Genomic DNA, 256,891 nt, shown 5'->3' with positions numbered 1-256,891 from the left:
CACAAGCTAAAAACTGAAGGCAAATATATTTTCTACATATCTAGATATGCAGCCATGGAAACCAAACATCCGTTTTTCCTAAGGAAGAATGAAGATTTTTCAGTCTGTTCAGTATCCTGTTCTGATAGAAGTTGCTTATTTTATCTCTCAGGAAATTTACCACTTCTGTAGTTAATACTGGAGCTGAAATGGCATGGTTTGAGTGTTCAGATGCTACAGTTTTGAATGTTCTTGTAAAAGAGATTTAATAATAGCTTAAAATATTTAAATTCTATTTGTGATTTCTTTTAAAAATCTTTAAAATGTTAAAGTCTTTAAAAATGTTTTACATACAACAGAAGACTGCCTGTCTCTAAGGGCTACTTACTGTCTGCACAGAACTTAAATGGTTTTACAAGGAAAATGATTTGGCATAGCGGTGTTTTGTTTTGTTTTGTCTTGTTTTTGTTTGTTTGTTTGTTTGTTTTTTAAAGAAAAAACTATTACTTTTGGATTCTGCAAAATCTAATTCAATTTGTAATGTGGGTGGGGATTTGCTTCAAGACATATAACTATAGGTATCCACATACAGGTATATACAAGTGCACCTGATGTGTAACTCCCAATAGAGACAGCAGAGCTGTGGTCAACACAGACAAAGCAGGTTAGATGGCAATTTCACTCACAGGAGAGGGAGTGTGTATGTTAGGGAGCATCCTCTGTCTCTGAGCTCCAGTGACTACCATGGAAATTTAGGCACCCAGTGCTCATGTAGAGACTGAATGGGCATTTCAATTTAATGGCAGTGTCAAAATAAATCCCTCATAACACATCCAGAGCTACCTTCTAACAATCTGGCTTATAAAGCATTATTCTGGCACTTAGCTTTGAAGAGATTTTTGAAGCAGTTTACAAACCCTTCTCAACACAAGTCCTACTTGGGGCTTCGGCAGAGCAAGCACACTTAAATGCAAGTTCACGTCGTGTCAGGCCAGGCCAAGAATGGTAAAGCCTTCCTAAGTGCTGGTCACTTCAATTTGATCAAAACTGCAGGCCACATCACACTAATAGGAAGAGAGAGGAGATGGATTATTCTTTTAGTAGGTGAGGGTGCTATCTGAGCTTTGTATTGTAGGACAAATGCCTTTAATGCTCTGTCAGCCGTACTCCAGCCAGACCCAGCAATGATGCTTTGAAATGCTCCCTCATGATTCTGTTGTCTCAGTAATTTCATTTCAGGGATGACCTTGTCTGAGGACAGAGGCCTAGGTCTCTAAGAGGAGGAGGAGATGGACGTGTTCTGAAGGCTCTTCACAAGTAATTTCAGGACTTTCCAGAAAGGCAAACAATCAGGCAAAAAAATTACAAGATTTTTGACATGACACCGAAAGTGCTAAGAAGTGTACTTCAATTTCTATCACCTACAGAGCTCTGAAGGCTGCAGGTAGCATCAAGGGCTGCAACAGCAATGTAGCATCCTGCTCCGTTCACTCACCCTGACAAGTGCAGGGAGAGCACTGAAAAATCAGTAGTGTCCCAAAGGAGGAATGTAAGAAAACTGGGTGCTGCCCTGTGCCTCACTAACCTGTGTACAACATAGGGAAAGCTCTTGAAGGCCAGTGCAAACAGGCCTGAAGCCTTCCTGCTGAGGACCACACAGGGGGACTGCAGTGGCTCTGTGGGAAACAGAAGGAACCAGGCCACAGGCTCAGGCTGGAACTGTGTCCAAAGACATGTTGTTTACTTTAAAGAAATCCAAGGGGCTAACACTGCTATAAGAGGCTACAGCACACACTGGACACAAGGACGCTGTATCCTTGGCCAGCTCAAGAGGGAAGCAAGCACCTGGCGCATGAGCAGCAGCCCTTGTTTCAGGAGTAGTGAAAAAAGCCCCATGCTAATGCTGACGGTTTAGGGCTCTCAGTTCCCACCAGCTCTCCACAGCAGCCATTCACCTGGGGGGAGTTTCCCAAGCAGGCCTCTTCAGAAATCAAAATGTCCTCCTCCTAGCTTTAGCTTAACTCCAGGGAAGCTGACCATGTAAACAGTCTGAGCCTCCAAATGAAAGGAATGCAGAAAGGAATGAAGATGAAGGACTAGAATGTAATTCCTGTAAACAAAACCACCAGCCTCTTTTAAATTAAACACATACCTATCTTCCAACTGCTTCGTATATGCACAGCGGCTCAGTAAATTCCTGGGAAATATGAGAGGCAGAAGTCCAGCACACTAGAAGGCATTGCTTTAAGTTTTACTTAAGGAAATTAAATTTCTGAGAATCTAAAGCCTGTACTGTCATGAGGCTTTGTGGCTACATGACAGAAGTCCCAAAGCTATGAAATGCTGAATACATTTGAAAAAAAAATCCTTAGACTCCACAGTGCAGTCAAGATAAAATTTATCTATTTGCTATATGTTTCAAAAAAGTCGTGTTGTGTCATCCCCCTCCAGCCTCCTTTCTAATGTCATGAAAATCAAGAATTCTGCAAGGGAAAATTAGGAATAACTCCAAACACAGAATTTGTGTAAGATATTGTGTAAGTAAATGAGATGGTGCAGAAGAAGAGAAAGAAAATAATCCTGAATGGTTATGAAACCATTGTCCTCAGTAGGACAATTTCACAAAAACTGTTCTGTTTTAAACTTTAAGGCCCTGTAATTTTCTTCTTCAACTGCCGTATAAGCTATTGTGCAGTATGGAAATGCCACCAGAAGATGTCAGGCACGGACTGTGAATGCCACCATCTCTGCACAAGGGGGTGGCAGGAGGAGAAGCCTGAACAAGCCAAACCGACAGAAATAAACACTCAACTGAAAATCACTTGACAGGCACAAATGTCATTGCTAATATTGTGTCATTACTTCATCCTTCAGAAAAATGTCAAATTGGGAAAAATAGGACAGAAGAGTTTTTGATGTTGTATTGTAAATTCAAAAGTAAAAATATCTCTCATCTACTCTTACTAGCTCTTTCAATACTTCATAAGTATACTTTGTATATATATATTTTTGACTAAGACCAGAAAAATGTTTCAAACCAACATACTTACATGTATGCCTTTGTAAACACATGCATGCACACAGAAATCTGCACGCAACTGGGATCAAAGCATGATGTTTGTCTGATATGTGCTACAGCTTTCTGAAACTAAAGTTCACATAGTAGACATTGTAAAGTCTGTAATGACTGAATAGGTTTTAAAACAAACATAGGGAGAATTGTGTTTGACTATTGCACTTTTTATTTCTGCATATTCCCTTTTGGTATGCTCAAGAGAAGATACAGATTACTATGAATAGAACAGAGTTCAGTACATTGTAGACCTAAAGGTTTATGGTATTTAAGACTAGTGCTTACCTACTCTTTGGCTTTTGCTCTTGCTACAAGAGAATTTATTTCAGTAGATTTTATGACGTCTTTTCTATTTCCTTACACTCATCCATAATCTTTACTGAATACTGTGATGACAAATGGAACAATAAAAACCCTATCATGTGGATTTACTTCTGCCCAGTGGCTAGTGCTAGGCAGGTAGCAACTGGTAGTTTATCTGAAAAGATTCAGAGAAAATGTAATGTTTTTGTTGTTGTTTTGTGTTTGTTTGTTTTGCTGGTTTAGTTTTTAATTATTAGTGATCCCACAGAAACAGCAAGAATCACTGGTGCTTTACCAACTTCATCTTCCTAAAAATTTGAGATGTGATGTGTGTCTTCAGCTGGCGATCATCTCCACATGGTTCAGATTCAACTAAATTCAAGAAAAAGAGAGAAAAGTTTGCATTTCAAATAAAGAGCTAGTGTCCTTTTTCAATGCCCCAGGACAGAAGGGTTTTGCTGTCCCAGCCATCAGCCAAAAATGCAGTGGGGGGTGGGGTACTGAATAGATTTTTGATTCAACTATTCTTTATGAATGTAGACCTAAAGAATTCTATCTCCAGCATTAAAAATACAATTAAAGCCACATCTACAGCAGGAAAGTAATTTACTGTCTCTAAAACGTTCACAGCATTAGCAGTAAGCAACATTTACTGTTGAGCAATCAATTATAAATTTACAAATGTATGCTAATTCAAGCATCTTGGAAATTGATGGGTAACTTTAAAGGCTAGAGCAGATGCAGCTCTAATACTGCAGCTTCATTAATCTGTTAGTTTCCTGCAACTATACATGTAACTTTGGTACTTTCTGTCCATATTTCACAGAAGTTGATCACCATTATATTGGGATTTTTTTCCTTGTCATTTTGTTTCAATTGAGTAAAATGAGGATAAACTACACATAACTTGAGTTTGACTCAATCACACACCCATATCTACACCATGCCAAACCAGCCTTGAATTACTTAAAACCTCTACTCGTCTACTGACCTGGAGTACTGGAATTTTTAATGGAGCTAATAAACTAACACTGCAGGTCAAGAGAAGAATGTTGAAAATGGGAGACAGTAAACAGACTGGCCAAGAGACGTGACTTCATCAAAACTCTGGCTCTTGTGGAATTTAAAGGCTCAGAGAGCAGCACTTTGTGTCATTGTACACCTTCAGGGCTCTGCTTATAAGCAGTAGGTAAAACCGTTGAACTTTATTTTATGGAATATACTCCATAAAACTGAATTACATTAAAGCGTTCTGTATGAGAGGGAAGGCAGACTGAATTTTTATTCCCCTTTGAATTAAATTGGCATGTGACTCATCATCTGGGCAAAACAATGTAAGCCCCACCTCTTCCTTATGAGAAAAATTTCCAATGTCCTTTAATTAAAAAGCAGTCTTCTACCTTTTCATGAAGGCAGTAGGCTCCTTTGAGTTTTCTTCTGTTGTTTTGTTTTGCTATTCTCTCTTTTTACATAGCCTTTGTAGTTCTGTATGTCTGATGTTAAAATTAGAGTAGCTCTTACACCTGAAAAAATACAGATGAGATACAGGACACATGTTCCTAAACAGCAATACCAACAGACATTGCAATATATGCAATACAAAAGGAAGTAATACTTAGCTTTCCTAGACCTATGGACACCACATAGAAGTTTTCTTTCAGGATATTTTGGTTTCTTCAGGCCTTGTTAAATGATCTGGCCTCCAGCTAAAGAAGTCTTTCTTTGCCATTTCAGAACAACAGCTCAAATGGGAAACATCAATACAAATAGAGCTGGGCATTTGGATCTCATCAAGTGCTTTGGTCTCTTACCATGTAAAGTCCTTCACAAGTCCTTCACACTCAGTAAACAGCTCCCTTTTTATCTTACCTTGTACCAAGGGCAGTCAGTTTTTTGTTGAATCCCTTTTCCCTTACTTAGGGACAGGGCTTCTAATACACAACCCCATTTAGATACATCCCTTTCAGCCCCAGAGGAGTTGGAAGTGTGGGACCTTGAATGTGGGCAGCAGTTTGCCACAAGTTTTCTTCTTTCCCCTTGTCCAGGCCTCTGTTCTGACTCATTCAGGAAGTTCTCAGCCTGCTTGTTTGCATCTTTCTGAAAAAGAGCATTGCTGAAATGGCTTGTGATTTCATTCCCAAGCAGGCTGCTTCCCGTACTATAATTCTTTGATCCTAGCCTTTCCAGAAGGCCTTTTTCATAAAATTATCAGCACATGTCACCCAGCAGTACTTCTACCTTGAGTAAGGTGCCAAGAACCTTGGCAGCCTCAGCCCTCATGCAACCCTACCCAAGCTGGTCTGGAAGAGCATGCAGGCAAGGTCTCTAAGAAGCAGCTGACTCCAGCAAACGGCCGATCAAAAGGGCCTGAGTGAGATATCTAAGCATTTCTGTCTAAAGAGTAACTAGGCTAATGAAAGCAAAAATGCTGATAGAGGATGGAATTCATATCACCAGTTGCACATAAGCTAGTGTGTATATATTCCAGTAATAGACTGGACAGAGATTTCCTAGCAGCTAGTCAAAGAGCAAGGGAGAGAGGATTATTAGAAAAGGACTATTATTAATTGTGCAAAGAGGTCAGTGTTTCAACCAGAGTTTGAGTGATTTAGACAGCCTGTGGTCAAGCAAGCAATGGGGTTTCTTTCTCCCCCACTCCTTAGCACTGCATCAAGCCTGATCCCTCCTGAGAGCTGGCGTCCTTCTCCAGTCATCATGCTGCAGAAGTAGATTTCATAAACAACTTAATACCAGTGGTTTCCCAACTATGGGCCACAAATCACATGCCCTTGATCTACAGAAAGCTGGCTAGCTCTGTCAAGCTGACTTTACTCATTTCTCTTAGGAAGAGAAAAAACAAATGAGAAAAAAATGTACTCAAGAAAAAAATGGATTGCACAGTTATATCTGTATTATATTAACACAAAAGGAAAGAAAACGTTATAGAGACAAGCTAGAAACACAGATGTTTTCCTACTGCTGCTTTTCCATGTAGGCATTTTTTGTAATTGCTACAGAACTAGAAATACAACCCTGAACAGATCCTCTCCTTAACATGAGTGTACTTGGGAGGAAACTTGGGAATTAGTTTTTGTTCTTGTACAATGAAATTACTTGTGGTAAGACTACCCTTGTCCTGCCTCTCTGGTACATAGCTCTCACAAGAGGACTCCATGGTGACAAGGGAAAGTACATGGAGAATAATTAATCTTGTATTGCATTTGGTTTTAATTCCTAATTTAGGAATGTATTAAAAACTGATTTCAGAATGGCTATCCTAAGTTCTGGGCATGCTTTCCAAAATACCCAACTCTCCAGTAACACTAAAACCCATTAAATCACAGTCTTAGCAATGGTCAACAAATCCACCTCTCTCCTTCTCACAAATGACAATTTCAAATGTTTTTCCTACCATTTACCCTAATTGGAAGAAAGGGAAAGGAATAAGAAGTGTTTACAGTGTCTAGATAGATAAAACATTTGTTCTCTTGAATACTAAATATGAATTACAAAATAAAGAAAAATCCAGAGCTGAGAAGATCTTGTGGAAAACCTTAAGGCAGATCTCTCCCCTTTATCAATCAATCAAACAAAAACCCCTCTTTAAAATCTGAATCTTCCTTCAGCAGAGGAGAGAGATACAAACAGTAAACTCAGCTTCCTTCAGATGTACTTGGCCCTATGAATGAGACCATGGAATTTCTCCTTCCTTTTAAAAGATCCCTTCAAAGGACCAGACACCGCCCAGTTTTTAAACATGTAGAAAACACTTCATGCTAATATCATCCTGTGCTATTCTTTAGTTTCCCTCACAGACTGGATAACCCTACTCTCCCTTTGGCTGTGATTGAAAGGAGCAGATTGTTAATGCTGGTGTATACAGTTTGCAGGGCTCTGTCCTTACTGCTGCTACCTGTTGTCAAATTCCCCTCTTCACTTAGTGCAGAAACAACAATATCTCAGCCACTCCATTCTTTCTTCATGAACTGTCTTTTATGTTTGGGCTGGTTCTTGCAGAATTGGAAACTCCCAGATGTCTCTGCATCTCCACCAAACTAAATTTGCTGTCAGCAAGCATCAGAGACTCAGCCACACATTAATTTAAAAAAAAAAAAAAAAAGACCCTAACAATATACCAAAGAGCACCCACATTCACAGATGTTGCTCAGAATCTGCTATTGCTTCTGCTGAGCCATCTTAACTACCTGTGGATACTTTCTCATTTCTCCTTTTATTGCATATCAAGAAGATTTTAAAAATCACATCTCTCAAACACACCTTCAAAATGTATCTGAAATTACATAACATATTCAAGCCATGTACTGCATCATTTATCAAGGACCTTATAGGCTTAGTAACAGCATATAGATTTTTTATCAGGTGCAAACTGACTAAAGCTGTAGCCTTAAAAGATTACATGCCTGAAAAGGAAGAACCTTCCGGCTCTTACCTTTCACAGCCCATAGTCTGGATGCCTTTCTAAGTTGACTGGATGCCTTTCTGGTTGACTGGTATTATTTTGCTGAGTGCTGGGACAGGCTGTCTGCTGGCAAAAGGACCGCAGCCACCCTCCCCTCACATTTGACTTACTCTGCCCGTTTGCTTTAAAACCTCTGCCATATTCAGTTTTTACACTCTGGCCCCTCTGCCTCCCCCCCCCCACCTTGTCTGTTCCTCTCTGCTTCCTCTGCATCCCAGCGCTATTGTTCTATACTGTACTGAAAAGGGAATACAAAAACCTGCATGCATGAGGACTTATTTTTAAATAAGAAATAGTAAATAATATTTTCCACAGGTCCAGCACAGCCTTGCTTCTGGGCTAACTATCTCCATGCCAACATACCAAGCAAATAGCATTGTCTTTCCCCTCCCAAGCCAAACACGGTCACCTCACACAAATGCACTTCTTGCGGGCGTGCTTAAAAGCTCCTCAGTTCCTACCTGCTCTCCAGCCCGACCTTTGCTCTAGCTGCCATCCCCAGCTGACACACCCAAATTTCTGTGACTTACAAACAAAAAAGACCTGCAGCAGAACTCCAGTGAAGTCAAGCAGCATAGAAAGTGTAGTTAGACAAAGGGTAAAAGACTATATACAACACCCAGCCTTTCCCCTGACTGTATGACACCGGGTTTGAAGCAAGAGCTTGCTCTGCCTGACCTTGCGCTTCCCATCCTAGGCCTGTGACAGAGTAGCCACGTTAGCAGGAAAAGCCATCCACTTGCTTAATTTGAACATGGGTTGCTGTCTTGGCCACCGGCACAGGATAATGTAAACTACATCCAAAGCTCCCTTTGTTCTGTGGATTTAAGCCACATTTAACTCTAACACAAAGACAAGCCTTCCAAAACTTTCTCCTACACATGCATTTAGTCTCCACATGTCACAAAGCAGAACATGGATTGCTAAAAACTCACACTAAATAAAAACTTTTTCTTTTCTCCTTTGGAAAAAGGCCTAATATTTAGTTACATTCTGTGCTCATTAGGATATTTTTTATAGAGATCTGGTTTCTTAAGCACTGAAAAAGATTCCTCAGAATGTCATTTTATCTCTTCTTGAAAGTGCCAAGAATGTCTAACAAGCTAAATAATGTAACATTATGCAGGGGACAGAACAGGGAAAAAAAGTTCTGTCCATGATTTCAAATTAGGATGCTTTATACAAAATGGTTTAATTATTACTTTTCGTAAGAGGTGATTAAACTTCATTAAAATCCAAAGCATCACTTGCCAAGATCTCAGAACGGTTTATTATTTTAATTTTCACATAATTACGAGGAAAAATATGTTTTGCTTCGGTCTCTTTGGTGAGGAGATATGGCACTTTGCCATATTACAAGGAGGAAAATTCTCTGTAGTGCCAACGCCTAGTAAACTGCATCCTGAGTCTCAGTGCCTCAATGCTGAACAAGTCAGCTGAGAAATCAATAGGTGACTTGCTTTAAAACCTTCCTGTTTCTTCACATCAGAACACGCTGTTATTTGCAAAAGAGCAGTGGGAAAAGCAGGCAAAACTTTCAGAGAGGAAGAACAGAGGAGGAACATGACATTTTGCCAATTTGCAAATAAATGGAAGCTGATTCATCCTGTCCGGTAGGTTTTCATATCAGCACTCAGTTAATGGTATTGCCCTGAAATATGTTGGTTCAGCTGTCTAGTCACAGAAGCTTAGCACTGTATAGTCTAGCGCATAGCCCAGGAGAGGAAAAAATCAAATCAAATAAAAACCCACCATAGTGCTTACCTGTAACTTGTCCCCTGCATTCAGATGCTTACCCTCCATAATCACACAGGCCAGAAAAGATTGCTAATAGATTCCAATACTGAGTGTTTCAAGGGATTGGCATGGGCATTTCCTGAGTTAAATGTTTTTGCCCCCATGGCATAAAAAATCCAGCAAAATATACAGAATACTCCAACTTCAGAGGAAAACAGTAATCTGCTGGGATAACTTCCCGTAGTGTTAGAATGTAAACTGAACTGTATTTCAGCTTCAGCACTAAGTCTCAGGTGGTGTCATAAGGAGATAAAAGATAACAGAAGAAAATGAAACTACAAAAATGCACAATTACACTCCTACTTTGGAATCCTCAAGTAGCTAAATGAGATCTACTTGTCTTTAATTGTGAAAATAAAAACACGTTGAAAATCCAAGGATACGGAAGTGTAACACCTAAAAGGCTTGTGTCTTTATTTACCTACAGAACAGATGGAAGCTCCAAAGCAGAACACGTGAGAAGTCCACATCTTTGTTTACCTACAGAACAGAAAGACCAAAGACATGAGGCCTACAAAGACAGTGATGGGTCTAGAGGGGAAGATGTACAAGAAATGGCTGAGGTCCCTTGGTTTGTTCAGCCCAGAGCAGAGCAGGCTGAGGGGAGGCCTCATGGCGGCCTGCAGCTCCCTCATGAGGGGAATGGAGGGGCAGGCGCTGAGCTCTGCTCTCTGGGGCCTGGTGTGGAACACACTCCCACAGAAGACATCTGGTGCACTTCCATCTGCTCTCGACTGTCTCAGCTGAAGTATTAGCAGCATTCAGGAAGCCTCATAAACTCAATGGGCAGGTTATAAATAAAAGGGACGTGAGTACTAAGCAGACAGCTTCTCAGAGTAGACTGCTGACAGCTGCTTAAAAGGAATCTGAATAAAGAACACGCTTACAGAGCTGTACCAGACTCTTTATTCAAAAGAAGAAATATCCTTCTCGAGGTGCTTACCAGTTCTGGGCTTCTACAGTCAACAGCACCCAGTGTCTTTCTCCTGCTGCTATGTGGATCAGACAAAAATATTCATATAAAAACTCAGTAAAATGGATGAACAAGCCAAATAGTTTATTGAACTTCCTAAATATTAAATTAAGTCAGAAAAGGGAAATAAGGTTTCTTTACCTCGTTTTTAAGTAGTCTTAGTTTTTACTGACAATACAGTTAATAATCATTGCAGTTCTTACAGGAACTTGATTTCAAGCCATCAATTTTTGTATTGAAACATTTAGTACTAAAAAATGATTAACCAGCACCAGCAGTTATCTGCTAATTCTATTGAGCATTTCCTCTAAGAAAACTTTTCAAATAGGTACAGCTGTTTAAATGGATGTACTTCAGGAAGCACCTAAATACAGTTTTTCTGTTACATAAAATGTGATTTTAACTCTGTAAACACAGAACTACAATCCATATATTTTCAATTATGCCATTTGTTTTTAAAAATCCTATAAGCAGAACAACGTTAGAAGAGGCATAGTGAATTATATTAAAATGTACTAAATGACTGCATTATACTGAGTGCTTTTTAAAAGTTTTGTTTTTTTTTTTAATTATTATTTTGTTCTGTAACACGCACTAGTAGCTGGTATAATGCAAAGGCAGCTGTCTTTTGTATTTCACAAATCTCTCAGCAGTTACAGGACAAGACTTTGTTCTATTTAAATCTGCAGGATGCAGCAAAAAGGGCTTTCAGATACAAGCAAATCAGAAGTTCTCCATGAGGCCCTGGTGCTTTAGCAAGGGGCTCCCACCATATCCCGAGAATTAGCTGTACCATGGTTTTGCTAGAAATCTAAATACCTGCCCTACACATCCCTAAAAACATCAGACACACTAACTGATAATACTGTAGTACCACATTACTTGGAAAGCAATGCCCAAAATTGCTGCCTGCTCATCTACAGCCTAGGATGGTCTAGAAAAGATATGATCAAAGCTGTGATTTTAAATAGTAATTTGTATTTCTTGAAGGACTGAGAGTTTTATTCTTTTCACTTTGAAGCGTTTGTGTACAGACAAGAACATGAATGGCTGGAAATCATGTTTTCTCTTAATGATACTGGACTGTAGCGATAACATTTGTAGATCTTTACGAAGATCGGTTTGTCATCCATTCAATATTGAAAAGTATATGAAAAAATGTTGGAGAAAACCTACGTCTTCATTTTCACATACCTGTTCCTCTCCCTAGTATTCAGTCCAGCATAGTCTCATCCCTTACTTTTTCTCCTAATTTTCTTCCTTCTTTTAACTATCTTTGTAAATCCTATAATCTGGAGAATGAGAATTGAAAACGGTCAGTCTTTTTTAAAATGTTACTACTTTATACAAAGCCAGAGTGCCACTACAGCAGGGTTTTGTAAGTGATATTTTATTACAAACTATAATGAAAAGAAGCAGTTAAATGGGTAGAAGGAGTGATTCAGTTGGGAACAATTAGCATTTTCTAAATAATTGCTTCACAGAGAAATATGAGAGTTATTTCTAGACAGTCTCAACTTGCAAAGCCTCAGTGGTTTTATTGTCCCCACCCATTAAATATATTTGGTAGCTGGCTGTAACTACACTTACACTGTTGCAATCAAAATTTTAAACTCTCTAAAATGCATCATTGTTATAACGAGCCTTCAGGCAAATGCAGAGATTAACATTTCTAAGGGAGAGAGAAAAAAAAGATTTCATTCCACAGGCTCTTGCTCTACCAAACCTGATTTCCAGAGATAAATACTAATGGAGCTTGTGTCAAGATGCCAATTATCAAGCTGGACTTTTCTCAAATATAATCTTGTGCAAGAGAAAGAAAAAAAAATAAAAAAAATAAACTGTTTTTCTTTAAAATAATGCTTAGGGATTTTAGAAGATACCTTGGTACAAAGAAGAGTTGATACCGCTTTGTTGCATGAGATTGTGCAATAGGTAGTTGAATGTGCCTGTAATATCTAAATATCTTCAGGTTATTTCATTAAAGGAAACTGATAAAATTGTTCGAGTTCCCAACATAAGAGACTAAGCAGAGATTAACTTTTCATTTTTGCTGTCACTACATTATAAATGTGGCCTTTTACTATTTCAGAAAGCATGAACATTTTTGAATCATAACATGAAGTTAACAATGAGCAGATCAATTACAGAACCTCTTCATCTTCAACCTGTTCATCTTCTGTTTACTGGGAAAAAAGGCACATAATTAGCTCCAATATATGTACTTTTTCATTACTTCCATTTTAATTCCAGTTCTCAAAACAGATTGATACTCATATTAGTAAAAGATGAAAGCTGTAACTATAGGTTACAATCTGTAATCAAGTCTAGAAGACTTGACATTGCCTAAAAAAATTAAGTGCTATACTTTTACGTGGTATAAGACTCTACCCATTTCCTAACTGTGCCTGCTGATTAATGTTATTTCAAATTTCTAGTGAATCTAGAAACTTTCAGTCAATTATGCTTACATAGAAAACCCTGTTGAGATATTTCCAAGAGACTATGCATACCTTCCCGCTCTAGTAATGCTAAGTAAAATGTAAGCATCAGTTTCCATATTTCAAAGGCTGTCAGCTGCTAGAGTGGAAGCTCTCAACTTCAAATGTGTCAGTGCAGGTGAAAAAAACACTAGACCTCCATACAGAACTGTCACTATTTCAGACTACTATGTGTACACAAGAATATCCCTCTTGTCAATTCCTGCCCAAATGCTTTCCATATCTGGTGACAAATCCAGTTAGAATTTTATTCAGACAACGTTAATTCTCCTGTGAACACAATAAATACTCAGCCTGGATTAAAAAGAATTTTGTTTTATTTGGACAAAGGCACACAGTCTTTATCGTTAGATTAAACGTGTTTCTTTTACCTGCAATAGTGAATCTCAACATCAAATTTAATCTGATACCACAGATAATACTACAACTAGGCAGCGTTCAAAACTAAAATGGGTATTTAGTTATTTGTAGTTTAATGATGCTTCATATTTTTTAATGCATAAAATTGATATTTAAAAAAATGACTCCTCATGAGATTATTTTCAGAGGTAAACTCAACTATCACAACTTTTGCAAAACAGAAAAACCACAACTAGCTGTAACCTTGAACAAGAACAGTTACACCAGAAATCTGGAAACAAAAACAAAAGGATAAAATTAAAAATGTAATGTACATCTGCCGCAGTACAAGCAGGAATGGAGATTTACTATAGTAAGTCACCAGACCTGTAATACCATGAATGGTACATAAAACACATATCTATGTCCTGGACATATTTAAGTAGTCCTAAAGAAATGCTTAATAACAGGAGTAGAAATGTTCCTTACACAGGTATTGACACTGGAATGACTTTCTGAAATGAACTTTTAGTAGAGATCATCCATATCAAATTAAGTGACAAGATCCAGATTCATTTTTTTTAACAGAACTTTTAAATATAATCCTTTGCTCCTCAGTCTCAGCAGATACAGGTTCCAGCACAAATTTATTTTATTGTACATATTTAAGTTACCGCTTGCAATGGAAGTTTCTCCAATGAAAATGGTTGTGTCTTGCTAAAAGTGTCAGATGTTTATGGTCATTAATACTGATGAAAATGGACCGAATTCAACTGACATCTTCAAAAAGGGTTTGAACTTAATAAATACTGACAAGCCATAGATTGATAGTACCTTTAGTGTGTTTGTTTCCCAATAATTACCTTTCCTGTTGGCTACTAATACTGATTTGTTTCAATTCAAGCTGGAAACAGAAAACAAGTGCAGAAAACTATGGAATAGCTGGAATCAATGTTCCTCTGCCTTCCTAGGAAAGAGTTAAAAAGTAATTTGATCTCCAGTATTCCTTCTGGTCCTATGGTAGAAAGTTTCCAAGTTGTAACAACACCAGGTAAATTTTAAAAAGTTTTGATGCAGATTAATCAGTTGCTTCCCATGTATAGAAACCCCTGTATCTCTTGTAATGCTCGTGTCAATTGCAAGTCTTCCCACACTTAACTCTCAGTACAACTGAACAAAAATCATTAGGTTATACTTCCTAGTTTGGAATTAATTCATTTACTTCTTTTTACTCTCTTTCCTCACTCTACCTCTGAAATTCAGAGACAAGAGAAATAGCAGAAAAATAATTAATATCTAAATGTGTCAAAATAAATGGTAATTTATATTATTTAAAAAGTCTGCTAATTAATGAAGAAATGTTTTTCTTTAAAGATAGAAGAAAACACTCCTTTGCAAATATAGACTTTTGGTTAATATATATGTATAGTAACAATGCATTTACACATGGCCACTTAATTATTTTGAAATGAAAAATACTTAGTTTTGAATTTCCTTGTAAAAATCAGCAACATTTATATATGGCAAATCTTCTAATTTAGAGAATAAATCCCACAAACATTAGTGCATGTAATCAACAATAGAAATATTTCTGCACAATTTTGACCTTCAGCTCTGGATGCACCTCTTTTCTATACGATATGGAACCACAACAGGAGCATCATTTTGCAGTCTTAAAGCGAGTATTATGTGCTGTTCATTAACTAAGCATTTTCTCTTGTTTCTTTTAGTCAACTGGGGTACTTCTCTGTTTAGATATCCTTAGATGACTCAAGTTACACAGAAACACAGATGCTAGATCTAGGCAGTTGGGTACAAATTTAAAGATAGGAAAGTTCAGAAATCTTCATGAGTCAACTAATATTGCATAATAATGCCCTCTTTCAAAAAAAGCTCTAATTTAGCCTAGGTATGTTACTATACAGATTCATCCAGGAATCATACACGAAGCATACAGCTTTACCAAGTGAGGTGGGTTTCCATTTGCAGCAGTGTATTTATTTGATTTCAAAACGGACAATTGAAAACAACTGAGGTGTTGGATGGGAGAGCACATTGGCTCAAGTTAGTAAATTGCTGGCTAGGTAGATAATTTAACACCACATCAACTAGAATAAAAACTTATTCCATGGTTGAGCTAGATTATAAGGACATCCCATTGAAATCAAATTTTAATGGCAAGACTAGATGATTATTAACATTTTATGTCATACACCATTATTCCTAGAGTCCAGTAAACTTCTCCCAAGAAACTGATAACATAAGCAGTAACGAATTATTATTGAAATATTTCTTTACAAAAAAAAAACATCTAAATCTTCAAAAATGTCAGAAAAAATGTGATGCTTAAAGATACAATTTGTAGGTATTTTTAGGACTATGAAACATTTTATATTTCTATACAGAACATCTGTATACAAAACAAACAATAATGTCTAGGTACTTCCTGTGTGAGTTCCCAACAGTTCCGCTCTTCACACTTTCTGCCTGAAGGATTACAGCTTTCAAATATTTGGAAACTTCCTTTTGCCAGTACCTCCTCAAGGTAAGATATAATAAGCGCTTCTGCCAAATATTCCCATCAACTGGGTATCCATGTTAAAAAAATGAAATTCTAATTTTGGGGCTTCTGCTGCTAAACTTTACTCAATACACATGCAAACCAAGAAGAGGTAAATACGATGACAAGCAATTCTTGTTTATATACTTTGCTGTCATTGTTCTTTGGTTTAAAATGTATATGAAGTACAGACTGTGAAATACCTCATTTACAACTTTGTATTAGTATTCGTGTTTCTGCATTAAGTCCTTAAAGATGTTTCAGTATGTTTCACATCCCATGCTTAAGTCTGTATGTATATTTCCTACACAGCATACACAGAAGGAAATCAGATGTTGTTCCACATAAACTTTTGTATTTATTCAGAAGGCGTACATCTCAAATTATTCTTTTTTTTTTATGACTTTCAATTTTTAACTTTATGGAAGTGATAAATGAAGGGACTTCTTACTGTTTGACTAATGTTAAGACAAATATTCACTGGTGAATACCATAGTTTAGAGGGCCAATACAAACCCCACATACCACTTAAAACCCTAAGATAAGGTTTTAAACAGTGTCCTATGGGATATCTTTTCCATTACAAAGGAAAACTCCAAGGCATCTTGGCATATCTTGAAAAATACTTCTTGAAAAATACTTTAAAGCTCTGAAAAAATCCTCATTAGAATACACATATGTAAAATAACATATCCTATATTTATAATAATCCAAGGTATAACAATAATTCCTGAATTTGAAGTTTAAGAATCTCTTACTGTCATTAAATACGTGTTATGGAAACAATTGGCAAATCTGAAAAGGTGATTGCTACTACATATTGAAGTTGCCTTTAAGTTTTAAGGTAACACAAATTATATGTATACAATGTTCTGACAACGAATTTCAAAATCATCAAAAAAAAAAAAGCCTGGACATGTTTTCAAGTCTCTTCACTCAAGTGACCTATACATCTTTTTTTGATTGAAATGAATGAAATATATGTTGTATTAATATGAAATAAAGTACATTGAATTTCTGCCTAATAAGAATTTTAGGAATGGAATTGTCAATTAAGGCTGTGGTTTATGTAAAATGAGAATTTTGTCTACTGTCACGTTATAGAAGTATCAGTATGCGCTCGTAAGTGGACTGTAACATCTAAGCAGGCACTTCCTGAACACTTTGTTAGTTTAAAATCAAGGATAAAAGTGTTTTTTTAGCATTTGATGTTTCAAAAATTCATGAATCTCTTTTATTCCTCTCTACTTTGCTATATACAAAATTTTTGACCCAGCTTAAAAAATGAAACATCAAAAAACTCACATTGGTTATGATCATCTTAAGACAACACCTTTAAATAAAAGTGTATTGCAAAAATGTATTTGCAAAAATGAAAGCTCCAGGCTCTGTATTCTCAACACAGCAAACAGAACTGTTTGATAGTAAAATTGCATTTCATTGCTAAAGCAAAAGCTTTAAAATAAACTGCAGTGCACAACTTCAATGTGATTCTAAGAATTCATTAATGCTGATACCACAGGTGATTTATTTTTTTTTAATAAAACCTCCCCCTCCTGCCACAATACTGCTATACAAAAAAAAAAAATGCTGCTACTCTACTCTGTCAGTCTTTGAGATAAAGTAAAAAAAAAAAAATAAACAACAAAAGTCAACATACAAGAGTTTTTAGAGCAAGAAATCAATCTGCAAAATGTTATACAACAGTTAAAAGGCATCCACTTTACAGAAGTTGAAACAAAAAAGTAAATATTTCACAAAATATATATTTTGGATCTGTGTAAACAAAGCTCATATGTATGTATTGCTTCCATTCATTTCAAAAATATACATCCACATGGACTGAAAGTGATCTTGGTGCTCTGAATTTTAAATTATTGTAATATATGCAGATGTAATCTGAAAGTACAAAACCTTATTTTTTTGAATTTAGTATTTTGAAATATGTCAAAACTTTTTCTTATGAGAAATGAAAATGAAAATACACCCCAATTTTGATGCCATTTCATTGAATGAAGAAGGAAGTACTATGAAAATAAACATTCATCTGGTTTCCTAACAATAAATATAAAGACAGTTATTATAACATAATGCAACACAGGAAGTATTACTATATTGACCTTAATGTTCAATCAGTAGTTTTTAAATCTTTCCTCATTGAGGCTTGAATCTTCTACCTTGTCAGCTGTCCAACAACTTTTAAGAGGGTTTTATTTTCTTGCTTCAATTGTTCATTTTCATCTTCTATATCATCTAGGTCCTGTGAAAGGAGAAAGAAAAATACACATTTCTCAGGACATAAAATACAAACTCTCGATTAGTAGCAGCAGGAATTTACCTCTGAAATCAAGAAATTAGGGTTGGGAAGAATTTGTGTCACAGCATCCCTAAATCTGCTAAATCTGGCATTTTTCCAAGTGTTATCAGAAGTAAAAAACATTAGTATTATATTCCCACATAGAAGAACCTTGAAGTGGAAACATATATAAGCAAAACTGAAGCTGCAGTAGGAATTAAACAAGAAATCAAAACTGGATAGGTGTGATTACTTTACTAGCATGGCGTTTATTTGGCTACTGTCTCTGCTCCCTGGACTGCACTTGTCTGCAACTATCCCACTTGTGTTGATGAACTCATCACTGGTTATTACTGCAATAAAGTCTGCTTCGTATTTTAAATTAAGTATAAAATTTTTCAGGAAAAGAACTACATGCCCATCTTTTCATTTTCTCTGAAAAAGAGTAAAAGGCATATTGTAAATTCTATCTAAACTGCTACTGAAAGAACAGACAAATAGTAAAAAATTGTGTTTAAAATAGAATGATCCTACCTCAAATGTCTGTCTCTCTTCCACTAACTACTGTATCTAATTAGTTCTCAATTCAGTGCTTGACTTCTTACCAAGTCTTTCCAAGATTTTAAACTGAATAGTTATGAAATTGGCAGTTTCTGTAAGCATTAGTTCAGTAAAAATAATTTTACTGTACAAACAACATGGAAGAAACAGAATGAGAACAAAAAAATGAGGAAATAGGAATGTGACCTCAGGGACAGCACTCTGAAGAGGAAAATGAAAGGCAGGCCAAAGAAGGAAGAACCAGGAGTCTGATCAGAGATTTTAGATGCCTTTTGATCTGTCTGCAAATTCCTACTGTTGTCATGCTTGATTAAATATAAAACAGTAATAGTGAAAAGATTTTTCTCTCTTGTTCCTTGAAGTTGTTAAGCACTGTTTGACATAAGGGGCCTATTTTCTTGTTTCTTTTCAGTGGGGTCATTCCAGAAGTGCATTCTAGAGACTGTGTGTTAATGGGCACTCTGATTTTTAAAAGCCTCTTCAGTTTGCCAAACCAAATCCATACTGCTATACCTATGCCTTTGCAAGTCATGTACTGTTTTTGTAATGTGGAATCAAGAAATCACTAGCAGAAATTGCTTTTGACCTAACAGAGGTAATACTGTGTCACAGAAGAAATGACTTCCAGGAAAAGCACTTGATCGCTCTGAAAGTAACAGATACAAGTGACTTAAAAATCTAAATATGTAAAAGTTTTGATGAACAGCTATGCAATTTTAAAAAACACACCACTTTATCTCTTTAGCAGATCAATAATCAGATGGAAAACAAAATACTTTTTCAATAAATTTATTTTTTTTTAGTTCGGCATATGTAATAGTGTATTTGATCTTGCTGTTAACAGAGACATTAGATAGCTCAATTAAAACTTACCTAAAAGCCTTCTATATAAAAATACCTGTTATTTACTCAAAATAAAATGTAAATAGTTTGTGCAAGTTCATGCTGACAAAATAACATTCCAAAGAAGTTCTTGAATATGATCCAAGAAAAATAACTAATTCAGTTTAAATATCTAGGGAAATAATGGACTGAGAGATGCAGATGGTTTTTTTGCCGCTCTGGAATTTAAAGCTTCTTATCAAAATTAAAAACTGCAATGCTAACTTACTCTTATTAGTAAATAAAATACAATAGCTGGAAAGTTTGGACTTCCAAATGAACCAATAGCTACACCATTGACACAAAGTAGATTGTGAATTCTCAGTCCAAACGTGCCTTTAACTATAGGGACAGTAAGATCAGAAATGATTGAGTACAAACTAGTTGATAGTTGAACATAGCCTACAAATATCTTGAGATGCCTTTCCTTTATTTGAGGCTTGTATTAAGCAATTGCCTTTATCTTATTAAAAAAAAAAAAGCATCAGACATACTTTTAGAGGCTAATCTACTGGAATGAAAAAATGCCATTTATGACAAAAGGCTTTTTCTGGTTCTCAATATAAATGCAGCTAATGTTCTTTAAGTATCTTTGCACTGACTGTACTCAGTAAAATCTTATTTTTACATTAAATAAATATCTTTACTTAAAATAAGAAAAAGTCTGCAAACAAGTTTTCAGGATTCTTGGAAAAACAGCTTTTCAAGTATAACACACAATCTCTGGCAATGAAGGATGTATCTGTGGTCATGAACTGACCAAAACTTCTAGAAAGAGCTCTTCTCTAAATATGAGGGCTGAGCAGTCACAAAGCTATGCAATAAAATGGCATTTAGGCTCTCTGACTTGAAATTCTTTCCAAGTCTGTACAACCTAACATGCAATGAGAGCATTTTTTGATGAATGGAGAAATATCATGAATGCATAGATGGTCGAATTTCAAGACCCCTATTCAGGTTCCCTATTAGCAAAACTTTAAAAAGATCTCTGCGTAAGCTCACTAGGTCATCAGGACGTCATCAGCTTATCCAAACAGAAGGCTGAAGATCACAACTGTTCCTCCATGTAAAGCACCCGATCCTGGTGCCAGGTCTACAGAGCAATGTTCTATGAGAAGCAGATGGATGTTTAAGTGCTGGCTCTCGTGACTGCAGTTGCAAAGACAAACCTTAGGCAAATATGATCGCATATTACCTTTCATTCCTTTCCTTTATGGGAATGATGTAATACTTCTGTAGCTCTTCTTAGCATTCTAGAGCTTTCCTCTTTCTAAATCCACATGGATAGCCAATACAAAAACAGTCATAAATCCAACAACTATTTAAAAAGAACATAAAACTACCTGTTTTAATGTAAGTATCTCTTGAGACATGCTGGCTTCAAATTGTGGCAAGATAAATTAGTAAAGTGGCCAGAAATTCAAAAGCCAGCTATTTCATTAAGAAAAGTCTGTGGAATTCAAACATAACTACTTGCTCTGCAGTAAAGCTAACAGATAATGTTATAGATACGATAAATGCTGACTTGTTGGATAACAAAAATAAGAAAGCATTCTCTTCTCCATTTAACAGAGGCTACCTAGGGACCACCACATGTATCTCACTGAATGGTACGACTTTAGTCGTTTTGTAGTGAAGAGATTTTTGGAAGGACTACATTTTATGTTTTCTTTCCACACAACAAGCAGAAATTGCCATCGTACTTCAATGCATGTAATGCCCAGGGTCTGCTTGACTTTACATGTTATAAGATACTCGATATCAAGTCAGATACCCAATGGATTTAATTTAGGACATAATCCTTCAAATACAGCAGAAAAAATGAACAATGTTTCTGGAACTCCTCTGGAAAAGCAAACCTTAGAAACTATCATGGTCCTAAAACACAGGCTGTGAGTGAATTGGGTTGTGTTGTTTTTTATGTGTTGGTTTTTTTTTTTTGTTTGTTTTTTTCTGACTTCTGAGACAGGAAATCAGATGTGACCAGCATTTTACGTAGCTTTGCTGCCCACTATGTAGGAGTGAACAGTTTCATTGACTAATACTCAGGTCATCAGCTCAGATGTGAGAGATGCCTTGCTGAATATAAAAGTGGCATAAAGATCAATTCCCCATTAAAGTAGAAATCTCTCCAAAACACAGACCATATTTTACTTACCCTATAATTTCCAACTTTCTTTATAAAAAGAAATGACATGTTTCAGAATATTCTCAGCTCCTTCAGTACTGTAGATTAGTTTGAGAATTTCTGAGTATGTTGTCCTCCACTGTTGCAAATGAAAGTTTAGCACTATGCACATAAAGTTCTAGTTTCCCTTCACTGTTGGATCAACCAAGTCCAGTTTTGAAATTTTTTGTCAAATTTTTATAGGAAAGCCTGCATTGGACCAATAGAAGTGTATTTCCCTAGCACATCCTGGCTCTGCATATCAGTCAAGAGTCAAGTCCCACTAGAGATTAATGATGTTAATGATGATGAACAGAAGCCACCTGGGAAACAGAACTTATTTACATGCCTGTAGAAAAGTTACATAAATACAAACAAACAAAAACTCCCAATAACACTTAATTCTATTCAGACCTTGCCCAGTGGATATAAGTGCCTGAAACAAAGCACTGAGAATGTAGAGGCTTTTTTCCCCTATTTATATAGCACCATATAAGAAAACGTGCTTACTCTGTTTAATAAATCAATTTCTTCCTTCAGTTTCCCAATTAGTTCCTCTTTGTCCTGTGTCATCTTCATTAATCTCAGATTTTCCTGTCTCTCCTTTGCAAGTTCCTAAAAACAGAATATGCACTGGTGTCAAATGTAATTGTGCATTTTAAAGACAGTTTTAAGTTACTAACATTAAAATTAATCAAAGCAACCCTCCACACACACACCACAAGAACTTACCTGTAATTTCTTTTCTATGAGCCAAACCCATATGTCTTCAAGCCTTTATATTTCAACGAGCTAATGAATCACATCTAATAAGGAATTTTACCCACATCAAACCTGTGTGCTATCTCTGGTTCCAGAGATGTTTACTTAATATCTACCTTAAGCATGAGTGAGCCCAGAACTGGATAGGGGGCCCAAAAGACAAACAAGTAAATGTAAAGTCTCTGATTCCAAATTTTTATAGTTTTTTTCCTTTTCTTTTTGTTTCACATTTCAGTTAACAAAGGAAACAAAGACTCATGATATCTGTGGGCTCAAATGCAAGAGAAAATTAAAACGTCCATTCAGTAAATCAGTGTTCAGTATAGCAAAAAGAAGGCCTTAAATCTCCTATTTTCTGTGTTATTGGTAGTTCAGTTATTTGTTATTACTTATTTCTGAAGAAAGTTGATTTTGAGGATTATAACACATTTCATTGAAATCTGGCTTAAGTCTTAAAAAAAAAAACATCATTTCTACAGAACACGCCCTATTTTCTCCTTAAAAAAAAAAAAAAAGTCTATTCAAATTGCATTTACTTAGTAACTTTCATCCATATGAATTCAAGAAAATTTGGCAAGCTACCCACAAAAATACACTTCAGAGGAAGAAACAGAAGCCCGTATTACACACGACATATTTAGCCAAAATAATGTTTTAAGTGAAAAATACAGCTTTAACATTATTACACTTTCCCAAATATGTTTGCATGAAAAATGTCTGAAATAATGAAAACATTATTTTAAATATATTTTAGATGCTTAAAACTTCAGTGAACAACTAGATAACAATGACATTTCATAACACTTAGAACATAAAAAAAAATCAAACTAGAAGTAGATTAGAAACAGACTTGGTTATTTTCTGAACAGCCAGTGAGCCCCTCCTCCCCATAAGTTATCTGCCCTGTGTTGGTGCGTCACAAGGTACATATGACAAATACACAGAGAACAGCTGGCTCTCTGAGTGTATTATATTTACCTTATTATTTCGCACTTCTACACCAAATGAAAACTAAACATTTATAATGATTAGAAAGTTCACATTCTTTCAGTCTGCTTGTTTCATCATACATGTTTATAGACATAAGTATCTGCACTTCAAGCATTGAGCATCATTTCTATGTATTTTTACTTGTAATATCCCCATGGAGTTTCAAAGGTACTTTATTTCAGATTTATACCATGCAGATGTTAGTTAGTACTCACCCTTTCAAGTTCCTCAATTCTCTTTTCCAAAGCAGTACTTGGTACGGAGCTCCCAGAAGAGTTTGTATCCCTGCTGTATCTGCTGTAAGTTGTCCTCTCTGTTCGGGAATATCTATTGAGAGCATCGTCTTCCGGAGCATTAGCCGTGCTACAAAGGCATAGAACAAAGCAGACGCCTATTTAGAGATTTAACAAAATGGAAAAGGAAAAAGTAACAATAGAGTGTTTTCCAAAGCACTCAAGAGGTTAGTCTAATAAACTGCAAAGCAGATATTTCACAGCTTTGTGTTTTTGAGAACTTACTGAATTCACTGCCTCAAGGAATCATGCACAATACTGCCTCAAGATACAACCTGCACCAAGAATCTAGAGTGTATTTCCTTATGATAAAATGTTGTAATTCACAACTTACCTAGATTAGTATTTTATAGTAGCCTGCCTGTTTTGATCCCTATGGAATCTCTTCTTTTCTGTCCAGGGTTATTTAAGCAGCAGACATGAATTCACTATAGATAAGTTTTTTATCTTCTCTACTGCTGTATCCCTATGAAATGTATCCCATTTTGATTGCCTGAAAGTTATCTAAATTCAGTAAAAAATTCAGGACACATACAGCCTGTCTGATGTCACAAAGCAAAATGTTTGGAAATTTCTCATCATTACAGCAAATAGTTGATTTGTGTGTGCTTTTTTGTTTTGTTTTCAAGTCTTCAGAAAAAGGTACTAACTTGCTTTTTTTTGAAAGGTGATTATGAAATTTTAATTAAGTCTTTGAAAAAGGAAAATCTCGATCCCTGCTTTCTCACAGAATTTTGAAGAGGCTACCTGAAGGTCACCTTGAAACAGTTGTATCTCTGTATTGCGAGGAATTGACCTAGAATATGAAACTGGCCAACAGAACTTGAGCAAAGCTGGGTGTGGTGGGCTGAGCCCGACCAGCAGCCAAGCACGCACTCACACAGTTGCTTGCTCGCTCCCTCCTCTCTTCCCCACAGCAGCACTGGGGAGAGAATGGAAAGGACAAAATAGAGAAAACTCATGGGGCGAGATGAAGTCTTTTAGACTGGTCTCTGAGCAATAGCTACTCTGGAAGCTACTCTACAACCCCCCACACACTTCTTTTTCTGCTACCCCAGTTTTACTGCTGAGCAGGACGTTATATGGTATGGGACATCCCTTTGGCCAGCCCAGGGAAGCTGTCCCAGTTGTGTCCACTCCCAATATCTTGCTCACTGCAGAGGAGCTGAAGGTAGAGGTGAAAAGGCTTTGACATTGTGCAATTCCTGTTCAGCAACAGCCAAACCACTAGTGAGTTGTCAACACTGGAACAGGTTGCCCAAAACCCCATCTAACCCAAATTTGAACACTTCCAGGGATGGGACATCCACAGCTTCTCTGGGCAATCTGTTTCAGTGCCTTACCACGCTCATAGTAAAGAATTTTTTCCTAATATCCGATCTAAATCTCCCCTCGTTCAGTTTAAGATGCTTGTCTCTTACCCTGTCAATACACGCACTCGCAAAAAGTCCTCTTCTGTCTTTCTTATAAGCTCCCTTTATATATTGAAAGGCTGCACTAAGGTCTCCCTGGAGCCTCCTTTCCTGAACAACCCCAACCTCTCCCAACCTTGCTTCAAAGGATAAACACAACACCATGCTGACTGCTATGAAGAAAGTCAACTCCATCCCAGCCAGACAAAGCACAACAGATTACAAGCACCATGGAAAAAACAAACAAACAAGCAAGCAAACAAACAAACAAAAAAACAGCATAAAATATTTGGAGAGGTACTCCTCTGATTAAATATGTATATTATACATATGTATTACCTATTTATCACATCAGGCTGGTGATAGGGTCTTGTTTGCATTAGATAATGTAACCTTAAAACACACTGCAATGGAATCTTAACAGATAATCATAGCAAATGTGCATGAGCTAGTTTATAAAAAGCTTATGGCCTCTGTATTGTGATTATGTACAAAACCAGTGCTCATTTATAAATATAAATATTAGAAGTCAAGCATTTTCGAAGTCACAGATTTAATGGTGTTCTTTCCACAGTTTTAACAGGAGTAATTAAGAGCAGCAGAACAGAAGACCTTAAGGACCAGGCAGAGAGAGATTTTGCACTCTCTGATCCACCAAAACTTTGAAAATATACATCTATATGGCCAAAATAAAACTTGTTCAGCATTAACCAGAACTTGGATAGAGATATTTGAAAGTCATCCAGATGTTGTCCTAGGCTAGTGGCTCTGGGTGGCCCTGCGTGAGCAGGGGTCGGACCAGCTGGGATCCAGAGGGCCCTGCCAGCCTTGGCCCTTGTGGGATTCTGTGAAACCGCACCACTCTAACATGCATAAAAAGGCTTTTGAGAGCACTCAGGGGAAGAATAAAAAGCACCATGAGTATCCCTACAACAATTCCTTTAAAATGCAGGAGAGTATATGATTAACAATTTCATTTAACAGTTTTGCATTTCATAACTCTAGAAAACCCCTGCTGACAATGTGCAAATCTAGATGGATTCGGTGCAAATCAAAAGCAGGCATATCTGGCAAAAGAATGCCTTTTCATGGATATAAATGTTGCTTTGCTCCAGTATGTGTGAAGTTTCCAAGGCACACTGACACAATTGTAAGGAATTTTGTAGCTTAATGTTATTACCATATTTAGCACTGTTTATTCTCCATCTAGAAGATTTTTTTAAAAACATTTCTAGGGACCGGATACGCATGTTGCAACATAACATAAGAGAAATATTTTAGCTTAACTCTATAAATTCTAGATTATTTAGCTTTTTGAAAGATGTGTTGTTTCATGCTGTTCATGTCACAGGGAGAGACCAGACCAAAAAAAGACTCAGTTTTTCATCACTCAGAAGTGATCCCTTTTGCCAATAGTGGAATATCTCAACTCCAGTGAATGACCTTGGCAGATGTTCCTAAAGGAAAGTTAAAAGAAAAAATAACTAGATAGGAAGAATTTCATTAATTCTGAATCTTAAGACACTTTTCTGTATTTTCCCTGAAACTGACGCTTAAAAATTTCCCCACCTATTGTTATGGGGAAAAGACCCTACTGAACTCATTCCCTATCAGTATCGTAAGTATAAAGGACACATCATGAAGATTTCTAGGAAATGGGATTTAAAAAAAATAATAAAATTAAGTCATTAGTTCTTAATACAAGGAAAGTGACAGAAACAAAATTCATTATTTCACCTGTTGTAACAAACTAGCAAAGAAATGAACCCACATTGCAGTTTCTGACTATTCTTACACAAAAAGTTTTGCATTAGAATGACACTCTAGTCACTTCCTTTAAAATAAAATAAAATAAAATAAAACCTGCTATTTGCAAAGGGTCAGCATTAATAGCAGTATTACAGGAGGGTGGAAAAAATCTTGTTCCTTTCAATGCCTCTTTCAATGTTTTCATGAGGCACTGCCCAAATGACAATTTCATCCAATTAAAGTCAACTATCATCAGAAGCAAACGTCAATGATTTCAATTATAATGCATTTATGTTCGTTTCGAGAATCATGTAATTATACTTGATTTGGAAACTCATAATTAATCGTGTCACCTTGAAATCCAGCCAGCTGCTAGCAGCTTCTTTAGAAGAACGAGCAGAAGGCAGTGTTTCTAAACAGCCTACTTCGGACTTCGGTTGCTTCGGACTGGTTAAGCCGTGCTGGAGGCTGTCAGTGCTGAGCTAAGAAAGGCAGCCCTGTCGTCCCTGCAACTCACAGCCCCTTGTCCTGGCTCTGGCTGTAAAGTGACTGAGTAGGACACCTCCGACTGCCAGCCACAGCAGCTCCCTCAGACACCACCGGGCCCAGCTGCTTTGGCACAGCCAATAATGAGGAACTGCAGCGGGCCCAACCTATGCCATAATAAGCTTCTGTAGGAATACCCTAAGCTTTTCCACCACTTTGTAATATCGACAATTAGTGGAAAAGGGGATATGACAGTCAAGAAAAGCCCTTTGGGTGATCCCTGACTATTTAAGTGCTCATTTTGGCACAGCTGAGGTCTTGCTGTGGCAGGCGTGATGAGACAGCGCTCAGCACGCAACCCAAGCCGTCAGGGCCTCGCTGCACAACTCCCAGACCGGGGCGAGTAGGCAAGTCTGGGCACAGTGTTACGAAATGGTATTTTGCAGCTGCATCCCTTCTGAAGCAGTGAGACCAAGGTTAGTAGGTTGCATGTAAATTGGTAGACTTTAAGCTTTCTCTTTACGCTTTAAGATTTTCAGTAATCAAAAAAAAACACAGAATGAGAGAATTTCAGCTGGGCTTTAACATCTCCTTCACAGCACTTCCAACTAGGAGCTGGTGATCTCTTACACCTCATTTACTTTTCTACTCTTGCACAAACATGAAACCAGAGTACAACGTGGTCTTTCAGAATTAGTGGGCAGGGTCCCTACCTGCTGGGTTCAGTGTGAGCATGCAGTGCTATCCTAAAAGAGGGAAAAAGCCCTCTGCCGTTTGCCTGGAAGCCATAAAGCCACACCATATTGTATTCATTTCCACTAATAAACAAACTTATAAGGGGAACACACCCTTGAACCATTAAGAGATTTTAATCTGACTCTTTCTGTAAACTGATTCAGCCTGATCTGTCTGATCCATGAACCACGTGAAATCTTCTGAATTATTTTAAACCCCAATTTGCAAGGTTTTAGTTTTAATTTAAGGCATTTATAGAAAAGAAGCTAAATGGCTTTTTAAAATAAACCAAAATATTCCTATGCCCACATGCATATCCTGCTTTGCTGTTACTTGCAAACTTCTAGTTCACAGAATGCAAGAGAAACCTAATTCATGTTTACATGTAGATTACACTTAAGCATTTCAAGAAACAATACACTTTGTCACTGACTTGTTTGAGAAATCAGTGATGACACCAACTCTGGTGATAAATCAGACCTGACTCAGAAAACCACCCTTACCAATGGCAAGGTGCTTCTTGATTTAAAAGAACTACACACAAAGCGTGCAAAAAATGCTAGTCCCAGCTATAGTTGGAACAGCCAAGCTGCAGCACATTGTATTAAGAAAAGCTTAGGGAAAAACTAAAGATGAGAAAACAGATAGGGGCTATTGCCCCAGAAGGATACCCACATGTTTTAATCCTATGAGTTAGATGGGACAGTTAGATCCCCTAACCCTAGGAGCTGTATGATTAAGGTCCCCCGAGCCATTCTTTGTAGCTCACAGTCAGCACAGATGTCTGGTCACAACTCCCAAATAAGCTCATGAGCATATCCCTCAGCCTTCATGTAAGCATGACCCTGAAGATACCGGTCATGGTTTTAAAGCATCCTACTGTGCCACTCCAGATCACAACAGAACCATCACTTTCTTTTGAAAATGTCTTATGTGGTTAACTCATGCAACTACAAATGCACCCCAATACAAAATTCTAGGGTATAAATATGGAATTAAAAAAAAAGAATCAGAAGACAGACTACAATTATAAGAGCCTCATTCCAAACTTTTATTTACTTTATTGTATAAGGAGACAGGCTCAGTTTGTCCAAGTCAGCCGAACAACATCGCAGCCAGCAGATTTCATTTGTAAACACATCTTCCCGTCAAAGGGCACTCAGTGAAACGGGTTTCTCAGCAATGTCATATAAATGTTTAACTATGGATTCCTGCATCCATACAAGGCAAAGTAGTCAGTATGTCTGATTAAATAGGTAGTAAAATCTGAAATTCCTGGAGCCCTGAGATATATTGCGAGAGTAGAAATTCCATCACAACACACAGCACAAACCCTTCTCTGCTCTTTATTAATCTCCCATCTTCTTGGGCCCAGGACGATGGGTGTCTCAGTGTAGACGTGAAAACAGCTATATGGGAAGGGAGAGGGAGGGCACTGGAAGCCTGGAATGGCATCAGTAACTGAGGACTGAAAGTCAGAAGATGGAGACAGAACAGAAGCAAGTAAGAGATCAGAAAAATGCCAAAGACTAGCACCTCCGTAGTTAAATATGAGGATGTATGAGAAAGGGGAAGAGAGAGGAAAAGGTGTCTGACTCAGCCAGGAAATGGAAACCAGGGAAGTGCAGAAAAATGTTGAGATGTCACTTTTGGTGAGGAAAGAGGGAGAAAACAAATGAGTAGGTTAGAAGCAGTAAAAATGCGGGAAAATGACTGGAAATTTTCTGACAAATAATACATTCTTCCCATAGGGGTCTACAACAGAGCCAAAGGTTTTAGGACATATTCTTTCAATTTTTGCTGTCATTTGCTGTAAAGTCTACTAACAGCCTCTCTCTTACCCGACCCAGAAGTACTGACTGCCTGTCATTTGAGCAGTGCAAGTAACAGCTTCAAATGGGATCTCAAACAGGTTAGCCCTAGGTTGGAATTTGCTTCTCACTTCTCCTGAAAACCTAAGGAAGTACACATAAAGCTGTTAAAAGACCATTATGTTGAATACATTTGGGCCTTAATAATAATGCTTACTGTAGAATAGGGTGCTTTCTCTAGGACCTTTCTGTATTGCAGATGAAGGTAGAGGTGAAAAAGCCAAGCTTTGTCAGAAGAGGAGAGGAGTCTGGTCTTGATTCCTTTAGGATTTACACCAGAAAGTGCAGCCACTGGGAGACATATCTTGTTCAAGTGCTCTTAACTGAAAAATTACTTGGGGGAGGGTAGAAATTTTTAAATATAGAGAAAAATCAGTAGATACTTCTATCTCCAATCACAGTAGGTATTAAGTCTCTATTTGTGAAGTACTGGCTCTTGTACACCTACCGAGGTTTTGTTAGAATAAAATCCGATTAATATTTGGGTACTGGGTAGTGTGATGACCTCACAGGAAAATAATCCTTTGTTCTCAAAATGAGGTTTGAGGACTATGCAATGAGTAAGATATATGGCAACATACATAACAAAATATTGAACTGCAGCTCACAGCAAGTCAGATTCCTCCTGAAAGTGATGCAAGTCCTGAGGGGGAAAGTTCGTGAACAAAGAATGTACATCCTTCATATAACTAAAGCTGACTGAATGAAGACCACACAGACAAGTCTTATTTTAGTATTTCCTAACTTAGGAGTTTCCAATTTTTTGCAATGTTATCAGAAGAATTAGTTTATTTTCAACTAAGTTACAAATGTGTGTGATTACTCAAACTTCTCTTTATTACCACCCCAGACACAACCAAGTTTTTGCAAGTGAGTACAGGGTAAATATAAAGTTTCAGGAAAACCCACCAGGTACTTATGACACACACAACTAAGTATTTGGCAGACACTAATAGCAACAAAATTCCGCACAGGTACTCAAGAGGAAGTGGAGACTCAACTAAAATGTGCTTGACTAATAAGAAAAGAAATCATGGAATTACACAGATATTAAGGCTGTGAAAGTAAATCCACCCATTCTGCTTCAACAAAGTGATTCAAAAAACTCCACAGCAATAAAAAGTATCACTTGGCCACGTTTATGGGAACCCAGTAACCTAAATATAAAAGGAAGTATCACACTGAGAAATGTGAAGCATAAAAGAGTATGTGTACAAGTCTGAGGAGTACAATATACGCTAGTGAATACTAGGTAACTGAAGGTGCTCTTTGCAGTTACTTCTGCAGACATGACATATAATACAGGTGAATAAAACATATTTTACCTGAATAAAGGAAATATGTAAAAGAGAATAAATTCATGTGTGAAATAAAAATGTATTTCCAAAAATGCCTTGCTTCAGTTGACATATTTTAAACCTCATGTTAACGTTACATTTTCCTAATAATTGCAATAGCTGAGTCAGTATGTTCCACATGGATGAAATTTTCACGCACCTGTCAGGTGCATCAGCAGTGTCTGACATGTTTCTGATTGATGAAGTTGAGAAATGACAAGAGTAATAATTGTCTCAAAGGCAGGCAAATAACAAAACAGGACATGTTAAGTGAGCAGCATCCCTTAAAACAGAGACGGTAGTACAATAAATCCATAGAAATTGCTTTCAATACTACTGTGGAGAGCAACAAAATTATCTACCTGTCAAACTTAAGAAGTTGGTGCTTCACAACCCACTAATAAGACCCAGCAAAATACTAGCTAAGATTATTTTAAAATAGTAACATAACAGAAGGGTTTGGGGTGCATCACTTTGGTCCTTATCCCCAAATCAGGCTGTATATTTGTAGCAGTAGTGTAAAGTAGTAAGCCTACACATCAAACACTCATCCTATTTAAATTGGCTTTTACAGAAGGGCTGAGGCTGGCAGGGCCCTCTGAAGCCCACCAGGCCCAGGCCCAGGCCCAGACCCTGCCCAAGCAGGGCCACCCAGAGCAGGCTGCCCAGGGTCACGCTCAGGCAGCTTTTGAAGTTCTCCAAGGAGGAGACTCCAGGGCCTCTCAGGGCAGCCTGTGCCCGTCACCCACACAGAAAAGACGTACTGCCTGGTGTTCAGGAAGAGGGAACCTATGTTCCAGTTTGTGCCCATTGCCTCTTGGCCTGGCACTGGGCACCACTGAGAAGAGCCTGGCTCTGCCCCCTCTGCACCCTCCCTTCAGCGTGCATACAAACATTGATGAGACATCTCCAGGCCTTCTTTTCTCCATGCTGAAGAGGCCCAGCTCTCTCAGCCTTTCCTCATAATTGAGCTGCTCCAGTCCCTTCACCATCTTGGTGGCCCTGCGTAGGATTCTCTCCATTGTGTCCAAGTCTCTCTTGTACTTGGGAGTCCAGAACTGGGCAGAGCACTCCAGGTGTGGCCTCACCAGTGCCAAACAGACAACAAGAATCAGCTCCCTCAACCTGCTGGCAATACTTAGCCTAATGCAGCCCAGGCCACCACAAGACTCCTTTCAGCAAGGGCACACTGCTGGCTCTTGTTCAACTTGGTGTCCAAAGTTTGTATCTGGCAGAATTATGTATATGAATAAATGTGTTAAGTACAAAGATCTCATACCTTTTATATCTGCTTGAAACCATCCTGGAGGAGTCCTGAAAGAAACAGAAAGCAAAACATCATTATTAATATTTTTATTTTATTTGTATTTCCATAATACTTTACTACATCATAAAAAATGAATCCTGCAGTTAAGAGCAGGAGGTCCATGTTTCAAACAACTACTGAACAACTCAGTTTTGCACCTTTTGGCTGTCAGGAATAGACAGAATACCAGGATTACTGCCATCAAGCTACTGTTTCTGAACACAAGCCCAGAACCCTTAACGACAATTTCTCATTTATTCTTAAAATGTGATGCACTCGCATGTTCACAAAACGCAGTTTACTAAAACAGTATGCACCCTATCAAAAATACGCCTTCGCTATGACTACTAATACCTGCGCATTTTGATATCTGTTTATCAGCTATTTATTTTTTTCCAGAAGCAGAAGAGCAAAACTGCTCCAAATCTCCTGACAGCACTGCTATCCTTCCAGACTGCTCAAAAATGGAATCTGGCAAGCAGTACAGGGTTGAGACACAAATACTGCATATCAGCTAGGCCATTGTACCTGTCCACGGGTAAGCCCTTCACCACTCTAGTGCAGGTATTGTGACCTGGCTCACTTCAGATTCAGTCAGGCTAACCCAAGTGGTGTTCTCCTGGCATTTGCTGGTAAGCAAGTAGGCTAGAAGACTGTATATGGCTGTTTTGTGCACTCAAATATCAGGCAGTAACTTGTCAAGCTATGAGAAGTTAATTTTTAGATCATTGCTTTCTAAGTACCTGCAGAGGCTTAATGCATTCTGACTACAAACTCGAATACTCTGCCTCTCCTTTGAATGCTATTTGGAAAAGATCTTAACTGAAATAAAAACAGAACACATTTTAAACAAGAGTTCAACAGTGCAAGAACTCTGCATCTGGCCCTTCAAAGATACATACATGGGTTATTTGCAAATTTTAAGTATTTTCATTATTTTTCTAGTGCAAAGTCTTCCATTACTTTTTAGATTCCCACAAGTGCAGTAACAACAATAATAAAATAACCCATTATGCTTTTATTCTTGCTCTGTAAAGACGGAAATGGAAATAAAAATGCAGTGGGAGAAAGTGCTCATTTATTCTTTTACACAATACCTAAAAAAAAAAAAAGCACTGATGCATTATGACAACTAAGAAAAAAACCCTGAAACAATACATTTGCATTGATAACACTATGCTCGTAGTTTCAATAACGGCCTGATCACACAGAAAAGTTAAGACTTGTTTCACTTGGATAAAAGATGGCTCAGATTAGACAGTAAATCCACAAACATTTTTTAGGATGTTGTAAGAATGTGAACCAATTATTTTATTAGTCATAGACAAAACTCCCCCCCCAGCATCAGCAAGTACTAGGTAAAAAGTCAGAAAAGAATATTTAAGGAGTTAATGAAGTGAATAATTGCCTTTACTGGTTAAAAAAAAAAAATGTAACGGCAAAGCATCAAATTCTGTCTATTTATGATACTAATTACACAGAAAGGAAGAAATGAGTTTTTAAAACAAGATGCAAAAAATGTTTCCACCCACTGAAAATCCTATGAATTACACTGGCTTCGATGATCAGTTTATTGATGTCTCTGTAAGAGCTTAATGATGTCTCTGTAAGTAAGAGCTCTGTAAGTAAGAGTTTAGCTAGTTTATTTAACAATAAACTAGCTAAAATGAAGATAACAATAATTTATTTTATGATAGAAAATAAAGTGGTAAATAATTTGTATTACAGGAAAAAAAAAACTTGATCTTAAGGTGCATTTTAATTTATGAAACATTTTCAACTTCTACAATATATGCCACACTCTTCCTACTATAAGCAGAAAAACAATATTGAACAAAGTTGTTTAAGTCATGAGAATTAAGTATTTAAAGAAACACACAGAGTAGTGCAAAATTGCTGTTTTAACACAGATGATTTATCTATAACAGCATCTGAAAAGTAGCAACTTACAGCTGTGAAACAGCAACCTCATTCCACCTCTAAAATGGCAAGGAAATAATTTTAAACCATACCAATGTTATTTTTAAAGTTTAGGAAAGGTACATTATCTTTAAAGGACATGGCAGTAGGGTGAGGTCTGTGTGGACTGGAAGAAAGCAAATGGCATTTCTATCTTCAAGGGCAGGAGGTAAGATCCAGGGAACTACAGGCCAGGCTGCCTCTCCTCTGTCCCTAGGAAGGCAATGAAACAAACCCATCTGTTCAGGAAAGAAGGTGATTTGAAGCACTCAGCATGGATATACAAAGCGGAAATAAAACTGACTGACCTGACAGTCTTCTATGATGAGATGACAAGGGAAAAGCTCTGCAGGTAAGGGGAAAGCAGATGTTGTGTATCTTGATTTTTAGCAAGGCTTTCAACACCTTCCCCCATAACAAACGTACAGGCAAATTGATGGAATATGGACAGTAAGGTGCACCGAAAAATGACTGAACTGGGCTCAAGGGGTTGTGAAGAGCAGAAGCATGACATCCAGCTGGACACCAGCCACAGGCAGCATGCCCCAGAATTGATGCAGGGCCAGAGCCATTCAACACCTTCAGTAATGTCCTGGGTGATGGGACGAAGTGCCTCCTCAGCACATTCACAGACTGCACTAATACGGAGGGACTGGTTAATACATCAGATAGCTCTGCTGATATGCAGAGGGACACTGGCAGGATGGGGAAATAGATGTACAAAGACCTCATGAAGTTCAAAAAAGAGAAATGCAAAGTCCTGCACCTTGGGGAGGAATAATCCCAAGCATCAGTATGTGCTGTGGGACTGGTGGGCTTTGCAGAAGAGGACCCAGGGGTCCTGCTGGACACCAAGTAGCACACAAGCCAGCAGTCTGCCCAAAAAAGTCCAACAGGATCATGAGCTGTACCAGGACGAGTGTTGCCAGCAGGTCAATGGAGGTGATCCTTCGCCCCTGCTCAGCCCTGACGAGACCCCAGCAGGAATGCTGAGTCTGGTTCTGGGCCCCCCAGCACAACAAAGATGTAATGGAGTAAGTCTATCTCCATGAAGATCAGGGTTTGGAGCATCCAACATATGAGGAGAGGCTGAAAGTGAACATCCAGCTCGGAGAACAGGCCCAGGAGGAATCTTGTCCATGTGTATAAATAGCTAATGGGGTAAAAAAGAGAAGGTGGAGGCAGACTAAGCTGTGCCAGCAAAAGGACACAGTGAACACAAACTGAAATACAGAAAGCTCAAGCCTAAGAAAATCTCTTTCTACTGTCAGGTCAAGCACTGGAGCAGGATGTCTAGACAGGCTACGCAGTTTCTACCCGTGCAGATAATCAAAACCCAACTGGACACAGCCCCAAGCAATTTGCTCTAGCTGACCCTGTTTTGTGCACAGGGGCTGGACTTATAGACCTCCTGACATCCCTTCCAGCCTTAGTGATTCTGTGCTCCTATAGTCCATGCTACATCTCTATTGGTCTTTTAGCACAGATCGCAAGTGTTCTCTCAAAATCAGCCTCCTAACTGCCTCGTACTTCTGTGCTCCAGATCTTATCATGAAGCTTTCTCAGAATGTGCAAACTGGATTCCCTTTGGATAAAAGTAAAGCATGAAATGTGTTGTAAAAGTCTTCCAAACGCTCACAGGTATTCAGGCCACAAGGTCAGAAACACTGTCAGAGGAAAAATAAAAATCAAGCAGACTGAACACCTCAGCACTGGAAGTTTCACTGCAGATTTTCTTCTGCAATACTGCACTAACTTCCTACTGCAGGTGAAGTCTATGATCTTTTTACCCCCTGTACTCAGTGAACCTTGTCGCTCAACTTACTGGTCAAAAGATAACAAACATATTCATAAAATTACCTTTTTTGCAGCTATGCTGTGGAAAAGTTCTTGTTAATCATTTAAAATGTCCTGCACTGCTCATTCAAGATGCTTAAAGCAGTCCTCTAATATTGCCGCTAAAAATCGTCACCCCAGATTATGCTATACTTCCTCAAAGCAGTGACTCAGCCTTTTGGACCAAATGGGAACTTCAGGCTCTAAGCTTCCTCAACTTTCATTTTTTTAAACAGCTTCTTTTTAAGGAAAATGCTGAAGCCTCAACAGTATGGCTGTGCTCACTGGTGAACATATCGGGAAAAGCAAAAATTTTAAAAAGGGGAGAATTTGCAAAAAGGGGAGACACTGCAGTCCAGCAAAGCACATGTTTCCTTGTACAAAGAAATCCCTCGGCCTTGGTGCCTGTTCCCTACTCTAGACACCAAAAGGATGCAACGTATACATCTTATAACCACAAATTTATGAGACTTTTTCATCCAGTAAGTGCAAATACAGGCTGGTAAGCAATTTAAACACACAGACTTGCGCATGCACCTCCACAGAGGGCTTCTAGAAGTTTGCCTGTACTCTTCAGATATGCCAGTTATTCAGAAAGAGAAAGCTGGGAAAGCAAACAAATGCTCGGGAACAAAGTTCACAGCAAATATTCTCATTTGCTACAAACGACAGCTGGTAAAACTTTAAAAAAAAAAATCACAACAGAATACTAACTAGTCCTTTGTAACAGATGTTTCTATGGTAGGTTTTTTTGTTTTGTTTTTAGAAATACTATCAACAAAAAGTTAAAAATATACAGCAAATGATGTGTAAAAACAATTTCCTATCACCGATACTTTGATAACCAAGCTAATGTTGCAGACTTTGTAAATTGTGACTTGTTATTTTGGAATCTCCCGTGCAAATACAAACTGACCATTCTGTAAGGCGGCAATGCAAGCACCAGGGAAATCCATTTTTGGTCTCTGTTCTCACATTATGAAATTTATTTTTGTGTCTTATTTGCCCAAAGGTTGCTACAAAAACAAGTATATATGTAGCTATATTAAAATCAACATATGTGTCTGTTAAAAAAAATTAGTTTAAGCTTTCAAACTATTTAAAAACTCGTAAAATGACGCAAACATCTGTTACAACTTGTGACCTTCTCCAAAAATGGTGTAAGGAGCAAGAACAGGCTGGCAGGAAATAAGAGATGGGACAGGAAGAATATTTCTGTTCCACAAAAAAAAAATAAAAGCAGACCATTAGGCATGCATAAATATAGTAATTTGCAAATCTTGTTTTTGTTTTAAACTGAGTTTTCACCAGTGTTTAAAATCTACAATAATTACTACAGAAATGAATGATTTCTCAAAATAATTCCTTATGAGCAATAAAGAGATCAATTTATTTAAAAGTCTCTTAAAAAAAAAAAATTACTTTTCTTGCACATGATATCTGGCATCTTGTATTATCTTGTAACACCACGCTACCACTAATAATTTCTACAGTCAAGTAACCTTGCTCTCGCTCCATCTCAAGTGGGATTGCAAAGTCACTGCAGGCAGACAGAAGCCAGCACTGCTCCAGAAACCGGCCACGCTCCCTTCGCCCCATGCCTACAAACCCCCTGATCATGCTCCGTTTTCCTGGTGTCTATAGTCGTGTCTGCACTGCCACAAGTTAATGCACCGGTGGCGTGAAATCACAGAGAAAAAAGCACAGATTTGTCTCACTGCAGACGAGCTCCACCTGGCTCACCACACAGCCTAACACACACCTGCACAAGAAGAAGAAGGGGTGCGAGGGCACAAATGGCAGCCGAGACCACTCCATTAACAAAACCACTTACTGCCAATTTAACTTCTGGTAAACGAGGACGTAAGCAACTTTGCTAATTCCCCTCTCTCCTCCTGGCTCATCTTGGTATTTCATCCGACCAATGCACAGATTAGATGAACAGGCTGGTCATCGGGCTTTAAATAAATAGAGTTGTCCATGTTTATAAGTGTCTGACAAAGATTTCCAGATGTTAAGCCAACGCTACCATTACAAATCCGTTAGTTAAAATGTATTAACAAACATTGTTTTAAAACATCTACAAACCCTAGAAGTCAGCCAAACTATGAAAGTATTTCACTGGGATCCCCTGAAGACTACTTAAAAGTTTCACAAACAATTAAAGCTAATTGTCTGTATCAAAACAGGCTGCTGGGGCATGCTGGTGTAAATACTGGTATGTATAATAGGGGCAGTGTCTTAGAATTTGACAATACCGGTGTAAACTCACATTTTGACTACATAACAATATTGCTGCAACATGCAAGGTAAAATTTTGACTGAAAATGGGCCATCAAAACAACTTCAGTTTTCATATGCAATCCTAATACAGGTTTCCTTATGAAGTTTCCTAAATATTCCTCAAGATGGGAGCAGATGTGCACTTAGTCACATGGTCTGAACTTTTGGGTAGACCTGTGCGGTGTCAAGAGTTGGACTTGATGATCCTTAAGGGTCCCTTCCAACTCAGGATATTCTATGATTCTATGATACAACTTCACTGCCCAGAGGAAGGTTTTGTTTGTTTGTTTTTTATATATAAAAAGGATCAGATGGATTCTACTTCCACCCAGGCAATCAAGTTAACTCAAATCTCTGGCATGAATCACATCTTGATCAACTCTAATTGCTTTCTTCTCAGGTTCAGTACAATTTTTTATTGCCATTTCCTTGGAAACAGCAGTTACATACTTTCTGCAATGCAGCCTAAGTCTAATTCAGCTATTAGAAGTAAGATTACTTCTGAATGCTGGCTAACTAAAATGCAACCTGATGCTAATACAAGCCAGAAATAACTACAGATGCGAATAGCAGGAGGAAGGAACATGAGGTATACCACTTTTCCCTCCCATCCAAACTCCCCACAAAAAAGCACCTCACAGGCATGAAAGAGCCATGAGGGTACCACTTACTTTCCATTCCTGATTCTAAACCATTTGAAAATTTCTAGAAAAATTTTCCCTAGAATGTAACACCAATTTCACCCCAAATGTTAAAGCTCATTTTCACTGAAACCATTCCTTTTAGTAGCACTCCAAGGTACTTTTTAGAGGCTCAAGTTATATTACTGAACTACTTGCACCCCCTGTAGCTGTGCAATTTCTAGGTCTCTACTTAGGCAGAAGCCTTGTACATACAAAACCATCCCTGGCTTCCTCCCCTCCCGTTAGTCTCCTAGCTGCCAAGATTTTACATCTACTGCTCAGATTCATTACATTTTATTTTTTTTCTGGCGTGGATTTCCTAGAGCTGACCTTAAACACTTTACACACCCAGTAAATCTCTTTTATAAGCAGCCACTGTAAAAATGAGCTTTTATTTCTAAAACTGTTAAGAAAGCATGAAGTTATCACCACCTATTAATCAGTTACAAAATAAACTGAAACAGGAACCTGGTAAGATCAAACAAAAATAAAAGCTGACCTACTGTTCTGAAATAGCCTGGCATCGTATTTTAATCTTCCTTTGATTTGTACTCTGTCAAGCAGGAACCAACACATTTTAAAAGAGCTTTGTTTAATTTACATCCAACCGATCTTTTTAAAACATGCCATAGTGAATAGAATGGTACTAGAATTAATAAATCTTTGAGCAGGAAAAAGACATTCCAGTATTCTGGAAATTCAGATGCAATTGTCAGAACTGTTTTGATAATGAAGCACCCAAAGATTTAAACCCAGGTCAGCAATAAAGAACAATCTCTTCCCTGTGAGGCAGCTGGCGTAGACAACTGAGACCTAACAAAAATGTCAGAGGGGAGAAGAGGAATACAATTTCTTTATCTATGCTAAAGAGGGGAAATTTAAGGTTAATGTATCCTCTAGTCACCTATTTCTGAAATACTGTCTGATGGATTCAGGTAGGCATTCATAGAAGTGGAAAGGCAATGGCATTACAGATCTACATAAGCATAATGCTTTCTTTAGGAAGGATAGAAAATACAAGGCTAAGTTTTATAAGTAAATTGATCTATTAAAGCAACTGCCTTCAAACATCTTTATCTGCATTCAGTTCTTTTATACGTGTATGTAATTTCTTTTTTATATGTACCCATGTGCATATATCTACGTTACATGTTTAGATATACAAATACATCTAAACAACAGGAAGATATGTTGATATACATATGAAATAGTATCAAACAAGACCCAAAGAGAAGACACCACTTCTGAGGTAGTATGGTATTATACCATAACAATAAATTAGGCTAGCATCGTGAGCTAGCAGTTCCCTAGACACCTGCAATTTCCCAGACCCTTTCACCACAGCCCATATAAAACCCTTGCATCTCCGACATGTTCCAGTTCTTGTACTTCTTGACTATACAACACATTGGAGAGAAAAGCTATTCAATTTATTATTTTTTAAAAACAGACATCTTCTGCAAACATGCGGTTCCCTGTAATGTGTGTGTGGTTCTGGGCTGCAGATGAGCAATGTGCTAGGAGAACACGCTGCAGCTCACTTTGCCCGACAAAGCAGAGCCACAATTAAGTACTGCACATCCAACACGCCTGCGCACAAGTCTTGCTAACGTAGGTTTTGCTTTTCCAGAACTCAGGAGCAATGTGCAAAGCATGCCTCTTCCCAAGACCTGCCCAGATCCAGGGGCACCCTCGGGCTCTGGCTCCCGCCAGGTGACTCAAACATTCCCGCACACCCGGCTTGGGAAGCGCGGTTCAAGGATATTCAAGCGCCTTGGTGAAGAGCCAGCCAGACTGCAGCGTGGGCAGCAACGCTCACAGCTGCTGCATGCACACTTACTCTGTCCCAGCTACCAAAATGTTTGTGCACCATGCTCCCCAAAGCAGTCTGGAGCACACGCATCGCCTGTCCCAAATCACTTTGCTGGGTCAAACGTGGCTAATCCAACTATCAGTCAGCTGTCCAACTGTGAAGGAAAAAAAAAAATAATCCAGTATATTGGTATACCAATTATTCAACTGCGGCACAACATGGAGGTCAGACTATCACATCACGCTACTAGAATTTTCATTTTTTCATTATTATTTTTAATCTTACATAGCTCCACAGTTATGAAGGCACAAATGTCTTCTATTAAACTCACTGTAACACATGGGTCATGGTGGTTCTGTGCCTGGAAAACATGAACTAAATTTAATGCCTAACTTTCTGGGCTACTTCTTGGTAGATAAGATTTACAAACATAGTTGCATTTTTATACAAACAAATGGAGGATTTTAAAGTTTATTAGTTCTTACAGTTCACCCGTATCTCTTCATCAGCTTTAAACCAGATGTTAATTTCACAGACTGAGAAAGAGGTTACGGTTGGAAGGCACGTTGTGTTTATATTGCATACACTTACATGGAAGTATTTTTATGTGGCACCTTTTTCTGTGCAGTTGCAGCATATTGCTTTTGTGTTGATTGGCAGTTATGTGACTTAAGTAACACTATGTGATGTCTTCACTATGTCCGGGAAGTTTCAAAATTATTACACATAATTTGTAAAGCAGAATAAACAAAATTGTTAATTACAGATTTGCTCAGACAAAGGAGACACCGGGGAAAGAGAAAATGAAAGAAATACAGTGAAATTTTATTTACGGCAAGTGATCAGCCTGTACAGTCAGGTAACCCCCAAAGGAGCAAAGGGAAAAAACAGATTGTAAAAAACAGATTTCAGTAAGGGAAAAGTTAATTTTCCATAGTTCTGAATACAAGTGAGCTTTAAAATTACTTTTTACAGCCTTAACTACAGCCTTTAATTAATATATAATTAACAGGGACTTCAAACAAGAAGTAACACAGACATGCTACAACACCTGGGTGCAAGTGATAGGGATTACCATTGTGAAGCTGAAAGAATTATGAGTCATCTCCCTGCTTACACACAGCCAGGAAGCCTCTGAGAAACTCTGGAAGAAAGTCTAGGGAATCCAATCAGATGTCTAACAAGGCAGTAAGGACCCTCAGCTCCTACCCAAGAAGCAATGTATGGAGGGCATTAAGTGAGGGGAAAAAATTAAAGACACCTGCAGGTAATCAAGCAACTCCTAGGGATGTCAAGTACAATCAAGCAGAAAACAGCTTAACAAATAAGGAAGCCATAAACACTTGAATGCATGCGTAGAGTTTTTTCTTTAATTGTTTTTCTTCATTTCTCTACCCAAGCAATGTTCAACCTCAAAGAGACAGAAGAGCACAGAACATGCAGTTAGGCACTCCAACAGAGAACATGACAAGGAGAGCTGCTTAAAGCAGGCCAACAGCACCTGAAGTGACTCACTGATGGAGCAGGGCTGGAAACGTTATCAGAAAGATAGTGATTATAAACAGTGTACACCTTTATGGATCAGCACTGCACAGCAGTAAACTGAAGATGTGGGTTTCAAAACAAAATAGGAGCTTGGAAATACTAGAACAAAGCTCCCAAATGCAGCACATCGGCCATTCATTTAAAAAAAAAAAAAAAAGAGAGAGAGGATTAATACTGCTGCCAAATACCTGAAGACCTCCAGCACATAAGGAAAAGGCACAGGTATCACACACATTACTCATCGCTGAAATGAGAACATTTTTTAAAAGAGAGAATTCAAATAGGCATAAACCTTTACAGCTCAGAGAAATTAAGAAAGTAGTGTCAGGACCTCAAGTCACAGAAGAGCTGAATTGTGCTATGAAACCCACAGTAGAGATGACAACAGTGAAAATAGAAGCATAATTTGCTGGAGTGGTTTACAGCAGCTATAAAATCCTGCATGGAACTAGGTGCATCTCCACTTTACCATATACTAGTCTCTGTCCAGAGGCACAAAAAGACAAAATACAAGTTCCCGAAGTTCTCTTTGATGGGATTCATCTCACACTTAACAAGCATTATAACTTCTTCCACCTATCTGTGGGTGTTGAGTTATGGGTTGACTTGTCTATGCAGTGGCTTGCACACCATGTACTATAAACATAACTTGTCACAAACCCAACTTCTCCAGTGGAGCCATACCCATCTGTGCTGTTTATTGGTGGTGGCAGTTTTTAACCCCTGCAGTTAAAAGCAGCTGAAAATAATGCAAGGGCTGAGTGGCAGCCCACAGGAGTGTTTTCACAGCATGAAACCAAGGTCTGTGTTGCACACCCCCGAGGTGTGGATGAAGGGCACACAGCTTTTTTTGGGAATGCAGAGGCGAGTAAGGTTCTAGTAGCACTACACAGGCAACCAAACCCCATGCTGCAACGTTCATACTGGCTGCAAGGGCTGGTTCCTGGTGCATTAGTCCTCAAACAGTCCCTGGGTACAACACAGGACAGCATTAGGTTGCAAAAACCAGCACCATGCCAGAAAGTCTTGCTAATCATTAAGCCACTATCAGCAGTGCAGGAGCTGAGCTGACGCCCAGGCCTTGTGCTTTCTAGCAGCATAAACGCAGCCAGACTGGCTCCACCAAACAACTCTGGATCCTGGAGTCCTCCTCCCTCCCAGGCTGTCACGTTATTTACACTGGACGACGGTCACTGTGAGAAGGGGACCTCTACCCCATCCTCAGCCCTCCGGGGAACTGGACTAGGTAGAACCTGAATGCACAAGCCCAGACGAGCCACTACCACTGCCATCCTCTGTAACTTACTAGGAATACCTGCAGGTGCGATCCACCTCACAAAAATGTTTGACTAGTATTGCTACACCTATTTCTGTAGAGCTGCATACATTTTTGCTCATCTTTCTGCAATACTAAGTAACTTTTTTCCCCCTCCCCTCTGCACAAGGGCATTCAGCAGGATCCCTTTGGTCCACATAGGGTCTTACAGAAGTGTCCTCCCCCCTGTGCCCACACCCCAAGCAGTGATGTATTACTGTATCTTACAGAAGCTTTTGCCATCAGTCACACTGGTCATTTATTTGCACAAGCAGATATGGCAGAAGTCCAACAAACTTGTATCTACCAGAGGGCTCTTCGTCCCACAGAGACTTCAACTACAGTGTGTTCCATGGGGTCACCTTTTTTTATTCAACGACTCTTAAGACTGGGAGGAGATACCCACTTAGACATCATCATCTCTGACAGCTGAGCAGAATTTCTACATGGACTCCTCTGGGAATAAAAGAAGCTTTCCAAACCAGCGTTCAATTATCTGAGTTAAAAGTGGTGCCAGTCCAAAAAAGCACGCATGTGGGAAAATGAATTCCTTGACATGAGGCCCCAGCTGACTGCTCAAAAGCATTAGCTGAGAAATTGAGAAACTGCTTCCTATTCCTTCTGGCCGTATAAAGGCTAATGTGCAAGCTTATGCAATTTTGGAGTATAACTTCATGAAGCGAACAGTGAAAGAAACAAACAGAGCAACCACAGAACAAAAACCTGCTCAAAACAGGCTGAGTATATGGCAGCAACATCTGGAGATAAGAAAATAGGAAAGGAAAAGCAAACAAAGCAAAAAAAATCTTAATGGAGAGATCACAGCACAACTTAACAGAAGCTACAAGAAAGAAATCATAATGTACACACTCTGCACAAGGATTTAGGAAGTGCCTGAAACCCCTGCCACTGCCAGGCACCATTGAGAACCCGAAGCAGCAGCCAGGAGCCTCCGCTCAGGCTTAGTTCAGCTTCGGTGTTCATGCAGGTCCTGCAACGAACCGCTGTGGGTGTGCACATAGGAACTAATACTCAACTAGAAAAGACTTCATGGGTATGTTTGACTTAATTTACCGGGAGTGAAATGCGTTCCTAAAATGAGATTTGAAGTTGGAATGGCTCCTTCACTAAATTAAATGCTCCTGATGTGGCTGTGTAAAGCATTCCTCACCAGCAGCAGTGTCTGGTAGCACACGTGTGATAGAGTTGAACCAGACTTGCTGAGCTTGTGCAGATCCTTTGGGGAATACAAAACTTACCGAATGCACATGGCTCAGCACCACACACACACAGGCTGCTCACATGAGAGGACAGGAGGAAGATTTTGGCAAATAAACCTGTGCTGCCGCAGCCATGAAGATTATGCAGCCCATTCAACAAGGAATTCCACTGTTTTGAAACTGCCTTTCTACAAAAGCGACAATAACAACACGCACACAATTTAATTAAATTAGTTAATTATACCAGACAAGACCACCATGCAACATTATCACTCCTAAACCCAGAGAGGTGAGCTGGTGGCTTAATGAAGAAGTTACTATGTTCGTTTTTTTGTTCCATTGCACAGTCTCCAACACTACAGACAAAACGCATTACAAAACAATTATTAAGAGTGCAAAGTCAACCAGTTCAGAAAGCACCAGAATGTCAATGACTTAGGCATCTTTTATTCAAATTGTTACAGCTACATGCTTGATGCTGATTCTCACGGCGTCATCCCATGACACACTTTTGCACAAGACCTCTGACACACCACACAAAGCACCGTACTCTGTGAGTACTGTCCAGGGTTTGCATTTGTTGCATTTTCAAGTAGCAGCCACCATGCTGTATTTACTGCAGTTGGTGTACTCAAACTGCTCTGGTACATGCCTGTATTACTGTAGACTGCTTGCGTGATGGATCAATCATACAGGATCGTGGAAAGATGGAATTCCTGGGTTTGTATTTTCCTTAGAGAGATCAAAGGAATAATTTGGGTGTCCCAAGTCATGCCAAGAATCTCAGTTAAACATGGGAAGTACCTGGTTTGTGTCCGGAACCGTGCAGAGCAGCAAATCCCCTGTGCCCAGTGTCACTTTAAAATCACTGCACATGGAAAACCTACTTTAGATGTAAGTGCATTAAATAAATAAGTGATGCTTCAATGTTTAAACACTGGATTTCAGTACTTTTTAATCCATCCTATGGGAATACTTTGGACATACAATAAAATTTCCTCTTGAGTCTTTCTATTGCATTCACTGTTATTGTCTAAGTGCTCTGTGAATACTAATTGTTTTTTCACCATCCCTGTCAGACAGATCATGTCGTTAATCTGCAAAGAGAAAACCCAACATTATATGGTAATTTAATTGTCAAATATCAGTCCTACAATCTGATTTTGCAGAATTACACGCAACTTCATACACTCAAATACAGCCTCTCCTAATTTACATATTTTTGTATTTTAAACACGTATTATTTATTTTATTTTTTTTTTTTTTTTAAGTATACCAGTATTATGATCATGTTATTATGTAAAATAACACTTGGCCTAACATCTGAACAAATATAGCATAAAAAATAAAAGCACGTCTTAATAAATTGGGGCACTCCCTGTAGCATAACTGAACAGCCTCAGTGAAAAGTAACACCATAAAAATATAGATATAAAAGGTAATAATTACTCTTAAATGCAGGCACCCAGTTCTCCTTTGCAAGAACTATGTGAAACCTAGATAGAAAGCACTGAAAAGCTGTGGTCAGGTACTAATAGATATAAACATCATTACTACATCAGATAATAGCTATTGCAAAGCGATGCTGTATGTCATTACACTGTTGTGCAAAATAAAAAGCCAGTAAACGCAAAATAGACAGGTATAAACTGCAATAATGCAAGTTAAGAGGCTTATTTGGCAGCATATCCTTGGCATAAGATTCAAGCAGAAAACTCTTGGGATGCTTGTGCCAAGCAGGTTTTCAGCTGTTTCCTAATGGAGATGCACGTAATACTTCAGTTCGCTGCATTCCTCGTGGCTTTTCACACAGCTTAGAAGCCACCAGAGACTTTCATTCCCTAACTTGATTTTATTTATTGCTTTCAGCATAGCTTGTAAGGTGCCTCTATGAAACATTTACAGCTTTGTAACGCTGGCGTGCACAGCTGCTTCTGAGAATTTCAACGTGCTGGGCCACATCTGAGGCAAAAGACAGTACTTAAGCAAATACAACTGCCACAGAGTGCTTCTGTGGGAACCCCCTTGGGTTGCATTTCTTTTAGGAATCACCTGCAATGCTTTAGAGAAATGTTAAGCCTACTTAGAACAAAAAGTTAAAAAAAGATCATACATGTTTTTCCTTCAATTTACATGTTCATGTATGGCTTATGACTAAATATGCCAGTCATAACTGTGTGGTCTCACTAATAAATCAAGTTTAGGGGATTTCGCCAGCCCTCTGACCTATTTGCTGCTGAAGTTGACTATGATGAACCCAATCAGCTGTGGCGTAATTTTGCAGTTTTATCATTAGGTGAATGCTGACCAAGTACAAATTGCATTCTATGTAGAACCAACTTCTTGTAGAGAACAAAAATTTCATCCTATCCTCATCTCCAATCAGAAAGATTCTTCTCAAGGTATCAGGTAGTTTCTACATGAAACAGAATGATAACCCAAACACAAGCTAATCACTTGCAAAGAACAAAAATCTGAGTTACTGAGAGGAGTGACAGCAACCCAAGATGTGGCAATACTGCAGTGTATGCGGGTCTGCATTATGGGTTGAAAACTAAAGCAACTTTGCAACTTCTCCCTGAGTTGTCTTGGATTAACAGCTCTGCAGGAACACAGCACTAGGGTCAAGCTTTAGCCTGTCTAACATTGCACAGAAATTGAATTTATTTTAGGAATCTGATTTAACAGTGCATCAATAACCACAGGGTTCAGTCCTATAAATTACATGAAATCTTTTGCCTAGCAGATCTCTTTAGTGTTGTTGACTGTGCTCCTGTGGATGTTTAACTGTCTCAAATATGTCTTACAGATGTTGAATCTTCCATAAAATCATTTCTTAAGAGTGAACATCCTGAAATTTCTTGAGTTTCTTGTTGCTACACAATGTAAGAGCAATACGGGAACTCCAAGAAATGCCCATTACAATAGTACACACAAAAACAAACTTATGGTTGGAACAAGACGACTGTAATCTCTAAGTAGAGCCCAAGGGCCTTGAGAAAGTTCCTGGGCTCCGCAGCAGTGCTCAATATGTGATCAGGTACAGCAAAAGAGCAGGTGTGGCTTAACAAAAAGCATGAGTCACATTTCCCACTGGAGTCCCAGACTTCAGAACTTCTGAGAAGCAGAATTCCCCTACCAGCTGCATGCCAGGAATACAAACCCAAAAGCAGGTGTCTACCAGATGACTGTGGAGACTCCTGTCAGTCGCTCCTGACACAAAGGTGCCTGTGCCAGTTATCAGCTGTGGCTCCTTAACTAGGTATTAAGAAATTAACCGGACAACTTGTGCTACTGTGTGACAGTAATGAAGAGCAACAGTCCCATTTTACGGCAGGATGTTCTAAAACATTCTGACTTTTGTAGATCATTACCTTTCACTTGAAGGATTCGGAGTATTCATTTCACAGAGGTTGAACCTCATTAGCTAACTGACTTGGAGTATCCCTTTTTCATGCTTGAATACACGAAAATTGATATCTCATGCTATCGCTAATGTGATACCTACTTCCAACTCCTTTAGAACCAAAACATTCTGACACGCTTGGCCCAAGTCTGCTAGGGAGAGGAAAGGATTCAGCCCATCTGATTTTAGATGTCTACATCTGATCTAGTCAGACTCCTTTTGTCATCACCGGAGAGAAAAACACACATCTAGAACACAGTAAACCCTACCCCAATGCCAAAGTCAAAAATAACTCTGCAGATCTCACATACCTTATTGTTTCTTGGTGCTCTTGCCAATACATATTTACTCAACTATTCCCACATCTTATACTTAAATGTCAAACTGTTCGGAGCAGATGACATTTTTGTGTGTGTTCGCACGATGCCTAGCATAACAACCAGCACTCACAGACACTACAACATCTGAAATAAAACATGAGCAGAAAGGAAGCTAACATGAAACACAGGATTTCAAACTACTATAGTGTATTGAAAATGACAGTCTGTATGATTATGGCATCGTTTCCAGAAAAAAAGAATAAAAAAAGAAACAGCCACAAGTTATTGGAAGGTTTTAAGGGATGGAGGAATCTATACATTTATACACCTAGTTTCTCATACTGATAAGACTACCCACAACGTGAAAAAAGCAAGCTTTACTTTTACGATGAGCTTGATTTGCCTTAGGAATGCTTTTTTACCCCATTTTTCTCCCTAGAGAAAAGTCTACTATATATCAGTATATCATTCCTCTGTAGTTTACTACAACCACTGTAATGCCAACTCTCACTCTCCTTTCTTAATAAATTTATTATATATATATATAAATATTATATATATATTATAATATATATAATATATTATATATATTTTATATATATATATGTGTGTGTGTGTGTGTGTGTGTATATATATATATGTATATATATATAGGCTTTGGGTTAACCTTCTCAGTTTTTTCCCAATTGGCTCTCTGGTTTTCCACTCTGGTTTTCCATGAACAGCACAAAGTAATACAGACACAATGTGGTGTCACACTCAGGTATCAGTTCTAACACGACACAAAAGCAATATTAGCACTTCCTGAACAGGATTACACCAAGAAGGGCACATATTTGTGCATCTAGTTTCCTAAAATATTCCCTGAGCCACTGAATTCCAGGAGGCAGTTGTCCATGGTATCAGCACAACCTGAATTCTTTGATACAAAAAGATAAGGCCTTGCATATAGATACGCGTGTATATATATACTTTTATATATACACCCACAAGGTTTATATATATATATATATAATGTTTTGACTGTTAACACAGTAGTTGCATCTTTCCACCTTCTGGAACTCATCAAGTGTTCTAAGTGGCTTTTAAAAATATCTTCATTGGACTGATCATCTTTTTCAGCCAACTCTCGTAGGGTTTTTTGATGCAAGTTATCTTTATTTTGAGTAGATATCATCCCCTTCTTCAACTGAGACGTTACCCTAAATATAACAACACTTCTGTCCAACTGCAAGAAAGACATTGCTATCAAATATTTTTGCACTATTTTTAATTTTACCCTCTCTGCTAAGCAAGAGATGGACCTGTAGAATTGCCAGACTCTGTCAATTCCTAGCTGTAGTTACTGCTTGTCCTTAACATTACCACTCTCAGCCTGCATCCCCATACACTTCAGTCAGTATTTGGCAACAAACATTTTGACCCACAAGCTGAGAGCTGCACAATTAAATACAGTAGAAAAATTAAGCAAGATAGTCAGCACACTTGTTCTCTGTTTGGGAGTTGATACAGTTTTGATTCAGCTGGTGAGGTGAAGCTTTCCACACTATCTTTTGCTGAAGTTAAATGAGAGTTCTGATTGCACTGTATTTTCAATGTTTAGATAAAGTTGCCAGTTGCCACATCCACATTTCCAATAATAAAAAAAAAAGGTAAGTTGATTTCAGCTAAAACAAGTTCTGCTTCAGGAAAAATACTCTCCTATCTATTCTTAAATAAGTCTCACATCTCTGTGCTTTGGGTCAAGGACTTCAAATTCTTCTTAGGAAGAACTTCTTTACTGAGAGGGTTGTAAGGCATTGGCATGGGCTGCCCAGGGAAATGGTGGAGTCACCATCCCTGGAGGACTTTAAAAGACGTTTAGATGTTGAACTTAGTGATATGGTTTAGTAGAGGACTTGTTAGTGTTAGGTCAGAGGCTGGACTCGATGATCTTGAGGTCTCTTCCAACCTAGACAATTTTGTGATTCTGTGAAATTCAGCCAGAGCTAAGCCCTCAAAGCTGTTTTCAAAAACTGCATTTTGACCACAATGCTAAAATAAAACTAAAATAAAGCTGAAAGATCAGGTTAAGGACTGGAAACAAGAGAATATAATTCAGCAATTTATTTGTCTATCAGACACAGAGTCATTAATATCTGTGATTCCCATGTAAATGTCACAGTAATTATTTACAAGCTTCATAAAATGTTCATAGAATGGACAAATCAGTGGAAAACTCTATAACTGAAGAAATGCAGTTACTTTGCTTTATAGGTAGAATTATAATAAATATTGGTTAAAGCCACCTAGAGTTGACTGAGTTCTTAGATTTACAATATAACCTCAATTTTAAGAACAGAATGAGGCTCCACTGTTACACAGTGTACCATCAAAATGAAACTAATTCATCTAAACTGAAATAACACTGTCAAATTCTGTTCAAGTTTGGGCCACTTATAAAAGTATTCTATTAAAAGCGAGTTGACAGTCAGTAATAAACTGATTAAGTCTTAGCAGCTTCAACTTGCTAAGGTTCCATCTGTTCTGTACATGAGGCAGCCTGGGTTTTTGCCAGATCCGAGGACTGGGACACTGTATTGTCAGTGACAAGACACCCCTGCTGTGCTCTGTCAGCAAAGAAGAAGTAGTGCCTGTTTGAATTTGGAGGTGACAAACTTGGAACTGTGCAGGGTAAAATTAATGCAGGCAGTCTGCTAAAGAGAAACTGAGACTGCTGGTCAAAAGGAATAGAATATATAGAAGAAAAAAATAAAAGGAAAATGAGAATACAGTCAAAATATTATATAACAATAACACCAGGGAAATGAAGTGACAACTTCTGGAATGCTTCTTGAAAGAGTGAAAGCAGAGCACAAAAAAAAAAAGCTTGACAAGCAAATTCTAAACTGTATAAAAACATTTCAGAATGAGGAATCCTGAAAAGGACCTCTGGAGCCCACCAGGCCCAAGCCCTGCCCAAGCAGGGCCACCCAGAGCAGGCTGACCAGGGCCACGTTCAGGCAGCTTTTGAAGATCTCCAAGGAGGAGACTGCAGCCTCTCTAGGCAGCTTTTGCCGCTGCTCCGTCACCCACACAGAAAAGACGTGCTGCCTCGTGTTTAGGAAGAGTTCATCCTGTGTTCCAGTTTGTGCCCACTGCCTCTTGGCCTGGCACTGGGCACCACTGAGAAGAGCCTGGCTCTGCCCTCTCTGCACCCTCCCTTCAGGGTGCATACAGACATTGATGAGACATCTCCAGGCCTTCTTTTCTCCATGCTGAAGAGGCCCAGCTCTCTCAGCCTTTCCTCATAATTGAGATGCTCCAATCCCTTCACCATCTTGGTGGCCCTGTGCAGGATTCTCGACATTACGTCCAAGTCTCTCTTGTACCGGGGAGCCCAGAACTCAGCACAGCACTTCAGACATAGTCTCACCACTGCCAAACAGATAAGAAGGATCAGCTCCCTCGACCTGCTGGCAATATTTTGCCTAATGCAATCCAGGCCACCGTGAACCTCCTTTGTGGCAAGGGCACACTGCTGGCTCTTGTTCAACTTGGTGTCTACCAGGACTCCTAGGTCCTTTTCTGTAAAGCTCCTTTGCAAGTGGGTGGCCCCTAGCATGTACTGGTGCCTGGAGCTGTTCCTCCCCAAGTGCAGGACTCTGCACTTCTCCTTGTTGAACTTCATGAGACTCTTGTCAGGCCACCTCTCCAGCCTGTCAAAGTCCCTCTGGATGGCAGCACAGCCCTCTGGTGAGTCAGCCACTCCCCCCAGTTTTGTGTCATCTCCAAATTTACTGAGGTTGAAATCTACCCTCAGTTGTTATCCAGATTGTTAATGAAGATGTTAAAGAGGACTAGACCCAGTACTGACCCCTGTGATCTCCATGTACAGATTGCACCACAGCCACTTTTGGGTCTGGTTATTCAGTCATTTTTTTCATCCACCTCACTGTCTGCTCATCAAGACCCTACTTCAGCAACCTCTTTAGGAGGATCTCAGGGGGAACAGTGTCAAAGGCCTTACTGAAGTCTAGGAAGACAATATATCCCCTGCTTCACCATCATCCATCAGGCTGAGCATTCCATTGTAGAACCCCATCAGGTCGGTCATGCATTACTTCCCCTTGGTAAATCCATTTGGATTTCCTCATGATTTTCTTGTCACTTAATCTCTCACTTAAAACTGCCCTTGTAGCAGTGGTTAACACAGTCACCATCTTTAAGAAGTTTCTAGAGTAGACCAAAGATCTACAGACCACCAAGCTTGATATTTATTCTGAATAAAGTGGTGCTAATGAGTCCAACAGAAATTGGAAGTAAATAAATAAGTATGATATAGTCTGGAAGAGTCACCAGGGCACCTATAAAATAGAAAGCTGTACAAGATTTCTTAAGTGTAACTAATTCAAAAAATGTCCAGAAGAGAAATTTGGTTGACAGTCTACTGAATTTTGGTATTTCCCCTATCCCCCTCTTTTTTTTTTATTTTTTTTTTTTTAACAAAATTAAACTACACTGGAATAAGAGATGATGTCTTTCCATGAATAAATTAGCAGTGAAAAGCCATGAAACGATGGTAGGATCTGACAGCCAGCTATTGCAGTGAATGGAGTACCTGAAAGAGTTCCATGGGAACTCATTCTGGGACCTGTGCTTTTCAATACATTTGGGGAGGTCATGTCCACAGATGTTATTCAGAACAGAGTCAACTGTTGAAATATGTAGGACTTCTCTATTAGGAGTGGCTGGGAGGCAAAACAGTAGGTGAAATACTGTGTACATAAGCATCAAGTGAGGCAAAAAGATAATAATGCATCTCAACTTACATGTGCATGAATATGAGCTGGCTACGATGACTCAGGGATAAACCCAAAATGTTGAACTTGTGTAATAGACACACAAACAAATAAAGTAAACTCAGTGCTCAGCAACACTGAGAAGGGAGACTAGCAGGAATTATCAGGCAAGAAGCAGAAAAAAAATTAGAGCACATGGTTGTAGAGTGGTTTATCTGAATCTTAATCTTGAACATGCTCTTCATTTCTGTTTCCTGAGCCCAAATAAAGCAGAGTCAAAGCAGAAAAAAGTACAGAATGTTATTGAATGTCTTCTGTACATGGAAGAGCTAAATAAAACAGAATTCTTTAGCTTGGAAAAGAGGCAGCTGAGAGGGGCTGTGCAAGGTATTATAGGCTGTGCTTTCTCTGCAGCATTCAGTCACATGAAAAAGAAGCAGTTGTGTTCCCCATGTCTTTCACTGGGACACCTTGGAGAAATCACATGGAAATAGATGGCAACTTATCCCAATCATCTGTGCCTCTGAAGGGACAGAGTATCACCTACTGCAAGGGGACTGGAAAATAAAAAAGGGGGGGAAGTGATTTTGTAGAGGCAAGGTGTTTTCTGTGTGTGTTTGCTTCAATACCAGAATCAGTAATTAGAAGTTTGTTAATTGACAATAAACTGTAATGACTGGATTTCCCCACCCCCCACCATCAGTAGACTTTTGGGCTGTGACAGAGTGGACAAGTCGGGACTGTGCAAAGAAAGATCCTAAGAGGTACACAATAGATGAGACAAGTGATTCTGGGGAAGAGAATGAAGGACAACAAAAAGAAGCAGAATACTGCATGGAAGATAATTTTACCTCTGCTCCTACCTACCAAATCCATCCTGGAAGCATGGAAAGCACCAATAATCACATATGCAGGCAGTCAATAGTTGACTATTTCATATTTTAAGGGTCTTGATCTGAAAAGCTTACTATTAATTAAATATTCTCAACCCCCGAGTATTTTTCACTTATCTTCACATTTTTCTATCTCATACCAAATGAGTGTTTGGTGGACACTTATACCTTTATCTTAACAATCCTGTTGTTAGAGCTGAGTCTCAGCAATGCTGAGTTTGGGGAAAGGAACCTTATGCTCTATTTCTAGATATGTTACAGCTTCTGAATTTCATGTTTGTCTTCATATATTATATAATCTACTGTTAAGTAGGAGTACAAAAAAAGAAGGCAACACCGGTTTAAGAACTGAGTAAAATACCAAAAGGAGAAAGTGTTAAGAACTCACCTGTAGTAAGTATGAGCCAGTGGTATCTGCACTGGAACTCTCATTTTGTATCGTGTTCTGCTGAGTAATAGCATCCTCCTTCTTTCTCTCTTTCTGTCCTGCTTCATCATCTTCATATTCATCAAGGCTCTAGAAACAAAAATATGCAGTTATACAATTGTCTTTTTATGTTGCTTCATGTATTTCCCACATTTCATAAAATTTATGCATCAGTGACTTACTATTTTCAAAGATTAATTTTACATTTCAGAAAAGTTTAATTTATTTCAAACGGATATTAATATCTCCAGTACAAGAATAAAGTTTGACAACTAACTGCTTTTACTTAATCACAAAAAAGAAATAATCCAACTAAGATCCAGCTTGACAAAGCCCTAGGCAACATTGTCCGAGTTCAGTGCTAATCCTGCTTTTTGAGCAGGAGCTTGGACTGTGCCTGAGGTCCCTTCCATTTGACTGATTCTATGATTTTACAATCCCATTTGTCATGAGCAATAATTTTACCTCTACATGACTGATTTGAAGGAGGTACAGAACACCACTAATGTTTCATACCAGATTTACTGAAACACTTGGTTCAAAAGATTACATTTCTAAAGTACTAACTGCTGATAGGTGAGACCCAAAAAGTACAAAATAAAATTCAGAGACATTTCTGACTTCTGAAATACACAGCAGAGACATTTAGAGCTCAACCACCTTTGGATTAAGTCAGCTGTGTCTAGATTGGTCTATACTAGCTTAACGTACACAACCTTACAGAAAGAAAAACTACAATCTAGTTATTTGGAAGACTATCTTGAAGCAGATATGAAGCCCCCAAAAAATAACATCACAAGCTAGCACTCTGCACTAAAACAACGCAGAGAATGAACTATTCTAAGGCATTCAAAAAAGCTTCTAGATGAGTGGGTAACAACTTGAGAAGCAGAGAGCTAGGCTACAAGAGTATGGAGGCACGTGCCAAATGACTTGAACGCCAGTTTCTAATGCACACAAAAAAAATCACCATTCCAAGGCTTAGATACTGACAATCTTTGACATCATCTTTTCCAGAGGACACAAAAGTAGGAAAAAAAACATACAATGAAAATGGTGGAATGCAGTATTTTTGAAAAGAAAAAACACTTATTTGCTAATTGAAAATCACAGCATTAAAAAAAAATTAATAATAATAATTTTGGCTGCTGCAAAGCAAACTCCACAGTGACAAGTGCTGGAAAACTGACAAACTAAAAGGGCATATGCTTCCAAAACTGAACGTAAGTGAACCCAAATAAAGGCCATTCAAATTCTTTACAGTCCCACCCACACCAGAATCCTAACGCAATTTCACCAGTATACTTTTAATCAACATGTTAATGTAGACCTGCCTACTTTTATCACAAAGGAAAGACATACTTGAAAAACGATCACATCTAAATCATTATACACTCAAAAAATGTTTTCAAGAAGTGATCTTTTCAAATTAAGTAATTATAAATCAAAAATATTTCACTTGGTTCTCTCGGGTCCATTACTAATGGAGAGTTTAAAAAACACTGTCACAGCACATTCTAGGAGCTGATCTTTAAATCAACATCCTCTACCTTTTATAAACTGTAACAGTCACAAATTTTGGTAATATAAACTTAAGTCTGTATCCTATTTTATCTCACTATCCTAATAGTCCATTCTGAAGTGACAAAATAAGAAATAAATATACGCCTTCACTGCAACAAGAAACGAAATCATCTTCAGCTCATGTGAAGCCAGCCCTGCTCAGAAAGACCTCAGAGGCTCAGGGAAGATCTCACATAAATTCAGATTAATGTCATGCAGGTGAAGAATGACATGCTATTAGAAAACCAGAAAAGAAAACTTTGTTCTGCTAGCCTCCAGGTTGTTCAGGTAGAGAATTAAGATCCCTGATAAACACAAAGGCAAGAGACCATCTGACTAGTATTTGGAAGAGCAGCCTTTAATAAACTGAGGAGAAAACCAAGAGGACAAAGAAGAGAACAGTTATCATCACAGACCTCAAAAAAAGCTTTGCATTTTCAAGGGTCAACATTCTTTAAAGGGAAGTGTGAAGCTCAGCTTATAATGCTGTAGGAACAATAAAATTGCTTTTGCAACAACCAAGCAGACAAGTGCTCCTTTCCTCACAAGTTCTCTCCTCCAGATATGTACTTCTAAGTTTTTCTAGTAATGAACCCCAAAAAGCTCATGCTCCCACAGTTCAAGGCTCCCTTCCCAAGCACAGAACAGTTAGCCAAGCAGTTGCTGTAAACTTCACTTGGAGAACACAGCCTCTGCACTGACGGCCAGCTCCGGGGAAGTGAACAGCGAGGGAGTGGGCCAAGGACCAGCCGGGGCAAGCATGCTTATGAGTGGTGGGACCCACAGCAGCAGTGGGTTGACATTGGGGTTACAAGGAAGGCAGACGAGCCCAGGCTGGGACATCCCTCAGGAGCTGCAGGCACTGTGATTCCAGGATGGCGCGGGCAGGGCCTCTCCTACAGGCTGCTGGGTGCCACCAGAGGCTTCCCAAACCCAAAAGTCACATTCCTCTTCCAAGCCTGAAGCCACAGCCAACTTAAACAGTGCCCTCATATGAAAGGCTTGATGAGCACCAGTTTACACCCCGACAATTATGGAATTTTAACATTTGAACACTTTTTATTAGAGTTACTAAGATTTTTGAATCTTAGTAACCATTAGCCTTAGTGAGGAAATCCATTGCTTAAGCCTCACCAAATGGTTTGGGTTGGAAGGGACTTCAAAACTCATGACAAAATTAGCTTTCTGTATCCAAAAGAATACATTCAATAGCCTGCTCATGCAATTATCCAGAAATTTCAGTTACCTCAGTAATCTTGGTGCTATTTATGTTCTAGGCTAGCCTTTAGATTAATAAAAATCAACGAAAGTCAACTTGACAGATTTTAATTTTTACTGAAAAATTAAGAACACTCTTGAACTTTTTTGTTCAAACTGCCCTACAGCTGAAACTGCCTGAACCCAAAGGCTGTTTCAGCCAGGCAGATTAGTGCTTTGCTTGCATCGCCTGCTTCCCTGTAATGCTGCACTTCGCTTCAGAAACCAGCTCCACGCCCCTGAAAGGCAATCGCTTTCTGTCAGCGGCAGCCCAGGATCAGACTGGGAACCACTGAGGTGTAATCCCGACCCATTATATCGTTCCCCTGTCCGTTCCCTTCCCCCTGCTTTTTTATTTTGCTGCTAGGCACATACCATTTCAGATGCTTATTTTCCATTAAAATCATCTGAGTTTTGTAAAGCAGACATTCAATGTGACATTCCCACATCTGATCTTAATATAAGGAATCCACAGAAATTCTTTAGGTTTTCTAGCATTTCAGTAAATGTTTGAAGCTGTAGCAATAAACATTTTTCTGTAAACCTCTAGTATGGAAAATACAAGCAGAATGAGATGCTTTCGAAAGAATCAGAAGGATGAAGGAAGCGGCCCCAAAGATAGCCCTACATTCCAGCACACCGCCGGCCTGCAGCTCAAGCAGGCGCTGCGCACAACCTCCCGCATGATTCACTGGGGTCGCTTCCGATAAACACTTGGGCATCCTACAAACAAAAACCGGGGAGGGGCTGTCTTCTCCAAAAGACCAAGCAGCATTTCTAAATGCAAAAGGAGCGGTTTCGAAATGCACACAAGTGACTCTGGCCGTAACTGTGCTGATGCAAAATGTCCCCGTCCCCATCCCCCTTCCTGCACCAACTTGCTTTTTCGCCTTGCAGTTCTGCTGGCGGAGCACATATCTGGGAGCTTCCCAGTTCGTTTCATGAAAAATCAGTCAGGTTGATTTCAGCAGTTTTAATTAGCCCACGTATTTTGCCTCAACCAGATGCCTGCAGGTTCAAGCTCTTTCTTTCACACAGCTCCAGGGAAGGCTGTGCTACATCAGCTTTTTGAAAATGATGAGCACTTGAGACAGTAACATATTTAAAGAGTCCGGCAAGACAGGTGAGCAGATGTCTATGTATAGTCAGTAAAATTCTGTTTTCAACTTTTTTTGTTTTTCAACGTTTGGGCAATAAATTGAATCTTCACAACACAAGCACCATCAGTTATCCTGACATTTCTTCAGCTTCTTAAACACACCAACGATTTAGGAGAGGAAATAAGTCTAGGTTTCTTCTCATTGCCCCAGAACAACTTTAAACAATTTTAAAAAGGACAGTGAGGTCATTTTCTCTGATTAGTAAAGGTTTAAAGTATGGTATCACAAGTTCTTACCAAGATGCTAGAAAAGCACAAAGGTTTATGTTACTTTTAACTACTTCCTAAAAACTTCCACAACAGAAATATAAGATGAGATGAAGTACTCCTTTTCACTCTGCATTAAAATGTGACTAGGCAATCAACTATAATCAATAGTGTCCTGGGAATCAACCCAGCTAACCCTTCAGAAAAGCCTGGAAAAGCTATCTGCAAGTACGAGACTATTTTACACATCATTTCTTGATAATCACTTTTCTTCATGCCGCATGGGGAATCAAAGGCTTTCTGTCTTTATCACACAGAGCCCTGGTATCTGCTAAATTCCAGCTTCCTACCTCTGCACACATCCAACCTTTCTGTCATCACCCCCTCTGAATGCACACCACAAAACAAGCAAAAATCCCAAACCTCAACGATTTGAGACTACATTACCTTTCCCCTTCAGAAAGGCTGCTTTTAACCGCACATTTTAATACACTTCTTCTAAAGTGTCCAAACAGTACCCAAAATATTTAAGTAAAATGGGTTTACAGTAATATAATCCTACAGTGGAACAGCAGTAAAATTGGAAAAAAATGTCTTTTTCACTACATAAGCCTTTTATCAGGTCTAACACGTAAAGAAAAGCACTTTGGCAAGCTGAAAAACATCTCCATGGGGGTGAAAAGAGCTAATGTTATTCATAGGAATTATGTAAAACATACAGTGTTATGAATACAGATCACCCAGCAAATTAAAAAAAAAAAATTAAAAAAAATCACTTAGCCTTAGTTCTCACATTAAAGGAATCCAAAAAAGGATATGGAACTTAGGTACCTTATCTGAATGATCTTTGTGCACTTCTGACAGTCTCCGTATCCAAATGGAGCACTCCAATACCAACAATTAGTGTGATCACAAGCATGGATTTTTAACCCAGAAAGGGAATAAAGACAGGAATCTTTGGTATCTAAGATCAAAAGAGACCCGAATGCAGCAATGGGTCAGCAAACAGCAGGTGGGCCAGAGCACAGCTGACCGCAGCCCTAGGATGTGCTCACCCTGACCACACTGCCTACAAAGCACAGCCAAGAGACAGCCATCACTTGGGGGACAATGAGATGCATGTCTTGCTCTACAGAGCTCATCCTATTTGTGATATGTCCCACCTACATTTTGCTTCAAGTCAATCCTTTTCTCACCCAAAATGGGACCTTTGAAGTACACGCTTTATATGCTCCATTGTATTTCCAGGCAAACGCAATTTGTGTCCTTTGTTTCAACAGGATACATTTGAAAATCCACTTAAAAATGAAGGGGACGTGAGCCATGACCTTATTTGTCTGTATTAGAGCAAAATAACAAAGTATTTTGAATTCTTTTAAAGCTAAGTAAAACATCAACTACATCAACACCAGAATGCCAATTATCCCTCTATTATAATAACAAAAAGCAGCTATGTTTGCCGTTTGTTACTCAGCAAAATACACTGTTTGGCCACCACTGTCTTCAAACATACCACAAAAATGAGTTCAAAAGTCAAATGTTTAACTTAAACTAATCGCCAAAGAATCCTTTATCACAAGGCTTGTCATGAATGATTGGTGGAAATGCTCAATTTAACTACTTAGTACGTGATATTAATATTAAAGTCACTCAGTGAAATACCAGCATACCAGAGGATAGAAGAGAAACTGGGGGGATGGGGAGGGTGTCAATCTAGCATTATTTAAATCCTTCTAGAATAGACAAAAACAGAATAGAAAATATGGATTGGCAAGCTTTCAGAATTAAACACCAAGCTCAAACAGCAGAACTAATGGAAAACCACTATGCAAGGAAGTCAAATTGCGGACACCCGCTCCATGGGGAAATTATTATATGAATATAATAATCACTCAACTAAATGATAAAGCATTCATGCCCTGCTCTTAAAAAGAAAACAGAACTAATCTCAACAGAAAATAAAGAAGCTAGGAGAAAAGCAGCCAAATCCTCCTCTTGTTGACGGATATGATCCATTCCGTCTCACTTCAGAACTAAGAGTCCAAACTTCAAATACAGCACAGCTCTATATACTAGGAGAGTGAAAACAAAACATCTCTCCCTTCTAAAATTTTGCACACTTCTCTTCTTATCTTCTCTAATCAGATTTTGCTGATTAGAAAAAAAATAACATATTTTTTCCCTGTTTTGCTGTTGGTTATGCCTATTAAAGAGCTATCACTAACAAATAGCATTGAACATCCAAATCTCAAAGTTACAGCAACGTTCCCAGGAAACACCAGAAATCAGAAGAAAAATCCATAATGTTTTTTCAAAGTTGAGTCGACCACCAAACCCACCACCTTAGCCTCCTGAACAACATCTTAAAGTGATACATCCAACCTAATACAAAGATCACAAACCACAGGCTGAGCCAAAAAAATCCTTGGCAAAACAAGGTTTGCCTGTTACAGACAGAAGGAACAGAGAAACACTGAAGATATTTGTACCATGCACGGAAGGACTATTTCACAGTTTGTGTTATGCCCTGTATGTTAAAAAACAATAGTTACAGGTTGCAAAACTTGAAGCGTGATCTTTGCGTGGGTATACAGAAAATAAGTGTCTATAGGCTTAGTGCCTGCCTATACTATTTTTCCTATAGAACGTCCTCCCCTATTAGATACAATTCTTAGAGATATTTGCTACTGGAGGCAATGTAAACTGTCTGACATAGGAGCAGTTTACCCACTGGAACAATGGCTAAACAAAAGCCACTCAGGGAACACATGGATAATGGAGTTAGAATGCCTGTAACCACCACTGTTTTGCCTTCAAATGCCATGCCAAAACTAAACAAACAGAAACAATGATCCAAAAGAGAGTAAGATGCATCTTCATGTCGATGAAGACCAAACAGATCAAGCACCCTTTGTTTAAAGCCAGAACAACAGGTAGAGAAGCAAATCCTGGAGATTAGCATGCTATTTTCAAAACAGAAGTTTTTCTTTTCATGTGACAAGGTAATATGGAAGGCAGCTAACTCCTGTTTTCTTCCCTTAATTAAAGATGGTATTTCTAAAAAGAAATAAAGATGAGATCGGTATTTGAGGAATGTTCTAAAAGGAGATCAAACAGGTTAATGTGTACCGTATTTCTAACTATCCTGTCCTCTTAACCATGCACTTTGTAGCAATTTATATTGTCTGAGTATCAAGTTGCATTTAAAATGGCTTTTCAAAAATGTAGTACAGTGCTTTCATAGGTTTCTGCTCTCCTGTTTAACAGGCTAATTGTCATTTTGCTTTTTCTACCCAAGTGAATCTCATTCAGTGTTTACAGACAGTGGCTGTGGGATTGGTCAAACTAAACAAAGGGAGAGAGGCTGCTGACAAGCAAGTGAGCACGACAAGTCAGAACAATAGACTTAGAACCAGAACCAATTCCAAGGGAAAAAGAAAACTTTGGCACAATGCTTTTTTTTGAGACTTGTACTGCATTTCTAATTTGGCAGTGGTATCTTGTGAATCCCTAGAAAAACTGATAAAAATATCGACTAGTTTTTCATCTCTCCAACATTGTTGCCTTTTGACTCCTAAAATAACCAAATGTTTTACCAGAGACAGATGAGGATGCTACACCCCTGTGACGCAGAAAAGGAAATAAAGTACTGAAAAATCACATTGGACAGGACAGACACATAGCTGGATAATAACTGTTAAATTTGATGTTCGGTGCAATAAATAAGCATTTTTGAAGCCTCCATCACTGGCGTCAGGAATAGACAGAAAATATTGATAGAAGCCATGCAGGCAGACAAAGCACATCCCCAGTTGCTGAAATTTGCCAGGTTGGCAATACCCAGCTAAGATAGAAACAATTTAAAGTTGCTGCTGCAGTTAATATTGGAACTATTTCAAAAGAAATGCCCTTATATCCACAACTTAATCCTAGCAACAATACTGTGAAACTGGTTCCCAACTCTGATTTCTGAGATGACCCTTTAACTATGCAGTTTGGAGTGAAGATCTCTTCCTTGGGGGCTTTGCCAACAGTTTTGGTTTTGTGTAAGTGCTATAATGACTGGCCAAGGCTCCTGGTGGAAATCCAGTCCAGGTTCTCATGGTGCAATCCCGTGTCCTAGCAGTATGAAAGTCTTCAGTCACCAGCATCTGTGCTCCCACTTTGTTACAGAAACAGAGCTCAGAGAGTTCCTTTGTACCCATATTTTGATTAAGTCAACAGTTGGGGGAAGGGGAACACGCATAATAATAATAATAGTATAATAACAGGTCAATATCTTAAAGATATGAAACTCACACAAGGCATTTTGAAAATCCAGTTTGCTTCAAGTGCAAGATGCAGCTTAGCTGCCGCCGTAATTCAGCAGACAGACCAGACAGTTTGTCAGACTCCCACCTGAGCAGACAGCACGCACACAGCCCAGCAGGTGCTCGGCTCTTCCCATTCAAAGGCCACGCGGGCAACTGAGGGAGCCAGTGGTTTATTGACTTAGGGAGGGCTGGGGTGAGGAGGAGAAAGCGTGGGACGACAGAGAGCTGTGGGAAACGATCACAGAAAGAACGTGTAGCCAATGCCTGGTGAGAGGGAACTATGCAAGCAAGTGGAGATTGCAGCAGCACAAATAAGCAACCAAGCGAAGGACACTTCTGTGTCACTTGTTTGGAGAAGCAAATCTACATGTTTTACTTTTTCTTGATCTTTCCATGAGTGTCAGAGTGATCTGCTTTATTTTCCCTGCAGCACTCACCTCAAATCTTTACCTTTTGATTACCATGGCCAAGACAGCTCTTCCCCCAGCAGATAAGGAAAACTAGGACTTCAGGATGGGAGCATGCAGCCAGACAAGACTTTGCCACTCAAGAGCATTTCCTGAGCACACTTTAAGCCAACAAAACAGTACAAGCAGGTTCAAGTGCTTTGCTACAGCAGCATTTGCATATGGTGACCTCAGAAGAGAGAAGAACATGCAGAGACACAAAACAGCTCAATCTAGATGTGAGGAAATGTGGTGTGGGGTAGCGATGGGAGGAATGAGTCACGTCACAGAGCTGGTTCAAAACAACAGCACTCCCTGAAGCCCTGCGCTACCATTCCTCGTTATGTTGGGAGAGCTGTGGGATTCTGCAGCAAATCGAACCAGAGTAAGGCAGGAATAAATACAGCAGGGAAAAGGCTAGATAGATAAATCAAAACTTATTTGAGTGCAGAAAAATGTGTACAAAAAAAAAAAAAAGCAATTTTCCAAATTTTCCATTAGGGTTGAGGGTTTTGTTTGTTTGTTTTTCCAGATTTGTTGAGTGCCTGACAAGGTTTTTGGTTTTTAGATATACCTTTACTTGTACAAAACACAGCAGAAGTCTTTGTCAGATCTTCAGCAAATGAGAGGTTCTTTGCATGTCAACAGACTTAGTGTTTCAGACCAGACAACTCAAGCAAATCATTAAGATTTCAGCTTATAAGGCATTTGTTACCTTGATTCAAAACACCAACTGTACACGCACTGCTTAGCTGTTTAACAGGCATAAAAGGTGAAGTCCTCTTTTCTGAAGCACTCAGAGACCCATCAATTACAGATGCTTGATAAAATCTGTTATATCCTGACAGGAATCCATGAATCTGCTCTGTGCAGCACATCACTGGCAAGGGTCTGGGTCGCTGAGGCGCAGAACAAAAGGGCCCTGACAGCCTTCCCTGTGTTGCTTTGAGCTCGAAGAGAGCATGAGGTGAAGGTTAAGACTGACACACCAATTAACGTGCACCATCTTCTCCATGGTAACTGCTCACACACATTGTTTTCCCTAGGCCAATCTGGAACAAACACGAGGTAATTCAGGCCTCACCATCCCCAGAAGAGGAAAGGTGGGCAGTTTTACCTCTTCCAGGAGCACTCAGGCTACCCCAGCCAGCCTACGGGGCACAGGGAACAGGGCTGGCATGGGCCCTCAGCACCACATGCAAGCTCCCACCTCAAGCCACTGCCACAAGGGCAAACAGTGCCTTAAATCAGTGAAAAATCTGTTTGCAAGAATCCCAGGGACAGGAAACTTCCATGGATAAAACAATGCTCCAGTAGGGGTGTTTGTGTTGTAAGCAAGGAAAACAAAAAAAAATATATTAAAAAATAAAAAACATCCCAAATCTCCCAGCCACTTGCACTGAAATCTAGGGGAAGGCAAGAGAGGAAGTGTCAGCAGGGTCCGGACCCTGCTATTCCCGTTATTAAAACGTGCTTTTAATTTCTCAGACCACACGCTAAAGCCTGTAATAATGTCACTTGGAGAACAGAAGGCTGAGTGAGCATCTGAGGGTGAGGAGGAATGTTTTCACAGGCGCAGTTAGTAAATACCACCGGCTCCTGCAGACATTCTTCCTTAAATGGACATTAACATTGCTTTAGGGTAGAAAAAAGCCTCTTGGTCCAACACAAGTGATAGGCTAGCAATTGACCTTTCAGCACCTGCACTAAAAGATACTAAAATTAGTAGAAGGCTTTGCATACACAACGTTACTTTTTGTTTAACAACTTAAAACCCTTCCCCTCCATGCCACATAATTTTCATCTGTAGATTTGGAAGAGTAAGGAATCCCAAAGTCTCTCAAACACGGTAAAAAAAAAAAACAACGTAGAATTAAAAAGTCTCTCTGCCTATCTATGACCGACTGTATTAGGACGCAACTTAAAGAAAGGAAACTGCTCCAGCTGAAAATCAGAACTGAACCTTCACCCAAAAGTTGAGCCAAACTTTATTTGGACATTCAAATAATTCTGCATTACTTTGATTTTCGTTTTACTTCCTTTTTTTTTTTTTTCCCCCACATAAAATAGGTGAACCTATGTAACTGCTTTTTTCCAGCGAAGAAAACAGGACTGCCTTCCCTCCCCAACAGTTCCCAACAAATGTGAGGGACAAGGGCTGAGCCACTGTCCTATTCTTCGCCTTTTCCACTTCTGCCAGTCCTCTGCACCACCATGCCAGGCAAGCCACGTCAGGGTAATTCACCAGAAAAAAGCTAACCCTATAAAAGTCTTTTGTATGCCTCAATCTAGCAAGCTACAGGATCAAAGAGTGCTGGAGTCAGCATGGGTGAGGCAGGCAAAAAGCAAGCAAGGATCCACAGCAGCCCTGACCTGGGAACTTCTGAACTCCCACAGAACTGAGATCTCAGCAAATCAAACCAGAGAAATGCCCAAGTATTCATATAAAGCCCGTACTAATGAGGAACATTACTCAAATCAACTACTTTGCGATTTAAGTAGTACCCTTGATAATGGTAAACACTATTTTTAAGGTGAAAACAAAACTATTGACTCGAGTTCAGAGCTCTGACACATGGTCACAGTTACTTTTTCAACCTACAGGTTGAGTGGACTTTGCCCCTTGTAACCTGCATGGCTGCTACCACTGGAAGTAGCATCAAGGGGCCTACTGCAGAGCTCACCCAATTCTTGGAAGTTTTCACATAAAGGCACAGCCCCGTATTAGGATTCCTAAAGGTAAAAATGCCAAATGAGTCACTGGGAGGGAATTAACGTACATTGTCTTACAGCTTGGCCCCTTAGCAGCGGGGCCATTACAGCTGAAAGAAAAGTAAGCTGCAACACAAATATAAATGAACAGGATTAAAAAAAAAAAAACAGGACAGGATGGGCTTCTTTACCTAGCCTTCCCACCACAAACAGCATGAACTTGGAAATAGCCAGAGACCGTGGCCAAACAACTTAGCCTCATCCTCTGTTCCTATTGGCACTGTCAATTCTTTTGTGCTGGCACAACTGTTTGAGTGGACAGATGATCCTGCTGAAAACTAACCTATCAGAAACAGCAAAAAAAGTTGTTTTCAGACCTGATACTTACCTTACTATAAAAAAGGTGTCCAAGCAAAACACAAGACACATCACAATGACAAGAACCAACGAATCTGGTCTAAGACCTTGTGAAATTTGTGAATTATCCCCTCTCTGAGCTCAGATATGCTACAAATAGTTATTAACTTATATGGTGAACAAAACGCCCAACATGAGCCAGCAGCGTGCGCTTGCACCCCAGCAGGCCAACTGCATCCTGGGCTGCATCAACAGAGGAGTGGCCAGCATGTCAAGGGAGGTGATTGTGCCCCTCTACTCTGCCCTGGAGGCCCCACCTGGAGTACTGTGTCCAGGTCTGGGGCCACCAGCCCAAGAAGGATGTGGAGCTGTTAGAGCAAGTCCAGAAGAGGGCCACAAAGATGGTCAGAGGGCTGGAGCACCTCTCCTACGAAGAAAGGCTGAGAGAGCTGGGGCTGTTCAGCCTGGAGAAGAGAAGGCTCCGTAGAGACCTCATTGCGACCTTTCAATACTTAACAGGGTCTCATTTTATAAGATGGAGAAGGACTTTTTACTCAGAAAATAATAGGACAAGGGAGAATGGTCTTAAGCTAAGAGGATAGATTTAGAATAGACATTAAGAAATTCTTCACTGTAAGGGTAGTTAGACACAGGAACAGGTTGCCCAGCGAAGCTGTGGATGCCCCATCTCTGGAGGTGTTCGAGGCCAGGATGGATGGGGCTTTGGGCAACCTGATCTAGTGGGTGACATCCCTGCAGGGAGGTTGGAAGCTAGATGACCTTTAAAATCCCTTCCAACCCAAGCCTTCTATGATTCTATGATACACTTTATAATAGTGTTCCTCACATGAGTAATTTCCACTGCTAACATACGCAGGCAATTGTAGGAAAGAAATATCTAATGAAATCAAGACCACAGAGATCGTAACACAGCTATTACACTATGCCCTACGTATTACGGCTTTGGCATTCTCTTATTACTGCTTTAAGCAACATTTTCCAGTGTTAAGTGGAACTCCCATTTCCTAAAACAATTAGAGCTCCATTCACACTTCTATGATATTTTATTGTACTTCTGACGCAGAGCTGCAATAAAATAAACAGAAAGTATTTTAAAATTAAGCTGTAGCAGTTTATGCCTGAAATATAAATCTGGACTAGGATCTTTTCTGGCAGTGAATCTGAAAGCATGAAACTTTGGCCATATTTATTTATAGATAACAGAGTGTCTTCTTTACTGGATTCTAGAATACTAATAGAGGATCTGACTCTCTTCACTGGCTGTTTTTTAATTTATGGTTTGTGTTTGAAGACTGTTCTTAAAATGTGTACAGAAGGAAGGAAAACTTAAGCGCATCTATGCACTGTCACATCAAACACCCATGAAGACCTCAGTCATTCTTCACTGATATGAAATACTGTAAGAAAGAATTTGTGCCAAATAATCCAGCTAACATTATGAACACCTTATTAAGTCATCAATAGCAGAATAATTGCAAACAGGATGAAGACTGATTCACTTATGCATCTCATCGCACCTAATAAAGTTTTGTTGCAAAAACAACAAATGCATTACACACAAAAAATGAACACACACACACACACACAAAGGCATAGAGCAGTCTGTCTAGAAAAGCAATCTTTGTCACCAGAGATCTTCAAGAATGTATCAACCACACCCACATCAGATGAACCATGTCAGGGGTGACACAGACACAACAATCCTTTTGGGACAAGATGATGAGCTAGATAATCTGTCAAGGTCCCCTGCAGCTTTATTATCTAAAATTATACCATAGTAAACTCTTTGCATGAAAAGTTTCAGTGCCAACAAATATAACAAATACAGACAGTGAATTTCACAAAGAAGACCTTTCTCCCCACCAACCCACGGAGTTGTCTATGTATACGTCCCACATAAACCAACTGCAGTCAGGCAGGGGACTGGAAGAAGCAAGAATGGAAGCCAGGTAATTCTGCTATAGCACCATCACACTACACAATCACAGCACTTGCTTTTCATGAGAAGACATGGATGTATGCATCAAGAATTCTTTGTGCAGATTCTTGCTCTAATCTGGGAAGGTAACAGAAATAAAGTTTGCCTTGTACCTATTTTACCCTTAAACACTTCCCTACTCATCCCTGCCAAGAAAGGATGGTCGGATGGTAGGTCTCCCTGAATGAGGACGATTGCTCTTCTGTCATTTCAGTGTTCAGATTGTTTTTTCAAGAGAGAAGCACAGAAAATTAGTTCTTAAATTACATTCTCCCCCTTGACCTTACCCAATTGTCTGCACCATACTATTAACTTCAATTAGTACTAGTCTGTCCTATCTACTGAAGGCAGTGTGATCCATGTTTCCCTGCTTTTTTCAGTCAAAATTAGTACCCTTACAACCTCTGCCTTCCTATTAACACAAGCTATTCACAAGCAGACTATAACCGACTTCTGCAATTTAGCATCCAGATAAAATCCTAGGAAAAAAAAGACCTGCTAAATTACAGTGCTTGTCCTTTAGCCAAGAGAATTAAATAAAATAGATCTCCCACTATTTTACCTAGACTGACATCTACCCAGATAACATCTGTTCATCTAGATTTATACTCCTGGATTTGCTTTTTTCTAATTATAACCCTAAATTTATATTCAAATTCTCTGAAAACTTTTCCACTGTTTCAAGGTTTCTGACAAATTAATATTTATGGGCCAGAGACTATTCTGGTCAACTACTTTGAGGTCAAGTTATCTGGACATACTCAGTTCCAAACGTTTATCCTTATTATAGAGCAAAAAACTCCTTGGAAAATCCTCTTTTGACATGAATACATAATCCTGTTTCCTCCTAGCAGAAATGTTTCTTGTACTGCTAATGGCAAACACCTGATAATATATCATAATACTCATTTAACCAGAAAGAGAAACCAACATGACTTAAGATTATGACTGAATAATTGGTTGAGGAAAAAACAAACAAGCAAACAAACAAAAGAAGGGTTACCAGACCTGTGAACTGATGAGATTCTGTTATAGTATCCAAACCGACTGAAGTAAGCCCTTCATTTTTCATTGTAATTGGATAACAGCACGCCCACTGCCAGTAACCAAACCTTCAGAAAGAAAGGTGAGTTAAAGGAGGTACCAACACCATCACAGATAATGGCTCACCACAACCTCAAGTCTGGCTCAGACTCAGATGAATGCAGCCTCTACTGCAAGTGCTGCAAGTACAACCCAAGCCACAGGACTCGCAACTCTCAGTATGGGATGCTGGCTGCGCCCTTCCAGAGTGAAGACCTGAAAGCCACTGCATCACCTGTTCATTGAGACAAATGGGGGAAAATTGGAGGATTTATCTGACTATGCTGGCTTTACAACCTTTTAAAAATAAAAGAGAGGTGACACAAGAATTGAAACTTTTTTAATCTACCCAATAGTTGTTTGCTTGTTCATTTCTTTATTACGCTCCTATAGTGATTTAATTTGTGGTTTTCTTCAAACGCCACCCTCTACTGAGCCGCACTACTGGCAAAGCCAGCCGTGCTGAGCTCTGAGTTATTCAGCCATGCAGACTAAACATTTACCTCTATTCGCTACAAAGTGTATGCATTATTATAGTCTATTCTGAAAGACAACATTTTAATTGAAGAATTTGTAAAGAATGCCTATTTTGAAACACAGCTTTCAACTGCTCTGTGAAACCCTTTGGCAAGGATATTATGCATTCCTCGGAGGATTTAAATTAGTTTGCAGCAGAACAAAACCTGGGTTACGGATAGTAACTTGGATACAGTCACACACGCGCAAAATAGACAGCATTCGCATTCCTCCTGATCTTTTTCTTTGAAAAACACAGCCATCAACATGCAAAGTCCGTTTTAATATGATAATGTGAGGGGTTATTTTGCTAAGAGGAAAATGCTTATTGCGACGCTGTTTCTAAAATAAATTAAACATGTTTGTAGTTCTCAAAGCTACTGCAGGATCTAACCTTACACTATTTAACCCACACCATTTAAAGCTGAAGCTGCTAGTTTTAAACTGACAAGTAAGAAGGTAATTTTACATTAAGGAATGGAACTGTACGTCTTGACTTCAACTACAATTCCTGCATCTTCTTCCAGGATCTGAGACATGCTTGTCTTAAAGTAATTTCTTACTTGTTCATTCCAATCTGATTTTTCCCCTCAGCCTATCAGTAGGGCATCAGAGTAAAAACAGGCCTTAACATAAAAAAGAAACTGAAAACAGCCTCATTAAATCTTCTCAGCATTCAGCTCCCATCTTCCAGGGAATCTTCATATACATGATAATTAGTTTCCTGAAAGGCTAAGGCTTAAATGTCATTTCTTTGTGTTGTAAATTCTAATTATTCGTAGTAAATAAATTAGTGATTCTGTTGTATTGCTTAAAGCAATGCAGAAGCTTGAAGTAATCATACAACTGGCAAAAATTAGGAGTTCCCAAAAAAGGAAGTAAAACCTCATTCTTAGCATTCCAGGAGACTTAAAGAGGGCTCCATTAACACTAACAGGGAAAGGGCCAGTGACCTAGAACTTTACTCGTGCACCGAAACTAGTAATGAAGTCTGAAGAATAAAGAGTAGTGGGTATGCAAAATGCAGCTCCCGCGATGGAGCAGGAGGATGAATAAGCTGCGCTCTAATTTACCCAGGCTCACAGCACACCATGGCTACGGGAGCAGCGTGTTAGCGCAGACCATCTTTCAGGAGTCACATTCTTGGAAACTGGCCGATTCCTGTGGATTCTCACATGACCTTTAGTTTAATAGCAAAGTAGTTAAAAATCAAACAACTCTTCTTACATACAAGTCATAAAGAAAGAAAAGGAGGTGGGGGCAGGGGAGGGGATAACAACTCATTTAGCATTACATACAAATGAGACCATATCATATGGATTTTATGGCTACCCTACCATTATTATTGAACATTACTATCAAGGCTAATCCCTTCCACAAATGTTGAATCACAGTTATGCGCAGTCCAATAATTCATATATTCACTAGTGGAAGACTAGTACCAACTTGAGGGAGAAACTCTCAAATTGCCAAAGAAAAATGACTTTTAGGCACCTCAATAGCCAGCTCTCGTTCCCTAGCACATACTTTAGTGATAAATAAAAATATAATATTGGCAAGTCCTAGGATGACAAAATGGCTGTGTGAACTATCCCCACGTTGCTTTTCGGCTCCACCACTAAGTGGATCAAATATCAAGCTCTTCATATAGGAACACGCCATTCCACATCATTGCTATTAACGAAGCATGAACAGATCTCCTTTTTGCACTGCCCAAGTAAAAGTTTAATATCAGCATGACTAAAGAGTCAAATCAGAATCAAAAGATGGAGGGTTTTTTCAATTTCTGAGCAAAGGAGAACTTCACCACCAGGAAGCACATACTTGAGGATTCATGTTGTCCATTACAGGAAGCTAAAAAGAAGAAAAAATAATTTCTTTGGACACATTACTAAAAATTTGGCTTTCTGAGAGGAAACCAAAGAAATAAAACCATTCTTGGAAACACCAGGCTAAGTGATGCTTCACAAACAGCAGCGCCATTTGACTTTCAGAACCGCCCTCTAAAAATAACAATATGCAGTCCATATTATCTCTAAAGTGTTCTTAAAATTTTCAAGAAAGAAAATGTTCTTCCCAAAATTCTGGAGCATGTCTTTTTGCTTTGTTTTGTTTTTCCCTTATTAGCACAAAGAAGGCAAATAACTTCTACCAGGACAAGCACAATCAGAATGATTAAGATGCTAGGACAGACACGAAAAATTAACAAAGTTTTTTACTGGTCAGAGGAAAGAATTTGTGCTATTTCACATTCAAATTTAGATATCAGCTATCTATAACTAGAGAATAGATATATTTGTATTTGCATTCCATAATTCACTAAGATTAGGAGTCTCCTATTTGGGTGCCGCAAGCAACAGCAGAACTCTTTAAAATACCAGAAATATGTGAATACATATCTATCCAAATAAACATCAACTATTTTTGTTACTAGAAATAATTTTGGTTCTGTTAGCAATAAAAATGCTTCAGTTAAAAAAATGAAGAACAACCTAAAAAATATTTCCTACTTAGAATTACTGTGTTGTACATATCCTTTCTTGATCCATTTTGATTCCATCATTGGAAGAACAGCTAAAGTTCCCTAGGAACCAGAAAGATCTGGAGGAAAAAAAAAATGTACTGAGAAAAATCCAAACTTTTACCGAACAACTTATAAAGAATCACCTTTGTTTCAGTGCAATTTTCTTTGTTTTGTCTTTCTTAACAAAACATTTTCTGTTATGCATCCGATTACTGCAAGGAGAACCAACAAAATCAGACTTCTCTGGGATGTGCTTCTGCTCACTGATAACAAGGGTGAGGAGAAACAACAAAAATGAGATAATTTACACTCCCCTTACTCATACTAAGAGATGACTAACGTACAAAATCAGAGCCAGTTCTGAAATGAGAGACCCAAGTGAACAGAAGAAACTAGAGAGGGTATACAGAGCAAGAGCACATGGCCTAGGAGGAGAGGTTGAGGAAAATAAGTTGGCTTAGTTGTTGAAGAGGAAGCCAAGGAGCGATTTAATAGCAACCTAGAGAACTGCATGAAGGTTAGTTACAAAGACGATAGAGCCAGGCTGATGGAAGAAGCAGACGGACAATGGCCACAAAATACATCAGTTGGGCACTAGGATCAACAGTTCAGTGAGAGGGTAGTAGTACAGCACTGGGCCAAGCTACTCAGATGGTAGAACCTTTATCCTTAGAAGTTTTCAAGCCTCACCAAGACAAATCCATGGCTGACCTGATCTAGCACTGGTGAAAGTAATATTCTGAGACTTTAAAAAGCCCCTTTCAACCAACATTTCGATGCGTTTACTGCATCAGTGGGGTTTTCTTGATTTATTTCCTGCCATTCCCTCCCCACCCCAACCTGGAAATCTCATGGTTGGATTGGCTTTTATTTTTCTCACATTTGGGCAACATTATACATTAATACTTCCTTCTTAAGACACAGGCAAAATCTTTTGTGAATCAAATCTCTGTGCAAAGAAGGATTCAGGCACAAATCCAAAAATGTATCCAAAATATGCAGAAAAGAAAAAAAATGGAAAAAAATCAAAGTAAACAATCAGATGCATTTTTGAAGAAGAACAAGCAGTAAAGTTCTAAAAAACTCAAAGGAAAAGCTTTTAAAAGCCAAAGTTTCTGGATTGGACACAGCAAGTTGATAGGCTATCATTCATCAGGAGAAGGAAAAAGATGGATTGTTGACAATTAACACACTTAACCCAAATAGATGTGTGCTTCTTCCTGTAAAATCTGCTTTATAAATTATCCTTTGAAGAGTGAGCTGCCCTATTTGAGTGCTTTCTTTTTTTTTTTTTTTAATGCTTTGACTATTCCAACTCCTACACTCTTCTGGCTACATACGCACACACAGACAAGTCACAACTTCTCCAATTTATGGAAAACAAGAAATGAAAACATGAGTTAAAAGCTCTAGAGGAAAAATGACCATAGCAGATTACTTTTACCACTACTTCCCTCCGACACCTTGGTCTTAGCAAGAAGCCAAGGGACATATGGGTGAAGCTTTTAACAATGTTTCACATGTCACTGAAATAACAGCAATGAAGACCAATTTAAGAGACATACAGTATGTATAATGGGAGTCCAACTGCCATACTCAAACTCATTTTTCCCTGATTTTGAAAGGTATGCTTTTGGAGGTTCCTGAGCAAGAACTTGTGATGAGATATGAGACAAATAATGGCAATACAAATATGAATTCTACTGAATGTAATAAAATGGATTGATATTTGTCCACAAAACACATTGGTTATTGAAGTCCAAACATACCTATCGCCAGTAAAGTAAGTTATTTTTCACAATGGTTTGGTATACAACAAGGCATATGAAGCAAACTTTATTTTCATTAAAAAGTAACTTCTCAAGGTTATTCTCAAGATGATTTCCCCAAAAGCCCACTTAGATAGGAAAGGACTGTTTGTTTAAAGCAAATACACCTGCAGTTAATAACTAGAGTGAGCAGTGGGATTAACGAAGTGAGATCTATACCAGAAATTAACAGATATTGAATACTTCTATCAGAGTTAAGAACTAAAGACAAAAATAATAAAAGTTTTGGGCAAACCATTACAGCATAAAACTGGTAAAAGCCTGTCTTGGGAATAGATGCTGCCTTCAAATCAAGCTCAAGGAAAAAAAGGCACACAGCTCAGTGTATTTTCATTTTATCTGGTCCTCTGGTCCTCAAAACAATCTGCACTTAAACATCCTAGCAAAAATAACAACTGGAAGTGGCACACCAATTTGTTACAGCACGCTACCAGCAGGTGCAGCACAGCAACTAACTGATCTGTAAGCTTCACAGCACCTTCCCCTTCACTAATATCAAAGGGCTATGCAGTTCTCCTGCTAAATGCTTCACAACAGGTTAGTGGGAATCATTTCTTCCTCAGTTATCCTTTGTCCAGGTTTTGTTGCTGATGACATACCGATGACATAAGCAAGTTTAAATATAACTTAACCACGGGGACTGAATTCCTGACAAGTTCGTGTTGGACTTCAGCTGATGGCAGCAGCAGACGTCTAGCCATGCTGCAGCAAAAACTGACTCAGCCATAGTGCTATCTTCTAGTCCAATGTTCCCTAAAAATCAAGGGATGCAATCCAACTGCTGTGTATAAAACATTCTGACTGATAGATGAAATATTTAAAGGAGAGGATTATCATCTGAACAATAAAAAGAGCCTTTGGAGATAAATGGCTTTTTACAAAGCTCTTAGAAATAAATCCACCTTTCAAGGACGGTTCCAGCTTTTGAAGAGGATTGGTCTTGAAAGTAATGCACTCATCTATAAACTCATTAAAATTATAAGCAGCAAATGCATTTAAGCAGAAAATAAGCACATTCTTGAGAAGCTTCCCAATTAAAAAAAAAAAAAAAAATTACTAAACATTCTTGATTACAGCTTCACCTATGTATTTTGCAAACTTTCAAAGGTGGTAAAACGTTTGAGCAAAAATAAGAGCAACAAAACCCAAACAACAGTAAATGTTTTAGTACAAAATCAAAACATTTCCCCAACCAATAATAGTTTTAGAAGAAAAAATCTATGCACACACACAATTTCACCACATACACACTTCTAGGTCTGTGATCCCTTGTTACACATTGCCTGTTCTGAGTGAAAAACATTTAAATACCTCCAAAATATCCCCCTCCCTCTTGCCACATTCCCTTCTCCCCCTCCCCTTCACATTTTCAGCTAATACCTTGACATTACTGGCCTCACTAAACTCAATCCTGCAAATTCCTGACATTCATGTCTTCTTAATCTGAAACGTAACTTGAGGAGATGGTTAACATTTGACCTTTGCTCTACCTCAGACATACCTGGAGACAAAAAAAAGTCCAAGGCATGCAATATGCATTCACAGTCTGAAAGGATGTTTTATTTTAAAGTTTCCAGCTCACAGTCTTTAAAAAAACCCCAGCCCATTAAAACTTCAAAAGGTAATTTTTATTAAATTCCCCTAACAAGCATAGTTTTGCATAAACATTACAAACTCATGCTAAGAATGAGGGCCTAAAGCAATAAATACGGAACAAATTCCAAGAAGTATACATTTAAAAGTCATGATGAATTTAGGAATTAAATGGCCACCACACTAATGAAACAATCAGCCTCATTTAATTAAACTAGATACTGTGGGTAGAGAATGAACACCAGTAAATCATGCATGGATTACAGAAATAGACATGGTCATTAAGAGGCTATTAAAAATTTAGTCAGAAACAAATTACTTACAGAAATGGACAAACAGGTTACAAGATTAATCAGAAATAATAATATTTAAAAAAACAGTTTTGCAAAAAGAAAATCTATTTGCTCTAAATGAAGGTGAGCAAAGACACATACAAAAATCTTTTTCTTCCCCCTTTAAGAATTAAGTTTTAAAACAGAATCTTTAAGATTATTTTTGCTTTTAATCCACCCTCTCTCTCTCTTCACTATACACATATACACACAAACAGCATGGATATTAGAAGCTCATTAGCTGCAATTTAAACAAGTTTTTCTCTATCCCCTCCTCCCCCTTTTTTCCTTTTTTTTCTATTTTTTGGGGAAAAAAGATTCACTACAAATTAAATCTTCTCAGCTATCAGTGAGAGAAGTTCTACATATTTTTACCTCAAGTGAACTTGTTTGGGCATATAGGCTTCACATCCTTTCTCCTCTTAATTACTAGTGCATGTTAGTGCTGATGCACTGCAGTGCCAGAATTTTGAGGAAAGAAAGAAAAGAAAGGGCTTAAAGACAAGGGATGAACATGATTGTTTAATGAGCCAGGGTCTCTTTGCTAAGAGGCAGTCCCTGTTTGCTGTTATCTCTAGCGGCTTCAGGCATTTTGTTTGTCATGCAGTTACAGCATGACTGAACATGCCATTTTGCGATTTTTCTTGTTAAATAAAGCCTGCACTTACAACTGATTAAGAGAATGTCCTCTTACAGACATGATGAGCGACACCTACAATTTGAATTAAGCATTAAGAAGTAAAAAGTGAAAAATAAGATGAATAATTTTGTTTTCAAGAAACTTCCACTTAAAATTGCACTTTTCAAATCAATCTCTACCGACAGCTGCCAACTCACATAAACACTGGATATAAAATGTATAATTTTCTCAAAGCAATTTGTTTTAAGGTACAGATTTCCGTAACTACAACGTAAACTGCAAAAACTCTTTTAAAACAAGTTCCCCCTGTATCAAGGAACAGACAATGTATTATTTACATCCTTCTTTCGGAAGAATTGCCTATAGCAGAGAAAACATGCCCTTCCTTGCACCTGCAGGCAACTCAAAGCCAAGGCCCTTCCCAACCAAACCACCTGCACTTATTTCGGTCCCAGCCTAGGTGCAGAGCAGATTTCAGAGGCAGGTCCCTGTGTCAGTACACAGACACCTGTGGCATACCACTAAATCCCTTGGGTTTTTGAGCCCGAACAGGCCGCTTCACACCCCACCAGGCCACACTCAGCCCACCGGGTTCCCCCACCAGTACCCTTTCCTCTCAGCTCACTTCTTACAGCCAGGCATCTATTAAGATAAGCCAGGGTAATGTCTTAAAAATTGTTTATGCACATCAGGAGAGGCTGAAAAGCATGGGCCAGGCTAAATTTTAGATATAAAGCTGCATCTTTGATGGCAATCTCTTTAAGGTGGTACACGAGCTACTCCTGTGCAATTTCTATAACTGTGTCTAGGTGAAAAATCAGCCTTTCCTTTGGCATTATCCACGGGACGTCAAATAAGCAACATCTACGTTGAGCTTTCATTAACTAGAAGATCCCAGTATGACATTTGAGACACCTGAGAACTGAGTCTAATTTAAAGAGGAGAAACTTCAGTCTTTCCTATGAATGCAAGGCTAATTAGCAAATGCATTTCATGATTCCCCTGTCAGATACTCCTCTCAGATTTCGTTAGTGCTTTCGTTAGTCTACTTCTGTGTTGATGACTAAAAACTACCTGCTTTTTAAGAATATATTTGCAGTGTTAATGTCCTAATGTTGTTATTTTAATACTGTATAGCTCCGATCTTGCCAATATCATTTTCATTTGTTTTTCACATTACAGTTACCTATCATTCCTCATCATCCACTTTTGCTAACATTCAGCAGAGATCACAGCAGCATCTTTAAGAAGTTCTGTAACATATTAAGAGAGAACTACATCTTGAATTTATTCTTCAGTTTAGCCTTGTTATTTGCTACAACTTCAGTACATCCGTTTTTAAATTTATATTTTTAAAATTTAAAGTTAAAGAAGACTTTTACTGGCATATTTCAAATGGACAGAATCACATTTGCAGATAAACCTTTACCATTTCATTCTGCCAAAGTGGTACAAAAACAGTTCTTCTTAATATCATTTCTTCCAAAATGAAGTTTGTGGAAGGGCTTATTTCCTCAGCCACATGAATCAATGAAAAATCTGCCTTGATTTAAGACCTTAGTTATATTTATGCAACATAATGGCAAGCCCACTAAACACTCTTGGAAGTGGGAAGCAATGCTGGCATCCCAAGGTCTGAGAGTTTGCTTGAACACCACTGCATCACATTTCCACATCCCCTTTTCCCAGGGCTTCTAGATGGAGCCAGGTTAGGTTGGTGAGATTTGGCAGCCCCAAGTTCAGCAGCACACACAAACCATCACAGTGATTCCAGATTGACAACCCTAGTGGAATCTCAAAGCAGAGCAACAATCCTCAACCTAAACTAATAAACTGTACCAGCTTATAAAAAGCAAGAGGGATGTCTACCCTTATCACAGTGGAACAATTAACTGAAAGCTTACCACATCGAGAATTCAGGCTTTAGATCTCAGTTTCCAGTCTCTGTGAGCCAGCTTACAGCAAGTGGTGAAAGCTTTACAACATATAAACACACAAACAAACCTCCAAATCTTTCTAAATAAACAGAACACAAAGAAATTTATGAAGAAGCAAATGGGTAGCGGAGTGCTAGCAAGGAACATTTCATACATGCAAAAATACATTAACATACCCATTTCTAATTTCTTCTGCTTTGATTTGCAAACATTCTTGCATCTTATAAAAAATGTAACATGCTATGAGAAGTGGTTTCTAGTGTTGAGCTGCTTAGCAACACCTGCGTTCAAATAGCCTCTGGGTAAGTTTGACAAAAACTGATCTGACATCTGACGAGCCTAATTTTTTTTAATTGAAAGAAGCAAACCCACAAAGTGGGATTACATTAAAACACCCATTTATGTTTTAGACTATACACAATGGCTGAAAACTGTCAGATAATGGGTTTCTGCCTCTGGCTAAAAGTAAGTGCTACATTTTGCTATAAAAGTTAGCTGCCTGAGGTGCCAGTATTTCATGAAAGATAATTACATTGCACATCATCTTCATCAGATTACAAGTTTATGTGTACTTACTGTATAAGTTTTCTTCATTTTTAGTTTACCTCCCTTTTGACAAAGAATTACCTTGAGGGTTTCTGTCTTTCTAGCCACAGGAGTTCATTAAGTGAGATTAAGGACTCTTTTTTTTCCTCAATTCTTTTGATTAGTAACAAATGAAAAGAGTAGAGAAATAGGCTGAATAGTAAATTCTTTCACAGATATGTTAGGACTCTAGCTATGCCATTATCCAGAAATGTCTGAATGCAGGCCCCTATATATGATTTAATTGTCAAGCATGCTCAAAACGCCCAGTCTCAGTACACTTCACTGGAACGCTTTGTTAGAGTACTTAGCACATCAGATACATGCTACTTAAACATCCAGCTGTAGATTCCCAAACCTGACAATTTATCACATTTCTGCATTTACTAAGAGCATTTAATAACTTAGTGAAAGAAACGTGACTACGCCTCATTCATGTTACAGCTTACAGTCAGACTTTCAGCAATGCTTTTCCCAAGCCTCCCCAACACCCAGTCATTTAACACCTTATTTGAGTCTGACAGTATGATGTTCCTGTCTCATTTTCCCCCAGACCAGAAGCCATTTGGTATGCTCAAACTTAAATGCCAAACACCCATTAACTTCAACACAGTATTCTGTATCAGAAATTGATATGTTTTTTGTTTGGTTGGTTGGTTTTTTAAAGAAGGTTTTTGGCATCAAATGCTAATGTAGAACATCTCAATTCAACAGCTTCACCATTCTGCTCTTAAAGGATGGACCCAAAGGACATCTCTGCAAAATCTCTGTGCACGTTCCTTAAGTTTTGTAATCATTCACCATGTCACAGTGCTTTACAGATGTTTGTAGCTTTTGTCTAATTTAAATGACAATGTCATACACACATAAAAAACTAAATCTTTCATCTTGGAGTTAGTAGTTCAACTTACACAGCACTTTCCATTTATGGAACTATACATCTAAGAACTTTTATAGTAGAGAAGAAAAAGGTAACTCTAAACCTGCCTGCATAGCAGATGATCTAACCACGGAGGCTAAGCAAACTGCTTAGTGCTGAGTCTAGAACATGATCCGCAGCAGGACCAAGCACTCCCAGGTTCAATACCACCTCTCACATTCCAAAATATACGGATCTTCATTCAAAGCAGACTTTACAAGAAACTTGTAACATAAGTACGTAAGAAATTACATGACTGTTTCCATAAAAGCCTACAACACCTAAGAAAATAATAGGAAGACAAGTTTTTGACTTTCTGTGCTAGAGACAACTCTGGTAGGTGTCAGCTTCATGAAGAGCCTGAAGATTGAGGTCATGGCATTATTTCAGACTGGATTTATTATACAAAATTTGATTAGCCATGTCAGCACAAGTGAAAAAAAAATACACATCCTGTATCCCAACTTCTTAGTAACACCCTGGGACACAGACCACAAACAGACATGTAGCCAAACTTAAAATGACTATCTTAAAAAAATTTTTTAAACTAAGATTAATAAGGCACTAGCACAGTTCTGGCTTGGTAAAGCATACTTAATCGATCAATAATAAGTAATTCCTAATTTAACCTGCAAAGACAAGGAAGTGTTTTTATCAAAGAGAGATTATACTTCACATTATCAACTGAACTGTAAATTGTACCTTGGAAGAATTCATCAGACTAAATTAGTGTCCTTAGAGCTCTTTCTAAATGACTACTCACAGCATACTGATGTTTTAAGAGCTTCTTCAAGTTAGGCCTGTTTAATAATCTGCTTTGGGCTACCAGAACATCAATTAGCTCCTGAACCGTGTAATAAAGGTCATTTTTTCATGAGCTGAAAATAATGTATTGGATAGATTTACTTCTTAAACACAGGAAAAGCATATCAAATCAAAAAGTTTCGTATTTCTGGGCAGAAAAACAAATGTTCTAAAAAAGGGGAAGAAAAAGCTACTTTGTTAAGAAAAATATTAATTCAGCTTCGGCATAACAGCTTTCTGGTTGTTAATCTGAAAAAAAGGACCTACCTAGGCAGGCAAATACATACCCAAACACTGTAGAGAAGGAGGAAAAAACTGCAAATATCAAATTTCTTATTTGCTACCACCTACCATAGCATCCAATATCAATAACTTCTCCACCCTTTCCAACTATAAAAGATGTAGGTCAGCTTAGTTTCTGTTGGTGCTGTTGGCTTGAAGAAGGCAGTAAAACAAGACAAGAAGCACTATGTAAACAATTAAGAGGCTATTTTAAATTAATGACCCATTCAAGAATGAATATTTAATTTGTTTATTTTGCTACAACGTCAATCATTAGTAACCAGATTCCTATGTAGCATTTATACACACGCAAATTGTAAACACAGTAGCCTTGGTTTCTACACTCCCCAGTTGTTTTTGTTTGTTTGTTTGTTTTTGTTTTTCATACATGCAAAACAATAAAGTCCAACAACAATCTGCAACACTCTGGTCAATTTTCCCTTGCTTTCCCCAGAACAGAACATAGAAATGAAAAGGTAAAATATACAATAAAAACAGGTGTCAACATTTTAAAAGTCAATCTGTTTATCTCGTAGAACCTGAATACTTCCAAATGTTTTAGTACACAGACTTCTTATCCAAATTACTAAATCAGTAAGAGGTTGTTTTTTGGTAACCAATGAGGACATTACAGTTTTGTACTGAACCACCACAAGCTGATTCAGCCAGCAAGATAATTAGCTTTCCTTTTTAAAGAAGGTCTTTAACAGACCTAAAGACCTTCTTTCCTTGTTAAAAAAGGTTGTTAGGTACAGTTCCTTAGTGACTTATATCAATCTAAAATTTTGGCAGAGCGTGACATGGATTGCCTCCCTCGTTGAGGGACTAAAAAATAGAAAGCCTCTTAAGCATTACAACAGCTTTGCCACAGAAATAACTGGTGAGCAGGGATCATGACATGAGGCTAGCAGGTACCAGGCTGGGTTTTGTGGGCCAGCTGAGCAAAATAATGATCAGAAAAAGGTGGTTGGTTCATCATAAGTAAGAGTTGCTAGAAACGTGCACCTCCTTACCCAATGATTTAACTGTATGCTAACATTTAACATACATTCAAGTTCAGACTGAAAAGTACTTGGAAGAGGATTTCTGTCTATTTAGTAACCTTCATCCAATGCTGAAAGTATTCAAGCTGAAAACTGTCAAGAGGCTAGAAAATTAATTCACAGGAAATACCCGATAAGATTTCCACGTCATTTTTCCTTACTACATGTCTGTTTATGGCCATTGTAGAAGCAGAACATTGAGCTGGGTGGCTCCTTGGCCAGTCCAACTATATTTAGGCTTACTTTCTTACAGAGTACTGAGAGAAAGAATCAAGCTAGAGCTTTGCAAAGTGATTAAATGAGATGAACAACCATTATTCCACAATACCTTTTCCATATCTGAATATTGCCATCATTCTGCCTGGCTATCCTGCCTCTGTGCCTCAAATCCTATTAGCACCTGTTACTTCTGCTGAGTAAAGCAGGCCTAGTTTGTTGCTCTGACAAAGAAAAAAATAAAAAAGCAGCTTTTTTTACAGCCATCTCAGGCAGCCAGCAAGTAGAGAGCCAGGCTTGAGGCATGGCAGGAGAATGAGAGGCAACGGATATAAATCGAAACAAGCAAGGTTCTCACCAAACAGAACAGAAAACCTAAGGACAGTCACGTATTAGAAGGGCTGCCCAAAGAGGCTGTGCTGGTTTCATCCCTGGAGGTTTTCAAGACCTAACTGGATTAAGCCTTGTGCAACCAGCTCAGACTAAAGCCCTCCTAAGGCTCCTTCCCACCTCAGTGACGCTTAGACCCAAGGCCTACACACAGAGCACTCAGTGCTGCCCCAAACCATGCTCCTCCAAGCGTCTCATCTGTTACAGACTCTGACCTAGAGAGGTTCAAAATGTTATGTACAAGAAAATTAATGCTAATGAAGGACTATGTAACAGCTACTGTGCAAAGCCTGTGCCTAACACATACCCATTCCACGTTTGTGTTTGAAGACAGAGGAGTATGGAGATAGGCAAAGCGTGCTGCCGACAAGTTACTGTGTTTCACTGAGGCTTTTTTGTTTGGTGTGGTTTGTGTTTTTCTTTTGAAGTGTACCTTCAACCAGGATTATGTTCTTATGTAAGGCAAAATAAAGGTTACTTTTAAAATGACATGACGATTGCACAGTTAAGACTACACGACAGAGTTGTGTATGGCATTTGCAGGCCTGGATTGAGAGATCTAAATATTCCATCCAGCCCTTCCAAGCAACATGCAAGCAGATCAAACACATTAAAATCCCGAAACAAAACACTGGGGTTGTGGTTTTTATTTTAATTTCCCATGACCTTGTAAAGCACGGGAAGTAGTCATCCACCTACGGTCTTTCACTTGAAAAGGCTTTAAATATAGAACTCCAACTTAAAAAAAATATAGCAGAGAAAAACTTTCACAATAAGTTCACATATATGTAGTGGAGGCAAACCACATATTGTGAAGATAATATTAAGGAATCAGCACAAATCTGTGTGGAACTGAGCACTTAACAGTGACCTTTCCATAAGTCCCTGTACGCTTAGAGCTACAAGAGGATTTAGAAAACATGTAGGTTTTAAAGAGCAATGAAGTAAGAAATGTTACATTTGTGCAAATAAATACTTTGCATCAATTCATATGATTATATTTTACTTACAGATGGGGGTGAAATTGTTTTAGATTTCTTTTGACAAGCAGAGGTTATTTCCCACCAGCTCTTACTGGGTATACAGAAAGTAAACAAAAATAATAATAAAAAAAATCTTGTCAGAATACAAAGGGACACAAAAAAGATCTGCTCAAACTCAGTTTGAAGAAGAATGAATATCCAAGTTCCATACAGCAAAACTGGAACAGGGTGAGACACGGTCTGCTGAGCATAGTAGTCAAGAGGTGGATTTTCTTTCAGGGTGAGGGGCTACAGTGGGCTTTTTTTTTTGTTTGTCTGGCATGGGAGGTGGGGGATTATTTGTTTTGGAAGTTGTTTCTTGGTTTGTTTTTTTTAGCTTGCTTCTTTTCAAAGTAACACATCCGGGATGTAGTACATTCAAAGCATGAAAAGGCTGCTGGAATGGAAAATAATAACTGAAGAAGTAACAAAATAATTCACAAGACTTATGGTGGTTTATAAATGACTGCTGAAATCCATTCATTGTTTTCACTCTTCTGTATCCTCACATAAGTCACATCTGTGAAACACAATCAAAGAAGGGTTGTATTTTTTTTTTAATTAATGAAAAGTACTGAATAAAGTCTCGTAAATAGTTCTTACAAATTATATATAAATGTAAATATATATATATACAGTTATGAAGCCACAAATCACAAACAAAGCACACTTCTCAGTCTCTCACTCTATTAAAAATACCACCACCTTTTTTTTTTTTTGGGGGGGGTGGTGGGGGCACAACATTTTTCAGTCACCTGAACCTACAGTAGAAAAATACATTTAGACTAATTTACTTATAGCTTTGGAAATTAAAAACTAGAATCAGCATAGTTTCACTAGAAATAGTCAAATCAAAGCATACAAATCTTAAATGTGCATCATCTATAATTCGTTCCTTCTAGTATAAAAGGAACTCAAAATTCTAAGTTTATGAACTACAAAAGATATTTTAAGTTAATTTATTCCAGATATTGTCTTCTAAATGTGTTAAATAAATAATCCTCTCAGCAATTAGCTCCAAATATTCAGATGTGGGATGAACCATGGTTCCCAAAGTCACAAAGGGATTTTGAAAACATGACAAATGCAAACAATGAGGTTTCAGAACTCTGGAGTGCTCTTTTAGCCTTTCATTGTTGCAGTCTTCATGATTTACTTATAATACTAATAAGCTACTATTTCCTCCACAGCTATATGAATATTATAATTTACTTTAGAAAACACTATGCAAATACTCAAGATTGCTAATTAATCCCATTACCATTGGAATACCCTTTTAAATACTGAGATATTTAAGAGACATGAGATAGCAAAGGTGATCCTCCTTAGGAATGAAGCCAAACACCAACTCATTTTTCATCATTCAGGATAGCCGCATTAGGCTACTCTCAATTTTAGGGGATTAAAACATTGTTCTTTAAACAATTAAATATCAAAATATCATAATTTTTTCAAATAAAATCTTTTTTAAATATTACTCTTCCTAAGTATTAGTCGTTTCAGATACCTAAGACAATACAATAAATAAAGGAACAGGATAGACTGACCTCTTGCCATCTTTCAAATTGCCTTTTTTTTTTTTTGGGCCTGCTCCCTAGAAGAAAAGCAAAAATTGTGCAGCACTTCCACTACCAATAAGAAACGAGAAAACCCTAAGGAATTTCTCTCAGGAAGTTCTCTCACACAGATGATTGTAGCAATTCAGCTGTATTAGTGTCAGCAGCTCTCATATAATGGTTTTCTGCACCACCAATTCCAGAAACCTTCAAAGTTTCCTTCTAATACATAAGGTGAAGGAAGTCCTTTGACTCCCAATAGTATCCTTAAAGCCAAACTGGTTTAACGTGGGCCCCATAAGCGTACTGTAGGTGGTGGAAAACTGGCTGCATCTTCAGGCTGAGAAGGCTGGGCACAGTACTAGGAACTTGAGCTGGCAGCCAGCTCAGGGGTTGGTATCAGGGCCAACAGCATACAAAGTGGCTGTTAACCTCAACAACGGGATGGAAAGTACTGCAAGCAGGTTTGCAGCCAATATCAAACTGGGGTGGAGTGGTGGAGAGGCCGGAAGGCACACCTGCTGTTCACACAGACCTCACCATTAAATCTAACGAGCAGACCCGGGACAGGTTGTCCATACCTGTCTCTTGCGATAAGGGGAGGTTTCGGCTATAGTCTAACCTCATTACATCATTATTCACATTTAGGATGCAAGTCTAAATCTCTTGAAATGAACTTGAAGTTACTAGTTTTGCATTTACGTCCGAGCCACTAGTTGCCAAAAGTCAAGGAAAAAGCAGCTTCTTTTTGCTTTGTGGGAGACCATCAACCTATCATTTATGCAAGGCATCTCCAATTCAAGGTTAGATCAAGATTATTTATTTATTTATTTATTTATTTTACAAAACAACAGTTATGTGTTTTCAGAACAATTACTTATTACAGAAAAGATACCTAAAGCATTTGTAAGTTTGTCAGGTATGTCATTTTTAGTAACTGCTCGCTGCAGTGCAGTAATTGATCACACCAACGCTTCCCTGCCTGTGATTTTCAGTGAGGCTGAAGTCACCCCATTTACAGTGCAGAGCAAGATGCTTCCTATGTTTATTTCAGGGCAGAAGTGGACAAATGCACAGCTGAGAGGCTGTATCCTCTCTTTACCCTACGATTATTTTTTTTTGTTGCTCCAGATGTATCTTGTCTTACAATTAGGCTTTAGGAACAAACAGTGACGGGACAGACATTTCACCCTTAAGTACTAGAGAAATTACCTAAAAGCAACACAAAGGAACATTTATCTTCAGCCAGCCAACATCTACACTTATTTAGGGTTACTGGCTACATGACAGACCGGCAAGAAAAGGCAGTAACTGGAAAGGCAGAGCATTAAGAAGCCTTCAACCACCAATTACAACCTAAGCTAAATACTTTTCTTACTTTCTATACAATTCAGTACTCAACAGAGGAGGAAATGCTTTACTTACTCTGCGTTTATTTTCCACCTAATAACGGTATCATTTCACATGATTCATCCCAAAAACAGGAGAGTGAAAAAGCTAACTACAATAATGTTTTCCAAACGCACCTTATTATTAAAAGATCATTTTAAAAACCAACTTTCCCAAAATTGCACTTACGAGATAAATGCAAAGTCAAAGGAATCAGAGGGGAAATTGGTGGGTTCTGATTCCTTTCCACCACTCTTTCCTATTCCAGCAGGAACTGGCACTGGATAGAGATACATGCATAAAAGAGTCACTGCTTGCTGGTTGAGTGCTGTGAGTTCCAGCTGTAGATACTGGACTGCAATCTGACTGTCTACGAAAACAACAAGGATAAAATTATCCCTATCACCTCTTGAAGAGAAATTACACTATTTGCATGTATATTTTCAGCTGGAAAACTATTGCAGTGCCCAGCCTTGTGCCAAAACAGAGCTGTTCTAGTGCCTAGAGACCACAGATTTGGAAGGTGTGCATGCAGTGACTTGGAAGCTGCTACAAGGGCTCTGGAAGTGAAAACCTTCCAGATTTCTACATCTATGATGTGACTTACTTGAGCACACAAGTTTACCTATGTAAGTGTCAGGGCTTTAAAACATGTCTTTAAACATATACAAACAAACAACAACAAAAGCAGAAAAAATAAAAGCAGTAATAGAAGCTTAAGTACTGGAAAGAGGTGGAAAAAGAAAATGCCCTTGCATAGGTTGCCCAGAGGCTAAGTCAAAACGAGAATTTACAAAAGTATCAACAATGAAGCAGACTGAATGTAAGTAATTGTGATAAAATCCCTTATCAGAACCTGAGAATGCTTCTATCACTTCTTTTACCCTGACACACTTGAAGGAGGAACCATAAATAGAAAGTAGTAAAAAGCATGTGCTCAGTGACAAAGCAAGCAGGAGGATGGCCTAGCATGCTGTCAAAGGTCATCCAGGTCAAATAAATATATCTTAAACTTCTGTCATAATACTAACACCTCTGCACCAATGGCAAGGGTATCAGTGGCCAGGAATAGGTTTGTTTAACCTCCCTGGATTTTCTTGAACATGTCTTATTGAGACATTCGTCTTCCAACATAAGCGAAGAGAAAGAAGTTGTTTTACACGAAAATGCTCAGGGATGCTGGACAACACAAAGCTGTTTTCCCATTAACAGGAAGAGATGAGTAGAACTGCTCTTCCTGTTACCTTAGTCCTCAGGTAGGGAATTGCTGGGAAAGATTGCTGAAGGGAGACTTCTGCCCAGGAGAATCCTATCACCAACACGGGGCTCCACTCTTCTCTCGAGTTTCCAGCCATTCGGAGAAGGTTTCAGTTGCTTCACATCTTACACGGTAATTGCTACGCTTGACACATTTGGCATTTGAAGTTTCCTTAGGTTTTTCCAACTGGAACGCAGCAGCCTTCTGTCAGCTACACAGCACAGCACGCTGGCTTCTGGTAGCAGGAACCCTTTCTTTCCCCACAGACACAGCTCATCCCTCCACTGGCAACGCTGCCGTTCAGCACGACTCCCACCGAGCACCATGCACGCAGTACCTTCCAGGGAGAAAGGCAGCAGGGCACCGGTGAGGTTGCAAGAAGGCAAACCCTTCGGGCTGCTGGTAAGATGACAACGGATGAACAGACCAGCTGCACATCCTATGCAGAGCCCACATTTTTACCTGTTACGCTACCTTTAGGTTATTAGGATTTTCTGCAGAAAGGTCAGGAGACTGTTGTGTCTGGCATATGGCAACTTCGTGTACAAAATACACAGATCTGAGTTCTTTACACCTTTTTAAATCATTCATCACCCTGTTATTAGCAGAAGAACACTTTTGAATTTAGAGGACTTCCAGCTGGTCAGGTGAAATGTAAACTCCGTCCATAAGCACGTTACAGCAAAACCAGCTATCTAACTCTCCCTCCTGGCTCAACCAAGACTTTGACTCTACATATACCTCTTAAAAAAGGTAACCACAACAACCGCTGTTATTCTGCTGGTTGGGGTTCAGAAAAAGCTTACGAGCGCAGCTTTGCCAGCAGAATCCTCCAGTGTAAACAGTTACAAAAGTAAAGCTGCACTTTCACCAGTGCGGCTTGTTTTGCTTGGAGCAGGACAGGAGAACTGCTTTAACAACACGAAACACGGCTCTCATCATCCTTGTGGGTCTTCACAGAGCACTGTCAGCGTAGCACGAAAGGAACTCTGTGTGTTTCTTGGACAGATGCGAGCACAGCTCCAAGTGGGGAAACAGTACAAGTAAACTTAACACCTGCATCAAGTGAGTATCTACAGACCGAAAAAATGCTTTCTAACAGATAACTGCGCAGTGGGCTGGAAAGCCTAATACTTAAAAAAATAAACTTAAGGAGTGATGATAATTAGATACAACTTAGTTACCTTTCACAACCTGTTGCAAGGCAACAAAGCGCAAATCCCACAGCGCTTAACACTACTCAGAGTGAAATTAAATTACTAAGATTCAACACGCTATCAAGAAACTACTTCAAAAACACTGGAAAGTAACAAAGCTGCAAGCATTTCAGCAGCTATTTTCAAAAGGCATCTGCACCCAGATAAGCACTAGTGCTGCAAAGAGAAAAACCACCCTTTAATTCCACCACAATGGCCTCTAAGCACAAAGCCTCGCCACTGCTCCCAACCTGTCACCATTAGTTTCCACAGCCTCCCCTTCGGTTTCTGGCCTCCAGCCACTTAAATACAAAATACTTTTAAGACAGTACTTTTAAGACCTAGCTCCATTCCCTTCCTATTGAACAGAAGAGGAATTAATCATTAACGAGTAACGATCTGCTAACAGTTTTCATGACCACTTCAACATAAACGAGACAACCTGAACATTTATTTTCCTTATTCCACCACTTCATAATTTACATTTTCCAACACCATTAGAACTGGAATTACATCCTGTTTCTTTGGTGTTGAAAACTCCAATAATCTCTTTTGGGCCAAGAAGCTCCGGGGCATTACCTATCTTCTGCAAGTGCATTTTGTAGCCAGTTACCTGGTTTCATTTCAGAGTATCAGAAACTCCTCTTTATCACCATTCCCCATTGCAGATCCATGCTGATCATACAGCAACAATGCTGTTCTAGAGGGAGACTTCTCTTGAAAGCTAAGACGACACTACAGCCAATAGATCTCTACAAGAACATCTTCCAAAAAGTAATTCTAAAGCGGAGCTCTTGAAGCTCTGCACAGTGTGAGTGATTAAATTCAGTGTGTACTGCCACCAGATCACTACACAGCACACTGAAGCTAAGCCTAGCATCTAAAGGAGGAAGACAACAAGAAACCGGAGTGTTGTAAGAGCAAGCCAGTTCAGTCTACAAGCCATCATCTACACAGCAGCAGCCTTCTTTGGTCTGAGTTCAGCTTCATAGTCACAGAGTCAAGAGAACTTAAGCTGAGCATATTGAATCAGTGCTTTAAAGCATTTCCTCATGAATAAACAGAAGGACAGCACAAGTAAATACTCTGTAAAACATTCATTAGTAAGTAGTTACTCACATTTGACACTGGACACAGTTTTTGAAGCTGTCCACCATCAGGAATGATCTAGTGTTCCCTAGTTAAATAATGCTTTGGAATGCAAGTGGTAATGATTAAAACACATTTAAGAAATGTGAAATGCTGGAAAGAAGTACTTTTGTATAAATACATGCCAGCCAGAATGCCACACTTTACAAGTCTCCCCAGTAACACCTCGTACAACAGGTACCTGCATCTATTAAAATCTGACCCTAGAAAGGTGATGGGATGCTAATCGATACTTTTAGAAGTAAGCAGTACAAAGATGAGAGGTTTGCAAGAAATGCCAGCACATGGTGACACTCAACATAATGAGCAGGCCCTCAAAAGGATGTGAATGGGTGAGAGCTTGCTTCTCAACGCCTAAATACCTCAACCGTAATAAATAAGCCACCCTTAGCAGCGTAGCAGGTTACACTTGCAAATTGACACAGAAGAGGTTAACACTTGCTGAGCAAGGAGTGTGTGTTCCTGGAAAGCAAAGAATATTTTGAGCAATATTTGAAACAAAGCAAAAAAAAACAACAAACAAACAAGAAATCCAACCACCAGCAAACCCCAAACCACACCACCCAAAAGCCACAAGAACACAAGTTCAGAAAACCAGTTCAAAGAGGCAGGACACCAGCCTCGAGGGGAGGGGAAGACTGTGGGTAGGGGGTACGGCAGAGGGCCCTCAAATAAGATGTTTTAGGATAAACACTTACTGCAATGTACAAAGCCAGTACTGAACTGGCACCACCTCACCTGGGGAAATAAAGGCACAGTATTTTTTAAGAGTTCACACAGGAGCATGGGGGCAGAGTGAGGGAGGAACATACAGAGCCAACCAAAGGCAGTCCAGGAGGGGTGCAGGCTCTAAAACCAGAGGATTAAAGAACTCGCTTGTGCCCCTTCCTTTCCAAAGCAGGAACATTCAAGACCCACACCAAAACATTTTATCTCAGAGCAGAGACTATGCAAGTAAAGAGTCTGACCAAGTGCAGGACCAGCCCCTAAAAAACGTGATTCTGAAAGACCTGAGCTGCTCCAAAAAGGCATTCCTCACCTTCTGATACTGCCCTGTGTGAAAGTGTCTGCTCTGAACGCGTTTATGTTATCAAAAAGAAAGTGTTAATGACTGCAGGTATGGCAAACAGGATTCCTTCCTCTCCTGCTGCTGTAGAAAGAGATCTTTTCATTGTCATTTTAGCCATCTATAACTTTAACCAGAAGAACAGATAATAGAAATGCTTTCTACAGAGAGGTGGATAATCAGCATTAATGAAAAATTGGAGAGTAAAACACAGCTTTGTTTAAAGTTTCCTGTGGCCTTTCTTTTTAACTGAAAAAAAAAAAAAAAAGGAAAAAGCTAAAGACTTAGTTATCATTCTTCTGAATTCCTCTAGGAGTATTATAAATCAATGCCAGATTTTTATACTAGTAGCAAACCACAGAGGACAGTGGTGTTGGCTGATAAAAATATCTTCCTCTGCCTTCAAGAAAAAAAAAAAAAAAAAAAAAAGAATGCTCTTTCAACCACCACATTTTTTCCAGCGCAGGAAATTCTTTCGGGCTCCAAACCGAGCGCTGTTTACACCTGAACATCTAACTCAGCGCCCGCCAACCCGCTTTCCCCCGCTCTGACGGCGCTGTCAGAGGGCACCCGGCTCCCTCCGGACCTGCAGCGGCCCCGGCAGCGGCTCACGGAGGAGCCGCGGGGCAGGGACGAGGGGAAGGGACCGGGAGCGGGACCGGGACCGGGGCCGGCCGCGTGTGCTCGGCGGGCCCCGCGCTCACCTCGGCGGCCGGGATGTTCACCACACCTGTCGACCTGCGCTTCTCCCGCAGCTTCCTCTTCTCGATCTGCCCCTTCCCCTTCCTGGCGCTGGGCCCCGAGCCCTTGCCCTTGCCCGCCGGCTTCTCCTCGCCCTCGGGGGAGCCCGGCACGGGGCTGGAGGCGGCGGCGGGCTCAGCGCCCCGGCCCCCGGCGAGGCCCGGAGGCGGCGGCGGCGGCGGCTCCTTGGCGGGGGGGGCCCGGCCGAGGCTCAGGCAGTTGAGGGCCCCGCCGGCGGGGGGCGCCGGGCGGTCCGGCGGGGCGGCGGGGGGCAGGCAGCTGCCGCCACCTCCGCCGGGCTCTGCCGGGGCGGCGGCGACCCCCGTGGGTCTGGGCTCGCTCACGGCGGCCGCCCCCGGTGGCGGCGGCGGCGGCGCCTGCTTGGCCCGCATCTTCTCGCGCTTGGCTTTCCACTCCTCCAGAAAGTCCGTGGTGCTGCCCCCGGCGCCCCGGTAGCCGCCGGTCGCCATGTTCCCGGCGGGGTCGGCTGGGCTCGGCGGGGCTCGGCTCGGTGGTGGTGGCGGTGGCGGCAGCGCCCCGGCAGCAGCACCTCCGCCGCCGCCCGCCGACGAGAGGGGCCCGGCGGGGCGGGCGAGACGGGGGCGGGGAGGGAGGCTCGGCGGACGGCGAACACCCTGCGGGGAACAAAAGGGGGGCCGTCAGGCGTCCCGCTGCCAGCCCGGCCCGTCCTCGCCCTGCCCCCCGCCCCTCCGGACCCTCCTCGCCCTCCGCCGGCCCCGACGCCCTCCCTGCCGGCAGCGGAGCCGCCCGGCGCTCACCTCCCTCCCTCCCTCCCTGCCGCCCGGCGGGGCCGCGGCTCCGTGCCTCGCTCGGTGCCTCGCTCGCTGCCGGCCCCAGGTGAGCGGCACCGCCTCCCGCCGGCCCGGAAGGCGCGGCCCCGGGGCGGCCCCGGCTCCCCCTTCCCTTCCCCTCCCCTCGGCCACAGCCCGGGCAGCGCAGGGCAGGGCAGGGCCGGGAGCTGCCGCTACGGCACCCGCGGGGCGCCGGCACCTGCCCGGGGCTCCCCCGGGGCCGCGGCCGTCGGGCCGGGGCTGTGCCTGGGAGGCGCCGCTGCCGCCGTGCGAGCGCTTCGCCCAGCCTCGTGGACCGGGCAGGTCCGCGGCAAGGTGCAGAGCCGGCAGCACGTCTCTTTTTTTGTTTTTTCTTTTTTTGTGGCTGATGTGTAATGCTGAGCCCGGCCGTGCGGTTAATAAAAGTCCTTCACGAGTTTGGAGTGTGAACTTTTGGAAACGCTTTTGGTTTCTTTTTTTGCAGCAACGGTACGGATGCTGTGAATGCCGGTTAAAAAGTCCTGGCGAAACGGGGCTCCAGATGGCTGCGGGAGGCTGCCCGTGCCCCACAGCATGCATACAGCAGGCTGCTCCGTCCTGCCTGAGCCTCGCAGCGCTGCAGTGCTGGGCACTGCCTCGGGGAATCGCTCACCCTGACACTCACTCACTCACTCCCCCAGTGGCTGAGGCTGGCAGGGCCTCTGGAGCCCACCAAGCCCAAGCCCTGCCCAAGCAGGGCCACCCAGAGCAGGCTGCCCAGGGCCATGTCCAGGCGGCTTTGGAAGATCTCCAAGGAGGAGACTCCGCAGCCTCTCCGGGCAGCCTGTGCCACTGCTCCATCACCCACACAGAAAAGACGTGCTGCCTGGTGTTCAGAGGGAACCTCCTGTGTCTCACCCCTCCAACCATCAGTGCCCTGCTGGTGATCATTCATCTACTCAGACATTTCACTTAGCTCTATCAGATTTTTGCTCTGGTTCGGGCTTAGGGCTTTTAGTGGGGAGGCAGTTGGTTTTGAAGGAGTTTATGTGTCTGTGTAGGTAGAAGTTCAGACATCTGCATCCCCAGCGCAGATGAAACCTCTCATCTTTCAGGTAACAGTAAAGCCCAAAACAAAACAGGTTAATGGTTCCGTGTTATGCTGGAAAGCTGTCAATAGGCAGAAGAGTAGATGTTGAAAATACAGGTCTATACTAGCTCTACTTAATGCTAAAAAATTATTGATGTTGATTATATTTCTATTTGCCAATCAAGCATTTAATGAAGCGTTGACTTAACGTTGACTCAATTAGCTCTCGCCTCAAAAAACACATTCTTACCTTCACGTTCATCTAAAGAGTTTTGTTAGAAAGCTATTGAGCTGTGTTTTAGAAAACACAATTTAGAAAAATGATCCTTAGTGTGAATTCTTGCCTGCAAAGTACTTTTCCCATTCTGTCAGACTCTTCCTCTTACAGACTCTTCCTCTTACATGAAGGAGAGCTGTCCTTGAGACAAACACCAGTGTTTCGCTCCTTGACATTGCCCCCCATGAGCAGCCCATCTGGCTAAAAATGTGTAAAAATCATGTAACAAAGTAATTGTTTGTAATACTTTGTGTATATGGACAAACACTGTGATGTATTTCAGTTTGAGGGTTCCTTCAGCTCCCAGTCACCCAGGTCTTCCTGCAAGGCTTGGGCAGCATCTTACCTGCCCACATCTCCCGTTGGTTGAGCGCTGCAGCTGGGCTTTAGCTGCATCTACCATTGCTGTTAGATTTATTGCTTCTATCTTCCATAAAAAACATTGGTGCTTTTTTTTTTGTTGTTGTTGTTTTGTTTTTTTCAGTGCCAAAAAAGGCTTTGTGTTCCCTATGGTCTGTTATATATTAACAGGAGTTATGTTGTGGTGAGTGAGGTTGGGCTTGAGTGCCCAAAACAAAAATGCTGACTGTCAGACGTTTGCATCTCAATAAGGTTGTCTGTGCTGGAGAGCTTTCAGGGATAAAGTCCCAAATAGTTTAAGTATCACGCTGCATGTTTTCCTCAGCCACAACTGAGAACAGCTGAGTACGTTTCAAACAGCACTTTTCTCTTTTCTTATAAAAAAAAAAATCTCGAGGATATTCTTAAGGCCTAGAAATACAATTCATTTTATTAGCTACGTTTTAAGCTGGCATGATGACAGGGGTCCCTAAGCCTTAAAATATTGTTTTTTGTATATTCATTATTATGGAATGGGATTTTCCCCTAGAGGTAAAATTACCACCAGGATTTGGTAGGATGATCTTGATCTCCTTTGCCAGGCAAAAACCAAACACTTTGTCTTTTCAATTTAGATTTTTTTTTTTTAAAGGCATTTATTCCTAAAATCTTGAGGAAATGAAGTGCCTTGTGGGATTGGGCACATTAAAGCTGATTCCTTTTTATAAGGTTGCGAATTGTTTCAGATTTTTGTGACTTCTGCTAGAAATCCAACCAACTATCCAACCTTAATGAGGTTCTGTGTACAAACTTATCTGAGCCATAATCTTTTATGAAGTGGCATTTTTCAAGGGCTGGAAAATAAAATACAGAACGCATTAATGTATTACCAGATGAGCAAATTAAGGAAAACATCCCAACTCCTGGCCAGTGTCTGTTTGCCTGCTGTCCCCAGGCTCCTAGTTAGTGTTTGTTGTACCCGCTGATGCCCATATGCTCTCCACAGAAACATTCCCTCCTTCTTCAGCATCTTTGGAAGCTCTCCCTAAAATCTTTGTGGAGACTGCTGCATTTCCCTGCCTGTCTTTTGAAAACATACTTTTCCTTCCATTCCCGACTTTACCCCAGCTGCATCTGTCTTACCTGAGCATCCCCGAAGCTGCTGCTTGGTGCTCCTGCTTGGTGTGCCCTCCTCTCCTCCCTCTGAAGCTCATTCAGCCAACAGTTTTCATGCTGCTTCTCCCAGCACAAACATCGTCAGTCCCCTGCTTGCTCTGCCTGCTCCATCACTCTTGCAAAATTTATTCAGCTCTCTCCAGCGCAGTCCCAGTAAACCTCCCCTCTCTGCTGCTTTACGTTTCACCTGCTGGATAATCCTCACCCACACCACTTTGCACCCCAGATAACCTATCTATTTCAGTGAAATCTTACTGCTATCTGTTCACAGAAATACCTGCTTCTTTTTTTATCCATAGAATTTCAAAAGCCTTCTCTTTAAACCTTTCCCATTAAATGACTTACTGTAACTCCTCTCTAACTTTCTGTAAAATCCCCACCTGTGCTGCATGAAATTTCTCAAGTCTAATCTTCATGTAAAAGTAAAATGATCCTATGACATAGCACTGCTGTCCTTCTCGACTCTTCTTTTAACCTTTCCTTGCTAATGCTTTCCCAGCCAATGCCCTGGCAATGCCTGCTTTCCTGCCTCAGGTCACTCACGCTGCCACAGACCACGTCCCTAGGATGAGGCAAGATATGGTGAAGTACACTTTACCAGGACGTGTCTCCCTCCTTGCACTCTCCTGCTACTCCCAGTTATGTCTCTAATAGAGGATTGTCTCTCTGTCAGAAACAGTCAAAAGAGTTTAAAAACTTCGGTGGTGTTCCACAGCCTTGACTGCTGGTTTCTTCCCCCTGCTTCAGAGGATTAATTTGTGGTGGTGAAGAAGCGAAGCTGTGAAGGATAACATGGAGACGCTTTCCATTTGACTTCAGGACAGCAAAGCGATTACATATTTTGTCTCTAGCAAATTTTCTTTTTTAGGCATGTAGAGAGAGATTTATTTCTGTTTACATCCATACTGTTTGCTTTTCAAATTCTCTCTTAACCTTTGGTTATTCTCATCTTACCTACCAGCTTCTCTTATCACTTGGTCTTGGTTGGTTTTGCATTTTTGTCTAAATGTGGATAAGCTGCTATCCCTTGCAATGTAATACAACTTTCTGCTACTTCTGAGCTGTACACGCTATCTAAATCTGAGAGGCTTAGCCTATCAGCATGGATTTTTATTTCCTAAACTTTTCTTCCAGGTTTTAATTAAATTATTCTTCCCTCCCTTCATCCTCCCCCCCCTTCACTGGAGCTTACTGCTGCAGTGCTAAACTTCTGGCAAGGTTTTCTGCTGTTAGGTTCTGACAGTTAGTGATGTTCTAGTCCCTGTGGTCAATGGTTTAGCTGTATTACTTTGTTCTGGCTTTTGTCTGGAAACTCGTACAAATCTGACATTCCCTCTTTCACTGAAATATCAACTGTGTACTATTTGTCATGTTACTGAATTAGATGCCTAAAACATATATATTTTTTAAATACTAGGTCCCAATTTGAAATCTTGCATTCAATGATAACAAAGTTTTGTAAAATATTTGGATAATATTTGGATATGTAAAATGATGGATTTATCAGCAGCTATTAGCATTCAGGATCAGTCCTAGGAGCCATACCTTCTAGTGTGGTTTCTGTACGTGGCTTTACCATTCTTGAACTCTGCTATCATTTGACCATAAATACCTGAATAGTTTCTTCAGACCATGTAGTACCAGGTCTTGCAGCAAAGTTCATTCATTGAACTGGTGGAGGCATGCAGTGTGGAAAGAAAAACAAAAACTTACAGAAGGAAGTTAATGTGATTTTTGAAGTATTTCATTTTACAGTATGAGAAACTCATGCAGAGATTGCCATCTGTCTCCAGTTTGCAGTTGTTGGATAGGAACGAGGGTAGAGATGACTTCAAAGGCTTGATAAGAACATTTTCTGCCACAGTTCACAATCACTGCTTCTCGCGTTCTGCTCTGTATGCTTTTCCTGCCTTACAGGAAAAAAAGACCTATGGCTCTGTTTATCCTGCTGCTCCTTTCTATTTGTGATGAAGTTCAGTCAGCATAGCTTTGAAATAGTTTATTGAGCAACCACGCTACCTCTTTTTCACTGTCGAAATAGGTACTCTCTAGGGCCAGATCTGAATGGTGAACTGAGTGCATATGCCCTAGAGCAACTTGCTGAGGAGTGGGATGGAAAACAGACATGGAGTCAGAATGTTACACGGTGAGGTATAAGGTGGAGGAAAACCAACGCTGACAAATCTTACAGAGCCTGGGGAAGAAGGGGGAAAAGGGTGAACGCCATTAGGCAGGCTAGGAATATGCTTTGGGACCAGTTTGCAAAAGGCATGGAAAAACTCCAAAACCCTGGCAGCGAACCAGTAGGGCCAGGATATAGGATATGAGCATGATACAAAAGAAGCACATAGAGGAGACGGTCTTTCCATTCTGGCTCCACTTTCATGTTCCCTGTGAAGGAACCTAAAGAGGTTCTCACAGAACGCTTCATTATGGAGGATCTGTCAAAATTAAAGTACTGAAAATAAATAACACAATTTGATAAAGTGAAAAATCACAAATTGGCAAGCTGAGGGGTGGTGACAAAGCAGTACATGGAATTCAGGATTGGAATACATGGACAAACCTGAAGTGATTTAGGTTGGGAAGAATGTTCTAAGGTGCCATCTGAGCACGTACCGTCTTGGTGCTCAGGGACACGGTCTAGTGGGTGACATTGGTGGTAGGGTGATGGTTGGACCTGATGATTTTGGAGGTCTTTTCCAACCTTAATGGTTCTATGATCTAGACATACCTGAGCAGCACTGACTCTGTCAAAACAAAATGTTCCCCCAGAGTGCCCATGCTCCCTCACAGTGTGAATATAAGGGAGGCAGTGGGTTTGGCTGCATGCTGGCTTATTAGTCCAGCTTCTACACTTGTGCTTCAGGGAACAAACAGAGGTGCTGAAGTATCCTTGCAGTCCTCTGCAGGAGAGACCATGCAGTCTTCTGGACATGAGCTACCCTTAGCTGCTTTCTGCAGTGTGTGCCTGTGCACGTTGTGCTCTGCACTGCTCAGGGAGCCAGCTGGGCTGCCACCCATACAGAGGGGCCGCCTGGTCACAAAGCTGTTGTGCCACCTCAGATTATATCTGTCACCCTGGCAATTCAGTGCTGGCTTACTTAGCCGTATGACCAAAATAATATCACGGGTTTACATTACAGTTAAGATAACCTTAAGTTATCTGAATAACACCACCTTTGTTGCTTTTTGTGTTACGTTTGATACGTTTCCAGACTGGATGTCAACATCTGATGACCTCCATTAGTGCTTAATGGAAAACTCTTTGTACACTAAGAAGCTTTTACCTGTGCTGAAGGACTATCAGCACCAGCAGAGCCCATTCCCTCCTCTTAAAAGACTGCAAGCTGTGAACAGACTTGTCTCTATACAGCTGATGCTCAGGGTAGGTTTAAAGCATTGGTCAACAGATTCTGGTCCCTGACAAATATAATTCAGTTCCTGTCTTTCTGTTTCCCCAGATGTAAGCATGCAGATGAATAATTAGAAACCAAATCCAGTGGTGACTGGGCTGCTGTCTGTCCGTGTCTGCTAGTTACACTTCAAAACCCTCTGGGGATTTTTCTTTTTCCATTTTTTCAATAAACAGCCCTCTAGCTCTTACAAATTGTTTTGATCCTTTAAAGGGCCAATACAAAGCCAGTAAAAATGAAGTAGGTCTCCAGGCTGTCCCGTGTCCCTCTGGCAAACCTGTTCCACAGCTTCATCCTAATCCACCCCATGCAGGACAGGGCTCAGTCATGCCGGGGGGCTCAGAGCCATGTCCCCCAAGGCATGCGGTTAGGATGGACTGACCAACCTCTGGGGGACCACTGGGAAACTGGGTGTTCACTGGGGTGCATGCAGAATTTAGTGCCATGGCTTTTTACAGTGCTTTGTTTGAGCTAGCTGTTTGTTTGGTGATTACTTTTCTCTTACACCACAGTATTTCTAGGACCCGGGGTTTTTCATACAACGGGCCATAAAGAAGTTGCCTTGTAGAAGGAATCAGGCAGATATTTCAGGAATTCAGTACTGGTTATTAGTAGCAATCATCTGGAAGTGTCCAAAACAAACACAAACAGCAATCAATCTATGGCCGTGACATATCAGTGAGTGTAAGCAGAGGAGGGGGAGCAGTGAAAAGAGTTCAGAGTCTTGCTAAGAAAGCAAACGAAATACAAAGGGAGAGAACAGCTTAAACAAGATAAAAATGAAATTTGCTTTCTATTGTTAAAATTATGATGGTATTTTACCAAACTTTGTTCAGTGATACCTGTCTGTGCTATAAACAGCTAGCATGAAAGCTTGGGGCTGAACATCAAAACTTATGTGCCTATATCATAACCATTTTATATAAACCAGAGTGGGCAATGCTTAAAAGCGAGTTTTGAGTTTTGTTCATAATATACATTCTTTGCTATTTCAAGGTGAAAATTGTTAAGGCGTTTAAGCAAGTTTCAAATATGTATTGAAAAGAAGTTTTAAGTTAAAAAATTAGTTGGAAGAAGACAAGCTACATACTTTGTCCTGCCTGCAAGCAAGTCCACAGCCAATGCTATTTGTAAATTTTCCCCAAAGCAGCCACATTTCAATGGAACAAGTGTAAGACTTTTAACTGCTTTCAACCTGAATCTGTTTAGAGGTACAAAGAATAGGAACAAAGCCTATGAAAAATAGTGCTGACTCCTGAGGAGGGCAGTAACTGGATTAAACAGGAACAGGTGACTTGTATGGTGCTTGGTTTATGGTAGGAGCACTCCCTTGGGTCAGAGAGAAACTGGAGTAGGTGGGAACTAAATGGCATGGTAGAGGCATTCCTCATTCCTCCTGAGTAAAGATTAGATTATCAGGGGAAAAAAGATCCTGTGGTCAGGAAAGATTAATGGCATCTCTGAAACCATTAGGGATGTGTGCTTGTGAGAGGCTCGGGATAAGGAGGTGCAAGAAAAGGGGGAAGGGGTGGCAGGTAGCAGGGGTGGAGGGAGAGGACACCAAGTGTTGAGGCTGCAGAAGTTGTGGTCAGCAGAGAAGTTGATGGAAGATACCACGGTGGAACTATCAGCAAGAGAAGAAGTAACCCATGGTCAACTCTGAAGAGTGAGTGAAACAACAGGGAAGCAGCAAATGAGTAGAAAATGCAAGGACCAAGCAGAAGGGTGGGAGACAGCCTGGCTGGGCAGAAATTGGCAGTGACTACAAGAACTGAGGAGTGCTGGGAGCTGAATGCCCCAGGAGGGTCCCGGAGACCTGGGTGGCGTACAGGAGCGGCTGAGGAGGCTGACAGCCGAGATGAGAAGATGGAGTCAGTTTTCTCCAGAAGCTGTGGCATGTCGGTAAGCTTGTAGGGACTTGTTAGTAAAACATGAAGGGAGTTCTTACGCTGGATGTCTGTGTGTAGCAATGCTGAGTGCCACTCCCCAGAAACTGTGGAAATTCAGAGTGCTTAAGGTCTTCAGGGCAGTGGCTTCTTGGATCTTTCGGTTATTGCGGCTATCACCCTGAACTACAAATAATGTAGCTCAAAGCTCTCCCCAGCACACAGAAAAGGTATAAATGGTGGCTTGGAAATAGGGGCAGAACCCTGCCAACGCAGGGCTGAGGAGAAAAGGTGGAGGAGACTGGAGAATAATGTTAAAAGGAAAGTGAGCAGTGGTTGTGATATAGTATATGTGTTTGCAAAGTAATGATCAGGGAGGAGAGACTGAGGCAAAGGAAAAGGAGACTAGAGAGATATTGCAGTGTACACAGTGCTCTGGTTACAAAGCAAAGCCTGTAAGCAACACACTTGCATGGTGGTCACACTGTAATGGGGTTGGGCAAGGAGTTAATCTGCATTTGGCATTTCAGCCAAGTTCAGTGCTGCTATAAAACACAGGCTTGCCAACACCTGATACAAAGGATTTTTTTTTCCTTTTTAAAAATTTGCCTTCCCCCCCTCGTCACTGGGCTCTAGCTGAGCCTTCCTGGGGTGCTTTGCACGTGCTGGCTCCCTGGCCACAGGGCTGCTGGCACAGCGCAGGGCACCGGTGCCAGTGCCAATGCCTGTGCCAATGCCAACACCAGTATCGAGAGGCTCCAGCAGGACCATGCTAGCCAAATCTGTTCTCCCAGGCTCACCGGCCTGCCCTGAGGGGACAGTTTCAGCCCAGCAGGCTGGCCGAGAGCTCTCTGCACCGTTCATTTTTTTTGGTACGCGGTGCTCGGAGGCCTCGCTGTGCTCAGCCTCCCTTCACGCCTCAATTAACTCGAGATTTCTGCTCCTCGCCCCGCTCCCTGCCTCAGCCCAGCTCCGGCTCGGCTCGCACAGAGGCAGAAGGACCTGGAGGGGCTGCCCCAAGCAACAACAAGAGCGGGCAGTCCTGGAAACCCCCCTGCCAAACGCCTCCAGGGCGCCCGAGGGCCTGGGCCGGGCCCGGATCGCCCCTGACAGGGCAGCGGGGGCCCGGCTGCCGCGGCCCCCGGGTGCCGCCTGCTGGCTGCCGGCACGGCCCGGCCCGGGGATATAAAACGGGAGCGGATCGCTCCTCGGCGGTGCAGGGGGGAGAAACAAGCGGCAGAAGCAGGCTGGCACGGAGCTCCGGCAGCTGTAGGAAGGGGTGGCTGCGGCTGAGTTAGCGGGCAGCCCGCACGGCGTGAAGCAGCACCCGTGGCTGCAGGTTTGGTGGGAGGAAAGACTTTCGTATCCTGCCGCTTGCCATAAAAACCTGAGGGGTGAGCTGACGACAGCTGGAGAACCGCGATAAGAGCAGTTCGTGCAAATGTGGATTTTTTTATTTTTTGTTTTTTTTTAAACCATTTCACTTTTCCATTAAATCTTGTGTCTGGGCAGCGAGTACGCTGTGTCCCCACACATGTATTTTGTGTACCTTTTCCCTAGACGTGTATTTAGTGCCAGCTGGCAGGATGAAGCTCCTTTCCCTTGGAAGCCTCAGGGTGCAGGGCTGGGTGAGCCCCCCAGAAAGCAGCAGCTTGACTTTAGCTGTAACGTAGCAACACCGAGTCAGGCCTGTCCTTATTGAGGCTGAGATGCTGCCTGAAAACAAGGGTACCTGATGTAGACACTCACACAGGCAACGGGGCTGGCTCCCCTGTGTGCTTTGGTAGGGGAGGGCTGGGGCTGGCATAGCCACCCACGGGGCCGGGGTCTCTGGGGTCCAGAGATGCTCCAGCTCAAGGCCAGAGGTCTGCAACCACTTCTCACTGTATGGTTTGCTCCAGGGGCCATTCTGCCCAGCTCATCTCCCCGCTCAAAGGACACCGTGTACTGCAACAGGTGGAGCTCCCGAAGACAGTTCCAAGGGTTCTTCTCTCCCCCCCCTTATTTTTTTCTTTCTGTTTTTTCCCCTTTGTTATAAAGGCTGGAAGGACCACACTGGAAGATGAATTGTGCTGCCCTGGCTAACTACTTCTGCTAAGCTTTAATAGGCTTGCGAAACAGATGGGTAGAACCCAACCAAGGAGGGTGAAATAATTAGGGTTGGAATGCGGGGCTTTTGTCCCTGCCATCATTATCCCTGGGCCAGATCAGAAACATTAGACATCCAACAGGTGATGTTTTCAGACGAAAAAACGAACAGTTCCTCCTTTCTCTAAAGGCTACATACTTTTGCTATCTAATCAGTAATACAGACCAGGGAGGTGCTGACAAAAGTAAGAATAGCTGATGACTTCATCGGTGTGGCAGCAGCTCTCCCTTTAAAGCGTCAGCAATTCATTGTGGGTTTTTGAAGCTCTTTTTTTTTTTTTTTTTTTTTTTGGGGGGGGGGGGGGCAGTATTAATTCTGTCTTCCATGCAGAAATCTGCAGTCACCTTTGGGACTGGTACATTCTTTAAGTCTATGCTGAGGCAGAGCACTGTCACTGGAGCAGGGTACTTGCTGTTACTGTCTAACAAACCCCAACTGCTGCTCTTGCACTCAAAACAAATGTAAAGCAAATACTTTTTTCCCTTGTTATTAGTGGCTTCGACCTAAGAACCCAAGGAAGCTGAATCACCATAGCTAAATGTTAACAATGTGTACATAATCATGCAGAGTAACAACTTCTGAAAAACTTCAGCAAATTGTCTCCTCTATCCCCGGCAGACAGACTGGCTATTCCTACATGGGGAAAAAATGTAATTTCACAGAGATGATTATCAGGACTGCGAGAATACTGTCCTAAGATTTAAAGCCCTGTATAGGTTTGCTGTTGTTCTTTGTTTTGTTTTGTAGATTTAGAACAATCCTGTGGCAACAATTCTGTAAGCTTCTGGAGTTTTCTATTTAAGAACTCCTGGGCAGCCTGTGCTGGAAATTCTACAGAAGAAGCTGCAGTAGAAATGGAGGATTAAGGTACTTCATAAGCCACTGAAATAATAAACAATTGCAAAATTTAAGGAAAAGAATAAATTGAAAAAAAAAAACACCAACAAAAAAAAAAAACATGGGAAAGCAACCCTCTACAAGGCAACTACAATTCTTTCTTTACCTTCTTTAAAATTAGGTTCCACAACTTACATAAAGTTCATATAGTTGTGTAGTTTTTCAAACTGTATGTTACCCAGTGATTCTGTCTGGCATTTTGCTGTGACAGTCTTCAGGATTGTAGCTGGAAATTAAATTTTATCTATAAAACATTAACCTATCAGCTGCACAGTTGAAGTGTCAAAATTATCTACTGACCACACTGCATCATGTGAAGTTGAAGCTACCACTAAAAGGGGAAAAAACCTCTCAGTGTCACTGAAAGTGGAGCTGCCCTCACCTCCCATATGCACCGCTCAACTTCTGACATGGTGATGCCTTACAGCACCTGGCATTGTGCTGTAGTTCCTCCTTGCTACCTGCTCCTCTTTAGCACTAGAGATCTCCCGTCTACCATCTTACTCATCTTTTTGGTGCCTTTGCTCTTGAATATGAACCTCACTGTTAAGTCCGATAGCAGAGATAGGAGTCATCTCATGTGGAGCCCATTTCTGTAAGATCCTGACACAGGTATCTTCAGCTCCTCAGGAGCATATTTTTCTCTCTTCTACAAGATGACCTGTATGTATTTACATTTTCTAGAAAGGAGAGAACACTTGCTCTAAGACAAGACCACCAAACAAACAGTGGCTTACAACTATTGAAGAGGGAAGATAAATATCCATTGTTTTAATGCTCATCTAAGCACAAAACAAAGTTTAGCAGAGAGAGTAACACCAAGACTCTCATGTTTTGTATTTGGTGCTCAACAAACAAATGCACCAATCTACACAGAAAGAGCTTCTCAGACACATTTAGCAGAAGTCTGGAAGTGGTGTATGGTAGGAACTGGGAAGGTCCAGATTGTTCATGATGAGGGAGATGCAGTGGGTAAAAACACAGTTCCATCTCCAGAGCCTCTTATTCTAGGGAACTGCTAGCATTTGGACCCTCCCTGCACCCAGGCTGCTTCCCAACGTGTGCTTACCCCTCCTCTCAGGGTGACAGCTTTGCTACCAGCTGGGGGTGGTTCTGTACATTCCCATTTTCTCTTCCTCTTCAGCACCAGCTACTTATATGCTGCCATCTGTTCTTGGTGTAAACTGTGGCACTTAAAGATCCCTTTCCACACTGGGACAAGTCCCCTGAAAATGTAAGCTGCTGTTTGGAATTACCATTTAAGCCATTAGTTATTTAAGCAAGCTTGCCAGTCAGCAGCCAGTTTCTTATACGCAAATCATTGCCTAAATAATAAAGTAGTCCCCTGCTACCATTTTGCTTCTGTGGTAGCTTGATTTTTTGGGGGTGCGTTTGGTCTGCAACACAGTCAGTACAGTATGATGGTGACACAAGTTTAGCAGTTGCTTTGCGAGATTCAGATAGCAATATGTAAAAAATGGTTCTCAGATTCTGCACACATACAGGTTTATGTAAAACATAGAAACATTTGTCCAAGTTGTTACAGATTGCATAAATATGGCATTTTTACTGTTGCATTTACAGATGTGCATGTACAACGATGTGCAAATAATCACAATTCGATTACAATCTTCGAAACGTACTTGAACTTGGCATCCAAGTAGCGCAATGAATGAAAAATGCCCACCGAAGAATTTAAATAGCAAACTTATAACATGGTTTAAATTCATAACAAATTTCAACGACTTCTCAGTAAAACTTTCACACATTTAAAATAGTTTGTATTCATTTTATTTGTATATGTCAAAATACATTTTTTTTTTCCAAAATAGTGGGTTTTGCAACTAGTTTCATGCAGATACAAGGTCTGCTCAGTACTACCAATAAAATCAATATAGCACAGTAGCCATTCATTTTTTAGATATAAAGAATAAATAACCTAAATATAAAACACTAAAATATTAGAAACACTTATTTAATCATTCACAGGCACCCAAACTTTACCAAATATAACCCAGAATATGCCTAACTGTCTTGTAACAGAACTCAATACGTTGCAGCCATTCAAACTGTTCAATTCTTTGCTTATTTTACGTTAGCATACGACAATGGAAGTTCCCTATGGTTCAGACCCACCTCTCATACAGATCAATTACAATAAGATATCTCAAACTATCTGTGTACCTTTAAAATCAAGAATCCTGAGCTTGGTAGTAAGAGCATAACCTTACATCTTCAAAAAACCAATCAACAGAGAGAGGACATCATGTCTTCCTTACCAAAACATATCCCACCCCCATAAAACTACCCTCCCCCCCAAGTAGGCAGTAGAACACAATGACCTTTTTAAATGAAGGGGTACAAATTCACATTTAATATAGTATACAATATAATCAATAATACAATAGCTACTACAAGCTTTACAATGTACAATTTGTTTTAATGGCTGATCTGTTCAGTGGTTTTAGGCAATAAACTATGTGCCAATAGGATGTCGTATTTTGAATGGTTTAGTGAAAATATAAAAGCTGTTTCTAACAAAAGCGATCTTCACTTAAGTACTTTTTTTTGTTTTTAAAGGCCACTGAAATGTATAAAATGGTCTGACATGATGGTGTTATCAAATTAGATGCCTTCTCACATGGCAACAACAGTGCATATAAACATTAATGTGAGTGTAATGGGTTATGTTTTTCAAATGATTTAGTAACATTACTTTGGCTAGCACAACAGTTTTGGACAGCACTCAGATAAATACAGGTATGTGAAATGTAGTGAAGCAGTTATATTTATGCAATTTTTATTATGGTGAACACTATCAAATGAAAAAAAAATGGGAAGAAAAAGATAATAAAGTATTTTATATAGTTTAGACCTTTTGTAAAGATAGGGCTCCATACAATGTACAATGTCTAAATTCTTTATACCATAAAAATTAATGAACTTTGTTAAACACACTATTCTGGAGTAGCCTAATTTGCATTAACAGACATTTGCAATAGGGAAATATATTCAAGCATGCCACGTGGTGGTCTGAAAAATCAAACCAGTACACATTTATATATACAGCATCACTCAGTACCTGCTCAAATGAATGTGACGATTACAGGATCTAACATCTTTCACTACAAACTTTTTTTTTTTTAAAGTGACCAATAAAGGCAGAAAACAGGACTCTTAAAATAATTCTAGTTTCAACTGACTTTTAAAGCATTTTGTATAGGAAATAAATGCATATTGCACAAACAGTGAAAGCAAATGTTCCACCAAGCATCTCTGTTCCAGGTGGTTGGACAATACAACTCTAGGTAGCTACACAGTTATGTAATTTAAAAGGGTGTGTGGTCTCTGCAAATGGTAAAGCTGTGAAAACACTGTACAAGAAAATCTGGTACATGAATAATTAGAAGGGAAAAAAAATCCAAACTTAAGATTTAAAGAAAAACTGAGTATAGAAAAAAACCTGGGAATTGTGGCACAACAAAAACATTATTGAGTAACTGTCTTCTGTGAGAGCTGAAAGCTTTTGTTGATGTAAAAGTGTTTATGTACAACTAAGGCTTACTGGTTAAATATCTGAGGCGTATCTGGCCTTGAACACTTTCCTTATTATGCTGTAGCTGTAAACAGGATTTCTCAGTCATTTTATCTTCTCAGCAGCTGCATTTTAACAGAAACAATGATCTTGATACAAAAAACACACAGGTAAGAGGGCGTTTTGGCAGGATATCTGAAAATGACAGTCTCCAAGGGATCTTCCCACACTTCCAGTGACTGCCATACTATGGTCCACTGGAGTTACTAGTGATGTGCAATACCGTTATTTGCTGCTGTAGTAAACCCTTTATTTTGAAAGTTTGCTTATAACTCTGATCAAGGCCCCATTTTCATCTTTTAGCCTCTGGTTGTCTGCCTTCAGGTCTGGTAGCATCTATCAAAAATGAAACACAATGGTTATTTGCAATTATACACTAAGTAAAAGCAACAAGACTAGACAAGCACTAGGGATAAAAATCTTTATTTAGTTGAGGTATTTTGGCAGTTACTGTCCCCTTTTGTATCAGCAGTTCAGAAATTTCTCACCTTTTAGCATGATACAGTTAGGAGCTCTAGATTAGGATTTTCATTTGCTTGGTCTAGATACATTAAAACCAAGTGGTGCAGATGAGCAGCCTCTCCACAAAAGCATTTACAGTAGCATAAGGAAAGCAATTAAATGCTCCAGATTTCAGTGCAGAACAAAAAATGTTAATTACTGACAATTTAAAGAGGCTTGTCTATACTGCACTTGCGCGGTTTCAAAACAACATGCTGTGGCTAATTAAATCTACCACTGTGCTCTTGGATGATTTCATCCTGATCAGATACAGCGTGATTCAGCTTATTAACGCATTGCCTTTATCTTCCAATCACTGCCAAACTTGTGTTCAAGCGCACATCCTATAATTTGAGATCACATCCCTGAATAGCATGGCTCACACAAGATCAGATATTGAAACACCAGGCTGCATACTCGGGCACACAAGTTAGAAGATGGCAAGTTAAGTTTGCCACAGGAGATGGGTGACACACAAGCACAAAAGCTGGAAGGCAGAAGCCAAGTGAGGTGAGAGTTGGACAGGATCAGACAGGAAAGGAGGACAAGTCAGTGCACAGAGGCTTGTACTGGTAGAACATAACTTGTCAGAGAAGCTAGAGGTAATTTCAGAAATTCTCAGTATCTCTGTTCACACACTGATAACAAGCCACCTATAAAACTCATAGCTGCATTATGTGTATGGTTTCGAGCAGCACATTCACACATGAGCTATCAGCCTATTCTTGCAGTGTGGTTATTCAGTAACCTCAGGTCCAAGAGCATACAAGAGGTCTAAGTCCAACTGATGACCTATGTAACAACGGCTACAGAATTGTTCATGATGAAATTTCCTTGTCACTAGTTTTGTTTTTGTTTTATCCAAACAAAATTACACCTTTGACTCTGTGATATTCAGGACATTATTATGGAATAGAAGGAACTGTGAAGTTTTAAAATGTGGGGTTAATTAACCATGTGTTACGCTAGAGGCTTCCTTTACACGTCTCCAAAGGATTCCTCAGATACTCACAGAGTGGAACATGATGGTGCACTAGGGATAACTGAGGCTATAGGATATTTAGTTTCTTTAACTGCAAATACCAGAGTATGTGAAATGAAGATTATAGGATAACATAAGAGGGAAAACGATGGTCTCCACAGAATAATTTTGCTAACCTGGATTCCTACTCTATCTACTCACTGGAGTGGCTTAGGGCAAATCACCTAAACCGAGCTCTTCACAAGGAATCAAAGCACTTTAATTCTACAGCTTCCATTACAGTCAAGAGAAAGCTGTGCTTTGAACATAAAGTGCTGTAAAACACTGATTACTTTCAAAAACCACGTCAACATGTTTGAACTTGAGCAACACGAGTAATCATTTGCCATTTTTCAAACGTTATCTGTGCTTTCTACACTGTTAAATAGCCCATTATCACCACTTCTTATCACGTATATGCTATGAAGAGACATTAATTTATTTTTTGAAAAACTCACAGTGCAATGCGAAAAATCACACACACACACAAAAACCCTGAGAGTAAGAGGAAATAATTTTGTGTTCTGTGAGTTTGGACAGTTAAATTAATGCTGCTATCGACTCAGTGAAATAGTGCCTTCAAGAGGAAAAAAGCAAAAAGCTGTTCTATTATCCAAGGCAATTCTAATATATACACATAGAGGGATCAAATGATTTGCACATTTTTCATTCTGACGCCTTGATTCTGTGATCTCAGGTCAGTGTCTCATCTTGACAGTGGAGAGGGTCTATTAGGAAAAGGAGGACAAGAACCAACCTGGAGACTCCATCTAACCACCATACAGTGGGTTGAGATACGTATGCTATTGGTCATATGCAGGTAACAGGCAGGTGCGCCATGCATTTGCGCATGCACCTGTAATATTAGGATAAGCCTACGGTTGTTCTGATGTGTATATGCAAACAATGAAATAACCATTTGTTTGGTAAAAGCAACCAACACCTTTCTTTCCTACTTTTCATTCTGTTACAGACTTCATACCAAAGATCCTGGGTGGAACCACAAAGCATTCATCTAGCTATGCACAAGGAAGCAAAGGAGTCTGACTTTGTTCTTGTTAATTGTGTATTTCTACAAGCGTCACCTTGTATGCCTTCCAGTGAAATCTCAAAGCAACTCCAGTTATTTCACAGTCCTCTTTCAACTTAGTGACTAGGGAGCTACAGTCAATAATACGTAATACAAACAGGCAGACACAGAAATTGATATATTTTCTGGTGAGCGATTTTAACAAAAAAAACCACTGTTCAAATTTAGAGCTTTAACATAATCCAGTACCATTACATGCCTGCAAATCTCTGTAGATTTTAATCCTGATTAAACTGATAGGTAGAATAAATATTAAGAAAATATTTTCTCCCTTGTTATGAGTCTGCTGAAGAATAGGGGAAGTCTGGCAGAAGACAAAAGGATTTGTAAGTAATAGGAGACTTATCAGAAAGCATAAGTTCAAGTAACATAAAATACTTATACTTCCCATCTATACTAATCCTGTACATATAAATCCACATACTAAGCCCAGCCAAAGACATTATGCAATTTTCTTGGAGCAGTGCATTCCTATGGTACTCAGACTTCTTGTGAGGTGGTACCACATGCCTTTCATGTGCAGAGGCAGAAGAAAAAGCTTTTCATGGAATTCACTAAAATTACAATCACATACTTTGTAATTCAAATTTGCTTTTCACTAAATTGAGTAGCTTGCCTTGATGAGATTCTTGAATAAGATTACAAGTGCACTATCTGTATTGTATTATATTACTTATAAGTATTATACATAATAATACTCAAAATAATTATAATACTACTTTATAATACTAATTATTATATTACTTTTGCCTATCTTTATTATATAACTAGATACTAACTTCGCGGTACTGTAGCTGATCAAATAATTTTTCAATAATCACCTGATCTATGGAGCCAACTCAGTAGTAATGACTGTGTTTGCTGGAGGATTTAAGAGTCTGTACCTATAAAACAGCTTTGTAAATTAGTATTAGAGAAAGCTCACGAGCTGTTAAGGTACCTGTTCAGATTAATCAGGCACACTGCTGTGGTTAAGCTACAATTGTAATGTCAAGCCTCGCTGCTATATTTCCATTGCTTGTCTTTTGCTAGCCCAGATCCTCAAGCTCCACAATGATCTGCCTTTGAAAAATTCCCCTACAAAAAGGAATGCCAAATAGCTTAACATCCTGAAATGGCTTAACATAGTTAAAGGAATGCCAGTACGAAAAAAAGAAGATGGTATGGGTGTGTGGCTGAGGACAGCAGTCACTAGGTTAAGCTCGGTTGTGTTGGAAACCCATGCTTAGCTGAAGCTGCTGTAAGACAAGCTGCCCCAAAGGAACAGCTCTCCCTTTCTCCTGCAGCAATATGCTCCTGCTGCTTTCTGTGTGTTAGCTTGAGCAACACAGCCACGCTGGGGTGAGATGGATCAAGTCATAAAACTGATAAAGGGATTTCTTTTCAGCCAGGTCATTGAGTGGACTTGATTCACTCAGCAAGGGTTAACACAAGGGAATGCTCAGGAATGCAGGGCCTGGACCAAGAACAACCTTTCTATCTGCATCCTATTGTTAGGTGAACTTCAGGAAGACATAAAGCCAAAGGATAAACTTGCTATTTATTTCATACCTCTTAGTGGGGAAAACCTGAGATCTGACTCTGAGCAGAATGAAAAAAAGTGTATGCTCATCTCCTTGCTTCTAAGAGAGAAGGGGGGTAAGCAAAAGGAAGCAGGTTAGCATGAGCCACCGTGCAGAATAAAAAAATATTTTATTTTCATCAACAGATCTTAAAAGCTCACTGAAACGTCCACCCCATGCAGTTGTTATGTAAGAGGTGGAAGAAAGGCCAATAGATTTGGTCAATCTGACAGTCTAGGCAGGGTATTTTTGTGTCTGTGTTTGTGTCGTCCTTGCATGATAAGATTTTGGTCCACGACTGGAATGCCTACATACACAGCAACATAACTCAGTAACCTTTGACTTAGTGCTAAAATTGGGTATTTTAAGCTTAGTCTGGATAAAAATACGGATTGTCCAGAACTTCACAGCAAGTTAGTATAGAAAATATCAATTGACTTGAAAGTCTGGTATGTTCTAACAGACGACACCTTTGGTCCCCTCTAAACACTACATCAGATAAATTTAAGAAACTAAGTTGTTAATGCAAGTGTTCAGAAATGCACAGTACTGCAACTGTTTCTCAAACTTTCTTTAGTTCTGACCAGATTTGTATCAGTTCTTCGCATTTTAATTTTACTGCAGTAAGAAAAGGTCACTTCTTAATTTCAATTTATTGGAAAACCAAAGGCAAATCTATCAATTTGAGCATTTACTCAAACATCAAAACAGGGGAGTGACTTTGGTTTATCCTAGTGTGAACTCAACTCCTTTCAAATTGTTGCCAGGGTTTTAACATGTGAAAGGTCTCTCAAAATCCTTGCCAACTTAGCTTCAAGTGAAAAACGACAAGCTTCAGTGCTAGTATTGGCAATACCACACCATAACAACGTATCTATGACATCTCTATTCGATACACTGGACACCATGCTTTAGCCACACTTCCATAACCGAGCAGTAAGTCAGTTTTGAACACACAAGTGTTAATAGTAAAACTCTGCTCAAGCACAAACTTATTGTCAACACCTGCCTGGCTACACAAAGGAGAAGGAAGGAATTACAAGTCCACAGAACGCAGTTGCCTACAGGACCCTGACAGTTTGGCAATCACACGGATCAAGGCCCTATTCTCAGTCACCAGTCGCTCATTTATGTGTTTCAAAGACTGAATCTGCTTTATTTGTTGCAGGTTCTGCAGGAATCAAAGAAATAGGAGTGAAAATGGAAAAAAAAAAACAAAAACAAAAACACATATATTATGTTGAAAAGAACTAGAGATGAACAGAATTGAAAGAAAACTTAGAAGAGACAGTCTTGTTTAAAGTAGATAAATTGTTTTGAAAATAAAGTATCAAGCAAGTGGCACATTCCTGAAAAGCAATCTAAGAACCAGCAGTGATTAGCCACAGCTTTCCAAAACAGTTCAGAATACATTAACAATTAGAGTTATTCCTGGAATTCTTTACTTAACATCCCAATTGCACAAACTAAATCTCCTATTCAAAAGTCAGTAAATAATGATACGTTTAACATATACTTGTGCATGAGAGTGCAGCAAATGTCAGGAAGAGTATTAATCTTTAATTCAAAACCTTCACATATTGCATATTGAAAGTAAGCTTTTGACAAAGGCAAGATGTAAGCTTTTGAAAAAGGCCAACCATCCCTAACAGAAATTTACAGGTTGGTGACAGAAACACATATCCTGTCTTCCACTTTTAGAAATAATTATTTTCTTATGCCACAATTAGCTTTCTACATATTTCACTTCTAAAGACCTCTCCCCTCACAGAAACTCAGACACTGTGTTCCCCTCCTTACAGGAAACTACCTTGGCTTGAATCCAAGGGAGCTACAGACATTGTGGTTGCCTTCTGTTTACCACTGCTGGTCAGTCTCAACTGTATCAACAAACCTTACTGCAAGTATTTTAATGAAAAGGATTTGGAAGTTAATGCAGTTTTCAAGCACCAGAGGGAGCTCAAAAATGAGCTTTAAAGGAAACTTATTAATCACTGACAGCTATCAGATGTCAAAACAGTGGTGCTGCTTTAAAATTATGGGGTACAAAAATGTTTTCTATTTCATCATGGTCCACTGGTTGTCTAGTTACAGTTTAATTTTATCAGTTTGGTTGGCTCTGTCCAATATTATATCCAAAGTGAACCTGCAGGATTTCTGTCTTCTTAATTATATCAAAGAACTTAATGTTGATAAACCAGGGAATGAGAAGAATCATACCAAAACTTTTATTATTCGGTGTATGTGGTAAATGGGACTTAGCTGTCAACATCTGAAATCTAAATCTGCTGCTTTTTGTTAACTAAAAAATCATTACTCATTCTATACAAATGAAAGTTTTTCTTTTGATATTGATAACGTGCTGCCTAATACATAAATTAATGAGATAAAGCTTTTTGAGCAAAGCAACATTTAATGCTTTACCTATGGAACTATCTATGCTTAATCTATGGAATTATATGATACCATTGTTTTTAAATTATTAAAATATAAGAGTTTTGTATCAAAAACATAGATGGCAATTCTGTCTTGATTAGATCAAAACGTGTTTCACTGCAAACATCTCTGAATGCTTCTTGTCAGCCAATATGTTATAGAACTGTAACCCTTGGCACCTTCCTAGGAAGTAAGTCGTACATGTATGACTGCTTATGCCAGGAAAACAGCTTCACTACAAACTAAATGAAACAAATGACTTTGAGATGTGGGCATAGTTTATTTTCTAATGAAATTATAGAGAGCAGTAATATTGCTAGACTAAGTGTTGTTTAATGCCAATGACATAATCATACACTGTGTTAACAACAGTTTAACAATACTTACTTTCAGTTCCTCTTCCATTTCAGATATCCTTCTTTCTAGAGCTCTTCTTTCCTAAATCAGAAAATATCTGTTAATACTGAGCAATAACATTCTTTTTTAATTAATGATTGTAAATATTGTGAAAACTGTGAAATACTTCAAGTTTCAAAGATCATACAACCAGAAGCATAGTGTAGACAGGAAACTTGTGATGGCAGTGATATATAGAAAATATTTCAATATTCAATTTCAATAACTTAGGAGGAAGAGATATAAAAATTTACATCAAGTCCTATTTTGTAATATACCCCTTCCTTTACAAAAACTTAGACAGTTTGTAAGCACCGTTTGGAATTATTTTTCATAAGCTGGGTTTCCGTAAAAGCTTAATATACAAGAAATGCAGAAAATGATCAGAAACAAACAAGAATATTAAAAGAAACAAGCACAAAAGCATAAGCTTTCATAGACAAGCAAACGTAGCTGAAAAATCTGCCTCAGCTCAGTGGGATCTGTCCACACCATAAACTGCAACGTAGTGTAGATGCAACCCAAACTTACGTTATGTGAGTTCAGCTGAGTACCAAGAAATCTAGCCACGTAAGACTACCTGCTTCCTGAGTAAATGTTTCCTGAATATTTTCTGCGTTTCTAGTATAGTACAGTTGGTAGGATTTATTTATTTTTTATTTTTTTTCCTTTTTACCTGAGAAGCAGGAGGAATTAGCCTTTGTCAAGAACTTCAGGTTGTTTTGATAACACTGATCAGAGTACCCAAGCTACTTGAAAGTTAGCTTAGGGTTTTCTAAACTATGCTGCAGTCTGCAGTGCAGACACACTACCATATTTCTAGTTGATATTGTTTTGTTTAAACCTCATTTTCAACGCATCTGACAGATCAACAGCTAATGCAGTAGACTTCAGGGGTTTATAGCTTGCTTGCTTGCTTTCCTGTGTCAGACAATGCGGTGTGTCTCATGTAAAAGCAGCTGCGGTTATTCACTATTCTACATTCAGATCTTTCCAAAGTGTGAAAGGCAAAAGCAACAGATTATTGCAAAGTGTACATATGCATCTGCATACAATGGTGTTATGCAAACAGCAAGCAGCATTGACTGAGGTGTGTAAAACTTCGGTTAGATCATACCGCCCAGTAGATACTGACTCTTGCCGGTCACCTTTCAGATACAAATCATTTAATTTAGTTTAATCATAGTGCAGTTATTCCCCAACATTTTCCCATTTTAGAATACAACTTTAAAAGTTTACCAAAGTAACAGAGTACTGCAGTTGTTAGTACTTAATGTACTTAACTACTTCAAGTTACTAATTTTCCTATAAGGATAAGAACTGATAGTAATGGCATAGTAAGTACCAGTGAGTTAACTGCAGTAAGCAAGTGACTAACAAAAAACCCACACCATCTTACATTACTTAGAACATTATTAGTTACCTACTGGTTTTGTACGACTAAAAACCATTCGTCCTTTTGATGCATTTGCTTACCTAACATGTTGAGGTTGTTTAAGAATAACTATTAGCAATAAAAAACAGTTAAGTAAAATCCTTATTTCATCAACTTTGCATACTTCACATAATACAAAGGAAACATTTAAATGGACTGGCCTAGATATACGATTTGTTGCAAAAATATATAGTTCTAATTAGATGAAGCTATGTTTCCTGTTTTTCCTTTTTACTCTGCTAGGAAGTGGCTAAAGAAATGCCAACAAAAGAACACATCAGAGTTTCAGTAGGAAAATTTGCCAGTATTATCTGGTTAGTCCCTGGACTCAAAGATTAAGGCTTTCAAATGCCTATGCAGTGTAAAATCTTGTGATATATGTCACCATTTCTTTAATGTACACCAAGAGCATTTGTAGTTCTCAATATGAAAAAAAAGCACAAGCCAGTTTCTCATTTTATAAAAGACAACAGCTCATTTGTGTGTTTTGAAGCAACCAGAAACCACAGTCTTGGTGCAGTGAGATTGAGGTACATGGATATACACAGGTGAAAAACTGACCCCAGAGTTATAAAATTAAGTAAACCCAGATATTTGTTTATTCAGTAATATAAAAAAAATAAGCTCTCCCCAAAACAAATTCACAGGTGATGAATTCCAGATTTAGGAGAAATGGGTTAAACATATCTCCGATTCAGATCCATACTGAAATCTTGCAGTGTGAGTTGCATATGACCATGTCATGAAATTCTGCAAAGAGCTTTTAACATAGTTTTCAGAGCGACAAAAACTGTATTTTTGCCTATGTACTTATTTCTAGTCCTCAAATTAAAAGTGTTGACAAAGCATCATCAAATCACATCATGGAAACCAATTAAGGCTAAGTTCAAATAAAATTAAAAATCTGTATTTTCTGAATTTTGTCACAGTGAAATTCTAGGTTTAATAAATGTTCCTATCTTCCTTACTGAGCAGGTATGCTTCAACTGGAAAACATCATAGTTCAAAGATGTCTTCAGTTTTTTTTTTTTGTTTTTTTTTTTTTTTACTTTTGTCCTCCCTTTTTCTCTATGTACTTATATGAACATCTTTAATTCGGTATTTCATTTTACTGTAGTCTTATCATTTGAAAAGTGTATGTAGAAAAGCTCGATAGTTTGTTTTTATCTTTTACATTTATGTGGTTACTTCACACATAGATAGATGTTTTTACAATTATTCTTAAAGACCCGCCATCTGAACTGAATTTAGTCAGCTTATTTCTAGAGATCAGCTATTGGTAAGTAGCAGCTGAGAATGTCACTTCAGTCACTTTCAAAGTGAAACCAGCTCCAGATTCTAACAAGGAAAATACACCCACAATTAAATTCCCATTTTAAATTCTTGTCTGAAAAGAGGTAAATCAAAAATTATAAGAATACAAGGAACATACCCTAAAATTTGTGTAAACCATGTTTCAGCCAGGCATCATTGTCACTATTTTATCTTTTTACCTGCTAGCTTCGGTATTAATAACTTCAGAATGAGTAACATTTCAGAAAGACATTTCTGCTATTGGAATAAGTGTCTTTATAAGAAAAAGGTGCAAGAATTCCTAATGATAGCCAATTGATGAAATGGCCTATTTTGGGGAAAAAGTAGCACAGTAATTTAGAACTGAAATAATGTCAAGATGTACACTACAGAATATTCTGCAGTATAAAACCTGCATAGTAATGCATACAGCTAAATCTATGAAATAATTAAATGTCCACTTGTGTGGCCATGATAGGAAGCAAGAAACCAATTAAAGTTGCTAATGAAACTTTTCTGCTGATGAAATCACTGCCTACAGCAGGATGTCACAAAAACAAGAAGAAATAGGCACTAAAAGGCCACTGCAATTATCTGGCGAGATTATTAAGATAAAAATAATAGAACTTCAGGAAGTGCCTGAGAGCATTTCTGCATCTCTATGTCCTCTTGTAAAATCAAGCAAGGGTTTGTTTATTTACCAGATAGGTTTGCAGAACTGAAATGTGTTTTCTAAACCACAAATACTGGAAAATAAACATATAAGGCTAATAAATGTGAAGTTTACTAGGGATAAATAAATATATACCATATCGCATATTACTGTCAAATTCCATTTAGTTTTCTTCCCACTGAAGTATCCAATGCGTCACTCCAGGGTTAGGGGAGGAGAAAGGTACATGTAACCAGGGACATAAAAAAAGCCAGGACCACAACAGAAGAAACTGAGTTTTCTTTAAGTTTCTGCAAAACTTGGGATGGGCTTTAAGCTAACATGAAACTACAGCTTAAAATTATCATGGGCACAACTTCTCAAATAATTCCTGCAGTCTATCTCACATGTGGATTTATTACATATCTCCTTTCCCTGTCAATTTAGGACTGTCTCTCACCCTAATGCCCTTTTTCCCACGCTGCTCATTCATTTGCCTCCACTCCGCCCCAATACAGTGTCATTTTCCCTCTGGAAAAGTTACAGTACAAGGAAAGAGACAGACTATGCTTAATTTTACATCATTAGCAGGTTTGAGGTCTGATGTCTGTGGGGTAGAAACAGCTACTTCATTACCAATAATAATTGGTAACACGACACACATGCCTCCAGAAAGCTCTGAGGAAATTAAAGTCTCTGAACGTTGGAAACGCATTAAAAGATGAGACGTTCCGAATCTGCTTAACTCTCTGAAGAGCCAACATTGTTTTGGATGAGATGGAACAAGCAGCAGAATCCTGGAGGGCAGTGAGGTTTAGAACTTGGTTATCACTAACCAACAGACAACCTGAAGGCATTTCTTAAGAGTAATTCCATCTCACAGTATCTCACATTCATTGCCACTTTGAAACCTAAAATCCCCAAATCTTCTAAAAAATGAAAGTTGTAAGAAAGGTTATCCTGCTAAAATACATCGAAGCCAGCGGTTGCAAAACAAACTAAAACAAAGCCTGTATTGGACTACTCAATAGATATTTGGCAGAAACTCACCCTTTTCTCCATTTCCAAGAGTGATCTGTCAGCAAATCTTTCTTGTCTCTGAAACACAGAATTAATAGAGACATTGGTACTTGTTCTCAAACAATGTAAAACTGAAGGAAAGTAATACAAAAGGCATTTCAGCTAAGGGCAACTACTACTGTATATTGTCCAAAATATGTCTTCAAAAGCACTTTAAAATATGTTCAGGGAAGTAACACTGAAATAAAAAAGAATGAGCTGGAGTTATCACGGACTTCCTCTGTGACCATCCCTAAGTAATTTAATCTTACGTAGCCTTTGGCAAATAGGAGCAATATAGTATATCTATCTAAAAGCTTTACAAAACAAATATCTTTTTAAATGCACTGTACTGATATTTACAGGTTGCATATGGAAGACAGTGAAGTACACACACAGGTAAATTGTGGCAAATGTGATCTGAGAAAGGGGAATGTTCTTTCTACAACAATTTAAGAAGAATTTCAATTTTGTGTACATATATAATATTACTGTATGCAGCACTGTTATCTGAGAGCAGTTACCTGTAAGTGTCTTTTTTCTTTAGAAACAGAGAGGTACTCTTCTTCACTCCCATCTTTGAATAAGAAACAAAGCTGATGCCTAGTAAATAGCAACCCATATACTGGGGTGCTTCTAGTTTGCTATCTACTTGTCAGCAAAGTACGGGCCTTTTGTTTTATACAAACCTGAGTGGTCTTCTCCAACTGTAGTTTAAGATCTGTAAGTTCCATGTTGGTATCATGTAACTGTGCTTTCAGCTTTTCGTTTTCAGCTAGAATCTGTTCATAAAGCTAAGAAAAAATATTCATTTAATAAGAATCGTGACATTAGCTGAACATTTTAAAACCTATGTCTGAGCTGCATGTAAAATGAAGAAATACATTAATAGTCTGAGAAGTAAAAATCAGTTACAGAGTTTAAAAATACTTAGAATTAGCGACTATAAAGAACTGCTACCAGACATTTATAGAGAAAAGCAACTTTGCACAGGGAGCACACAACTTACCTTCCATATATCACAGATTAGACACTATGGTAAACCTTTTTTTTCTTAACAAACTCCTCCTCTATTTTGAAACAAGATCTAAATAAATTTCTGTATTATATGTTTATAAGCTACCTAAGATCAAATATAGGATTTCATGCATGTATAAAGCAGTTTTAATAATACAAACAACTACAAAAACAATCTGATAGCATTTGTCATAAAAATATACATTTTGGCTCCTTAGGTTTTCTCCTTTGCATTTGAACTTTTGCACTTCGAACTCCTTAGAACTTTTTTTCAGTGCAAAAGCCATAAACTGTTCTGTAATGTATGCATTCCCCCACTGCAATGGTTCCTCTGCTCCTCCATTAAACTGAGTTGCTCTAAGCAGCATTTGTGAAATAACGTGAGATTATTTCCAATTTATGAAAAAAATATGAAAAACATTAGTCAAACATTACTTTCACACCAAAATCACTGGACCAGATACCTTCTTAAAATCAGTGCTATCTTCTTTTTCTAGTCTACTGCAGTAAGGTTTTCGATCTTCAAGGTAACTTTGTGACCCAGATCGCCCCTGTGCTGAATCATAACGATCACCGGAAGACACGCTGAGTGATCCTGTATCATATCTGTAAAAGAAAAGTTCTTATTTTTCTTTGCTTTTGTACTCAAACTGAGACTACTCACTGTATCAGACATTGTGAGTGCACCATTACCCAACTGAACACAACCACTTGCAATAACATATTTTAGGTAAGCTGCTGCATACTAATTTAATACAAATTAAACTTTGACATTCCCTCCATATTCTTCAGTATACTTCAAGATTCTCTGAATGAAAATGTTTTAAAACCGCCCACCATGCCAAGTAAATACCTACCTTTTATGCCGTGAAATTTTAAAAATTAAATTAAAATATTTAATTCAGGTAAATATTTAAATGTTTTAAAGGATTTTATACTGGTTTAGATATTTTACTTCTTTATTTTTGAAGACCTATTCTTAAAAATATATCATAGAATACTGAGGAAGGGACCCACAGGGACGTCTGAGTCCAACTTCTGGCAAGGATTACTTTAATTGCAGTACTACTTTAAATGTATATGTAAATTTTAAGTGCGACTAATGCCTTTTGAAGTTCAACCCAACTCAATACTGAGGTAAAGCTGAATTTGTACATAAACAAATTTAAATGAGAATATGTGACTAAAAAGTGTAAAAAAATTAAATTAATTTACTTAAATCACACATACCTTGAAAGGCTATCACTCTGAGGTTGGGAAGAGTAAAAAGAGAGAAAAAGAAGAGATCAAATTAGTAATTTATTTAAATAAAATATATAACAATCTGTAAACAAGCATAACTCAACAATTATGTTACAGCGCACATGCTATCCAGTAGGATTGTCAAGTTGCAATGTTGTTGTCTGGAACAGAAGAGAAGCATGTGCTGGAAATGTGTTTGCCAAAATGTGGTTTACAAGGATATTAGCATTACACTTTAAAATTCTGGACTGTCCTTAACGTAACAATCAGTTCAGCAGTTGGTGCATTCTGCAACTTGACCCCCAGCTGGGGGACCCTATTCTCTGACTTCCCTATTCCTCTTCTTCTTCTGTAACAGTAGCAATAATGTTTTTGAAAGGTCAACATAATAATGACTTCAGCTTACAATAATAATGTAAAATAAGCTAGAAGATCATTGCGTCAACATACGTCAATGGGAAACTAGCTGCTATACCAACTACATAAGGAAGCACTTACTAGACTAGATCTAAATTATGTAATTTCATTTTTTATATTAATTAATTAATTCATTACAGGTGCATCCACAGGCAGATAGTACATTCACTTTACTTGATGAGTGAAATTTAATTAAAAGTGATGACTTAAGCCTGAGGGAGTGTCCTCGAAGCATTACATCACTCACATAAGCCTTTTTCCCCTCTGGGTGGTCAATACATATTCATCATTTATTCTGATTTTTATAATAATCTTGAGTGAAGACATTTCACTCAAGAAACTCCACTGTATATTCCCCTGGATATCATCCAATGATGTTCACCTGGCAGTGGCTGGAGCTTTCTCCTGTGCTTGTTTTTTGGGGGTAGTGGAGTGGAGTTTTTTTTTTTTTTTTATCCTACATTGAGGAAAATAGTCACATTCTCCATAACACACTCAATTTCCCCTTTGACACCTTGAAGTGGATTTACTACACATGGTTTATCAAAAGTATGTGCAACAGACTAACAACTCCTATCAAAATATTGTTATTTTCTGTATGGGCATGAATAATGCTGAAAACTTAGGAGATTTTTGTAGAAATCATTGCAGTTAGGTGTCACATAGCTACGCCTGGTTAGTTTTTAAGCTACTGGCCACAACATTTTTAACTTCCACCTAAGTATGAATCATATGTTGCATATCTAAAGATTAAGATCCATATGAGATTGAGATTACCGAATATCACTCCATAATTGATGACCTACAGAAACCTTTTTCCCACTGCTTACTCCTTCCTTCTCACCTTAACAAAACAGAGGATCCTTTGTCCACAAATACTTTATGTTTTCTCTTTTTACTTTGAAGGGACACCATATGAACAAAAACACTAAGCCTTTTACCCTTTAGCTAATGTGATGACACCACTCCTGCATTATTTCTTAACAAAGAGGGTTCTAAAAGCTGTTTTTCCTTGCTTCTAGTGGGCTCCCCATGATGTCATGGGAATGTGAAAGCCTCATGGATCTCCATTAACCTGCTGCTGTACAGCTTCCCAAATGGAAAAGCAAGTTATTAAGTCACACAGGGAACATTTTGCAAACAGAACTTTCCAGCTCTGCAGAGGAAGACCACAGGAGCGAGTGACATAAGACAGTCCTGGAGACAGGGAAGCAACGACCCAGCCCATTCTCATTCTCCCGGCTGAGATCTGGAAACTGAGCAGCAGGGCCAGGACTCCGTGATCATCAGGAAAGTGTACGTCAGCAGTTTGCATTTCCTGAAAGCTGTGAAGCCCTGCTGCTGGGCTTCAAGCAGCATCCAGCCCCCAGAGCTCATGAGGAGAGGAGCACGTTTCTCAAGCACGTGCCTGTTCTTTCCCTCACTTGTCACAAAATACGTTTTTTTTGGGGAGTGGTGTTTTATTTATTTATTTATTTTTTTCATTTTCCCCTTTGATTTCTCTTAGTTCATTCACAACTTTTCACAGTTTAATTTTTTACTTTTTTTGTTCTTTTAATTGTAACTCTAAGTCTATGGACTTTGCATAAAGTTGGTTTGAAGACAAATGAGACCAACACTGCTATATATCTCTGCACATCCAAATTACATGAGATGGGTGCTCTTAATACATTCACAGAACTGAGCAGACTGTGAGACTGTGACAGCTGAAGTTACATAAAGCAGCACCCAAGGCGTAAGGAAAAACGAAAGCGTATGTATCCTCATCTACACCAGCTGACTTGACACTAACCCTAAGCTACCAGTTTATACAGACCATAAGAGGGTCCTTCCCCTCAAACACACTGTATTTGAAAATGTACACTGGGCTTCCAAACATACGTCACATTTTGGTGAGGTTAGGGTAATTTCTAGTAACGGAAATAAAATATTAATTTTACGAATTGTCTACACTGGGTGAATCAGTACTTGTATAAAACTGCCACAGCCATGAAACTAAGAAACAAGGTCTGAGTACAATGTATAACCAGTGCTAGTAATGCCAGTTTCTCATGTTTATTCCCACAGAATTAGAAGCGCTAATGACATTCATTATTCTAATATTGCTATCTTTCAACCTTCAGAAGTCACATATCTGATTCCATATTAAATAATTTCAGTTAATTTAATTTAAACTAACCACTGTTGTAGTAACTATTTAAATTCGTAATTATTTTTAAATACACCATCTCAGGGGAGATTTTAGTTTTGCTGTTTTAATGTGTGGTTTTTTTTTTGTTTGTTTTTTTTATGCTGCCCCCACACTTCTATAGGTGTCTTTCTGAGTGTAGTTCAAGTGCACTCCAAGCTTCAATGCTAATGAGAACAGGACAAACTGATAATAGAGGTTATACAATTTGTATCACTGTCAATTGATATCTGTCTTTTGCCCACTTCTAAGCAGATCATTTATCTAACAGATCATGTTCCCATTCTCATCTCCTGCCCAAGTACAAGCTATTTCTCCTTCACCACACATATTCCATATTCCTTCCCCTGCAAATATTCATACCACGAAAAGCTTAACTGTCAAATACCCTTGATTTTGTGTGCTTGAATTCTGCTCCAAATTTCCTCATCTCCTAGAAGTTACTGGCTTCTTTTTCATTCATTATCTATATTATTGTGCCACGGGGGCACCATTTCCAGTAACAGAAGACATACTTCCATGAACAAAAGATGGCTAGAATGGAAAGGAATGGCAAGGTGGCTCACTGAGAAAAAAGCAGCAGTAAGGGGAATAAAATTTTAAAAAGCACAGCAAACACCACTTTCCACATCATCACAAGACTTGGCAACTCTGTTATACCTTAAGTCTTTTTGACTGTCTGGTCAGCATTCCACTAATAATAAATCAGATTTCAATATTCATATTTGAGCTATTTTTGCTTAAGGACAAATAGCTAGCCCAAATAACTTCAAAAAGCAAAGAAATCTTGCGAATCTTAATCCACAGATGAAGTTCAACTCAAAGTAAAATCTAATTATCAAAAAGGAAGATATCATACTAATTCCTGAAGACTACATCAACAGAACTTAAATCAGTAATCTAAACACATCTTCCCCTTCAAGCCAGCCAAGAAAGAGAGCTGTTTAGGCATGTTTGACAATAATGTGAGCTGTTCCACAGATCACTTTGGTATGTACGTTCAAAGCTGTGCTTTATGGAAATTTATTACTGAACTATGTTCTGGTAAAATTGTTTTTTCACCTTCCTGGAAATTTGTTGTGCTTTTCAAAAATGGTTCTTCTTCAGTGACATAACAAATGCCTATATTGGTTAAGACTGAGCAATCCTTTACTTTCTGTTGTTCCCTATTCACTAAATTCAGGTCAGATTTACCCACACGTAAAAGGTCTATACCTATTTCTGGCACACTGGCTACCAACAGCATGGTTCCTAATTCCTATCTCTTTCTTACCCCAGAGTTCAGACATAACCTTTCCTAGAAACCAAAAGTTAGAACAAGTTGGTGCAAGTAACGTTCTCCATTTCCCAAGAATGCTACACTGGTAAAATGTATCTGTCTACAAAAACAAGTTATTTCTTCACAGTCTCAATTTCAGAATGAAATCCATGAGATGAGTGTTGGATTATAAAAGCAAAAATGTAACTGAAAAAGAGGCTTCACTGGAACAGTTTGTTATATAAAATCCCTCAGCTGCCAAAATGATCTGCAGACTTGCTTATATTTGAACTGCCTTCCTACAACGTAAGATTATCCTTCTTAGAGGAACAACAATTTCCTGTAAGTAACATGTCATTTGTTTTGCAAAGAATTTTTCATCTCTTAGCCTAAACAAAATTTCATTACAGCAGCCTCCAACTGTCATAGCGCTAGCAAAATTTGACTTCATTTTAATAGTTCTCCTTTTTGTTCTCCTTTAATGATCAACTGAGATGTCAAAAGGTAGTTCTGTATAGGGAACAAGAAAGCACAAACTGAAATCTTGTAAGACAGTTCTTTCAAAGACCACAGAAATGAAAAGCATAAGCATTTGTCAAGTTCCTTAAAGATTTCAGGCTAGAAATTATTTTGTCTAAGGCCCTTTAGTTTTCTTTGTAGCATGTGCAAGGCTTGTTTTTGACCTCCTCTAAATTCCTGAGTTACCGCCAAAGCTCTTCAGAGTTTATAGTTACCATCTTCTACTTCTGGCTTGTAGCTTCAACAAGTAAAAAAACCAACAGCAGCACCACATAAGGGAGTAACAGAGAATTTCAGTCTTTCCAAAGACTTCTGTTTTCTGAGTAGTGCATCAAATATTCAGTACAATTTAAAAAGCATAAATATTTTCTGAATGTTAGCCTCCCTTTATAATTTGAATTTATTCCATCTCTTTCCTTCTCTCAAAAATGAAAAGGATTTATAGCCAAATAATCACAAATTTTCTACAATAAAACATGCAAGATTTGTGTCAATTGTAAGTGGATTTAGCAATTGCAAAAAGAAAAGTGGAATTGATGTAGAATCAAAAAATACATTTTTTTTGGTCATAGAATTGGGAACAGATTGCCATTAGAATGCTTGAAGTCTATTCCACTTCTTTTTTTCTAGAGGCAGCAAAATACTGTACTGTAAAAAGTTAGTTATTTAGTTCTTTGTTTATCATTGAAAAACTCTAAATAGCTGTTCATCAAGGAGAGGAAACTACTTGAAATCTGCATAATGTTTTAAAGCACTGATAAGCTGTTTTACGCCTGATTTACCACTACTTCACTGTAGTTTTATCAAGTCTAATTCTATTACAATGACTGCATTCTACCAGAACAAGTTTCTAGAGAATAGAATATGAAATAACTACAGATCTCTAATAATTAGAGATCTGACAACAGCTACTGGTGGGAGGAGAGGAAACAGGACTAAGTATTTATGTTAACATGACAGTGGAATCAAAAATAGAGCAAAACAAAAGGGGACAGAACGAATCAACATCTAAACCAGTTAAGGAAATGTAATGGAAGCTTTTACATCACTCGAGTTTTATTACTCAATAATGACCCTGATTCCCTAGTGTGTTACTCCAGGCATTAGGTCAAAAGAAATACATTCTGCTACACCATTTTATAGTATAGCTTAAGTTACTACGTCCTTTTTAAGCCTACTTTATCCCACTCTTATGCATCATTTTATAAGGATTTTTTGCATCAAATAAAGCCATACTGTTTGCCATTGACTTTTTAACAAAACTAACCATACTGAATTAGGATGTTCAGAAATCTTTTTTCTTCAACATAGAAATAAGGTGCATTGTGCTCTTTAACTTTCTAAGCTTTCTTATATTAACATTTTCTCACATTAGATGTTTATTACATTATCAACACCACTTTTTAATTTAAAAAGGTTCTATTGTGTATTTGTCAGAGGACATCATTCCACTGAAAATAACAGAGCAGATGAAACAAAGATATATGGTAGAATCTGAAAACTCACTCCAGTTACTTGCTGCAACATGTCCCTGACCTATATGTCAGAAATTTCACCGAGACCTTCTGGGTTTAGTACCCAGAAATGTATTCTACATAATCAGAATGGAAGAGAAAAAGACAGTTTTACCTGTTGTTAACACATTAGAATTGTTATAAAATTCTGCAGTTTGTATATATACTAGAAGACAAGATTTTCACTATAAATCTGCAAAGGAAATGGCACTGAAACACAGAATCAAATTATGACTAAGAAAGCACTCATAAGGACTTCATCATATGCACTACTTTATTTGAATCCAACTGCACTGAAAGTTTTACAATTAGGATATATGTTATAAAGTTAGAATTTTTTGTAATTACCTGAGTTTCTTTCTTATTTGTTCCTTCTTCTGAATCTGACTGGTGCTCCTGATCATTTTCATCACTCTGGTGAAAGAGGAGGGATAAAGAAAACAGTTAAGCTGTTGAAAGCTTTCTGAGAATTTAATGTGTTCTGTATTTTTAATATCAAAAGCTAAGAGTCGTAGAATTCTACCTATCTATAAGCACTTGCTTTCAGTACCAGCAGAGGAAACAGCTTTGCATTTGGCACAGAAAAATCTTACTTTTACAAAATTATATGCTGTTCCTATGACAAAGAAAAGGGAAAGGTAACCTGCTGAAACACTGGCGATATTCCTTCTAATTTGACAACAGTTCTTTCAGCTTTAAGTATATAGCTACTTGTAACATGCCAGATAATGAGCCTCATTCTTATAGCTTTGGTATGCATGCAACAGAAAAGAATTGTTCAATTTTTTATTATTTTTTTAAGATTATGATTAATTTCTATTACATTAAGGTTATTACAGTATTCTAGATTTTTTTTCACCATTATCAGCATAACTTAGACTTGATTTTGAATTTGCTCCTGAAAGCTTCACAATGGAGAAACAGAATGAACGAGTACCATTTTCTCCAGAACAAATTAGTGAAATACTCTATTATTCTAAATGGTTCTCCATGTTAAGAATGCACTATATGCATTCCATATTGCTACAAACTATGGCTATAAATCAGCAGTAGCTGATTGATGGTAGTTTGTCTTTTACTTACATCTTGAGTCCAAAAGGAAACTCCTGTAGATCGTCGTTTTTCTCTTGGTCGCCGCCTTTCCCGTATAGATTTAGGCTGTGACTTATCTTCTTCCTTTTCTTCCTCTTTTTTGCCCCCTTCTGTTAATGACAACTTTCTTGTTCATTTGAGACAACCTGATTTTCTGAAAATCTACTGAAATTTTCTCAGTCTCTAAAATGCTTAAAATTAATATTTTTACCTGAAATAAATTCGCTACAAACCTCACCACAGGGTTTGCTGTAATATGCATTCCTCAGAACATAGCTCTAAAATAAATACCATTCCAATTGTTGAACAACAATTGCAAAATACTAATTCCACCTAAACAGTTACGTAAACAAAATGCTTCAGTGTACAGTAACACACCATAAATTACACATAAAATTCAATTTTCAAAACTTTCACATAATAATTCATTAACATTTGTGTCAGTAGTTATATAAAAGTACAAGGGATAAGATAGTTCTTTATCATCCTTCAAACAAGATTTTTTTGCTTACATCAAAAATTCCTTATTAAAAATATATGTTTTAAACGTTTGTTAAGTCCTCCTTAGAGTTCCCTTTCTCATTAGTCTTCTTCATTTTCCCATCTAAGGAATAATAAAATTGGACCTCAAAGATTAAAATAACACTGTAATACAGATTTCCTTTTTCTTTAAAAGAAATGCAATTGCAGTTCAAAACTGACATAATACCTCAGAATTGTGTTTGGTGTCCTACAAGTAACTTGCACAAAAAAGAGAATTAAACAAACCTGCCCAAACAGAAGTTATTTACCTGTTAGGTAGTTTGTTCAGTTTGCTATTCCTTTATGAGAAAGAAACCATAGAGTTGAGTTCAAATCACAGCATCCCTACTAACTTAACTGTATCATCACTGCTCTTCAGAGGTAAATGAATTTTTCAGCATGAAGCAAGAATTAAACAAAGAAGAAAGAAATATAAGTATTCATGCTGAACACCGACCTTTCCTAGTAATTGATGATTTACCTTTGAGCTTTCAGACAGTAATGTATTTCTCCTCCTAAAATCATAATTTGAAAAAAAAACCTGCTGTAGCTAATATTTACTTTTTTTTTTTTTTTTTTTCCATAGAACAGTCTAGAAAGAGTTTCCTAAAGTAAGCATGCAGTACTGAAAATTTTTATTACAAATTTCAGTTCATGTTAGGACGGAGGGGAACAAAATCAGAAATCTTATCACTGAAGCTTAGTACTAACAACTTGTTCAGAAAATACCAATATAGAGAACCAGGTGATACTGATGCATAGTTCATGGAGATTTGATCAATGGATCATCTAATCTGAGCCTCTGTATAACAGAATTCTCAATTTCAATCAGTAATCCTATATCTAATCAATAATTTGAATTAATATGTTTCTCCCAGTTTAACAGTGTCGCACCTCTGAGAGAGAACAGGGATCACAATGTATGTCAACAGCTTCATCCTTTGACAGGCAACTGATCAGGTACAGTATTTTTAAAGAATTATAGCAGATGATTCATATTTGAATAAAACTCTAGGCAAAAAATCTGTGACATCAAGGAAAAGCACCTTTCTGATCCCTGAATCGAGCATCTCATCTTCAGTGTAAAATTATATAAACCGGTTAGATATTAGTGTGGTTGCACTATGTATTATGAACTAACACCACACTACCACCAGAAGTATCTCTTTCTCTCCTGTTTTCAGATGCTCATGAAACCATTAAAGCATCGTTTCATTCCTTCACTGTAAGACTAACCCTCCTCTCCAATTAGTTACCAATTATTTAATCAAGTAAAATTCCTCCTCAATATCTGCACATTTAAACTCTGAAGCGTGAAATTCTGTGACAGTTGCTGTTTGAAAGCAGAAATGAACCCAGACTCACACGCCGTAAGACTGAAAAACACCATCAAGTCCTCGAAGTCTTTTTTCCTCTCTACATGCAAGTTTTGGAATTTGTTACAAGAATCTGGAGTGATGTATATCTATGAGAGGTCTTACACATCACACCCCATTTTGAACAGTCTTTACAAACATAAATTGCCCTTTGGCAATTAAAAGAAAAAAAAAACACAACTTCACAGACGGTAGTCCTACCTCTCTCACTTTCCTTTGTTCCACTCCGAGAATAGGCAGAAGTTATACCTATAAGGCTGTTTGGTCTGTTTAGTTGACTTGAAGTTGAAAGAGAGCTAGTGGAGGTGGAGAGCGAGGAGGTGGATGATGAAGAAGTTGAAGTTGAAGTTGGTCTATAGCGATGATATGGCTATTCAGCAGAAAAATGTCAAAATTAATTTACAAAGATTAAACAAACATAAACCACAGGATATTAAAACATTAAATATGTAAATGATTGTTTACAGTAATACCAAAATTACAGTGTTATAGTTGGAGTTAAGATTCATATAATTTCTCTACCTAAAGAGACCCATCATGAAAATACCTCTTCAACAGTTCGGGAATATCTTTGTCTATAATCATCATCTTTAGTTTCAGATTCTTTCTTTTCTTCTTGTTTTTCTTTGTCTTGCTTTTCTTTCTCTTCCTTTTCCTTTTCTTCATTTTCTTGTTCTCTGGTTCGTGTGGGACGATTTCTTCCTATAGTTTTTTCTGCTTCTTGAAGATCTGTCAGTGTTACACCCTGTGAAAATAGCAGTCAGCAAACAACGGTACAACGTATCATTCAGCTTGTATTAATGTAGATGATCACATTATTTATTATTAAATATAAAAATCAGCTTAAGAAAATTAATTCTCTCAATTAAAAAAAATGCATTCTACCTACATATTCTACCTATAAACCTTTCTCTTGAATCCTGGAACCAAATATTCCTCTCTGATTAGCAGCAAGTGTTTGCTCTAATGTGATCTATCACAGGTTCTCTAGTAACACCATTTTAGTTGAACTAGTACATACAGATCATGTAGAAAATCACGTAGAAATCATTGAAGAATACACTAGCTCCCTCAAATATCATCATAACCATCATAAACATTTTTGAAAGAACCTGAAAATACAATACTTAAAAAAATCGGAAATATTGGTAGCTACAAATTCACCCACTGGAACTGGATTTTTAGGTTAACGACACATCAAATAAATACACTGAGAGCACTACAGAAAGTTGTAACTAATATCTTATCTCCTTGCTGTATCTAGCTAAATGCTAGTTTTCAAATGAAGCCAGGATGCAAGCAACTTCTTATATAAAGAGAACTTTTCTATACTGCAATTTTCAGCTTATCTATCTTATGGAGATACTGCTTAAAATTCTTTGTGACCTATTCCAAAGCCAAATTCCCAGCTCATTAGTTATTTAATTGATTGTTATGCTTTTCCACTGTAAAGATTCAAAAAGAATTGCTCTGTGGTTTAACAATCTTCCAGGATCTGGCTTACTACCAAGAAGTAGAAAAGAACTCCACTACGATAAACCCATGTCAAACAATGTGATCTCTCAATAGGAAAGGTAACCAGAAACATTTGAGGGGTTTAGAATTACAAAGGTTTGAAAGTAATGTCAGTAAATAATTTAGTTATAGATCTGACCTTAATGCAGATAAGGATGCTGGCTGAAGTATTTCTTTGTTTTGTTTTATCTAAGGACAATTTTGCTGATTATTCTCAGTTTGTCAGCAGACAAAGAGAGAAGGGTAGACATACTTTACAGAAGATAGTAGCTGGTAATTGCTCCAGGGCCCACAAAGCATTCAAGTCCTGTTTAGACATCATCTATTTTGCTACTATCACATATTTTTCTATGCAAGGATTGCAACGGCTGCAATTCAGTATGAGGTAGCTCTCACAGAAATTGGGAAAAACTTCCAAATATATCAAAATATCAAAAACCTCTTCCCCAGTACTCTTACGTGTCCATGGAAACTGGGCTGAATGTGTATTTTCTGTGTCACAGATCACATCGTATATCTATATGTTGGTCAACTCAATCACATTTTCTTCAATAGTCCATATACAGAAAAGACTTAAAAATGTATGTAAATATACATATTGTATGCCATGCCTAATTCTCAAGTAAAATCTTGACAGAGAAGCTGTTAGTTCTTGGTGAATTGAAAGCCGATATCTACATAAAAGCGATACAATTACTCAAGTAAGCCACTTTCACATAACACAAACAAAAACTTCAGTGGAAGAATCTCTGCTTTCAAATTTCTGTTAAATTACTCTGTGGTGATCAGAAAAAGCACTTTCCAGGACATAATGAGGGCTCCTCAAGCTTTCACGGATATAAAGGAACTAAGAGGCATTTACTTCATCTGGTAACAAGTTGTTTATACCAGGAAGATCAACTGATCACTTGGAGTTTTAATGGGAAATTAAAACTTCACTGTACTCAGGGAGTTATATATGTTCCCATAAATGTAGAAGCTGTAATAAAACCATACCTGTGTAGATCTTCTAGACTGTCTTGCTTGCCTGGATCTAGCTTTTCTTTGGGACTCTGACTCTTCATCCCGTACTGGAGTGAGGTATGATCTAAAGGGTTAATTACAAATAAGTCAGCAAACGGTAATTTTTGTACAAATGCATTAAATGTCAGAAAAAAACTCACAATGTATGAAAACCAAAGCAGTTAGAAGAAAACCTTTAAAGATATTAAATGAATTACTGTATCATATATACTATATACATCATACGTACTATATCATGTAACATAATAACCTGTTCATCATGCTAGTGGCCTTACAACTCACTTAAAATACATAGTGTTTCCTATTTAATTTAGATTTGCTTTTCTCTAAATAGAACATAAAAAATTACAAACAAAATGTGTGTGTGTGATGTGAGTACCCGTGCAAGTAAACCCTTAACATAACTTTTAGGCTTTCAGAAAAATGTATGTACTGCTAATGCAGAAATCCTAATTATACCATCTATTGCACCGGAGATTAAAAATCTTTAAGGAGGTAGTTACCATATTTTCACATGAATCATCCACGATTTGGGTAATCCAACGCCCTTTAAAAACAACAGACCTTAAAAATAAATCCTCAGGAATCCCACAACAATCCTGCGGAGTAAGCAAGTAATTGTAATCAAAGCCAAAGGGCTACTACAGTAACCATGCAAGGTCAGGACTCTTTAAAGAGATTTTCCAACCCAGGCAATTTGGGTAAAAAAATCAATACGTACACATACATAAATGTATATATGTATGCATGTAATATATGTGTATATGTAAAACCATTGTTAAAGACCTTAAAGTTTTTAATGCATTTGTTGGTTTTCTATTACAGAACATTCTGAGAATGCTGTTATAATTTACCATCATGTTTTTTAATCCTTAGATTAAATAGATCGGAGAAAGTTGAAAAAGTAGAAACTGAAGGTTGCTAAAGGGTTGCTTAAGACATAAAGCCCTTCTGAGATCCTTTAGATAAAATTAGCTACATTAAAAGCAGAATCAGATTCTGTGATATTTTCTGACTATATTATTTCTATATTTCATTTGTTAATAATTGGCTAACGATTTCACAGAATCACAGAATGGTTGAGGTTGGAAGGGACTCCAGAGATCATCTAGTCCAACCCCCCTGCTCAAGCAGGGTCACCTAGAGCACATTACAGAGGATGGCATCCAAGTTGGTTTTGAATATCTCCAAAGAAGACTCCACAACCTCTCTGGGCAGCCTGTTCCAGTGCTCTGTCACCCGAACTGTAAAGGAGTTCTTCCTGAAATTCCTCAGATTTAAATACTTCGTTTGGGAATCTATCACCTATTCACACTTAAAGCATTTATCTATGGAAAAAGAATCTTTTTGGTCACGTAATTATGTATTTCTCGGGTTAAAGCATACTAAAACAGTTCTGAAATGGTTCTAAGTTTTTAAAATAAACTTCATTTACACAGATTATTATGCCTAAGTTTTACCACCCATGTTCTATCTCTACTAACTGAATTATCTCCAAAATAGAGAAAAAATATAATTAGCTGTTATATTTACAAATGCAGAAATATCCCCTCTCAAGAACTATATTAATTTCATTCCTCTATCTTGTTCTCCTGCAAATAATATTGTTGATAAGATTTTCTGTTTTCCTAGACCCTTAAGGCCCTATCTATATTAGGAAAAGGGTGCCTACTAGCTGCTTTAGCTAGCCTGAAATACAATTCATCACATAAATCTGACTCCACTTTAGAGTCAGCCAATGTATTCTTCAGCCACATAAAGCTTGTAGACACAAGCTTTAACCTACCTAAGACAGCTTTGATTGCAGAGCAGGTGTAACCTTTACAGTTTGAAAACTGCTGCAAATTGCTCTGTAGGAATGGGTGTACATACCAATTCTACCCTCCAAAAATGTGAAAAGCTTTAAACCTTGCTGAAGGAAAATGACAACTCTATAGCTACTGTCAGACTGGAAACTGCCCCAGCATCCTCTGTGTATGCCTCACAGGTCAACTGTGTATTCATGATACAAAGATTTTAAAGATTCAAGTTTGTCACTCTCTTCTGTGTTTCTCTAAAGCAATCCTATAAATTAGATAAAGAATATAGCTTCTTCAGTACGTTCTGAAAGGATGCACCATTACATATTGCATTACTCAAAGTAGTTCATAACATGCTTACTTTTCATATACTATTTGAAATACTACTTCAAACATATTTTCCAATTAACATACTTCCAGTCTATATGGATTAATCAACTTCATTTCTTAAGAAAATATTTAACATATTTCATGAACAGACAAAATTTTTTTTATGTGCATATAAACATACATGGATACACACACACACACACACAGAGATATGTATCTGTATATATACAGATAGATATGCATGTGCCCATATTGAGGGTACTACCTTCTCACATGCACACAGGAATTATTCCGACTTTGCTGACTGTTAACACTTAATGGATATTTTAAGACGCTGTCACGAATACATCTACAACAGTAAACTATACAATTGGCCCTGAGTCAGATTAAAAGAAAAGAATTTCAGGCCAATTGCAGGTATCTAAAACATATGTAGTATACGTATATTAGTATACACATGTTAGTGTGAGCAAACGAGACAGCAAAAGCCTTAATTCTAGATCTCCTTGTTTTTCTGGCTCATATGAGACTGAAATAGGATTTGCATTTTAAACTTGAAACTGTTTTTGGAAAAATGATACATTTTGTTGCTTTTGTTTTGTCAAACTGCACTACGGAAAATGCAGGTTCTGGCTATATTTGTTATGACAATGGTGGTAAGCACCTGTGGGCATCTCCCTGATCATGGAAGAGACAGAAAAATCCCCATTGAAAATAAGGTTGTTCATCACAGTTTCGGATATGAAAGGAAAATGGACTACGAATATCCTAAACATAGTTAAAGGTCTGTGGAATCTATGAATGTTTTTGCTGCCTTTCTTCTCTAACAACAAATAGCTTTGTTCCCTCTGTAAACATACAGAGGCATACACGTCCACCACTGACATAGTAGCTGCATTTCAAAACTAATACAGCAGCAACACAGAAATCTGAATGTGCATTTCAGCAGAAGGGATAAGGGATAAACTTTTATAAATATCAAAAATAATCAGAACCCAGGGAAAACTAACAGGAATTAACAACCTTGTGAAATCTTATTATTTTGCTTTCACAAATAGTAGGTATCACCTGTTTATGGAAACATAAATATGCATCAATTGTAACTCATCCTCCATGTAGGTGTAACAGAAAAAAAACGCTGTATTCTTAAAATTTACATCAGCTTCTTACTCCTTCTTCATATTGAATAGCTCCTAAACCATTGCACTTACAACTGTATATAATGTTTCAAATGGAAGAGACCCTAAATGATTGCAATGAAATGAACAAAATGTGTTTGGTTCAACACTCTTGTCTTTGTAATGGCAGACATACAAAGTGACTGGAAAAAATACTACGTGGTAACTTGTCAGCGTACTGCCTTTGGCACAACAGATGTGCCACAGTAGACAGCAGCAATGCATTTGCAATAAGTAATTATTGAATTTCTTATTTTTAATTCAGTGTTTTTTACGTAGTTCCATTATGGGTATTTTTCAGAGGACTCATGTATTAACAGAAAAACAAATATAAAAATACAGCATACCAAATGAGAACCCAAGGACAGCCAAAATACACAATATCAAAGTTTAAGTTTCATGGATGAGATTTATCAATGGATAAATTGAGGCATCTTGGTAGTTGTTTCAATAAACAGCAAGCAAATACCACTGCTTTACATACTGTACTATCCAAATTTGTGGTAACCAACACATTCCTTTAAATAAGAAAAAAAAAGATTATTTTTGTACAAGAGCAACATTACTCTTAGGACCTTTACACACCTCCGTCTCTCCCTGACCTCTGATGTTGAGGACACAGTGCCAGAAGTAGCTGTAGTCATGGCTGTGGTAGTGGCCGCAGCATTTACAACAGATGGTGCAACAGGAACCGTCACTGCTGTAGGAACATTTTCCTTTTCTTTCTCAGTACTATCCTCAGCCCACAAACGATTTGAGGTACTACAGCATAACAAGCAGCAACACAAAAAAAGAGAAAAGGAAACAGCTAAACAATGAAAGCACTTTACTAAACAACTAATAACATGTAACTTGAGGGACGGATTTTTTTTAAAAGCAAACTGAGAAATGTCTCTACAGTGAAAGCTCAATTTGAGCTATTAAATTGAATGAATTAGGAATTGAATGGTTCACAGTAATTGGATTCTTATTCTTCACCCTTCGATTCGAATATTGGATTTATTTATTTATAACAACATGGCTGTCACTTTACAGTAGAAAGCCATGCATAATTTGAGCCAAATCGTGTAAAATTAAAAGAAATTGAACAGGAAAGTGAAAAAATCCAGAGCCCCATGAACTACTAAACAAGAACGCATGCACGTACATAAGCACATAGTAGACCTGACAAAAAAAGAACAACAAAAAGTATACTGGTGGCATTACCTGCTTGGTACACCTGCTGAAGTAGAACCCGTTGTACTCTTTGTAGTAGTGTTTGCGCTGGCGGGCAGTGTTTTCTGAAGACCAGCAGACGAGGTAACTGTTGATGCAGTACTTGGAACATTAGAACTAATCAAATCATCTTGTCTTCTACCAAAGGAGCCACTGAAGGAGAGACATTTACAGTGAATACATTTGTATGACTTATCTTTCTTTGTTCATTAAAATATCACAAAGCTGTGAATGATCCATTGAACTTCTGCCTGTCTATTCTATGTTTCAGTTGAGTTCTGGAAACTTTTTGGGCAAAAGAAGCTTTTCCAAATGCCATTTTCTTCATTATTTCATCGAGAAGGACTTTTAACTTCAACTTCTGAAAGCAACAAACCTGACCATTCCTCCACAGTAATGGGAGATAAAGTAGCATCTCAGTGGTTGATACTTGTCTTGATTGCATCTACCAAAATACTCACACAGAGCCCTCAACATTCCATTTTTAAGCTGCTCTTTCACCCACACTGAAGACCTCTGAAAATACAGAACTTCACTCCACAGCTTGTCAGAAAAGAAAATGTCATTAATATCACTCCTGTAACAATTTTCAGCAGATGGTCCTTTTTAAAGAAACAAGCAAACAAACAAACAAAACCCTCACACCACTCCCAGAAAGATTAACCCTCCCACCCATGCTTTTCCCTTGCTCTTCTAGTTGTAACGATGATCCAGACGTTTCCAGGTTTTTATCCCACTGGTTCTGGCTGAACATATTTTACATTACCAAGACAGGATGTTTTCATGTGCAAACATTAGAACCCACAGTTAGGAGCAACACAACATCACATCACTAACTAGAAAAGATGTAAGGAAAAATGGCTGTTTGTCATTCTGCTACTGATCCTTCTTTCTTTTGCTATCAATTCTAAAACGGCCAAGAAAAAAACATTTGTACAAGAACAACTAAGGAAATGCACAATTAAAACACCATGTACCACATTAAAGGGATATGTACATGGTGTTTGAAGTCTGGAGCATAATACTCATAAAAGCTATCATGCAACGATAGTTTTTGTAAATCAAACTGTTAATATTTTCCACCCAGAATGTGAAATCTGTGCAATATTTCTCCTACACTCGATGTTAAGAAAACTTAGTTTTCTTTTCATGGCAAGAGGTTAGCAAAGATCTAAGATGTACTGTACTGTATGAAACAGCCTGACTACATGCTACTGAAAACACATCAATGTCAGGACTGAAAAAGATAGCATCCATCACCATGTACGTCATCAGCATGTATCAGTATGCAGCTTAGCTACCTGAATGTCAAACTTTTGATCTATTCATTTAAGATATTTATTGCCCACTTCATTAATATCAATGAAGAACTTCACTCAATTAGCTTCGCTGAAACTACACAGTAAAATGAATCATGTATTAATTCCTGGATATGATCCATTCTGAGAAAATCCTGCAAGATGAGAACCATGTACACCTGAAAATTATGTTCATATTCATCATCATTTAGTTTACCTTCAAGTGAGTTTTAGTTTTACGTTTGCATTCTATGATGGCGATACTCAAGGTAGGCATGGCCTACCACTGTGGACAGCAGACCAAGACCTCTGATACTATCACTAGCAGAATTCAGCATTTTTTCCCTCTTCTTTTCAGATATCAGGCAGAACTACTATTCCAACAGTTAAAATAGTTATCTTTGGTTCCTGATCAAATCTGGATGAGTCAAAATAATCTCAAACTGAAATAAACAATAGGAATAAAAAAGCATTTAACTTTATATAGCAGTTGCTGTAACACTCTAAGCTGGTAAAATGGCGTAGCTTTAGAACAAGCACATGAGCTTGTACCTCGGCTTAAGTACATACTTTGTGATTACTATGAACGCCATTTTAACATGTCACCACTCAATTTTAAACTGTCCTTACGAAATTAAGGATTCAGGAATTATTTTTTTTTCTTTTGATTTGTAAAATTATTTTGATTTTAAAACAAGAGAAAATCCCACACCTTCTTTGATAACTTGTGTTTAATGATGTAGGACCTTCATTCAAACTGTTTTTCTTGACATCTTCCTCCCATTTTCTCCTTGCATAGGAACTACCACCACGTATTGAGCTAGCAGACGAGTCCCTGTAAATAAGATTTTAATTTAGCACACTCATATTAAAGCAGTTTGATTTTGATGCAAGCTGAAAATGAGTTTCAAATTAAAGATGAAAAACTTGTGTGTGGATAATGCATTTAATATAAACGTAACAATGCAGAACAGGAATAAAGTGATCTGATACATACAGTAATTTTCAAGCTCCTGTAGAAAAATATCAGATTCATATTAACATTGCTTGAAGTATAATATAAAAACAAGTTTCAGAAAAATACTGTTAAAGGGGATTTAATCAATAGGAAGTCAAACATCAGCTTTTATCTGTGATCATTGCTGGCTTTGTTTCCCTCCAAAAAGGATCAAGAGGCTTCTTCGTTTGCTCCTGAGATAATCCAGTGCAATCAAGGGAAAACTACTTTGTGATTTTAGAAGTTGGTTTCATAGGATTATTCATTTGTGGATGTTATAATAAGAAATTCAAAAGCTGACTTCTCTTTAGAACTCATGATATTGTAGGCTAGTGTAAACAGGTCCTCAGTAGCCATTCCTGAGTGGCCTGCCACATATCACTAGCTGACATTACTTTAGTCATGAGGAATTTCCATTCTGTTGTTGCAGTTTATAGCAGCAAGAAATAACCTTGCAAAAATCTGCTTAGAAAAATGGCTCTGAAAACTGATACTAATACAAAAAACTCAGTGTCTAACATAAGCTCAAGATCTGAAGTAAAGTTCACATAGAAGGAAGAAAGAAATGTCTTGCACAAAACTATATATAAAAGGCTACTGTATATGTGAGGGAAAATAAAACGTTGTAAAGAGGTGTTTCATGTTCAAGATACTTGTGAACTTTAGAATTTACTTCCAATATATCCTTTTGCACAAAAATGTATGGCAGTGTATCTGTGGTTGCAAACAACCTCAGAAAAGGATCAAACGCAAGCCGACGCAATGCTACGTCTTACAAACAAAGGGAAACACTAATTCTGAGATATTGCCTACCATACATCCTAAGTAAGTCCCGCTGCATGACAAATTTTAATAATTGCTGAAGGTTTAGCTTTGCCAAGACTCTACAGACTTCAGCACTCTTCTTGTAGCATTGGCTACACTTCTGAGGCTGGATGTCTAAGATTTGTTTATCTAAAGGCCCAACTAGGATTCATCTGGAAGTCCTTTCCATTACTCACAGTAGGAAGTTAGATGGATTACACGACATCATCTATTATCTAGACAAGCAGGTGTTCAGACAGGTGGAACAAGAACACTGCATTAAGCTATGCAACAAGGATAGGGATCTGGGACAAGGGCAGAACCCTTAGTAATTAATTAATGGATCTGTAAGGCAGAGAGTTAAATTAGTCACCATAAAAAAGGTCAGACTAAAAGTCAAAAATCTCTGATGGTTTTAAAGAAATAAGCTGGGTTGTCTGCCATGTCATACACTAGGCAAAGTACTGGTGCCTAAAAAAGGCTGGCCTAAAAGCACTCTTCACCTTTCATACACCAAGGAATGAAGAATATTCTCAGGTCAACTGCTCAGACAACACTGTCAGGACTAATGACACTGATCTCAGGTCACCCAATACATATGAGGAAGAACATAATATTGCTGGTACCCACTTTTGGAACTGTGTCTGTGAGTAAGTCATGACAGTATGCCAAAGAGACTAAATAAACCTCAACGTTGCACCAACATTTAATCCCTTTGTTACAAACAATAAAAAAATTGAAGAAATAAAATTACAATTAAGTATTTATCCCAATCTTAAGTTATCACCTGGTCAAGACAGTTTCAGAAAGTCATTTGAGAAGCTCTTAAAAGAATAAAACATGAAATAAGAACAATCTCTGTTATAAACAAACCAAAACTGATTAATGAACTCAACTTCAAATAAGAATATAGTAGAATGATAGAATGGCTTGGGTTGAAAGAGAACTTAAAGGCCATCTGGTTCCAACCACCCCGCACAGGCAGAGACGCCACCCACTAGATCAGGTTGCCCAAGGCCTCATCCACCCTGATCTTGAACACCTCTAGGGATGGGGCATCCCTGTACTCTGTACTCCCTGTACCCAGGCCACATGTCCCTACTTCCACTGCCTGTGCATCTCCTTCTTACACCTCAGTCTGAGCCCAGGTCCTTGCTCAGCCATCCAGGCTTCTTGGCCTCCCTGCTTGCTTTCTTACACATGTGGATGGAAGACTTCTTGGTCTCTAAGGCATCCTTAACGAGTTGCCACCTCTGTTCAAATCCTTTGTCCCTTATGACAGTCTTCCAGGGGATCTCATCCACTGGAACAAACAGTTGGAAGTTTGCTCTGTGCAAGTTCAGGGTCCTGACTTTGCCATTTGCCAGGTCCGTGTTCCTTAAGATCACAAACTCAACCAGGATGTAACAAAACAGATGCCAACAAACTAAGTTGAACTTCAGGGGAGTATGAGATCTGGAATATCCCTGTTTCAAAACAGAATTTGTCACCCAGACACTGAACTTAGGCAACAGCATTCTGCAAGCTTAAGAGAAAACAGCGTTTATCTTGTGTTTTCTCCGAACTGAACCGTTCTCAACAGTAGCAACAAAAAAACTCCTCTTCAGACATACGGAGATTTGTCAGTCTTATAGATAATGATTATTGTGGAGCAATGAGAAGTATTTTCATTTCAGGTCATCCAAAATTCAGCTATCTAGACACAATCTGACAGAAACAACTCTTAACATTTTGTACTACGTATAATATATTGAAACTCAAGAAAGCAGCCAAGTAGAACCGCAACAAAAGAGAGAAGTGAAAAATTGGAAGGTTCTGACAACGTAAATATGTCATGAAAGTACTCCAAATACTAACAGGTGACAGGCCTATGCATCTGAACTTTTTATTCCCTTTATACTGAAAGCTGAATAAAAAATATCAGTAAAGAGAGTATTCCCAAAAGAAGATGAAAAGCCAACAAGCAAACAAGAAAAATAGAAGTGAAAGTTACAAAAGAACCACTATGACTTCTGCAAACAGCTGCTGACGCATGATATAGTTTTACCAAGCACTATAAGAAAAATATTTTTTTCAGCAGAATAATGAATCCCAATATCTGCACTAGATGGCTTAAGACAAATCAGTAAAATTCATTCAGTACCCTTCAATAGTTTAAAGTTTACATTTTTTTTTATTTTGCATTTATTTTCTCCCCTAAAATGACAACACTCAATGACTAGATCAGCTCCTGTAATAAAATAATTTATGATTTACAAAATCAAAAACCTTTGGGACTAGTCTACAGATTAGCATAATCTATGGATAAGTATAATGCTATAAACCAGCATTATCTTCATATCTACAAGTTTGTCAGCCACTCTAAAGTCACATAATTTTATATTTAACAGTAATTATAAATTTAGAGTCACCTGTTTTCTTTTTCATCAATGTCAGAGGTACTGGCCAGTCGTCTTGGTATTGTAGGTGCAACATATGCAAGTCTAGTTCCTTTTCCATCTTTCTCCTGAAAGACATATTTTTACTAAGTGCTACTATCATTGATTATAGCACTATAAGCTGGAAAATCATCATTATGAAAATTTCATCTGTATTTGTTGTGACCCAATTATAAAAATGAGTTTTAAGCTTTAGTTGAATATCATAAAGACTAAAACAGGTAAAGGGAACTGTTTATGTTTTCATGCTACTTATGCAAATGACTTGATTTCCGTTTAAACTGCAGGAAACAGAAAACTGCTTACTGAAAACAACTATTTCAGTATTTTTACATGGTATAGTTTAGTATCATTCCGTATCCCCGAAACAGACTTAAACATTTGTACTTGAAAAAGAACCATATGTTATACGCATACCTGTTCCAAATTAGTCCTTTGCTAAGGACTGCAGTACATTTGTGTTTAATTATGCAATTAAAGTTTTGTAAATAAAAAAGACTACAGAATACAAAAAGAGCTTCCTTTTTCAGAAGGTGCTATCAACACTGCACTCCAAATGATGCCAAAACTGTCAACCCTCTGGTCTCCCTGAACTGTAAAAAATACTACTACTGTCAGTGAAAGTCCCAGAAAGGGAAAAGCCCCAGACCCATGTACCAGGTCACCAGACAGTGAAGGTGCATATTGTACTTTTAAAATACTACACAGAAGCTGTATAATTTAACAGTTTGGAATTTTAGTAAAGAATAAATGTGCAGTAAACTCTAAAGAGAAAGTCTTCCTTTTACAATAAACACCTACGCTAAGCAAAGTTCCTCAAAATGCTGTTTCACACTGAAAAAGATTACCTTCTCTTTGTTGTCCAACGAAGAGGAAAGTCTAGGACTCGAAGCAGAACGCATAACACCTGCAGCGTCCTTTTCTTTCTGAGCTTCTTTGGAAGCAGTAATCTCTGCAAGCGCACCATAACTACCAGTTTTTCTAAGACCTAACCTCCATGAAGCAGGAGATTCATCTTTCCTCTCTTCTTCTTTGGGAGAAACCTTGCTTGTAGATGTTGGAAACTGTAAAACACAGCAGCAAATTAAAGGCTATTAATTTGCATTATCAGTGGTAATACATGATCTTTGCAGAGATTTGAGAACACAATTACTTTTAATAATCATGGAAATACTGAATTCTTAGGGGAGTTAAGGTGAAAGAAAACCTACACGCTCTTCTCTTGAATTAGTTAATGAGATAAGAAACATAAAACTGGTCAAGTAATACTAGTCCTCTAGAAGTTAGATTATAAAAACTCACACTTTGTAATAAACACTGTGGTCAGGAGATGCAAACTTAAAACCATGCAGATCTGGTATCAACACTTTGATTAAATATGTTATTTTGCAACCTGTACACAAACCTGTGCACACCAGAACCTCACCATGGATTTTTCACCCTTATTGGGCACAAGAACAATGCCAGTTTTGCGCAAGCCCTGCCTCCATGATGCAGGATCTACTGACTCCACGACAGGCATGATAGGAGGAATGAAATCATACTAAAGCCAATTAAGACAAGACAAAGATGAAGATTGAAAGAACAGAAAATAGAAACAGAAGGTTGTTTCAAAAGCACATAGTTTGTTCCCACGCTTATGTCATGTAGCTCTTCATTACACCACATAATACCAAAAAGCAGAAAGACAATTACAACTTTAGTAACAGATTCTTATTAAACACAGCACAACATGTTTAGCTAGCTCAGTGACAGAACTACAGTTTGCATAGAATAGGACAGCAAAGCCTGTAGACCTAACAGGTCCATGCCTAAATCATCATATGCTGGAGAATATTACAAGATTCACACTAACATATTCATTACCTTTCTGATCTTCTTTCATATTACATTCAGATCTCTTAATATGATCACATGCTAGCTTAGCTATCAAACCCACACCTTTACTCACATACTTGCCCAAGTTTAGTGTCCTCAGACAGAAAGTATCATTACTGAATGCGACAACGATTGAGGAAAACCCAAATTCAAGCTTAGCACACTGCTGTGAGCAACATATGGTTCAGACACCTATGGTGTAAAATCAGAAGAGTAACTGAAGTAGCACAGATGTTGCAAGCCTGAAGAAGCAGGTGCAAGAGTAGGTTCAAGGCAACTTGTACCTGTACTAGTGCTGTTCTACCTCTTTTAGTAAAAACAGTTTAAATCCTGTTTGTTCGTTGACATGAGCTGCAACTGCTTCTCCAAGTCATGTGCATACCATTTTACAAAATGATCACCCTCAATATAAACAGGCATTTATTTTGTAAATACAGAAGACCCAGAGTCTTTATATTTAATTGTAGAAAGATAACTGCAGTGTACTTTTAACCTGCACTTTTTGCCTCAAAGACGGAAAAATAAGATAAGCTATTAGTTACTGCACAATAAAATTAGAACAAACTAAATGCCAATATGTTGCTGATTTGCAAAAGTATTTCAATTAGCTTAAAATCATACTTACTTCTTCTTATCAGAACTTTTTCATACATCATAATTTAATCATATACCAAGTAAAAATTCTGTATAACTGATCATTCAACTCTGGAATACCAAGCCATACCCCAAGCATGCAATGATTTGATAACATCCTGTCACTGAAGGTCATATACCTCAGAAGACTTTTGCATAGTATGAAATAAATGGATTGAAAAGCACAATCTGGAAACTTTCACTGCACAATTTCAAGAAAAATGAAATACTTGAAGTGTTAGATACCTTAGAATATGAAGCATGCAAACTTAATTAATTCCAGTACAAAAACTGGGTGGAGAGAATATTGGTTGAACTGAACAACTGTCAGAAATGCTTGTATTACTAAACTGACTTCAAAAAGATAAACTATACAGTAGGCCTGTTTCCCTGAAGTTAACTTCACACTGTATGTTTGTGTTCTCTACAGTTAAGTACAGTTGGCAAACCAGAAATTCCTCACAATGTCTTCCCTTCCCCCAGAGTCCCATTTGCTATGGTTTGAGAGCTCCATTTGCTATGGTTTGCATGGAAAACTTGCGGCTCTTGAGTTCTCTGCAGCTCTTGAGCAACCCAAATTCAGCTCCCATAACAGAGAACCGTAACTCCTAACTCAGCCAGTGCAAACTGTTTAGATTAACATCACAAGATCACCCTGGAACCTAGTTGTTTGCCCAGCCACAAGGGCTCAGAGAGGGGAAACAGTAGTCATTCCTGCCAGTGAGCCATGCCCACCTTTTGCTCTTAATGCTTTTTTTAAGAGAAATCTTGTGGACATCAGTCATGATGATTTTTATAAAGCAGCTTTTAGGATCAAGAAAGCTGGCCCAACCCTTTTGCACAGTATAGCATAATATGATGCTGTTGGGAGATTTAAAATACATTCCCTTTATCTTTTACATGAAAAGGTGCTAACCATTAGGTTCTAACCTATGCTTTTTAAGATTAATTATTATTAGGTTCCATTGTGTATATGAAAGCACAACTCCAGTAAGTGCCAGGAAGCTAAATGCAATACATAATATTCCCCCTATAGTACATCTTCCCTCTCTGATGTGGATTCAGTGTATCATAGTCAAATTTTTTCGGAAACATCTGTAGAGGGTTAAGCTTTGATTATGACATGTGAAGAAAACTTGTAAGGGATGATAAAGGAAGCCCTACTGGCTTGCTATCCAGTTTGTTTATATATTCTGAATGATTGACTTGCATACAACCTAGTGACTGTATATTATCTATTGTAATTTTTTTTTCTCCAGGCATACATATCTCCCTTTTGACAAGCAATCCCAGGATTCATTCCAACTAACTTTTCAAATCAAGCTTCCTATAAGCAATATGGCTTTGATGGCTATGTTTTTGAGACAAATTATTTGCGCCAATCACAAATTATGTGCTCCAATCCTCTGGTTCTTCCATTAGATCCTAACCACACTGAAATCAGGGCTAGAACCTACAGCATTTTCTTAGTTCAAATATCATTTTCCATTTCTGTGCCTATCATTTTCAACTTCCAGCACTAGCTGAATGTTTCTAGGGACTCTCAAAAGTACCTTAGTCATACCTGGCTCCTTGCCTTAGGAGTGACAGTAGATTCTAAAACTTTAGGAGGCATTTGGCATTAAAAAAAAGACTTTTGAACAATGAAGTTTAGCTTCAGAAAAAAAAAAAACAAAAAAAACAACACAAGAATTACAGTCACTGTGCAATAGGTTTTTGCTTTTTTAAATGGATCTCATGTTCAGCTACATTGTAGCTATATATTTTAGATTCCTGTTTAGAATCAAAACTGTTCACTCAAATTTAAAAATTTACAAAAATTGAACATGGTTTCTGCAGAAAAACAAAACATGTTAGGAATCTATTCATATTTTCATCACTGGATAACACAATTCAATTTTATACAAATATCAAAAAATGTATGCTTACAAAGAACAGAAATCTAAAATCACAACAAGAAAAGTATTTTATTTTACCTTCTTAATAGGTGATGTGGGTGTCCCTTGACCACCAGCTACCGAAGGTGCTGTCACAGCCACTGATGATGCTTGTGTACTTGTGGTATTTGCATTATTAGTTACACCTGCCAAGGTTTTGGTCTTATCTGAAAAATATTTACAAGATTCTCATTTTCATTTTTCACTCATAACTCCCTCACTTCTACAACACAGAGTTGAATGTCTTTTGAGCAAGTTTGTCAGTCAGCTTTCCCAACAATATTATTTATCCCTCAGTATTTTCCCTTTCCCTCCCACTGTATCTTAGGTTCATCTTCTTTCCATAATGCTCATACATATATTTTTTTACTTATTTTCGTTCTTCAGGAATAATTAAAACACTCAGAGATGCAGAGACAGAACCACACTCTTTCAGAGCGAAAGTGACCTAATTCAGCCTCCTGCTCATAGCAGGGCCAGCATTACATACAGACCAGGCTGCTTAGGGGTTTGATGAGCCAGGTCTTGAAAACCTTCAGAGGTGCCACAGCCTCTCTAGGCAAACTGTACTTTAGCAGTTCGTTAATCAGCGGGAGGTACACTGGCACGTAATAGTTAATTTGGACTACAGAAGATACTAATTCAAAGTAAAACATTTATTCTTGAATAAATGTGTACGTTGAGGATAAAGAAATAATTAACTGCACAGAGAATCTAGCCAGGGACTCTGACCAGAAGAACTTAGCTGAGGCAGGAACTTGCTCTTCCTTGGAGAAACAACCAGAGCTCTGACTTTCCATTTGCTTCCTTCCTTCTTCCTCCCTTGTTTTTCTTATGTAAGTTTCACTGCCTACCTTCTCTGACCTCTTCTGCGCAGTCTTTCCCTGCCCATGCCTTCTGCTGTGTAGCTTAATTCCTCTTATACAAACACATATGATATCCTGGTTGTCATCCAACTGTTGTCATTCACTTGCTTGAGCTTCGTAACCACAGAATCACAGCATTGTTTGTGTTGGAAGGGACCTTAAAGACCACCCAGTTCCAACCCCCTGCCATGGGCAGGGACACCTCCCACCACACCAGGTTGCCCAAAGCCCCATCCAGCCTGGCCTTGAGCACCTCCAGGGATGGGGCATCCACAGCTTCTCTGGGCAACCTGAGCCAGTGCCTCACTGTCCTCTGAGCAAAGAATGTCTTCCTTATATCTAATCTAAAAACTACCCTCTTTCAGTTTAAAATCATAGCCTCTAGTCCTGTCACTACACACCTCACTTCTGTTTCACCTGCTCAAATTGTAAATTCTTCAGAGTATGTCGCTACATGCTACCTGTTCAGCACTGAGCAACATGGGGTTCAATCACTACCAGTTTGGGCCCTATTATAAGCAAGCCTTTATATCTACATGACCCATTTTAAGAGTGTGCAACATTTTTATAGTGTTCTCATATCTAGCATTCAAATTCAGAGAACTATCAATGGTATGATTTGAAATCACACACTTAAAGCTATTGCTGTTACACACTTGCTTATGGACATAGTTTAACAGATATTTTGAAGAATTAGTTACGCAGAAAACAAAAATATATAAAAAAACAGCTTGCACGACTAACTAAACTTAATAGAAAGCTCTTTTAAACACAAGGGAATTAAATGGTTTTAAACTTCTGGGTCATGGTGATAAAATGTTCAATGGGGCAACGTGGGCTGACAGTATGAACTGAAAAAGGTTTACAGATGTACAAACAGATCTGCTAGAAGTTTGTAAACAAGTAATACAGCTTTAAAATACACAGTAAAAAATAACAGGAGTGAAAGCACAAAGAAGAAAATGCATTTTTCACAACAGCATTCTGAAATTATTTCAAGGACGGCTGAGCTGATTTTGCATGGCTGAGCTAATTTTCAAGAAACAGAACAGAACTCAAAGGAAGTATGTTTAAAAACTGAATTGCTGAAAGTTTTGTTTATTTTTAGCATGTTTTCTTGTCCTTTAATAGATGCTAGTTTCGAATTCATATTTTCCTGCTTGGTCTTATGGAGTAATGTATTTGTTGTGAAGTTGTATACTCACATAATCAAAGAATCAGAACAGAATTTTTAGGAAAACATTTCAAATAACCCAACAGATTAGAAACCATACAGTTTCCAATACCTCAGAATACTGAATGACATTAAAATATTTTACAGCTAGAATGCTCTTCCTAAGCTTAAGATTTTTCAACAGAAAACTACCTTAAGCTGAATAATGGGAAAAAAAGGAAAGCGCAAGCTTGGAATTTAGAGATGCAGTTCTACAGGGAAAAGCTTAAAGTCTGGCTTGCCAAATAAAGTATGATAAAGCTTTGTTGATATTAAAAAACCAAAGTTTACATAAATTAATTCTTGTGTCACAGTCAAATTTTCCTGGCACAAACTATCTACTGGTAACGAAGGGAACACAGTTACCAGAGTCATAAAGTTCAGGAGACATTACAGTTAGTCCAGTTACTGAGAAAGTACTACATGTTATGTATCGTAAGTGTTCTGAGTTTATCCAAGTTCAGTCTCTGCAAGCAAGGGATGCAAGTATACTAAGGTGACAGAATAATTACAAAGCGTGACAGACTTTTGTTCCTGCTTATTACTGAGATGTTGGTTTCTTTCAAAATACAAGAATAATTAAAGCAAACAGAATGTTTGGTTTCACATTTCATTTTTGTTTCTGCCTACATCAAGTATTTATGATATACTGATTAGCTCTAAAATCGCTCTCTAACCTTACTATTTTAGGTGAATAAATTAGAAAAAATGCTTTAAAATGAGAACTGACAGATGATGAAAATAGGTTTACGCATTTTAACAAGCATAACTATGAAATATTAAGAAGACATTTGTAATGCCATCTGCATCTGTCTATTATGTTACTGCACCGCAATTCTAAATTCTAATTCAAAAGCTATGCTGTTTTTACATCATTATTTGCTTTAAATCTCTGATAATCTTTCAGGAAGAAAAAAAGCTAAATTCCACTGAAGAGCAAGCTGTTGACCAAGGGAATTATTTGAAATGCTCTAGAGGAAAGATTCAGCTTCCCTGAAGGTTATCAAGGAAACCTAGACAAAAGTTAAAGAAAGAGCAAAGGTAAGCCTCATTATCCTCAGAAGGCAATGTATTTTACTTTCTTGGATTTCTGATCAGTACCAGATCTTCCAGGTACCAGGAAAAAAATTATCTGAAAATTGGATAGGACTGGTAAAAATCTGCAAGAGTTTCCATCTCTTCTTCTACAACAGATTATTTCCTATATGGATAAAAACAATAACTACAGTATAGCAATACCCACAAATTTTTACAAATAAAGCAGTGTTGAATGTGCCTGTAACTTCATGGTAGATTCAATGGACACTCCTATCAGCTGTAACAGCATAAGTAGCTTGCCTTTCAAAGATCCTGAGTGCAAGTCTCACACTGCATTAGAATATGCACATCCCATAATGAAAAGAAGGAAAATAACTGTTATTTTTGAAATTTAATCAGTCACAACAGCAGTCAAGAACTGAAAACCTATACAAGCAACGGAAGGAAAAATATAGAAGGACAAATAAGAAGGAATAATAATAGAAGGAACATATGTGAATAAATGCAGGAATTCTTTTTTTTTTTTTAATTTCAAACACAAGGGTACTTTTCTATATTTAACGGTAAGTATACGAAAGATTTATAAATCTGGAAAAGTTATTAATGGTGAAATAAGAACACATGGTTACATTGTTTGATTATAATTCTATTCACCTCCCTCCCTGCTTCATTCTCTCTTTTTCTTCATTTTTTCCCACCTAATTTCCATACACAGACTTTGAGACTCAGACACCTTTAAATACTTCCAGAGACCTATGCATAAACATGCAAAGCATTTAATGTCTCCCCTCATCTAGGCTGCATGAATAAATTTAAACATCAATATTCAGCTTATTTTCAGAAGTACTGAGTAATGCGTTTCTTTGTATATAATTCCAAACTTTTCCAAGAACATTCCTCTGGAAATGAAGTTTTATATGAAGCATATGTTAAAATAACACCTTTTGAAGTTTTTTTTTTTTTTTTCCCAGCACATAATCGAGAGTAAGTCTAAACACCATTACTTTACTAATATCTAAGATTGTCATACTCATACTGGTATTTACTTCAGGATGGCAAGAACAAATAAGAATGTTTGTGCACCTGCTGTTCCAGTCTCTGTACCAGATCCATAAGCAAACACTACTAATAAAGTCTTCATTTCTCATTTCTGCTTTGACCTTCTAACTTTGTCAATGTTTTTTTTACATGCTGCCTAAGGCTTATATATTCCAAAAATTTAATGAAAATAAACTGTTAAATAGACAGCTACCTAAGTCTAAAGCATTAACTGCTTTAACCTCAGTAGCCATCAATAAAATCACTCTTATGATATCTCTGTCATGACTTGACTTCAGACGTACATAAATGTGCTTTAAAATGATTGGACGCTTAGTGAAATGCCGAAGTGAAACTTAATACACTTAACTATGCATCATATGACATTAAATAAGTAAATTAATAAAGCAAAAACTTAGACAATACTCAACATACCTGTCTCTGCTTCAGATTCTGAGTCGTCATCTTCCTCCTCTTCACTAGAACAACTGGATTCATCCTTCTTTCCCTCTTCCTCTTCATCTGCTTTCTCATGCTCCAGAGATTCTATACTAGATGCATTCTTTTCTTGTTCCATAATCAATGTCTCCTTACTGAATTTGAAACAAAACAAAACAAAACACCAAACTTACTAAGTCCTGAAAAACTTATTAAAACATGTCAAGTAGGACCTTGTGATAGCTTGTGAAGTTATGTGTTTCACTAAGAGCTCATAATTTTTCCTAGTTTACTTACTTTTTGAACGTTTTCTGTGTCTGATTATTATCCATGTTGGCTGTGGATTCAATTAGGGGAGATTTCTTTTCCCGTTTTTCACTATGAAGCTTCAAAACATAGAATAATGCAGTTAAATTGGTAGAACGGTAGCAATGTGACAAAATTACTAGTGGAGAGAACTCTTCTTCAACTACAGAAAATGCTAGTACGTCCATACACTTTCAAAATGTCAAATCTCAACGTTCTAAAATCTCAGAAACTGTTATTTCCATTGAGTTGCTGATTGTAGAAGCAATAGATCATAAAATGCCTACTGGAGAAAGCAAGTAGGAGAGCACCTTCTATCTTCCAGAGCCTTCCGATGACTGTAGCTGACCAAATAATGGCCTGAAAGAAGAGCTGAGATGACTGGCATTACCTGAATTGAAGCCCCAAATCAAAACTTTGCTATGCTACTCTGAGCTAACTATGCACCATCATCACATGTATAATAAAGTATAACATATACATATGCAAAAATCCTACCAGATTCTGCTTCTTCTGTAATTCTTCTAAATATCCTAGAATATCTTCATCTGCCACATCAAATGCTGTCTGGCCCTGGAGAAAGGGAGAAAAAAAAAACAGTTTTGTACAGTAGAAATTAAATATAACAGATTTTGATGCCTTATCACATTGATGATGTAGGTAAGAAACAGAATTGTACAGAGAAATTAGAACACATAAGCCAAGCTCTATTGCAAACTGTTAGTCTGTCAGTGACTGAAAACAATTTTGCAATATTACTTTTTTTTTTTTAATTGAAACAGAAGCATCTATACCTCATGAGTAAACACTTCTTTTAAGACAGAAAAACATGACTCAATAAAATTTTACTGTCCTTTGAAGGAAAATAAATACTATAAAGGAAAATAAAACAGGCTGAAAGAATGTAATGCTCACAACATTAGTTACGAACAACTATTCCAATAGAAATTGTATGGATGGCCACTAACTAGTTAGTACACTATCCATCTTCAGACTACCACATACAGTTGATTTTTTGAAATTTAAATTATTTAATAAAACATAAAAAGTCATACTTCCACATTTTTTGCAGTAAAACTGTATTTACATTTTCCACTCTGTTTTAGAAAAGATCTTCTACAATTGTTTGCTCCTATCCCCCTTAGTGTGTGATTTTCATGGGATGTACTTGAATAAATGTCCCACTGTGATTCATTAACAAAGAGTAATGCCATTAGTTGGAATTTCTTTGGCTTGCCGTACCTCACATCTACATAGTCATTACAATTCTTGAGTAGGCCAGATGCCCACAAGACAAGAGATTCTATCTTTAAGGTCAGAATTAGTAAAGGTTTCAAAAACTCCTTTTCTTCACCTCCACGTGAAGACAAGAAAGTCTGAAGCTCACAGTTTGACAAAGAAAGACTAGCTTACTTGCTTCAAGACTGCAATAGAATGCTTTGTATTTGTAAGTCTGCATTTAAACAAAGTGAGGTTGGGATCTAGGTTAAGTCATACATCCACTGGTACAAATGCAGCTGCATCAACACGCTGGGTGGACATGTTGAAATATGGTGAGATGACAACACTAGTCAAGTAAATACTTCTGTACAAAAAACAGCAATAAAGACAGAGCTGTCATTTTAAAGTGGTCACAGCAGCTTATAAAGATAATGAAATGTATTCATATTTATCTCATTGTCTATTTTAGTCTGTCAAAATGTTAACTAGGGACAAACATGCTCCCAATTACTTTGCGAAGTCTGTCTTAAGTGGTTAGAAAGGACAAACCTTTAAACCACTAATTTTCTCGTCTATAAAGCTTCTGACCATACACCAGAAGCACACACTCCTTTCAACAAGTACTACCCAAAACGGCTTGAGGTCCTCTGACACAAACTATTCCATATAGCGTAACACAGCACTAACTTGGAAACTAAACAAAATTATCTCAAGTTTATACTTGCATTGTGATTACAGCTTTTAATCTAGCTTTCTATTTTTAGGTAGCTATTAAGTGAGTTTATTTCCAAAAAACATCAAATTAGGCCTATCATGGCCATCACTTTACAAAAAATCACTTTTTTTTTTTTCCCTGTTGTAGTTGGAAGGTTTTATCTAAACTCAATCCGTAGATGTCAATACCTGAAGTTACCTGAAGTCAATACCTGAAGTGCCTAAACAATAATTGCTGAGATCTCTGTGATGCTAAGCACCTAACAACTGAAACTAAATGCAGTGGAATTCTCTACTTTCATAATCTCTTAAAGCAAAAAGCTGTACTGGCTTACTTAAAAAAATAACAGGTAAAATTTTCCTAGCTTACATGGACAAGCCTATACAACAAATAAAACAGCTCATATCTCTTTGAACCTCCTTTTTTCTTAATCTTGTCCTAGGTGAGCTGAACACAGGTTTATGACAGTGCTTTCAGGAATACCACCCTCCACATTTTCAAAATCCCAGTAAAAGTCTAACAGATAGCCTGCTAAACTGGCTTCAATTGCAGCAGCTTTTGATTACCTGATACAAAACACAATTATATACCTGATCTTAAGAAGCTCTGTAAGTATTATACAGAAACAGAGTTGAGACTGTGTGAAATGAAATTCCAGATTTCTTTCATTTTACTATAAGCAACCTTAACTTCTAAAAGAAGTCAACAAAGAATAAAAATGTTAAGCTGCAGTAGTTTTGCCTTTATATAAATACTAGCAAATTCATGACCTGATTAAGAGCCTATCTCTACCTATTTCCATGATTAACTTAAAAAAGTTATGAAAAAAATCAATGTTAAAAGTTGGTTGATATACAATATTGACAGAAATTGGGAGCAGTTAAGAATCTAGCTGAACAACATGGTGCAAAGAGAAGAAAGAGAGCTTCATCACTTACACTGTTCATCAAAGAGTCTCAGCTGCCTGTGACACCTTTGTGAATCATTAATATATTTATTTTCTGTTGGGAGCAAGACCTTTCAAAGCCAACAAACTACAAAAGCTTTCGTGTAGAGGTCGAGGAAATACAGCTTAGGTAGCATCCCAGTTATGTCCAGGGAGTCCACAGATGCCTAGAAGTTTCTTAGAGTGCACCCAAAGCAGCTTAGTGGTAACTTTTTAGTATTCCAACACAAGCTGTTTTTAAGAGTTAAAAGCAGAAGCTAATGCCCAACACTACTCAAAGGCATCATCATTGTATTCAGCAAACAAATGTTGACTGAATACACTGCCTCTATGCAGTCCATCTAGTCACTAATTTTGTACCTCTGAAATATCAGTAAAACTGTTCTATTTTGAATTTTGTTGTAAATGATCACTTGGATCATTTAATATAGAAGTAAGTATAAACTTGGCCTAAAAACTAATTTAGACAACCAGGAAATTTAGTTTTGAACACAAACATGCTGTTTTGACAAAACATGCATTATATAAAGCTCCATGTACAGTAAACAGCAGTTTATCATCACTTTTCTTACCCTGGCTTCTAAAGTCACTTTAGAGACCAGAACTTTGTATCTTGACAAGGATTACATAAAAATCCTACCACTTTGTTGACAGCCTCCATATCACAAAGGTTTTCCACTAAAATGCGACATGCTTCTTCTTTACCCCAGTGAGCAGCAGCATGAAGTGGTGTCCAGCCATCATAATCTTTAATATTTACATCATAGCGAGCCTGTATTAAAAGCCTAAAGAAATACAAACAATTAGATCTCGACACTACTGACGTATAGCTGAACTGTCATAAAATCATTTAATTATTCTACAATAATACTCTTCTCCTTTCTCATTAATGTCAACTAAATGTATCTATTTGGGTTACTGCCATTAATTTTATTTCCCCACAGAAATATTTGCCTTCTCATTGTTCAATGGGCATTTTTACTTTTAAGGAAAAGTCAGAAAAAATATCCTTTTCTATTTTATTTGTTAATTTCTCTTTTTTTTTTTTTCATTTACCCTTTTTCATTTCTTCCTAGGCATTTTTCTCTCTATGTGCAGTGATAGTGAAAAGTCTTTTCAAGAAAAAGAAGGCTGTGAAATGCCAAAAAAGTCAGATACACAGTTCTAATCTGTTAACTTATTAAAACTTCCTTCTATTTTAATATTAGCTGCTTGAAGCTTGCATCTCCTCCTGTCACTAACATTTGATGCTGTAACAGCCTAGTGTTTACATACTTCAATTGGTCTCTGAGTGGTGGCTGAGCTCCTTAAATGGAGGACCTGCTCTGCAGCATGCAAATTCAGTATGGCTCTGTCGTGCCTGTTGAACATACTCAGCCCAACAAACTGTTTTGTGTAAATGGTTTTCGACCCTCTGAGCTGAAAAATTAATTATTAATTAAAATAATTATTTAAACAATTATTTAATAATTATTAAAAAATCAAATAATCATGAAGTATTCTTTAATAAAAATCTCTCGGTTTCTTAAGAGCCAATATACTTATACTAATATCCTCCAATGAGTCAACTTTCACACAAAGTCTTGCAGTCTTATATCCTACACAGAGCAGGTTTTTTGCTATTTTGAAACCATCAAGAAAATTGCCTCAACATATATTTTTACTCCTCCTAGGAAAAGTACAGGAACGGTACTACAAAAAAGACACTAACTGCCAAAGGTTAAAAAACAACAACTACAACCCAACCTCACAGTTAAAGATATAAATCCCTTATACACTATTTTAATGTACAAATTATTATTTCAAACGAAATTATTTCTCTTTATCATGTTGAAGCATCAGGTTTTTTTTGTGTGTGTGTGTTTTTTTTGTTTGTTTTGTTTTGCTTGTTTTTGAAGCAGAACTCCTATTCTATGTAATGTGATTAAAACAATTTTCAGTCAACTTTGGTGTTGACACAGAACGACAATACTCTGCAAACCTTAATGGTAGCCATACTTAAGCATGGGTGTGTGCTCATCTTCATTAATTTTACAATATATACAATATAAAACTGTTACTAGTCCTGCCAAGGCACTCAAATACATTTATAATCACAGTAAAACAATGTATTAAGTATGCTGTACTTCACTAAAAGCTGAGCTTTGATGAAAAACAAATGAAACCTCTGTTACTGCATATACTTTGTGTTGTATTGTATTACTGAAATGCTATGGGTGAATTAGGGGACATCAAAAGCCTGAAGCCTTCCATGAAAGATTTCAAGAGTCATGATTTTCAACAACAATCTCAAAAGACAAAATTAAATTCTCTATTCTTTAGGTCTGAAAATCTTAACTCTGGATCACAGACTCTGCTCTATGTAGGCAAATAAACCTGGTATTGTAAAAATATGCTTCACCCAGAATGCTAACTGGCATTATAAAAATAATTAAACTTGTTTATGGAGTTGACTTTAGAAACATGGAAAGCTTTTTGGTCAACTTTCTTTTGGAGCATTAAGGCTCGTTATGTACACTGTGTTCACATTTTGAATGACATCTAGAAAACCAACAGCATCATGAATTATGAGTACTTGAAAACTTAAAATCAAATTCTGAGGAAAATATGGTTTTACAGATTGTAATTTCCCAACATACAATCCCCAGCAGTCAGATATGCCCAATTCTAACAATTCCAAGTCACATTACTTCAACAAGACAATCAAATGGGAAAAATTCCCACTTAAACTATACTTACTTTAAGACTTCCGTATAGCCCTTAGCTGCAGCAACATGAAGTGCTGTACCACCAGATTTTGCATGCCTGACATCATTTATATGGCCACTGTTGAGCCACTGCCTTGCATCTCGAAGCATTATTCGTTCTTCTTCTTTTCGAGCTGCCTCTATATCAACTCCTAAAACAGATAGGGAGAAAAAGAGGGAAAGAGAGGACACAATGTTTTAATTCAAATACTTAAATGCAATTATACAACAAATCTTACATGCATATCAACCCCAAGAGCTTACGGAAACATCCATTACAGCATCAGTATGACACTTTGCATGCATTACACAGTTTTCCCCAAAGAAAAAAAAAATCTACTAAAACTGGCCCTCTGCTTTTAAGAATTTCTACCATCACAGTAACAATCACTAAAAAGATGTGTTCAAAAAAGAGAGAAAATTTAAAGTTTAGCCTTATTAAGCATTAAGGTATTAATCTTGTTCATATCTGTAGAAACCAGAAAACAGCCACAATATTTTATACTAGTAGAAATCTGTGGGAAGAATAACAACCTAGCTTCTGAACATTGTCAAATACTTACAAGGTAGAACTATATTTTTCATACTCTCTAAAGAAATTTTGGTTAAAAAGATTTGTCTTCTATCACTGTGGAACAGAAACCTTAAATAGCCAAACCTTTTGAGATCTCCCTCTGGATTCTCAGGTAAAAATCAACCAAACAAAAAAAAACCACCATGCTGAAACCATTTGTACAGCAGATTCTCACAAAAAAATATCTCATACACTGACAAAAGGGAGGAACACAATATAACATTTACAGTTATACGTAGCAGTTTCAACAGGTAGAAAAAAAGCTCAAGGCCTAAACAACGCAACAGAAAAGTGGACTTGAAGAGAACAATGCATGAGTATTGCTCCATCTATGCTAACTGAACACCAACAACTTTGCAAGGAAATGGGACTCAGGAATTGTGGTTATCAAGAGTGAAAATGTAACTGAGTTGACCTCTAAGAGAAAACTCATCAGTAGATCAACCTTGTGCAGGGTCTTGAGAAATATACACTGTTCTTCTGAATTTTTATTTTCTCTTGGAGCAAAATATAATTTTGACATGACAAAAACAAGTGAAATCTGGAAACAGGTACTGACTTACTGGATACTATCACAAACCTCAACAGTAACCTTCACAGCCTATAAAGCAGAAATTAAACTATTTTTTTTTAACACTGAGATATGAAATCTCTCTCCCGCTCCGGGCCTCTGAACTAATTCTACCTTCTTTCATCTGTCCCCGAACTGTTTTTTTCCAGCAGTCATTTTTGTATCACGTAACTCTTCTAACTGCCCAGATAATCAAAAAACAATATAAAGCGATCACAAACAAGCCTATGGAAACCTAGAACACCTCTTTTCAACCCTACTCTACATAATTAATTAATTTTAATTGATTTTCAAAGCCTTCATAATGAACTGCAATTTCAGGCTCTAATGTCTTCAAAGAAACTGAGCTATTCATCCTTTACAAAGCAAATGAATGCCTAGAGTATGGAAACCAAAGAAAATCCAACTCGACTGTTGCCCGTTCAGACATGCAACAGGAATTGAGCTGAGGGATAAAAAGGTCTGCATTAAAGAAATTATGAATATCATAAAAGGAAAAGACAGGAATGATACGTAAATGATCGTATGTAATATAATGCATCATTTCTACTGTAAAGCAGATATATATGGTAAAACAGACTACAATAAATCAGATTCCTCAAGTTTTACTAATCCACTAACAACTAAAAAGCCAGACTTGGAACAACAAACTGGCAAACCAAAAGCAATTACGCTGGCACTGCTGAAATACCCTTCAGGCAGTGGATGGCAGATTGAGGCTTGTATTACATTACATATGAATTAGATTTTCCTTGATTGTTTTTTTATAGCACAAATATAATAAAATATCTTTCACTGAGAAATCCTTTGGTTAAATTAGGGTATTATAGCACATCTATTGCCATAACAAAAACTGTAATTCACCCATTATACAAGTTAAAAACAAACAAACAAACAAACAAACAAACAAAAAAGAAGAAACAACGTGACAATGACATGCCCAAATCAAAATTTCAGTGACATCCAGACTGAATGAGTGGAAGCATTACATGCTTCTGGAAACATAAGGTGCCATTTGTTTGTTTTGTTTTGTTGCCATTTTGTTTGGGGTAGCATATGACATTGCTAAACTCCCTTTTCACCCATGAAAAATGCCTGTGCTACAAGGAGGTTGAGGTGCTAATTTCTTCCCTTTTGGTATATACGTACAAGCAATACTAAGATCTAAATAGTCATTTCATGGAAAACTAAGAAAAGACCACCATACCTGAAAAAGTCATGTTTTTTTCATAAATAACTTCAACTTTTTCTGTTTTTAAACAATATTATATAATGCAACTTCAGAACCCGAGGCTTTCCTTTTTATTCAAATTAGCTACAAGCAAATTTACAATAGACTATTTTTTGTATTCTTCAGTCAATTCAAACCATAACAGATATTCCATAGCAACAAATATGCAAGAAGGAATTTAATTGCAAAAAAACACCCACAAAGTTGGACAAAAGATTCTGTTCAGTAAGAAGATCTGGTAAAATGTTATGTCAAGGATGAATTTAAAGACATAACTTTACTACCATAAAATAACATAGGCATGTAATACATTAAGCGTTTTAAGCAGTCAACTGAATTTCTAGACTCATTCACTTAATCTGCTAAAATAGTCATTTCAGCCTCCGCAATTTAATAAAAAATAATAGAAACTGCTGAAAACCCATTAATCTGGGTTAAGTCTGCAAGATACAGGAAGATATGATTGTTGAAGCACTAAGCAGAGCCTATGGAGAAGCTAAAATATTGAAAGAAAGTAGGGTAAAAATTAAAGAAATGTATGTTTCTAAAACTGTCCATCTTAACCCAATGCATGACAAATAAATCAGAACAGAGATTAAATTTCACATATCTAAAAATCTTTAGAACTCTGACCGATATGAAGAATTAAACCCAGAAACTGAATCAATAATGTGTTTATAATCATGTATTCTCATTCCTCCAGAAGACTTCTACATATTGTATGTATGAACTAGTGCAAACTGTAAATTTCTGGGGCCTTTACATTTCATTTTCTTTCAGAATGACACAGCAGTGCAGATCAGCAGATCTTGGGAAAATAATTCTCTGGAGTTAAATCATTTACATTTTAGTGTTTCCTGCCAGGCACAATTATGCCAATAAGTGGTTTATATATCACGTTAGGCACACTTATGTCCATCCCCTTCTTGCATGCCAGAGTTCTAAGTGAAAATGCTCGTGGCACAAGCAACTTCCTGCAGGCGAACAATCCTACATAAATTCCTTTCAACGGAAAATTGCCCACGTGTCTGTTTGTTTTGAAGCACTTTTGAGAAAATGTTCCTCCAAAAGCCTGATCCTGAAATTCCAATGGCGAATGTTTAACCATAATTTCTACGTAGGCCTAGAGAACTAAATAATTATGACAAAATATCAGTGCTTTGGCAGAAGAAGTAATAAATGTTAAATATAATACCCTGTAAGTATCATAAATGAATGTGTCTGTGAAGCCCAAAGAAGACATAAAGGCTGTACAGGACCAACAGCTGCATCAATACGTTATTTTACAAGACAGTACATTTCTGATCGTGTTTCAACAGATGAAAGTAAGAGAATCTTGCCGATCTAAATAAAACACCTCACCGTACTAACTGGCACGAAAATGGGTATTTCTACGAACTTTGTGTCACAGAAAAAGGGCTGTGCTCTGAGAGGAGCTAAATATAGCTCCCATTATTAAATACAGCAAAGAGAACACGAAGAGCCTTTATTATACCTTATATGGACCTTCCTCCTTGCTTTTGCTTTTGCGACTCTGCCCTGAGACGCCAGGGTGAAGGATCCTGCTGCCGCACCTTTCCACCACCACTTTCTGCCTCCGGCCCGTAGATGGCAATGTGCTGCTGCCTCTCGGCTCCAGCCTGGCTTCCAACACCCCTGCGTTAACCTCTGGCAGCCCAGGCACGGCTCCGATCAGTAATAATTTACAGCGAAATGCTCTCATTTCTCCTATCAAGGCGTGTCAGTCAGCAGCTGTGAGGAGGTCCGACACGCTGGGCTGCGCGGGGAGCAGACGGCGGAGCTGAGCGGGACCTGAGGCGCTGAATCAGAGCCCGAGCGCGGCTCGGCCATATAAAGGCATGTTTCATAGATACCGCCGGGAACAGCGGCCCGCTTTTTGACTTCATCGAGTTAATGTTTATATACAAACGTAATAGTTCGCATTTCAGCCGCATAAACAAAGCTGAGTTAAGCAATACATTGGAGAGAGCCTCATTACATTTACCTATAATTAAGAATGAGGAACACTGGCTTCTGCTTGGAAATGAGAAGCGGCCTGCCTCCCGCCACAGAGGAAGTGCCGCGCTGTATCCTCACCTCCTGATTCACCTCACATCACCTCTCCCCACCAGCTCACCTCCCGAGAATGTTGCCTACCATCCAAAATAACCACTTGAGCAGTTAAAAACACTTTTTAAAAGACTTATGATGATAAATAGCCTGCCACCACTAAAAAAATCGCTTCAGACCAATGCTTAACCCTACTGAAGACTTGAAGGAGAGGCAGCATTTAGAGCTGGACAGCTTTAAATGTGATTAAAGTGGCAGCTAGGATTGCGGCCAGGGCCAAGCAAAACAGCTCTCAAGTCTGCCAGCTTTCACCAGTGCATATGAAAAGACTTTACTAGCAAAAGACAGCTTCCATAGCTATGGTATGCTGATATGCCACAGAGCATATATAAATAAAAAGGGTCACATCAAGAAACTGGAAATAGTGCTTTTAATGTAAAGGTTAAAAATTCTGTGCATTGCAGTGGCATCTATACACATGGGACTGGTCCATGATAAAGCCATCCGACATACGGAGGAAACATCAAAAAAGGTGCTAGGAGAAGTTTTTGTATAGCACGCCAAACAGTTAAAACATATGGTGTGCAAAGACTAGTTGTTCAGCACTGCACCTACATAACTTCCATAAACCAACTACTTTTGATACCAGTGAAGTGTTTTGTTCAGATCTGTGTCAAAAAATCTGTATATATTGCTATGGCATATTTTTAATTTACCTTCTCATGAAGTATAAAATTAAATTGTGTTTTAAGCTTAAAAATAATTAAGCCATTAACTGTTCACTCTAGAAATAATGTAATAAATGTAGCTTTATTTATGTAACAAAACAAATATAAAAAGAGAATGTTGCAAAATTAGTCCAAATTAGACAAAATTCAGCAAAAAATCTTAATTTTCCTTTGAAGGTTCAGGTAGAAGAATGCTTTCCCTATTATCAGAGTGCTGTGGCTTCATCTATAGGATAACAAGTCCGTTAGTTGAGAATGACTGCAGAGCCCATTATATCAACGAAGGCCTGCTGTATGCTCAGCAGAATACAAGGTGGTTGCGTTGGGGGACCTGTGGCCCACATCAGAGGACACAAGAAAAGAGAGAAGAAGCATGAACCAAGGGTTGCAGTTTAGAAGTGTTACACACAGAGATGAGAATAACTGAAGAAGGACAATAATAACAGGCAAGTTCTGTTATTTCGTGTCCAACCGAAAGGACATGTAGAACAGGAAGCTTAATTGGGATAGTTGACCACCTCCTCTCTAGACAGTTCAGATTTTGAAATTTGAATGCTAGAACAGGATGCGCAAACACTTTGGATCCTTCTCTGTATTAAGCCTGCAATGTCACATAGAGCTGAATTGTATCCTATTCTATAATTTCTGTCTGTGAATTTAGCATCTCCAGAGGCTCCCATTTTTAGTGTTGTCATTAGATATGTCCTTAAAATGTAAGTCAATGTTTGTGAAAATTGGTCATAAATACAAACAAACTAATGAAGGCTGAACTGAAAGACTGATTTAAACTCTTCCTATATAGACTCAAGGTCTGCAGAAGCAGCAAAAAAAGGATAAGCTAGCATGGTGATTCTCCTCAGATCTCTAACAGAAACAATGTCAAACATCATCACTTCAAAATATCTGAAATCAAATGAATCAGATCAGAGTGATCCACAAAATAGCCCTGACTGCTGATGCCAATATGTAGGAAGCCATATTCATCACATTAACTAAGCAACACACACACAAAAAAACCACTATAATAAATGTAGGAACACATTAAAAAGTTGCCAAAGACAAGAATGAGACAGAAAATGTCTACATAATTGTCACGCTGCATGTTATACCTACACAGGGGTAAGATTTTTGGTACCTAGATTTGTTCCTTTTCAAAATAAATTGGCTTATTTTCCACTACCAGTAACACTGAAATAGGGTTTAATGTTCCAGAGACCCCACAGTCAATTTGGTTTATCAAAACTGCAGTATTGCTTTATTTTACACAAGGAGCAATAGTAAAGTTGGAAGCATATTTGCATTTAATCACATGTACATTCAAAGATGAAACTGTCACAATACATCAGTGTTAACTCCCCACTGACATAAATGATTATTTTAGAAATCTGAACTTCTCTAGCTACAACATATGTACAATTGGGCACTTTTCAAGTGACCATGATCATGGCTAAACAGTCATTCTGTATGTAATATTACTTTATGTGCAAGTTAAGGATGCCACCAAATGCACATTATTTTATGCTGGCTCCTGAGTCTTGTGATTTATTAAGATATACACTTCCATTTTATATTCAGATTCATACCCTTTCTATTCCACCCTCATTTACAATCATTAAATATTTCCTGTGATTTTATCCCTGCAGGTAAAAACCCTTAGTTTTACATTACATGCCTTCTTCCCTATTTCTACAAAACTGCAACTCCTAAGTGGTCTTGCAGTCAAAGAAGCTAGGTAGAATATATATATGTTATACACACACACACACACACATATATACACACATATCTTACATATGAAAGAATATGTATATATAAAACAGTGAAAAGAATAATTTATATAAAACAAAGCACACGTGAAATACCTAGGTTGAAACCCTACAAAACTAGTTCTAGATAGATTTAACAGCAAAGAATATAGACTTTTCCAAGTTCTGTAACAGGCCTATAAGCAAGCATTAATACCAGTTCCAAGTATACATGCACATATATGTATATATAAATATGTGTGTGTGTACATATATATATATATGCACGTATATATACACACGTATACATATTTATGTATGTAGGTTAGACTTTAGAGCACTGTTAGCACCAGGAAGGCAGAAATGCTGTCACAAATGTTCGAAGTGTGGTCACTCTTCAGGACAACACAAAGTCCCCTGTTCTCCAGAGGGCAGTCAAACCACTGCAAAGCGGAGTCCTAGGAAGTTTCTCACCTTACATGGTGCCTCCCTCAACCAATATATTTCTTGAATCACCATAGAGAGACCAGTCTTCTGAAAAACCTTCAGCCAATCCAGTAACTGGCATAAACATGTAGCAGGAATGCTTGAAAAATAGGTTTTCCCTAGCAACTGAAATTCATTATTTTAAAATAGCCTGGATTATCCCTTTGGAAGCTAACAGCTACACTGTGGGAACATCTCCTTTCTTCTCAGGCTTGTAACAACAGTGCCATAGATATTCTACTGTAAGCTTTATAAAATATGTAAACTACACTGAAATTTTCAATGAATTGTGACATTTAGTTTAGGTTACCAATGCTGATTTTACAATTGGGCTGTTCAAAATAATTAAACTTGAAAAAAGAATAAAAATTAATGTTGAACCTGCACTATAAAAATGTACATAAAAACTTATAACAATATATTATCATTAACATAAAAGGGAGGTTTTACAAGATAATTCTTTTTCTGAATGATGTCAGTTTTACGAAGAACTACGGCCAATCAATATAGCATGCCAGTAAAGTCAAACGTATCAAAAACCACCCAAAGAATTTAGGCTGAGGTACATGCCAGAAGTGACTCTCCAGCAAGGATTAACAGTATTCTTAAAGAGAAAAAAAAAAAAAAGAACTGTGCTTCTTTCCAAACTAATTAAAATAGACAAAAAATATTCATATCTATCTAATCCGGAGTCTTTTATGTGCTAGCTATAAGAACTATCAGTTAAAATTAACAGCAATAAATAATTGAATCAAAGCCTTTGTTGAATCTACAGTCTGCTTCTATGTATTAGCACCCATCTCTTATTCCCTGTATATCGTGTCACCACTTTCTTTTCAACATTTCCTTTGGGCATTAAACAGATTTAAGCGTACAAATTAAATCATGACAAAGCCTGAAGCAATTCTTGTCTACTATTACATTATGTAAATCTGTTTTAGAGATATAAAATCAATGCTACAAAAAAGTAACGTAGGAGGAAGACTTTTAAGAGAGAGTAAGATGGCCAGAAGTAATGGAGATGCAGGTCCCTAGCACGCCCCTCACAAAGGCTCTGTCTTCACAAACTGACATCGTTCTTCAGCGTACGATGTAACTCAGACTACACCATCCCTCTTCTTGTATTTAAGAGTTTTGGGATAGTAGTGCATGCCTATCAGATTCAGGACAATGAGTCAACAACATCTGAATGTTCTCCCATCTGTGGAATGGGAAAACCTGAAATTTTCAAAAACCCTGGAAAAACCACTAGAGGATTGCAAAATGGGAAATAGCAATGTAAGGAGGTAAAAAGGATCAGAGAAAAATGAATCAGAGAAAAATGAATCAATATGCTTCTTTAGAGGCCAGTCCCTCTTGCAAAGATGTCACTGCTAGCATTGCCCTAGCCATTTTATAGAAGTAAAGTGGACATATTTAGGATATATGTTTTAAAATGATACTATCAAAATTTGATACTTTTCCATTAACTGTTACATGAATGCTCACCCGCATGGTGCTCTCAGGAGGGCACACAAATTACCAGAGAGCTTAAAGTTTCCTGACTGGTTGTCAGACCTAAAACAGTTTAAGAATCCTTATCCTAACAAGTAGTTTCAGATATTTGGCATAGTAGGAGGGTGTTCGAAAGGTCAGAACTAGATGCAAAGGGTGGTTTATGTAACACAGTATAGTTGTTTACTCTTGTTTCAGTTATTCTAGGCTTTCAATGGAAAGGAGTTCCCTTTGGGCTGGATTCACTTCATGCTAACACTGACATCTGAGTCACCCTAAAAGTGCCTATTTCCCTCCCACGGTAATTTAGTTCAGTACAGATGTCTTGCTTCAGACACAGTTTAAAGCTGGGATATAGAAGTCTACATCCCAGATGGACTGTATACCACCCATACTATCTGAACACCAGTTAAATTCTGTTGAGGTGAGTGAATATAAGAATGCAATCAACACCTTAGTTCAGTGCTTCCAAGTTCTTTCTTCTCAAAAGGCTGGGATGACTTAAAATGCCTGGAACACAGGTTCAGCACTGTACATTGTATTGACAACCCTCTTTAAAAAATAATTGAATTTAAAGTTGCTAATTTAACATTTAGCATATTTAGTGTTCAACAGACAAAAACAGCTTTTCATATTCAAAATTACCTTGTCTATTTACTTCATTCTGAAGCAGCTCTTCCATTGCTTCTTCTTCAGCAATATCTAATGGAGTGTCTCCTTCACTATTTACAGCTCCTACATGTGCTCCTTGGCTAATTAAATACCTGCCAACAGAAAAACAAACTTTTTGGTAAACAAGAAGAGAACATGAACTTCAACATAATAAAGCTGATGTAAAAAATAGCAGCCACCAGGATATCACATGCAATGGATATATACACATACACATACAATTAATAGAAGCAACCATATTTGGTATAAGCAAAAAAAACCCCTCATGACTACCCTACAATCCCTAAATACCTATACATCTTTTTATCATACTACCCATTTACATGAATAGAACTTCAGTTTGCCGCAAGGATTTCCAATCATATTTAAATACACACTTACATGAACTGAAAGAAGAAAATGGTTAGGTGACGAACAAAAGCAAACATACAAACAATGGCTGAAACACCAACATTCATGAGCTCCATATATTAAGCCACTCTTCCTGAAGCATCCGTATTTAATGGCACATCAACTTTTTATAATCATTCTTTCTATACCCATATATTCCTTGGAATGATGACTCTCAGTCTCTAAGGCAGGTTCATAAAATTAATAAAACCAAAATCACCTCTGGTCCAAAGTATTCCCAAAGTTAGCTTTTGTTGGGGAAATGAGAGAGAGAGGAAGCAACAGTACTTTGCACTCTATTCAAGTCCCATGTGTCTAACTGGTTTGTTATTGGAAGTACTGCTATCTTAGGATGCAACAACCTGGACTCCGTGGAATTGATTTCTGAATTTCATATTAAGTCAAATGGATAGATTCCAACAATAAATCAAGAAAGGATTAAGTTATTTCACAGTTTTAAACCATAAGCCTATGAAACTACTGAGAACCTACTGCATAAAATGTAGTCAGCTTCTAAGAAGAAATGAACAATACAGAACAGTCTTACACTTTCCGACCAAAACATTTCTATTTCCCTAACAAATTAAACTGTTTGAGCCACAATAGCACTCAGCAAAAGCACATTACAAACACATCTTCTGTCCTACAGAGCTTAATTTACACCTTCCATATATTTGAGGAAAAAATATAAAAGGAAATACTCAGACTTGAAGAACTAGTTCCCCACTTGGTAAAAGGTACCGGAAATCAAAAGTGCTTTTTTAGCCTCACTATGGTGGAATGTCAAATTATGCAGAAATCAATCACAAAATTAATCCACCGCTCATACAAATAATTGAAAATATTTCTATTTAACTACTGCCAGTTACTAATGACAGATTCCAGATCTAGGATAATTTTTTCCTTATCTTTATTCAACAACTTGGTGCTTCAAGTATCCTCCTTCTCTTTTTTTCTGACGTATGATTTTAACAGCACTTGTTATTAAACCTCTGCAATTAAGTCAAGAAAAGGTAATGACTGACAGGCCACAAAATGGAAATGAATTCCCAGAAGTGTAACTGTATCTTCTGGGACACATACCATCAGTTGACACTACTAGCTTTGATGCTGGTATGTTGTGCTGTTTTTATTCTATTCCTCTTGAAAGAACATAGCTGTGACTCTTAACCTCTCTTGAGCTTAAAGAATTAACATCTGCTTGAATGAAAAATGAATTCAAAGTAACTAAATTTCTCAACAATACTAGTTCCACTGTTTTGAGAGTTACACAGCATTTCAGGTTACATATCAGATAATTGCTATACAGGGTATTTGCTGAACAGGCAAAAACAATGGGGAAACCTAACTTTCTAGCAATGTCAAAACTTTGGACTCAAAAACAAAGTCAACCACCAACAATAATATTCTTATAAAAAAAAATCCCAAGTCAGCATTCAGGTACTTTTCAATTTCCTTTTTCTAAAATAAACATAAAATTGGTTCTTATAAAAAGTGATTTTACCTGTTTCTACCTAATGCCTGCAGGGAAAAAATAAGCTACTTTTGCAAGGAAAATACGTACCTTATTGAAGTGGTTGTATTTTGTTCAACCTGTTCATTCAGTTCTAGACATATAGATAAAAGGATACAGTGCGTAAGATACAGGGCATAAGACTGCTCCTGATAAAAGGAGCAAGCAGTGCATAAGAAAGTGCAGGGAATGAACAAAAGGCTATAGTAATACCTCAGAAAGTTACTTAGCCATGTGAACAACTTCATGGTTTTTACTTTAAAGTAAAATCCAAAAATAAAGCACCTTACACATCAAAATGAGACCAGCCAAGTTGGAGGATCAGTAGGGCTGGAGAAGTGGAGCTACTGAGTTCCCCTTTGCATGTGCTTACAGGGTTTTGGTTTTACTGGGTCAGAAAAGGAAGAACCATCTGATGAAGAAATGACTTGGTGAACCTGCTTCAAATTCACATTTGAATTGAAGCGATGGAAGAAGTAGGAGAAAGCTGACTTGCTGGGGAAATGAGAACATCTCTGTGGTGATGGTCCCTTCTCAGCCTTCCCTTGGCCACTCCATCCAGGGATCCCCCCTGCTACCCACAATGCAGGGATGCATAATGAAATAGGAATACCCAGTCTAAAAAAATACTCAAATGCCAACTCTTCTAAAGAAACCTTCTAAACCTGCTAATGAAAACAAATGTTTGTTCTGTTTTTCACGCCATTCAATAACAGATGTCCCTAACCTGAACAAGTTGATGCATTTGTTTATTTTCCTTTACAGTAATAATAGTTTCAGCAAAGCAATGACAAGGTTCAGATGGTGCATGAAGTTACCCTGGTGCCTACAGAATGGTAGCTTTAATTAGGAAACCTGGCACTGCCACGGGAAGGGAGCACAATCATTTCAGATGTGTAGGTGGCCTGGCTCTGCATCGTGTACAGAAAACAGATTTGGTAAGTGAGATCAAGAACGATGCTCCGTGTTTTTAAGGCATAGTTGAGCAAAACTCAGTACAAAAACAGCCCTACAAATCAGATTTATTTTTTAAATCACTTTCCAACTGAACTGTACTTCAAGCTGAATGTTAATTAAAACTAATATTATGACTTTGAATATGGACATATTTGACATTTCAGTTATTCCAGTACTATATAACTGAAATTTTCAGATGCAACAGCATATTATTTTGTGTAGGTATGTATGCATATTTAAAAAGTTATCCATATTTCAAAATGAAAGCAAACAATTGCTTTTTAAAAGCTTTATCAAATAGTTATTCCTTTCAACTTGAAATTTCACCTTTCTAAAGTAAGTAAGCAAAATATAACTTTAATTTCCTCAGCTGATACGTAATCGATACATCCACATGGTATACAGTAAAAAAGAAACTGGAACAGTGCAACAAAAGTCTAAAACTGTGGCCTTTGATACCAAGTCCAGAACGAGGTGCTTTATGCAAAGTAGGATGCAATAGAAAAGTTAAAAAAAAAAAAAATGGACCCCCACAGTCACCCACTTATAAAATATTTTGGAATGGCACTTAAATTTGCGTCTTTTGTAATTTGTTTGTTGTGCTATAGCTATGTTCAACAGATAGCTATAAAAGAATAATTCAGGAAAATATGACAATTTATACAATATTCTGGTAGGTGCTCATTCAAAATATAAGTAAATGAGAAGAGAACAGTAGTTTGATCCATACCATGCTTATTTATGGGGACAAAGCTTTCAAGTGTAGATATTCAAGCTACAGCACCTATTTTAGATACTGCTGTGGTCCAAGTATAAAGAAGCACAAGCATCCTACAAATACCAGGGAAGACAAGAGCAGGAAAACAAAATTGTCCCTGACACTTTTACCCTGAAGTTTCCACGATAAGCGTTATGCAGTCTGAGTAAGGCTGGAAGAACAAGTTTGCTTTTGTGATAGCACTGCCTTAGGAAGGTGAAAATACTTCTACCTGAAATCTCTGTTAGGAATCGTTGCTACATATTCCTCAATAACTATAAAAGTATAAGCTAATGAGTTAATAAGTTAATGACCTTGAAAAAAAAAGATGAAGTGTTTATTTAAAATCATTATTATGTAACCCAGACTCCTATCACATTATGAGAAGTACATTTTAACTTTTTTTATAAAGAGATGGGATCTCGGTATCCCTGAGACAATAAATAATAACTCTCTGAGATTACTGTATGAAAGCCAGTGAGTCCTTACTGAAACTAAGTTCAGGAACTGCAAGTTAAAAATTTTACCCTGTAACTTGGCCTACAGTCTGAATAAAAAATAAAAGGAATAATCATCTTCAATTGATGATTCTTTAGGTTGAAAATTTATTAACAAAAGGCACATAGAGACACAAAGTAAGCTGAGAGGAAGATGCCTCTCTGAAGACAGTACATACAAACTCAGGGATTTAGGACGTATTTCCTTCTGAATCTCAAACTTTGGATTTTCTGAACTTCTTCAGTTGCAGCCAGCTTGCTATGTATGCTCAGAAAGCATTTTAATATTATTTACTTCGGCAAAAGAAAGGGGCATTCATTTACATTCAAACCTTGTCCCAGTTCACCATATCTGGAAACAAGTTTGTGAAGTAATTAGGGATATAATTAACTTTAAGTACTTGCTGAACCTGAAGGTCACAAAAACCATGGCAAGCAAGAGGCAGGGCAGAGACATGGCTCCTGAACTGATTCAGTTCATTACAACTGCTTGCTGGACTCACCAGGAGCTCAGCAGCAGAAATGAGCACTGCCTGCTGCCTCGTCAGACCACTGGGGAGGATCCTGTAACCCCAAAAATGTGAGGAGGAACCCTCCTAAAACATCTCTTATATTTGAAATAAGCAAGTCTGGGTTGGCCTTGCAGGGAAACAAGATTTAATGTTAGTGGGGCACCAACCAACAGCACAACTGATCTCTTGAGCTTTTAATTAATTACCCATTTCAGATAAGCCCAGCTAGTTTGTTTTTTTCTTTCTTTTTTTTTTTTTTTTTTTTTTAATCCATAGGTGGTGGAGTTCAAGTTAATTCCACAAGAGCCTTAACTGAATGATATCATGGAGCCAAAGATGGAAAAAGTGTCACCGTGTTCACAGCAGCTGTGCAATCATTTGGAGGCACAAACAAACCAAACATCTGCCTCCCAGTTCACAGGAGGTAAAAACAAATTAAAAAGTTGCAAATCTTTGGAATATATACTTTAATTGCTTTCTTTTAGCACAGCTTGCTGATTTATTTTGCTGTATTTTTTGAATAACGTCTTGAAAAACTTTTAAAAGTACATCTTTGTAAATCATTCAAATTACTACCAAAAAGACATCAAAATCTGGCCAAACAATCAGACTTTCAAGCCACATCTAACAAGTTAAAACTATACAATTTTAATATTGCTCTTTATTTTTAAGTTAAAGTACACTAAAACTCCTGATCCTTTTGAGACCTTCTATTGGTTGGAGTGTCTGGGAATATTTTTTCATGTAACCACTGCCAGAAGAGTTTCACTTCAAATTTAAATTCTTGACAGCACTGTTATTAACTCAGAACAAAGTGGGAATGCTACCTCAAGCTGCCTAGCCCTTCTCAAAACCATTTTTGGGTTGTTCAGCTTTTTGTTTTGTTAAATTTACAGCAAAAATATATAATATGTAAAGCAGCAAAGCAGTAACTACCTGTACACAACCTGGGTAACAAGATATCGAGAGATAGGATCACAGCCTCTACCTGATTCTTGCACCGTTCAGGTGCACTGCTCAACATAATCACTCAGAACAACAGATTAAAGAAAGGCCTTTTAAAATTTAAAACCAAAACACAACTTAAATCATACAAAATTCAAGCAAATACCCAACATGAGGCAAGTGCCTCACAGGTGTCACTACAGATGGCCAAGTTCTCATTGCCCCTTGAGGTGACACAGGCCAGGCAGCAGGCCGCTCTGCACAGCTGGGGCCTCTTCACTCTCTCCAGTGACCACCTACAAATAATTTCCCTTTTTCCCCTCTCTATACAGATGAAACATTCCTGCAGTTGCCTTTTCTCCTGAGACGTATTAATCTGATGTATTTAATGTATCAGATGTATTAAAGAAGAAAATGAAGGCTCCGTGTTAAATACTGGAGCCAAAACCACACACATTTCATTGGGCCTAGAATACTTTGTGCTGAATGATTTGGAGACTGATGTAGAAGAAATCAAGTGGCCTGAGAAACAAGTCAAGTTCACAGGAAGTCTTACTCAGGAACTTTGCAAACTGCCATCTTATGCTGTTAGCCACTGCTGTGTCTCAACCTGTTGTCTCTGAACATTCAGGATCACGCTGAGGCAGACTTAAGGAGACAGGCCACTACGAAGCCATTTAAACTACTATTTAACCATAATAAAACTCAGGAATTTTTAAGGTTATGCTTCTTTGCAAATTCTAGAAGATTCTCGATCACATCTTTTTCATTTGGGAGAGCACTGTGATCAGTGAGCACCTACACAAAGCATCAGGTTAAATACGGACAATTAGGATTATTTGGCAAAACTAGATAATTATTTCTCCTGAAATGCATGAGTGAAAGATTTTTAGACAGCTGATATATCAATCAGAGATATCAGGTGAATTTATGTTTTCTTCTTGCAAACTACAAGAATTAAGAATTTCAAGTGGGTAGAAGCATTTTTTTTTTAAATTAGTAAGAAATGGGAAATTGGAAAATGAAAAAGAAATGGGAAACAGATGACCAAAATTGTTTAAGAAAACAGCAAGTGACAATTTCTTTTCATTTTTCACTAGTCGAATCCAAGTTTCGGAGTGTGTTTTTTCTAAATTATGGACCAATTTGAAAAGATTTTTATATCTTTCACTGTGCAAGAGACAGCAGCAAATCCAGCTTGTTCCGATTCTCCCTCTTGAAGCTGTTGTGAAAGCATCTTGAATAGCTACACACCTTTGCTTCAAAATTACCAAATACTCCCACAGCTAACCAAGTAGTATGCCACGGAGATTTGAAAAAAAAATCCACTCAGCAAATAGCTCTTTCTATTGATTCTAAGTAACATATATGCATACAAATATATTTTGAAGACAGTACTCCAAAATGTACCAAACCAACACTGAGCTCTCTCTGCACGTAGGTGGCTGTCCCTAGCCCCCACTGTAGCTGGCACACCCAAGGAAGCGCAGTAACTAGAATCACATCTGTTTTCCTTTTCTGTATGCAGGAACATGGAAGAAACAGTGTAAATATCTAAACAGAAACTGGTTATTCTTAGTCCTGAGTTCCAAGTAACCTATGAAAAAAGCCAGCAATAAGCTCTAGAAATACTTGTATGTAGGTGGCTACCTAAATATTAACTGTGCAAAGATGGAACAGTAGAAATTCCTACCCGCAGCAAAAGAAAAGCAACTAAGCCTGCATATTTTACTGTATCCATATAGAGGAAAGACATACCAGGGGTGGCAGAGCAGTGTTTAGGTGAAAGTAAACAGTAACTGAGACGAGGGAAGTAGGAAACATGAAGAAAGCTATATAGGGAAACATGCTAGAACATATTCCTCCCCCCCTAAAAAAAAAATGGAGCCTGGTACTGCCAGAATGAATACAGTGCAAAAACTTTAGTCGAACAGAACGAAAGTGAAACAAAAAAGTATTTTTAAAGCATATACTGAATGTTAATTTCATTATGCACTCTGTGAACAAGTGTTTCCTCTCTTTATTTTGAAGTCTTTGAAAATTCAGCCACACTTTTTATGCTAGCTAATGAGGCATGCTGATTTTTCAAGCTTGGGCATATGAAATTTTATAGCAAATACTTTCAAAATTAGCATGATTTTTTAAACAAAACAAATAATAAAAAAAAAATCAACCAAGTTTTAAGCTATCAGAACAACATGTTTTGAAGTCTAACATTCTCAAAAGATACGAGAAACAATGAAACATAATAACATCTGTCAGCAAAAATACATGCGGTTTTTCAACCACAGGTAACTGGTTTTCTTATTTTTTTCTCCAGAAATACTGTTTGTTATCTAAATTTGATTATTTTTCTTGTACTCTATTGTGCAAAAAATGAAGGTTAAATTTGACAAATATCTTGTCCCTTCAAAAGAGTACAGTAACTTTAACTCATGATGCTCTCTGTGCTCAGGATGCTTTCCTGTAGTAAATTTGCAAGCATTTATGGTGTTCTAAGGAAGCGTCACCAAGGTGAGTATCTAGGACTGAGTTATACTGGTTGAAAAGAGCCAACAACAGCATGGAAGCAGAAGAGGAGGAGGAAGAAGGAAATGTTGCTGCTGCCCACTCTCCTCAACTAACTGCTCACCAGAAAGAGGTCATCACACAGCTAGCGTGCATCATCCCTCCTGCCTTGTACTAAAAGTAGCATTGCTAGATTTGACTACAGTAGCACCACAGATACTGATTTTTAACTGTTTCTTTTTATTATAGCAGAAATTATGATGATAGGCTTAAGCTGACAACCTTATTTTCCTCCAACAGTGATGTGTTGGCATGTACATCAAAGAAATTTAAACCAAGACCAATTCTGAAAAACCCTTTTACTGCATTTAAATAGATATTAGTGCGGATATAATCACTACACCATAGAACTTACCTTGTTTATAATTATTTTATGCAATAATATAGTGACCAAACCTCTGTATGGAGCAACATTACCTTCATAGTACAACTTTTAGCATCACCCAGAAGTACTAAATGCAGTCTGAGCCCTCACTAAGTATCAGCAATCTGCAATGCATAGCAGCTGTGCACCTGCCCTTTGAATTCCTTGAAAAAATTTTTGTCCAAAAGAAACTTATTCTTTATACAAAGATTTGGCGAGTAGTACCTCATCTGCAATTAAGAGGTGCTGATAATTATAATTCCCTTTTTATACTGTTATCCTGTCAGACCTGCTGTTTATAAACAAAATTGCATTTCTGTATCTTCATATCTGAACTGTATCCAAGAAACTCCACTCTCACTAATGCACAGCAGCCTCATATCTCTACAGACACCACACTATATTTACACAGATTTCAAAAGAATTCAAGCAGCTTTTATCCTGCCCCAGTAAGGGATAAGAAGACTAGAAAAATACACACAGATTAAGATCACTTGCACTCGACTGACGTAGCTTAGGATATCCAACAAGAGGCACAGCTGTAAGAAAGGGTAAGTAAGTGCACAAATTGCGTTAGTGTCATTAGAAAGTGCCCTGGATGCTGCAGAAGAGGGTCAAACTCACAGCAGAGTAAACATTAATCTAAAAGCTGAAAGAAAATGAGGTGCAAGAAGTGACAACCTACACCACACCCATATTTTCTCCAAGAAAACCACATTCAAAACCAACACCTTTCCATATTTATCACTCAGCTGCTCATATTTAATTAACTTCACAAGTCGTAGTTAAGGTATCTATTACAAATTGTTCTTGGGATACCAGTAAAACCCATGCTGTGTGATAAACAAGTAAGATCTTTCCTATGCATATAACATCTCAAAGCAGGATGTTTTTTTTAGACACCACCCACCCATTTAAAATTATTTTTCAGACAAAAAAAAAAGAGTGCTCTGAGCTTTACACTGGCCATCAGTCCCTTGACTTTTCATTTGACCCAATGAACAGCTAAAGCATATTATAAGAAAAAAGATACCTTCTACTAAATCATATAGCCTTGAAGAAGGTATTTCCAAACTTAAAAATCTGTTAGATTTACTTCTGAAACAACAGAACTGCAACATACAATATTATCAAATACTATGTGGAGATGCATTCAGTGAGCCAAGCTGAAGAAGGCAGCTCTAGAGCACACACTGTTTTTGTGCATCCTAGAGTGACGAGTGCTCCTAGACACCCTGAATTGAACAACCAGGTATCAAATCAGGCCCTATAATTTCTTCTAACCCATCAACCATATCTCAGCATGTATTTCTGCCAGCTGGTTCTTATCCAAACATAGATCAAGTCTACACAGTAGAAAAGATTAAACTCTACCACATAATGACATGATTATAGAAAGGAGATTTCACCTTCAACCTAAACAATTCAATTGGTGTTTCATTATTCCTATGAGGAACATACATGCATCAAAACCATGTATAAAATAGCAAACACTGCAATGATACATTTCACAAAATAAATGCCAATTAATTCTAGCTCAATTATCTTCTTATCTTCTTCAATTTTCTCCATTTTTTTTCCTACTGGAATTTAACTTTATCCTTGCAGACGTCTAATAAAAGTTTGGAGGAGGAGCAACCTTTAAGTTCCTGACAAAGAATGAACATCATTCTTTGATTTAGGAAAAAGAACAAGAGAGTACCACATTAGCATATTTTCTATCACATTCCCAGAGACCTGTCTTACTCTTCTGACCAATAAACAGTCTTGCAATATCCTTAATCTTTTTTTTTTTTTTTCCCCAATCACTTCTTCCAGAAAGAAACAAGGCAGCAACTAGAAATGCATTAACTGAAATAATCTTTCAAAGCCTGCAGTGACCTTTTCACAGCTCTCAAAACAAATGTCTATCAGTGTCAACTTGTACGAAGTCAGTCATTCTTTTAGAAAGTTGCTCTTCTTTGGCTGGGAACAGATTTTCTTTTCCTGCTTTTATTTTGTGGTTTGGTGAGTTTTACAATGCATCTTTCTGAAGTCCTCTTCTCATTTCCTTAGTGAGCTGTATCGAGTTTCTTTGGTCCTTTTACTTTTCATCCCAGAATGATGGGTTTGGGTTGGAGTGGACCTTAAAGACCACCCAGTTCCAACCCCCTGCCATGGGCAGGGATACCTCCCACCAGACCAGGTTGCCCAAAGCCCCATCCAGCCTGGCCTTAAACACTTCCAGGGATGGGGCATCCACAGCTTCTCTGGGCAGCCTGTGCCAGTGCCTCACCACCCTCACAGTAAAGAATTTCTTCTGAATAGCTAATCAAAGCCTTTTAGCTTAAAACAGCTACCCCTTGCCCTATCACTACCCTCCCTGATAAAGAGTCCCTCCTCAGCTTTCATGTAAGCACACTTTAGGTACAGAAAAGCTTCTATAAGGTCTCCCTGGAGCCTTCTCTTCTCCAGGCTGAACAACCCCAACTCTCTCAGCTTTTCTTCACAGGAGAGGTGCTCCAGCCCCTTGATCATCTTTGCGGCCTCCTCTGGACTTGCTCCAGTCAGTCCATGTCCTTCCTGTGCTGGAGGCCCCAGATCTGAACACAGGCTCCAGGTGAGGTCTCAGGAAAGCAGAGCAGGGGGAAAGCCCCCTCCGTCACCCTGCTGCCCACGCTGCTTTTGGTGCAGCCCAGGACACGGTTGCCTTTCTGAGCTGCAGGCACACATTGCTGGCTCATGTTGAGCTTCTCATCAACCAGCACCCCCAGGGCCTTCTCCTCAGGGCTGCTCTCAATCCATTCCCCACCCAGCCTGTATTTGTGCTTGGGATTGCCCCAGCCCAGCTGCAGGACCTTGCACTTGGCCTTGTTGAACCTCATGAGGTTCACACAGGCCCACCTCTCAGGCCTGCACAGGTCCCTCTGGATGCCATCCCTGCCCTCCTGCGTGGGGACCACACCACACAGCTGGGTGGCATTGGCCAACTTGCTGAGGGTGCACCCAATCCCATTGACTGTGTCACTGAGAAAGATGTCAAACAGCACTGGTCCCAACACAGAGTCCTGAGGAACACCACTTTTAATTCTGCTCTTCCAGTTAGCCTTTCCTTGTGTTCTTCCAAGTAGCACCTTATATCTGTACAAAATCGTTCACTCACCATGTAGCACTTCTATCACTCCAAACTCCACATCAGTTTGCACAGTTTGCATGTGGTTTACATCAGACCACCAACATCACTTTGGCACACACAAATCAAAACTTCCTATAATCCTCCAAAGATCCACTTATGGACATATTACTAGTAATATCACTTCATACTCTGTTAATTAAGTCCGTAACTGAGAAGAAATCTAATGGAGAAGGGAACCATTCCCAAAAGTTTTTGTCAGTCTGCTTTGCCTAAATAATATCCTCCTCCTCTAGGATTACAATGGGTTACAGTAAAGGAGTTGATATTAAAAACTTTCCCGTAAGTGATTGCTCCAGATGATCAAGTCAGCAAACCTTAGAGAGAAATAGATTAGAAACAACTGCTCTGAAAGCTATTTTGTGGCACCACCACTCTTGTATATTGCAGAGGAACATTCAACAGCACCAGCTGGTTCAGGCTTATGACGTGGGGGAACAAGGAGAGGACTCCATCTCAGCACAGACAGTGCTCTGCAGGCAGGCTTCTGATCAGAGGTACAAGCTATGTCTGAAAAGCAGCCCAGACATTTTTTTTTTTTACTGCCCACATATTTGTGCCAACTGCTGCTGGCAAGCCAGATCAGCTCACTGATCCAAAAGAGAGTAAGTCCTCCCAAACCCCCCAAGGCTAGTCTTACACTAACAGTTACCACGCTGTTGGGTGATCATTAGGTACTGCAAGAGGGGGGGTAAGAGTCCCGAGCCTGTGGAAGGGGGGGAAAGCGGGAAGAGAAAGGAATGTTTGCCTATTTCTGCAGCAGCCTCAAGTTAGATCACACTGGGTGTGTTGTGAAACTGCCCTGAATCTCCTTCACTAGGTGCTGCCGGAGGAGCACTGGGACCAAGCTGGAAGAGGCAGGAGCCACTATCACCCACCCCAAATGGCAGTCCCCACGGGGCGGTTAGTAGGTCAAGTAAAGCACCTGTCACTGAGCACCGATGTATTCAGCTGCAGGTTTGCAGGACTGTCTCACTTGCTGCATGCACGACAGCAATCCCTCACGTAGTCTTAATGGGTTGTTACTAAAATAGAGAGATCTCGGGTCACTGGCTTGCGGAGGTTTCAGCAAACTCGTCTGGCTGGCTTCACTTACAGGTGGCTGGAGCCCAGAGAAACGGATGGGCGGCAGCAACAAGGCAGTGGCCGCACAAAAGCTTTTTCAACTGAGTTTGACATACTGGGGCAAGGAGGGGAGACAACACAGGAAACTCTGCGCCCTTTTATATTCTTTAAATAATGAGGCTGTCCAAACCACACATAGTACTCAAAATATGAGCAAAAGGTTATCTTCATGTTCTGTTTTTTTCCCCTTCTCTCTGGCGTTATACTTCTTAACAAGGGATCAGCATTTTTGCTGAAGAATTAGTATCTTTGGAGGTGCACAACATTACCAGATTTTCAAGAATTTAAACCATCAATGACAATCTGGGAAGCAAGAAGCGGATCTTGCAGCACTTGAATTCTGTGATCTAGTTCTGAAGAAAGAGCATTAGAAACATCACAGCAGTAATGTCTTTGGAAACAAACACAATTACAGAGTCATTCCTCGACTGGACTCCATCTAGACTACAAAGGCATGATTCACCTGTGGCTTTATTAACTAGATTTCATACATCCGTTCTGCAGAGCCCAGAAGAGAATCAATAGATGATCTCTGTAAGGTGCTGGAAACAATTTACATGAACTTCAAAGTGCTAGGAAGACTTTGAAAGTTTGCAGTATTTTGGGAATACTTATTAGCAAGCACAGATTACAAATGATTGAGGAAGCATGGCCATTAAGTGATGGCAGAGAGTCACATTTGCTAATTACACCAGAGGGCCATGGAAATGGGTAGCCACTGGCTGCCATTGAGAGGGAAAACATTTCATCATACATTTAAGCAAGATCATGGCATATTTCAAACTGATGAGTTTTGAGTTTTAGCATTTGAAGAAAGAAATTTTAGGGAATTCAGAAAAATATAATATAGATGAAAATTAAGTATGAACTGGAAAAAGGTTACTGTGAACCAAACATTTCTGTCACACAACTTGACAACAAGGAAGGAAATACAAGGGCATTATTTGATGATTTCAAGTTCATTCCAGCCCTGCACATTAAGTTGGATGACACTCCTCAGTTCAAGAAGCATAAGCTATCTGTGAAGTTTCTAATACAGGAAAGCACATTATCTACTGGGTATCTATCATGATAAACAATATTCATTATAAAAACCCTATTCTTATCTCGAGACATCTCCCTCCCCCTCTTTTTCTGCACAAAAGTGTAACTGTCAGTTGAAGAACTGAATTTTGTGTTATTTTTGAGAAAAACACATTTCTTACAGTTCCTGAAAGATGCACTTTCTTCCATTCTGGTGAAAATGAAAGGACATTCGCATTTAAGTAGTAAAATTATACAATTGCCTCTGAATACTCACAAGCAAACTCAAAACACCCAGCTAGACACAACCAGGCATGGTACACAGCCACAAGAAAATGCATTTTTAACACATACTCTTTTGAAACCAAAGAAATTTATGCCATTTCAGATTTATTTTACATTAATCTGGTACAATACAAAGCATTGTAAAGAGCAAGCAATTTAATATTCTGTTTCTTAAATGCCAATTTGAACTGCTTATTGCTAATCCACTACATTTTTTTGCTTTCTAAAGAGGAATTTGATTATTTCCCAACACTGAAATAACATACAGGCTTTTAAACTGAAGAGGAAATCTATCACATAAAACAATTCATTACATTGACCCATCCAGTTTTACTAGATGTGTTAATGTTTCAGTAACAGCTAAATGTAAGGGTCCTCACTGTTAAATACCATCTTAACACACACACAAAATTTCTGTTAAAGTGCTTCTGCATTAAAATTTATTTCCCTATAACTATAATTTTTCAAAGCATTTGATGCTGATATTTTAATTTATACTAATGCATTGAAGGAAAAAAACAACAACTCCATATAAAGCTTTCTGTTTATGAAAAAAACAGAAACAAATGGAAAGAGAATATTCTAGACATCTAGACAAAATCCACCTGTCTTGGCAATGTTGAATAACTTTAAACCATTCATTCTACAATTACTTGTAAGCTAATTTGTATGAACATAAAACAGATGAAGATATAACTTAAGGGGGAAATTCTAAAATCAAACTATTCAAAGAACTCCCGATCAGCTGAAGCAGTCCCAGCATTTGGAGATCTCAGAAACACCAGGAAGAAAAGAGCAGTTGCCTTCCATGGCAGAGTACTTGCTTATACAGCACAACCCTCCATCTGCAACCAGTTAATAATTTGTCCCACACTAAACTACATTATCTTGCTGTATTTCTACATGGCTAACCTCTTGCTTTATTTCACCTGAGGCAGGTTTCTACACAGCTAACACTTCCTAAATGCCTTTTTAAAAGGATATGGGAAGCACAGACAAGAGAAGATGTCAGGATGAAGGTTCCAAAGAAGCTGCCAACTGAAATGGGCAGGGGATGTTGCTGGGAGAAGGTGCCACAGAACGGGAGGATGTGGTGAAGGATGCCAGGGACAGGGAACACACGTGTAGTGTGTTCCCTGCCCACTGTTCTTGCCCATTGGCGAGAGTGCAGTGACCCAAAGCAAAGGCAACAGCAATCCCTAACTCATTGGGGCCATGCTACAAATTCATGCAGCCCATTAGCTGTAGCCCGTGCAACGGGACTAGAGCCGTTCAGCCACATGGCTGAAGGGATGGCTCCCTGAGATATCCAGGTGTTTGTTTTTTTCTGAGAAGCTCTCTATCACATCTCCTGTACATACATATCCCTACACACATATCCTGTACTTCTCCCAGATCTCCATCACACAGGTGCACTCACTCAGGAACACCCGAGCAGCAGGAGGGAATATTTACGAGGAATGTATGCATTGAGAGTGAGAGATGATCAGGTGTTCAGTGAAAGCACAGAGAGATGGGAAAGCTCCTGCATGGATCGAATAGGCATACACAATTCCCTATTAACCGGAGAGTGATTCTCCGTCATTCCCATTTACTGTACATAATAGGAGATGGTTGCTAGTAGCAAATGGATGGAACGTGTAGAAAGACCATCTGAACTGTAAGGTGAGGGGGCACTGATTCAATTATAGAGCTGTCAGAACAGAAACCTTTCTCACTCTATAAGTGCATTATCCATCCCAATATGATCCTGCAGAAGTCACGTGAACATCAGGAGAAACGATTAACATTTAATGACTGATGTGTCTGTGTGTGTGTTCTGAAAGCAGGAGGGTTTCACACCCTATTAACAGATCTGCAAACTTCAGCCCGCCCCATCTTGGTTTTATTTCATAGATGAGCCCTGGGGATCATGCAAGAGATCACACACAATGTTAAGAGAACAACTGCTTTCCTTCCTCCACTTTTTTCCCTCCCTTAAGCCTAGGAAGTGATGCATGCACCTACACAAAGAATATTAAGGTTGCAAAGGTATACATCTTTGGAAGACAGATATAGAGCTAGAGGGTCACTAAATTACCTCATGAACAAAGAAATGCCCTTCATAGCAGAAAAGATCCCCATTTTCTAGCTCTGATGTTTACGTATGATTTTAGACTTTGAGAAATGAAATCCTGAAAAAATGAAAGTATGCTGTACTATGCTACATTTTTCTTATGAGTTGTAAAAATGTAAGCATTGTTATTCCCTTAATCTTCTCTTTTGCACCTTGGAAGAAAACAATAGGAAATGAACAGAAGCCATTCTGCACAAAAATGCCAGTCCATATCACAAAGGACAGAGGTATGTCATGCTGTAATTTTTTCAGAACGTTAAATACAATCTTCGTAATTTATCCAAAAGTAAAAACACCTTTCCATGAACCAGAAAACTCAGTTCTAAAACTGCTATGTACCAGATTCATCCACAGCCACAGCCACACAAACCACACAATTTTAGGCTTTCCAGGAAAGGTGTTTTCTCAGTTTAACTGATGCTGATGCTGAACCCAGTGTGTACTGTGGGCCAAATAAAAAACGAATTCCTAATGTCTGCTAATTTCTTATATCAGCTTCTCCTCCTCTCCAAGTTTTGCGTGAGCTGCATACTGTTGTTAATTCTGTGACTTATTTGAAGCTGAGCTCATTCCTGGAAAAGCAGCTAGAAGAAAATCTAAGCTCTACGGGCCTCACCAGATCTAAATCATGCTCCATTCAGGTCAGGTTACCCCTCCCTCTGCTCTATGTGGAAATCAGTTTCAAGAGCTTATCCTTAAAAATCCTCACATCTTAGAAACACTGAACTTCCAACAGCTTAGAGGTCCTACATCCCACAGAACTATGCTTCAATAACCTTACTTCTTTAAAGGACATCTAGGGAAGGTATGCAAACCTTCCTGTCCTGTCACAGACTGAGAGAATAAAAAACATGACAACCTTCAAAACTATTCTTGATTTCAGATACATGGGTCAAAAGTGAAAAATGTTCTTGTGGACAAGGTAATACATTCATCTTTCTTCCCTGAACATCTGCCTATTGTAGGCTGCAATGCCAAATGAAGAACATGTACTCAACATTTTCCTATTATGGAAAAATAATAGTATATTCCTAGGATAGTAGAGTTTTACCTCCACTATATTGAAGAAAGGCGTATATTATTTCAGTTTGTAGGGAAATTCTTGTCATAGTATGGCCAACAAGTCAACACTTCCAACATGCATGCAAGAGAGATTACAGCATCTGCATAGTGTAGAAAAGCAGATTACAGAAGTTAGCTGTCACACTGTCCCAATTCACAAGGACACACAAAGCACTTCAGTCTCTGAAAACTAAAAAATAAAATTTTCCCTGTGAAAGTGACAAAAAAAGTTTTTCCTTTCCCTTCAAAACTTGTTTGAAACAATCAAGCCTCTCAAACTTGCAGGACAGAACACCAACCAACCATCCCCTAAACTAAAAATTTCCATCTTTTGCCATTGTAAGTAGTCCTCTAGCATTATTATTTGATAAAACCCTACCTCATATTTATTTCATCTGAGTCTTACACTGGGTCAGACATCACACAATGTTTATCAGAATTAGTGAAGTCTGTATTCCTGACGGGTCTTTGGAAAGGTGCTGTTGCTCTCTTTACTGCAAGAACTTCGTTTTGAACAAAATATGCCACCCATTTTCTCAGATCAATTGGTTCCGTTTAAGACATAAAACGTCTGGAAATAATGGATTTTCGTGCATCTTCAGTGGCCCTCTACAGGCTTAAAAGATAATACAAAACCACTCATAGAATTCAGTACCAAAGAAGCTTTAACTAATAACAGGCATCTAACTTCAACTGTAAGATTTTGGTTTATGTCCACAGTATTTAGCAGATATCCCCAGTTCACACCACACCTGAAAAACAGAAGTTTCAAGACTGCAAATACAATTGCACTATCAATCTCCTGTATGTAGACTTATCCTGGGGTAATATTTCAGACTACAAATATAATCTAAATTTGAACTTTCTCCCCATAGCAACATTTCTAAAAAAGAAAAATATTTCTGATAAATCGTGTGACAGTCGTGAACAGTCTTAAATGTGTACATCTTATACAATGCACAAATAGCTATACCCACGGTACACTTCATAACCAAAACACAATAAAATGCAATATAAAAGCATTCTCTCTGACTGCATGTCCCAGGGGCAACCAAAAAGACAATTTATGAATGCTATTTGCTTCTCATACCCCTCCAACAATATATTAGCAAAATAGCAAAATACAGGTATAGAAGAAAAAGCCTTACTCTGCTATATCAAGATATCCACAGGAAGCAGCTGCATGTAGAGGTATCCAGCCTTCATTATCTGGTTGATTAATATTTGCTCCATTTTCCACCAGAAACTTCACCATATCTACGTTATCATCTATACAAGCCTATAAAAAAAAAGAAAGAAAGAAGTTCACATTAAAGCTGTTCTACAATAATACACGTTTAAGTAACATATTTAGGATAAAAATAAGTATTTTCAGGTATGATGCAGGAGTGAGGTTTATTTGTTGGGGTTTGACAGCAAGACAGGAATATTTTGAGAAAAAAGCAATAGTTGTCACAGATTTGTCAAAAAATCCTTAAACAAAAGAATTCAGAGTTTAACAAAACCAATAATTATGATTTCCTCAGGTAAATTTTCTCTGTTTTTCTGAAAACCCATTTACAGTCACCAGTACAACCTTGTTCTCCCATACAAAGGGATTCATTCCCCTTGTAAAGCCCCCAGACCCTAGCTCCATCCCAAGTCCAGCTAACCAACTGGATGCTACAATTGCCAACAGGATCACCGTGCCATGGAGCAGAATTGTTGTAACCAAGAGATGGGGAGCAGTTTTGAAAACAGTATCATAACATGGTTTTAATTACGACATAGAGGAGACTAAGGAGCGTGCAAGGGGATGCGAGGCCGCACTTCAGCAATACCCTGCTGTTTTCTACTGCAGCATGCTCTATACCACCATACATCTTGCAACAGCCTATTAATCACTGTATTTATGAACTTACTTGAGTATCACTTCAGCACATGGCAAAAATACTATCATTTGTGCACACACTACCATCTTCTGTGCACATATCCTAATTACGAAGGCAGCAGTGCTGCACGGATGCAGACCTACTGCCTCTCTCCAGATCCCCATCGCCTGGCTGCTATTTTGTCTTTCTTCTCTGTGTTTGAGTATTTTTCTCACAGGGTGCTCAGTGCGTTTTCTTGCCAACTTCCATACTGCTGCCCTTAAAAGGGCAGAGCAACACAGAGAAAAGTCCCTCTGCATTTCAGGACGGCAAGGACTCAAAACAGCTAGACCCCACAAGACTGGCATTAATTTTTTTTAGCTTATTAAAACAACAATACTACAAAACCAGAAGGCTGAAATGAGAACTGTTATTGCCAGGCTCCTAAATCCTTCTGGAGAATTATTCCTCTAATAAAAATGCAGCTAAGGTGTAAATTTTACTTTTTAGAACAGTTCTACAGAAACAAATACTGAAAATTATATATTGTTGTACTATTGCAAAACCTACAAATTTCCTTATTTAATCATCTGTGCTTTCCAAGATGAATCCTGAAGCTTTCCTCCATTCTGTAGTGCTGAGGCAACAGTTACAGTGTAAGGGAGCTGTATTGCTGGCCTGTTTAATCAGCCCAGCAAAAACAGCAAGGAATTATCCCTCTTTGACCCCATTTGCTGTAGCAGGGTATGAACTTTAAGGCTTTGTTTAGAATGCAACACAGAACTGTTTTAACAACCAGCCTCATCTGGACTAGTTCATCCATGCACTTTCAGCTGGGCTGTAACTAGACTGCAGCAGACAGCTTGCTTTATTTGTTCTTCAATTAAAAACAAAAATACACTTGTGTGTGTAAACATAACATAAACCTGAGTCCCCTTCCTACCTTTCCAGGTATTCTAGAAAAGTGCCTTCTTAAAGGATTTTAGAAATCATCTTTTTAACCATTTCCATCCCTATAATCAGCAATTCTTTTAATAACTGATGTACTAACCTACTCCAACAATAAAGACTACCAGTTCCTCTAGCATACTGTCTTCCATTTCTCCCACTTACCATCAGTGTACAACGTTTACATGGTACTAACAAGCTCTTAAAAAAATAATTGCCTCTCTTTGCAAATCGTTCTGTTACTTAGAGGAAAAGGAACTAAAGGCAAGATGTTGTAACAGTTCAGGAAGAGAAGAAATTCAAGAAACACTGATGTTTACACTTAACAGAAGCAGTAACCCAACCATGTTTCATACACGCAATACACCTAGTATCTCTGGCAAAAATACCATTTGCCTGACCACTGATATCCTATGTATATTATAATATCCACCAGGTAATCATATGCAAAATATGCTTTTATCAGAAAAACTTAGAATTTCCTGAGGACTTTTAATACTACATTCCGATATGCTACATGCTCATGTATGTTCTGACCCTCCAAAATGCATAATACATGAAAAAGGGTATCTTAAAATTGATTAGCACTATTAAAAAAAGCCAGGCCATCTGTTAGTGACACAACCTATCACAGAACAAACCTTGCCCGTTTTTCAATTATACGTAAGAAAAACTGGCAAGACATACTCATAAAAATACTGTTGCTAAGTGAATCAAAAGCTTACATATGCAGCACATTAAAAGACATATGACTAAGTGGCTAAAAATATTTGACCAAATTTGGGCAGTTTATTGTGCCATATATGGCAAGAACCAGCAGAGCTCAGATCCCCTTCTAATGTATTATCACAGATTGCACACCCATGACAAGCAAAGATAAACAATCAGCAAGATTATATATGTTGGGATGAGAGAAGAAGAGCTATTAAGATAATAGAAGAATTTACTTGTATGTGCAAATGGGCACTGCTGGTGATCTGTGAACATCTGTGAAGTTTAAATCACGTTTCTCACACTCGTTTATAAAATCTGAGCAACAGTTAGAACAATTTTGTTAGTGGACAACAGGAGCCACAGAAGCTGAAGTTGATGAAATGGCAGACGGTTGTGTAATTTAAAAATCCATCGCCTTTGAGACTCTGTAAACAAAGATTACTTGAAAGTAAATCTTGTACCTGGAAATCTGTATCAGAAACCCACTGAGGCCTCCAAGAAGGCTATTACCTATTTTAAGGTGAAGAAAAGCAAATGTAATTTGTAATTGATCTCATTGCTGAAGAACGAGGATAGAGTGTGCCCTATTTCCCCTTGTCCCCTTTTTCCCTTTCATAGCACCCGAGGTGTTTGAGGGACCCAAGAGCCCTCATCACTTGCCATATGAAAGACAACTTTGACGAATGCCGAGAAACAAATGGTATAAAGGAAATTTTATCTCATTGTTTTTCCATTTCTACTCCGATTGTCATTGTGTTATCTTCCCAGTCGCTTCTAAAAGCAGTATTTATCAAGTGCCAGGAGAGCCTCTATTGTTAGAGACTGACATCTCAACCCCAAAAGGAAAGCTTTTCAGAGCCGCACGATAAACTTAAAGCAACAGCCTCAGAAAAGTCTGCCCTTCTAAACCTCAGGAGGCCGTAACCTGAATATCATTAAAACGGAAAAAGCCACAAACAGGCCACTTGCAAGTAAGAGGAGTTCTGCTGACACGCAATGGGGCCAGAGCGCTGCCACCTCCTCCCCGCTCCCCGCGCTGCCTCGCTTCCTCACCCCAAATCGGGCAGAAACGTAGCATTTTCCAAGCCAAACCTGACGGGAATTAGCCAGCGGACCCCCAGACAAACAAGAGCTGGACCACGGACTGGCAAAGAGCAACAGCTCACTGCTCTCTGGCAAACGCACCCAGGTAGGTCCGGCTCATCCCTGCAACAAGGTGCCCACGTTTTGGACTTCTCCCAGAAATACTTCCTGACCACTCAATAGGGAATAACCAGAGGCCCACTCAACACACTGGATTTTAGCTGTTTCCAACATGACTTCATATCCCAATGCAAGCGGCACGTGCTTGGGCTGGCTCTCCTTACTATCAGGTGTTAAGGACAGAGGTGAAGGGTAGCCTTAAGTTAGTCAGTAATCTTAAAAATAGATAGCTTTAAAAGAGGTATCTGGGGTGTCCGGCCCCTCAGTGAGCAACCACCCTAACGATTCAGTAGACAGGGCTCCTTTCCCACAGCAACAAGAAAACAAGTGCGCTTTTAATGAAAAGAAAACGCACAGAAATGTTGTAGGGAAAGAGACAAGCAATCAGCTAGAGAGACCACCACTGTCTCACATCCATGCACACTTCATTCCTCCTCATTTGCCCTTAGTATGGACAGGATTCAGAAACCGTCAACACAGAGCAATATAGAGACATAAAGGTCTAAACAAGCCAAGCACTTTGAATTCCCATGGAAATGCAGGAAATAGAAGAAAGACGTCATGCAACGGCCTGTAGAATAGTTTATCCCTTCCCTTGATTTACCTAGTGAACCAAGTCCAATGAGTCATTGCAACTAAGCAGGATGTTAACGTCTTTGTTAACATACCCAAGAATTAAATTAAGGGAGAGCATCCACATCCACTAGTAGAGATGCTCAGAAGAGGCTCCTGATCTTCCCCCTCAGCTGCTGGTTGCATACCACACCCGGACCATGGGGCTAACATACTTTACTGAACTGGATCTCGAGTGCATCAGAAAGGCAATTAGAATTTAAAATTAAATAAAATAAGAAAAGGACTGTAATAAACTATTATATTTATTGGATTAAAACTGCATGATTCGTTCTGATTATATTAAAACGCTTTTTATATTCAGAGAAGGCGCACTCTGAAATTCATCTTCACGCCCTAATTCCACTACCAGAGAAACAAGACTTTGCTTTACTGTGAAATTTCACCCATTAAAAGCCCAGTGTCAAGGCTTGTTTCAAACCGACACTTTTCTAAGAACACATTTCTCAATTTCAACCAGAATTTCTACCACTCGTTTTTTGATTTTTGCCACTGTGAGGAAAGGGTTTTGGTAGACAGAGGAAATGAAGGTTCGCTAGTCACGCTGTTTATGAGCATCTTCTATTCGTCTTCAAGTCACCTTGGGAAATAAAAGAATTAGCTTCCACATTGCAATTCTTAGTTTTATTTTTTTCTTTCAATAAGCCACTAACTGTGAAGGTACAAGAAGAAATTTGGTGAAAAGATACAAAGCAAGCTTGAGTAACACCTCCCACCTTTGCCAGGTCACATATTTATGCTTCATGTTAATTAAGAACACAGCATAAAAAAGTGAAGCAGCATTAAGATGCATGAAATGAAATCATAAGTTGTTCATAAGTTGTATCTAACTCTCCAGATAGTGCTTTGAGGTAACCTGGCAGTTATAACCACAAAAACAAAGGAGGAATACTTTTTTTGTACTTGAAATTTAGCTGTGGGTCATTAATTCAATGTTTTTGTTCAAACCATAACAGCTGAAGAGCCCAATATTAGTAATGACAATGTCCTAATGCTCACTGAATATTTGGGAATACTTCCAGCATAAAGGGTAATAAGAATGACCAGCAAATTAGGTCATAAATTATTACTGATTATTGCACTTATTTAAGGAATCGCTCTAAATGCAGGCATTTTACACTTGCTGGCTATTCTTTCTAACAAAATACAATACACACAGGGTAGAAGGGCTGCTGTTGCTCTTCACATGTACGGTAAGAAACAGGGCAGGTTTGGTGTTGTAACAGAACTTCAGGCACTAATCTACTATTAAGGATGACAAGTGTTGCTCAATTATGAAATTAAGTATAATCTTTCCAGCATTCATTTAGCCAACCCACAAGTTATAGCTTATATTTTTCAGTAAGCTGGGATAATACCGGATATCTCCACATACTGACAAAACACAGTTTTTACGATTAAGTATTTTATTTTTAATTGTGTTTCCTAGTAAAAACGGAAGAGTTTACCTGCAAGTATTCTTGATAAACTAATAATAATATATTTTTTTGGCAACACTAGCCTTATTTTGTTGAACTTGTGTGCATGTGTGCATGATGCATCTGTTATTTTCAGTTAACAAAGGCCTACTACTTTAAATCCTGGAGGGCTGATACATACAAACTTGTTAAAATGATAGTTGCCATATTAAATAACCCAAGAAACCATTCAAAAAGCATTGCTTCTGAAGTTTTGGCAGTTTGAAATTAATTGTTTGTATTTTCTTCACCCCAGAATATGAGCCAATTTTGGCACAAATTTCATTTGCAAACCCATTTAACCCACTGCAGGGCAGCAAACTGTTCTCAGGAGAAATTTCTTGGAAACCTTTCGTTTCTAACTGTAGAAAATGAGGGTCCTTCCAGACACCTGCAAAAGCAGGTGGAGAAGACACTCTCTCAAGGAGAAAACATTAATTGAGGCTGATGCAATCTTTCGTGTCCATTCATGTCTTATGGGGAAGGCATGCAGAGACTATTGAAACAAAGCATCCATTAAGCATCATTACTTAAATCAAATGCTGTATAACTGTCAAGCATTGACAAAAACAGACAAATCACTCCAGAATGCAAACTTCTGTAGCTATTAATTCCACTTCATGTAAACACCCTGTCATATGCAAGAGCATATCCCAACAGACGCTCACTTAGATTATACGTGCATTCAAAGAGGTGCACATACCAGGAGCTATGTAAAACTGATCACTGCTTAGGGCAAATATCCAGTAAGAACATACTGTCATTTCTATACTGACTACAGTTTTGCCCCATTTTCTCTGAATTACTATACAAATTACTTGCACTGCAGGTTTGCCAGTTTGCAGTTTACAGTTAGCATATACCTATAATTTAATGAAGGGCACAATTCACAAAAAAACACTAAAATCTGTGGCTGACTGACACAATCTACGTCTCACAAAACTAATTTCATAGGGATTTCCCACTATTTAAAACCTACTGGATGCTTACACGTGGTTCTTAATCTGAACTGTAATAGAATACATATATTCGGGTGGTGGTAGAGTGTTTCAAGTAGATAGAGATGCAATTATTCTTGTCCTCTAGCCTCCTGCTGAGATAAGTAAGGGGAACGGGAGAGTTGGCCACAACTTGTTATCTGCTATAACCAGAGTTACTTCCATTGCTGCTAGGAATCCCACTAGCTATGGATCAGGGCTTTCCTATTTTTGTTCAAAAAATAAATAAAATACTGGCCGTCTAATATTACATGCAAATCTTCTTTCAAATAACTGTTTGTTTTCTTCTTTCAGCCGCATGCAAATCTGTTTTCAAGGACACTTGAAATTCTCACAGTAGAGATTATCAGTAAAAACTACCATGCTAATACTATTCTAAACATATTAAGCTTTATTGACATTCATGTATTTCAACCCAAAGAAAAACCTCAAGACAACTTGCCAACAACAACAACCAAAAAAAGAAAAAGGCATGACAAAATAAATGAACAAACGTGGAAATGAGATGTCATGGAAAAAATGCTAGCTTCTAAAATTGTTTTAGAGGAGATACTGATACTCCAGCAGATATATTTGGCTGAAAGCACTTTTGTCTCCTGGCTCGGTATTTTGGAATTAACCTGGTGAAGATACAGGATACAAAGGAGACTATGAAACAACCTTTGCCTAAACTTCACACAAATCACGCTCTCCCTTGGTTCCAAATGGTACTGTTCCTTCTTGTTTCTTTCAACTTAAAAATAAAACCAGTATGTTCTGCAGAACAACATTTGCTTTTAGAAATAGATTCAGACTTATTATCAGCTTTATAATCACAGTGCAGGTGGAAAAGCATGAGTTCACTGACAGAAACGGAGCAATGAAGATCTAACTGACAGTATGGTATTACAGCTAATGTGATGTGCGACTGAACCCTAAAGGCTTAGGTAGGTAGGTATGTACAAATTACGTATGACAGATGCTCATTTGTTATACGCGTTGGTGAAAGCATTCATTCAGCAGCACCAAATCTGTGAGTGTCAGAAGCTGGGAGTTCAACCCCGAAGTGACTTTCAGGCAACAGAAATTGCTGCCTGAACAGAAAGCCACCACGCAGGTGGCCTTCCCACTCTTGTGACCCCTGGCTTTGCAGTTTGCTTTCTGGGACCATTTCAACAACGTTGGCTGATGCACTGTGCTCCGTGTGGCACACACACCACAGCGCTCCACACCCACCTCCTGACAGGTACAGAAGCAGCCTTTATTAGGTTTAAAATATGTTTCTTGAATTAGAATTTAACAAAAATCCCACACTCTAAGAATACAGTGCCACTGTGCAGCTCTGTTTTTATTAAGCATTTTTTGTTATTGTCTTGGCAGATAGTGTTAGCTCTCATGACAGAAATCTGGTAACACAATCTGTAAACACTAAATTTGAGAAGGAAAAGGCTGAGTCACATAGTGTATTTATTTATGTCCCAGACAAATTTAAGAATATGCCAATCATATTTCAAATTCTTCAATTTTTTCACCAATAAAGACAATCTTCTTTTAGCATACTGGCAACTAAACGAGCTCACGTGCCAAAGCAGCTTTTCAGTTTAAAATGCCTCGCATTCTGATATCCTCTAATACACTTTCTTAACCAAATTAATCATCTAGCAAAACAAAAAGGCATCAAGAAAACTTGCTGGAAGAGTCAATTTTTATAAATAAACAGGTTTGTACACTTTCGTGTTTCTTGGATCTAAGTTAAGCCACATGTGCCAAGGTTCCCTTGTTACCATTGCGTCTATCACCTCCATAAAGCTCCGAGTTCTTCAGTGGGGTGAAAAGACAGAAAGAAGGCAGAACTGACCACCTTTAGGGGCTATGGCCATGATCCACAAGCCACCTGGCATCTCGATCTTTTGCTTCTGCAGGACCTCAGTGGGTTTTTCATTGCTTTCTAATTTTAGCCAAGTGAAGTGACACAACTGAGTAGAATAGAAGCTGCATGAAATTTCATAAAAGCAATGATAAGTCTGCATCCCTGATGGAAAAAAAAACACATGCTCAGATGTTGATTGGGCATACCAAGGTAAACATTCATGCTCACTTTTCTTGCCCCTTTAACAGAAGAAACCATGATTACAGGTACAAAAAGGCAGTAAGACACTCAAAATTTGAGAATACAACTGGCATCTATGCATGCTTCCTCCAGTTAACATCTGCCATATGTGGTTTTGTCCTCATCTTTATCTGAAATACTAGAAGCAAAAACATATTTTTAATAAGTTGGCTTAACTGGTATTGTTCAGCCCTGCCCCTCTTAGAGAAATCTATGTAAATAAAGAAATAATTTCTATAATCTGATTTAGCATAATATATAAAACAAGCACTCTCTCCAGTGAGATTTATATATATTTTATACATAAATAAAGAAATAAAGTAATCACGTTGCACCCGGATGAAAACAAGAATTAAATGAGAAGTGAGTAAAAGTGGCATTTTGGATTGCTTAAAATTATCTTAAATGTGTCAAATATATTAAAGTTTATCAAAACTGCTTTTGCATGTAAAACTCATTAAACAAAGCTAGCACTGCATATAAATAGGAAGCGTAACTAATTGTTTCTCATCATTCCTATTTTTAGGGAAAGAATATATTGCCATGCCTAATTTCTAATCCCAGACTGGCAAAAGAAAAGCTACCTTTCTGCAATATTATTCCCGGTAATTTTTTCAATTTATGATCAAACTTCTAAAGCACTGAATTGGCTGAATAAATTAGAAAGTTTTCTGTTCTTCAAAAACACTTCTAAGTCCTGAATTTGACTCAGGCTGCAAGTCAGCTGGTGCCAAATGAAAGCAGAGCACCCCGAGTGTTGCTAAAATTCTAGCAGAAAAGCAAGGACTGTTGAAATAACAAAAAAATAGAGTTTTAGTGAAGTTATCCAAAAGCTTTTTAGCTAAACTTACTACAGTAAGAAGCTGCTCTTTCTGAAAACTGTAATTTTTCACAGAGACTTTGTTCAGCCAGTAACACGATGACAAGCCTTCCACATCTTGTCCCCTCAACATCAGCAGGTACCAGGTAAGAGCCTTTGTCAGGTGTAAGAGCTGCCCAGGGCAGCCCTATCCCCGAAGCATGCCAGCACCCACGTGCCAATAAACCTCTAGATTCTGGCAGCATTTTAAATATCTAAAGACAGCACAGTACGTTTTACACTCATCTGTAATGCATACCCATTTCAACTACAATAAGAAAAAACAAGCAGCAGCTCTTCTGTTTTCCCTTACAGAATACATTGGCTGTTGTACACACTCATTTATACATAACTACATTTTTAGAATAGCCCAATTAATTTCTGACTTGAGAAATATATATTTCATTGTAATACCTCAGTAAACTGGGACCTGGTCTGCATTTCTCATCTGTTGAAAGACTGAAGGTATTACTTGGGAGCACCACAGGCACAGACAACATTAACTGTCAAATTGATAAATTTGTGGTCAGGTAATTTCATTTTCCATATTGTATATAGACACTCAGCATCATTTTGAACAGCCTGCCCAAAGCCTTTTTTCTAAATTAATCTGCTGAAAAAAGCATCGTTGTGATCCCCAAAAGGTAAGGCACTTCCAACAGACAAACACCACCTAGACTCAAATCCTCTGCATGGATAAGATCAACTCAAACTACACCTGAAGCCAAAATTCAAGTCAGACTAGGCACTCCAGGAATCTGTTCGAAGTTAAATAAGGGTGTCCTCGTGCTGTGCCGCAGCTAAATTTGCTAAACAATCTTCTAAAATAGCTTACATGAAATACATCGCAATGTTTTAGTAGAGTTAACAAAAATGTTTGTATAAGCAAATAAGGAGATGAGTATCAAATGTACTATAATCTTTATTAAGAATAAAGAAAAAGCGCATTCAACACTCATCTCTGTTTCTCTCAAAGGCTAGTTACGCAGCTGTTCATCCACACAGATATGGTTTGCAACTTCTAAAAAAGGCATTTTTGCCACAGTGTAACTTAATACCCTAATTTCAATAGGCCAGCCCCATCATGCAACCTACTGCGCAGATCCTCCCTGGCTAGAACAAGGTCGAAGCTCCACACTCGCCCCTGCGTGCTCCCCCCAGCCCGGCAGGATCCGCCGTCCTCCTCCAACCCGTATCTGCCCAAAGCCATAACCAGCACGGGAAAACAGCCTGGGGTGCTTCTTAGCAGATGATATATAATGACTCATCTCCTGCCATAAACTTAAGACTACATCCACTTTGTGAACCTCCCCTCTCCCAAGAAAGCACAACGGAAGCACCAACTTTGACATCTGACTGCCTCAGGTATAGAGGAAGAGGAAGTACCTTGGTACACTTGCCCCACTATAAACTCTTTGTGACATTAATGAACAAACTGCAGGTAAACACAAGTGCCTAGGAAACCACCTACACCTCAATGACACTAAAAAATGGACAGGAAGACAACAGTCCACATGTGAAATAATCTAAATTTAAAGATTAACCCACCCACAAAAGGAGACACCACCAGATATATACGTAAATGACACCTCAAAAGAGGAAGAAGAGACTCCTTTTTTTTCTTTTCTGTTTTAAATGTGTATCACATGGATGAGAAGCCATTATTCTACAAGAAAGAGCCATTTATGAGGAAAGTACACTAGTGCCAATACAGCCAAGCAACGGCAGCAATTAAAATAAAAATAAAAAAAAATAAAATAAAAATGTGAAAATCACTATAAAAATTAAAAGGGTATAAATCAATATAAATTGTAAGCAATTGGCTTACAATTTGCAAATTTGGAAAGAAGAGCTATGAACATCAACGAAAAAACAGCTGGCAGGGACAGAAATACTGAGCCATTTTGTAAGTGTATTAATAATGGGGGAAAACCTACCAGTGATGTAGGGCATATATGTGAATGATACAGGGGCGAGAGAATTGGTCAACAAATATCTCTATTTCATGTTTTGAAAGAAGCAAAAAGTTTAATTTGTATTGCATAATGACAATTATATACCTATCATTCTACAAGTAAAAAAACTAAATGCTAAAAACCCACAAATAACCGTGTACCTCAACAGGCCTTGGTAATATGAATCACAAGCATGCTTAGGCAGCTCTCTAGCCACTATTTAAGAACTCAGGGCAGCTTCAAGTCTGCTGATACTTATTTAAACAGATCTTGAAATACCTGGGAAACAGCAAAGGACTGTTACACTGCACCAGCACCACAAAGCAGGAACATGGATGGATAAATGAGTTAGCCTGTCAGCCATACTAGATAGAAGAATTAGAAACAAAACCAAAAAAATCAGCATGACATATCAAGATAACTGGTGTCCATTAGGCTTATTACCATGCCACTGCTTACACTGCTTCAAAGGCTTGCTTAGCTTCACCAATGCTACCGCTGCTTTTTGGCACCACACAGCTGGACTCAACCACCACTGAAGGACCCCAACTGACGTTCCTAAAACCTGGGGCACCAGCAGACACAATTTTGAACCAGCTTGGGTCCACTGAGGCTTTTTAAACCTGTAGCCTTGCCAGGTGAAAGCTGACCCCACACAGGAAAACTGTCTCTGTTCATGGATGTTCAAGAAAGCTCATTAGTGTTCATGCAGCAAAGACACCTGAGGTGCTGAACCCAAAGAGGCTTCCCTGTCAGAGGACACCTTTAAGCATGTCCCCCAAACCGGAATTAAACAGATGCCTCAATTTTTTTAGCCATTGTAGCCCCTCACTGCAGCAAGCAGCAGAACCTAACTGCATGGTTTTGGCACACAATGCATGGAAAGCCAGCAGACAGGGGGTGTTTCTGAGAAGCAGTTCTCTAGACTGCATCTGCAACCAGTGTTATTGTGCATCTACTAACAGCACAAGTGGGAAAAGCAAACCCTTCTTCAGCTCCTTGCATATTCTGATGCAGGAGGAAAAAAAGCCACATACTGACTTGCTAACTGTATTAAGAGAGGCAGTATACTACGAATATTCCAACCTTTGGTCAGTATGTTAAGAAAGCAGCTTCTTTTTCTCCCAGTTGGTGCATGTACCCCACTGCTGACACCACCTCATGCCGGGCAGCTGTTTGTGTGCTGCTCCACTGCCACCGCTGCCACCGCTTGCTTGTGCAGTACGTCTGCAGGACCTCACGTGGCAGGACTTAAGGACTCTCCAGGTCACAGCTGTTGTCACTGCCTATTTTGTGTGACATGTACTGCCTGGAGAAGTAGCGCCTGCCATCCCTGAATTCTCTGACAACTCCACCACACTTCCTTCAGAGATCTTCCTATTTAAGGAGAGAGATGTGGGGAGGGGAGTAGCAAACAACTACTCTCTCTTCCCCCCCCACCAACACGTTCTATTTGTGCAGTACCAAATGTCTGGGGAAGAGCTTAGGAACAGGGAAAGGACACAGCTTTATTTTCCCCATCTGCAGAGCCTTAGGTCCTCACCAACCAGCACAAGGAATTCAAAGATCCATACACATGGTACGGAGGTTTGCCTCTGCCTGCTCAGTCCCACGTGCCAGGCTTTGGAAGCACAGACATCAGTTTCAAGGAGAAAAGGCACTGCAGAAAATATTTAGAAAATCAAAGGACATCTTAAAACGGGCACAGTACTACTACTCACTCCTTCAGCAATGATGTCACTTTGCAGGAAGCTTTCACCTGAGTCACAGGGACACACAGGTATTCCTGTGCCTTTAATAACACATGATGTCACTATTAAGAAGTTAGTAAAAGATAACGTTGGTAAAAGTTATTGTAGAGAAATACTGACAAAAGCAAGAACTTCATAAAATTATTCTAATTGAACTTGTAGGATCTTCTTCCCCTGCTACATTCGGTTTTAGGTAGTTATCCAAAAATGGCATCCCAGCTGATAATAACTAAGCCCTCACGTGGAAATTCTGCATTAGCATCTCTGCCCTTCAGAAGATGACAGAGTTTCAAAGTACGTATAAAATATCATTCATATTGAAAATTTTTCTTATCTGTGTTTCACAATGAGTTTTAAGCAATATTCTGTTCCCTGCAGGAGGTAGTGTTATAAAACCAGCAAACCCTAACCTCTTGGAGCTAACAAATGCTATCCACCCAGGGCACGATCCTGCAAGAGCTCACTGTTGACAAACAGGGAGGTCCCAGGCTCCCTCCTCATTCTCAACCGCACACTCCCAGAAGCATTTGTCAGCCTCTCCATTAGCCAATTGAGCTCACCAACATGGCAGAAACAACCGTCTCCTCCCCCACCCATTAAAAAAAAACACACAACAAACACAACAACAGGAAAGGAAACAGCAAGGTGGGAGGAAGAAGCAAGAGCACGCCCTTTCAAGGCAGTAAGCCTATGACCTCAGTTGCACCTGGAGCCACAGCCACCTCTGACTGCTCATTCTCGTGACCAGTTTTGGAGAAAAGGTTAAAAGCCTGCATGTCGGATTATGTAGTAAGTCATCTGTGCTGACTGCTGACTTCTGAGAGACCACTGACACTCTAAATTCGGGACACAGAACACGCTGCCCTTCCCTTTACCAGTACTGTGTTGGCTTGAGAGAGATGACTAGGTCCTGACTAGGACCCCCGAGTCTGCCGTTTACCTGACCCTGGCAGCATGCACATCATCACAAAATTAATCATAAACGCTTTGAAGTCTGCTTCTTGTACATTAGGCTGCTTGTTAAAGATTATAATTATCAAAGAGCACAAAAATGAAAGCCTGGTTTAAAAGCACATTTGCTTCAAGTTTAGTCAAAGAAATGGGACTGACTTCACTGACTGCATTTCTCTTGCAAATACATGAGAACAAGAGCTAAAGTAAAAAGGGGGGAGAAATGCAAAGAACGACACAGATTTGATTATATGGAGAAAGCTGCCTGAGAACAGGGAAAGCCCCTGTGCTGCAGAGCTTGGGGACAGTGGGGGACACAGCAGCAGCAAGGGCAGGACAGGCTCAGACAGGGCCGACTTGCAAGCCTCCCATCCAGACAAGCTGACGAAGGCCCACCTGGCTTCCTCTGCTATTCCATCATCCACCACTCCTGCTGCAAACCAACAGCTCCTGCTACACAAACTGTTTTTAGGCTGGGTCCTCAATTCAGCCTCAGGAGCTATAAAGCCATCTGGCTCGGGCCTACGCTCCAAATACCTCAAAGCGCGCGCAGCAAGAAACTGCCTCCGTGTTAATCAGAAAACTGAAACTCGCCCCTGACGTGCCAGGGGACTACCTCTGCTGCCTGGAGCTTGCTTTTTCTCCTCCGTGGTGCACATCTCCACAAGAATTCCTGGAGGGGAAAGCTGTTCTGCCACTTAATTTACAACATTAAATTAGCCAAAACGTGCTTAAGCTTTGTGCTTCTCTAAGGACTTATATTAAATATCGTTTATGCACAGACCTATATATAAGCAATAATAAGGCCAACCAGCCAAATACTCCAAGAGTAGGAAATGCTTTAATTAATGCTGCCTAAGCCCAATCAACTGGCCCCACAAGCATGACCCATGCACAGTCCTACGTGACCACTACTTCCCTGTGGCCAAAGGATCTTGCTTCATTCAGTCCATGAGATTATCAGTGCTTCCTTAATGTGAAGCTATTCAAAACTTTGGATTTTTTTTCACTGTTGAGTGTTTGGCCCATGCTACTCGGATCTTGTTCCAGACAGAAGTCATTTTCTCATGGGCTCTTCTGCATACCAGCGCTTATCTCCATTTAGGTACATAAGCAGTATTTTTGTAAAATCTCTGGCACAAAAGTATGTTACCATTTTACAGATGGCAAACAGACAGAAAGGTCATCATAAATAGTATCCCCTGCTTCAACCATACACTTTGAAATAGCACTGAACAGAGATTTTACGATAGAAACCATCTCATATGTTTAAAGACATTTCCTTTTGTTATATTCACAGGCACACAAGTACATTGTTTCTACAAGCCTTCCTGCAGTCTCCTACTGCATATACCATTCTCTTCTTTTTTCCCCCACTGATAAAGCAGAAGTCTCTCACACAACAGCATCTTTAATCAGTTGGTCTGAATTATCCCAAGAGCAAATCCTCCATACAGGTTCTATAAGCCAGGTATTATGACAATAAATTAGAGCATTAAGAGATTTATGTGTTTAAGTCCAAGCAGATATTTCACAAGCAGCATTAACTTAACTACCTGATATCCAGTACACCACCACCCAAGTTCCATTATTTCAGTGCTCCAGGTACCATCCGTTCTTTCCTGCTTCCTTTTCCACATCACCATTTAATTTTCCCGACTCTTGGTTCATGTTGACAGCCAGCCCACATCTGACAGCTCCCTTTTGCCTCCACTCTTGTGACTCACTTGTACATCCCTACGCTGCTTCTCCATCTTATGGCTTCTTCCTCTGTGCCACTTGAGGCAAAGTGGTCACAGCACAGATAGTACCAGTGTATCTCTAGAAGAATTTCAGAAGTCTATAGCAACCTGACATCTGTACTGCTTCTGTGATCTGAACTATCATATTCAAAAGTAACTTAAATATATCACTGTACAGTGCTACAGTCTCTTTAGGTCTTGGTAAATTCTCTTGGATATCAGTTTTTCTCTGAAGCACTGTTCTCCTCTGGTGGATCTAAAAATATTTGGGAAAAAAAAATCTTCCAAAAAATACTAATACTCTCCAACATGCTGGAATATTAAAAACATGTATCCATCCAGCAAGACTTTCTCTTTGCTTCTCTCAGCCTCATTAAGTATAAAAACATCCAGCTGTCATTCTGCAGCTACAACTGCCAGAACATCTTGTTGTGGTGGCAAACCCAACACTGACTAGCTTAAGAAAAAAGGCAGTATCATCCTTCCTTACAGTTCTTAACTACTAGTAGTTAACTACTAGTAAGAGTTAACAAATAGTAAGAGAACAGCCTTTGCAGAGACCCATGTTGTTGATCAAAGGCATGGACTACCTGCCACGAAAAGAACTCAATAGGCCAGGCCTCTTCAGCCTCGAACAAGATTTCTTCAATGACCATATAATAGATGGCTACAAATCATGAATTATACAGAGACAGCAAGCAGCAATCGGCTGTTCACCCCTTCTCCTAGGACAAGGAGTAGAAGTCATTATACCAAGCCAGTGAGAGCTGGGACCAAAAGCCATTAAAAAACAAAAGCTGCTTTTTGAAAGCTGATTGGAATGCCCCGTATCAGCAGAAGCAGAGATGACTTATTACTGAGCTCAGTAGATTGGCCTTTCCTTTTAACACAAATCAGGCACTGGAACTATGTGATTAACTGAAAGAGTCCTAAAGGCCTTAGGCAGCCTGGATATAAAAAAAAAAACACTCTTCACTACAAGTCAAGTGAATACTGTAATACTTTCACTGCTCGATCTCCTCATCTCAGGAGGTAAGTAATAAAGTGCCCCGTTTTTCCCCTCTGTGATAGCACACGTCGTTGTTTCATTAATATTCCAAATAGAGGTGCTGACACTCTTGCATCTTCAATTTATTACGCTTCTTGTAAAACAGGATTCTGTGTATCTGGAGAAAGAGATGTGATTATGTGTAGTCTCTCATTCAGGAGGGTTTTCTAAAGTATAGGTATGTAAGTTACCACAGGAGAATTACAGCAAAGCCTACGTGCGCCCTACTACTTGTGAGTAAATACAGGGTAGCTCACACCTCACTGCAAACACAGTCATTTTCAATGAGTGGTGCCACCATACTCGGATGCTTTTTCCAGAGGAACCTGAACCAGATCTCTCTGAAGCAATAGCTTCATATGCAAACCTGCACAAACGCTTATTTGAAGCATTAGCATCTATGCAGGCAGCTAACAAACAGGTCAAACGCATGGAAAAAAGGGATGCCGGATTGGGTCGCCTACCTTTGTTTGTAACAGCTAGAGAAATTATCTATCACCAGTTTACAGCAAGCTGGGGTGAAGGCACAACAGCTTATCTGAGAGCAAAAGTTCAGCAAGCAACAAAGCGGGACTATCAATGCGTTACCAGTCTTTATTAAAATAGCCTTAAATCTTCAGTATACAGCCACTGCCACAAAAGGAATTTCTTCCACTGGCTACATAGGCTCTTGCCACACTTTTAGTTTTAATAATTAGCTACTGTGCTACTGAAGGAGGCCAAGAAAGAGGGTATTATGGACAAAGCCAAAGCCAGCTGGGCTGTGTTTTTTTTGTTGGATGGCTGCCTTCGTTTCCCTGAAACACTACAAAGCGAGTTGACCATATAAGGCACTGGGATTCCCATGGAAAATGCTTACACAAATCAGATCCATACCGTCTTTTTAGCCTGTATGTCACGGTTAATGCGAACGCTTGCCCTACATTTTTAAAAGATACTTCAGGATTAAATCGTAGGTATATAGCGTTACTTCTGCTTTAGCCGAGTTTATGTAAATAGCCTTCCAGAAGAATCCACAGCGTAACATTCATCTGAACGCATTTCTTCTGGCAGTATTAGCCCAGATCAATTTCAAAATTGCAGGCAGCATTAATAAGCACAACATCGCTGATTTTGGTGCAAACAAGAAGTGCCAGAAGAGCCTAATTCACAATTTAGGGGGCTAACAGCGAACGAATCTCCCTGCCAACCGCTGGCTGCAGCCCGCATTTATCAGAGGCAGCAACTTGCTGCATGGAAAGATTATTTGTAGCCTAGATTCCAACGAGAATAACTCTAACAAGCAAGGGCTTATAAGGAGATGGTAATACAGAGTCTACAGAGAAAGGGCAGGGAGAACTGGAGAAAGCACCATTCTTGAACAGGCGGGGGGTGAGAGACAGGCTGCGGGGAAGGGAAGGGAAGGGAAGGGAAGGGAAGGGAAGGGAAGGGAAGGGAAGGGAAGGGAAGGGAAGGGAAGGGAAGGGAAGGGAAGGGAAGGGAAGGGAAGGGAAGGGAAGGGAAGGGAAGGGAAGGGAAGGGAAGGGAAGGGAAGGGAAGGGAAGGGAAGGGAAGGGAAGGGAAGGGAAGGGAAGGGAAGGGAAGGGAAGGGAAGGGAAGGGAAGGGAAGGGAAGGGAAGGGAAGGGAAGGGAAGGGAAGGGAAGGGAAGGGAAGGGAAGGGAAGGGAAGGGAAGGGAAGGGAAGGGAAGGGAAGGGAAGGGAAGGGAAGGGAAGGGAAGGGAAGGGAAGGGAAGGGAAGGGAAGGGAAGGGAAGGGAAGGGAAGGGAAGGGAAGGGAAGGGAAGGGAAGGGAAGGGAAGGGAAGGGAAGGGAAAGGAATCTTTTGAGTCAATGCAAGGAAAATGTTGAGAATCTCAAAGAAGGGACAGTAAAGAAATACATAAGGACTTTAGAGTTAGGGCAGACAAACACAGGAATACAAAAAGCCTTAGAGCTGTGTGCCTGCATGACAACTAGGTCTTCTGAAGTCTAGGATACATTATTTTGGAAGGAATCAAGCACTCAGATGTTGGGAAGCAACACTTCTAACACGGTATCAAAATTAGCAGAAAACTCTGCCACTCCTCTTGTATCCCATTTTCACTTACTTTTTGTGTTTATTAAAAGTTGGGGGATTTTTTTCTTTTTAGGTATAGAATTTCACAATATGGATGAATGTTTTATGAGAACTTTATTTTGCCAATATGTTGTACAATGTGGCGAACAAATGCTCAAACCTCACAGTATTCTGTACAGCAGACAACCCGCGCTGGTAAATTAACTAGGACGTTTGCATCTGCTATAACGGGGACTAGAAAATAATTCTTCAATAAACACAAAGTCGGTTGGCTCATAAGGACAAAAAATGCGCCTGTAGTTTAATACAATCTAAACAAAACTATTCCTTCCAATAAATGCCAGCTGCTGACAAGCCTAGCTGCCTTCTTGCAGTTCACAGAACATCCTCCATAACCTAGCATCGAGACTAACCTCTCTAGTTTTATTAAAAAGAATATTCAGCAGTTTTTGAAACCAGCCCTGCTTCCTCATTACTATATGGACTGGTGACCAACTGACTGTATGACACAGGCTTCTGTGGCGTGACGTTGGGAGTTGGTACTTCCAGTACAGTAATCTCCATCTAGAAACTCCCTTCTCCTACTGGAGATGGGAAATTTTAGATTATCGTCATGCTGTCCATCATGGGAATGAGATACATTCAGTGAAGCAACATGCATAAATACTAAGCAGTGTCAGTCAGCAACAATTCTATTAATTACTCAAAATTTAAATGTTTCTTCCATTGCATACAGCTTATGTTATCCACAGCTGTTTGGGGATTCCCTCTGCCACAATCCAACTGTTTACAAACTGAATAACTATGTCACCAATCTCTTAGCTCCTATTTCAATCACATCAAAGAATATGCAAAATGTCAGGTAGTGCAGTCAACTTCATATATCCTTCATAAAAACACAGGGGGTTCAATTTAACCATTCTCATTCCATTGTCTACAAAACTATCTGAGTTTTTCCCATATGCACACTGGAAAATTTAGCTATCAGCACACAACCACCACCTGCTCTAACGCCTCACCACTCTATCACAGCACCACAGCACCCCTACATAGAGCAATTCCTGTGCCAAAAACTAAAGTAAACTTCAAATGTTTATCTTAAATTACACATCCCCCAGGATCCTTCTGATTTTTCTTTCTAACTTTCTGAGGAAAAGAGGAAGACTATGTTACTGCTTACCTCAATGTCTGAATTTTAAATAATCTGTACCTCGCATTTTTTGTTAAGGTGACTGCCAAAAGACAGGGTTCTGATTTGGAAAAGCAAAAGCACTCACAGAAGGATGAACCTATTCTAACTACAATGATGATTTATGCTTGCATCCATAACCAGAATACAACAGCCATAATTTATAAACGTGAACAACTCTCTCCTCATTGAGAATTTTAAGGACAGGCCTCTAAATATTGTAAGAACACAAGTTTGTTTGCTATTGTTGTTTTTGTTTTGTTTTTCCTTTTCTTTTTCTTTTCCTTTTTTTTCCTACAATGCAAATAAACAGATTCCGAATGGGATGGGCTGACAAAACAAAAAGGTAATTTAAAGGAACAGTCCTCAAGATCTGGGATAGAACATAAAAGCAGCTAGATGCAGAAATCCACTAGTCTCTATTCCCCTAAGAAATTTATTTAAAAACAGGGACACCTTAAGTCAGGGAGGGGTGATGTTGTTGGGGTGTCTGTTCATAGTCACTAAATATAAAACGATGCCTACTACAGAAATTTCTGTTTGATATTTTTCCTATTAAACTAAACAACCATATACATATATATCTCCTGTAGATGCCTTTTCTATTCCAGATGAAAGGCTGAGTTACTAAGAAAAATCTGAAAAATCGGTTGAATCCAGATGTTCCAGGAATAATCTTTCACTTTTCTTTTCCTGGATGAACTTGGGAGTTTCTGTGCATAAGTGAAGAGTAGCTAACCACATCGCACCATTTCACACTTACTATGTTCAGTACTGAAGTTCAGCTAAGAAACTAAGGTTATCCTGGACCAGCAAAGACAGAGAAATGAACGCAGAGAAAAATTTCTGGGTCAGATCACTACCGACTTTTATTTTTCAGTTTTGCCTCACAAAACAATAAGTATGATGTTAAAGACAGCCTAAAATCTCATAGTCACTAAGATTTATGTAACGAGCAGGATAGGCAATACCACCAGTTAGAAAAAGTAGCAAAAGTAGCGTGTAGCCAAACAGGACCCATAATCACTTTTATTACGGAACTTTAAGTATGTATGTGACCACGGTATAAATACAGACATGAAGTGGAGAGATGCCAACTGCATTTCTGTGTAAGATGAAATTTCAGTCTGTTGTTAAATTTTACCACAAAGCTAACCACCTTTGAAACCTATGTGCCACACAAGGAATCAGAGCCTTTTCTGTGCAAGTCTGGAATTCACTTGGCTAGTGCTCCCCCAAATTAAAAAGATCCCTTAAGGAGGTCTAAAGTTTTTAGATTTATACAATTTCATCCACTGAGGAGAGCTATGACTCCATTTCTCCATGTCTTATCATTGGGTTGTCCTAAGCAGTAATTTAATGGACTGCTCAATTAGTTCTTGATACCAGTGTTTTGGGAATTACTGCATTCCTATTGCTAACCTGTCTACCACGTGATTTGCCAAGCAGACAAACTTCTCTCCGTAGAGTAAATGTGTGCAGAAACCTACAGGGGCTGCCAACAAGTACTGTGCTTAACTAGGCATTTAGTCTATAATAATGACAGCACTGAAGTTCAGTGTATCCACATCCCAACCTACCAAAAGTAAATGCACATAGTTCAGAAAAAGGTACTTCAGATAACCACAGTAACTACAACTGCATTCCTGCTCTGTAGGATATTAATTTGCTAAAAGCATGTTTTATGTGGCCTTGGACTCAAAAAGCCACATAACCTTGCAGCTTGAGATACGAGATACATGGACTCTCCTTACAAGTTTCGTCTCAGGAAGTGTGTTCTCATGCAGTTTCTGTGGGCACCCCAGACAGGGTATCCTCTGGGACAGCTGGGATCGTGAACACTCATCTGGAAGTGCTGCATGCAGTATGGAGACACTTCCAGAACCCATCAAAGGTATTCTCAAAAAGTCCTGCACTTTTTATACATAATATATTTTAACTATATATTTGATATATAGTAACATGTTAACATTACCGTAGTATAGCATTAAAATGCTGTTGGCCTTAGGAAAGGCACAGAAAATACTTCCTGTTCAGCTGAGGACTCACTCTTGTTACACTGAATTAGGTTTAACTGAAAACCACAGCACAACCGTAGCGTGCTGCAGCCATCTGAACGCTATGACCATGGAAGGTCAAAGTCCCCTGCAATGTGGTAGCAAGCAAGCGGAAGAGGAAAATGAGATAGCATGTGAGATTTTATCTTTCCAAGTCAGTCTAGTCCATAGACAACTTCATTCTCATAGAAACAACGAATGCCTTAGACCGTACAGGTTGATGAAGCAGCTAAGTACTTAAATGTCCTAAGTTACAGCCTGGTTACAAGGAGGGGGGTTCTACACAGACAATAGCTGATGCTGCACGGTCACTCTGGACCTCCTTGTCCTGTCACCAGCAGTCACTGGCTACAGATTTTACAATCACAGAATGAGTGAATCGGTGAATATCTCACCCCTTTCCCCTCCCGCTGCCTAGGAACTGAGAAGAGGGCAACCGCCTACCAGCAGAATTTAGGCCAGCAGTCTTCATGATCACTTAGGAAAAGAATGGAAATTCAGGTCAGGGCAAAACAAAAGCATACACCCTTGTTAGTTTAATGAGTGACAATCTAGAATGTCTTAGGCCTTGTAAGGTGACAAAGAGTAATATGCACTCCTCTTTCAAAACCCGATCTTGATCACATGCTGGGGCACTCCTTCCTCATCCTCACGGATCTTGCGAAGGCACATCTCGCACAACTGGAGAGGATGGTTGTGAAAGATGATGTTGCAGAATGCAACCGCCACTTTCTGAGGTCACAGTGAAGAAGGATTTAGATTCAGGCTAGTTGAATCCAAACCCAACTCAACAATCGTCTGACCACGAAGCTTTCAGTAACTTTGCGATCACTCCCTGTATCTTCGTACAACATGCCACTGTTGAATATTCATCAATACAATAATGTGTACACATTTGCACTAAAATCAATGTAGGCGTAGAGTTTCAGAAGAACAGAGTTTGACTTAAGATGGTTGTAAGAATCAATTCTCTCTTCACAGCCCTAATGAAAAGCAACAGGTCATCTGGGACACCAGTGATGGCACCCTTATTAATGAGATGGTGAATGAAGAACTGGAGCTGTGTTGGGTCACTCAAAGTTCTCACACGAAGAGGACAAAAGCAAAAACAGTGAGTGGTGAGACAGAAGGCACTCTACCACCTTCCTGTTCTAGAGGTTTGAGTTTAACCACACTAAGCAGTGTGCATACTTATGGAGCAGACCAGACCAAAAAAAAAAAAAAAGAAAGAAAAAGAAAAAGAGATAAAACAGCACTTTGATACTGTCTGCAGTAAAACAGGTTTAAGTATTACCATAGATGGTTCCCTTCACTAAGCAATGTATTTAGTTAAAGCAGATGCAAAGTGGGCTTAGATAAGAGTTGTTTACTGCTCTAGAGATGGGGAAAATAATGCATTTGCAAACTGGGAAGTTACTACCACGAGCTACATTAAAATTATACCTATAGCTTTGAAGAATCAAGAAACTAGAACGTATGAATTTACATGTGAGCATTGACAAAAGAGCACTCCGATTCTACCAAGAAATTGCTGTAGTTTAGCCCTGGCTGAGCAAACCTTATGGATGATTTTTTTAAAGCTATGGAAAGTACTTCCAGGTGCAGATGCAAGATTCAGTTTTTGGGTCTATGTTCCCTCCTGAACGCAGCAGGAGCCTGTAAAGAGTTCCCAACAAATTAATCATTGTCTCAAACAAGCACTGATAATTGAGGTTTTTGGATGAAGCTGTCACACTTGGAATAACATTGTTCTTAGACTAATGACATGAAGGGCCTGGAACACAAGTCCTATGAGGAGCAGCTAAGGGAACTGGGGTTGTTTAGTCTGGAAAAGAAGAGGCTCAGGGAAGACCTTATTGCTCTCTACAACTATCTGAAAGGAAGGTGTGGGGAGCTGGGGATCGGCCTCTTCTCGCAGGTAACTAGTGATAGGACTAGAGGGAATGGATTTAAGTTGCACCAGGGAAGGTTCAGGCTGGAAATTACGAGACATTTCTTCTCAGAAATAGGCATTGGGACAGGTTGTCCAGGGAGGTGGTGGAGTCGCCATCCCTTGGGTGTGTTCAAGGAAAGGTTGGGTGTCATGCTCAGGGACACTGTTTAGTGGGTGACATTGGTGGTATGGGGACGGGGACCAGATGATCTTGGAGATCTTTTCCAACCTTAATGATTCTGTGATTCTAAGTGTAATTTGAACCAGTTTTATCATGGGACAAGACAAAGAGGATGAATTCTAATAATTCTCCTGGTGGCTTAAGCCATCGCATTCATGATTGTAGACTTATCTCTAATAAGACTGAAAACGCTGCTAGACTTCATCTTTGTAGGCACTGGCCAAGTTAACACAAAGCCCCTGCTTTGGAGCCTCACTGTTCTTACGCTGAAAGCTAATGCTATCTGCAGAGTGTGCCTATGCATGCTTGGGCCTTGAGACGCCTTTATTATATAGACATCTTTCACACAGCAGAAGCCAACATCACAGATTGGATGTGGGAAGGTAAAAGCAGTGTAAGACTGAAAATTATCACACTAAGAAAGTGATTATGAAGCTTTAAGAGTAAGTTGTGCTTAATTTTCCCTTCCTCTCAGGAAACCAGGTAGCCAAGCTAGTTTCCTTTTGAAACTCATAAGCATACCATAAAAAGAGGAGCTTGCTCCTCTAAGTTCCCATGTTACAAGTGTGTTTAAGGAGTAACTTTAAGGAATAACAAACCAAGTGTCTATAAAATAAATGTCTGCCTAATTGCAACACACGTTACAACACAAGTTCCAGGTATTGCTTTGGCAGATACCTGCTACGTGCACAGCAGCATAGTAATATTCAGCTGTGTCATGCTCTATGTAGTTAAAGCAGAATATTCTAGTAGCTACTTTTAGTTTGGGCAAAGGTACAGTTAGACAGGAATCCACAGAAACAAGCATGTTATTGTTGATTTGATTAATGCTGTTCTTTGGGAAAGATGTCTATGAACTAACCTCACTCAACTATGAAGTAATGAATCCTTAATTACAGCAATCTTCTCTATTAATGCTTAACATTTAAAATTAACCTGTACTTGAGGTCTTGAACTGAGAGGTCTAAAGGAAGGTTAAAGACAGAACTACACTACATGATTTGTCTTGCTCTGACGGAAAGCATATTTTCTCATCTGAGATTTATTTGATCTCCATCTCAAAACCCCAGCACATAGGCATAGAACCTGAGAAACTGAACAGGCGATAGCTCTCATCCCATCAGCAACCTCCTCATCACTCCTAAGCACGTGCTTCACGACACAGCAAGTGGAAGATGAGCACACTCGCCCTGTACTTATTCTTCAAAGTGATGTTGTGAAGTGTGCAGCATGAGTTTCCTCTGTTAAATTGTGCCTTAATCTCAGCTGACGGCACCTGCTTGAAATAAAGCAGCAATTGACCACTTCTAGAATATCAAAGCATGAAACCTCAGCGAAACTGGGAAGTTTCAGTAAAAGTGATACAGGAACCCTTACTGAAGTAGTTGGGGAACTGGACAAAGAATAGACTGATCTACAACCTACATGTCTGAGAACAGTTTATGAAGTGCTTCTGTTGTAAGGATTACTGCGTATTTGCCTTTTAGCTAATTTCTGTTTCCAACTCGTACTGAGTCATTTTTTCCATTACTGCAAGCTACTTTGTTTTTATTGGATGCTTTCAGTCTAAGCATGTTCAGAACATCACATCTTCAAAATTATGGTTAAAAGCAAGATAAAATTTGCCAAAATTAGCAATTAAAATGAGCCTGAAGTAACCAGTATGGCTATGTACTTTAAAAAAAGATTTTTGTACAACACTTGAAATACAAATTTAAACAGTTCCTTCAAGTAATTCATAATAACAGTTTTACCATCTTGTGGATGGATGTTTGAGACCCAACATTGTTTCATTACCGGGTATCTCATACCATCACAGTGGCTAAAAGGTGATCAACTCAACAGTTTTAATTTCTTACTTAGGATCTTGGCTTTACATAAATGAAGCTAAATAAAAACTACAGACTGCATGATCTGCTGCTTTATAGTACTACAAATAAGACTTCTGAACAGCAAAATGGTATATTTTTTAATAGCTATTGCATTAAGCATAAGAAAACACCATTACAAAAAAAGTTTACAGCATCTGATAATTTCCTAGAGTTGTGAGAATTTATCCTAGTTTTCACAGAAAATACATTTAAAACTTAAAATTATTCCTTAAGGCAATCTTGCTACACCTACACAACTACTCAGTTTTAATTCATCAAGTACAAAAAAACAAACAGCAGTACTTGAACAGCAGACAACTTATGTTTATTACAGTTCCCCACAATTTGCAGGTAGAGATACAAAGTACAACCCATATTTAATAGTGTAAGTCAAAAAATAATTTTCCTTCAACTTGAATCTGACATAAAATTATACTAGCTTGCTTTTTTTCATATTTGATTATATTAATCCATTCCAGACATCTTCTATTATAGAGAACCGTAGAGCAGGAGCCATGTCTTCAGAGGTCTGTACAGAGTCCAGCAGAAGTGAAGTCACTGTCATTAGGAACTTCTGCTCACTCCGTATGTCAGGCAGATCACGGGCTAAGAACTATTTAATAGTTCACATAGCTTCCTGGTGTTGGTATCACTGTAACACCAAGGAGTTACAGCCATGGACCAGGATCAGGATGTAGATGAAATATATCCACATCCATGGGGCTATTCAAGTTTTCTGGAAAGGCTTCCTGCCTCAAAAATCCAGAAATCTGTTTGAATATAGCAAGAACAAGAGAGTCTCCAAAATGGAATAGAAAAAAAGAGGATGATTGTTATTAGCACACCAAAGGTCTTGAACTCCATAAACAATACTGTGGACAAACTATCTAGGGCATCTGAATTTCTGCATCCACTTCTAAGAATGACTATTCAGCACAGACAGGCTAAACTATGTTTTAACTAAAAAGATACTGCTGTTCAAACTGACTTCTCATCAAGTCAGAGACCTCATTTTTAACCTATTTACTACTTTTTAAACCTATTTACACAGTTGTCATTTTCTAGACAGAAGTCAAAAGCCACAATCTTTCTTTTGAAAAAATTAAGCCTCAGCCTTGAATAATCAAAAGACAATCTAAGGCATAGTCTTCTGGATTACTGGAATATCTAGAACGATGCTGCAGGATAACCAATTTATGAATTTAATACTCACTTATACAGAACTGAGAAGTGAAGGACTGGATTTTACATTGTTGCTTTGCAGAACAAAGAATGCTTTGGTGTAATGAGATTTATTGTTCTTCTCACATCACACCTTTCATTCCATACACTGTTGCTGTTCCTCCTTTCTTGTAGTTCCTCCATTCTGCACTTCCTACACCGTGCTTTTCAGGAACTATGACCACTTAATATGAGTGCAAGTTCTACCCAGTGGGAAGATACCTACCTAGCTGCCAAAGAAACAGACTCCTAGGCTTGTGAACAGGCTGAGTGAACACGCCCTTCTCAACAGGGTGACACCCACATACTCGCACTCAGACTAGAGAGAGCCCCCTTGCTTGGTCTTGCTGGAACAGGACACATTGCACCACAAGCTACAGAGGTCAGTAAAATACCAACCAGTGGTCTAAAACTGTCTACTGCAAGTACATAGTTAAGAAAAGACAATCTTACTGCTTTTTGTAACCTTGAAAAAACGAGAGGCCACCCAGAATACAGCAGGAAACAGAACAACCAGTACCCAACTGCAGCAAATACCTAGCCTCCATATATTTGCGTCCCACAGCCAGGGACCTGCGGAAGCTGGAACTCCTTAGACCTCCTTGAAGTAAAAAAATATATATAAAAAGGTAACTTCTGAGGTAAACAGACAGCCCTCCTCCCATTTTTACTGCACCTAAGAATACTCAGAGTAAGCAAATACCCTCCAGATACTTGAATGGTAAAAGCACTGAAGGGTACAGCCTTCCACTAGGTACTCAAAAGCAGAGGGGGGGGTCCTAAAGATGCTTTACATACTTTAAAAACAGCCCACCTCATAAGAGTAGGCAGTATCACGTTCACAATACCTACTCGAGCTGAATCGAGAAACCCACACAAGGGCAGCTCCTTGTTGGCGAGGCCCAGCAGAAAACACTCCCCCTTCAAAAGAAATTTTGAGCAAGCCACAGCTCTGCTTCATCTTTCAGCTTCTCAGTAATCCTCCAAAACAGCACTTTCTATCAAAATTAGTTACTAGTCTGACCTGCCTATTGGGAAAGATCCCAGCTATCCTGCACATGCCATTATATTAGTTCTGTTTTTTTTCAATCCCAAGGCACAACTTCAAGAGCCTTCTATCTTTAAAGGCAAGGTCGGAACACAGCTACAAGGTTTGACAGATTGCAGTTACAGGTTGCATCATTTTTCTTCCAATTTACGTAGGACATTTGGGAACATGTAAGCATACCCATTTGGTAGTTTGCCTGAATATCCTCCCAGCTCTACTTTTGCTTAGAAGTCAGAGTTGTCAAAAACAAAACCTGAAGTAGTACTAGCAGCAAGCCTCCACCAAAACCTGAAACATCCAGCAAGCTTTCCCATAGGACAAACTGTTCCCATCCCTCAGATGGTTTTGTAAGTTTAACTCAATAGTTCCCTGAGAACAGCACAGACCTCTACCAACAGTGGCAGCACAATTTCATCCAGGTTCTCTTTAATTTCCAAAGCTGAGCCAAAAAAAAAAAAAGGCAGTAAGCCTTCCATCTAGGCAAGACCATTTAGACTGAACCACAGTGGAGCACAGATTCATGGAAGCAGCGTTCAGAAATATGCTGCTTCTCACATGTTTTTATAATAGTCCTTTCTGTTCAGCAGTTCCATACCAGCCTCTCAGACTGCAGGTCACCAGTCACCACTGCATGCATAGGAAAACACGTGCACATATAAAGCTGTCAAACTATTCCAGTTTCATGCCAGTCAGCCTGAAAAAGATGATTAAAGGCTAAGAAATAAAATAGTTTCCCGAAACAGCAGCCACAGAGGTGAAGGGTGAGGGTGGATAATGAGGGCTTGGTATCTAGGGAAGAAAAGGAGTAAAAATAGTTAGGGAGAGAAGGAATTATGAAAAAATGACTTTTAAAAAACAAAACTTGAAATATTAGGCAGTGTCCTCATACAACTATTATCTCGCTTCATGGAAGAGATCTTTAAGATACAGAAGGAAGCAGTAGCAAATGATGGAATCAACTGCTGTTGTTGAACACGAGTAATGTTATGAATTTGCCTCAGTATTTGTCTCCTGGAATTCACAGCTGCTTGGCTCCGATTTCCAACTGCAAAATGAATAATTTCCATTTTAGGAGACCAACTTGAAGGAGGTCAAAGCAATCCAGCTATCCTTGATTACACATCACAGTTGGTTACAACCTGATGGATCTGCTTGTACTGGTACATGCACAAAAACAAACTTCAAAGCAAGTGTACTAGATCTTAATCAGCTGAAGCAGTAGTACTAAGTTTTACTAGAGATTCTGCTACTACTGGACAACGTCACATCTGCTTCTGGCAGTTTTAGAAGTAGTGCTGGATGAAGTTAAAAAAAAACTAACAATCCCATGTAACAGTACTGGTGAATAAACATCTTGATTTCACAACATCCAAAGACTTCTCTATCTTCAAATTCAACAAGATGTACAACTCAACATATGTTTGCTGATTAGCAAGCAAGAACATCTCTCTCTCTCCTTCCCAAACTCTTGGGTTTAGAAGAACTCAGAAGATTTCTGGCTTATTGCCTTTAGTGGAAGTACAGAGTGTTATAATTCTTTCATATTATACCAGTAGTTAAAACAATGCAAAAAAAAAAATCACAATTCTTTCATTGTAAGTGGCACGTATATCAAAGTCACGGTGGAACCCAGCACAAACTTAGGACAAAGTTAAAGCTTTCTAATTTGAATGCTCTTCTAAACAGAAAAAGTTACTGTTAACATGGTCACTTGAATCCCCAAGCTTAAGAAGAATGTTGTCAACATTTATTACATTAAAGATACAAGATTCAGAGACATAAAGCCAGAATTTTAACTATTTGTTTTACAGCTGAGAAGTGTTACCAACCAGCTAAGCACCTGTACTGTTGGGTAATCAAGGCAGCCAAAAATATTAGTAAAAACAGTATTAAGATTTACTAACAACACAGAGATATTGCAACCACTTCACAATCTAGAGGCTCTAGCATACACCTGCCTATTCAATCCTGTACTTGCAATGCCACAGCAGTTGAAAAACTACACGATGTGGAAGTGTCTCCTCCTAATAGCTAGGAAAAGCCACTATGAACGTTAAGAATTATTAGCCATGCATGCAGCTTGCATTTGAAGTGGGAGGGAAGAAAAGCCATACACACCATAACCACCATATATATGCTACCATTCTTTGGCCTAGAAATTAAAAATCTCTAGCTAGAAGAGATCAATTAGAAACTCATACTCCAAACAACTTTAAAACTAGGTAAGTAACCAAAGCATTACAAGTTTGTTCTTATCTAGCACCTCTTAATACTTTCTTGTAAAGGACACCAAATGTAACTTTTGTTCTCCGTAGTTGCTACTAGCTACAGCATCTTCTGCAACAGGTTTCCATTGAGCTTCACTTTGTATTTTAACTTCTATAGCATTCACCATAATCAGTCCAATCTGACATTTTGCTGTCTCATTGAGCAAGATGCAGCACTCCCCTTTGATTCTTGCTTTTGTGGACATGAGCTGTGAGAGCCAAAGGAACAGCAGTAGCTGATAACTAGTCAAAAGCCTCAAGATAAACATGCCTGAGAATACACATTCAAAAATGAGATAGGAAAGTAGCCATAACTACTGGATCAGCTGCAGAAATGCATGTCTTGCTGGCTGAAGAAAGGATTCTTCTGGCATGATTGACCGGTCTCTTTGGCCAATAACTTGCTGCCTAATTATAGTTCTCAGTTTGACATCGTGCCAACCCAAAGGTGTGATTTTACAAATCAAGGGTTGTTCTCGTCACTCCCACCCCCTCTAAAGCAGATGGGTCAGACAAATTGTACTTCCTCAGTTATTCCAACAGGCTACCAACAGCCTGCTGCTCACCTTTCATGTGTCAGCATGATCTTATAAGCAAGAAGTTCCCTTCATTCAACATCTTCTAAGTTGGCCACAATATTATTTTTGTAGGACTGAAGTGTTTTAGGAGAGAGGGGAAATTGTTTTCTTCCAAGAGACCGACCACTTTTGGCAATGTTCACCAGAGTGGCTAAGCTTTTTTCCAAGCACTGTTTTCTCATGGAGTCATGCTCTGCCAGCTGATAAAACAGTCACAAGTATCTGGAACTTCAAGGCTTGTATTCAGAAATCAAGAAAGCCATGGAAAAGCCAAAACACCATGCTGTACCAAAGCAGGCAGATTATCTGCATCTTGTAAGAATTTAAAAAGAGATTTACATGTGATCGTTAAAGCCAGAGCCTTACTAGAATTGGCCTTCACCCAGAAGTATTTGAGATTAAGGCAGCAACCAGCCTACCAGAGTCATCAATATTCTCAGTGAATCAAGACTCCCTGAAAGCAGAGGCATTTCATGATCTACACAAAGACAGTGACAAAAGCAAGAGTTCATCAAGTTCTTTGGTTCATGCATGTGACTTTATAAGTGGTTCACATCCCTTTCCTCACATTTTGCCACTCTGTGCATTAAGCGAAGTCAAAAACATGCTAGAGAAACTTACAGTGAAAACAAGTAGAGCCTAAGTCATGATCTTGGGTATCCTCTTGAAGTCAAGTCATATCCTGCATCTCAGTTGTATGTATCAGTTGCTGATATCACCAAAGGAAGTAAACAAACCAGCAACAGACCTTTCTTGGAGCAAGAAAACAAAGTAGGGCACATGCCGTGTTTCAATAAGCACCAGCTCCTTGCCCAATGCTATGCAGACTTGAATTGAGTTTGGTTTTATACCTCAAAAGCACAGCCAATACTTAGTAAACATCACTAGCTGTTTTTGTTGCCTCGTAACTTCTCATGTGTCAAGATCCAGGTTCCACAACACAAGGAGACAGGAAAAGAGAAAAAGGAGCAGTTTATCTGGATTTAAAAACAAATAAAATCGCATCTCTGATGTTGTTTTATCTTATGATCAGGGTAATTAATATTCTCTACCCTCTCTTGCTGTGTGCCCACCTTTGTCTAGTTTGAAGGACTTCTTCCAAGAGCAGCTTATGCAACTGCAGGATGTAGTATGGGGCTCATGAATCACAGGTAGCTACAAGTAAGTTACAAGAGCATATAAAAATAGCAGTTTACTACTCATTAAGTGAAATGCAGTTTTACAGCCTATCATGTGAGCTTTGATGAATACTTGAAGCCAAACTTTAGGCCACTTTTATATAAAAAAACGTAGGTTCTGTCTTAAGGTTTAGAGGGTTTTACTACCTACGCAATATTTACAGTTGAAGCTGCCACACAACAGTCCAAGTCAGTGAAACATGCTATTATGTTTTTAAACTCTGTATAAACAAACACCTTCCACTTATTAACAGAATGTAAAGCACATGCATGTTATCTAATACATTATCAACAATAGTGGAACATGACAAGGCAAAACAAGGAAAAAAATGAGAGAATTTTCTAATCTAATATTTTCTGCACATAATTAGAGAAGAATTGAAAATCCTCAAAATCCAAGAGGGGACAAATTAAGACACCAAAAGGCAGCCATGAGTAAATGCTTACCTTTGTGTACAGTAACAAGCTAACAGCTACAGAGACAAAGTCCCTGGAGGAACTCCAACAGAGGGGAAATTACACATCAGCTCTTTTAAGCAAACACTTGAGTCATATCTGTGTAGTTGATGATAAACTATGTCACTGATGACTCTGTGACTCTGAAGTCAACAAAACTTCTTATTAGAAAGTTACTTTTAAGTCCTGTTGGTAGGACTTTTACTGGAATCCCCCATAGCTTGCACACCTCTACCTTTAGCCACATTTAGGTATATGCAGTATTTTGAAAAAAGCTTAAATAGAAAAGCATGTTTAGTTAGACTATCATATAAGCCTTTCCACACCAGAACTTCCCCATTTGTGCTTTAATCCAGCATTTACACCTGATGTGACAGATCACATACTCTAAAAGAATACTGAACAGATAATAGCATCAAAACAACTTTTAAAAACCACTATCTTGATCAATCAAGTATTTTGTTTTAGTAGGCTCTTTGGGCTTTGGTAAAGTTTTCATAAGTCAAACTGAGGTTGACAACCAGCACCTGACCTTCCCTCAGGAACTGCTCCACACACATCCAGAAGGACTTGCCCATTTCCATGTTCCTTATTCCAGAGGATCTGCTAAGTCAAGTGCCAAAAAGCTATAGTAACATCAATTCTCACAAGTAGGTTTCTTACAGCAAAAATAGATGTCTGCGCCAAACACTTTGAAACTGATTTTAAGCCCTCCCACATCACCTACTCAATCCATTCACTATGAATAAACTACAGAACTTCACCCAGCACACCTTCCTCATTTTGAGATGCAATCGCTTTCCTCTGTTGCACTGACCAAGGAATTGAGCATCTTCCCAGCTTACTGCAGCATTCCTGCCTTGGTGACAGAAGGGACAATTGTACTAGCATCAAGAAACACTCAGTTACCAGTAGGTAACTGTACCAGTAGGATTAGTGAATTTCAGTAGAGAAACCTATAATCTTAGGCAGAACTTGGAATGTTCTGAAAATCAGTTTTATCTAATGGCACTTTGCATAAGGGACTGACAAACACTGTACCCTCTTCAACATGACCCTGACTTCATATATACTAAACTTCAATTGGTAGATACAAAATAAGCCAATTACTTGACCAGTTGTAGTACTACAATTATCATAACAAATATAACCAGGTCATGAGTGTGGTAGCTGCTAGTTATGTTTCACACTTACTTTGCGTTACTTTCATGAATTGTGAACCAAAAATGCTGATTAAGCCAGAACTCCAGTAGTCATTTTACCAAAGCACTGCCTTACACTCAAAACTATATCTGCTATTTTTACTAGTCTTCAGTAAAGCTTGTTCAGGGTGGTAGTTTTTCTTGCAGGGAGAAGGGAAATAACATGTTTGAGCATGAAGTTCTTACTGAAGGTAATATGACATTCAAATACTTCAGGGGAGCCTCTAGCCTTAAACAAGACCAAAACCAACAAACTAAACCTGAATACTAGCTAACTTGTAACTAGCAAGAAGATAAATCAAGCAGTCCTTCTCAGGCATGTTAAGACAGTACCACAGAATCACCTGGCATGCCAAGCCTACAGTGCTTATTTTCTATCTATACGTCTCCATCCTATATGGAGTATAGGACACATATGTGTAGAGCTATCAATACAGTATAATTTGGCTTTTCCAGGGACTGAGAGGGAAAAGCTGTTTAAGAACTGCTGAAGTCCACTCAACATATCTAAGGTGGTTTTGTTTTTGCAAGTATAAAAGGCAGCATCTCAAGCTGCCACAGATTAATTGTGACAAAAAAGGCAAAGGGACAGCTGGATTGAAATGGGGTTTCCCTCCCAGTGACATAAATAACTTATCTTGCATGATCTCCCTCATGAAAAAGGAACGAGCTACATTTAACATGCTAATTCTTACATAAAGAAACAGAAATAGCCTAACATCTACCGCACTACCCTGTAAACAGGGTATCTGACACTAAATATTTTTCCTAGTTAATGGTTGCAAACCAGCTACAATTAGCACTATGTGAAACTTAATTCCCCCTATGGGGGGACACGGGAAAAACTTCTGGTCCAGATTTATTTAATGTAACCTCATCATAAGACTGAGGTCTTTAATACCACATAGACACCAGAACAGCACATTGACTCCAAACTCAGCCTTATGAAATGTGATTATCTTTGCTATTCATTAGTGCAAAGCTAGCCCATTAGCAAGGAATTAGTCAGGAATTACTAATTTTAAGTGAAAGACAGCTACATACTGAGGTTAGCACTAGGATAATCTAATTCAAGAACAACGCTCAAGAGCAAATTAGGGAAAGGGTAAAATTCCCCCAGATCTCTCATCCGATTTTCAGCAGCCAGAACCAGAAAAGCAAGTACTACCTCTTCTTAACAGGAATTCCTACACAGAAACTGTGAGAGGTTGCTTGTGTTTCCATGCTTCACATCAGTACCTACAGCTGTATCCAGCACCTGTATGCATTGCCAAAGCACGAATTTCTCAGGACAGCCTCTTCCTGGATCCCAACCGCAGCTCCTTGGAGATCTTTCTTTCCACAAACTATTATGACCTACAAATGATTTTAGGTTTTTCTTCCTAGTTTTACATTTGTTATATTTACACCTGGAATTATTTATATAATAACAAGAAAAAAATCTTATTCTAGAAGCAGGAAGTAGCCAAAGAAACTGATGTTACACACAGATTGTTCTTACAAAAAGAAAGCATTGAGCTATTTTCCATAGAGTGCCAGACAAAGAGCACAGTCCTTGTGAAAAAAAGGAATTATCATTAGGGCCTAAAATAATTCCAGTTGCTGAACAAGGTAAGTAGTTAAGTTTAGTAATCTTCCTAAAAAACATTGTTTTATACAGTTTGATGGAAGCAACTTAACAACAGGAGTCCCAGTTTAGATGAGAGGCACAATACTACCATCCTGATCTCACTCTTTACTGAGTAAAACCTAAGGCAATTCACTTTTTGGGCAATTCTCAACAAATTAGACACCTGAAATACCACGCCAGACTGATTTGAAAACATCTCCAAAAAAAGACACGCACTGAGATTTAAAAAAGCAAACAACTTTTAAAACTTGCTTTGCTAATTAGTTTAAGAAAAGCTATGGCTGTAACAGCAATAATCAGGGTTACTTATAGTTTATAGAACCATTACAGGGAAGGCAGTCAAAATGCAGACCAATCAAGAAGATGCTACCAATAGCTTTGGGTTGTTTTAGTTCTGGCATTTGGATGAGAGAACGGGCAGGTACTTTTAAAAACTCTCCCTGATTTCATTAAGGTTACTCATGTAATTAACCCTACTCATTCAAGCATAATTGCATATATTTATAAACAAAGCTTTTGTTAAAACTTGGCCTGATATCCACTGTAACTAAAAATAACAATTTATCCTACTTCAACAATGGAAGTATAGGTTTTAAACCAAGAATGCTGTAGCAAGTTTCAGGACATTAAGCCAAACGTTTCAGAGCCAGAAGTCCTAGATGGTATTTTGGTTTCCAAAGGGGCCCACAAGGATCCCAAATTTGACAGAGGAATGTAGCTTGTCAGCATAGGCTTCATCCACTTCAAGTATTTCAGAAGGTAGCACTGACCACACATACAGCAGTGTACATGAACAGTCAGCAGAGTTCACCTTCGTTGAAAAATGAAGACACTTGTTTTGCCTTGGTAAGGTACTCAAGTATGAAGTTTTAAGAAAAAAAGTGTTAGGAAAGTCCTTCCTGTAAGTTTGAAGCAAAATCTGATAATGAATAGTTTTTGTGTTCCTAGTTTATCTTAGCCATTTTGTGTAGTAATCCAAAAAACTAACAGGTAAATAAGTCACACAAACATTTCAGAGCCACAACACAAGGCTAAGACTTGTACACAGTTTCCTGATGTAGAAAAAAAAAAAAATCAAATACTCAAGTGTGTATAGAAGACGCTTGGGTTCCTCTTCCAGGATCACTATCAGGACAATAAAACAACAACAGCAAAAGCAAACAAACACCCCCAGAATTAAAACTTGAGTTGTAACCACTCCTGGCTGGCCAACTGATCACTTCAAAGCAAACTGCCTCAATTTGCACTCAAGACCATGCATTACAACCATAACCTAGGAAAAATAAATAGAAGTATATTTCAGACTGACTTTAAGAAAATAATCCATGAAACTTGGCCCCAACAGAAAGTTTTAAAGCTGGAACTGTTTCTAACAACCATTGCTTACAGATATTTTGGTATTATAATAGATGGTTTTATGCTGGTTTTAGACAAAATGTAAAGCTAATGTTTGTGTGAAGTTACACTCATACCAGAATCATTTACTTGCAACCTTGAGAACAAACCTATTGCTATTTCCATGCTTGGGCCCAAAATAAGACTGTATTGGCTGGTCAAGTTTTTGTTTTTTTCTTTTTTCCCCCAGGGGGTGTTTCACCATCTTAAACTCAACTTCACTCTTCATTTAGAGTAGCAGACCTTTGGGAGCCATTACCCTAAAAAACATATTCATAGAATTGTATCACAGAATAACTTGGGTTGGAAGGGACATTGAAGATCACCCAGTTCCAACTCTATGCCATGGGCAGGGTCACCTTCCACTAGATCAGTGGATGTTAATGGGCTAAGTGCTAATGCTAACACAGTTCATGCATAAAAAGGAAACAATCTTGTTCAAGAACTTCATTGCACTGTTAATCGAATCTTTGACTACTGATTCACAAAAACAACATTTGCAGGATAAGCACAGTGATTGAATTAGTGCTCTAGCAGAAAACAGAAGCCAGGTACCAGGTCTTATCAAAACAAAGCATGAAAAAAAAAAAAATAAATCCCCAAGTACTTCACCATACCAAGTACCCTGATCATCTTTTGTCTTCTTATTCTATCCTTATCCTCTTGAAGCTACTAGAAAGGAAACAGCTGAGGAATGCCGCCACTCTTATGCCATGCTTTCCATTGACTGTCATTTCAGGAATGCGTATAGGAAAGTAAAGCAGCTTGGAATGTCTCCACCCACCCAGCAGCATCAGGAGCTGCCCAGCTCACCAGCAGCTCCATTGCCTTGCAGCTGCATCCCAGTTTACACTCCTGTGGTCATCCAGATCAATAAAGATAGATAAATTGTTAAGAACTGATGTAGTATTTGTTACGCAAGTGTTCTCATATGCTGCGCTTTCTATATGGCATATAGTACACATTGGTAGTATGGCAGTAATGAGGTAGAGCTCACAATTTCTTGGTTGCAAGAAGTCCCAGAAGTATGTACTCGTGCTATAGTCATCCAGAGCTACCACCACACTTGTACATCAAATGTATTTGAATTTGGGGATAAATTGAAACTCAGTTTTTGAGAGGATTGCAGTGACTATCTTACTAGCCCAAGTAAGATGAGAGAGCGCGAGTGCAAGCATGCATAAAGGCATAAACAAGTACAGGACTGGCCAAGAGCCTGTCAAGCCATCTGTTCCAACTTAAGTTTAGCATGTACCCTTAAGCCTGGAATACAGAGATGTGACTTAAGACTTACAACTGAGGAGCTGCTAATGATCTATACTGGCTAGTTCTGTCTGCTAACCTCAGATCTAGCTAATAAATCAAAAATTAGTAATTTGGTAAGCAGCAACAAAATGGTAATCGAGAAGCTTGCTACTATGATGCCAAGATCAAGAAGGCCTCAAACCAAGCATGCTCACGTCAGTTTTATTCACACTTATAATTGCACTTATCTACTCTTAAAAGCTGCTTTTGATGATTTATCATGAAAGGAATGTTCTAAGATACTGAACATATGCCAGAATGCACACAAAACCATGGATAAAGCTTTAGTGTAAAGGCACCATTAATGCCACAGTGAAATTCACAGCTAGAGACCAGCAGAAGTTGTTCCTGAGCATCAGTGTCAGCAAACACTAAAGCCTTATCATCTGAACGTATCCTTACACTGAACGCAGAACTCTTTGTACATGACTCAATAAATGTCAAACAAGGAAATCTGCTTTAAGCGCTTCATTACTATGCGCTAGAGTTCATTTGAATTTTCTATTTATGCATAATACCCATAGTGATGAAAACTGTTACAAAACCAGAAACGAAAACCCTGGGTTTAGACTTGACAGAGTTTAAAGAGACACTTGGAGATAACAAACCTAAAAAGGCAGGAAGATTGCCACTGATTTTCTGCTTGGTATTACAGAAGTAACTATTACTTCAAAAGCAGCATTTAAAATTTCCACTACTATACTTAAAGTATATTATGAAGAATTACATCTTTTCTCTCCTCTTGCCTCCATTTCAAAGGGTAAAAAAAAAAAAAATCTTAGATGACATGATCATTAGAAAGCTAACAAGTACATATTGTAGAATCTGAACCTAGCTACTGTAACTATGGAGAGACAGATCTATGGCCCACACAAGAACCGACTCCAATTACAAAGGGGATTTTAAACAAATATGCCTCTGTAGTCTAATCACCAAGTGAAGTCAAAATTACACTTATTTCAGGACTCATTTTTTTGCTATGCTTTGTTGTACAGCTCGAGAATTAAACAAGTCAGGATAACATAATACAAGCTCAACAAATGACTCCAAAATTCTCACTTGTGTATCATCTACAAGAGCTTCTGGGGGCTGCGTGGGTGGGAAGCTGTTCCCCCTCCAGAGAGGGGGAGGTTTAGACATCAGGTTCATCGCCATGCACAAAGCCTTTCTGTGCAAAAGGAAGTTCTCCTACTTGATAATCTCAAAAAAATGAACAGGTTTACCATACACAGCAGTATTTCCACTCCCCAAAAGAAGCAGTGCAGAAGTCATAGCTGGAAGGTTACTAAGATAGCTTTGAGCTATTTCTATACCTTCCTTATCCTTGGATGATGGGTGCTGCTGCTATGATGCAAACACCCTGGAGATTTAAGACTGCAGCAACCTGTTCTTTGCTCTTATGACTTGACGTGCTCTGCATGCTGTGGCCCCAGCTCAAATACATGACCTGTGTTATCATTTGTCAAAAAGGATTCCGGCACTGCAGCCTTAATGCCCTCCATCTAGACCTAAGGCAGAGGGATCCAGTGCTGGTCAAATTTACGTCCCTTTTTCACCTTCTGTTTGAAAGGATGTCATAACAAAGATGACATTGATGCCTACCGTAATGATACCCTTTACCACGTCAGGCACTGTGACGATACTGCCAGGAGTCGTGAAAGAATTTTTCATGTAAAATACCAGGAAGCTTCCTTCAAGGAAGCTACTTCTCACTCACAAAATAAAACCCAAGCACAGGACTCACAGGATATAGTAGGTCAGTGGTAACACTGAATAGTTCAGATCACTTGTGAATAGTTTCTCAGAATGTCCTCTACTACTGATGGACCAATGCAGAGCACTATAGCAGTGGCATCAATAAGAGTTTCTGTTCAACCCTGCATACTATCAGGCCTCTAAACTGTTGTAAAATTATAAAGTTGACTGTTTAACCTGCTTTATATGTACATTTAGTACTCGAAGAGTTACAGGAAAACACTGAAATTTTGCAACAGAAAGAGGGAACAGCCTTTGGGAGACTTTGCTTAATTAAACTCTCCTTGTCCTGAACCAAAAGGTGCACACGCTCTTCATTCTGCATTAGGAACTTCTCTTGCTGTTCAGCCTTCAGCAGTAACACCTGGAGAACACAATGCCCCCTACGCACCAACAGCCAAAACCCTGTCCTTGTGCTCCCCAAGCAGAGCACCGACCAGGCCTGAGAGACATCTTCCACGCTCTGTGGTGGCACGAGGCTGCAGCACCCACCTCCCTCACGCAGACGGAAGGAGTGCAAACAGCAAGCCACCACCTCCCAGATCTGCGAAGCCTCAAAGGAAGAAGGCAGCCGAGAAGAAAGCCACACGAGTTGTCAAGGCCTGATCCCAGCTGCCTGCTGTATCAGGAGCACGCAGGTACTCACTCTGCAGAGCAGGCCTGCGCTCCCCAGGGAGCTGCACGTGCAGGAAGCGCGGCCTTCCAGGAACCCGGGCACATCCCAGCCCCTCCCCAGCACACGCAGCCTTCCCACGCTGCTGCCCAGAAAGGGTGGGCTCCTCTTTCCTGTACGAAGCTCTGTGCAGCTTTTAGGCCAGCCACTTGCAGTCGCTCAGCAGCAAGTCCCAGCTGGGGCAAGCCAAACACATCCCCTTGCATGGAGGGCAAGGGAAGAGCACGCAAACCTCGAGGAAGGATAGGTGCTTTGCTTTGAACAGTACAGAATTGAATCCCCCTTTGGTAAGTATGCCCCAGAAGGTTTTGCTGAAAAACAGTCTTTTCTGATTTCAGAATATGCCACTTTTTCCCTCTCTGCAGCAGCCATTAATCTGGGAGGCCACAGCTCACCTCTGGGCCCTGTTTTTCCTCCAGTCCAATTGTTACTGCAGATAAGACAAGCTGCACTATCTGTACGCTGCATCTCCTGCGTGACAGCTGTCTGGGAATGCACTATTTAACAACATTATCAACTTAGCCTCCAAGTTAATCGAACAGACCTCTGATTTCAAGTTAGACCTTATAAATTTATAAATGTTTTCTGGTCTCACACACGTAATATGTATATAACTTAAGATACTGCAACAGGATGCATAAAAATATCCTGCTGCAACATGCTACACGATGTACATCCTCCCATAGATGGATAAATTACATATCCAGTTTTGTCTTTTTTTTTTTTTTGCTGAAGGCCTAAGCTGGATGTATGCTGAAACAAGTTCTTAAATGAAGAAAACAACGTCCAAATCCAACATTATATACAGGAATAAAAATCACTACCTAACAACAGGGTTTTTCCACAGTTCAAGATTTAACTCAAAGCAACTTAATTGATATGCCCTCAGCTATAATGCACTGAAGTCTGCAGTGAAATAAAATGAAATCACTCACTAACATTGATGAGAGATGAATGAAATGCCTGCATATACCCTCCCTCTTCTGCCTCTGAGCAAAACCAACCCAATTGTATTTTTTCCCCCACCATACACAGTAAGGAAAATAATTCTACACAGAGCTTCCTGAAGGTAATGACATCTTACCCCACTGAAATGGGAAGTTCAGCTAATTACTTCAGTAACAAAGCTTGATGCTCCATTAAAGACAAGATCTGAAGCTCACCAGAATTTCAGGATTAATAGTACTTCCCCCTCAGCATTTCCAGCCACCCGGGGTGTGGGAAAAAAACAAAAACCACACAGCTTAGGCCTTTTCCTATAACTGTTATATATAACTGGGGAAAAAACAAAGGCCAAATAGGAATTAAACATTTCATATACTGTCAGACACGTGCTTGTTCTTAATAATTGTGGAAGAAAAGTTAGACGCAAGACAAAAACCTACCCAAACAAGGTAGAGTCACTTTGTCTTTGTGGATAAGTTTATTCCTGTGAAGCAGTAAAACCTACAGGGAATCTGACAAACAAAAAAACAACAACAATGCAACAGCAGCCATGGCAGTCTTAAACATAACAGACTTCAACATTATTGACATTTGTCACTCTTCCTGACAGTTCTGACTGAGTAGTTGCTGAAGAGTTTCCATTGGGAACAGATAAAGCTTTGTTCCATTCTACAGCCAAATCTGATTAAATGAATCAATGCTATAGACTGCATAACGTACGATTTGCACCTTTTATATGGCATACTAGAGAAAACATATCGATGATAATGAAGTGAAACCATAACAAAACGGTTGCAGGCAAGGATTTGTTGTTATGTCTGCCCCCCTCCACACCTTTTTTAAAAAAACATAAGATGCCTGGACTGCCTCAAGAGGATTATCGTTTCACAACTGATCTTCTTATTTGCGTTTAATATCATAAGACCAGAAAAGGCTCTTTGGTATCACTAAGAGCAGGAGAGTGAGCAAGAGTTTTAACAGTGATGTAAATCTTCACCTCCGTTCTCTTAGACTTCACCCTTCCCAACCGCAAACTGACTACAGGTAGAATGGTAGAATAACTCCTGAGAAATTTTGCTGCAAGCTTTGCAGCCCACGGTGTCAAACATTTTGAAAACGCTATCTAAATGCCATGGAGAAAAGCAGCACCATTCGTCTCAGGGAGTTAAACCAAACGTCATCCTTCCCTACCAATCACCGGCCCACAGAAACTCGCAGACCCATCGACCTAACCAGTTAAGGAATGACTTCCAATACAGAGCTCCCCCCATGCACAAAGCAATCATAACTTGATTCAAAAAGAATAAATACAAAAAAAAAAAAAGCAACACACTCTGAAAGTGACAGGGTAGCCTGGAGTCAGGTAAGCCTGCTGCAGTAACATTGTGACAGAGTTAACCACAACATGCAGTCATTCTTCCAGTTCAGTTCACAACTGAAAGTAAACCAGCCCTTTCCACCGCCAAATGAGAGATGACTTACATACAGGAAACAGGGCAGAAAGTAGTAGAAAATTACATCTTATGTTCAGAATTTGGCTCTGTCCTTTCTTACTTCATTACCATGGGGCAGCTAACGCTTGTAGAAATTCACATCCTCAAAAAATCTGTACGGGGTGGATAAGATGCACTGAATTCGCCACCTCATTTTTGAGAAAAGCACGACATAACCGTGTCCTCACCTAACCGTTTGGGGAAGATTTCTGCTCGATCAACCTACATCTCAACCGTTTTCCTTTTCCTTGAAAAAGTGAACAACCGCTAAACTCAGGAACAAGAAGCTAGCCTGTCAAAGACTGTGTTTTTTTCTGCTTTTTGGACATCCAGCAAATGTAATATCGCGTCGAAGCTCTTGGCCTTCTAGAGAAAGAAAAACTATTCAGGCAAACCCGCATTATCTCCGGATTGCCACAGCCTTTCCTTATTTGGCTAACGTTTTGAGATTCCAATCAGACTGCTATGAACTTCAACATGCACAAAGCATCCATTTTGAGGAAACTTCACAGCCAGTTTCCCTTCCATTCCCCCCCCCTCTGCCCCGAGCGCGAGTTCCCTCCGGGCAGCGCCCCCCACACCCCGCACCCCCTCCCTCCTTTTTATTTCCCCCCCTCCCCTTCCCCTCGCCGCAGCCCCACGGCAGAACAAAGCCATCCGGATTCCTTCGGGCTGCTCCCAGCGAACGGGCCGAGCAGCCCCGCAGCCCCGCTCGGCTCCCACACTGCGGCAGGAGCCATGGCTACGGGCAGGAGCCCTCCCGCTACGGTCACGGCTCCGCAGGGCGCAGCAGGAAGCCGCCCCCGGGACCCCGGCCCCATAGGAAGAAGGGGAGGGGAAGAGGGGGGCGAGACCCCCTCGGGGGAGGCCGCCCCGGCGCTGCGGCCCCCCGGGGGGGCACCTGCCCCGTCCCCTGTTCTCCAGCCTCGGGAGGGCCCGGCCGCTGCCCCCTGCCCCGCGTCGCCCCCCCCCCGCCCGCACGGACCTGGTGGAGCGCCGTGAGCCCGTCCACATTGGCGTAGTTGATGTCGGCGCCGCGCTCCAGCAGCCGCAGCACCTCCTCCGTGTCGCCGCTGGAGCAGGCGGCCAGGAAGACGGCGCCGTCGTCGAACTTCACCTTGGTCTTCTTGCGCTTCACCACGGGCGGCTCCAGGTCGGTCTCGGAGCCGATCCAGCGCTTGAGCTGCTCGTTCCGCTTCTGCTTGGCGTCCGCCATCTTCATGCCCCGCTCCCGCCGGGCCCCCTTGGCGGTCGCGGCGCGGCGGATAGGCTTTATACCGCCACGATCCCACAGCGCACCGCGGCCCGCGCTCGCCCTCGCTCGCTCGCGCACCCACCCAGCCGGAGGGCGCGGAGCGGGAGGGAGCCGGAGGGGAGGGGCGGGGCGGCGCCGCCGGCCTCCTTAGCATAATCCCGCGAGATTTCGGCGCCGGGGAAGGGCGGGGCGGGGTGGGGGAGAGGAGGATGAAGGGGAGGGGAGCGAGGGGGGTGCGGCCAGTGGCGTCATGGCCGGGGGGGGGGGGGGCTTCAGGGCAGGGCTGTGGGGGGGAAGGGGCCTGGAGCTCGCCTCTTCTGGTGGTGTTACACGAGTTAGAACACACACACACGCCCCATTTGAAGGTGCAGACCCTAAAGTGTACTTCCTCAAGACACACGGCTTCCAGGAAGCCAGCCATGCCGTGCTGTTAGTTCCCTTTCCCCGTGCACAGCGTGTTTTCCTGCCCGTAAACAACACACGTTTTTGCTTAAATTGAGGCATCTCTGGGGATAAAACGTGGTTTTAAGCTCACTGGGAACAAAAAAATAAAGTTTTAATTTCAAGTAATTACAGGAAGCAAAGTACAGTTTGAGAGGGTCACCAAAACCTCACGCTCTTCGAATTTTGCATGGTTTGTTCTTTCCTTAATTATAATGTCTCCTTCTTTCGTTACGGTGGGCGGCCACAGAGCCCGCTCTGCCTTCTTATTTCCGCTTTTAGCCATAAGAATGTCAGTGGCCTTGCACGAGAAGCGAAGTTCAGGTTATGTTCCTTTAGCAGTGTGTTCTCACTCGTGCTCTTCACAGCAGATTCTCACCTACAACTATTTGTGCAGTATCCCTCACATTCTCCTACACAGCAGTGCGTGACATGCAGCCCACCAAAAATTTGCAGGAGCAACACAATTGTGGATGTTTGAAAGTCAGTACCGGGTAGACAAGACAAGAGATTTGCCTAAGAAAGTCTTGCAGTCTAAATAGGTGGATGAACAATGACTTGGCATCTAATTAATACATTCTCATTGATGACCCGTGTGTCTACTCAAACATACAGTTTAGGTTCCTGGACCTGATTGTGCATAATCCCCTTTAGAAGTTGTCTTTGTAGTGTTTTTTACTCACACGGGTAATTGAGTGGTGCCCAACAAGCACAGTTACCAGCCTGCAGCTTGGCTGCAACTCCTGACTTGTGGCGAAGGAGAGGATCTGTGCAGCATCCAGCTGCATACTGTGGTCTTGTCCTCTTGGGCATCCTTCCCTGGGGACAGACTCTCAATCCAATGACATTCTGTAAGGAAAGTACCTTCCCACAAAAACGAATGAACGTCCTCTGTCCCCAGGTGTCTCCAGTATTGTGGATGTACCCTGTACCCTTCCCAGTGCCCTGCAGAACTCTTTCCCTCTGAACCAGCTCAATCAGCTGTCTGAAAATTTGTGTCTGAAAATTTGGCTCTTCAGAGAAATCACATACCTGAAGAATGTAGTATACTGATTTCAGCAAGGATTTAACTCAAGAATCGAGTGCTTTACTGACAGCAAAGTAATTCTAAGCAAACTGATAGGTATTTACTTGAAATGCCATCTCAGGAATTTCATTGGTAGGGAGCATTTTTTTAGGTTTCCATCTGGGCTCCTGTGCCCACTCCTTGAATTTTTCCTCAAGATCTGCTTTTTCTTTCTGGTCATGGGTACTAAGGAGCTCCTTAAGCTCACTGTCCTTGGCTTGCTAGGGAAATGCAGAGGTTTTCCAGCTCAGAAAGGATGTCCCTTTCTGTTCTTAAGTAACATACAGTCTGCTTTTAAAGACCATGTCTAATAACTTCCTCTTGATTCCTTTCTCCAGGGCATTTTTCACGGATTCATCTCCAGCTTCACAGAGAACTTTGACAAATATCTTTTCTCACACTGCAGCTATTGGGATGTTCTACATTCTTGACTTCATTTTTTCTTGACTTTTTCATTTTCTTTTCTTTTTTGGTTGTACCTCGTTATTTGGGAGTTATGTCATGTTTGAGCCTTTTAACACACCCCACAAGCAATGTATGATTCATCTGTGCAGCTGGTTTAAATTCAGATATTCTGTGTATATAGGGTATATGTGCCTTTCCCAGGTACCTGTGTGCTGTGCAGTAAATTATTTTAATTGTACCTTGAATGTGATTTAGCAAAGCATATGATCTTTCTTAAATAAAAAAGTATATAGCTGTCACTCATGTACATTCATTCATCTCTGCAATTGTCCCCATTTTCTGTATCCAACAAAATTAAGCCACACTTCAGAGCAAGAATGATAAGAGAAATAATAATAATTCTTAATGCTTGTTTTTATTTTTCTTCCTTATTTTTCCTTTTTCATATAAGCTTATAATTTCACAAAAGCTTATATTTCCAGTAGTAAAGGCATACTGGGCCATACTCAATCATACCAGTTTGATGTCTTTGTTATCAGTGTAAAATCAGAGTACCCGAGAGATGAGACCCTCTACAGCTTCTAATTCAGTACTAATTTAGATGAACACATACAATTGAGATAAATATAGACAAGTACCTTTCTACAGAAAGGTATAGAGTACAGAAAGGTACTTGTATAGACAAAGGTATAGAGGTATAGACAAGGTATAGACAAATACTTTCTGCAGAAATCTAGTGAAATTCATCTGTACAGAGGCCGGGCCCAAACCCTGTATATTAAGGCTCACTTTGAAGACCATGTTAATACTGAGTATAAAATTTTCCCTGAAACAGGCATTACTGGTTGGTTTGATTACAAAACAATGTCACAAAATGGCATTAGATCATTGTGTGTGTGTGTGTGTGTTTACAACAATATCAGTGTGCTAATAAGAGTCATTTACCATTTTAGGCACATGATCTGTGTCCAACATAAGGGTACACCAAGTAGACCTAGTTTTACCAAGCTGTTTTGATATGTCCCTAGCAGACTATTTTCTGTAAAATCTTTTGTATGTATATACATAGCACTAAAAGTGATTGAATGTATAATTTTCCACATATGAATAGTAACACTGAATTCACTAGCCATACCTTTCTCTTGAGATAACTGTGTAAATACTTGCAGAGATGGCATCTATGCATGTATATATTTGCAGTTAGTTTAATGACAGGCTTCAAATGATCAACAAAGTGATTTAACACTTGGGTTTTTATCAGTGTGTTTTCTGGTTTTCCATTTTCTCTTAAAAGAATTACAGGCATTGTTCAAAGCTAATTCCTGCAGTCTTCTGTACAACAGAAGTACACAGATTAAGTTTTTGCACTATCTGAAATAGTCAGCTTCTGGGATGTAGAATTTTTCTTCTGACCTCCTAAGGATAATTGTTGAATTGCCTTTCATCTCAAACAGCAACAGACACATTGTGGCTTCTAAAAATTTTGTCCTAATGTTTTTCTCTCCCCAGTGAAGAAAACTAATATATCAAAGTTAATTTCATCAACTCCAGCTCTGGAAAAAAATGAATAATTTGAAGGGACAGTGACAAATACTGTATATATTGACATAAAACTTCCTGATAATTCTTCCAGAATTTTATAAAGAATAATAGATTTTAAAATGAGAAATGGGATAAGAAAATATGGAAGCCTTTTTCATCATGAAAAGGCCATAATAGAGATACTTATCATAAGAATAAGACATTTCTTTCATATTTTTTGACAGTCGTATTCATTTCTATAAATATGTTGTATTCTCTTCTCTGATTGTGTGACAAACCCACACAAGTAACACTGAAAACTCTCATCCATTCTTTATCCAGAAAAAAAAGAGATAGAAAGAGTATGCACAAAGTGCTATCAAAGTTTTGAAGTGAATTATGTAAGAGGCAGACTTCTCATTCTTTGGTTTCTTTCAGTTCAGACTAAGGTTCTTCCCAGAAATGTCATATTTCAAGGTGGTTTAGTTTTTAATGCTGCATAATCCTGAGTCACCAAAACCAGAACTAAAACTACCATAGCAACCTAGGCACGTATTTATAGGCTGTGCAGTTCTGAATCAGATTTGCAATGGTGTATTCTCCCAGCATCTTCAGTAAGCTTTACACAGATTGCCATCTTAATATTCTTGGATGGCAATGCAAGCTAACATTTAAACTTGATTCACATACAGATTCTCTGACATTCTTCTACTTGTACCCATCTGTTAAACTGGCATGCACTCTACTGACAATTTCAATAGTGTATGGGTTAAACTAAAAATAGTTGTTTTGGTTAGTAAAGAGTAACACCATGCCCTTTAGAAATGGGGAAATATGCTTATTTATAAAATTGACTTTAGAAAACCATTCTTACTTTCAGTTGTATTTAAGTTTTGCCTTGTCACTCCATGAAAAATATCAAGATTGAACTGTATTTTGTTTAACAGAAATAGAGGCACTCCATTTCTTTGCGGTCCCTGCAGTCCTGGGAATTCTGCACCTATGTAAGTGCAGACCTCTTGTTAGACAGTGCTGTGACAATTGTCCATTTTGGCCTTGTGCTGTTGAGAACAAGTACCTTAGCTTTATTCTAATGTAAAAAATGCCACATAATCTTACATGTATGTCTGCTTTTACCAATCTCTGGTAAGATGGCAACATGTTTCTTTTCCACTGTTCTGTGTGGTTTGAGTCAAGGAGCGTGCCACTGAAATGCACAATTTAAATACTTGGGGGAAGGGAATGACCTGTCACTCTGAAATGCATGCAAGATGTTCCCTGGGAGCTGCATTCTGAACATATCACAGCTGAGAAACGTACTTCAGGGCTGCAGGAGGACGCTTTGGATAAAGAGAAATGAAAGACATCCAAGTCTAGCTTCTCACAATGCAAATATACTTACACTAAGGGGTTATTGACAGTAGCGACACTTAGATTTCTGCCTTTGTGCTACTGGAAGGCATGTGACTTTCCTTTTTAGATACTCGTCTTGGTATGTGAAAGTGTCCTTTCTCAAACTGCAGGTTTAAAAGTACTGAAATCTCAGTTTGGCCAAACAATTGGCTTGGCTTGGATTTTGGGCATCTATGAGTATGCCCTGCTGGTCATGGTGTCTACAGGCTCTATTTTTGTGGGCCAGCAGAGCATATGACATAACTGCGCACTCACATCATGACTAGTCTTAGCAATGTAGTAACATAAGTAACACACCTATATCAGTGACAAAAATAAAAATGTCGTCCTTTGGCCTCTTCAGGAAGCCATTAAAAGGAGAACAAATTGCTTTTCTTTAAAAGAGAAGTGGCTGATAGTATTGTGATGCTTTTTTACAAGGATATTCATAGCTATAAGAATATTCATAATAACTATAAGAATATTCATAATAACTTTTTTTCTCTAAATACAACAGAAAGCAAAAGTGGTTTTCTTGCTCAGAAATCACTTTTCCTAGTAGTTCAGTGTCCTAATAAACACTTCCACTATTGTTTTTTCCCCCTTTGTTTATTATTAGCCCTGTGTTTGCTATGTAGAGTTACTTCTGTAGGTAACTCCTCAGGCTATAGCTTCGCTAATCAGACTTCATCCTAAGTCATCAAGTGACTCCTCTGGTGGCCTCCTATTGTTCCTTAGCGCGAGTTCACAAGGAAATTGACTTGCTTTATCCTGTCAGTTTAAAAGAAGGGTGACTTAACTGTGACAATTAATCCAACACAACATTAATATGTGGCAACCACTAATGTAACACTAAGGTACTCCAGAAGCTTTAACTTCAATATTGTGAATACAGAGAAGCGTGCTTCCAAACCTTTTAATATATCTTCCTGTTCAACAGGTTTATGATTTTCAACCCCCATCTGATAACATTAATTTTCTTACCTATTCCTAAACTGGATTGCTGGCCAGTCATCATGGTAACTTCAAAGGCCTGATTGAGATGGGACCCATAACAATCTTTTTTCTCTAGCAGATGCTTGAAGTAACTCAAAACCAGCTTCTTCCCACCAAAACATTATTTAGTCACTTAGTGTAAGAAGAGGAAAAGGTCATAACCTCTAGATCTTATCCAAAATTTATTACTTTCCTAGACATTTTGGATTTATGACACAGCCTTCTATTTGCTGAAAGAGAAAGCATCTCTTCCCAGCATTTTCTCAGTCTCTTCTTTAGAGACGGAGGCTGAGTTTCTCCAATTAGCTGAAGCATCCAGGCAAGTTACTGCCAGGACAAGGGCTAGTCCTTCACCCTTTGTACTGCCCTCTCCCTACTCCCAGAGGCACAGACACTGTTTCCAGCCTTTCCGCAGGCTTTGGTGTTCATTTGACACCACAGTGAGCGGTCAACACTGGCAGACTTTTTACTTTTTGGCTTGGTTAGTTTCCAGATGCTCTAGAAAATTGAATAGACTTGTAAAAGGGTCACAGAAGCTTTCCAGAAAAGATGTGAGTTTGTGGCCAGGACTGGAGAAAGACAGAGCTGCTCTTCTCAGAAGCAGGGAGACATTCAGTAGGCTTGACCATCACATGAAATATAACCCACAGTTCTAGCTGTGAACTTCGTTATTTTTCCTGGGAAGGGTTTTGTTTGTTTGTTTTTGTTTGGTTTGGTTTGGTGTTCTTTAGTCCTAGGTTTTGTCTTGTGTAAATTAATTCTGCAAGCTGGAGTAAGGCAAGAGAGCACAGGCGAGTCAGTTCTTTCGCCCAGCATTATGTCTTCTCAGTGGAGGTGCTGTACGTGGGAGGGCTTCGCTTCCTGTTTCCTTCTGAGAGCTGCCAAATAGGATTTTGTACAAACACGATGTGTGGAGGGCTAGAAAATTTTCATATTAAATGATAAGACTAATGTTCTCATTCTTGACAGTCTTCATTTTAAACTGAACTCTCAGTCGTGGGAGTACAGCAACAGAAAGCCAGGACCCCAGCCGAGATTCACCCCAGAGACAGAGACAGGCGATTCCGAGGTTCATCTCCCATGTCCTCCTGCCCCTTCCTCCCAGGTGTGTTTGTGTCCCGGTCACTTCCCTGCGAGCAGTACTGGTGTAGCTACTTTTTTATAACTAGGAAAGAGTCATAGGGTACTTTTACTTCAAGCACTAAGTCAGATCTAAAGCTCTGAGATTGCTAAGATCAGACACCTGGCTCCAGGTGGCATTAAGTATTCCTTGATTTGTGTTTTTATTTATGTGCATTTTGTTGCTCTCTCCTTCTAATGGAACTCAAGAAAGTAAAGGCTGGTCCTCTGAAAGTTTTGCATTATGCTTATTTTAAGACAGATAGATAATTATGTATTATGAATTGCTACTATTTAAGCCAGATTAATAGGAATACAATGAACTTTCTAATTGTGTGATTAATTACAGTTTACTGATACGATTTTAAAGTTAAATTGTTTTAACTCTTTTGATTATTAACATTTTAATTATTTCTTTATGATTGTGTCCTAATGAGCAGAATAACTAACAAGAAGTTAGAACATTTCTCGCTCTGCATCTCAGTCTTGATTTTACATGGAATAAATAACTCCAAGTTCTTAATTTTCCATTCCTGACCTCATTTTGTATTTAAACCTCAGGAGCTGAATAAAGTATGTTGATCACAGTAATTAGATTCTTTCCACTCCCAGTCCTCACAATTTAAGGTTTAAAACGTTTAAGTTAAAGCCTTAATAAAGATATAAAAGCTGCAGGTAAAGCCCCCAGTGCTACAGCTTCTTTTACAGTGGGGTTTTTGATTGAGCAAGGAGTGCTCAGAAAACCCACAAATACTTTTATGTTTTAGAAAACAATACACTTATTTCTTTGATAAAATGTCTGTGCTACAGTTTTGTGGGTTCTCATATTTCAAAAACTTATTTTTCTGTATAATTTTAAAAATGGGTGTAATATTAAATCTTAGGATCTTGCTAAAATCGCAGTGTCACTCCCAGGAAAATAAATGTCAAACAATTACTGCAAAATGAGAAGGGTCTGCCATACTCTCTCAGCACTTTGCATTTAGATAAGATTGGAGAAGATGGGCAAATACTATAGAAAAGGAAAGACTGTAAAAAATAATAGCTTAAAGTACCTTTCTGATGTCTGCTTCCTGTAAAAAATAACTAATCCATATCAAAAATTCAAAATCTGTCCCTGCTTTTCTGTATTGCATATTTAGGAATATCCTCACTTTCAAAGAGTCATCAGGCAGTTCCCTGCACAAAACGGGAATATCCTGCAACCACATCCCGCAATATCATCACCATCATATAACACTCACACTTCTCTGCAGCAGCATAAGCACATGGAAAAATGTATTTCTTAATATTTTACACCAAAAATATATGCAGATTTAATATCAATTTATTCTAGAAATATAGTAATTTCATAGATGATACATATATAGGTCACGTTAGATGGTTGCTCCAGCTAGTGAAAGTATAGATGCCTTAGTTTATTTCTATTTAAATTGGTCAAGGCTAGATTTGGGAACTTCTGCTCTTTTCAGTGAGTTTATACAAGCTGCTACTAATGTCCCACTGAAACCCACTGCAGCTACTTATACAAGTAAATGATTTCCAGTATAAGTATAGGTTCCAAAATCTGAAATTTAATTATATGTTAACTTATTGTGGGGTTATACACCACACAAACAATTTACAGCCCGCCTGTTTATTCAGATTAAGCATATTATGGCAGATCGGGAGTTGCATTCCCTTATTATATAACATTCCCACAGCTTTGCACTTCGGCTTTGGTAAGGAGATGAAAATCAGGCCTCAAAGCAACAATTACACTACATGGTCCTCATACATAGAGAGATAAACTAAATATAACATAAAGAATGCCATTTGCCCATACAGTGCTAAATGAGCTCCATACCATAATCAAAACATAGTTAAACAAAAACACGCAGTTACCTAGAAACAAAGGCACAAAAGTCTGTCTCTATCACATGCCTAAAAGTGTTTATGGTCAGATCCTGCCACTGTTGCTCACATTGTACAGCCCTTGTGAGCAGTCCCATTGAGGCACTAGGGCATTGGAAATGATTTGGAAGTCAATAAATGCTTCATAGCTTTTAAAACTGCCCTGAAATGTGCGCTGTTTAGATCCAACATTTGCTTTATTGCTTCCAGCATACAGGAAACTTTGTTAGGCTTGCATTACCTGGCATGGGTACAAGCTATAGCAGCACAGAGCTCAGCCTAAGCTGCAGAACTCTGGTGGCCTAAATCAAACCTGCAGTAGCCGACACCAGTTTCCACTGAGCTTTATGCAACCCAAGCATGCTGCTAGCAGGAGCTGCACTGGTTAGTTTTAAGGTAGCTCAAGCAAATTTTTGTGGTGTACTCTGACCCTGTTGAGGTTTCATCTGTTGATGTGGAAGTTACACAGGATCAAACCAACAGCTGGTGTGAATGTATTGGATGGAGGCCTGAACTTCAAATTTTAGTACTTTAGGTCGAAGATTTGATTTGGGGCTGAAAATGCTTCTCCCGTTCTCAAAATGAAAACAAATGCTCAAAACAGCAAAAAGCAATCCAAAGAATGGGACACTGAGAGAACTGTCTTCCCTTACCCTGTAGCTCCTACATCTTACCCAAATGTTTTGAGACACAATTCCTATGCTTCAGCTGAGTTGCACAGTGAACATAGACCGTGTTTTCAGGTAAGCTAAGAACAGCTTTTAGATGAGATGAGACAAGTTTAGTAGAGATCTTTCTGCTTTCGCCTCCATCTCACACAGAAGATTTCTATCTCCCTGTATGTCATGAAGGATGCTGATCAACATCTGGGCAAACACTGAGACATTTATATATTCTGTCTCTATTCAGCATTTACATTTACTCTGTGCCCTAAAAGTTAGTATCAGTTACTACAGGTTTTTATAGGTTTATATATATAACTGAACAAGTATAGGCAGAGATGGTTTCATTGTTTTTCTGTGCTCCTCGCTGGCGGTGTGTCTTGTCTGGAAATAAACATGCTCTTCCTTTCAGGCTCTGTGGGTATAGAGCTTCCAGACCAGAGTTAGCTTGTTTCTGCCCGGCTTGGAGCTGTGGTGGAACAAGCTGCTGTCTGCCTGCACCTGTCCGTGTAGACTGTTGTGACGGGACAAGGGTGTTGCACGCCTCATAGTGAGGCCCCGGGCTGAAGTCTGGGTGGAGGCAGGAGCCAGGTGATGTAATTAAGGCAATCTGAAATCAAGAACCAGAGACATATAATTCTCATTAGCCTAACAGAGCAAGGCAAGAATATGGTTGGAGGTAGGGTTTGGCAGCAAGAAGCCAGGGAGTTTGTATGCACTTTGACAAGAACACAGCCAAACTTCAGATGCAGTCAAGGCAGCAGAAGTGCAAGTCTTAATGTGAGGGCCAGGGGAAGGAGCACATGGAGCAGGAACAAGGACAGATAGCTCAGGCCAGAACTATGACTATGCAGGCAGCAGGCGTGAGCTGGGTCCTGAGCTGCGAAACCAAAGACAACAACATAGACCAGGCCTAGAGGCAAGGCAGAGAACAGAGTTCAAGCCTCTGTGCTTGTTCCGGGGAAATCATTTGTGCACACACCTATCTACTGACATCTAAGGACATCTGTCTGCTGGCTGTCACAGCTGTTTTGGAAGCCAGGTCCACCTCCTGAGGGCACGGCACGCAATGACTGGCCTCTTGAGGGATGAGTCTTCCTTAGCTAGCTGTTGCATAGTCATACCTAGAAGGGACTGCATTTATTAATCCTAGCAAAGTTAGAGAAGGGTTGTAAGGAAATTTGTGAAGCATTTGTTCCCATGCAATATTAATCAATATAATGAGGTGCAATCATGTAATCAGTCCCTCTGAGACCTATAAGGCCTACTAGGTATGCATATATTTATATCTATATGTACTAGGTAAGCATGTGATTATTAAGGACTCTACTTCAATGTAAGCAGGAACCTTAATTTTCTAGGGAATGAAAGGCTGCAATAAACAGTGGAACTGGGTATTTCAGTACCTGTAGGGCTGATGATGGTGCAAGAAGATAGGTTAGCTTTCTGGCATGTGTGTCAGTCAGTACAATAAAGTATTTTGATGCAGAGGCATGCACATCTTTTCAGTGTCTGTGAAATGATTGGCATGAACATGAATATTGGAATCACAGAATCATAGAATGAGATGAATGCTTATATAGGTTAATGCTATATAAATTATGATATTTAGATTAATGTAACCAAAGGGATACACCAACAATTCTGTCCACGGTGCCCATTGCTTTTGTGCAGTGCAACAGAACTGGATAAGAGCCTTTTTTGCTTGGTGCATCTGCTTCTAGCTGGAAAACAGTGAAGATTACATGCAAGTGTGAGAAGTTGGGCTTCTGCCAAAATGCCATTTGACATGATGCCAGTGTTTGGTCCTTCAAAAACAAAAAGCTTTTGGCCTTTGCCATTTAGGCACTGCACCAGTTCATTCCCAGCTTACCCTTAGACTTGCAAACTATTAGTAAGACTAATTACTCAGCAATGAGATAGGATTTTCAGGGTGGGATGTTCTTACATAACTGTAAATGTAAATGAGAAAGCTAAAGTAAAAAAAAAATAGCCAGCATGCTGAACTATCCACATTTGCTTATTTCTGTCAAATACCTTCCTCAAACAGAATTTTCTTCTGGATTTGTTGACAGTTTATCCCGGGAGAAAAAATAAAATAAAAAATCCTTGATATTAAATAGGAAATGAAAAAGGCAATATTATCCCTTATATTATGTTTAGGATTTGTATCCAACTTATCCAACTCAAACATAAGGTTTCCAGTGCCATGTTCTTTGGATGAGTTTATTGTGTTCTGGTAAACAAATTGCAGTTTTGTATTATCCTTGCTCTAGCTGAATGGTTTGGGAGCAGGTCTTTACTTTTTGAAGCAGGTGCTCTTCTGTTTGCTGTTTAGCAGGTAGTTTAAAAAGTAAATTTTTATAAAGCTTTAGGATTATTTTCCTCTGGTTCCACAAGGTAAAATTCTAGTGCATCAGATTTAAGAATCACATGGGTTTCTCATGAAATAACCACATTTTAAAAAAATCCATGCTATATAATAATCACTTTTTTTTTCCCATCATTTTTAATGCATTAAAATACATTTATTCACTATTTTAATGCATTGTTACATTCTAGAGGTCCTAATTCAATTGCCAATAGGTTATATTGCTATGCCTTAGGGTGTGTTTCCATTGCCTGAGTTCAGTTATCTAAGTTAGCTGATCAGGGTTGTCCTCTGGAAGGTTCTTTGTCTTTCAGGTGCCTACAGAATAAAAGAAGATTGCTCTCCGAAGATGGGTAACTGAAGTTTGTCAGTGTTAAGATCCCCCACTGCACACTCATTTAAATGAGCAAAACGTGAGTGCAAAGTGGACTGAAAGGACTGAGTTCTGTTACATTTTATTTGCATGCCTGTAAATGGCTGGACAGAGAATCGAGCTGTTTCAATTCCATCTCAGCCTGTAAAGACTCTCATTGACTGTATGCAGCTTAGATGAGCAAAGGAAGCAGAACCCAAAGCGAAACTTACCCCACAGAACCTGCAAGAAGCAATTGTTCACAGCTTTCACTGTTGATCCATGCTTTGTAGATCTGTTTTGGAAATGTGTGTTGACACAGAACCTGAATCCCTGCTCAGTACTCAGTAGTCAGCTCCACACTACCAGGTCCCTTCCAACTAATGTGTTCTATTCTAAATATTATTTGTAGGCTTCAGTATGCTTTGTGCATTGCTAGATGTTAGTGTCACGATCACGTCTACATTACCAAGTAACTCAGTGCAACAGCAGCAGATCAGCAGCTGGAGATGGCTGGCTCCAAGTTCTACATTTGTATGTTTTATGTATGGGCATTATACCTCAGATCAGATTTACTGTGATGTTTGAACTATTTCTAGGTTTGCATTGTGGTTGGTCCCTATCACAGATGTGGTTCATAGTCCTTATGCCCTAATTAGGCTTGGAGCAAAGCAGATACACTTTTGAAGTGAAGATTACTCTTTCATTTCCCCCAGAGAGAAGATATTTTGTATGCACCAAAACCACTCTGCAAAACAAACAAGCTTATAGTAAGTGGGGATGATGACTTCAAAACTTCACTGTTGTTCTCAACAGAAACACTGCTGTAGATACAGTTCTGAAGACTGCTTACTGAGACTGTTCCTGCTGCTGCACTGCAAAACAATGGCCAGGTCGGCAGTACTGCTGCCCTTAATTAAAATACAAATCACATTAGTGCACGTCTGGGTGATGAACGACATCACTGCCATTTCAGCACTGCTAACACTTCCATTTAGAACCATGGAAAACAACTGGAACATTGAATTTTTCACTTTGTTTTGTTATGTGATATTTGACTGTATTTTGTGGATATAAGCCAGCTATTGTGGGTCTTATATGCAGGAAGACGAATTTACTTTTCATATAAAGAACTGAAGATAGATGCTTGCTTTCATTTTTTTTTATTTTATTTTTTTTAAAGCAGGATGACATTACAGAAGCTACTGTGCATATGTGAACAATATTAGTCTAAAAGCTTGTATTTCATTAAATATGCTCATAATAAATCACCCTTAGTCTTCTTACATTTTTAGTGTTTCGAGAACAATTTGCCGCTGTCCCAAGGCATGAACTTTTCAGTCTGACAATGAGAGCATTTAATTTCAGCTCACTTTAAATAGATTCTTCCAGCTCAGAACGAAGAGGCCTGGCAGCAAAAGTATACATTAATGCCATAGTGATGAATGATTTAAAATATGTTATTTAACTTGGCTACTAATAAAAGTTATTTTCCTGTAACTTTAACATTTCAGTGTAAATAATAAAAAAGGTCTTTGTTCAGCCTCTGTAATATTTGATAGCTGCTTTGCTGAAGCTAACATGTCTATCAAGTCCTTGGGAAGAGACTTGAAAATCCAGGTTATAATATATTAACTCAAAAGCTCTGTTAAAAAAAAAAAAAAAAAAAAAAGCAATTTACTGAGAACTTCTAATGAATAGTAACAAAAGTAAAATGGAAGAATGGAAGACACACAAAAAGGTTAATTTTAAAATAATTTGAGTTAGTAGTATACAGTATATACACTTTATGAAGTTTTAGAAAATCAAGTGTGAACTAAGATAACCCAGACTGGCAAAAAGTATTTACAAACAACATCCATATGATAAGTATAATTTCAGAACTGTTCAGAAGTACTGGGAATGTTGTAAAATGAATCACAGTCTAGTTTTCTACTCCACACTTACTATAGATAATATGTGTTTGGGGGGTGTGGTAGGAGAAATACTGCTTTTGCTGGAAGTCAGTGTCCTAAATCTGTAAATATCCAAATGCATAGTACATAGTAGAATAGAAAGATCCTGCTTTAGACTGAAATATGCTGTACTGCATGGAGATGCTTGCTCACTGCAGAGATTTGGATATTTCTCTTTAACAGGCAGCTACTGAAGGATTTTTGGTGTCCTTGGTGTAATAAAGCCTTTCCAGCACTCCAAAGATGACACGTGTTTCAGAGACGTCTGTTAAGGATCAAGTCATCGGCTAAAAATGAGATACTTAAAAAGAAACTACCACTGAAGAGGTATTGTATATGCAATTAGTGCAGAGAAGCCTCAGTTGGTTCCATAGAGTTATAGCAATAGTGACTCAAAGTGATTCAGCAATTGCTGTTTCACAATAAGCAAAGATTAAGGAAAATAAAATAATAATAAAGAAATAAAGAAATAAAGAAAAAGAAAGAAAGAAAGAAAGAAAGAAAGAAAGAAAGAAAGAAAGAAAGAAAGAAAGAAAGAAAGAAAGAAAGAAAGAAAGAAAAGAAAGAAAGAAAGAAAACCATTATTTGAGCTGGCTCCTTCAGATTTAAATTTTAGTAACTATTCCAGATGGATTTGTGGTATTTAGTCTGGCTCTATTGGATGATGGAGACTCAAATTAGAGAAGGATGCAAGAACTGCTTTTTAGTTGCCTTGTCTTCATTGATAATTAGTGTGGACTTTGTATTTACCCTGAAAGCCAGACATAATCACTCTTTCGACTCATCCCTCTGATGCTGAGTCTTCCAGCCTGGCCACTCTGCTGAACTGGGACATGAGCTATATTCTGCCTTTTCTTGTTTCATAAACCAGAATGGCTCCCAGGCATTCAGGGACTTAAAGAAAGGCAAGGAAAAAATTCTCTCTGACTTGAGCTGTGGAAGGAGATCCTGAGCAGTGGCTATAGAACCTAAGATATGAAAACAGATTTCCTGATAGATGAAATTAATATACCAGAGTGTAGGCTGTAGACTGCAAGCAGTAGAAGCAGAAAGAGATCTTGTCAATACGATTGTCAGCAGCCTGTCTGCATGCAGAACGATAGTTTCTGTGATACAGTGATGAGTAAAGATTGGCATATTTTAGAAGATGTCTTCAGAATAATGATGAAGACTATTAACATTTAGCAAATCCAAAGTTATTACTGTTAAATATAGGTAGCCAAGGTTGAGCCACCATGATTTTATCAGTAGAACCACCCCTGTTTTGGCATTTACATTGCAATGTGAAATCTGGTTGTTAAAATCTCAAATGTATGCTTATCAAATAAAACTAGCTGATGTATATTCACTTTTGATCCTTTTCCATTAGTGTATCCCTGGATGCTGCATTAATCCTCAGTGGAAGCAGTCCTTTGCCAGCAATGCCTATGTTCCCACAGTTACAGTCTTGAACTCTGTGGCCTGAAGTCACAGTAATTACATCTCAAAGCCCTCCTATCCCTCCATTATAGTACCCAGTGTGTTTATATATATCTCTTCCCTGGTACTTCCACCTCTAAAGCACAGAGGTATGACTTGGTGCAGATCTAAAAGAAAAACTTGATTCAAAGCCTAGTTCCTTGACTTTCTTGTGGAAGGAGCCCTGAATTTCTCAGTCTATGTAGAGAAGAATTGGTTATGAGATTGGCTGCAGAACAACCCCAAGAGTAAAGATGAAACTCTGGCAGAATTATCACTGTGAGATATCCCACAGAACAAACACAGCCCATTTCAGCTTATTCTAGTGCGGCTTTGGCATCCTGACAAGCAAAATATCAGCCAGAATCACAAGTATTATCAGTTATCTCATCACTATCAACATCCATCAGTCCACTGGTCATGTCCTTCACATATTCGTTTCACTGGGATTTGTTGAGCTGTCCTGAATGAGCAACCACATTAATCCACATTATTATTTAATCCACATTAAATAATTCTAAGAATATCGTTATGGAAAAGTTGGAAGGTTTTTCTCATTTACATGTTTCTCATCAGATAATTCTAAGTGTTCTTTCTGTTCTATACTTGAACAGCTAGTATGGGAACTTAATCAGAAGAAAAAAGAAAAAAAGAGGACATGGTCTCTTTTTTATTAAATTTAAGAGTGTGGAGGCTAGCACATTGGACGCTAAGGAGTGGACTGAGTATCTTTTTAAGAGAGGGCAGGAGAACCAGAAGGCGGTTCAGCAAGTAGACAAGATGTTTTGCAGCCCTTCAGATACCAAAAGAATGTATTAGGATGCAGAAGCATTAGGATGCAGAAGAACCTGAGACATACTTGCAGGAACTACTGTACTATATGGATGGTTTTGTGGTCTAGGTTACAGCCATCTTCTGCCTCACGGTAATATATTATGGCCAAACTAGGTCTTTCACTTGACCACAGTGTACATTAAGGGGAATTATACGCTAATATGTGATTCATATAAGAAAGGTCAGCACCTTGAACTCTCTTTCTCATAGTTTAAATCTTCAGAGAAGCATCTCCATTTACTATTATTTCCTATGTGGATCATGATTTAATTTGTCTTTCAAAACTGACATATTCATTTAAAATCAACACTACAAGTCTATATGCAAGCCAACTACCACAACGCAACTTAGCAACTTAGCACAAAGCAGATATTCCTCCGATTCTGACATACTGTCAAAGTATGCCCTTAAGGCCTCCTTCAGGTGTGCATCTCTACTGTCTGCTCTGATAATTACCTTTGTGTCTGGCAGTTCTTAATCAGCAAATGTACTTCTGTCCCTAACCCCTTTTCTGGTAACATTTTCCTTCCTGCTTTACAAATATTCTCTAAAATGCAACATTCAAACATCAGAACAAAACATTTTTGGCTCACTTAGACAATCAAATTCTGAGGCATTTCCAGCATCAGTCTTTAAATACGTGTTAAACAGTCATTTTGTGTGGCAGTGCAAAATGCTTGGGTGATGCTCATATTCTTCTTTATATCCATGATGAACAGGAAAATAGGTGTTTCCTCAGAAAGCTGTTAGTCTGGCAGCAACACCAATGTTAATATGGCAGTCTGGGAAGATGGAGTTAGAATGTGCAAAAAGACTATAAAAAAATCCTCTCTGAACATAGGCCTCCCTGATCAGCTGTGTTCACACTAATATGATATGTCCCTGATGATCTAGTAACATTTTCTCAACTGTGGCAAGTTAGCTCTTTCTTTTCATTGGCAAAGTAGAGAAGATGCTGTGGGTGGCAAAGTGTTTATATTATTTCTCTCTAAAGATCAGACTGGGAGGAAATTGCATTGTGTTCCTTTGTTATTTTCCCTCTATTGCCAATGGTCACGATAAGATGCAGCAAGGCATACACAGTAGCTTTGCAGCCTTGGATCTTTCAGATTCCACTTAGCTGTTAAAACACATACTGTAGCCTTCAGCAGTGCAAGTGTTGTCTCTTTTTCCTCAAAAAAATCTCTCATCATTCAGTGGATGTTGGAGGGCTGGAGCTGAAATCGCCAAGAGAGCTGTCTTCCGTAGCCTCTCTCCTCCAGGTGATCAACACTTGTACAACAGTTCAGCCTCACCTCTCATTACTTGTTTCACAAGCTCTGTAGCTTTCCTTCACCAAATGTAGACATTATTTTGATGCTCATAGCATTCAGGATCTAACTTATTGTCCACCTCAGTTATTCTCACTGCTCTACAACCAGGTATTTTAGTAACTGATGAAATTCTGCAAATCAAAACCAAACCAAAACAACAATGCTCCCCCTTCCCCACCCAAAGACCAACAAACAGCAACAACAAACAAACAAATGCAAACCAAATTGATGCTCTGTGTCTCATATTCAAAACAATCTATTGACTGGTTTACCATCTGTATTTCTATGCAAGTTAAGCAAGAGAATGAATTGTAGCAGGAAAAAGATTATGTACATGACAAAGGAGATATAAACAACAGGCACAAGAAGAGAAGATTAGAGGAAATATAGGCTGGGAAATTTCCACCACAAGGCCCGCAGCCCTGAAGAAGGGTTTCTGGAGTCCCAGGACACTGCTGAGCCATCTCACCGGGCGGTGCCGCAGCAGACAGTGTGCTGAAGGGCTGTGGGACACGTTGCACTGGGAAGGCCAACCCCAGCAAAAGCCCCGGGTGCTGACCCCATCCACCCAAACTGCCATGCTGCCAGCTGCGTGCCAAAAGGGACACCAGCAGGTAAACATCCTCCTGCTGACATGGCCCTGAATACTTGAAAATAGGCCAACTATGCGTAGCTGCCGTGTGTCTGAGAACCTGTGCTCTGCCGTAGTGAAGAGAAATGTTAAAACAAGTACTTTCCTGCAGTATTCATATGGTTTGTCTCCAAAGTGCATCTGCAACTGCAGCTTGCTCATACATGCAGCGTTGGCCCGGTAGGCCTCAGGGCAGAGCGAAGGTTGTGTTCCTGAAGTGGATGTGTTTCACCTTTGTACTTCCTACATTTTAGAAGTGTGAGTTTCTGCCATTTCAATGATTCATTTCCTACTTCTTAGAGATGTAATTCCCACAATAGAGGTATATTGCTCAGGGAGTGTTCTTCTCCCTGGCAAAGACTTCTTCAGCTGCCACCGACTGTCCCAAGTGGCAGGTGCAGTCCAGCTTCACCACCTAATGTTAATTTTTATATGGCTTGAGATTTTTTTGTATGTGCCGAGTCTGAAGCATATGTGATCAGAATGGAAATGGAGCCAGTCTGAGCTCTAATGTGCTTAAGAACATGGTAGCAAAACCAGTGATTTTTAAACACATATTTTGAGGGAGATTATAATTCCTTAAGTCAACCTAATGTTGGTCACTTATATTCCTACAGCATTAGCTACAGTAAATGTCAAGAGCAACAGAAAACAGAAAACAGGAGAGCTCTTTATTTAGTTCAAAATTCCTGTCTTTAAACAGTAAGCACCATTCTGTCTTTACAGAGATATCAGAGCAGTGGTGCTAGTCTGAAGAGAATACACTCAGACCACAAAATGCCATCTTTAAGAGGAACTGAAGTCTTCTGAAAGCATTTAAATTATATCAATTTAAAATTGCAGCAGAAACATTCGTAACTCAAGATGATCTTTGTAAAACATTAGAATACCAACATACTTTACAATGCTTGTCCTGCAGTTAAGCAAAGTTTATGACTTTTAACCAAAAAAAAAAGAAAGAAAAAAAGAAAAAGCCCATTTGCAGGACACCTTCTGCTTGTAGAGGCAAATGTGGCAGCCATTATGCACTTAGCATTAATCACACACTGTTTTAATACTACTTCTGCTAAAGACTGGGATGTTGGCCAAGGCGTTGGGGTTATTCCCCTATTCTTTCCAAAATATCCCCTGAAACCCTAGGTCAGTGTCTTGCTTGAGAGATGAAGCCTTCTGAAGCCTTCTGAGATGAAGCCTGATCATTCAGCCTTCTGTCTGCAGCAACAGAAGATGTGAGCTTGGGCTGCACCCTGAGATCTGGGCACAACCTTTCTGCCAGGGGGCAAAGGGGCAGCAGCCCATGGCTGCTGGGGCTGCTCAGAAGTCCTGCCTGCATGCTCAGTGCCATCCTGTGATCCCCAGGACATCTTACTGAGCTCTATTCTTTATGGACCATGTCTGCCCATCCTTATACTGAATCAAGACAAGAAGAGTTTTTTGAAAGGTTAAAGACAGTGCTTCACTGTAAGCCATATGTTAAGGACCGATGAAATGAATAAATAAGTCAGAGTTAATCAAAGGGGAGGAATCAAATTTAGAGTGGATGTGGATGAAAATAAATTAGTCTTTGTTATTTTAAAATCATAAAACACAAACAAAATTCATTCCTGAATGGGTAGAGCAATGTTTTGGTACATGATTAGAGCAGCAACAAACTCTAAGAAATGAAAGGAATAACAATTTTTTCATATTGGTGTCTAAAAAATACCTGCTTCTGATATTATATAAAGGCTGTATGGATGCTTTGTATATTTAGGATTTAAAATCCCTTCTATCTTATCCATTTCTAAAGTTTTGTTTTCCAAGGGTATCCATCTATTTCGATTTTTTTTTTTTCAGTTGACATCAACAGAAAGTAAAAAGATTGTTCAACCTACATAAATAAATGTATCATAAGATAAATGTATGGAACAGAATAGACAGGAAGATAGATAGGATGTAGGGAAGGAGAAGGGATGTGGACACACAAACACCCCATGAGTATAGCTGAAGAGAATGAATGAAGCTGGGTGCATCAGTAGGCCCTAGCAAACAGTAAATTGATAGATTTCAAAAATGTGGTTAGGAATTGTGAGACAGAATATCCATAAAAGAAAATCTTTTTAAACTCTTAGGTTTGCATGTAGGGGCAAATGTTTTCCCCAGAGCACAATCTGAACAGACCAAAGATGTGCAGGTGTCAGGGTGGGGCTGCAACAATAATCCCTCAGGGTCTCTGTGTGTCTGTTCCATAAATACTGGACTGGGGTTTTAGGATAAAAGCTGGTTAAAAACTTCCACTGAGTTCACCCGAAGTGAAAATGTCCCATTGGCAGAGGGACTTCTGTGAGAAGGATCCATTTGTTATTGATTTTTTAAAACAGAGTTTCAAAGGTACTTTCAGCTAAAAATCATTTCCTGACCATCTTCGCTCAGGAATCTGCATGGCTGCAAGCTGCCTGTGTAAGACAGAGTGACCTTTAGAGCAACATAGTCCCGGCATGAGCTGTTTCCCACCCCCTTCTGCTACAAAAAAGCCCTGTCTGAGACAATGACAGTGCAAGTCTGTCTTAGCTCTGGTTGGCACCTTGAGCTTAGATCTGTGGAGAATGCTGATTTGAATTTGAGCTATTATCCAGAGTTAGACCCCAGATTATCTTGTTCTTCCTGCTGCTTTAACCCATTAGCAGCTGTTAGCAATGTACTTCTTGGCCCCAAGAGACAGAGGGAATGGCAAGTTACCACCTCAGTGACTTCATGATCCTGTTTCAATCACATAATTGAGTACAAGGAAAATTAACATTAGGAAAGCACTTAATGTGTTTACAGGCATCTTCTAATACAGTTTTGGCATGGAAACAAGGAGAAGCCAACATCTTATAACCAGCTCTTTGCTTACATAAATGAAGTTACTAAAAACTGGGTACTACTGCTTTAATATGCCATTGAATGGTTATTCCTGCTGACCCTCCCCTTTTGGAATATAAATCTGTGTTAGAGCCATGTGGCAATACTTTTCTTTGCCACACATCTGTTCTAGAGTTTTCCTCCTCCTGGAGGTTTCTTCCTACCTGTAACCCTCCTTTTCTGAAGGACATGACTGGATCTTCTACCCAGAAATTTACCTGAATGATAGATGAGGGGGGAATTAATTCCACTGCAGAAAGCAACAAAGTTATTGAGTACAATAATGTAAGTAGTAGTTTAAACGCTATGAGGAAACTTGGAAGTAACAGCAAGGCATCAAGAAACTGAACTCACGTTTTCCTGTAGCACTACTGAGGGTTTATGCTTCAGCTTTATGCTCTCATATGAGCAGCCTGATTTCACTTAAAGATATCAGTCATATCCCTGATAAATATACATGAACAAAGAAGTTTCATAATAAAGATCGCATGCAGGTAGCCCTGCCCCTCTGTGAGAGCACGGATCTTAGCTGAAGCTGTAGAGGAATGCACAAAGTTAACAGCCTTGCTCTCAGTATTATAGGCCATCCCAGAGCAAGGTCAGACTCACAGTTATGCATTAGTATGATTTGTTATGAAAAGTGGCATTTAAATATTTAAATGTACCAGGTCCTATGTGTTTAATTTCATTGTTTAATCGTTGCATAGTTTCCCAACTAAGTAGTAGCTGGCACAGAGCAGTGGGCTGCTCTTTATTTATGCACTTCTGCAGCTTTCCAGAGCAGTTCAGTGTTGGTGAGGCATTTCGGCTATACATTATTCCTTTTTTGCTCTTGAAAGTTTACATCAAGATATATAGGATATTAGCAAGCTTTTCTTCTGTGGAAAATGGTTAAAAAAAACGGCGTCCCTGTATATATTCAGCAGTTCCTATACAGAAATCCTTGCCCTTTTAGAGAGCAGCTATGAATCCATGCATAATGTATCATGCCAAGAGTGAAACACAGGGTAGATGTATATGCTACTGATAATAGCAGGAGTTGCGTATGTATAAAAGCCTTGCAGCATGTTAGAAGTGCACTTTGAGGCATTTATACAATGTTTAACAGGTTGTAGCTACTGTATAGAATAATCAACTACAGCAAAAACCATAGATGGCATCCTAGCTGTCTCACTGTATACGCTAACAAACCTTTCTAATGTCACATGTTTTATACAAAATAGGCATCCTCACTGAAGGAATGGGATTGCCTGCTAAGGTCTGTAACTATGCTGATCTCCAATCTAAACACACAGGCAATTGAACAATTGAGACCAAAATGCAAAACTAGAATTGTTTATATTGGTTTGCTGAGCACCAAAAGCGTAATAAAGTGAAGTCATAGATGCTCCCACATTCACATTTACTATGATGTTTACAAAAAAAGTCCCAAACTAGAGGGATATAAAGGCCCAAATAAATGGAGACAGAGGGGAAAGACAAAACGGAATTCAAGACAGAGAAGAGAAAAGAAAGGATGTCAAACATCATAATGCAAACATGCAACAAGCATTGGAAGTAAGATACTAGCAAAACAGTGCTAGTCCTACTTCTGATGGAGCTGGGGCAATGCAGGGTGTGTGTTTCCTTGTGTTTGCAGGTGTAGGTTTCCGTATGTGTACTGATTCCCCTGAAAAAAGCTCCTAAGCAAGCCTCCTTTTCTCCCAAGAGGATTACTCTAGCTTCCCAGAGAAAAATCTGAAAAAAACAACCCTGAAATCCAACCCCCCTTGTGCCTTGTGTTTTGGATAACTGTTCATTAGCATTGTGGTGCATGCTAAATTTACTCTTGCAGCATTGGCATTTGCTCATCTTAGGACTGTTGCACGCACTTGGTTAATAAAAGGGATATTTTAAAAATCAATGGATTAATTATTTCAAATGTGCTCCTAAAACTTACAAAAAATTATATTGTAATTCTATCTACAGCATTCCCTTAGTTTATGTCACCACAAAAGCCCCCACAAAGAATTAACGGCATCTTATGCACAGTTCACGTAAGGACAAGTCCTTTTTTTCCCTCCCAGTGAATCCTTGATTGCACTGTAAGTAATGCAGTCTGCTGCATAGTTTTCTATAAACTGCCTGCACAGGCACAAGGTTTGGGTAGGTCCAGGGGCTTGTTTTCCCTCAAAAGTTGTGGGTTCGTTAGTTGATACAAGCCAGATTAAAGCAGAGGTAAGACTGTCCACAAAGGTGTCAATTAAAAAAATCTTGACTACAATTTGTTGTTAAACTGGTATGTATCTTGACTGAACTGGTCTCCAGCTTTGGCTGTGTGAGAGAGTGTTTACGCAGATGGAGCGTTCTCTGCAAAGCTGCGCACACGGGAATTTCCATCCATATTAAAGGCATATACAAACTTACATGGAATTAAATTTATTTTTTTCTCTGGGAAGATGGAGCTGCTGCTGTGAGTGCACAGGGACGTGGTTACAGCTGCATCAGACATATGTGCAAATGGTACTGATGGGGACACATTATCCCCCTACTTCTGTGATAAATGTATACCTAATAAATGCACCTATGTGCATAGACGTGGATAATGAAATAGATGTTAAACTTTTTTTTTAATTAATTAATTAATTGATTGATTGATTTTTAACAGGCTGCTGTTAAACATCTTACAAACTATGCTTGTAACTGGTATATTCAGCTATTGTGAAGACAAACTTTGTTTTGGCAGCAGCCTGTTCTCTACCAAAACAACTCAAGCGAGTAATTAAAAGTATATGGTCACAGAAAACAATGTACTCCTCCCTGAAGTCACTAAAAGGATGCTTCATTACTATCTATGTCTTGTTCTCTTCAAAAACAGAATAAAAAGCACTAATACAATCCAACTCTCCAGCAGCTGGTGACCCAGCAGTCGCTATGTCCTGCAAGGATTGGCCCTGGAACATTCTTTCAAACACGGAGAGCTCTGCTTTAGATTAGATTGCCCAGCCCTGAAGCTCACAGCAAGCCCTACTGAAAACAATTAAGTAATTTATACTTAGAAGCAACCATGACCTTAGCCAGACAAATACCTTCCCATTATTAGGACAAAAGAGACAGCATGTTATTTAGCTTTCACTGGTATTATCTACTATACTGGTATTTTTAAAATGACGGGGAATCAACTAAAAAATGATATGCTGTCTAGCAACAAAGAAAACAGACACAAACAAAAGAGAAATGGAGCGATAATTCTACTTCTGATATCATATATTTCTACCTTCAGGTAAGCTCAGTAAAACTAAAACAACAAACTAGTTAAAACGAACTGGAAAATTAACCTCCAAACAGTGAATTGATACCAGGGCCCTGGGTCAGTCCAAATGGGTGTTTTATTTCAATTTCAGAAGCATCTGAGATTCATTAAGTTCTTCTAGGGATATTTAACTTTATAATTCAATCTTTTAAATTTAATCATTAACTTACAGAACAAACAACCATTATTTCCCCCTTCAGACATTTCTTCCCTTGAAGAAAAAGAGTTTAACTTTTCAGTTTTCTTTAAACTCCATCGTGAAAACCGCTTATCCCCAAAACAGGGATATCCTGATGAAGTATATGGCTTTTTGCAAAATTTAGTAGTAGTTTATAAATATATTAGTTATGCCATGATAATATGCTAAATGGCATAATAAAGCTACTACTA

At 38.9% G+C, this 256,891-nt stretch overlaps 2 protein-coding genes across 8 annotated transcripts; both read right to left on the bottom strand.

Moving 5' to 3' along the window:
* Window positions 1-13,405: 13,405 nt before the first annotated feature.
* PAWR (pro-apoptotic WT1 regulator) lies at window positions 13,406-94,398 on the bottom strand. 2 transcript variants are annotated; one of them, XM_068669109.1, is made up of 7 exons: window positions 94,242-94,398; window positions 93,380-94,051; window positions 55,295-55,423; window positions 32,826-32,860; window positions 23,879-24,026; window positions 22,422-22,526; window positions 13,406-18,265 (listed from the first exon to the last, which is right to left on the bottom strand). In XM_068669109.1, the coding sequence occupies exons 2-7, from the start codon at window positions 93,884-93,886 to the stop codon at window positions 18,179-18,181; spliced, it is 1,011 nt and encodes a 336-aa protein (XP_068525210.1). In that variant the 5' UTR covers window positions 93,887-94,051; window positions 94,242-94,398; the 3' UTR covers window positions 13,406-18,178. The 2 variants fall into 2 exon arrangements, with proteins under 2 accessions (XP_068525210.1, XP_068525209.1); XM_068669108.1 differs by having other exon boundaries at window positions 94,196-94,346.
* A 12,793-nt stretch (window positions 94,399-107,191) lies between these two features.
* Window positions 107,192-232,051, bottom strand: PPP1R12A (protein phosphatase 1 regulatory subunit 12A). Of its 6 annotated transcripts, XM_068669106.1 has the most exons (26): window positions 231,648-232,050; window positions 187,180-187,310; window positions 168,719-168,837; window positions 159,167-159,326; window positions 157,068-157,212; window positions 154,044-154,118; window positions 153,537-153,625; window positions 153,237-153,394; window positions 148,686-148,813; window positions 145,047-145,262; window positions 144,172-144,266; window positions 140,672-140,794; window positions 138,653-138,814; window positions 138,032-138,208; window positions 134,113-134,203; window positions 132,149-132,346; window positions 131,803-131,971; window positions 129,695-129,813; window positions 128,960-129,025; window positions 122,704-122,720; window positions 121,938-122,079; window positions 121,146-121,250; window positions 120,448-120,495; window positions 116,009-116,059; window positions 114,195-114,356; window positions 107,192-109,347 (listed from the first exon to the last, which is right to left on the bottom strand). In XM_068669106.1, exons 1-25 carry the CDS (start codon window positions 231,882-231,884, stop codon window positions 114,222-114,224), a joined length of 3,156 nt encoding a protein of 1,051 aa, XP_068525207.1. In that variant the 5' UTR covers window positions 231,885-232,050; the 3' UTR covers window positions 107,192-109,347; window positions 114,195-114,221. The 6 variants fall into 6 exon arrangements, with proteins under 6 accessions (XP_068525207.1, XP_068525208.1, XP_068525205.1 ...); XM_068669107.1 differs by lacking the exon at window positions 114,195-114,356 and having other exon boundaries at window positions 231,648-232,049; XM_068669104.1 differs by lacking the exons at window positions 107,192-109,347; window positions 114,195-114,356; window positions 116,009-116,059; ... (2 more) ...; window positions 121,938-122,079; window positions 122,704-122,720 and adding an exon at window positions 145,625-145,741 and having other exon boundaries at window positions 123,544-129,025; window positions 231,648-232,043.
* Window positions 232,052-256,891: the final 24,840 nt, after the last annotated feature.

The sequence above is a fragment of the Anas acuta genome, chromosome 1 (genome assembly GCF_963932015.1).
Source record: "Anas acuta chromosome 1, bAnaAcu1.1, whole genome shotgun sequence".
In the NCBI taxonomy this organism is placed as follows: domain Eukaryota; kingdom Metazoa; phylum Chordata; class Aves; order Anseriformes; family Anatidae; genus Anas; species Anas acuta.
This window is presented reverse-complemented; position numbering and strand designations above follow the sequence as displayed.

What these genes read in the sequence shown, in the direction of transcription:
- PPP1R12A (XM_068669106.1), bottom strand. Translation starts at nt 231,884, where the DNA reads ATGAAGATGGCGGACGCCAAGCAGAAGCGGAACGAGCAGCTCAAGCGC. An exon ending in AGAATCTGAAGCAGAGACAG is followed by an intron (nt 148,814 to 153,236) that starts GTATGTTGAGTA and finishes AATATTTTTCAG; the next exon opens with ATAAGACCAAAACCTTGGCA. An exon ending in CGTTGGACAACAAAGAGAAG is followed by an intron (nt 144,267 to 145,046) that starts GTAATCTTTTTC and finishes TATGTCTTTCAG; the next exon opens with GAGAAAGATGGAAAAGGAAC.
- PAWR (XM_068669109.1), bottom strand. Translation starts at nt 93,886, where the DNA reads ATGGCGACCGGCGGCTACCGGGGCGCCGGGGGCAGCACCACGGACTTT. An exon ending in TGAACATCCCGGCCGCCGAG is followed by an intron (nt 55,424 to 93,379) that starts GTGAGCGCGGGG and finishes TTTTGTTTCTAG; the next exon opens with AGCCTTGATGAATATGAAGA. An exon ending in GAATTGAGGAACTTGAAAGG is followed by an intron (nt 22,527 to 23,878) that starts GTGAGTACTAAC and finishes TTCTGTTTTTAG; the next exon opens with GAACTTGCAAAGGAGAGACA.